Here is a 220,778-nt window from a genome sequence, read left to right on the forward strand (position 1 = left end):
TTAGCAAACCTGCTTCTCTTTTCTGAACCTCTTGAGAGTAAGTTGGAAATATCATTAGAATGTTGGAAAGTTAGAAACCCCTAAGTACTTGAGTGTTTATTTTCTAAAAGCAAGTAACTTCTCCTACATAACCATATTTCTTTATTGTGGTTTACAGGGAGATGTCCTTACATTCTTGGAGGAAAAGAAAGAAGGAAGAAAAAACAAAGCAGAAAAGGAGAAAAATATATCTCCAAGTCTTTGCAGTGATCTATGTTGGATCACTCCCATGCTTAGCCAGGTTGTTTGCAACCCCAGCTTAACCTCCACTTTCTGCTCGCCCTGAGCCTAAAGAAGAGCCAGAGGTGAACGTGTACAGTCATCTCAGTTCTTCTCTAAGCATGTGTCCTTCCCTTCGCATGTATATGGCTTTCTAGATTCTCCAATATATACAGGAAACTTTCAAAGCCCTTATTCCCTCCCCTCCCCAAATATCACCTCCGGGATTTTCCTCCCAGGATTTTGGTGTGTCTGTTGTTTGCCCCAACTATTAGTTTTTGCCCAGGCAGGTGCTAGTTTGTTCATTTGCCTTTCAGTGTTTTTAGGGAAAGTCCTCTGTGTAGCTTCTCTGCCCTGATAGAGTTCCAGGTTAAGTGAAACAAAAGAAAGCCCTTTGCATCAGTCCTTTGGGGAAACCCCAGTCAAGTCAAAAAGACAAACTCTATTCCTTTGGAACAAGGTCCACTCTGCTTCTTCCAGAAGCAGGCACCCACACCAGGAACATTGCCTGCCATCTTGAAGATTGCCACTGTACCAGTGAGCAGGGAGGACGGTGGGGCTAGGGTAAAATAAAACATCACAAAGATCTCCTGCTTTGTTTCAGTGGCCTTCCTCCTGGGTTAGCATTTATTTGCTAAACTTTTAGCATTTAGTTGCTTTAAACTTTTGAATATCTCCCATTTAGTTGCTTTAAACTTTTGACTATCTTCCAAAGTTCTGGTGAGATTGAGACAGTTTTTGCCAAGTCTTTTCAGAGTTTCTGGAGACAGAACCCATACTTTGCCATTTTTTCACTGGTGCGCCTTCTATCCTCCATGTCTTTTTACTATACCTTATCTTTTTGTGCCATCCTCTAGGTGAATTCCTCAGAACAATATTCCAATTCACTAAGTCTCCTTTGACTGTGTCTATTTAAAATTGTGTATCTTGTTTATTGAGGGTTCCCCCCACCTCCATAACTGTACTTTTCCATTTAAGGAAATCCTTTTAAGGATTTCTAATTGATTCATTTGTTTATATTTTTTAAACTTTCCATTTTGAAATAATTTTATATTTACAGAAGAATTATGAGATCATATAGAGATTTCCTGTGTGTTCTTCACCCCGCTCCCCCTAATGGTAACATCTCACATAACCATGATACATTTATCATGTCAGAATGTAAGAAACTAACATTGATACAATGTTATTAACTTTATTCAGATTTCCTCAGTTTTTTCACTAATGTCCTTTATATGTTCAGAATCCACTCCAAGATATCACATTACATCCAGTAGTCAAGTCCCCTTAGTCTCCTCCAGTCTGTGACAGTTTCTCAGTCTTTCCTTGTCTCTCACAACCTCAGCGATTTTTTTTTTTTTTAACCTCAGCGCTTTTGAAGATTACTGGACAGACATGTAGTAGAATGTCCTTTAATTTAGTTTTTTCTGATGTTTTCTCATTATTAAACTAGGGTTATAGATTTTGGGGAAGAATACCATAGGCGTGAAGTGCTCATCTCATCACATCACATCAGGGAGTTTATAATATCAGTCTGTCAACATTATTGAATTTAACCCTGATCACTTGGCTAAGGTGGTATCTGCCAAGTCCTTCTACTGTAAAGTTACTATTTTTGCCCTTCCATACTATGTGCCTCAGAAGTGAGCCACTAAGCCCAGCCTACACGCAAGAAGAAGGAAATTAAGCTCTACCTCCTGGAGGGAGACGTGTCAAATAATTTGTGGACATTATTAAAACCACCACAGTACTTACTAATTAAATTGATTGATTTTATATATACCTGTTCATGTTTTATTTTTGCCTGTTTTAATTTCACAATATTTTGTTCTTCTTTATGCTTTATTCAATTTATTATTCTTTCTTTATTCCTTTGAGGATCCAAAGCATACTTACGGATCTTAAAGCATAGTTAAAGTCTTTTCAAGATTGTTCTTGGGACTTCCCTCATGGCTTAGTGGTTAAGAATCTGCCTGCCAATGCAGGGGACACGGGTTCGAGCCCTGGTCCAGGAAGATCCCACATGCCACGGAGCAACTAAGCTTGTGCACCACAACTAATGAGCCTGCTCTCTAGAGCCCACGAGCCACAACTACTGAGCCCGCGTGCCACAACTACTGAAGCCCGCGTGCCTAGATCCCATGCTCTGCAACAAGAGAAGCCACCGCAATGAGAAGCTCATGCACCACAACAAAGATTAGGCCCCTCTCGCTGCAACTAGAGAAAGCTGTGCGCAGCAACAAAGACCCAATGCAGCCAAAAAATAATAAATAAATTTTTTTAAAAAAGATTGTTCTTTTTACTTTTTCCAAAGAAAAAGACAGATGAATTTACTTGTTCCAAATTACAGGTCCTCCACGTTGGATCAAAAGCTTATTAGGACATTTTCTTTTAAAGATAAAGTAACTCAAGATAATGGTGGTACAATTTCAACTAGTTACTGTCATGATTTAGGGCTCCTTGGAGGCCTCTAAGCTGGTAGAGAGGTGTTGTGATACAGCCAGAAAGCAACAGCTTCTTTGTTGTATGTGTGTGTTATGTTTGTGTGTGTGTGCCTTGTGTATTGTGTGTATGTATGTGATGTGTGTTCTGTGTGTTGAGTGATGTGCTGTATGTCTTGTGTGTATTGTGTGTGGTGTGTATGTGTTTCTTGTGTGTGTTGTGAGTATGTGGTGTCTGTCTTTTGTGCTGTGTTTGTGTGTTGCTGTCTTGTGTGTTGGGTGTGTATGGTGAGTGTCTTGTGTCTTCTGTGTGTGTCTTTTTTAACTACAATTGACTTAGAATAATACATTAATTTCAGGTGTACAGCATGGTGATTCAATATTTTTATACATTATGAAATGATCACCATGAGAAATCATTACTATCTGTCACCATACAAAGTTATTACAATATTACTGACTATATTCTGTATGCTGTACATTACATCCCCATGACTTACTTATTTTATAACTGAAAGATTGTACCTCTTAATCTCCCTCACCTATTTCACTCATTCCCCAACCCTCCTCCCCTCTGTCAACCACCTGTTTGTTCTCTGTATCTATGAGTCTGTTCCTGTATTGTTATGTTTGTCCATTGTTTTGTTTTTTAGATTCCACATGTAAGTGAAATCATACAATATTTTTCTTTGTCTGACTTATTTCACTTAGCGTAATACCCTCTACGTCCATCCATGTTGTCACAAATGGCAAAATTTTATTCTTTTTTATGGCTGAGTACTATTCCAGTGTGTGTGTGTGTGTGTGTGTGTGTGTGTGTGTGTGTGTGTGTGTGTGTGTGTGTGTGTACATACATCACATCTCTTTATCCATTCATCCATTGATGGATACCTAGGTTGCTTCCACATCTTGGCTATTGTAAATAATGCTGCAAGGAACGTAAGATGCTAATATCTTTTAGAGTTAGTGTTTTTATTTTCTTTGGGAAAATACCCAAGTGGAATTCCTGGAATATATGGTGTTTCTATTTTTAAGTTTTTGAGGTACCTCCATACTATTTTCCACAGTGGCTGTACCAATTTACATTCCCACTAACAGCACATGAGGGTTCTCTTTTCTCCACATCCTCACCGACACTTACTATTTATTATCTTTTTGACAATATCCATCTGACACATGTGAGGCAGTATCTCATTGTGGTTTTGATTTTCATTTCCCTGATGATTAGTGATGTTGACCATATTTTTATGTATCTGTTGACCATCCATATGTCTTCTTTGGAAAAAAAAATGCCTATTTGGGTCCTCTGCCTATTTTTTAATCAGATTGTTTTTGTGATGTTGAGTGGTATGAATTCTTTGTATATTTTGGATATTAAACTCTTATCAGATATATTATTTACAAATATATTTTCCCATTTAGTTGGCTGCCTTTTTGCTTTGTTGATAGTTTCTTTCACTGGACAAAAGCTTTTTAGCTTGATGTAGTCCCATTTGTTTATTTCTTATTTTATTTCCCTTGCCTGAGGAGACATATCCAAAAAAACATTACTAAGACTGTTGTCAAAGAGCATACTGCCTATGTTTTCCTCTAGAAGTTTTATGGTGTCAGGTCTTACATTTAAGTCTTTAATCCACTTTGAATTTATTTTTGTTCATAGTGTGAGAGAGTAGTCCAGTTTGATTCTTTTCCACATAACTGTACAGTTTTCCCAACACTATTTACTGAAGAGGCTCTCTTTTTCCCATTGTACATTCCTGCCTCCTTTGTCATAGATTAATTGCCCATATAAGTATGGGTTCATTTCTGGGCTCTCTTTTCTGTTCCATTGATCTATCTGTCTTTGTGTCAGTACCATACTGTTTTGATTACTGTGGGTTTGTTTTATAGTCTGAAGTCAGGAAGCATGATTCCTCTAGCTCTGTTCTTTCTCAAGATTGTTTTGGCTCTCTGGAATCTTTTGTGTTTCCAAACAAATTTTAGAATTATTTGTTCTAGTTCTGTGAAATATGCCATCAGTATTTCAATAAGGATTGCACTGAATCTGTAGATTGCCTTTGGTAATATGGTCATTATAACAATATTAATTCTTCCAATCCATGAGCATCGTGTATTTTTCCATTTGCTTGTGTCTTCTTTAATTTCCTTCATTAATGTCCTGTCGTTTTCTGAGTACAGGTCTTTTACTTCCTTAGTTAGATTTATTCCTAGGTGTTTTATTCTTTTTGATGTGATAGTAAATGGAATCGTTTTCTTAATTTCTCTTTCTGATAATTTGTTGTTAGTGTATAGAAATGCAACTGATTTCTGTATATTAATTTTGTATGCTGCAACTTTACTGAATTCATTTATTCGTTCTGATAGTTTTTTGGTGGTGTCTTTAGGATTTTCTATATAGAGTATCACATCATCTGCAAGCAGTGACAGTTATACTTCTTCATTTCCATTTGGATTTATTTTATTTCTTTGTCTTGTCCAATTTGGATTCTTTCTGTTTCTTTCTCTTCTCTGATTGCTGTGGCTAGGACTTCCAATATTATGTTAAATGAAAGAGGCAAAAGTGGGCACTCTTGTCTTGTTTGTGACCTTAGAGGAAATGCTTTCAGCTTTTCACCATTGAGTATGCTACTAGCTGTAGGTTTGTCATATATGACCTTTATTATGTTGTGGTATATTCCCTCTATACCCCCTCTGTTGAGAGTTATTATCATAAATGGATGTTGAATTTTGTCAAAATCTTTTTCTGCCTCTATTGAGATAATCGTATGATTTTGATTCTTCAGTTAGTTAATGTGATATATCATATTGACTGATTTGCAGATATTGACTGATTTGCAGATATCACATCCCTGGGATAAATCTCACTTGATTATGGTGCATGATCCTTTCAGTGTATTGTTGAATTCAATTTGCCGATTTTTAATGAGGATTTTTGCATCTATGTTCATGAGTGACATTAGCCTGAAATTATCTTTTTGTGTAGTGTCTTTAGTTTTGATACCAGGTGATGCTGGCCTCATAGAATGAGTTCAGAAGTGTTATTCCATCTTCAGTTTTTTAGAATAATTTGAGAAGAATAGGTGTTAACTCTTCTTTAAATGTTTGGTAGAATTCACTTGTGAAGCCATCTGGTCCTGTTCTTTTGTTTGTTGGGAGGGTTTTTTTTTTTTTCTGATTCAGTTTCATTACTGGTAATTGGTCTGTTCATATTTTGTATTTCTTCCTGATTCAATCTTTTTTTAAAAAATAAATTTATTTATTTTATTTATTTACTTTTGGCTGCCTTGGGTCTTTGTTGCTGCACGCAGCCCTTCTTTAGTTGAGGCGAGCGGGGGCTACTCTTTGTTGTGGTGTGTGGGCTTCTCATTGTGGTGGCTTCTCTTGTTGCAGAGCATGGGCTCTAGGCACACGGGCTTCAGTAGTTACGGCATGAGGGCTCAGTAGTTGTGGCTCGCAGGCTCTAGAGCACAGGCTCAGTAGTTGTGGTGCGCGGGCTTAGTTGCTCCGCGGCATGTGGGATCTTCCCAGACCAGGGCTCGAACCCATGTTCCCTGCATTGGCAGGCAGATTCTTAATCACTGCACCACCAGGGAAGGCCCTGATTCAATCTTGGAAGATTGTTTCTAGGAATTTATCCATTTCTTCTAGGTTGTCCATTTTATTGGCTTATAATTGTAGTAATCTCTTATGATCCTTTGTATTTATATGGTGTCAGTTGCAACTTCTCTTTCATTTCAATTTTACTGATTTGGGTCCAGTCTGGCTAGAGGTTTATCAATTTTGTTTATCTCTTCAAAGAACCAGTTCCTAGCTTTTTAATCTTTTCTATTATTTTTTTGTCTCTATTTCATTTATTTCTGCTCTGATATTTATGGTTTCTTTCCTTCTACTTTGGGTTTTATTTGTTCTTCTCTTTCTAGTTCCTTTAGGTGTAAGGTTATATTGTTTATTTGAGATTTTTCTTGTTTCCTGAGGTAGGCTTGTATCACTATAAACTTCCCTCTTAGAATTGCTTTTGCTGCCTCCCATAGATTTTAGGTCATCAATTTTCATTTGTTTCCAGGTATTTTTAAATTTCTTCTTTGATTTCTTCAGTGACCTATTGGTTGTTTAGTAGTATATTGTTTAGCCTCCATGTTATTGTGTTTTTTGCAGTTTCTTTATTACAGTTGATTTCTATTTTCACACTATTGGGTCAGAAAAGATCCTTGATATGATTTCTATCTTTTTAAATTTATTGAGACTTGTTTTGTGGCTTGGCATGTGATCAATTCTGGAAAATGTTCCATGTTCACTTGAAAAGAATGTGTTGTGCTTTCTGATGCTTTTGGATGGAATGGTCTATATATAGGTCTATATAATATATTAAGTCCATCTGGTTTAATGTGTCATTTAAGGCCAAAAAAATCTTCTTGATTTTCTGTCTGGATAATCTGTCCATTGATATAAGTGGGGTGTTAAAGTCCCCTACTCTTGGGACTTCCCTGGTGGCTCAGTGGATAAGACTCCGTGCTCCCAATGCAGGGGACCCAGGTTTGATCCCTGGTCAGGGAACTAGCTCCCACACGCATGCCACAACTAAGGAGTCTGTGTGTCGCAACTAAGGAGTCTGTGAGCTGCAACTAAGGAGCCCTGGAGCCTCAACTAAGGAGGCTGCCTGCCACAACTAAGACCCAGTGCAACCAAATAAATACTTTTTAAAAAAATTTATTTATTTTATTTATTTATTTTTGGCTGCATTGGGTCTTTGTTGCTGCATGCATGCTTTCTCTAGTTGCGGAGAGCAGGGGCTACTCTTTGTTGTGGTGTGTGGGCTTCTCGTTGCAGTGGCTTCTCTTGTTGCAGAGCATGGGCTCTAGGCGTGTGGGCTTCAGTAGTCGTGGCACGCAGGCTCAATAGTTGTGGCTCACGGGCTCTAGAGTGCAGGCTCAGTAGTTGTGGCGCACAGGCTTAGTTGCTCCGCGGCATGCGGCATCTTCTCAGACCAGGGCTCGAACCAACGTCCTCTGCATTGGCAGGTGGATTCTCAACCACTGCACCACCAGCAAAGCCCAATAAATACTTTTTTAAAAAAGTCCCCTACTATTATTGTGTTACTGTCAATTTCTCCCTTTACTTTTGTTAATATTTGCTTTATGTATTTAGGTGGCCCTATGTTAAGTTCAAAAGTTATGGCCATAGTATGTGATAAGTGCTTAGTTAAGATGGAAAAGGCATTAAATATATACAATCAGATATTTTGAGAGAGACCACATTCACATAATTTTTATTATAGTATGTTGTTTTAATTGTTCTATTTTATTATTATTCTTGTTTATCTCTTCCTGTGCCTAATTTATAAATTAAACTTTAGCATAAGTATGGATGTACAGGAAAAAAACATAGTATATATAGGGTTCAGTACTATCCACAGTTCGGCCATCCTCTGGGGGTCTTGGAACATATACCCTGTGGATAAGGGGAGACTGCTCTATATCCATAAATGTTTTATTATCCATTTCTTTTTTTAAAAAACCCAGAATACTATTATCAATAACACTTGAAAATAAAAATGAATTGTTAATATTATGAAAAATTTGTACTATGTTAAAACTTTGAGTAGGGCACTTTTAATCCATGTTACCCTACATGAACAGATTTCCAGCTACCTTTTCTGCTTCCAGACCCTTAAGTTTGGTGTTTTAAAACTCTATGATCAGCACTTCCCTGGCAATCCAGTGGATAAACCTCTGTGCTCCCACTGCAGGGGGCACAGATTTGATCCCTGGTCAAGGAACTAACATCCCGCATGCTGCTGTGTGTTACAGCAAAACAAACAAACAAAAACAAACAAATAAACATCAATGATCAATTAGGCAGATATATAGAAATGAGAATAGACACAAGGATCCTTGTTTCAGTTCCAATTCCCTGTTCATTCCGTTCTGCAAGATACACTTGAACTGCCTACTTCATCGGAAACTAGTTTTTTTCACCTATAAATGGGTCTTTCCAATCACAAAGCTAGCTTTTGTATGATCATTTTTTTATTGGCCACCAGCAAACAGAATGAGTGCTGCCTGCTCTAATGAGGTTGGAGGTGATGATATTAAATAGAAGGTAAGGTAGCTTCAGAAATTTCTTTATCATAATTGCAGCAATTTTCCAACAAGTGCAGCAATTTTCCTGCCGGAAAGACCTTGCCGGTCTTTCTCTATCAATGTACTTTTACCTAAAAAAATCTGGCCCATGTTGGCTATAGATTTTTGATTTACCTCCTCAACAGAAAGCTCTTCTGAGAACAGTTTATTCAAAGTAGTTGACAATGATAATATGCAGTAGCAGTAATGATAACAATGCTTTGAAATAGATAATACTCATGCTGCTAAAGGGTGCAAACTCTGACATGAACTTTCTGAAGGGCAATGGGACATAATCTATCAAGAGCCTTAAAAATGCTTATACAAGTACATTGACTTAGTACCCTTACTTCTGGGAATTTATCCCATGAAATCAGAGATATGCACAAAGATTTCTCCAGGAGCCTGCATGTTCTCTAAATCAGCATCTAATATTTAGTGCTGTTTCTTCAATATCCAATATTCATAGGTCCAGGAATCAAGGGGTGGAAATAGGAGTGGCACCCTCACTGTTATACCTAGTAATCTACTAGCAAAATGTTTGCTTTCTGTCCTCATGACCTAATGCTCTGCTTGTCTAGAAATCTTAGTTCCAAAGGGAAGAATGCATCTGCTGGGAGATACAACGATTCCATTGAACCAAAGTTAAGACTGCCACCTGGCTAATTTGAGCTCCTCATGCCTCCAATCAACAGGCAAAGAAGGAGTTACTATACTGGCTGGGATGATTGATCCTGATTACCAAGGGAAAGTTGGTCTGCTGCTATACAGTGGAGTTATGGAAGAGTACATCTGGAATACAGGTGATCTCTTAGGGAGTCTCTTAGTATTACCAGGCCCTGTAATTAAAGCCTATGGAAAACTACAACAACCCAATTCAGGCAGGACTACTTATGACCCAGACTCTTCAGGAATCAAGGTTTAACTCCTCCTACCACAAAATACCACAACCAGCTGAGGTGCTTGCTGAGGGCAAAGGGAGCATGGAATGGGTATTGGAAGAAGCTATTAGCTATGACCACATGACCAGTTGCAGAAACAAGGAGAAGACTGTAAGCTTATGCATAATTCTTCCCTTTTTTGTTCTGAATATGTTTGTGATGTGTATCAAATATCTTTGTTTCTTCCCTCTCTTATCCTCCTATCATATAACATAAGATGCATTAATAAAGTTACCTTTACACCAAAGTATTTCAGTTACAGGATATCAAAGAGAAGAGTGAACATCACCCAGAGATTTTGTGTCCTCTTCTGGGGAAAGAGTTGGTGTATTTTTGGTTGTATGCAGGATAGTTGTATTATGCTAGGCAAAAGTATGATTTTGTTATTGTCCTTATCTGGAGATTAAGTATAGCTTAAGGCGTTAAGTATAGGTGTCAAGTTGACAAGGGGTGGACTGGGATGATTAGTTTTATGTGTCAACTTGGCTAGGCTGTAGTGCAGTTATTTAATCAAACATTAGTCTAGGTGTTGCTGTGGAGGTATTTTGTAGATATGGCCAATATTCTACTTAGTTAACAATACTGTGTTGTACAGTTGAAAGTTACTAAGATAGTAAATCTTAAAAGTTCTCATCACACATAAAGAAAGGTAACTATGTGAGGTGATGGATGTGTTAGTTAACCTTAACTTAATTGTGGTAATCTATAAAGAAAACTGCAGTCTTCCTCCTGGGTTTTTTTTTTTTTCCTAACAAGCAATTAACTCAATTCTGACACTATAGTGTCAGATCCCACAGGTTAAGGGCTCAGTCCCTCAAACTGCCCCCTACTTCAGATGCGAATCACAAGTAGTAGGTCACCAGGTTACCCACAACTTCTGTTCGACTTGGATACAAATTGGGGGTTCCCATGGCCTCCACTGCCTTGGATTTGATTATTTGCTGGAACAGCTCTCAGAACTCAGGGTAATGCTTACACTTACAATTATTATATAACAAAGGATATGATAAAGAATACAGATAAACAGCCAGATGAAGAGATACATCAAGGTGGTATGGGAGAGGCCTGAGCACAAGAGCTTCTGTCCCTGTAGAGTTGGGAGTGTGTCACCCTCCCAGTGTATGGATGTGTTCACCAACCTGAAGTCCCCTGAACACTATACTATTGGGATTTTTATGGCAGCCTCATCATGGTAAGCATGATCAATTATTAGCTTCATTCCCTCCTCTGGAGAATTGGAGGTGGGAATGAGAATTCCATGCTTCTAATCATGGCTTGGTCTTTCTGGTGACTAGCCTCCCCCCAGGAGCCAACCAAGAGTCACCTCATTAAAACAAAAGACATTGCTATCACCCAGAAAATTCCAAGGGATTTAGGAAACCTGTCAGGAAACAGGATCAAAGACTATTAGAACAAAAGATGTTCCTAGTGCTCTTATCACTTAGGAAATTACAGGGTTTTAGGAGCTCTGTGCCAGGAACTAGAGGCAGAGATCAATATATATTTTTCCTATTTTTCACATAATCATTTTGCAGTATTTATGTATATCAAGTCATCATGTTGTACACCTTAAACTTACCATAAGGTTATATGTCAAATATGTTTCAATAAAACCGGAAAAAAATTTTTTCAATTCTACAATCAGTTGATTTTAAGTAATGAAGCTTACCCTTGATAATGTGGGTGGGCCTCATTCAGTCATTTGAAAGCCCTTAAGAGGAAAACAGATTTCCCTGAGGAAGAATTTCTGCCTCCAGACTGCCATATCAACTCTTGCCTGAGCGTTTCCAGCTTGCCCTGAAGATTTCGGACTTGCCAGCCTCCACAATCACGTAAGCCAGTTCTCTGAAATAAATCTCTCTCTAATATCTCTCTCTCCCTCTTTCTCTCCTTCTGAGATATATATGTATATATACATATATAATATTAATATCCTTATATTATATATAAATATATACATATATCCTCTGGTTCTTTTCCTCTAGAGAACTCTGCCAGATACACAGCCTAAAATCCAACAATAGGGAATTCCTTGGCCGTCCAGTGGTTAGGACTCCACGCTTTCACTGCATGGGGCATGGATTTGATCCCTGGTCGGGGAACTAAGATCCTGCAAGCCATGTGGCCAAAAATAATAATAATAATAAATAAAACAAAATCCAACAATAATTAAAGAGTTAAAGTATGATATATTCTTTCATTCAATTATTTTTCAGCATTAAAAACGATGTTTTCAGAAAATATATAAATAACATGGGGAAGTTCTCATAATATTATGTTAAATTTGAAGAATAGGAGATGGGGCTTCCCTGGCGGTCCAGTGGTTAAGACTCCTCACTTCCAGTGCAGGGGGCACAGGTTTGATCCCTGGTTGGGGAACCAAGATCCCACATGCACTGTGTTGCAGACAAAAAATTAAAAAAAAAAAAAAAGAAGAATAAAGAAAGAAAGAATAGGGGAAATTTATGTCTGCAATTTTATTTCAAAAAATAAACACACCCATAGATGGAGGGAAATAAAAAATATTTATTTCTTGGTAATGTTTTTTTTTAAGATTTTTTTTTTAATCATTTTTATTTTTGGCTACGTTGGGTCTTTGTTGCTGTGTGCAGGCTTTCTCTACTTGTGGCGAGTGGGGGGGCTACTCTTCGTTGGGGTGCGTGGGCTTCTCACTGCTGTGGCTTCTCTCATCGCGGAGCACGGGCTCTAGGCTCTCAGGCTCTAGAGTGCAGGCTCAGTAGTTGTGGCGCACGGACTTAGTTGCTCCGCAGCATGTGGGATCTTCCCGGATCAGGGTTCGAACCCGTGTCCTCTGCATTGGCAGGCGGACTCTTAACCACTGCACCACCAGGGAAGCCCTTGGTAATTATTTTTTAATTATTTTCTGGAAATTTGCTATTTTTGTTATCAGAACAAAAATGTTATTTTGTAATTGCCTAATGATAAGAGAATCCTTGCTCCACTTTGTATGTCATTTTACTTTTTTTTTAAAATAAATTTACTTATTTTATTTATTTATTTTTGGCTGTGTTGGGTGTTCACTGCTGCACGTGGGCTTTCTCCAGTTGCAGCGAGCGGGGTCTATTTCTTGTTGCAGTGCGTGGGTTTATTGCAGTGGCTTCTCATTGCAGAGCACGGGCTCTAGGCGCGCGGGCTTCAGTAGTTGTGGCTCACAGGCTCTAGAGCACAGGCTCAGTAGTTGTGGCGCAGGGGCTTATTTGCTCTGCGGCATGTGGGATCTTCCCCGCCCGGGGCTCGAACCCATGTCCCCTGCATTGGCAGGTGGATTCTCAACCACTGCGCCACCAGGGAAGCCCTACTTTTCTATCAGTAACTGATGCCTACGTGTTTGTTTTTATGCCAAGATTTCCTTGAATTTGAGACAACAGATATAGCTGGTAAAAGATACTTCAATAAAATTGTACATAATATTCTTTTAAAATTCTTACATTTATATTTAACTCCCAATTAGGCATTTGGGAAAAGTATGAAGGAGGTAGAATGACACTGTGAAATGTATTTTTTAATGAGACATTTTTTGCTTATCTTTTTCCAAATAAATTACTGAGTTTTTAAGTGGAAAAGTTTCATCTCTTCTTTTTCTTTCTTATCTTATTGAGATTACAAATAAAAGTGAGATTGTTTAAGGGTAAAGAGGAAGAGAAAACAAGGAACCTGGATAATTTAAATGCTATTTCAATTCCTAAATGGTTAGAAATTGTCTGTATTTACAAATTCTATCAGTGTGTGTCAAATTATACATAAAATGCAGAAACAGAATTTCTGGTCTCAAAGTAGTTGATATTCTGGCTAAAATATTTCAGGTTCTGAATAAAGAGAAAACATAAGAATACTAGGAAAATACTAAAATAAATACCAATTACAAGTTCAACTGGGCCCAGATATTTAACATGGCAGAGTCGAAAAAATGGCAGAGATCCTGAGTTCCATTTCTCACTCATGGGCTATCTGCCTACGTGACTTGACTTTTTTGGCTTCAGTTTTCTATAAAAGTATGAGTTTAATGAGATGAGCTATCTTTATAATATCTTCCACCTTTAATAATCTATGCCCCAGGATCTGAAAAAATTTCCACAGGGGTGAAACAATTACCATTCACATGCCTTGGAGACTTCTAACATTTTTACATCACAAAAGAGCAGTTATTAAGCACTTACCATCTGTGCCAGTTCATGTTCCTATGTCTTCCAGGTCTCTTTTTTTACTATGTTTTATTATGGTTTGTATGAATTAAAATTCCAAGTACTTTTCCTAACAGAAATGCTTTTCTCCTGAGCCATTTGCCAGCAAGGATAGTTAATTAGCTCGAACACATTAAGGGAAGTGTGTCGTAGCAACATCTGCTTTGTTTGTTCCAAGGAATCTATGCAAATAAACAAGAGGAATTACTGTTACTAAGTGTATATAACACAATTCAATTTGTCCAAAGTATTTTATAGTATTTCTTGTTATTTATTCTTCCCGGCAAGACCAAGACAAAGAGAAGGTAAGAGGTTAGCAGGTCCTGGGTCCCCCACCCATTGATGGGCTTCCTACAGCATATTGCATTGTGATGGAATGGTTACAAGGACTGATTTGGAGGGGTTGAAGTGAAGGAGATGGGAATTGTTTAGTTTTTTATTTAAGTATATAAAATAGTATAGTTTGAAATAATCTTTTAAAAGAATTATATACGGATATATAGACACAGATACAGTTACATACAAAAGAAGAATTGGAAGATCACACATCAAGATGTAAACAGTTGTTATCTGGAGGCTGGAATTATGGGCAATTTATTTTTTGTCTTTTTTTTTTCCTTTCTTGCTTTCCAAGTTTATACTTTGAGCACATATTATTTTTTAATTAGGAAAAAAAGCTACCTTAAATAAATAAATAGATTTACCCAAGATTCTGGAAGCAAGTTATTGTAGCATTACTCTCATCACAGTCTCTTCCCTATGCCTACTATTAACACCACCATGAACATACCTAGAGCACTTTGTAAAACATACATTTGACTTACTCTTCATTCAATCATGCAACATCTAGGGAATACATCAAATATGCTAGGTGCTTTCCCACGCACTAGGGATGTGGAGGTGAGTAAGGGTGTCCTTTGCTTGAATAGCTCTCAAGCTAGTGGGAGAGACAGACATAGTGGGAGAGAAAACAGACCATTACAATACAGTGTGACAAATTAACCATGAAAATTTTCTGTGAGGGCACAGAAGAAGAGTATCTTAGCCAGGTTGAAAGATGAGTGATGGTAGGAGGGGACCAGTCACAGAAAAGGTGATTCTCAAGTCCAAGAAGTTATTTACTAAGAATGAATGATTCTTATTAGATGTGGGAATGAATGGACAAACCAGAGACACTTTTCTTAATCTTGGGAGGAAGTTTCAAATTGCATTCATTCATTAATTTATCCATTTATTCAACAAATATTTGTTGAGTGCTAGCATGTGCTAGGCACTAGAGATATAATGGTAGCAAAAATAACCATAGTCCCTGTTCTTGAGAAGCTTATATTCTAGTGGAGGAGACAGACATTAATCAAATAATCATACAAATAAATGTAAAATTTTAATTGTGTTAAGTGCTACAAAGGAGAAGTGTATGGTGCTATGAAACTGATAATGGGGAGGGGAAGGATTACTAGTCAAGGAGGCCAGGGAACACTTTCCCGAGGAAGTAATGTTTAAACTGAGATCCAAAGAATGACTAAGTATTACAACAGCAAAAAGGCAAAAAGAGTGAACCAAATAGAGGTAAAGCTGTGCACAGGCCCTGTGGCAGGAGGGAGCATTTTGGTTAGGAAGGATTGAAAGAGGGCCAGTATGGCCAGACCTGAGGAAGGGGGAAGACTATGGTATGAGATGTGGCTGGAGTCAAGTTAGGAACCAGGTCATACAGGGTCTTATAGGCCAGATTAAGGATTTTATCTTTATCCAAAGAACAAGAGAAAGACAATGAAGAAAGTTAACCTGGAGGTGAGAATGGGGATGACTTGTTCAAATTTGCATTAAAAAAGATACGTATCTGCAGAATGCAGAACAGAATAACAAAAGAGGTCAGAGTGGATGCTGGTAGTTCTTCTAGGAGACCTTCACAAATGGTGGGACCAATAGGTGACAGACTTGGACTAGGGTAATGGAGAGATGTGAATTGACTCAAGATACTAATAAGGTAAAATAATTAGGACTTGGTGATGGAATAGATGTGTGAGTGTGTGAAAGAAGAGGGTACAAGAATTGGGAGAGGACTTCCCTGGTGGCACAGTGGTTAGGAATCCACCTGCCAATGCAGAGGACACGGGTTTGAGCCCTGGTCTGGGAAGATCCCACATGCCATGGAGCAACTAAGTCCGTGCGCCACAACTACTGAGCCTGCGCTCTAGAGCCCGCGAGCCACAACTACTGAAGCCTTCGTGCCTAGAGCCCGTGCTCCTCAACAAGAGAAGCCACCGCAATGAGAAGCCTGCGCACCACAATGAAGAGTAGCCCCCGCTCGCCCCAACTAGAGAAAGCCCGTGCACAGCAACGAAGACCCAAAAGAGCCAAAAATAAATAAATTAAATAAATAAATTTTAAAATAACAATAACAAAAATTTTTTTAAAAAAAGAATTGGGAGAGATAAAGGTGATTCCCAGGTTTTCATATGTCTGGAGAGTATTTTTGTTTTGTTTGTAGAGCTGAGGGCAAAGTGATGAATTCAATGTCCTCTCAGGTTCATTTCAGCCTACAGTATGGTTTTAAAATTTTTCCCCCTCCTAGCCTGATTGTCTCTTATAAAGTACAGAGGAGGAACCCAGGTGAAAGAATTTAGAATGTTTAATTTTTTTTTAATTAATTAATTTATTTTTAAAATTTATTTTATTTTTGGCTGCGTTGGGTCTTCATTACTGCGAGCGGGCTTTCTCTAGTTGCGGTGAGCGGGCTTCTCATTGCGGGGGCGTCTCTTGTTGCAGAGCACCGGCTCTAGGTGTGCGGACTTCAGTAGTTGTGGCTCGCAGGCTCTAGAGCGCAGGCTCAGTAGTTGGGGCGCACGGGCTTAGTTGCTCCACGGCATGTGGGATCTTCCCAGACCAGGGATCCAACCCGTGGCCCTTGCATTGGCAGGCGGATTCTTAACCACTGCGCCACCAGGGAAGCCCCTAGAATGTTTATTTATTTATTTATTTATTTTTTGGCCGTTCCGTGTGGCATGCAGGATCTTAGTTTCCCGACTAGGGATCGAACCTGTGACCCCTACAGTGGAAGCACGGAGCCCTAACCACTGAACCACCAGGGAATTCCCATAGAATGTTTATTTCTTTATATTGAGGTATAATTACATAAACTGCACAAATCTTAAATGTACAGCTTGATGAAATTTTACATATGTATACACTAGTATAATCACCACCAAGGTCAAGATATAGAAATTTCCAGCACACCAGAAGCCTCCTTGGGTTCTCTTCCCAGCTAGTAACCACCAAGAATAATGACTATTCTGACTTCTATTACTGTGATATTGTGATATAAGAAATATATACATTTGATCATGACACAAGAGCTCCTAAAACTCTTTTCCCAAGTGATAATGGTTAGAGGAGCAGCTCTTATTATTCGTAATAAGTCCCTTTCAACCATACTTGAGTTTATGTTAATGGGGTGACTCAAGATGGGCCCCTAGGTAACTTTAGGATGGGAGCTATTTGCCAGGGGAAACAACCTTGTGATTAGAACATTGGAACTTTCAGCCCCACCCTCTTAACCACCAGGAAGGGGAGAGGGACAGGGGATTGGGTTAATCAATGGCTAATGATTTAATCAATCATGCCTATATAATGGAACCTCCATATAAACCCTAAACTATAGGGTTTGGAGAGCTTCCAAGTTGGTGGACATATCCACGTGCCACAACAGTAGCACACCCCAAACTCCATGGGGACAGAAGTTCCCACGCTCAGGACCCTTCCAGACCTCACCGTATGTACCTCTTCATCTGGCTGTTTATTTGTATCCTTTTTAAAATCCTTTATAATAAACCAGTAATAGTATTTATTTCCGAGTTCAGTGACAAATTACGGCAAATTATCGCACCTGAAGAGGTCATGGGAACCCCAGTTTATCTTTTTTACCATTGATTGACATTTGAACTATTTCCAGTTTAGGGCTATTATGAATAAAGTTGCTATGAATATTTTTGTAAATGCCTTTTGGTGGACATAAACACTCATTTCTGTTGGGTTTACAACAAGAAGTAGAACTGCTCCGTCACAAGGTACACGTGTTTAGCTTTGGTAGGTACTGCCATAGATTTCTTCCAAATTGTTCGTACCAATTTACACACCCACTAGCAATGTATGAGTTCCAGTCATTTTACCTCCTCACCAGTAGTTCATATTATCAGTCTTTTAAAAACAATTGTAAACTTTTAAACTTTCAAATAAATCTTCATTCTATTTCCACAGAAATGGTGAGCTCTGCTGGAAGGTGCATTCGGAGATAGTTCCTGGGATGTCAAGAGGAAGTGCACCAACCTCGAGGATGAACCTGCAGCCTGTGACACTGGCAGAGGAGACCAAGATCCAAGCACAGCCCAACAAAAACCTAGAGATTCTCAAAGGAATTCCAGACTCTTGTCCAGTGAGCTCCTGGGTCATCCAGGGCATTGTGAGGCAAGACAGAATTGGAACAACAGGCTCAAAAAAGGAAGCTGACCCACTACTGACCCACTCACTGCATGTATGTCTCTGAAGGGATAGGCCTGACCAAGTAAGACGGGGCTGCCTTTCCCAAGGTGGCATTAGGGGTTAGTGGCAGTGCTGACTTGGGATGGCGGAGGACACTATCTCAACCTGGTCTTTGGTTCGGTTTGGAAAACAAATCCAAATCTCCTCGTAGGCAGAACTTCAGATGGGCCAACAGAGTTCCCTGGAGGTATGAGGCCTGAAGCCTGAAGGGATCAGTGGGTAACTGGGCACTACAGCCTGAGGGCCGTCAGCCCCAAGGAGAAGCTTCCTGCTTCCTCAAAGGATTTCTTTGCCCGAGGAAAGGTGGGAGCTGGCACACAAATCCGTACAGAATCTTCTGAAAATGGAGGCGAGGGTGATCCTGAAGAAGCCCCCTTTTCTGGTGACCAATGACAGCCCTAATTGGACTGACAAGTTAAAGGCTCCTCTCTTTGTGGTTCAGAATTTCACCCAATCTGCCCCGATGGAGACGTAACCTGGGCCCCAAGGAAGAGGCAGGCAGTAGCAGTCCCCTGTTCTAGTCCTCACCTTAGGACTGCATGGAAGACGTAAGAAACATAAATTATGGAGGGAGGCCTATTTCATAGAGCACAAAAGACAGTGTGGCCGGCAGGTCACAGGACTCTAAAGGGAGGCGAGGTCCCACGCAGCAGCTAAGGAAGAGGTGACTGAGGGGCTGCTGCGATTAGGGCAGCACAGAGGGTCAGGTGGGGGGAGGAGGCCAGCGGAGGGAGAAGACTGAGTGGAAAATGAAGCCTGAGAGCTCCCCAGGAGTGGGGAGAGGGTGGCCTGAGGCCCTGGGGCTGGTGTTGGGGGAACCTGGGCTGACTGTGCCGGGCAGGGCAGGTTCTCTAAAGTGTGAAAGTCTGGACATGCTGGCGTGGATTTCGAGTCGGACACCACCTTGCGGGTTGGGAAAAGGAAGTTAATGCCTCCTCTCACAGTGTCCAGCCCTTGGCGCCAGGGCTCGGTTTCATAGGTTTGGGGAAACGTGCAGTGATCAAAGGGAGATAACCAGCGGTGACTGCGGGGTAAAGGCGTGTTGGGAGGGATTCCTTCCCCGAGCGAAGGTAATCGACCTCACTTCCGGGTGCCTGCGGATGGGCGGGTGGGGCTCCGAGGTCGGGGGCCAGAACTCAGATTCCTTTGCCCCCAGGTCGCCCACCTCCAGCGGCAGTCAAACGGCCGTTGAAAAAGGGCTGGCGGCCGCTGAGCAACTGCCGCGAACTCTACAGCGAGCCCTAAACCCTGCCCTTCTCTCCGCGCTGCATCTCCGTGGCGACGCGCTACGAAGTGCGACTGCGCGAGGATGACGGAGCGCGGGCTAGAGGGAGAGGGTGTTTTGGTTCCAGCCGCTCGCCGTCCTTACCAGACTTGGTCGTCGGAAAGCTTCGGGTTCCTGTCTCCCCTTCCCCTTCCCCTTCCCTTTCCCGCCCCGGTCCTCCCTCCCTCCCTCCTTCCCTTCTGCTTGCCTCCCTTTTTTTCTACTGCCTCCCGGGGTCCGGGCCATTTTCCGGACCGGGCGCACTACGGTGCGCGGCTCCGGGGCCCAGTATATGACCTGCCGTCTTGCTCCCGCTCGCTTCCCCCGCCCCATGTGGCTGCGGGGCCGCGGCGGCGCTGCCCACTATGGCCCGGAAAGCAGTTAGCAGGAAGCGGAAAGCACCCGCCTCGCCGGGAGCTGGGAGCGACGCTCAGGGCCCACAGGTGAGGGCTGAGAGGCCGGGCCCCGGGTGATAAGGCCGAGGCACCCAGAGGATAGGGTTAGCAAATCAGGGAACCGGAACGAGGTCCAAGGTCTTGGGGGGACGGGGGACGGGTGAAGAGCGGAGCCCTGGTCAGTAGGATCCGGGCTGGGCCGCAGGAGTTCACTGGAAAGCAGATAGGGCGCAGGGGTGAGGAGCTAAAGGGGCACGTGAAAACGAGACATATTCCGGGGAGGCCTGCAGCCGGGAACGGGGCTTGAGGAGAAAACAAACTGGGTTTCTGAGGAAGGGAAACCGAAGTCGAGGAGAATCGGGAACAAAACCTCCCGAAAGATACCGGGAGAGACAGTGAAGTCCGCCTTCCTGTGGCCCGGGGAAGGGGAAATGATTGTGTCTGTCATATAGGAATGAGCCTCCCTTTGGATAGCCAAGCTCTGAGCTGGGCCTTTTGGCACTTGGACCCCTAGATGAAACAGCAGTTTCCAGGTATCACTCCTGTCCTGCTCTCTGGGGTCTCTTCAGACTCAGGTTTCCCGTGCCTCCCACCCCGTTGGTGTTTGATTTTTGGAATTCTGTAACTGCTTGGAGCGTGGACCTGGTCACAGGAAGGCGGCCACTGATAGGGCATCCCTGAAAGACCTGGGACCCCAGTTGGGCTCCTTGGGTTGCACCGTCGATGCTCCACGGGGAGTACAGGCTGAGAGGGAGAAGGGGGCCCATTAGAGATGCAGCCCAGGTCTGTATGTTAATCTCTCGGCCCTTCACTCCCTTCTCTATCAAGGATAGCTTTAAGGTACCTGAATCCTTCACTTATAAAAGGCCTTAGTAAACCTTTCATACTCTTTTCTGCTTTCATTCCTTTCTCTTTCAGCCCTTGTTTTCCATAGGTATCACTATGAGCAGCATCTTTTCAATGTTGGAAGAGTTAAACTGGACTTCTAGATTGACTTTCCTGTTCCATTGTATTTGTGTTTCTGTTGTATGTAAATCCTGCAGGATGAGTTCTTAGTGATTTCTCTAATACAGTAGGATCCCTTATTCTGACAAAGGTAGCCAAAGCAGTGATTTCTAATTTTGCTTTCCACAGTTTGGCTGGGATCACTCACTTCACAAAAGGAAAAGACTCCCCCCAGTGAAGAGATCCTTAGTGCACTACCTGAAGAACCGAGAAGTCAGGCTACAGAATGAAACCAACTACTCTCGAGTGTTGCATGCTTATGCAGCACAGCAACTTCCCAGCCTCCTGAAGGAGAGAGAGTTTCACCTGGGGACCCTTAATAAAGTGTTTGCATCTCAGTGGCTGAATCATAGGCAAGTGGTGTGTGGCACAAAATGCAACACGGTAAGTTTCTGGGTGGATGTGAACTTTCTCCTAGTTCTGGATATATGGCTCCACATGCCCTAGAATCTCTCACTGCTGGTCTTCCCCATCAGTTCTTTGGGGGAGGAGATTGCCTTATTCTCCTTTCCATTCCCTCCTATCTGTTCATGACTTCTTCTCTTTTCTATTCCTTTTCCCACTTCCACATTTCTTTTCTGGTAAATCTTCAGAGGAGTCTATTTCTTTAGGCCTCTTGCCATATGGATATGCCACTGCTTCTTGATTTCCTCCCCCCGCCCCTGTTTTTATGTTGTCTTTTAAGTCAGAGGGCTCAGAGGAAAGAATGATGGTCTGGGCATCATTCAGGATACAGGATAGTGAAAACCTAGGTGTTGTCTGCTAGGCTAAGGGCATATGTAGAAGTATTTAAACTCGTACTTGGCTAAAGATAGGAATAAGACAAACACTCTCTTTTCAGAGGATAGAATCTAAAGATGTATTTCCTATAAGAAAGGGCAGGGACGTATGTTCGGTGGTATATTTCAGGATGTATTGGGTTGGCCAAAACGTTCATTCGGGTTTTTCCATAAGATTTTATGAAAGACCCAAACAAACATTTTGGCCAACCCAATAAACGTTTGGTCTTTGCAAAGTAGCCTTCTGAAAAGGATTCAGTAGCAAGAAAAATTGAATATGACATGAGTAACAGAGTATTTTTACGTAGAATGACTTAGAAGATAGTTATAAGTGAATGAAGGGGAAATTTTATCAGTAAATTTAACCAGAACAATTAAAGGCATGGATAAAATGTCAATCCATGATTGGATATTGTGGATATGATTGGAACAGAAGAGCACAAATAACATGATGTCAGAGGAATGGCAAGTGAGAAAAGACAGGGCCTGCAGGTGGAAAGTGATCTTTTTTTTTTTTTTTTAATAAATTTATTTATTTATTTTTGGCTGCTTTGGGTCTTTGTTGCTGTGCGCGGGCTTTCTCTAGTTGTGGCTCATGGGGGCTACTCTTTCATTGTGGTGCACAGGCTTCTCATTGCGGTGGCTTCTCTTGTTGCGGAGCACGGGCTGTAGGCACACGGGCTTCAGTAGTTGTGGCACACGGGCTCAGTAGTTGTGGCTCATGGGATTAGTTGCTCTGCGGCATGTGGGATCTTCCCGGACCAGGGCTTGAACCCGTGTCCCCTGCATTGGCAGGTGGATTCTTAACCACTGCACCACCAGGGAAGCCCTGGGAAGTGATTCTGATTAACATGTGAGAAAAGATCAGATGTAGGTCCAGCTGCTCTCTGTTTTCACCTCACCCTGGGTGAATAGACAAGAAATGTCATAATGGCTGGGCGAATTTACCCTGGACAGAAACACATCTTGGATTAATTGAAAGAGAAGATGGCTCTAGATCAAGAAAGTCTTAAGTACTAGGAGAAGTATTTGTTTATAAAGGACATAGGCAAAGATTTAAACATGGGTTTTAAGGAACGATATAATACCATGGTGGTTGAGGCCAAGCTTTCATTTCCTCTTTTGTTGACGGTTGCTTGTTATAAAGAAGCCTTTCAAAACTAAATAGTGGTGGCAAGCTCCTACAAAACTTCCTTTTCCTAGTCTCTCAGGTCACTACTCTTGGTTTAAGAGAACTGTCATCGTTGTCACTTGGTGTAGAAAGAGTCTTCCATTTAGAGGAATTCATTTCACACCCCATACCCATACAAACCATCATAGTGTTTTGCCCAGCAAATGTTGCTGAATTTTGAACTGAATTAATCGTCGTAGTCTCCTGCTTCTTGAATTTATTGACCCTCTTTTGAAGGTGAGAATAATGTTGAGTAATAACCTACTCTTGATACGTGCCTCTTTCTGTCTTCCTGTTTCCTCATGACTTAAAGTGTTTAAGTGGAGTCTTGCTTTCTTTTCTTTTTATAATTAGTGTTTTCTTTAGCAATATCTTACTTGTTCAGAAATAGTAGTGGTGATAATGAATCCAAAGCCTTTTCCAATGCTCTTGGCACTCCCTGGGACTTCCCTCAGTTTAAAAGGAAAATTACTTAAATAGTTAGCACTATCTTTGGATAATATCTGAAGAGTTTGGGGAGGGAGGAGTTCATGTTGGATTCTCAATAGTGAATTAAGTTTTGATGTATTGAAATTTTACCATCAGTGAAATGATTTAAATGTATTCAGTAGGAAAGGTATACCACAACTATTTATATTCTAAAATAATCTTTTAATATGTATCTGCAGGTTAGAAGCGCTTTTTGTCTTGGCTGCTGTTGGTATTTATGAGCGTTTAACTAAGTGTACACAGATGCTGAAAAGTTAGGCCATTTCCAAGTTAACTGACTTGGGGCTATAGTATAGAAACATTTGCTGAGGCAGTGGGTCATCCTCTGTGAAAAAAGCAGTAGAGGTTTTGTAAATTATTCTGTAGCTTGATTGGTGGGGTGGGAATTTCCCTGTGCTATGGGCTAACACTCAAACTAGGGGCAGTCCATTCAACCTCTCTGAATTCCCTGGGCCTTATAAGCACAGGAGTAAGATTGCTAGCCTATTTTTTTTGCTTTTTTTTTTTGCCACACCACACAGCTTGCAGGATCTTAGTTCCCCGACCAGGGATCGAACCCATGCCCCCTGCATTGGAAGCTCGGAGTCCTAACCACTGAACTGCCAGGGAATTCCCCAGCCTATGTTTTAATCATTAACAACATTACAACACTCATATTTTTACTAAATTATTTAAAGAAGGAGAGGCAATATAACCTTAATTGAAGTATGGGTTTGGGAACCAGGATGGGTAGGTATATTTTCCCGGTTTAGTGTTACAAACTCAGGTTATATACAGAGCCATACAGAAAAGCTAAATAAGAGAAGCTTGCCAGAAGAACGTTTGAAACAAAAAAACATTTGAAGAGAAAATGTTTAGTTTTGTGCTTTCAATCAGTTGAAGTTTGAGAGGGGGTAAAGATAGAAGTTACTGGTTTAGGATTCACATATGTATAAGGGATTATTAAAATTGTTCTATTACCATGGAGAGAGGGTAGAGAAGTCACTCTCGGGTTCCATAAACCTTCCCTAAAATTGCAAAAATATCATTAGATGTATATTTTCTGAGCATGATATGGGAGGGTGGTGTAGGGGAGCAGTCCATAGATTTCATTACATTTTTGGAGGGAGTATTGTGAGCCAAAAATGGGTAAGAACCATTGATATTGACAGAGAGGTTAAGAACAGAACCTTGGAGAACACCTACATTTATGGTGCAGGAAGATCTGCTACAGGGGGAGCAGGGAGGTCAGAGGAAAACCAGGAGAGTACCAAAAACAATTCAAAAAAGTGGATATTTTGAGAGGGGTTGGTTTGGGAAGGATGGTGATAGGCAGAGTGATAATGTGTGCAGAGTCGAGGTTTTTAATTTTAGACATGAACTCTTATTTTCCATTTTTTGACTTTCAGGGACTCACTCACCTATAATAGATAAAATTGCTCCTTGTAGCTAGGGTGAACCTCCACCACAGGGAACCATGAAGCCACTCAGTAAGAGGGTGTTAGAAAGGATTTACAAGGGTGATTTGGGGAAAGGCTTAAGTAAATAGGATTTTCACAGGAAAATCTCCTGTGGAATTATTTTCAGCAAGACCCCAAAGCCTAAGTGATAGTACCAGGCTAACTCCTGTTGCCAGAGCTGCTTTTATCTTTCTCACCAACTCCCAAAGTAATGGTCAGAGGTATACTGCTGACTTCACAGGTAGGCTTGGTAGATCACAATGAAGCAGACAAGATGAGGCTTGGGCTGCAATTTGCTGCCAGATGAGAGGAAGAAGCACTTGGAGAAGCCTAGTTTTGGGGGTGGGGTGGAATAGTAGTTACCAGGGTTGAGAAAATAGCTATAATATTATAAACTTGAGTTTACATATTCAAATTCCTGAAATCATAAAAGCAGAATATGAAACTCAATTTGAGACACACAGAAACAAACAGGAAAAATGTGGGAGTTTTTTTCTGACCGGATTTTTTTTTTTTTTTTAAAGACAGTATATATATATTTTTTTAATTTATTTATTTATGGCTGCGTTGGGTCTTCGTTGCTGTGCTCCGGCTTTCTCTAGTTGCAGCGAGCAGGGGCTACTCTTCATTGTGGTGTGGGGGCTTCTCATTGTGGTGGCTTCTCTTGTTGTGGAGCACAGGCTCTAGGCACTCGGGCTTCAGTAGTTGTGGCTCGAGGGCTCTAGAGTGCAGGCTCAGTAGTTGCGGTGCATTGGCTTAGTTGCTCCACGGCATGTGGGATCTTCCTGGACCAGGTCTGAAACCCATGTCCCCTGTATTGGCAGGCAGGTTCTTAACCACTGTGCCACCAGGGAAGCCCTCTGCCCATTTTTTGACAGGGTTGTTTGTTTTTTTAATATTGAGCTGCATAAGCTGTTTATATATTTTAGAGATTAATCCTTTGTCAACAGCATTCTTATCTGTATGATCCTTCTATATTTTGTAGTTAGGATATTAGCCTGCTAGTTAGGTTTTAGTTTTTTAAATGGCATATGGTTATTCTTTGTCTAGTAAGAAATGTTCACAGTTATCCCAGAATTAGTCTTTTATCTTATTTTGAGAATATTTGACTCTTTTGAGAGGAAGATTTTAGATGTGGAAGTGATAGAATTGCTATCTTGGCAAGTTCATTCTGCTGGGCACATGTGCAGAAGTGTTTGTAGATTGAAAATCATTGTGTAAATGCTTCAAAAAGTCTAAAGTACTATGTCAAGTTAATTGATGTTATAAGGCTTTAGGAAGAGGAGCAGTAGGAATAAGTTTATGCCTCTTATATGTGATGGTGCTAGAGTTGGCTGCCCTTTTCTGACTTGTCTTCATCTTGAGAAGGCCTTGCTTGGATTAACGCAGGTATGGGCTCCAGGAGTCCTGTTTCATGTAGTGTGTTGCAGACTTTAGTCACCCTCTGTATGTGAGGGAATTAATGGTCAAGAATGTTAGGGCGTGACCCATGTACTTATGATCAGTTAATCTATAGCAAGAGAGACAGGAATATACAATGGACAGAGGACAGTCTCTTCAATGAAAATTGGTGCTGGGAACACTGGACAGCTACTTGTAAAAGAATGACATTAGAACATTTTCTCATACCATGTACAAAAATAAACTCAAAATGGATTAAAGTCCTAAGTTTAAGATTGGAAACCATCAAACACCTAGAAGAAAATATAGGCAGAAAACTCTGACATAAATCATAGCAGTATTTTTTTGGTATATCTCCTAAGGGAAAAGAAAAAAAGCATAATAAGCAAATGGGACCCAATTAAAAGCTTTTGCACAGCAAAGGAAAGCATCCACAAAATGAGAAGACAACATACTGAATGAGAGAAAATATTCGCAAGTGATATAAACAATAAGGGGTTAATACCCCAAATATGTAAACAGTTTATACAACTCAATATCAGAAGAACAAACAACCTGATTAAAAATTGGGCAGGGGGCTTCTCTGGTGGCGCGGTGGTTAAGAATCCGCCTGCCAGGGGCTTCCCTGGTGGCGCAGTGGTTGAGAATCTGCCTGCCAACGCAGGGGACACGGGTTCGAGCCGTGGTCTGGGAAGATCCCACATGCCGCGGAGCAACTGGGCCCGTGAGCCACAATTACTGAGCCTGCACGTCTGGAGCCTGTGCTCCCCAACAAGAGAGGCCGCGATAGTGAGAGGCCCGCGCACCGCGATGAAGAGTGGCCCTCCGCTTGCCACTACTAGAGAAAGCCCTAGCACAGAAACGAAGACCCAGCACAGCCATAAATAAATAAATAAATAAAAATAAAATGACTAATACTCTTAAAAAAAAAGAATCCGCCTGCCAATGCAGGGGACACGGGTTCGAGCCCTGGTCCGGGAAGATCCCACATGCAGCGGAGCAGCTAAGCCCATGCACCACAGCTACTGAGCCTGCACTCTAGAGCCCGCGAGCCACAACTACTGAGCCCGTGTGCCACAACTACTGAAGCCCGCGCACCTGGAGCTCGTGCTCCACAACAAGAGAAGCCACCGCAATGAGAAGCCCACGCACTGCAATGAGAAGCCCACGCACTGCAATGAAGAGTAGGCCCCGGTCGCCGCAAATAGAGAAAGCCCGCGCACAGCAACAAAGATCCAACGCAGCCAAAAACAAAATAAATAAAATAAATAAATAAATTTATTAAAAAAAAAATTGGGCAGAAGGCCTGAATAGACACTTTTTCAAAGAAGACATACACATGACCAACAGGCACATGAAAAAATGCTCAGTATCCCTAGTCATCAGAGAAATGCAAATCAAAACCACAGTGAGGTATCACTTCACACCTCTTAGAATGGCTATTATCAAAAAGACCACAAACAACAAATGTTGGTGAGGATGTGGAGAAAAGAGACCCCTTGTATGCTGTTGGTGGGAATGTAAATTGGTGCAGCCACTATGGAAAACAGCATGGAGGTTCCTCAAAAAACTAAAAATAGAACTACTATATGATCCAGCAATTCCACTCCTGGGTATATATCCAAAGAAAAAGAAAGCAAAAACTCTAATTCAAAAAGATAACGTGCAAAAAAAAAAAAAAAAAGATAACGTGCACCCTAATGTTCATAGCAGCATTATTTACAATTGCCAAGATATACATACATATATATACATACACTTGCAGACAACAGTGGAATACTCCTCAACCGTAAAAAATGAAATTTTGCCATTTGTGACAACATGGGTGGACCTGGAGGGTATTATGCTTAGTGTAATAAGTTAGAGAAAGACAAATACTGTATGTTATCACTTATATGTGGAATTTAAAAAATAAAAGGAATGTATATACAAAACGGAAACTGACTCACAGATACAAAGAATAAACTAGTGGTTTCCAGTGGGGAGAGGGAAGGGGGGAGGGGCAAGATACAGGTAGGGGAGTAAGAGATACCAACTACTATGTATAAAATAAGTAAGCTACAAGGATATATTGTACAACATAGGGAATATAGCCAATATTTTATAACAACTTTTTTTTTTTTTATAACAACTTTAAATGGAGTATAAGCCATAAAAATTTTGAATCATTATGTTGTACACCTGAAATGAATATAATATTGTAAATTAGCTATATACTTCGATAAAAATTTAAAAATTAAAAAAAAAAGGTTAGGGCCTGAACAGCAGTCCTGTGGAAGGATTCAAGAATTTTAGGGCAGCTTTTCTCAACAAGAATGTTGATGGTGTTTTGGTGGTTTCTTCCTTCTCTGGGACTTTACCTCATATTGCTGGAGATATCACATTCTTGGCTTCTGCTCCATAGATGCCAGCAGTCCCCCTCTACCCTGCACCCTCAGTTATTGTGACAATCAGGCACATGCACGTGTACACGCAGGCACACATGCATGCATTTTCAAACATTGTGCCCTCAGTTGACAACCACCTCAGAGCTTGAGGCGGGCAGTTTTTCTCTTAAGTGATCTGAGCCCTTTATTTCAGGTATAGTCTGTTGGAAGCTTGGGACGTTGGAGAATGAGCATAGGAGTAACATAGTGACTCTTGCGCTCCAGGCTTTTTTTTTTCTAGCAGGATCTTTGATAGACATTACAGTCAGAGAAAAAGGTCTTCTCAAGCTGACACATGGACGTTTTTTCTTTTGGAATGGGAGCAGTGCCCGGTTCTGGTTCAAGATGAATGAGAGTTTTTCCTGGTGGTATCTAGGAGTATTGCTTTTTAGCTTGACCTTAAGCAGGATTCTTCATATATTTCCTGGTCTAGGAGATAAAAGGAAGAAACTGACCCAAAATTGGCAACTGGGTTCAATCCAGGATTATGGTTGGACTGCAACATTCGGTTTCTTTTTTTTTTTTTTTTAATTTATTTATTTATTTCTGGCTGCGTTGGGTCTTCATTGCTACGCGCGGGCTTTCTATAGTTGTGGCAAGTGGGGGCTACTCTTCATTGCGGTGCATGGGCTTCTCATTGCAGTGGCTTCTCTTGTTGCAGAGCACGGGCTCTAGGCACGTGGGCTCAGTAGCTGTGGCTCGCGGGCTCTAGAGTGCAGGCTCAGTAGTTGTGGCGCACGGGCTTAGTTGGTCCACAGCATGTGGGATCTTCCCGGACCAGGGCTCGAATCCATGTCCCCTGCATTGGCAGGTGGATTCTTAACCACTGCGCCACCAGGGAAGTCCCAACATTCAGCTTCTTAAACTGCTGATTCCACTTGAATGCCCTTATATGCCTTTGGATCCTTGGAGGCCATCAGTCCCTCTCACATGTTAGGTGGGGATGTTTTCATCAGGACAGTTTTCGAATGTGAGAAGAAATGGAGTAATATTTCTGCATTTCATTGGCTAGAATGTAGTGGGACAACTTTGTGGTTTGTGTCTGCTTTTACTAAATTTATAACCATTTATTGAGTTTCTCCCATGTATGGCAAGACACTGCTTCATGTGGGGTTGCAGTGATATAGAAGCAAATCTCAGACAGAGCTGGAAGGGACTGTGACCGCTGGCCTCCACTTTTTCTTTTAGAGTTGAAGAAACAGACCCAAAGGGAGAAAAGTTATTTGCCTGAGATTCTATAATGAGTTAAGTTTGGGTCCTAATTTTCCTTATTCCTTGTCAGAATTCTTTATGTTATGCCAAGTACTCCTCAAACTTTCACTGCAATAACCCTAATGGCAGAGGACTGCCTGACCTCTGCTTAGCTTGGCTGGGATACAATACATAGCTGCGTGCAAAGTTAATAACAACATAGATGCCTCATTAGAAGCGCCAACCAGGAGTGCTCCCGGGAGGAAGTCATTCCTAGCTAGGGTATTCAGAGAGGATTTCCTAGAGGAGGAAGAGGCTTCAACGATGGGAAGGAAGCAAGGATGTCCATTCCATAGCAGAGTCAGGAATATACAAGGAACGTTGAGCGACTCTGGATAGACCCATTTGGCTGATGCTGAGCAGAAACAAGGGAGAGTGACTCAAGTCGCTGGGGATTTGGTTGACTAGACTAACTGAATCTCCTGTGGATAACTTTTTTTTTCTTTTCCTTCTGACTCATGTCTAGCCTTTAATAATGAATAATCCTGTTGATCACCTTTCTCATCTGGAGAATTGAGTCACATGCTTCGCAGCATGGCCCTTGGTGAATTTATGGCCTGTTCCTGCAGCCCTGTAGACTTGGAGGATGGGGAAACCTGGGTAGCTGAGAGCAGAGGTTTGCTGGGAGGTGCCTGGCAGGCTAACTACCTGCTGAAAGTTAGTAATGAGTTAGTTAGTCTGGTTACTTGATTTGGTTCCTGTTTTCCTTGGGCTCTTCCTTTAGTCTTCTTTTGCCAGTCCACCTTCTTCTAAATTGATGTATATTTGATTTCTGATTGCTTAGGCCTTTGTTTCCTAAGCATGACTCAGGAACTGTCTGCATCACAATCACTTGAGGTATGTGTTTAAAATACAAGTTTCCTGGTCCCCACTCCAGTACTGGTTTAGGATTTTTCCTTCCGTGAAACCTAGGAATTAGAATTTTAAACAAGCTCTCAGGCAATTTTTAGATGAACCACTGGCTTAGACTTTATGCTGTATAACAATAATTTTTTTGTCACCTTATTAAATCTAGACCATTCATTTGAATCCTCCTTGTATTTTCTAAACCACACTCAGGGCATAGGTGGGACATCATTTTTAATGGATCTGGAAGAATTTCCTTGTAGGCATCTTGGTTAATATCTGTTCAGCAACCAGTAGTATGTAATCAAATCTTATTTCTGCACTTTGAGGAAGCCCTTGACAAATAATTATTTTCCTTATATGCCAGTTCTGGTCTCAACAGACAAAGCAAGAAATTTGCCCATTCTTTTTTTTTTTTGTGGCTGCGTTGGGTTTTCATTGCTGCGCGTGGGCTTTCTCAAGTAGCAGCGAGCGGGGGCTACTCTTCATTGCGGTGCGCGGGCTTCTCATTGTGGTGGCTTCCCTTGTTGTGGAGCACGGGCTCTAGGCGCACAGGCTTCAGTAGTTGTGGCACACGGGTTTCAGTAGTTGTGGCATGCGGGCTTCAGTAGTGTGGCTTGTGGGCTCTAGAACGCAGACTCAGTAGTTGTGGCGCACGGGCTTAGTTGCTCCACAGCATGTGGGGTCTTCCCGGCCCAGGGCTCGAACCCCTGTCCCCTGCATTGGCAGGCAGATTCTTAACCACTGCGCCACCAGGGAAGCCCCTGCCCATTCTTTTTTTAGGTCAGATCTTAGCTTAAGTCATTACTTTCCAATTTTTTGGTCTCTTTACTAGAAGAGTTATAGTAAACTTAAGTCAGAAATACCAACAAGTTTAAGTCATTTTGTATTGTGTATTTGGATTCAGAGATTCATGGGTTGAATCTGGGCTCCATTTCTTACTAGCTTTGTACCCTTGGACAAGCCAAGTAATTTCTCCTTAGCCTTTCTTTCACCTTTAAAATAAATGGAGTGGGGACTTCCCTGGTGGTCCAGTGGTTAAGACTCCACACTCCCAATGCAGGGGGCCCGGGTTTGATCCCTCGTCAGGGAGCTAGATCCCACATGCATGCCGCAACTAAGAGTCCGCATGCCACAACGAAGATCCTACATGTGGCAACGAAGATCCCACGTGCCTCAACTAAGACCCAGTGCAGCCAAATAAGTAAATAAATACATATTAAAAAAATAATAATAATAATGGAGTGAGTAGTATCTGCCTAGCTCAGTCATGAAGAAGATTAAATAAGATGTTGGTTAGCTCGGTGCCTAGAACATGTACTTAGTAAATTGTTGATGTAATTAATGGCGGTGGAGGAGGAAGTGGTAACAGTAGTTTGATGGTTCTAGCCTTTAGGTGTATTTCTGGCCAAATTCAGATACATAAGATAAGAAGTGACCATTTTTCTACCCTGTAAATTGGTTATTTTCTATATGTAAGTCACATCCCAAGGAGCTTAAACATTTAAAAATAATTCATTTAGATATAATTTATATAAGAAAAAGTACAATTAGGAAATTATAGTTAATTTCATCATAAAAGGGATATAGATAAAAGCAAAATATTTTTCTGTATACAAATTAAAGTGTTAACCAGTTCTGATAAGGATGTGGTGGAACAGGTCATATATTTATTGCCACTAAAACCCTTTTTTGAAAGTAATTTGGCATTATGTTTCAAAGACCTGGGGTGTATTGTTTGTTGAATGAAGAGCCTAATAAGTATTATACCCTTTGACCTAATATTTTCATACTTTGGAAATTATCCAAAGGAAGAGAGAAGTCTTTTTTAACAAAATAATTATTGGAAGCTATTTTATCAAAATGTTAACAATAGAATACTTAAGTAATTTATGGTAAATCAAATCTGCATGATAATATGGAGGTATTGACATAATTGTGAAGACTGTAATAACATGCAGAGCTTTTGATATGTTAAATGTAATGAGATACAGAATTCTCTCTTTGCTGATTATAGCTATGCACCATTATACATGCATGTGATTAAGGACTGAACAGGAACTTGACAAATGAAAAACAGACTTGAAAAGAGGGATAGGATTTTTTTTTTTTTTTTGGCTGTGTCGTGTCTTAGTTGTGGCACACAAGATCTTTCGTTGTGGTGTGCGGGCTCTTTGTTGCAGCACGTGGGCTTCTCTCTAGTTGTGGTGCAGGGGCTCCAGGGCACGTGGGCTCTGTAGTTGTGGCACACGGGCTCAGTAGTTGCAGCATACGAGCTTAGTTGCCCCGCGGCATGTGGGATCTTAGTTCCCTGACCAGGGATGGAACCAGAGTCCCCTGCATTGGAAGGTGGATTCTTAATCACTGGACCACCAGGGAAGTCCCGAGGGATAGGATTCTGAGCAATCTTCCTTGCATTTTTTATTTCCAGTATTGTAGATAAAGTATTGTCAATAAACTCTATAATTTAAAAAAAAAATGTTACTTCAGCTAGATGGTTTTTCTTAGCCTAAAGCAATGGTGAAAGTGGCCTTGCCAGGTTGCCATTCAGTGCTTGTCTTGTTTGCTGACAAAGATTGAGCAGTCACGTAGTATACCTCCTCTCTAGGGAAAGGGTGTAAAGAAAGAGCTTGGAAATACAGTGGTAGGATATACGGCAAAAGGAATTTCCCCTCTCAAGTCACAGAAGTTTTTTGGAGTTCCAGATAACACCTGGAGAGAGTTCTTCCTTTTCAGTGGGCAGATACATAATCATATTATCATTAAGTCTTTGTGCTGTAAGGCTCAGGAAGTAAGAATGAGAGAATAGGGATTATGTTATTGTTTTAACACTGTTATTATTAAAAGTTTATAATCTCTTAATATACTAGATAATTAATTAGTGTGTAATGACAATCTGCTCTCCAGTAGTTTGCAGTTTAGAGATAAGGCTTCCTGTTAATTCTGAGTAGGAGGTCTTATGCCTTGAAATGCTCTGGGGAGCAAAAAGCTGAGAATATCTTGTTTTCTTCTGAATAATCTATACATTAACTATTAGTATCCTTCAGTACTATAGGAATTAATTTTCATCTTCCATAGGAAGAAATGAGGATCTGTGTAAAATCAGGCTAGTTGACCAATTCTTTTGTTTATCCTTCTATTCTCTGATTGGATCGTATATCACTTGGAAGTAGGACATGGGCTTTGTATTTAGATAAAGGCAACACCCAGTTGAGTTCTGATTTTACAACCTAAGAGAAATTTTTTACCAAATGTTTGTCAAGGTGATTGAGGTAGTTAAACCTCTGTGGTGTACTGTCAGAGGCTCTTCACTTGGTGACTTTGGCAGATACCAGGCAAAATCTTAGGTGTCTTGCCAAAGCTGACTCTCAGGACTTATTCCATTTTCAACAGAGCCCTCCAAAATCGGGTTAAGAATCAGTTTACTGGACTTGTTAACTATAACACTTGTAAAGAATTATGTTACTGGGAATTCCCTGGTGATCCAGTGGTTAGGACTCTATGCTTTCATTGCTGAGGACCTGGGCTCAGTCGCTGGTTGGGGAACTAAGATCCTGCAAGCTGCGCGCCCCCCCCCCCAAAAAAAAGAATTATTATGTTACTTAAATTCAGGATAATTGTAAATCCTAATATGGTCCTCCTCCCACAAAATCATGATTCTAGTGGGAAAATATCAGAACTCAGGACCTAACACGAAGTACCATTGCTGATTTCAGCAAGCCAGCCCTATAGCCATCTTTTGGAGGAGCAGCTTAGATTCACAATTGAAAGAGTAAGAGATCTTAGCACAGGCACCTGGATTTAGATACAAGAATGTTCACTGCAGTGTGTTTTGCATCACTGAAAATTTGGATACAGCATAAATGTTCGATAACAGGGAATGTGTTCGATAAATTCTAGCATACCCATGCAGCGAATCACCTTAAAGCCATTAAAAATTATTTAAAGGTATATAGATTAATTTGAAAAGGTATTAAAAGATATAAAATAATATGTATGAGGTCACATTTTTATAAATGGAGAAAAATATGTATGCATGTGACTGGGTATATAGTGAAGGACCTGAAAAAAATACACCAAGTGGTAGTAGGTAGTGGTGGTGTTCATTTTCTAATTTCCCCTTTTCTATGTTTTACAAGTTTATGATGTGTTACTTTTGTAATTTGGACCCCAAAAATGTTATTTTACTTTAAACAACCACATGGGTCTTTCCTTTAATAGACTTGCAATAGAAACAGTGACTCAACTTTCTAGATATGACAACTCTTCTAGCTCCTGAACAGTCTAAAATATTTATAGCTATAGAGTCTTGATATTGTTCAAGCAGCTTATTGATCTCGGCCATACCCCTGTCTCCTGCACAGCAGGATGCAGGTGAGTAGGCAGCAAGCTTTTAGAGATGGGCTGGACAGAATGCCTGATTCTCCTGGACATCATTGGAGTCCTGAGTAAGTGCAGCTCATTTCAGGGCCTGTGGTCCTTTTCTTTTATCTTTTAATTATGCACATCATATGTGTTCCCTGAGGAAAAAAAAATCAACATTCCTGGATGCATTTTTATTTTTATTTATTATTATTTTTTAATATTTATTTGGTTGCACTGGGTTTTAGTTGTGGCAGGCAGGTTCCTTAGTTGCGGCACATGGGCTCCTTAGTTGCAGCAGGCAGGCTCCTTAGTTGTGGCTCACGGACGGGCTCCTTGTTGCAGCTCGCCGGCTCCGTGGCATGCGAACTCTTAGCTGAGGCATACATGTGGGATCTAGTACCCTGACCAGGGATCGAACCTAGGCCCCCTGCATTGGGAATCTTCACCACTGAGCCACCAGGGAAGTCCCTGGACTCATGTTTTTAAAAGGGAGGGTATTCATTTAATAACATAGCATGACCAACTTTCCATGTTAATAAATATCCTCTACTCCATCATTCTTAAAGGCTGTATAATAATCCATTGTGTGGATATTTCCAATCCCCTGTGGTGTTTCACTAGTTTAAAATTCACTGTAATTTGGGATTTCCCTGGCAGTTCAGTAGTTAAGACTCTGTGCTTCTGTTATAGGGGGCACCGGTTCAGTCCCTGGTCAGGGAACTAAGATCCCATGTGCTGCACAGCGGGGCCAAATAAATAAATAAATAAATAAATAAATAAATTTCACTGTAATTAAAATTGTTCACCTGTCATTATTTCCTTATCATAAATTTCTAAAATTGAAATTGCAGAGTTTACACATTTTTAATTTTTGATACATTTTGTCTGACCATTTTCTGTTGTGTTTCTGGATCTTGGCTCTCTCCTTTGCTCCTCCCCATCTCCGTTTGGGAGAGAAAATGTATTCCTCTGCTTGATTTCAATTATCCGCCCTTTCCCATACTTAAGCTGCCCTCTTGCCTTTTACCATCTGTCTTGGTATAGTCATCCTGTCTGTGCGACCTATGTGGATTTGCTTTCCTTTCTCCATTAACCTCCATCTAAAACACTCTTTGATACTTTGTGAATCTCCCCTCCCCCCGTTTTATTCAGCCACCTTGACTTTCTATACACACAATTGCATATGTCTATATGCAAATACATGCATTTAGAGGTGTACTCACTAATCTTACAATCTTCCTGATTGTAAGACCTTTGCTTTCTTTTTTCCCTCTGTCCTAACTTGTAAGGTGCAGGGAGCCATTAAGCCTCAAGCTTACCTTGCCGTGCTGCTGGTTTCTGGCAGGGATCCCAGTAGGGTAATGTGGAGCAGCCTCATTCTGGGAAATGTTACAGGAGCTGTATGAAGCCTTGACCCTTTGTCAGACAGCTTGGGGAGATCGTCTGTGGCACTCCATCCACATCCCTGTACCTTCCTTTGAAAAAGCAAAAAGGCTCTATCCTTCACATGGTGCTTAGTCATTCCTCTGCAAGGATGAGGGTGAGGTTGGGGGTAAACTCTCGTTTTCCCGGGCCTCTACAGAGCCAGCTGTTTGCATTTCCCTTGTATGAAATCTTTTTCATCTAGTGTAGAAGCCTTTCTTATAACCTACTGAATGAAACAAACATTAGAATAGAATGTTACTATTAGCTAGTACTTGTTAAGCACCTATTCTGTGCTGAGCCCTGTGCTAGATACTTTACATTTTATTAGACCTCCTAGCAACCCTATTAGATAAATAATATTATTCAAGTTTTATAGATAAGAAACAAGATTCAGAAAGGTGAAAGTGACTTGATCAAGATCTCATAGCTACTAAGTAACCAATGGAATTCAAACCTAGGTCTCTCCCAAGTCCAAAACTGGAGAGGTTGGGCTTAAGACTTTCTTGGACATGAATAGATGAAGCCTTTTCTCTTCACCTTTTCTGGGTGGCAGAAATGGAGCCCTGTTTTAAGGCATAGGGTTGTGTCTTATCAAATGCATCGTCCTTAGTGTACAGAGCAGATTCTCTCTACATCAGTGCTTCTCAAACTTCAGTGTACTTGGAGATCTTGAGAAACTCCAGATGCTGATTTAATAGGTCTAGGGTGAAGGCCTGAGATTCTTTGTTTCTAACAAGCTTCCAGATACTCCTCTGAATAGCAAGGCTCTAGATCAGTGATTGTTAAACCTGGGCAGTCATTAGATTCACCTGGAGATCCTTGAAAAAAAATTCACTTTTACTGGCCCCAAACTCAGAACTTTCTAATTGGAGGAGTTTTAGGGTAGGGCCTGGGAATTGTTTTTAAATATTTATTTATTATTTATTTGGCTGTGCCGGCTCTTAGTTGCGGCATGCGAGCTCTTAGTTGTGACATGCAGGATCCAGTTCCCTGACCAGGGATCGAACCCGGGCCCCCTGCAATGGGAGCACGGAGTCTTAACCACTGGACCATCAGGGAAGTCCCTGGGAGTTGTGTTTGTTTTGTAGTATTTTTAAAAAAAGAAAATTCCCCAGGTTATTGTATTATATATATTGTATAGTAATCAGTTGGAGAATCACTGATCTAGAAGCTAATATATTATGGTTGCATTGTACCACACAACACAAAAGTGTAAGTGGGCAGTACATTTTGCTTTATTAAACATTTGAGGGGCTGTGTTGGTTAGAGATCGTTTGTTTAAAAGGGTAAGAAATCCACTCACATTTATTGGAAGGGCTAGCTTGCAAACCTGAAGAGCAGGAAGTATCCCTGGATCTCAGAAAAACAACTAGGAGTTGGAAAGCCCCTAGGAACCAGGGATGTCCATGCTTCCTGTCTTCTGTTTCCTTTTCTCTGGGGACTGGCTTTGGTAGAAAATGGCCACCCAGACAGTTTGGTTTAGTGCCAGCAGCCAGTTCCATATTGCTGAGAGAATTTGAATGACCCAGTCCAGTCTAGCCTCTGGACTGGTTCTCCTTGAGCCAGGAGGCCACCCCAGGACAGTGCTGTGATCTGGAAATCTGGACTGTATCAAACTCAGCTACAGGCCCCCACTCTGAGTGCAGGGATGTTGGAGCCCCCTAACATCATTGGGCAGACCCCCTGAAAGGTGGTTACTGTAAGCGCTTACTATGTAGCTCTGCATGGTTGGGGCAGGAGAATAGAACCAAATAGGGTAAACCCCCTGCTCTTGGAATTGGAAGGACATTATTAGCTTAATGGAGAAGAGAGACAAGTAAAGAATTTTTTTTTTTTAATTTATTTATTTTGACTGTGTTGGGTCTTTGTTGTGGTGTGCGGGCTTCTCATTGCGGTGGCTTCTCTTGTTGCAAAGCATGGGCTCTAGGCACGCAGGCTTCGGTAGTTGCAGCACTTGGGCTCAGTAGTTGTGGCTTGCAGGCTCTAGAGCACAGGCTCAGTAGTTGTGGCACACAGGCTTAGTTGTTCCGCGGCGTGTGGGATCTTCTCTGACCAGGGCTCGAACCCATGTCCCCTGTGTTGGCAGGCGGATTCTTAACCATTGAGCCACCAGGGAAGCCCGAGACAAGTAAAGATTTTGAAACTGTGATAAGATCTAAGTATTGTGGGTAGAGGGCTGTCTTGGGAGCCTACAAGAGAGGAACTTAACCAGCCTGGACATTAAGGAATGTTCATGGAGGACACGTCTGAACTGAATCATGAAAGGTAAGGACATGATGGCCAGGTAAAGAAAAGAGTAGGAGAAAGCATTTCTGGCATTGTGAACAGCATGAGCATGAAACAAAATAATTATATTTCACTGAAGAGTTTTGTGTGAATAATAATTAATAAGCAGTTCTTTCTAGAGTATAAGGTCCATGGCAGGATTTGAAACTAGAGAGATAGGTAGGGGCCACATTGAGAAGAGTCTTGATGCCATGCTAAGGGGCTTGAATTTAGGTAAAGGGGAACCATTAGATATTTTTTAATTGACATGGGAGGATTTCCATTTTTATTAAGATGAATGATTATAGTATGGAGAATAGTTTTGATGGTGACCTTGCCTGAAAGCACAAAGACCAGTTGCAGTTGTCTAGAGGAGAGAGGATGGAGAGGAAGGAGCCAACTGTAAGAACATTTAGGAGATAGTTTGGCAGGACTAGCTGGGATGATGGGAATGAGGGAGGAGAAGGAGTCTAGGATGAATCCCAGGCTTGTGTGACCAGGCAGATTTTGGTGACATTAGATGAAATGAGCAATTTGGGGAGGAAGAGTATTTGTTTTAGACACATTGAGTTTAAAAATGCCTGTCAAAAAAAATAAAAATGCCTGTCAGACACATCAGTGACTGTGCCTGTTAGGCAGGGGGTCTGCCTTAAGTAGTTGTCAGGGCTTACAGATTCGGGAGTGGTTCCCCTCTTTCCACCTTCCCTTTTAAAATTTTTCCTCAGTCTCTACCTGGCGGTCTTGTTCTAGATATTCTTCCTTTCCTTTTTCTATTTTAAATTTAAGGCTTATATACTTTCTCCTTTCATAGATCTTCCTGTGCAAGCAGTAGGCTACTTTATACAAAGATACGACATGATTTGGCTTCACTCTGAGAATTGCTGATAAGATTTTAAATGAACTACCTAGACTATAAGGTATATGAGAGCAGAGATCATTCCTAGTAGTTATATTTCTAGCACCTAGAACAATTCTTGGCATTTAGTTGGTGCTGAATCAGTGAGTGAATAAATGAATCATTGAATCACATAAAGAGTTTAATAATAATAGACTCCAGGGACTTCCCTGGTGGCACAGTGGTTAAGACTATGCACTCCCAATGCAGGGGGCCCGGGTTCAATCCCTGGTAAGGGAACTAGATCCCACATGCATGCCGCAACTAAGAGTTCATGTGCCACAACTAAGGAGCCCGCCTGCCACAACTAAGGAGCATATGTGCCGCAACTAAGGAGCTTGCGAGCCATAACTAAGGAGACTGCCTGCCGCAACTAAGACCCAGCGCACCCTAAATAAATAAATAAATATTTTTTTTAAAAAAAGACTCCACTGGCAATGAATGCCCTTTGTCTAAGACTGATCTTTTCCATAAAGTATTTCTCTGAGTTGAATTTTGGAGAGTGAAAGGGGTTTAGTTTGGTACAGAAGTGGATAAGAGCATTTCAGGCAGAAGCAGCAGCATGAGCAAAGGCATGGTGGCACAAAACAGAATGTGTGTGTGATAGATAAGCAGTGAGATATGAATATCTCTTACCTTGTCATGTCTCAGGTCACTCTTGCAAATGTGGTAATGTTTATAGGTATGTCTAATAGTGGTTGTGATGTGTTTTGTTTATAAGTTTCTATGCATGGTTAGATAAGAATTAGTTATATAGGGACTTCCCTGGTGGTCCAGTGGTAAAGAATCCACCTTCTCCACCGCAGTGAGAAGCCCACGCACTGCAACGAAGAGCCCCCGCTCACCGCAACTAGAGAAAGCCCGCACTCAGCAAGGAAGACACAATGCAGTCAAAAATAAAATAAATAAAATAAATAAATTTAAAAAAAAAATCTTTAAAAAACAAAACAGAAAAAGAATCCGCCTTCTAACGCAGGGGACACAGGTTCAATCCCTGGTCGGGAAACTAAGATCCCGCATGCCACAGGGCAACTAAGCCTGCGTGCCACAACTAGCGAGATCACACGCCTCAACGAGAGATCCCACGTGCCACAAACTACAGAGCCCACGCGCTCTGGAGCCCGCTCACCACAACTAGAGAGAAACCCGAGCAGACCACGCTCCATAACGAAAAGATGTGGCATGCCTCAGCAAGGATCCTGTGTGCCGCAACTAACACCCAACGCAGCCAAAAAAAATGAGGAAAATAAAGAAATAAAATAAATAGTAAAAAAAAAAAAAAAAAGTTATATGAAATATGCTTGAATTGGTAGAAAACCTTTCATCAGGTTCATTAGATCCATAATCCTCTTTGAAGCCATCTTTGAATCCCAGGCAGAATTTACTTCTTCCTCTTCTGTGTTTATGTAGCATATTATATCTATCTCTGTTATGTTTTCTTATTTACGTGTTTCATTTGACTAGTGTCGCCCTTACCATGCGTTTAATAATGCCCAGGGTCTAACATAGTAGACATTAATTAAATGTTTGATGGGTAACTGAGTGAATGAATGGATGTTTGTACCCAGCGTTAGCCACACTGAAGAGAAACTGCGTTCAGCTTCTTTATCCCTTTTCTCTTGTAGCTGTTTGTAGTGGATGTCCAGACAAGCCAGATCACCAAGATCCCCATTCTGAAGGACCGGGAGCCTGGCAGTGTGACACAGCAGGGCTGTGGTATCCATGCTATCGAGCTGAATCCCTCTAGAACACTGTTAGCCACCGGAGGAGACAACCCCAACAGCCTTGCCATCTACCGGCTGCCTACACTAGATCCTGTGTGTGTGGGAGATGTAAGTCTCCCCAGTAATTGTAGTTAGAGGTAGCCTTGTTTTTTAACAGAGCCCAGTCCTCATCCCACAAGCCCCCCAGGAAGGGACAGTTTTCTGTAGACCTCTGCGGACTTGGGTTGGGGGTGCGTAATGGTGAGGTATGGGGATGGAGATTTGAGAGTTGGTATTCCACTCACCACAGGGAGTATCAGAGATGTTGACAGAGGGTATGTTTGATAAAGAGGCGAGCAGTACACCTCAGAGGCCATCAGCGGTGGGTTGGTGTTTGAGTCCACATCACAGTGTTTACACATCTCCTACTGCCCATAGTCAGAAGGGTTTATTAAGTTATTCATTCAGCAACTATTTTTTGACCCTTCTATGGTCGGTCACTGTTTCAGACACTGGGGACATAGCAGTGAATAAAACAGACAAAGCCCCTACCCTCTTGAAGCCTACAGTCAGGTGAAGGGAGGCATATAAACCAACAAAAATGTACCAGCAGTATGTCAGAGTGTGATGAGTGCCATGGAGAAGAGTAAAGGCAGGCTAAAGGGAGAGAGCATGGTGGAGAATGCTATTTCAGAGGATAGTTGGGAGGGCCTCTTTGATAAGAATGACATTTGAGCAGGGAGACTTAAAGGAAATGAGGGTGTAAGCCATACTGATGTCTGGAGGAAGAGAGTGCCAGACAGATGGAACAGCATAGAGGTCAGTTGTAGCTATAGTCCCAGGAAGCAAGGGGAGAGTGCCAGGAGGTGTGTTGGAGGGATGAGAGTTGGGTAATTGTGCATAGGAGCCACAAGTAGAACATCCAGAGAGAGAATGCTAGAGCTGTGTGTCCACCGGCCATGTTTATTGTCCGCAAGAATGCCAGTTTCATTCCAGCTTTGAGGTTCTCAAGACAGAAGTTAAAAATTGTGGAATCATGCCATTTGGGTTGAAATCACCAGAGATCAGAATTGTAATTTTTACAAAGATATTTTCAGTCAGACTCGTAAGCTTTTCAGGAGTGTACATGGTAATCCTTATTTTACTGATTTCTTTTTTTCCTTTTTTTTTCTCTCTCTGTACCTGTCACTCCCTCCTCTTGAAGGATGGACACAAGGACTGGATCTTTTCCATTGCATGGATCAGTGACACTATGGCGGTATCTGGTAAAATTGCCCTTTTGTAGGGAGTTCCGGTGTGGCAGGGAGGGAGGGAAGCTAAAAGTTGAAGGAGAGTAGTGTGATTGGAAATAGCCCAGTAAACAGACCATCAGGCAGGGGCCAGGAAACCTTGTTTCTAATACTCTTTCTCCTGACTTACCATGTGACCTTGGATAAGTCATTCCCCTTGTATATTCCTGATCTGGAAAGTGGAAGTACTAGCACACTTATTATTCATACTCTGCCTTGTTCCAAAGAGCCTGTGTATTGGCATGTTAGCCTCAACATTTTTGTGGGGCTTCACTGAGACAATAGTTGTGAAAGTGCTTTTGGAAAAGTTGGTGTGCTCTGCAAAGTATTAGGAGCAACTATCATTTTCTGTACAACTACATAGTGTTGATAAAGCTATATAGGATTGGGGGAATTTCTCTCCCAGTGGTAGAACAGTCAGAAAAAATACATGGAAATGAGTGTAGAGAAGATAACATAGAGATACTCAGATGCTTTCTGAATACCCACAGCAGCCTAGAAAGTAAGCTCAGAGTGCCAACCAGTTTTGCTGGGTACCTATATGTAAATATATAATCCCCCATTCCAGATTCCCAAATTTTTAAAAAAAATCGTAAGAGTTGCTAAATTAAGTATTTCATGTGTGTTATCTCATAGAATCCTCAGAACAGTCCTAGAAGGTTTGCATTATTAGCCTCATTTCACAAATGAGAAAATGTAGATTCTGAGAAGTTATAATTTGCCAAAGGCTACACAGATGGTGAGAGGTGGACTCAGGATCTGAATCCAGCTCTGAGTTCAAAGCCCATGCTTAGAACTGCTACGAACAAAGCTAAGGGAACATAAATGTTTCTTCTTTGGATTCTTTGCAAGGCAATAGAAAGCAGCCAGGAGGGAAAATAAATCTAATGGACAAGCATAGTCACAGTTCAAAATTATTCAGTAGTGGTTCAGAAGCTTTTGGATTCCCTGTCGTTTGTGTCCCCAAGAAATGAGAGCTCCTTGAAGGCAAAGGCTGAATCATGTCACCTCTTTAGGGACCATCTGTATGACAGTAACTTGCACTAAGTGTGGTTGTTAGGAGCCAGGACGTGGCTTTTTCTGGGAGCTTCCCTTCTCTTTTTTCATATAGGCTGTGAGTATTCTATGTTTTCAGGCTGATAGCTTCCAAGTCTACATTTTGTGAACAGTATAGCAGGTTTTAAGAATATTGTCTCTAAAACAGGAACAGACTCACAGATATAGAATACAAAGCTGTGGTTACCAAAGGGGAGAGGGAGGGGGGAAGGACAAATTAGGAGTATGGGATTAACCAATATAAACTACTGTATGTAAAATAGATTAGCAGCATGGATATACTGTATAGCAGGGGTCACCAACCCCCAGACTGCGGACTGCTACCGGTCCGTGGCCTGTTAGGAACTGGGCCACACAGCAGGAGGTGAGCTGTGGGTGAGCGAGCAGAGCTTCATCTGCCATTCCCCATCGCTCCCCAATGCTCGCATTACTTCCTGAACCATCTCCACTCCCCACCCCCCCACGCCCTGGTCCATGGCAAAATTGTCTTCCGTGAAACCGGTCCCTAGTCCCAGCAGTTGGGGACTGCTGCACAGGGAATTATACCCAGTATCTTGTAATAACCTATAATGGAATATAATCTGCAAAAATAGTGAGTTACTTTGCTGTACACCTGAAACTAATATAATATTGTAAATCAGCTATATTTCAATTTAAAAAGGAAAAAGAATATTGGCTCTGAGTGAAAGACCTATATTCTGAAAACTGTAAAACATTTATGAAGGAAATTGAAGATGATACAAAGGAATGGAAAGATATCCCATGTTCTTGGATTGGAGGAATTAATATTGTTAAAATGTCTGTATTTCCCTAAGCAATCTACAGATTTAATGCCATCCTTATCAAAATACACTTGACGTTTTTCATAGAACTAGAACAAACAATCCTAAAATTTATGTGGAATCACAAAAGACCCCAAATTGCCAGAGCAGTCTTGAGGAAAAAAAGAACAAAGCTAGAGATAGCATGCTCCCTGACTTCAGACTAAACTACAAAGCTTTGCTCATCAAAACAGCATGGTAAGACTTCCCTGGTGGCATAGTGGTTAAGAATCCATCTGCCAATGCAAGGGACATGGGTTCGAGCCCTGGTCTGGGAAGATCCCACATGCTGCGGAGCAACTAGGCCCATGCGCCACAACTGCTGAGCCTGCACTCTAGAGCCCGCGTGCCAAGAGCCCGTGCTTGGCAACAAGAGAAGCCACCGCAATGAGGTGCCCACGTACTGCAGCGAAGAGCAGCCTCTGGGACAGATCCATGGGACAGAACAGAGAGCCCAGAAGTAAACCCAAACACTTCTGGTCAATAAATCTATGACAAAGAATATACTATGGAGAAAAACCAGTCTCCAATGAAGAGCGGTGCTGGAAAAACTGGACAGCTACATGTAAAAGAGTGAAATTAGAACATTTTCTCACACCAATATGCAAAACTAACAAAATGGTTTAAAGACCTAAATGGAAGACTGGAAACCATAAAACTCCTAGAAGAAAACATAGGCAGAACACTCTTTGACATAAATTGTAGCAATATTTTTCATTATCTCTCTCCTAAGGCAAAAGAAACAAGAGCAAAATTAAGTAAATGGGACCTAATTAAACTTAAAAGCTTTTGCATAGCAAAGGAAACCATCGACAGAACAGAAAGACAACCTATGGAATGGGAGAAAATGTTTGCAAATGATATGACCAATAAGTGTTATCCAAAATATATAAACAGCTCCTACAACTCAATATAAAAAAATAACCCAATTAAAAATTGGGCAGAAAACCTGGATAGACATTTTTCCAAAGAAGATATACAGTGGCCAACAGGCACATGAGGAAATGCTCAAAATTGCTAATCATCAGAGAAATGCAAATCAAAACCGCAGTGAGATAATAATCACTTCACACCTGTCAGAATGGCTGTCATCAAAAAGTCTTCAAATGTTGGTGAGGATGTGGAGAAAAGGGAACCCTAGTACACTGCTGGTAGGAATGTAAATTGGTGTGGCCATTATGAAAAACAGTATAAACGTTCCTCAAAAAACTAAAAATAGGGACTTCCCTGGTGGTCCGGTAGTTAAGAATTTGCCTTCATTAAGAATCTGCCTTCCGATGCAGGGGGCATGGGTTCAATCCCTGGTCAGGGAACTAAGATCCCGCAAGCTGCATGGTGCGGCCAAAAAAAAAAAAAAAGTTTCTTTTGAATTTTCAGTTATGCTTTGTTCACATCCAAATCAGGAATTTCATACTCTGAGAGGTCACATCAGCAAGAAAGTCCAAATAGTTTTAAGTCAATGTAGATGTCTTGTTAAATTGGATATAAACAAGGTTTTATTATTTATAAAAAAGAATGTTTGATGTACCATTAACATTAGTTTTTGCTGCATTAAAAAAAAAAAAGTATTGGCTCTGATAATAAAGATCTGAATTTGAATCCTGGTCTTACCACTTATTAGCACAGAGGGCAAGTTATTTAAGGCTTTTGAGACTTGGATTTCCTCATCTGTAACATGGATAATGATTATATATACTTCACAGGGTCATTGGGAATATCAGATGAGATAGTGCTTAGTGGCTGCCATATTGAAAATGCTCAATACTTGTTAACCAGTGTTAATGTTCAGACTTGATGATGAGCATCAACCCCTGAACATTCCCCTCACATTCAGTGTATTCAAACTCATCATCTCCCTTCCAGGACCTCACCTCCCCCTGCCATTGACATATATTGGTAAATTCTCCTACCTTCCACCTAGGTGCACAGCCAGAGAACTAAGACTTCAGTCTCCTTAGATTACCAAGCCATGTTGATTCTGTTTTCTAAAACATCTCTTATATCCATCAATTTCTTTTCTATCTTGTCTACTTGAGTGCTCATCATCTATCTTTTGAATTACCCCAATGTCCTTCCATATTTTCTCTCTGCCTCTAGTCTTGTCTCCTCCAATCCGATCTTCATGTTGCTGCCAGATTAGTTCTTAAAACAATTTTTTCTTTACTGTAAAAGTAATACATGTTTATTGTAAGAATTTTTTTAAATTCAAATAAACAAAAAAGGAAAGAATTACCTACACAATTTGTGCCCAGAGATAGTCACTGTTAACAATTTGAAATCGATCTTGCTAGTCTTTTTTCAGTACATATTTCAGTTGTTAAAATGGGATTACCAGTAGGTTAAAATGGGATCATACAGAGGGATGGATATATGTATAGATACATGATATGCCAACTATAAGAAAATGTTGATGGTAGACTATAGGTGTAAGTATACAATTCATTGTAAAATTCTTTCAACATTTCAATATGTTTGAAATTTTTCATAATAAAACTTGTATAGTTTTATTTTTTATATTTGCATTATAAACCGTATGTAGTTCTCTAGATGTGCCCTTCTCTCTCTGGCCTTTTCTAGATTTCACACATGATGAGCCCTCTGCTTTGAACCTTTGTCCACAAACCTTATGATACAAACAAGTTGGATGATATTTCTCCCATGTTAGACAATTTTTACTGTGAAGTATTCAGGAGATTTGCAATGTGAGAAGGGCACCTTCTGGTCTCAAAGGAGTGTTGGCAGATAATGCTACTGGAAAGGAATTTGAAAACATTTTTGTTATTGGTTCTTTTATTTTATTTTTTTATTTATTTTTGGCTGAGTTGGGTCTTTGTTGCTGGGCCTGGGCTTTCTCTAGTTGTGGCGAAGTGGGGGCTTCTCATTGTGGTGGCTTCTCTTGTTGTGGAGCACAGGCTCTAGGCTTGCGGGCTTCAGTAGTTGAGGCTCACGGGCTCTAGAGCACAGGCTCAGTAGATCTGGCGCACGGGCTTAGTTACTCCGCGGCATGTGGGATCTTCCCAGACCAGGGCTGAAACCCGTGTCCTCTGCATTGGCAGGGGGATTCTTAACCGCTGCACCGCCAGGGAAGCCCTTTTTATTGGTTCTTGATATACTGTTTTATGACTATACCACAGACTTGTTTTTAAGTACTTCATTATGTTCCCTAAGGAAAACTATTTATGTTTTTAAGCATTCATCTTAATGTAGAACAGTCATTCTTAAGGCATTTTTTTAAAAATTTATTTTATTTATTTTTGGCTGTGTTGGGTCTTCGTTGCGGTGTGCGGGCTTCTCACTGCGGTGGCTTCTCTTGTTGAGGAGCACGGGCTGTAGGCTCACGGGCTTCAGTAGTTGCAGTACGCGGGCTCCATAGTTGTGGCTCGCAGGCTCTAAAGCGCAGGCTCAGTAGTTGTGGCGCACGGGCTTAGTTGCTCCGCGGCGTGTGGGATCTTCCTGGACCAGGGCTCGAACCCGTGTCCCCTGCTTTGACAGGCAGATTCTTAACCACTGTGCCACCAGGGAAGCCCAGAACAGTCATTCTTAATTCAGGGATTATGGTTCCTTCAAGAGGCCCATGAAGCTCCCTGAAATTGAGTGTGCAAGGTAGGTTTTTTTGTGTATTTTTCTAGAGAAAGGGGTCTTTAACATTCCTAAGTCTGTTAGAGGGATCCATGACTCAGAAAATATTAAGCGCCACTGATCTAGAGTGGAAGTTCCCAAACCCTATTGCCTAGTAGAAATCACCTGTGCACGCATGCCCAAGTGACCTAAGCATTTGGCTTGGAAAATTACTGAGCTTTATCAAATGTATTATGCTCTCTTTTCAAAAGTCCCACCAACTACGTTATACTTAAAGGTTATATTTTAACTCCTACACCTCAGTTGAATCATCCTCTTAGTGTGGCTATTAAAATACATACCGCTTTCTGTTTTGGTGTGGGCCACCTGGCCAAGCTTCAGCACATGTGAGCATGGTGCACAAAGAGCTAGACTAAGAAATCCCATTTGGCTTCTGTGGGACTGTCTCATGGAGAGTTGGATATGTCTGACATCTGTGGTTTCCTTGCCCTACAGGCTCACGCGATGGTTCTATGGGACTCTGGGAGGTGACAGATGATGTGTTGACCAAAAGTGACGCAAGGCACAATGTGTCACGGGTCCCTGTGTATGCTCACATCACTCACAAGGCCTTAAAGGACATCCCCAAGGAGGACACAAACCCTGACAACTGCAAGGTCCGAGCTCTGGCCTTCAACAACAAGAACAAGGTATGAGCTTGCCAGAGGTTCCCTGACGCCTGTTCCTCTTGCTTCAGCTTCTTGGCTTATGTCTTGGGAGGTGCACTCTCCTTCTCCTTCCCCAAGTCAGAGCTTACTACATAACTCAGTTCTGAGCCCACAGAGCATCTCTTGAAGGCTGAGGGATGCTTAGTTATAATCTCTCTCTTGAGAAAGATTATAACTGAAATTATGAAAGCCACCCCTTGCACTGAGTATTCTCTGGATGGTTCATATCTATTAGCCTCTCAGAGTTTCCCCAGGGCCACTCTGGTTTGACTGTCTCTCATTTGCACACGATCTTGTCGGTGCTCTATTTTGGGTGTGATTTTCCTACATGCAGTCACTTTCTTCTCTCTTGTATTCAGTTTCTTTTCATTCTTTACTGCCTCTTCTCAACACTGCCATCAAGTCTTAACTTAATCATTTGAGTCAGATCTGAAACTGCTGGGCTATTAAGTAGAGTGTTAGTATGGAGACCCAGAGCCAGAAGAGAAGAACGGCTCTTTTCCCAAAATTTGAATCAGGCCACAATTTGAGGGGTAGTTCCCTTAGCCGCCTCCTATCTCTCATCCATATTTATGGGTTAGGGGTAGACTTATCTCTCCCAGCTTAGACCCTCTACTTATAGAAACTCTCACACTGAGACTTACAAAACTGTCTTTCATGTGCATGCTCTGCTCTAACTATCAAACAGGATGTCATGTGTATGATTGTATAGTATGGGCTTTTTTAACCATGGTTGTCTATGTTCAAACCAGGACTTGCTTCTTGGGTTCTCTCAAGAAGCAGCCTTGCTTTAATATGCTGTATAGCTGCATTTTGTAGGGTAAGATGACGGGCTGATAATCCCTGGCACCATCATAGGATAGGAGTGAGTAATGGGAGGACCCCAACCTGCAGGGTCTTCCTCTGCTTACTGTTATATATTAGTTGCTGTGAGTATAACCTGTTTTTCATTGCTCTTGCAGGAATTGGGAGCAGTATCTCTGGATGGCTACTTTCATCTCTGGAAGGCTGAAAATACACTGTCTAAGGTGTGGTGAACATGACTTAGTAGTTTCACCTTATAGTTAAAATACTTTAATCCTCCCTGAACTTTTTCATTCTTGTCTAAAGCACGAATTCTCCAAGGGTCTGGGCATGTGATTGCACAGTGCGTGAAATTCTAAGTCTGGCCTGCCCCCTCTTAAAAGTCTTTTAAAGAAGTCAGAGGGAACCCAGCAGAAACTATGTTATCAGTTGATTGGAGTAACACGTACAGGATAATCTGCGCGTTTCCATTACCCAACAATAAGAGATCTATCTATTTCCTGTGAAATAATTAATTTAGAACAACTTACAGCAATTTTATGACACGGATACTGGCAAACTGAGTAAATTTTTATGCTCTTCAGAGAAGGTGAAAATGACTGATGAAACTAATGTCCAGAACTGGGGGGAAAAAAAAAAGTCAGAGGGGGTGATTCTTTCACATTGCAAAGACTTGCTGAGAGACTCCTTTAACTAGCAATCTTCCAATCCACAATGCATTTAAGTATTGCTTATGGATTACTGACTATTTGCAATATTGTGAGGGCAGGAAAAACCTAAATGTTAGGAACCATTGGCAACCGAAGATCAATTAAACTAAGATTAATCATCTCTAAAATAATCACGTAACATATGGATTTAATTTACAATATTTGCAAGCACCTTTTGCCTAAAGTTAAACCTACCCGTGGGGGCTTCCCTGGTGGCGCAGTGGTTGAGAATCCGCCTGCCAATGCAGGGGACACGGGTTCGAGCCCTGGGCTGGGAAGATCCCACATGCCACGGAGCGACTGGGCCCGTGAGCCACAACTACTGAGCCTGCGCGTCTGGAGCCTGTGCTCCGCAACAAGAGAGGCCGCGATAGTGAGAGGCCTGCGCACCGCGATGAAGAGTGGCCCCCGCTTGCCGCAACTAGAGAGAGCCCTCGCACAGAAACGAAGAACCAACACAGTCATAAATAAATAAATAAATAAATAAATTAAAAAAAAAAAAAAAAAAACCTACCCGTGGATCGTTTGTCCTCTTCTTGTCCCAGAGGCCTTTGCTGCTTATAACTTCTATGATAGACTCTTTTTCAAGAGGAAGCAGAGCTCCAGGAATTATTGATTTCCTTCATGTCACAGCAGCCTTTGAGCACCTTGCTTGGTGCCTTACGTGCAGTAGCCACTGAGGATTGGCTAAATGACAAGGATCCAGGGTTAAGGCTGATTGGGGTTACCTGGGGTTGAGCAGCCCCACGAGTGTGCTTTCTGTAGTGTACAACTCCCATACAGTTGGGGAGTTAGGCTGAGAGTAGCCAGAAATCAGCCCCTTTACCTGAAGATCAGTGAGAAGGGTAGTGGCTCTTCCCGGCAGAGAACAGAGTGGGACCTTGGCTTTAGTGCCCTGGGGTTATCCCTGGAAACAGCCTGTGGCTTTTGGCCTTTCTCTCTGCTTCTGATTATTTAATTCAAGTTTGACCTTTTTCCCTAACTGGCCCCTCTTCAGTACCTAGATCTTGTTTATTATCATTCTTTCTTTCTCTTACATACGTAGGGGTGGAACAGGATGTTATTTCCTTAATTGGGACATGTCTTTTTGTCTGTGACTTTGTTTGTCTGGTATATGAGGAAAGCCCACAGAGGTGGGCATCTAAGAACAATGCCCTGCCCTGTGCTTTCCGGTAATGCCATAGGTGCATCTCTTCTCTCTCTGTTTTCAGCTCCTCTCCACCAAACTGCCATATTGCCGTGAGAATGTGTGCCTGGCCTATGGTAGTGAGTGGTCCGTGTATGCAGTGGGCTCCCAAGCTCATGTCTCCTTCTTGGATCCACGGCAGCCATCATACAACGTCAAGTCTGTCTGCTCCAGGGAGCGAGGCAGTGGTAAGAGGCCCCCGTGTGCCCCTCAGGCTTACAGCTGCGTTGTGAATGGGTTTTGACCTTCAGTTTCAATATTGGTTTCCAAACAAATATAGTGATCTTTATGGAACCTGGTGGAGGTGTTTGGTGACACAGAGGGGAGATTGAATACCTGCATACGGCAGCAAAGCTTCAAACACCGCACACAAATGTGTGGCCACAGAAGCCTTTGATGGAAACCAATAGTCAGCGTATTGGTGGTTTCCTTTTTCTTCCACAGTGCCCTACTCCTTGTGGTAGTTTTTTGCTGGGACCCTACCTGAACTATAAAATTGTTTTATGCTAAGGGATGATGTGGTGGGGTGAGGAGGATTTTACAGAGGGGCATGTGGAAACTTTTGGGGGTGATAAATATGTTATTTTGATTGTGGTGGTGGTGTCATGGATATATACATATGTTAAAACTTCAAATTGTATACCTTGAGTATGTGCAGTGTATTCTATGTCAATTATACCTCAATAAAGCTGAAGAAAATATTCAGTTTAGTTCTTACCCACTGGGTGAATTAGGCTTCAGGCCCCCCCGCCTCCCAATCTTTAATAGCATATTCTCTCTGAGGGCACCCTCATTCTTCACTGAGGAATAAAAAGAGAGACTTAAATTTGTACTGTACTTTAAGATTTCAGAATACCTTTGTCTGACATCTCATTTCATCTTACCAAGAACCCTGTGGGAAGCAGTTTACACCCCATTTTATAGATGAGGAGACTGAGACCCAGACTGGTTAAATAACTTGCCAAACACCACACAGGTTGGTGGGGGAACAGCCAGGGACCAGAATCCAGATTGTCCAACTAACAAAGTGTGTTTTCTTCTTCATCTGACATTGTCCCCCTTCTCATGCAAAAATGTGGCCACTTTATCCTGAGAGTCCTAAAAGGCACAGTATCTTCTCTCTTTCAAGTAGTATTTATTTTCGTGTAGATGCTGCAGTTTTGGCCATTGTTTTAGATCTGTTTTCAGTTATTCTTGAAATACATTTCAGAACAGAGAGAATAATGTGTGTAAGGAAAGTAGTAAGGGAAAGAATAAATAGTCTTGGCCGGAATGATGTCTGCAATGAAGTTTTAAGAGATTTTGGTTACTGTTACAGGAGTAGCTTTCAAACCTAATAAGGAAATATTGATTTCACAAATATTAGCGAGCACCTCTTTGGTACTTAGAGACATCTTCACATCCCATGCACTTATCTGATCCACAGATGCAGTAGATGTATTTTCCCTGTGACCCAAAGTGATTAGGTGACTTGTCTTAAATTCACAGGTGAGAGACAGTGCTCCTTTGAGTGCTTCAGTTCTAGGCTGTTTGCCACTCTCATAACACACTTAATACCAGATAAAGACCTTTTGCAGTGCCACGGTAGTGGTTTTAGGTCAAATACAAGAAAGTCCTTGTTAATGTAATGATTTGTAAATATGCAGATTACCCTCAGTTTCAGTACAGGTTGGAAACATATAATGGAGAAGAAGTTAGAGTTATGAAAGGTGACTTCAGAGTGAGTCGAGGGGAGGCAAGCAAGTTCAGGGCATACTTATGGTCTTGGGCCCAAAGCACCTTGGGCATCATCAGGCATTTGGTATTTCTGAGGCTTATGGGAAGGTTCCTGTTAGTGTGTGCATGGGCAGTGTGGCGTCAGGGTTCTCTGGCTTGTGCGTGAGCTAAGTCTGCCTTGGGAAAGGCGCTGTGGTATTTAGGGGTGCCATGTGAACTCAGTGTCAGAGAAGTTCAGGCTAGCAGACCTGATTGCCCTTTACTTTTCTCTCTCTCAGGTATCCGGTCAGTGAGCTTCTATGAGCACATCATCACTGTGGGCACAGGGCAGGGCTCCCTGCTGTTCTATGACATCCGAGCTCAGAGGTTCCTGGAAGAGAGGCGCTCAGCTTGTTATGGGTCCAAGCCCAGACTAGCAGGGGAGAATCTGAAACTAACGACTGGCAGAGGCTGGCTGGTGAGTAAGCCCGTGCCTCACATGGTTACTGGACAGTGACAGAAAAGTTGTATTCACTCTACCCACCCGCTCCCACCCCCACTGACACACCTCCTACCACATAGTTTTTCACTAGTAAGAGACACTCCTTGGAGCAGAGAAAGGCACTTTCCCTTGGTTTTGTTTCTGTGTCTGCATGTCTGTGGGAAAACAGGCCCAGTAAGACACACCGGTTGGCCCAGGGTAACCCCCAGGTGAAAATAGAGCTGGAAGGAGAGGAACCTCCCACTGAGGCTGCCAGTGAATTATTAAAGCATTTGGTTCCAGCAGTCCTGAGAAGACCTTAGGTTTGCGTAGCAATTCTTCAGCCTGCTTGGCTCCTCCCTAATGTTCATTTGGAAAAATGGGGCTCCAACTCCCATGAGCACCAGTCTCCTGTATAGATACAGGACCCTCTCCTCTTAAGGAGCCTAGAAAGCATTCTTGTCCCTTCTTTCCCTTTTCTGCCCCACGGCGAGTGCTCACAGAGTCTCTTATTTCCCACAGAATCATGACGAAACCTGGAGGAGTTACTTTTCAGACACTGATTCCTTCCCCAACGCTGTCTACACGCACTGCTACGACTCGTCCGGAACGAAGCTCTTCGTGGCAGGAGGACCCCTCCCTTCAGGGCTCCATGGAAACTACGCTGGGCTCTGGAGTTAACGGCAACTAAGTCTCTCCCAGAATGCACAGAAATTCACTAACTTCCATCCTCAGTTTCCATTTCTTCTTTTGATTTTTTTCCAGTTGTGTGAGTCCCTCATATTTTAGTGGGAACACCAGAGTTTGCCTATGGTTTAGGCACTTGGCAGGAAGAACCTCTGTACAGAAATCTAAAGGGTTTTCTTTTTTTTTTTTTCCTTTTTTCCCTTTTGGTAAGCAGAATTTTACTTTACTGTCTTTTTTCTTTCTGGCTTCTCAACCAGACATTGTTGTTAATTCCTGTTTATATTTTTTCTTTAAGCGACACACAGTCTCCCCTCTCTGGCTTCTTTAGGTTGACATAGTCATTCTCACCCTTACTTCACTCTTGAGAGGTAGGGCTCCTTTATAATTATATGGTTGCTGTCAGACTTTCTGTGAAAGTTTGGGGGCTCTGTGTGTGTGTGTGTGTGTGTGTGTGTGTGTGTGTGTGAGAACTTGTGTGCCTGCAAGTACCGTTTGTCACTGAAATTATCTGGAGTGAGGATTACTGTAATTAAAATATTTATAAAAGAAACAACTATATTCACAGAGTCCAGCTTTGGGACTAGTTTTTATCTTGTTTTGTAAAGTCTAACAACACTGATTATAGGAAGTAAAAATAGAAAGGAAAACAAATCACCGGTAGGAAACCCTTTGAGTTAGATTGAAAGCTTCCCGGGGACTCATGCCAGGACTCCAAAGTAATCCATCTCCCACCTGCCTTCCCATCTGTGTGTCCCCCAGGTGAGAACATTTCTGTGTATGTGTCACTTCCACTTCAGTTTCCCATCTGGTTAAATCAATGGCCACTCCCCCAAAACATCAGGGTCTCCATCCAAGGTGCAGCTCTGGAGGCTACAGAAGCCTTGGTAGGACTTGGTAAAAAGAATCTCCATCCAAACCTCCCTCTCCCTCCTCTCAAATAAGACCTGATCTGGTTTCTCAGGGGCCTGGAGCTGGGGGCCTCAAGTCTGCTAAAATTCACATACTCGGTCCCCTTGGCTTTGGGGAGAAACTTCTTTGCCTTTCTTCTAATCTCCCCAGTGGGTTTTGCTTTTGTCTTCTAAATTGGGTTCAGTTCTGGAGGGTGGGGATGAACAGGGGATTTATCTGTGTGTAGTGAGTGCTTCATGTGTGTAATGTTTGTTTTTCTTAATACAGTGGAGCCACTCTGTTGGCTCAGCCCTGGGATGGTGATGGGGTGGCCTACAGCCAACAGTGGTGTGCATGTAAAAGCATCTATGTGGTTAGTAATTTGTTCCTCACTTGAACTGTCTGTTTAGTCTGAGGTTTTTAAACTTGCAGGCAACTGACCGTGATGTCCAGTTACTCCTTGCTTTTTATGCATCATGTTGCAGATAATAGCTGTTCCCACCCACAAACTCCTCCACCATTCTAAACACATACTCTGCTTCTGTCAGCAGCCCATTCTGGGGAAAGGAAGTCATATTCCTGCACTCTAATTTCTAAGTTGCTTTCCCAGTTATCCCCCTCTGCTCTGGGAGTAAGTGGGGAGATTGAAAAAAAAAGAGTGTCTTCTCCTTGGTGATGGGGGCTGGTGGGGAGGGGAGACAGCAGGTCCACCCTATCTTGCTGTGGTACAAGGCATACACCACAGGTTCTAGAATTCTTACCTTCTAACCTAGAGAAATAGGTGCTATAAAACAGGGAATTAAGCAAAATGCTGGATGCTACAGATCTTTTAATTGTCTTAATTTTTTTCTATTATTAAACTACAAGCTGTAGATTTCTTAGTTCTCACAGAACTCATTTTAAACCTACTTGTATAAAAAATCTTTTAAGTAGGATGTTTTGTACTGTTGCCAGACCCTCTTCTGTGATGGGTAATGCGTTTGATTGTTTGAGATTTTGTTTTTAAAAATGTGGCACTTGACTTTTTGCCAAGTAAAAAAAATAAATAAATATTATTCCAATGCAAAGTTTGAGTTTGTATAGCCAAGAGACAGCAGGAAAAAGGCCCCAAATGACTGGTTGGAAGTGGGGTGCAGCTTGGGGTGCTTGGATTGCTTGGAGCAGAAGAACACAGGAGTTCCCTCAAGGGTAAAGGCAGGTCAAGGGCAAACACACAAACACTAAGACCTACTTGCTCCTTGCCCCCAGCCCTGGCCCAAGATCAGTTGCTCTGGAGTCCAGCTGGGAGTGGGTATGCCCGGGGGAAGTAGTGTGGTACTTGGAGAGAAAACCAGACTGACGATGAGGGGGCGTGCTGGTCTTTTTGCTCTGAGTGACTGTGGACGTGAGCAACGTGACCAGCTCCTCTTACGTAAAACAGGGTTGGTGACAGGCCCCGTCTGCTTCAGTGGAGGGGCCCTGAGAATGACTGTGAAAGTGCCCTGGGAACAGTATCAGTTTTTTGAAGTTGGAACCATAGATTCTAGCTTTAAGAGGAGGATGCAGTGTCCATAGTGAGTGATGCTCTTCCCGGAAGCTGTTTGGGGCTGTAGCTGAGAGAAAGGCAGACTGCTGAACCCCACCACTCTCCTCAGTCATCTCTGGGAGACCCATCAGGGCTGGGCCACAGAGCCAGGCAAGCTGAATACAGCTGCCCTTAGAGACTGATTCAGAACGTGACTCATACAGGCACCTACCTATATGATCAAAGGCTGCTCAAAGGCTGCAAAACAGGAAGGGGGAGGTGAATGAGTTGAAGCAAGTGAGAGGGCTTCCTAGAGGAGAAGAGTTACATTTGGAAAAAGACTGGAATTGGCCTTTCCCAAAATGAGATTTTCAGACTCCCCAATCCATGGAACAGTAATTGGTGTTTGCAAAATGCTCCATGGTCAAATTATTTTTGGGAAATGCGGATTAAAACAGACATGCTTCTCACAACCTGAGGTTTGGGGTTACCATGGGACTCATGTGCATGAAACATGCTCAGAGAAAGGTGACACGGGATGTGGGGAGGGCCTGGCCTGGACCTCTGGCCTCTGTGGAATCTTGGCCCTGCTGTCACTTTCCAACCAGACTTTGCAGCAAAGTGTGTATCACAGAAGGGCTTTGTGGACTTTATGTGGTCCCTCCCTTTCCTGCCAGCAGTCCTTACTCCCAGGCCATGAAAGAACTTCCTTGTTCTCAGGCGCATGCCTCATTCCAAATGGGCTGCTGGCTCCTCCCATCATCCTTTGGGTCCTTTTGCAGAAGTCTTTGAAACCTCATTTATGCCCCAGGTTCCCTCATGCCTGCCACTTCCGAAGTTGATTAGTATTAATCTGGTCCATTAAATTAATTAACTGGGGCTTCCCTGGTCGTGCAGTGGTTAGGAATCCACCTGCCAATGCAGGGGACACAGGTTCAAGCCCTGGTCTGGGAAGATCCCACATGCCGTGGAGCAACTAAGCCCGTGTGCCACAACTACTGAGCCTGTGCTCTAGAGCTCGAGAGCCACAGCTACTGAAGCCCGCGCACCTAGAGCCCGTGCTCCACAGCAAGAGAAGCTACCGCAACAAGAAGCCCGTGCACCACAAGGAAGAGTAGCCCCCGCTCGCCGCAACTAGAGAAAGCCCACATGCAGCAACGAAGACCCAATGCAGTCAAAAATAATTTATTTTTTTTAATTAATTAACTATTAATTTTCTATTAAATTTATTAGTGTTCCTAATAAAGCTAAAGATTGCCAGTCCAGGGCTCTCTGATCCTATACATTTCCTAGAGCAGGTACCCAGGAAAAGTAAGTCAGGGTGTCAAGACCTGTGGCTTAGGATTGGGGGGGGGGTCAATCTTGTAAGATCCTATGACCCAAGTGTTTTTTTCCTTCCTTTTCAGTTGGCTGGTGTCTGGGAGACAACAATGTGGAGGGGAAAGGGGAGAAGAGGAACACTCAATGTTTCTTGCTTTTAGCCACATCTCATTTCATGCTATTGTGCTGAAATGGCTGGAAGCTTTGGGAAGGTAGAAACGTGGGCTTCTGATTCTGGAATTACTGATGAAGACAAAAGAAAGTTCGGGTTTGTTAGCTTGGTTCTCCTGCCCTCATTTCAGCTCCTCCAAAGAATAATCTAGAGAAACACATGTGAGAAATTTGTTTCTAAACTACCACTAGAGAGAGAGAGAGAGGTGTGAACTGAACTCAAGATGGGACTGTAAACTCACGATTCAGCTCTCCAAGACAGGTATGAGCTGTCCTCTTAAATTCCCCCTGGGTTGAGCCTCACATCTGAACACTCCTCTTGATTAGTGTGTAATTGCCAAAATCAGAATTTTTAAAAGATAATAATACTCATTAACTGAGCTCAGAGTCACACGTTTACTGCGTTTCTTGTTAAGCAGTATTCAGAGCTGTAATTAACATCCCTAGTGCTAAGAACAGGAAGAAAACAAATGATCAACTCCCATCTTAAAGAAAATAAACTTCCCTTACTCGTAGCTACTTTTTTCTTAGCTGGTGACAGCCTGGACAGAGGACTGGAAAAAATAATGCAGCTTCTTTTGACTCCAGGGTCAAGGCCATTTGTTGATGCATGGAACACTGTGCTGGGTACGTTGGCCTGAGGAGTGGCTGTTTGGGCCGTGTAATGTGTTGCTTGCCCAAGAAACATCCTTAACTACCACCACCGCAGCTCTCTGCTCCCAGGCCCTTCTGCTAGAAGCACAGAATTATTGCGCCAATCACCATGCTTAAGTTCCCACCATTAGACCTTTCTTTTTTCTTGAGGAAGAGGGATGTTATATTACCTAATTAAACATACTAAAAAAAAAAAAGAGACTTTCCTGGCAGTCCAGTGGTTAAGACTCTGTGCTCCCAGTGCAGGGGGCCCAGGGGTTCGATCCCTGGATCCCTGGTTGGGGAACCCGCATGCGGCACGGCACGGCCCCCCCCAAAAAAATAGATACTATTGCTCTTCCCTGGAGGAGGTAAATTCATGCCACCCCCAAATGCTAATTGCTCAAGGTAAGTGTGGACTGAAAGGGGAGGATATGGGTTCAGTTATAGACCTACTGCTGCTGCTCATGGGCATGACTTTAAACAAGTCTTTTCCCCTCTCTGGACATCATTTTTTTTTTTTTATCTTATATGATGAGGACAGGAGTTCAAATTAGAGGTTAGATTTCCTGGATCCACAACAACTATTCTAATGTTTCAGGGAAGGCTAAGAAGAATAGGCAGTGATCCTCAAGCAGTTTGTCCTCAAAGCAGGTAAATATAGCAGGTTTGTTAAATGAATCTTATTTTCCTAACGGTTTCCAGTAAAACATTGGGAATTGTAGGTTGAATAGTGTCCCCCCAAAATTCAAGTCTACCAGAAGAACCTCAATGTGACTTTAATTGGAAATAAGGTCTTTGCAGATGTAATTAGGGGAAGGGCTCATACTGGGTTAAGCTAGGCCCTAACTCTAATGAGAGTGTCCTTATGAGACAGAAAAGGAAGTACGGGGACACACACAGAAGATGACCTGAAGACAGAAGGAGATTGGAGTGATGCATTTATAAGACAAAGAATGCCAGGAGCCACCAGAAGCTGGAAGAGTCAAGGAAAGAGTCTCCCTTAGAGCCTTGCGAAGGACTGTGGCCCTGTTGACACCTTGATTTTGGATTTCTGGCCTCCAAAACTGTGAGAGAATGAATTTCTGTTGTTTTAAAACCACGAAGTTGGTGGTAATTCGTTTCAGCAGCCCTAGCAAATTAATACTAGGGGTATTCTAAGGAATTTTCAGATACCAATTTTTATGAAATCACATTTGAGATTTAAGAAAAACTTTTTTCTTTTATGATGATACAAAGAGGAAATGTACTTATATAGTAGTGCTAAGACTTGTAAATGCAAAAATTAAAGCTCAGAACCATACTTTAATTGCTTCTGCCTGAAAAACCTGTTCCTTCCAGGACCGAGGCAGTAATCCCCAAAACTGCCTACCTCTGGTTGCTTTTTCCTAACTATGTCAAGCTGCCTCAACATTTTTAACTTTTACCCTAGGTCATCTTTTCACAGTGTAGACAGTAGAGTCTCAGGATGCTTTCCCATCCTGAATTTATTAGCCAATAACATGGACAGCTCTCTGCAGTCCCCCTTGATAACAGGAGAAAATAGAAGATCTAGCTAAGGCCTAACATACCTAAACTAGCTTTACAATAGGATCTGCCCTGTGCCTGCCTGTGCAGACCTGGACCTGCTAGTCGGAATGAGAAGGATGCCCAAGTCAGCAGAAAAAGTCAGCACTGACTTTACTGTTCCTGGGCTACTGGTTTATTTTATTTACTGTGGTCTTTATTAGGAAGGCTTAGCCTATCAAAATGGTATTTATTGCACTGAAAAGTTGTTTTTTTTTTTAAAGAAATTCACGTTCTTTTATTTATTTATTTATTTATTTATGACTATGTTGAGTCTTCGTTTCTGTACGAGGGCTTTCTCTAGTTGCGGCAAGTGGGGACCACTCTTCATCGCGGTGCGCGGGCCTCTCACCATCGCGGCCTCTCTTGTTGCGGAGCACAGGCTCCAGACGCGCAGGCTCAGTAATTGTGGCTCACGGGCCCAGTTGCTCCGTGGCATGTGGGATCTTCCCAGACCAGGGCTCGAACCCGTGTCCCCTGCATTGGCAGGCAGATTCTCAACCACTGCGCCACCAGGGAAGCCCTGAAAAGTTATTGATTATATCCATTGACCCAGACTTCTGGGAATTTTAGGAAATATTCTAGGCAAGCATGCAAAGACAGATGTATAAGAATGGTTGTCGTAGCATTAATTAGCAAAAACAAAAAACTGGAAGTATCCTAAGTCTATTAATAAGGAAATGGTTAAATAAAAATTTTAAATATTCTCTGGTCAATCTTATTAGAGAGAGAGACCACTACATACTATGTTCCTCCTGATGGGTTACAATAGGAAGTTAACAGCATTTACCTAAGAAGTATTCTTGCCAGAAAATCAAACTTGATCTGAGTAAGCTTTTAGATCTATCAGTTCTCAGAAAATACAGTGGATGGAAGAACATATTAATGGTAGAGCAGGGATGCAAACAACCAAATGCTGAACGTAAGGAAAATGAGCTACTTTTTTCAATAAACAACTAGCACGAAAAAAGAGAACTATTGTATATTAAGGGAGACTTGAGACAGGCATAGAAAACAAATGTAATGTGTAGAGGGTGTTTACATCCTAATTCAAAACAATGTAACTGAAAAATATAATCAGGGAGGGAATTCCTGGCGGTCCAGTGGTTAGGACTCGGTGCTTTCACTACCGGCCCGGGTTCAATCCCTGGTCGACCCCACAAGCCACACGATGCGGCCAAGAAAAAAGAAATACTATTAAAAAAAAAAAGGTAATCAGGGAAAACTTAACACTGACTGGATATTAGATAATAGCAAAGAATTACTGTTACTTTTTCTAGGTATAACAATGATATCTTGATTATGTTTGGTTTTTGTTTTTATTTTTTTACTGATTATGTTTTTTTTAATCTTACCTCTTAGAGATATTTTATTTACAGATGAAATTACATGATGTCAAGGTTATGTTTTAAAATAATCCAGAGGGAGACTTCCCTGGCAGTCCAATGCTTAAGAATCTGCACTTCCACTGCAGAGAGCACGGGTTCAATCCCTGGCTGGGGAACTAAGATCCCACATGCTGCGCAGTGTGGCCAAAAAAATAATAATAAATAAATAAATAAATAATCCAGAAGGTTAGATTATTTTTATTTTTTTGGCTGCATTGGGTCTTCATTGCTGCGCGCGGGCTTTCTCTAGTTGCAGCGAGTGGGGCTACTCTTTGTTGCGGTGCGCGGGCTTCTCATTGCATTCTTTTGTTGTGGAGCACAGGCTCTAGGCCCACAAGCTCAGTATTGTGGCTCGCAGGCTCTAGAGTGCAGGCTCAGTAGTTGTGGCGCATGGGCTTAGTGGCTCCGCGTCATGTGGGATCTTCACAGACCAGGGATCGAACCCACGTCCCCTGCATTGGCAGGCGGATTCTTAACCACTGTGCCACCAGGGAAGTCCCTAGATTATTTTAGAGAGGTATGTTGATAATTGTTGAAGCTGCAAGATGGGTATATGGGGGCTTATGATGCTAGTATTTCTAATTATGTAATGTTAGAATTTTTTTATAATAAAAAGTTTTAAAAGTGGTATATAACAGGTAAATCCCTATGTAGTGACATAGGATGATTATAACATAGAATATATTATTAATTAACAAAGTTATAAGCCAGTTTCTAATGCAGGATCTCTTGTAAAATTCATACATATCTACATTTAGGTACTGGAAAAATCTAAAATGTTATCACTAGAATGTCAGTAGTGGGTCTCTTGGCAGCAGAGTTTCAATGATTTTTTTAAATTAATTAATTTATTTATTTTTGGCTGCGTTGGGTCTTCGTTGCTGCGTGTGGGCTTTCTCTAGGTGTGACGAGCGGGGGCTACTCTTTGTTGTGGTGCGCGGGCTTCTCATTGCGGTGGCTTCTCTTGTTGAGGAGCACGGGCTCTAGGCACGTGGCCTTCAGTAGTTGGGGCATGCGGGCCCAGTAGTTGTGGTGCACGGGCTTAGTCGCTCCGCGGGATGTGGGATCTTCCCAGACCAGGGCTTGAACCCATGTCCCCTGCGTTGGCAGGAGGATTCCTAACCACTGCGCCGCCAGGGAAGTCCCTCAGTGATATTTTTGTTATTCCTTTGCTTATCTGTATTTTCTAGTAGTGTCACTTAAAATACACCCCTCCCAGGTTTTCTTCAATATGTGCTGGTTGTGAATAAGAAGTTAGTAATAAAGGAGGAGAGAGAATATTGATTGCTCCTTTGCTCAAAAAGCCTAGAATGAAAATTCCTCACTTCCCTTCCCTGGGGCACAAACATTCTGCTTAGGCCAGCCAGCTCATTCAATCCTCTCAATTCACACAGCACTTCCCTTCTCAAAATTGCTCACCACCAACTCCTCCTGTCAAAATCTTTCAAGGTGTAGTTCAGGACCTAACTCTTTTAGAAAGTCTTCTATGATCACACCCTTCCTCAGGGAGCCCTGTTTTTCGGGGTCTTTCCAAGCACAGGCAGGAACATGATCGTCCCTAGAGCCCCAGAATCTTCTGGGGAGACTGAGTAAATTCCTTTGGGCCAATGAATTCATCATGAGCCCAGTAGGGGGAGCCAGAACTTACTTCCCAACCTCTGGAGGCACCACCGCTGTATAAACAAGCTCCATATGGAGTGTGATCAAAGATATGCACAAAACATTTTTTTAAGAAGGGAGGGAGGAGAGGTAGGCAGGGCTGTAATGTAATGTAAGTCTTAAAGGAGGTCTTTTTGTTTTGTTCTCTATAATGAACTTTTCAGTCCTTGAACCAAGCTCCCCTATGCATTTATGTACAGATTTGACTTACAAAAATATATGCACACAGTTTCTCAAAAGTATGTGTGTGTGTACTGTTTAAAGCCAGATAGGCCTTGCTGTTCAAGGAACAACAGGTTGTTGCCCGGGCATCTCCAAATTCAATAAACTGAGCATTGGTTGGAGGAATTAGGTAGGAGGCAGCTTGGAGAAAGAGCACTGGATCTGAGGCTGATGTTCCTAGTTGTATCCTGTCTCTAATCATTAACCAGCTGTTTGACTGTAGGCTGTTTGAGTCTCTCTGGGCTGATTGTGAACTTCTGCGATAAGGGATGTGAAGGTGCTTTGAAATAGGGCACAACTGTGAAGCGTTCGTAGGGCTCCCAACAAGCTGAGCCGTCTGCTGAGATTTCACAGTCCCTGGAAGATGGCTAACCTCCCTCACTTAAACTCAGTCCAAATAATTGTGACTATGGGACAGCCGGGAGCATGGGAACTAGCTGGAGTTAACTTGGACAAAAGGATCCAAGCCTTCAAGCATCCAGCCAGGCCTTTACCCAAGTTAGAACTAGGGGCCCCTTTACACTTCCTGGTTGCATCCTCCCCTTTTAACCACAGAGAGGTGAGAGGCTTAGCCAGCCTGCCCCTGCCGGAGGGAGCCACGTGTGGCTTTTCCCTAGGACACAGGGGACCTGAACAACCCTAGAGAGAGAAGCTGAAAGCTGGGCTCCTTGAGTCATTGTTGGGATGCAGCTTCTCTAAGAACTCAGCTAGAAGCTGAGCTGGTAGAATTGGAGCAAGGCCTCAAGGAAAGAGATGTTTTTAGAAGTGGCCACTGCTGACCAGGGTTAGGGCACGATGAGCATTAGCTCTGCCCTGCAGGCAAGGCCCCAGCATCTACAGGTCCAGTTTGGGTTCATCTATGTTTGGAGTCAGGTGCTGATTTGTGTTTTCTCTGAGATCTTAGCCCTCTTTCTGCACTATTTGTAGCTGACTGTGGCTACAGTTGGGGACAGTAGTTTTCTGCAGGGGCTACTCCTCAACAGAACATGTTCAGGCGTGCAGGAACTGGCTTAACTTGCTTCTGAGAGTCTTAACTCCACCCCAGACTCCTTTGGCTTCAGGGAAGGGAGGTATAAGGGTGGGAGAGGAGGAGACCGGATACAGCCAAAAGGAACTGTGAAATCAGATGCCTGGAGAAGTAACTTTATTCTGAGGAAGGAGAAGTTTCCCTAGGTCTCCCTGAGCTTCCACCAAACTGTCTCCTCACACGTCCCAGGGCAGAGATGCCAGCCCCTCTCTCCTATAGCTGGCACCACTTTTGATTCTCCAGGAAGTCGCCCTGGTGGAGAAGTCTTCCCTGCCCATCAGCATCATGCAGGTCTCCAGGAGGAGTCATCTATGGTCAGGCCTCACCCTTTGCAGACTAGACTCAGATTCCTTGAGGGCAGGGCCTGGGCTGTTGAAAGGCTCTCCACCAAGTCTGTGTGGGTTCAGCACTGGGCTGAGGAGCAGAGCAGCCCCTGGAAACTTCCATCCACCCAGCTAGTCTTCTGCTTCCATCACTATATGACAGATCAGTGTCCTAACTTGGAGCTTTCTTGACTCCTGTTGTATCTTATGTTCCTGGCAGCTTGCTGTGTTGCACACTTTAAGGCCAAATTATGGGGCATGAACAGCATTGTTTGAAATTTCAGTGAATAAAATGGTGATAGGTTGCTTCCTTGTAGCCTCCAGATCTGCTTTCCACCCTCCCTGTTCAGTGCCTCAGTTTGGTCTTTTATCAACAGACTTCCTTGTCCTCTGGCTTCTAGTTAGGTTCAGCCAATGGAGGCTAAAAGGGGGAAAAAGAGGGATGTGAGATTGTTTATTCCCCATCATACACCCCGCCTTCCTAAAAGCAGGGTCTCTGCAGACACTCTCTGATCCCTCCCTTTGTCCCCCTAGGTCCCATAGTGATCAAGTTTCCCACTGTCATTGGCCCTGGGATACTGCATCATTTCTTGTTGCTTTTCCTTTATTAAACTCTCAGTTATCCATCTGTTTCTTGCTGGGACCTTCATAGATAGGACAAGTGCCACTGAGATATATGAATTACCACCTAACCTAGCTCTGTCACATGTCTGTGGGACCTTGACAAGTTACTCAACCTCTCTGAGCCTTGGTTTCCTCATATGTAAAATAGTGCAGGGAGAGGAGGTATGCTCTGAGGTCACTTTTCAGTTTAGAATCTTTGGTTCTAAGGTGATAAGTGTAGGTCCTACAGAATTTAGCCAGGAGAATATGGGTCTGAATGGAAAAATATGTAAAATTATTCCATTGGGCATTTGGGAGTAGGGGTTACAGGAGTTACCTCAGAGTTAAGAGTTGGTAGAGAAAAAGGCAAGAAATACCTCCATCTGTGCTGCATGTGTATTTATTTTAAACATGATCCTTTCCAAGAAATTCTCCAGACTTGTGGTAGGAATCAGCTCTTATTTTGTCTTCAGCTCTGTTTGTATTTGTCTTCTTTTGTTAGAAAATGTAGGAAAAATCTCCTTCTCTTGGTGTTTCTTTCCCTACTTCTATTAATCTATTTCTGTTAACCTCGTCTCTCTCTGCATTTGTTTTCTTCTTTTTATTCCTGTTTCTCTCCATTAAAACAAAGAAAAGAGGGACTTCCCTGGTGGCGCAGTGGTTAGGAATCCGCCTGCCAATGCAGGGGACAGGGGTTCAAGCCCTGGTCCAGGAAGATCCCACATGCCGCGGAGCAACTAAGCCTGTGCGCCACAACTAGTGAGCCTGTGCTCTAGAGCCTGCGAGCCACAACTACTGAGCCCATGTGCCACAACTGCTGAAGCCCTCGTGCCTAGAGCCAGTGCTCCACAACAAGAGAAGCCACCGTAATGAGAAGCCCGTGCACCGCAACGAAGAGTGGCCCCCACTCGCTGCAAGTAGAGAAAGCCCGCGCGCAGCAACGAAGACCCAACACAGCCAAAAATAAATAACTAAATAAATAAAATTTTAAAAAAAAACAACAAAGAAAAGAAAAGAAAAAAAGGTATTCCCTTCAGCACCTACTTAACAGGGGAGAATCAGAAAGTTCCTAAACAAAGGCTCCTGGCAGTTATCCAAATGAAGCAGTTGGAACTGACCAGCACCTGGAGCTGACAGTTAAAGAGAGTCGCAAATGCTGGAAATTGTTGGCTCAGGAGGAGTTTTCCCAGGCTGAGACCAAGGCTGACAATTTTAACTTTCCACTTCAGACTGAATCCACTTTGGAATCTACCTGGCTGTCTCTCACACCACTCAGGTGTCTTGTACCTGTGATTTCAGGAATAGAGCTTAAAACCCAGAGAGGGAGGCTGAGATTTCTCTTTAACTGGAGTCATAGAAGGCCCTAAGATTTCTAGAGCTGGAAGGACTTCAAAGATTATTTATAACAAAACCTCTATGTTTTACAAATACAGGAACTAAGATCCAGAGAGAGGAAGGATCTTGCCCAAGGACACACAGTAGATTAACAGCAGAGCTATTAACAGTTAAAAGGTACAAGATGCCACATATTAACTCATTTAATCCTCATAACAACCCTATGGAGACAGCATTAGTATGACCTTCTCATTTTACAGATGAGGAAACAGGCCCAGAGAGGTAAAGAACTTGCCTGCACTGAAGTCTGTGCTCTCCACTACTTCACTCTGCCACCTCCAAGGATGATGTTGTAGCTTGATGTAGCCTGTGGCTTGAAATATTCATGTCACAGAAATCAGCAAATACTACAAATCAGCTTGTTTTGTTGATTGTCACAGCTTAAGAAAGTGATGAAGGACTTTCCTGGTGACGCAGTGGTTAAAAATCCAGCTGTCAATGCAGGGGACATGGGTTCGATCCCTGGTCTGGGAAGCTCCCACATGCCGTGGAGCAACTAAGCCCGTGAGCCACAACTACTGAGCCCGCGTGCTGCAACTACTGAAGCCCACATGTCTAGAGCCCATGCTCCGCAACAAGAGAAGCCATGACAATGAGAAGCCAGCGCACCACAATGAAGAGTAGCCCCCACTCGCCGCAACTAGAGAAAGCCCACACGGAGCAATGAAGACCCAAGGCAGACAAAATAAAACCAAATAAATAAAAATAAATAAATGAAATAAAATTATTTTTTTAAAAAAGAGAAAGTGATGAAGATGCAGAAGCACGGGGAGATGCAGGGACCCCCATGAGAGAGATGGGAGGATCAATTTCAACGAGTTTCCAATATGGATCCTATTCTCTCTCATGTGTAACCTTTAAAATAAACTCCTTTTTTCTTAAGTCTTCCCCATTATCAAAGTGTGTGTGTATGTGTGTGTGTATGTTTAGGTATAATTTATATAAAATAAAATGCAGAGATATTAAAAATTCAGTTCACTGAGTTTTTACAGTGTTTACCCCCAGGCAACCACCACTCTAAATGAGAGAACATTTCTATCATTCCAGAAAGTTCGTTCAAGCCTCTAACCAGTAAAATTTCCACCATGGCTTCCAACCTGCCCTCCCCCAGCCATTTTCTGATTTCTTTCATGTATATGGTATTTCAATCTTCCAGTTGCTCAGGCCAAAAACCTTAGAGTCATCCTTGACTCGTCTCTTTCTCTCACACCCCACATCCACAGTGTTTCCTGTCAGGTAGATTTTCAAAATATATCTAAAATCTAACTGCTTCTCATCAACTCCACTGCTGACTCCTTGGTCCAAGCCACATCATCTCTCGCCTTCTGACCAGTCTCCAGCTTCCTTACCTTCCCAAGCTCCTCCACTCCCCCTACAGTCTGTTCACACAGCTGCCTGAGCAATCTTTTAAAAATGTAAATTCAGATCATGACACCGTAAAACGCTCCAATGCTTACCATCTCTCAGAGTAGAATCAACCTCAAAGTCTCTACCATTATAAGGTCCTCTCCACTTTTTGGATCTCAATCTACTGCTCCCTGCTGGCTTACCAGGTTCCAGCCAAATAGCCTCTTTGCTATTCCCAGAACACACAAGCACATTCCCCCCTCACAGACTTTGTCCTTTCTGGTTCTTTTTTTTTTTTAATCAGCTCTAGTGTGTGTGTGTGTGTGTGTGTGTGTGTGTTTAATATTTATTTATTTATTTGGTTGCATTGGGTCTTAGTTGCAGCTCACCAGCTCCTTAGTTGTGGCATGCCAACTCTTAGTTGCTGCATGCTTGTGGGATCTAGCTCCCAGACCAGGGATCAAACCCGGGCCTCCTGCATTGGGAGCACAGAGTCTTAACCACTGCGCCACCAGGGAAGTCCCTGTCCTTGCTGGTTTTGAAACAGGAGGGAAGGGGCAGGGCACAACCTTTAAAAGAATGACAGAGAGCCTCATCCACCAGAGGGCAGACAGCAGAAGCAAGAAGAACTTCTGCAGCCTGTGGAAGGAAAACCACACTCAAAGAAAAATAGACAAAATGAAAAGGCAGAGGACTTTGTACCAGATGAAGGAACAAGATAAAACCCCACAAAAACAACTAAATGAAGCGGAGATAGGAAACCTTCCAGAAAAAGAGTTCAGAATAATGATAGTGAAGATGATCCAGGACCTCGGAAAAAGAATGGAGGCAAAGATTGAGAAGATGCAAGAAATTTTTAACAAAGACCTAGAAGAATTAAAGAACAAACACCTAGAAGAATTAAAGAACAAACAAACAGAGATGAACAATACAATCACTGAAACGAAAAATACACTAGAAGGAATCAATAGCAGAATAACTGAGGCAGAAGAACGGATAAGTGACCTGGAAGACAGAATGGTGGAATTCACTGCCGTGGAACAGAATAAAGAAAAAAGAATGGCTTTTCCGATCACTCCCCCCTCCCCCCGAGTGCCACTTCTGCTGCACTGCACTTGCTCTGAGCTCTGGGCTCCTACTAAGCTAGTGCCACCATTGTCTCCCTCCAGTCGCCATCATGATCATCTACCGGGACCTCATCAGCCATGAAGAGATGCTCTCTGACATGTACAAGATCTGGGAGGTTGTGGACAGGCTGTGTCTGGAGGTGGAGGGGAAGATGGTCAGTAGGACAGAGGGTAACATTAATGACTCGCTCATTGGTGGAAATGCCTCCTCTGAAGGCCCTGAGGGCGAAGGTACCAAAAGCACAGTAATCACTGGTGTGTATATTGTCATGAACCATCACTTGCAAGAAACCAGCTTCACAAAAGAAGCCTACAAGAAGTACATCAAGGATTACATGAAGTCAATCAAAGGGAAGCTTGAAGAACAGAGACCAGAAAGAGTAAAACCTTTTATGACAGGGACTGCAGAACAAATCAAGCACATCCTTGGTAATTTCAAAAACTATCAGTTCTTTACTGGTGAAAACATGAATCCAGATGGCATGGTTGCTCTGCTGGACTACTGTGAGGATGGTGTGATATCAAATATGATTTTCTTTAAGGATGGTCTAGAAATGGAAAAATGTTAACAAATTTGACTGTTTGGATCTATCACCTGCTCATCATAACTGGCTGGCTGCTGCTTTTCATCCACAAAAAAACAGGACTTAGACAAATGGGACTGATGTCAACTTGAGCTCTTCGTTTTGATGTTGATTTGTTTGGAGCGGAGGCACTGTTTTTGAGGAAAAAAAATATGTCATGTAGGTTGTCTAAAAATAAAATGCATTAAACTCAAAAAAGAAAAGGAAAAAGGAATGAAAAGAAATGAAGACAGCCTAAGAGACTTTTGGGAGAATATTAAATGCAAAAACATTCTCATAATAAGGGTCCCAGAAGGAGAAGAGAGAAAGGACCCGAGAAAATATTTGAAGAGATTATAGTCGAAAACTTCCCTAACATGGGAAAGGAAATAGCCACCCAAGTCCAGGAAGCACAGAGAGTCCCAGGCAGGATAAACCCAAGAAGAAACACACCAAGACACATAGTAATCAAACTGACAAAAATTAAAGACAAAGAAAAATTATTGAAAGCAACAAGGGAAAAACGACAAATAACATACAAGGGAACTCCCATAAGGTTAACAGCTGATTTATCAGCAGAAACTCTACAAGCCAGAAGGGACTGGCACAATATATTTAAAGTGATGAAAGGGAAGAACCTACAACCAAGATTACTCTACCTGGCAAGGATCTCATTCAGATTTGACAGAGAAATCAAAAGCTTTACAGACAACGCAGGGGGGTGGGGGTGGTGGTGTGATGAATTGGGCAATTGGGATTGACATGTATACACTGATGTGTATAAAATTGATGACTAATAAGAACCTGCTGTATAAAAAATTAAATAAAATTAAATTTAAAAATTAAAAAAAGAAAACAGATGAAAAGCCAAAACTGATTATTTTATTCCCAGTGACATTTTATATGTTAACTAATTATTTTATAAATTTTTCAGTTGATTATATTGGATTTGATAGGAATAAAAAAACAAAAAAAAAGCTTTACAGACAAGCAAAAGCTAAGAGAATGCAGCACCACCAAACCAGCTCTACAACAAATGCTAAAGGGACTTCTCTAAGTGGGAAACACAAGAGAAGAAAAGGACCTACAAAAACAAACCCATAACAACTAAGAAAATGGTAATAGGAACATACATATTGATAATTACCTTAAACGTGAATGGATTAAATGCTCCAACCAAAAGACACAGGCTTGCTGAATGGATACAAAAACAAGACCCATCTATATGCTGTCTACAAGAGACCCACTTCAGACCTAGGGACACATACAGACTGAAAGTGAGGGGATAGAAAAAGATATTCCATGCAAATGGAAATCAGAAGAAAGAGTAGCAATACTCATATCAGATAAAATAGACTTTAAAATGAACAATGTTACAAGAGACAAGGAAGGACACTACATAATGATCAAGGGATCAATCCAAGAAGAAGATATAACAATTATAAATACATATGCACCCAACATAGGAGCACCTCAATACATAAGGGAAATGCTACCAGCTATAAAAGAGGAAATCAACAGTAACACAATAGTAGTGGGGGACTTTAACACCTCACTTGCGCCAATGCACAGATCATCGAGACAGAAAATTAATAAGGAAACACAAGCTTTAAATGACACATAGACCAGATAGATTTAATTGATATTTATAGGACATTCCATCCGAAAACAGCAGATTACACTTTCTTCTCAAGTGACCACGGCACATTCTCCAGGATAGATCACATCTTGGGTCGCAAATCAAGCCTCTGTAAATTTAAGAAAATTGAAATCATATCAAGCATCTTTTCTGACCATGATGCTATGAGATTAGAAATAAATTATAGAGAAAAAAACGTAAAAAGCACAAACCCATGGAGGCTAAACAATACGTTACTAAATAACCAAGAGATCACTGAAGAAATCAAAGCGGAAATCAAAAAATAACTAGAGACAAATGACAATGAAAACATGACGATCTAAAACCTATGGGATGCAGCAAAAGCAGTTCTAAGAGGGAAGTTTATAACAATACAAGCTTACCTCAAGAAACAAGAAAAATCTCAGATAAACAATCTAACCTTACACCTAAAGGAACTAGAGAAAGAAGGACACACAAAACCCAAAGTTAGTAGAAGGAAAGAAATCATAAAGATCAGAGCAGAAATAAATGAAATAGAAACAAAGAAAACAATAGCAAAGATCAATAAAACTAAAAGCTGGTTCTTCGAGAAGATAAACAAAATTGATAAACATTTAGCCAGACTCATCAAGAAAAAGAGGGAGAGGACTCAAATCAATAAAATTAGAAATGAAAAAGAAGTTACAACAGACACTGCAGAAAAACAAAGCATCCTAAGAGACTACTACAAGCAACGCTATGCCAATAAAATGGACAACCTGGAAGAAATGGACAAATTCTTAGAAAGGTATACGCTTCCAAGACTGAAACAGGAAGAAATAGAAAATATGAACAGACCAATCATAAGTATTGAAATTGAAACTGTGATCAAAAATCTTCCAACAAAGAAAAGTCCAGGACCAGATGGCTTCACAGGTGAATTCTATCAAACTTTTAGAGAAGAGCTAACACCCATCCTTCTCAAACTCTTCCAAAAAATTGCAGAGGAAGGAACACTCCCAAACTCATATTATGAGGCCACCATCACCCTGATACCAAAACCAGACAAAGATACTACAAAAAAAGAAAATTACAGACCAATATCACTGATGAATATAGATGCAAAAATCCTCAACAAAATACTAGCAAACAGAATCCAACAACACATTAAAAGGATCATACACCATGATCAAGTGGGATTTATCCCAGGGATGCAAGGATTCTTCAATACATGCAAATCAATCAATGTGATACACCATATTAACAAACTGAAGAAGAAAAACCATATGATCATCTCAATAGATGCAGAAAAAGCTTTTGACAAAATTCAGCACCTATTTATGATAAAAACTCTCCAGAAAGTGGGCATAGAGGGAAACTACCTCAACATAATTAAGGCCATATATGAAAAACCCACAGCAAATATCATTCTCAATGGTGAAAAACTGAAAGCATTTTCTCTAAGATCAGGAACAAGACAAGAATGTCCACTCTCGCCACTATTATTCAACATAGTTTTGGAAGTCCTAGCCACGGCAATCAGAGAAGAAAAAGAAATAAAAGGAATACAACTTGGAAAAGAAGAAGTAAAATTATCACTGTTTGCAGATGACGTGATACTATACATAGATAATCTTAAAGATGCCACCAGAAAACTACTAGAGCTAATCAATGAATTTGGTAAAGTTGCAGGATACAAAATTAATGTATAGAAATCTCTTGCATTCCTATACACTAACAACGAAAGATCAGAAAGAGAAATTAAGGAAACAATCCCATTCACCACTGCAACAAGAAGAATAAAATACCTAGGAATAAACCTACCTAAGGAGGTAAAAGACTGTACTCAGAAAACTATAAGACACTGATGAAAGAAATCAAAGATGACACAAACAGATGGAGAAATATACCATGTTCTTGGATTGGAAGAATCAATACTGTGAAAATGACTATACTACCCAAAGCAATCTACAGATTCAATGCAATCCCTATCAAATTACCAGTGGCCTTTTTTACAGAACTAGAACAAAAAATCTTAAAATTTGTATGGAGACACAGAAGACCCCGAATAGCCAAAGCAGTCTTGAGGGGAAAAAACGGAGCTGGAGGAATCAGACTCCCTGACTTCAGACTATACTACAAAGCTACAGTAATCAAGACAATATGGTACTGGCCCAAAACCAGAAATATAGATCAATGGAACAGGATAGAAAGCCCAGAGATAAACCCACACACCTATGGTCAACTAATCTATGACAAAGGAGGCAAGAGTATACAATGGAGAAAAGACAGTCTCTTCAATAAGTGGTGCTGGGAAAACCGGACAGCTACATGTAAAAGAATGAAATTAGAACACTCACGTCATACACAAAAATAAACTCAAAATGGATTAGAGACCTAAATGTAAGACCAGACCCTATAAAACTCTTAGAGGAAAACATAGGAAGAATACTCTTTGACATAAATCACAGCAAGATCTTTTTTGATCCACCTCCTAGAATAATGGAAATAAAAACAAATATATACAAATGGGACCTAATGAAACTTAAAAGCTTTTGCAAAGCAAAGGAAACTACAAACAAGACTAAAACACAGCTCTCAGAATGGGAGAAAATATTTGCAAATGAATCAACAGACAAAGGATTAATCTCCAAAATATATAAACAGCTCATGCAGCTCAATATTAAAAAACAAGCAACCCAATCCAAAAATGGGCAGAAGACCTAAATAGACATTTCTCCAAAGAAGACATACAGATGGCCAAGAAGCACATGAAAAGCTGCTCAACATCACTAATTATTAGAGAAATGCAAATCAAAACTACAATGAGGTATCACCTCACACCAGTTAGAATGGGCATCATCAGAAAATCTACAAACAACAAATGCTGGAGAGGGTGTGGAGAAAAGGGAACCCTCTTGCACTGTTGGTGGGAATGTAAATTGATACAGCCACTATGGAGAACAGTATGGAGGTTCCTTAAAAAACTAAAAATAGAATTACCATATGACCCAGCAATCCCACTACTGGGCATATACCCAGAGAAAACCATAATTCAAAAAGACACATGCACCCCAGTGTTCATTGCAGCACTATTTACAATAGCCAGCTCATGGAAGCAACCTAAATGCCCATCGACGGACGAATGGATAAAGAAGTTGTGGTACATATATACCATGGAATATTACTCAGTCATAAAAAGGAACGAAATTGGGTCATTTGTAGAGACGTGGATGGATCTAGAGACTGTCATAGAGAGTGAAGGAAGTCAGAAAGAGAAAAACAAATATCATATATTAACGCATATATGTGGAACCTAGAAAAATGATACAGATGAACCAGTTTGCAGGGCAGAAATAGAGACACAGATGTAGAGAACAAACGTATGGACACCAAGGGGGGAAAGTGGTGGTGGTGGTGGGGTGGTGGTGGGATGAATTGGGAGATTGGGATTGACATATATACACTAATATGTATAAAATCGATAACTAATAAGAACCTGCTGTATAAAAAATAAATAAAATAAAATTCAAAAAAAAGAATGACATAGTCCGAGGACATGACATAAACTGGTTAGAACCAACTAGGTCCAAGTTGGCTGATGACTGACTTCCACCAGACCTTGAGCACACTAAATGACACCCACAGGCGCCATGACAGTTCCAAGGCCTACCATAAAGGTGAAAAAGTGGGCAGTGGCCCAATTTCTGGGAATCCCCACCTCTTTCCCAAAATAGCTGGAATACTCCTCCCACTCATTAGCCTATGAAATTACCCACCTCTTTAAAAACTGACAACCCCATACCCTGGTGCTGCTCTTTCATTCTGAGATGATCCACATTCTCTCTGTGGAGTGTGTTTCTCTCTAAATAAATCCACTTCTTACCTATCACTTTGCCTCTCACCGAATTCTTTCTGTAATGAGACCTTAAGAAACTGAGATGAGGTGTGTGATCTCCGTTAAAAGACCATGAGTTCAAGTCCCAATCTGGGTTTTTGCTGGTTTCAAGTCCCAACCCATGGGTTCAAGTCCCAATCTGAGTTACACAGTTTCAGTTTCTCTACTTGAGACACTCTTCACGTGGCTCACTCCCTCAGTTCATTTAGGTCTCTGTTCAGCTGTTATCTTATTTTAGAGACCTTCCCTGACTGCCCATCCAAAATAGCACATTCCCTGACACTCTGACCCCAGTCTCTGTTTATTATTTCTTCCTAGTCCTTAAGACCTCACATTTTGTTTTTTAATTAATTAATTAATTTATTTATTTTAGGCTGTGTTGGGTCTTCATTCCTGCGTGCGGGCTTTCTCTAGTCTCTAGTTGCGGCGAATGGGGGCTACTCTTTGTTGTGGTGCACCGGCTTCTCATTATGGTGGCTTTTCTTTGTTGCAGAGCATGGACTCTAGGCGCGTGGACTTCAGTGGTTGTGATACATGGGCTCAGTAGTTGCGGCTCGCGGGCTCTAGAGCACAGGCTCAGTAGTGTGGCACACAGGCTTAGTTGCTCCATGGCATGTGGGATCTTCCAGGACCAGGGCTCGAACCCATGTCCCCTGCACTGGCAGGCGGATTCTTAACCACTGCGCCACCAGGGAAGTCCCAAGACCTCACATTATATTATGTGTATTTACTGTCTTTTTCTCCCAATGGGTATGCTGGTAAAATGTTTAACATTTAGCTCTCTGAAAACTGTTGAAACCGAGCGGGGCCCGGTGGGGCTCCCAGGCATGGAGGCCTTTTTGACCCCCACTTCTTGTAGCCAAGACACCAGCCTCCATGACCTTCCCTGAGTTCCAAAGGGCAGATTCAAATGGTTTCTCATCAAGGGAGGAGTAGCCAAAAAAACACCCAAGCAAGATTAAAGGGATCAGAGAAGCTCATCAAGATTAGGAGACCAAAATGAGATTAAGGAGGGCAGGCCCTGCGCGCACTCTAATCTTGTCAGAGACCCCACCTTTGAACCATTGTTATAAACCCTCATCAAATCCTCCCGGGTTGGGACACATAGTTTTTCCGAGGCAGGAGCCCACTGTACCCCCTTTTGCCTGGCAAAGTAATAAAGCTATCCTTCTCTACTTCACCCAAAACTCTGTTTCTGAGATTTGATTTGGCACCGGTGTACAGAAAGGCCAAGCTTTTGGTAACGGTATGAATGTGTTACGGAACACAGTTCATGTGCCTGACGGACAGCGAGGGCAAACATACCGAAACATCGGAGTTTGGAGCAGAGAAAGGTTTATTGCAGGGCCACGCTCAAACTCCCCAATGGATTTTGGTTTTGTTTCTAATTTTTTTTAACACCTTTATTAGAGTATAATTGCTTTACAATAGTGTGTTAGTTTCTGCTTTATAACAAAGTGAATCAGCTATACTCCCTAATGGTTTTTGGGGAAAGGTTTTTATAGGCAAAATTTGGGGTGAGTGCTGCAGGGTGTGTGACTTTCTTCCGATCGGTTGGTGGTGAGGTAACAGGGCGGTGCTCCAGGAGTCTTGTGCTCAGCCTGAAATTACCATCCTCCACCTGGGTGGGGACCTTAGTTCTCAGAGAATAACTCAAAGATATTGTTTTGTATATTCCCCCCCTTTATTTTTGGCCGCACTGCGAGGCATGTGGGATCCTAGTTTCCCAACCAGGGATCGAACCCATGCCCCTTGCAGTGGAAGTCCCTGTTTTGTATATTCCTTGAGGAGGAAACAGGACCCTACCCCAAGGCTGCACTAATGTTTCTTGACTGTTCCTCGCTTGTCTCTGCAACCCCTTCCTTCCCTGATAAGCAACTTTCTGAATCTGCCCTTTTAAATTCAGGGAAGGTCAAGGAAGCTAAATGAAGCCTTTTCCTACAAACAAGAAATAGGGAACACGGAAAGGCTTTTGTATCCTAGAGGGCCCCACAGAGCCCTTCTCAGTTTCAAACGTATATATATACATACCTAATTTTTTTTTAATTTATTTTATTTTTGGCTGTGTTGGGTCTTAGTTGTTGCACGTGGGCTTTTCTCTGGTTGCGGCGAGGGGGGGAAGCGGGGTGCCACTCTTTGTTGCAGTGCGCGGGCTTCTCATTGCGGTGGCTTCTCTTGTTGCGGAGCACGGGCTCTAGGCGTGCAGGCTTCAGTAGTTGTGGCTCACGGGCTCTAGAGTGCAGGCTCAGTAGTTGTGGCGCACGGGTTTAGCTGCTCCGTGGCATGTGGAATCTTCCCGAACCAGGGCTTGAACCCATGTCCCCTGCCTTGGCAGGCAGATTCTTAACCACTGTGCCACCAGGGAAGCCCTACATACCTAATTTTATTTATAAATTTAGTGATACAAAGGATGTGTAAAACACAATTTACATATAACAAAATATAAATGCTCTTATTGGAAATTCCATATTCTCACAGAATGCTTTTGTTGCTATTTGACAAACTCTTGTATCCACAGCCAATCTATCTTTGCAGCTAACAAGGGTAGTTCCAACATAAACATTGGCTGATATTTTTGTTTATAGAGTGTTGTCCAACACCACCAAGTAATTCTCCAGTTCTCAGGTGGGCACAGACAGGGTACCCTCCATTGTAACTCAGTTCTGACACTATGTGTCAGATCTCACAGGTTAGGGGCTCAGTCCTACAGGACTGCCCTCAATTCAGATGCCAACTGCAAGCACACATTGCACCTGGACTTCTGACCAACCGGCTGTAAATTAGAGGTTCCCATGACCCCCTCCTTGGGTTCTTCATTTGTTAAAACAGGTCACAAATCTCAGGGAAATATTTACTTACGCTTACCAGTTTATTGTAAAGGATATTATAAAGGATACAGACGAGCAGCCAGATAAAGAGGTACACAGGTCAAGGTCCAGAAGGATCTTGAGAGCGGGAGTGGAATTGGGGTGTACCACCATCCAGTCCAGAAGCTCATCAAATCTTCCCTGAGGTCAGTGGGCGGGACTGAAAGTTCCAACTCTCTAATCACTGGGTCTTCCTGATGACCAGCTCCATCCTGAGGCTGTGTAGGGAACTCCTCCAGGTCATCCATTAGTATAACTCAGGTGGGAGAGAAAGGGTTTATTATGAATAACAAAAGACAGACAATCCTACCACTGAGATAATTACAAAGATTTTAGGAGCTTTGTGCCAGGAACCAGGGGCCAAATACAGTTTGTCTTCCAGCCCTCTGTATCTGTGGGTTCACACCCGCAGATTCAACCAAGGGAGGTTGGAAAATATTAAAAAGAAAGTTCCACAAAGTTCCAAAAAGCAAAACTTGAATTTCTTGTGCACTAGAAACTCTTTACATAGCATTTACATTGTATTAGGTATTATAAGTAATCTAGATAATTTAAAGTATACGGGAGGGGGAATTCCCTGGCAGTCCAGTGGTTAGGACTCCGAGCTTTCATTGTCTAGGGTGTGGGTTCAACCCCTGGTCGGGGAACTAAGATCTTGCAAGCCCCTGGCACTGCCAAAAAAAAAAAAAAAGTATACGGGAGGACGTGTATAGCTAGGTTAAATGCAAATACTATGCCATTTTATATAATGTACTTGAACATCTGTGGATACATCCTCTGGGGGGTGGGGTGGGATCCTGGAACCAATCCCTCTGGATGCTAATGAAATAAAATTCATAATTAATAGCGAGACAGAAATATTTAAACATAAAATTCTTCTTTGCCCCTTTGGGCCTCCTCCCTCCCCTTTACTGTGTATTGTGCATCTGCATTAACCAGACCTCCTTAGGCGATAACATTCCTTTTTAATCTCATCAAGAGTCACAACTCATTAGGAGATAACCTTCCTTCTTAATCTTACAAGGGGCCAACGTGACCCAGGAGCCACTGCTTTGTACCTGTAGATCTGGATTGTGTAAACTGTCAATAATATGTCATTTGATGTAAACCCTTTGTCTCAAGAACTTCTATAATTGTGCTTTGACCTCCAAGGGGCAGAACAGTCCTCAAAGCTTTCTGAAAGACTGTCTCCCGGGTTATAATCCTCAGGTTGGCTCTAGTAAAATTTTCCACTTTTTTTAGATTGACTATTGATTAATTTTTTCATCAACAATACCAAGGGACAACTGTATATTTCCTTAAAAATTTTGTTTTTAAATTTTATTGAAGTATAGTTGATGTACAATATTATGTGAGTTACAGTTGTACAATATAGTGATTCATAATTTTTAAAGATTATACTCCATTCATAGTTATTATAAAATATTGGCTATATTCCCTGTGTTGTACAATCCATCCTTGTAGCTTTTTTTTTGGCCATGCCACTTTTGGCTTGCAGGATCTTAGTTTCCTGTAAAAGGAGTGAACCCGGGCAGTGAAAACCCCAGGTCTTAACTATTGGACTGCCAGGGAATTCCCCTGTAGCTTATTTTATTTATTTATTCATAATTTCTATTTATTTATTTATTGAGCTGCTTTGGGTCTTCATTGCTACGTGTGGGCTGTCTCTAGTTGCGGCGAGTAGGGGCTACTCTTTGTTGCAGTGCGTGGGCTTCTCATTGTGGTGGCTTCTCTTGTTGCAGAGCATGGGCCCTAGAGTGTACGGGGCTTCAGTACTTGTGGCATGAGGGCTCAGTAGTTGTGGCTTGTGGACTCTAGAGTGCAGGCTCAGTAGTCATGGTGCACGAGCTTAGTTGCTCCGCGGCATGTGGGATCTTCCCGGACCAGGGCTTGAACCTGTGTCCCCTGCACTGGCAGGCGGATTCTTAACCACTGTGCCACCAGGGTAGTCCCTGTAGCTTATTTTATACATAATAGTTTGTACTTCTTAATCCCTTACCCTTATACTGCCCCTCCCCCCCTCCCTCTCCCCACTGGTAACCACTAGTTTGTTCTCTGTATCTGTGAGTATGCTTCTTTTTTGTTATATTCACTAGTTTGTTGTATTTTTTAGATTAACATATAAGTGATATCATACAGTGTTTTTCTCTGTCTAACTTATTTCACTTAGTATAATACCCTCCAAGTCCATGCATGTTGTTGCAAATGGCAAAATTTCATTCTTTTTTATGGCTGAGTAGTATTCCATTGTATATATGCACCACATCTTCTTTATCCTTTCATCTGTTAGTGGACACTTAGGTTGCTTCCATATCTTGGCAACTGTAAATAGTGTTACTATGAACATTGGGGTGCATGTATATTTTTGCATTAGTGTTTTTGTTTTTTTCTAACATATACCCAGGAGCAGAATTGCTGGGTTACATGCATATACTTTTTTTTTTGGCCACGACACCTGGCGTGTGAGATCTTAGTTCCCTGACCAGGAATCGAACCCATGCCCCCTGCAGTGGAAGTGCAGAGTCCTAACCACTGGACCACTCTGGAATTCCCAACATGTGTATACTTCTTATGACACAGTAAATGAGAGGAAAGTGTAGGAACTTCTCTCGTTCATCAGAGAAGTGAGCAACTTACTTGCTGAATTGAACAATAGCTTTTTATTTATTTATTTGACAAATTTATTTATTTGTCTTAGTTGCCGGCACATGGGATCTTCGTTGTGGTGCAAGGGCTTCTCTCTACTTGTGGCGTGTGGGCTCCAAAGTGTGCGGGCTCAGTAGTTGCAGAGTGCGGGCTCTCTAGTTGTGGCATGCAGGTTTAGTTGCCCTGCAGCATGTGGGATCTTAGTTCCCCGGCCAGGGATCGAACCCGTGTCCTCTGCATTGGAAGGCGGATTTTTAACCACTGGACCACTGGGGAAGTCCCTGAATAATAGTTTTTGAATGGTGGAAAAATATTTATTTAATTTTTGTGGTGTCCACAATGTAACAGCTACAGACACACTTTTGATATGCATTATTCATATTTTCTCCATCACTTTCTTAAGTCTAGACAATGACCCAAACTAGCCCTGATTTGTAGCATTTGCTGATTTCTGTGGGTAAATACTCCCACCATAGCCTATCTCAAGCTGCCAACAATGATGTCATTGAACATGAGTTAGGAAGAAATGCACAGTAGCACACCATTATATAGTTTTTCCACCACACAGATACAATAGCATAGATAATAGTAAAATTATTAGAAGGCAATGAATTGGAATATTTATTATCTTTATTTTTATATAACTTATTTAATTTTAAGTTTATGTAATTTAATTTTTGAGGACTTGCAAAATTTCTGAAAATTTAGCAATTGGCTCTCATGAGCCCACAGGAGCCAGCTCCAGCACACCCTGGTTTCCTTACTAGACTGTAAGCTCCATGAAAATAATACCTGGCACATAATATGTACTCAATAAATTCTTCTGGCATAGATGAATGAAAGTAATTTTAGTGTTATTTAGTTCCTTGCCACCTAAAGAACCTGACTAAATTAATTTGGGAGGGAAGTAAGAGGTGGGCACTATTTGAGCTGTTGTCAGACTCTCGTGCCTTTTCTGAAGAAATCTGGGAGCAGGTTAGATAAAGGGGTAAATTGGTCAGGGAGGCCTGAAATCTCCAGACTGAGGATGAGGAGAGTGGGAATGTCCATAACATTATCAGTTCAGTCATCCTCCACAATGCCACCATAATTTATTATTTTTTTAAAGCACATTTCTGCTGAAATCCCTGCCGTATCTTCTAGCCTTCAAGATAAAATTCTAAATTTTATCTAGGTCCTTCATGTTTCCAGCTTAATCACTATTACTGCATTCTATACCCCTATATCCAGCCTCATGGGGCCATTTACCTTCCCCTGAACTTGCTCTGCACTGTCTTGTCTTCAGACCTTTGCCCATGCTGGAGTCCCTTCCCTACCAGGAATGCCCCCCTACTCCTTTCTAACCCAGAGGCATCTCCATTTTTTCACATCCTGCTTGCATAGTTTCTCCTCTCTGAGGTCTTAGCTGGTACCCCATCCCCATCTCCTCTGGCATAATTAATTCTCTAGTATTTTCCTACATTGGAAGGATTTACATGGAGGAGATGTTGGTCAAGGATACAAACTTTCAGTTATAAGAAAATAAGTTCCGGGGCTTCCCTGGTGACGCAGTGGTTGAGAGTCTGCCTGCCAATGCAGGGGACACGGGTTTGAGCCCTGGTCTGGGAGGATCCCACATGCCGCAGAGCAACTAGGCCCGTGAGCCACAACTACTGAGCCTGCGCGTCTGGAGCCTGTGCTCCGCAACAAGAGAGGCCGCGACAGTGAGAGGCCCGCGCACCGCGATGAAGAGTGGCCCCCGCTCGCCGCAACTAGAGAAAGCCCTCGCACAGAAACGAAGACCCAACACAGCCAAAAATAAAAATAAAAAAATTAAAAAAAAAAAAAAAGAAAATAAGTTCCGAAGATCTAATGTACAGTATGGTGATTACAGTTAACAATACTGTCTTGTATACTTAAAGCTGCTATGAGAGTAGAGCTTTCATGTTCTCACCATAACAACACCACAAAAGAGGGAATTCCCTGGCAGGCCAGTGGTTAGGACTCTGCGCTTCCACTGCAGGGCACAGGTTCAATCCCTGGTTGGGGAACAAAGATCCCTCCCGCAGGCCACACAGTGCCACCAAAACAAACAAACAAAGAAAAACCCCACAAAATGGTAATAATGTAAGGTGAAGGACTTGTTAACTAACCTTATTGTGGTAAACATTCAGCAACATATATGTGTATCAAATCATCACATTGTATATCTTAAATTTATACAATGTTACATGTCAATTATATCTCAACAAAGCTGGAGAAAAAAAGAATTGACATATCTGTTTCCCTAAAAGATTATGAAAGCCTTGAGGACAGAATCTGATTCATTGTCTCCCATTGTCCAATTTAGCCTCAGGCATTTATTTAGTAGGCAACAGTAATTGTTTATCAAAGAGGCAGCCTAGGGAGAGGAAAGCATAACAGCTAATCTCTCTGGGCCTCAGATCCTCCTTTTTACAATAAGGATAATGTTTCCTTGCCTGCCAGGAAGCTGAAGGAGATGAGCTCACAAGTCATTTCCCAGATCCATGACCTACTTCACAATTTCCCCTAGAGCAGAGCCTGGTATCAGAAACGTTGAGAAGCACTGTGGTTTTGTCCTTCACCCCAAAGACATTTGATCCTACTTTAAGAAGCCAACAGGTGTAGCCATTCTGTCCCTGCAAAAGGCCATACTGAACTATCTTTGGCCCGGAACAAGGCCCAAGCTGCTGGGAGATTAGTGTTTGGCTGGCGGAATGTCAGGGAAGGTCTGGGCTGAACAGGTTATTAAGCCCCCTCCTTCCCCTGCCTGTGTGCTATGGGAGGTGCACTTTCTTCCACAGCCAGGCTGGGAATTTTCCTCATCCTCGTCAGAGCAGATTTCTCCTGGCCACTACCATGTGCATGTTCTTGGAAGCTCAATAGGAAAGTTTTGCCTAAGTTTACTCAGGAACTGAAAATTGACAGGCAAGTGAGTGCTGAGTGAAAATATTCTTTCTTTAGCGAGCACAGCTGCCCACCCTCAAGTTGGCAGAACTGGCGCCATACCAGCAGAGGATCTGAGGGGGTGGCCTCCTCATCTAAAATATCCACCCCTCCACCTGTCATTCCACCATTAGATCTTAATTCCTCAACGTCTCTAAGGAGGCTTTTCTGCTTCTAGAAACCCAATTGACATTCCAATTCCTCTGGAAAGTGAATTTTAGCTGGGATTAGTAATAGGAAGAAATAAATTCCTTAGCTTAGCATCAAGATACTATACAATCAGATGCTACTGACCTCTATAATTTTATCATCCACTACACTGATCCCCAGAGAACTCCCCCTTTAGCCAAACTGGTCTTTGAGCCTACCTTGCATTTATTTCCCCCTCTGCCTGCTGTTCACACAATTTCCCCTGCCTGGAATATTTGGCAACCCACCTTCCCCTAGTCTGTCTCTCTTCCTTTTCTTTTTCTTCCTTCTTTTTTTTTAATGGCTGCGTCAGGTCTTAGTTGAGGCATGCGGGATCTTTCGTTGCGGCTCACAGGCTTCTCTCTAGTTGTGGCGTGCTGGTTTTCTCTCTCTAGTTGTGGCGAGCGGGCTCCAGAGTGCATGGGCTCTGTAGTTTGCAGCACGTAGGCTCTCTCATTGAAGTGCGCAAGCTCAGTAGTTGTGGCGCATGGGCTCCATTGCCCCACAGCATGTGGGATCTTAGTTCCCCCTCCAGGGATTGAACCCGTGTCCCCTGCATTGGAAAGCGGATTCTTTACCACTGGACCACCAGGGAAGTCTCTCTCTTCCTTTTCTCAGTAGACATTTATTTATCACCTACTACAGTGAAGCACTGTATCAGGTTTTTTGTTTTTAATTGTTCACAGAGCCCAGAGCAAAGCTAGGCACATAGTGGGCATACAATAAACCCAAGGTCAAACTTGCCTTGTATTCTTTCCATCTCTAGAATCTGCTGAGTTATAATTTGGACACGCAGGCGGGTATGTATTGATTTCTGCATCTCCCTTGTAAGCAAAACGTAGAAGTGAAGGGCTCCCCTTGTGGCACAATGGTTAAGAATCCGCCTGCCAATGCAGGGGACACAGGTTCGAGCCCTGGTCCGGGAAGATCCCACATGCCACGGAGCAACTAAGCCTGTGCGCCACAACTACTGAGCCTGTGCTCTAGAGCCTGCAAGCCACAACTACTGAAGCCCGTGTGCAACAACTACTGAAGCCTGCGCTCCTAGACCCTGTGCTCTGCAACAAGAGAAGCCACCGCAATGAGAAGTCCTCGCACCGCAACGAAGAGTAGCCCCCGCTTGCTGCAACTAGAGAAAGCCCTCACACAGCAATGAAGACCCAACACAGCCAATAAATAAATAAATAAATAAATAAAATCTATTTAAAAAAATGTGAAAAACAGAATTTTAAAAGATAACCATTGAAAGTATCACTCTTCATTTTAAAAATATTGAGTATGCTTGCTATGAGCTAGAAATTCAGACATGAAAAGACATGCTCCCTTGTCTCTAGAAGCTTACAGTCTCATGGGGAGAGGCAGACAAAAATACTAATGATTTTGGAGAAAATAAAGCACTATGTTTGGAGTTAGGGAGACCTGGGTTTTAATCCTGACTCTGCAACTTGTTAGCAGTATGTTTTGAATTAACTCTTTCTGAGGGGTGATGATGATGATGATGATGGTACTTCAGAGTTGCGGTGGAAAAGTAAAGTAATTTCTATAAAACATCTTGCACTGGGCCTGGCACTTCACATGGGCTCAATAAATATTAGTTTTCCTTCTTTTCTCTTTAAACCACAAGTATTTACTGAGTCACTCCTCTGAGTCTCATGAGGGCTAGACCATGAGGGAATTTAGAACAAGTACCAGATGCGATTTTCTGCTAATTTATAGTCTGTTAGAGTAGCAAGACCCACACATATGAAGAGTTAATAATACTGTGAGACTGGATTAAGGAGGGCTGGGATTCCCTGGAGAGGTGGGCCTGGAGAGGAGGTGAGATCTACGTTGTGGAAGTGTAGGTATTGGGCGGTAGTGAAGGTAGGGAGTCGTGAAGGTCTTGGGATGCAGGAGTGGAGGGGCTCCAATGGGTAGGAGAGAGAAATAAAGTGGAGCAGGTAGTACGAACTGGACTGTGGAACACTTTGAGAAAAAGTCAGAGTTATTTTATGCTTATTTTCAAAGTACTGTGTTGATTTTTGAACAGAGGAGTGGTGTGTTTTAAAAATATAATTTCTCTATACATTTAAAATGTACTTAATCTATAAAGGATGGATATACAATTATCTTTGAAGGAAACATTTATGCATTAAGTGAGGTCTCTGACCTTGAGGACCAATGAAGCTTGGGTACAAGGTGTGTGTGGGGTGTCCTGTTCTTTTTTTTTTTTTATTTTTTATTCTAGCAGGGTGTCCTGTTCTTCATCAGACAGTAACGGTCCTAGGTCTTTCTACTTCCCCAACTATGCAATTACCAGAATGAAAACAAATCTCTTCCAAGGGGAAGGAAGGCAATTCTTTGCCAGTCCATATTCTTCCTGCTTAGTAGTGCTCTAACATCCCATGTGTACTAGTTTGTTAGGACTGCTCTAGGACAGTACCATAGACTAGGTGATTTAAACAACAGGACTCTATTTTCTCACAGTTCAGGAGAAGTCCAAGATCAAGATGTTGGCAGCATTGTTTTTTGTTTTTGTTTTTTTTCCTGAGACTTCTCTCCTTGGTTTACAGATGGCTATCTTCTCCCTTTATCTTCACATGGTCTTTCCTCTCTCACTAATGTTCTTATAAGGACCTAAGTCATATTGGATTACTGCTCACCCCAGTGACCTCATTTAACCTTAATTACCTCTTTAAAGACCCTGTCTCCAAATACAGTCACATTCTGTAATACTACTAGTGGTTAGGACTTCAGCATATGAATTTGAAGGAGACATAATTCAGCCTATAATACCACCCTAGAAATTCAGTCTTCTCTTGTTATTATATTCATATTTATATATCTTGGATTCCTCTCTTAAAGCATACAGCTTTCAATATCCCAGCTCTAAATGCTTTGTTTAAACTTTTTTTTTTTTTTTTTTTTGGCTGCGCTGTGCGGCATGAGGGATCTTAGTTCTTAGTTTTCTTAGTTCCCCAACCAGGGATCGAACCCGCACCCCTTGCAGTGGAAGCGTGGAGTCTTAACCACTGGACCGCCAGGGAAGTCCCTGTTTAAACATTTTTTAAATCATAAAAGACTTGTGTATTAAAGGCAATTTGAAAATACAGAAGTGAAAATGAGAAAGTGTTACCTACAATCCCATTATCTAAACATGGTCCATATTAATATTCTTTTGATGTATTTTTATAGCTTTTCCTATGCACAGTGTTCTTACATAGTTACATTCACTCAGCAGATTTGGTTTTGGCTTTTTATACCTAGCAGTATATAGCAAGCATTTCCCCATATCCTGGCATGTTCTTTGTAAATGTTATTTATAAAGGCTGCATAGTGTGGGATCTAGTAAGAATGCCATAATTTACTTAACCATTCCTCTACAGTCAGACGTGGAAGATGCTTCCAATTTTTTGCTGTTATAAATAAAGCTGTGAGAAATGTTTTTTTCGGCATAACAATTTTCCATATTTAAAATTATTTCCTTAGGGCAGAGTACCAGAATTGCTTTGGATGAAGGAGTTTTAATATATTATAACTTTTTGCTTTCCAAAAGGGTTTATGCCAACATATATTTCTATTAGGCAAATAAGAGAGTGCCTCTTTTATGAAACACTGATTAGCATTAAGTAACACCATTATTTTCACTCTTTATTAATTTGGTAGGCCAAATGCATATTATTGTTATAACTTTCAACTTAAAAAATTGTGAGACAAACATCTTCCCATATGTTTGTTGATGGGCTCTATTCCCTCTTTTAGGAATTGTTGGTATGCTTTGTCCTCTTATCTACAGAAATTTCAGGGTTCTCAATTTGTATGAACTTTTTTTTAAAAAAAATATTTACCTATTACTTAATTTATTTGGTTGCACTGGGTCTTAGTTGTGGCAGGCAGGTGCCTTAGTCACGGCTCCAGGGCTCCTTAGTTGCGGCAGGCGGGCTCCTTAGTTGTGGCATGCGAACTCTTAGTTGTGGCATGCATGTGGGATCTAGTTCCCTGACCAGGGATTGAACCCAGGCCCCCTGCATTGGGAGTGCGGAGTCTTATCCACTGCGCCACCAGGGAAGTCCCTGTATGAGGTTTTTTAATGGTAAAAATATTAGACATTCAAAAATTTGTTTCCTCCATCTATTGTTTATCTTTTTTTTTAATGTTACATAAAGAAGTTTTCTATTTAAGAGTTGTTTTATCTGTTTATTGCTTCCTTTCTGCCTCTCCATGCCTTGAATATTTATTTGTTTCCTTAAAGCGTTTCTATTTTACTTATTTATTTAAATTAAATTTTTAAAAATTATTTATTTTATTTTGGCTACACCGGGTCTTCGTTGTGGTGCACGGGCTTCTCTAGTTGCAGTGTGCAGGCTCTCTAGTTGTGGCGTGTGGGCTTAGTTGCCCCACGGCATGTGGGATTTTAGTTTCCCAACCAGGGATCGAACCCACGTCCCCTGCATTGGAAGGCAGATTCTCAACCACTGGACTACCAGGGAAGTTCCAAGGTTTGCTATTTTAAAAAAATGACAATTCTTGTTCACTAAATCAGGCTGTTTTTTTGACTAAACCAAGCTGAGTGGCGGCCTGGTTTAGTGGAAAGAGCAGGCTTTGAAGTCATAGTTTAGAATACTGGGTCTGCTATTTAAGGTGTCCTCTCCTCTCTGTTCTGTAAAATCTGAATATCTACCTTGAATATTTGTAATTGGGATAAAAATAAGATGGACATATATAGCACTGTGCCTGACAGACAATAAATATTTACCCCCTTATCTTTAAACCATTTTGGTACAGAGAGTGCAGTGTGGCTCTAAATCTTTCCCCCAGATTGGTAATAAATTGTCTCACTACTTACTTTTTTTAAAAAAATATTTATTTATTTATTTGGCTGCGCTGGGTCTCAGTTGCCCCAGGCAGGATCTTCGTTGCAGCACGCGGGATTATTTGTTGTTTTTTTTTAGTTGCGGCATGCAGACTTCTTAGTTGTGGCATGCATGCAGAATCTAGTTCCCCGACCAGGGATCGAACCCAGGCCCCCTGAATTGGAGCTCGGAGTCTTATCCACTGGACCACAAAGGAAGTCCCATCCCACTACTTACCTTTTTTTCTTTTTATTTATTTATTTAGTTTTGGCTGTGTTGGGTCTTCATTGCTGCGCGTGGGCTTTCTCTAGTTGCGGCGAACGGGGGCTACTCTTCGTTGTGGTGCACAGGCTTCTCACTGCGGTGGCTTCTCTTGTTGCGGAGCACAGGCTCTAGGCGCGCGGGCTTCAGTAGTTGTGGCACGCAGGCTCAGTAGTTGTGGCACATGGGCTTAGTTGCTCTGCGACATGTGGGAGCTTCCCGGACCAGGGATCGAACCCGTGTCACCTGCATTGGCAGGTGGATTCTTAACCACTGTGCCACCAGGGAAGCCCCCTCACTACTTACTTGTAACTACTGTCTGCTAAGACATAATCTGTCTCTTAGAAGTGGACAACAAGCAAGCTCCTTTCACAGTGGTGGTTGTTTGTAGAAGTCTAGCTTAGACTCCTTAATTAACTTTTTTCTGTCCCTCTGGGTCTTTTTAGTAAGTTTTTTCCTGCTACCTTAATGCTAGGAAGAGTATATATTGAAACTGGGATATCTCAGTTTGCCCCCAGTATTTTAGGCGTAACAACTTTGAGAGTTATGATGAACTATTTTGTTATGCTAAATTAGTCTCTGTCTCTCCTACTTTAGTCTGGACTCTGGTCCGTACAGATGATACATGACATTCTATATTGAGGCCCATGTATTTTCAGCCACTAAAGGCAAGTCTGTTTGAACAAAAGAAAAAATTAACCTGGCAGAAAATTAACAATATTACTGGATCTTAGTATTAGCTAATATTTGTTAAGCACTTACAGCGTGCCAGACAATGTTCTAAGTATTTGCTTGTATTAATTCAGTTTTTTCAACCTGCAGATCTAGATGTATTCGTGGGTCAAGAATTCAGTTTAGGACTTCCCTGGTGGCACAGTGGTTAAGAATCCACCTGCCAATGCAGGGGACACAGGTTCGATCCCTGGTCTGGGAAGATTCCACATGCTGTGGAGCAACTAAGCCTATGTGCCACAACTACTGAGCCTGCGCTCTACAGCCTGTGAGCCACAACTACTGAGCCTGCGTGCCACAACTACTGAAGCCCACACACCTAGAGCTCGTGCTCCACAACAAGAGAAGCCACCGCAATGAGAAGTCCGCACACCGCAACAAAGAGTAGCCCCCTCTCACCACAACTAGAGAAAGCCTGCGTGCAACAACAAAGACCCAATGCAGCCAAAAATAAATAAATAAATATATTAAAAAAAAAAAAAAAGAATTCAGTTTAGTCGGTTGTGACCAGCCTTTTTAAAAAAATTATCTTGAAATAATTTAAGCCTTAAAGAAGAGCTGCAAAGATAGAAAAGAGAGTTTCTGTATACCTTTCATCTAGCTTCTTTGAATGTTAACATTTTCTGTAATCCTGGTAAGAAATGAACAAAACCTTTAAGCTACAGACTTTATTCAGATGTCCCCACTTTTTCCATTAATTTCCCTTTTCTATCCCAGAATCCAGACCAGGATCCCACATTGCATTTAGTTGTCATTAGTCTCTTCTGATCTGCATCAGTTTATCAGTTTTTGCATGTTCTTTATAACTTTGACCCACTTGTATAGTACTGGTCAGGTATTTTGTATAATGTTCTTCAGTTTGGGTTTGTCTGCTATTTTCTTACAATAACACTCAGGTGATAGATTTTGGGGAAGAATACCACAGAGATGTGCCCTTCACATTGCCTCATATCAGGGTGTACATGATATCAACATGATTTTAAAATTTTTTATTTTTTAATTAAAGTTTCATTTTTAATTTAATTTTAATTTTTCTATTTTTATTTCTATTTTTTCAGCATGACTTCTTACTGTGCTGGTAACCTTGGCCACTTGGTTAAGGTGGTGTCTGTCAAGTCTCTACATTGTAAAATTATTATTTTTCCCATTCCTTTTTTTTTTTTAAACGTATTTATTTATTTATTTATTTTTGGCTGCCTTGGGTCTTCGTTGTTGCGCGCAGTCTTTCTCTAGCTGCGGCGAGAGGGGTCTACTCTTCCTTGCGGTGAACGTGCTTCTTCTCATTGTGTGGCTTCTTTTGTTCTGGAACACGGGCTCTAGGCATGCGTGTTTCAGTAGTTGTGGCACGTGTGCTCGGTAGTTGTGGCTCGTGGGCTCTAGAGTGCAGGCTCAGTAGTTGTGGTGCACGGGTTTAGTTGTTCCGCGGCACGTGGGATCTTCCCAAACCAGGGATCGAACCTGTGTTCCCTGCACTGGCAGGTGGATTCTTAACCACTGTCCCACCAGGGAAGTCCCTGGTCTCTCTTTTCTTAAAGTTAATCTTTAATTAAAACACCAGTACTACTCCGTGTAGAAAATTAAAACATTATAGATTTCACTAGCACCCTCAATCACAAACCCTCTTTCCGACTTCTCAGATACAGCTGTTATCAGGTTTATATACATCCTTTTGGAAGTGTTTTCTTATGCTCTTTTCATTAAGTCTTTGCTTCTCAAGGGTGATTTTCATCTTAGACTCTCCCACACCTTTCTGTACGGCAGGAATACAAAAAGGAGAAAGACTGAATTGACCAGACAAAATCCTAGCTCACTGTCAAAAGAGAGAGAAGATACATCTACACATGAATGGTCATGATAATAAGTTGTTTGTTAAAGGCACAGCCTGAGCGTTCTTTGATCAATGCAGATGAATAACAAAGGCTTCCCCTGAACTGAGCAGGACATTAAGGTTCCAAGTGTTTTTCATCAAGTAATTTAATCTGCAACTAGTCTATTATTGAAACTAGCAAGTTAGTAATTAGCATAGTGCCCTACACAAAGATCACTATATGCTAACTCCCTTCTCACCTTTACTTAGACCTGTTGTGCCCAAAGGATGCATACAGGGTGTGAAAATAATTACTAATACTTACTGAGGGTTTATTCTGTGCCAAAGTGGTAGTTCACATCATCTCATTTAATTTCACAAGCAGGTGAAGTGGTGTTATCACAAAGAAAAGCTCGAATTGAGGTAAGGTCTGGTGGACTCCGAAGTCTGTGTGTCTAACCAGTCTCGGATACGGCCTTTGAGGATCAAATAGGCCAGTAAATGAGAAAATACTTTAAACTTTAAAATACTATGCTACAATTATAAACCATTATCTTCTTCTTTATGCCTAATTCCTGGAGTTAAAACAGGTGAGGTCATTTTGCAAGGCGGGTTATTCATTGTTTGGAGATAGAAAACCTGCTTTGGGTCTCTTCAGCCAGGAAACCGAATGCTTTCCCTACGCTTAAAACCGGGACAATCCCTGCCTCAAAGGGTTGATTCTATGATTTAATAAAATTGGTTGTATAAACGACCGACAACGAGTGGGCTTTCAATAAATGTTAGTGTTTTCAGGCAGAAGGGGCTTGGGGATGCAGAATTTGAGCCCACATTCAACAGGACCGAAGCTGCGAGGCTCCTCCCGCCCCGTGGAGATGCTGCTTGAAGCCAGGTGGGTGCCGCGGCAACCTTTGCAAGCCGTTGGCATTTTCCCGCGCAGGAGGGCGGGGCGGAGCGTGAGCCCGGCAACGTGGTAGCGGAACCCCACGCCCCCGCCGGGACTACATCTCCCAGTAGGAACCACGCTCAGCCACCTGGCGGTGTCCTAGGTTATTAGTCTCAGATGCTAACCCCGTCCTCTTTCCGTCTCGGCCTTCCCTCGGTCCGAAGTCACAGGCGCACCATCTACGAACCCGGGAGGGGAAGGATGTGGTGGTGGGTGCCTTTGCTGTGCAGCAGGTTGGGAGTCGTGGCCCCCTCGCACAACGTTTGGGAGGCTAGGGTCGTCTTGAGTGGTTGGACCATGTCACGTGACGAGGGGAAAGCGGCCGCAGGGGAGTGACCTGGGGGTGCCTTGAGAGGTCATCACAGAGCGACAACGCTGCTCTTGTGGGCATCCTGGATGCGGTGGGTAGTAAGTCCCTGATAACTCCGAGTACGAGAAATTCCGTTAAATCTCCCTTATTGGCTCCATCCGCATACCTCCCCGCACCTCGGAGCTGTTGGCCTCGCCCAGTGGGCGTCGGGGGCTGCTAAAGGAAGCGACGCGCTCTGTGGGCGGGCTGATGAGCCGCCGCAGCGAGCTAAGTGCAGCGGCTCCTCCTTCGCGCGTGACGTGGCGGTCACGTGACGGGCCGGACCGCCTCTGCCGCCGCCGCTTTGTAAGAGGCACATTGGCAGGTAACGAGCAGCGGCGGCGGCGGCGGCGGGTCCCGAGTCCAGCGAGAGCAGCAGCGGTAATTGGCACCCTCTCTCTCTCCTTTCCCGTTCCAGGTCGCTGAGCGCTGCAGCTTGCGCTTCGTAGTCCTGGGTTCAGCTCTTCTTTCCTCCAGACCCCTTCATACTGCCCCAGCGCCCACCGTGAGATCTAGCCGAGCTTCCCTCGCCGGCTTCGTGCGTCCTCAGTTTGCCCGGGCCTGGGTGCTGTCCTTCCTCTCCCCCGCGGGTTGTCCTGTGCTCCTTCCTGCCTACCCGGATCCTTGGCGGCCCGGCTCCACCCAGCCCCAGGGGGCGCCTACCCCTCCCCCCCCGTCGGGTTTGTGCCCTGGAGGGTGTGGTTTTTCTCTCCCACCGTTGTCCCTCCCTGCCTGTCCCCTCGCGCTCCCGCGCCACGCTGTCGCTGACCACCTTTCCGCTTTCACGCCTGTCGCTAGTCCTGGGACTGGACATCTCAGAGCCCAACTTCTGCACTCTCTAGCCTTTCCCGGCTAGCCGGAGGCATAGTTCAGTTCTATTTCTCCTCATTCTGGAAGGCTTTGGTGTCAGACACTTGGGACTCAGTTTTCCTCCTCAGTCCTAGTTTCTGTAGTCTGGCTGTGTCACAGTTCTTTAGTGTAGGTTTGAGAGGGGCTTTGTAATTAAATCGCTCTCTTTTATAACATTATTCCAAATGTTATTCTTTAATTGGTGCATTGCATCTCAGTTTTCTTTGCCGTTGAATCGCTTTCCCACTCTGCTTTCCCACCTTTTCCCCTGGATTTTCAATCTAATTAGTTGTCCAGGCATTTCAGGTGCCATCACTAGTCTCACCACTCTGGTCTTCGTTTATCCTTGTTCTCTCTAGGAGTTGATTCCATCATTATTCCTGTTATTTCCTGTTTGACATAGTCCTGTAGTTTACTTCCACCTCTGTTGGATATTGTTTCTACTTGTATCCGCCGAGGTGTCTCTACCAGTATTTAGGCTTACTTTCTTCTGCTTTTCTGTGCCCTAACAATTGAGAGCTGAGGTCTCCATAAGATATCCAAAGATCATCTTTTATTTGAAGGGCATATAATTCACTTTTTGGGTGAACCCAGTTACTTTATATTTTCTCTTCGATTATGATAGTAATTTTTTAAACCAAGGGGTATGTCAGTAGTTAGTGTGTTCCTCACTTTTCACCATGAATTGTACATTCGTAATTTTTAGTGTCAGTTTGTCTAACAAAAGTGGAAGGAAGGTGAACATAATACCTAAGCGCTCCTATATCCTAGGGATTGGGTGACTCGGGTGGTGTCTGTCTCAGGAAAGGGAATAAATTCCACTCTGGAGATGGTAGGGTCGTCCAGTGCACCAGCGTCTCTTACCTACCTGCAGAGAGCCCCTTGGTTAGGGCTACCCTCCCATTGCTGTGAGGCCTTCACTTATCATTAGGCAGAAGTGATTAGTTTTCCCCACACTACGTTTCTGCTCGCTTGCAATGTGTTCCTCCTGATTTTTCCTCCTTAAGGCTAGTTCCCATGTGTGGTGAGATATTTCCCCCGCCCCTGTCCTCTTGCTTCCCACAGCTCTGATTTTCTCCGCCTGCTTCCTTGTAGTTTCTGACCTTAGATAATTAAAACGATTGAGAGAAGGGAGGTTTTTGTTGTGATTGAAATACGAGTGGAAATGGTGCCATGGGAATGAGGCCATGGGAAAGGGTTGTGGTAGTTGCCCCTCCTGCCTATTTCCTGCTGCTCTGGTTTCCTCTGGCCTCTCTCTTTAAATGTGGGCTGGACCAGCAGTAGTCACATGGAGCTGCCTTTAGAACCAGGCTGGAACAACAGTAACACGTCTGCTTCCCTTTCCTCGTAACTGGTGCAGCCTGTGCAGTGCTCACCAGGAGTGTCTCTTGGTATTAGCCTGAGTGACTTTTATTGTTTGGTGAGAAATGGTAGGAGAACATGGAGGAGAATGGGTTTATTTCAGTATCTGTGTTTTGATGGGAACTGGTTGCTCTCTCTACTCCCTTGAGTATAAACTACACATAGGGAGTATAAACCAGTCTTGAAGGTTTGAACTGGTCTGAAGTGAAGCCTTTACTTTTGAAGTGTTGATTCCTCAGTTCTTTTTTTTTTTTTTTTAATGACAACTTAACTGTTAAGATTTTGTTGTTGTTGTTATAAGACACTTTTTTGGGGGGGGGGTAAGTGTATTTTAAAGGATTAATGCCTGCTCAAAAGAAATGGTCTGCATGAATTCACAGACTGTGAAGTTCCTTTGCTTTTAAACAAATCTATCTTGTGAGGCAACCGGTAAGTCAGCAATTATCAGTTAGCTCTTAGTTGTTAATTTGAGTATATGGAGTGTCCTTTAAAAGCTAAATAGTGTGGCACTGGTGGTGTTGACTGGTGAGATGGTGGATCTCTGATAGAGCTCAGAAGCAGCTGTTTTCTCTTTACCCCAAAAGGAGAGTGGAGATATAACTTGAAGTAAGGCAAAGACAGGAAATATCACTTTGGAAGCCTGTGGTAGGTTTTGAAATATTTTTGACCCAACTATCAAATAAGTATTTAGGGATGGAGTCCTTTTTTTCTTTTTTAAGTCCAAAGACCAAATTAGTTGGGTTTGTTTTGACAATTATAATGCAAACTATGTATGCTGAAATTTCCTATTCTTTTTTTTTTTTTAATTTTTAAAATTTTTTGACCATGTCACGCAGCATGTGGGATATTAGTTCCCACACCAGGGATCAAACCTGCGCCCCCTGCAGTGGAAGCGCAGAGTCTTAACCACTGGACCGCTGGGCAAGTCCCCCTCCTACCTTTTTTTTTGTTCGTTTGTTTTCTTGACAGTGTTTGTTTCAAAGATGTGCCTCCTGTGCTTTTTAAAGAAAGTTATTTTAGTTTTTTTAAAAAAAATATTTATTTATTTTTGGCTGCGTTGGGTCTTCGTTACTGCAGTGGGCTTTCTCTAGTTGCTGTGAGCGGGGGCTACTCTTCATTGCGGTGAGCAGCCTTCTCATTGTGGTGGCTTTTCTTGTTGCGGAGCACCAGCTCTAGGCGAGCAGGCTTCAGTAGCTGTGGCACATGGACTCAGTAGTTGTGGCTCGCGGGCTCTAGAGTGCAGGCTCAGTAGTTGTGGCACACGGGCTTAGTTGCTCCGTGGCATGTGGGATCTTCCCGGACCAGGGCTCGAACCCGTGTCCCCTGCATTGGCAGGCGGATTCTTAACCACTGCACCACCAGGGAAGTCCCATTATTTTAGTTGTGAAATTTCTTGGCCTAGGTATTGAAGAACAGGTTCGTGAATTTCTGGCTGACATAGCATGTGTACTACAGTGAGTTTCAATTTTCAGAAAACTCATTTTCATACTGGAGTTATGAACTCAATTAAATTGGAACCCATTTAACTATTTGGAATTAATTTATGAAACAGGGCTTGGACTAAGGAGTAGTTGTTTCATTTTAGACTAGGCAATGCTCTACTTTTAAAGATTGTTAGGAATGTGTTGCTTGTTTTTCTTCATTTGGAACTCTAAAAATAAAAGAACGTATATTTGATTGATTAGGTCAGAAATTTCATTATGCTAATACTTTCAAGGATTTGTAGACGAGAGAATTTCATTTGGATTTAGACCTGTTGCTGTAACTTTGTTTCTTGTGTTATAATTAACTTTTTAAGTAAGATGTCACATAGGAACTTACTCATTTAAAGTTATGCTGTACATACACAACCCAGTAATACTTTATTTGGCCATGTCACAGCCTGTGGGATCTTAGTTCCCCGACCGGGGATCGAACACGTGCCTTCTGCAGTGGAAGTGTGGAATCCTAACCACTGGACTGCCAGGGAATTCTCCCCAAAATACTTTAGTGCTTTAATATTTACTCAGAAATTTTTACCTGTCTTAATCTTCTCATCAAAGCAGTCCTAGATATACCTATGAAGACTTTTGGAAGCTCAGAGTTGCTTCTCTTTATTAATGTCTTTCTCTCTCTTTGCTTTCTTTAATTCTTTCCACTCCCATCCTCCTTCTTTCTGTTTTCCTCTTATTCCTCTCTTTCCCTTGTTTTCTCTTTCTCTCTCTGTCTCTTTTTTTTGCCTTCTTCTGTTCCTTCACCCCCATACAAAAACACTCAAGTCTCAACTGAGGAGGTTGTATTCCTTCTGACTCTCTTTGCCACCATAACATGCTGCTTCCCAAGCAAGCAGATGAAAACCTGCAATACCTTTGCAATCTCATGGGCTTGGGGAAGGTGTATAGTGCTACCTGTATTGTGCATGTCTACACAGCTGGAATGCGTGCTCTTTGAAAGGTGGGATTTTTCATTTGATAATAATATAATGTTTGTCATTGTCAGATCATAAGCAAGAGAATAAGTGGGCTTAAAAAATACAAGTTTAACTGAAATAGGGTCTGGGAAAAAAGTGACTGGCTTTAGGATTGATTGACAAGCCTCACTTTAAGTTGTTTTCTATACCAAACCAGTTCCTCTCCCTCTCTTTTTTCAAGTTAATTTACAAATTTCCATTTTAAAGTTGGTTTTTGAGTCAGGTTGGCTGGCACTCTTTTACATAAGAAAATACATTTTAGAAAATTTGAAAAAAAGGAGACTTAAAATGGTTTTAACATTTTAGAATAAATCCTTTCTTTTTTTCCCTACGTGAAGTATATACTTTTTAAAAAGTGAGATTGTACTTTGCATACTTACTGATTTTTTATTGAAAAATACAGAGTACACACCAAAGGAGGTATATGAGGTAGAAAAACACGTGTAGAGTTTTCAAAAACGAGTTAAATGACCAACCAAGAAATAGAACATTAATGCTACCTAAAATCCCCATATCCTAGGCGTTACTTTTTCTCTTTCCCAGGGGTTATCATTACCCTATATTTTGGCCTTATTATTTTTTAGAATAATGTTTACTTGGTATGTATCCATAAACAATATATAGTTTAGTATTGCCCATTTTCAGTCTTGATCTAAATGGGATTGTATGATTCTTCTGATACTTTTATATGTTTTAGATTCATCCACATTGATTCTTACAACTCTCCATCATTTTCAGTAGTGTGGTATTCCATTGTAAGGATATGCCACATCTTATTCTATTGCGATGGATGTTCGTCTCATTTCCAGTTTTTTTGCAATTACAAATTATACTCATTCCCCTTGTGAACATTTGCACCCCACCTCAGAACAAGTACAGTAAACTAATTTGCTGAGACTATGTATAACTGAGAGTGGAATTTTTGGGTTGTGTGTGAGGTGTGTGTAACTTTACTAGGTAATCCCAAACTATTTTCCATAGTATTGTACAGTCGTTCTTAATTAGGCGCCACATTTGAACCACAGAACACAGAAAGTTGAGTGACTATTTTCTCAGTTCTCTTGAGGATGTTCCATAGCTAGTATCATTCTAGACACCTACAGAAGAATTTAATTCGTACATACAATGGATACTATAGACATTGGAACTTAATTCGCAAGACCGAATGGGTAAGAGCTCCATATCCTTGCTAACATTTGGTATTGATTTAATTTTTAGTTTTAGCCAATTCTAGTGGCATGTTTTAGGTAGATCTTTTATGAACAACACACGGCTGGATTTTGCTTTTTAATACAAGCTGCCAACTTCTCTTTTAACTGGAGCATGGAGACCATTCATGTTTATGGTAATTATGGATGTTTTGGATATATTTCTGCCATACCTTTTTTTAAAAAAGTTATTTATTTATTTTTGGCTGCATTGGGTCTTCGTTGCTGCGCGCGGGCTTTCTCTAGTTGCGGTGAGCGGGGGCTACTCTTCGTTGCAGTGTGTGGGCTTCTCATTGGCAGTGGTTTCTCTTGTTGCAGAGTACAGGCTCTAGGTGCGTGGGCTTCAGTAATTGTGGCACGCGGGCTCCGTAGTTGTGACTTGCGGTCTCTAGAGCACAGGCTCAGCAGTTGTGGCACATGGGCTTAGTTGCGACCAGGCATGTGGGATCTTTGTGGACCAGGGATTGAACCTGTGTCCCCTGCACTGGCAGGTGAATTCTTAACCACTGCGCCACCAGGGAAGTCCTGCCATACGGTCTTATACTTGCCTGGTGTTTATTGTTTTTCTGTCCTTTTGCAGTTTTAATTCTTTTTTCTGTTTGCTTTCCTCCAATTAAAAAAATTTTTTTCAAATCTATAAAAGCTGAAAGAGTATAATGTGTACCTTTTAAGTAGAGTTACTACTTAATATTTTGCCACATTTTTTTCTGTATATACTCCACACATTATCTTCTGTGGCTGAATGATTTGAAAGTGAAATGCAAACATCTTGACATTTATGCCTAAATATTTCCTTAGCAAGTGTCTCTTTACAACAAAAAGCTTCTCTTACAAACAGCCACAATAACATTATTACACCTAGGAAAGTGAATAATTATTTAAAAATGTATAATGTCAATAAAAATCTGATATAAATCCACATTCAGATTTTCCCAATTGTTCAGAAAATGTCTTTTATAACTCCCTATTCAATCAGGGTTTCTGATTTACCCTATTTAGGTATTGTCACTGAAGTACACTAATGAATGATAATCCATTTCTTTCTTCTTTTTTGTTTTTTAGAGCTTAGGCTAGTATTTTTTTTTTTTAATTTATTTATTCATTTTTGGCTGTGTTGGGTCTTCGTTTCTGTGCGAGGGCTTTCTCTAGTTGTGGCAAGCGGGGGCCACTCTTCATCGTGGTGCGCGGGCCTCTCACTAGCGTGGCCTCTCTTGTTGCGGAGCACAGGCTCCAGACGCGCAGGCTCAGTAGTTGTGGCTCACGGGCCCAGTTGCTCCGCGGCATGTGGGATCTTCCCAGACCAGGGCTCGAACCCGTGTTCCCTGCATTAGCAGGCAGATTCTCAACCACTGCGCCACCAGGGAAGCCCCTAGGCTAGTATTTTTAATACTTATTTATTTATTTATTTATTTATTTTTTAATTTTATTTATTTATTTATTTATTTATGGCTGTGTTGGGTCTTCGTTTCTGTGTGAGAGCTTTCTCTAGTTGCGGCAAGTGGGGGCCACTCTTCATCGCGGTGCGCGGGCCTCTCACTATCGTGGCCTCTCCCGTTGCGGAGCACAGGCTCCAGACGCGCAGGCTCAGCAATTGTGGCTCACGGGCTTAGTCGCTCCGCGGCATGTGGGATCTTCCCAGACCAGGGCTCGAACCCGTGTCCCCTGCATTGGCAGGCAGATTCTCAACCACTGCGCCACCAGGGAAGCCCCTAGGCTAGTATTTTTAATACTTATTTATTTTGGCTGCACCGGGTCTTAGCTGCGGGATCTTCGCTGCAGCATGCGGGATCTTTTCTAGTTGCGGCATGCATGTGGGATCTAGTTCCCTGACCAGGGATTGAACCCAGGCCCCCTGCATTGGGAGCATGGAGTCTTACCCACTGGACTACCAGGGAAGTCCCGATAATCCATTTCTTAAGTGATTATTTTCTCAATTATTTATCAGATGTAACTGCCAGTCAGATGATCTGATAAGCAAGAGGTAACTACTGCTGTTACTTAGTTAAGATAATTCTTGCAAATGTTAAGTAAATTGCAGTTTATTGTAGGATAAGTGTAATTTTCTTGGGCCATTTGAAGACTGAAAGTGTTCTGTTACTCCTTTGCCCACTCCAAGTTTTGAAACACTGATGAAAGTTCCTTTTTGTTGTGGGAATGAAGCTAAACTATTTACATTTATAAAAACTTTTTTAGGTAGTATATTCTCATGACATTTTATTTCTCTGAAATGCTCAGAATGTAGGTTAATCCAAATTAGGCCTGAATGACAGTTTTTTATTGTTGTTAATGATATATGCTACTGTACAGGTGTTTACTTGAACAAAGATTTATTGTTGCTACTTGTTAGCAGCTGTTAGGTGCTAGGGGTACACATGAATAATGCACTGTCCCTTTTCTCTAGGTGCTTAATTCTAGTGGGAAGACAGTGCAGTTAGGAATGAGGATGCTGTTGGGAGTGACAGAGGAAAGCACTGCCAGTTGATTCCAGGTACGGGGCAAGGCTTCCTTGAGGTATTGGGAGTCTGAGCCTTACTTTTCCTGCGTTATTCCTGTAGGATCAATTATGGGCAAATTCCTGAAGTTATAATTGTTTCTTTTGTTAAAACACTTGGAATGTTAAAACATTTTGAATGTTCAAAATTAAGTTTTATTGAAATTTGCTGTTATTTGGATTACCATATTATTGTATCTTTTGTTTGGCCTTGACTTGGTAGTTTATTTGTAGCAACTAGTAAAAGAGAAACAAAGTTATTCTTTTTTTTTTTTTTTTAAAGATTTATTGATTGATTGATTGATTGATTGCTATGTTGGGTCTTCGTTTCTGTGCTAGGGCTTTCTCCAGTTGCGGCAAGCGGGGGCCACTCTTCATCACGGTGCGCTGGCCTGTCACTATCGTGGCCTCTCTTGTTGCGGAACAAAGGCTCCAGACGCTCAGGCTCAGTAGTTGTGGCTCACGGGCCTAGTTGTTCCGCGGCATGTGGGATCTTCCCAGACCAGGGCTCGAACCCGTGTCCCCTGCATTAGCAGGCAGACTCTCAACCACTGCGCCACCAGGGAAGCCCCAAAGTTATTCTTAATGTAATTTAGTCGCATTAAACATTTTCTTTGGGTCAGTTTTTTATTGTAACTTAATGAACGTCTCAGTTTTTCCCGTCCAATCAAGATCTCATTTTATTTTGATGAGAAATTTCCTGGTATAATATCAGTTACTTGGTGAAATACTTTGAATTGCTGAAGATCAGATGACCTCTTAAAAAAATTCTAAGCTTATTTAGTACCTTTTTTTTTAAAAATAAATTTATCTATTTATTTTTGGCTGCGTTGGGTCTTTGTTGCTGCACGCGGGCTTTCTCTAGTTGTGGCGAGCGGGGGCTGCTCTTCGTTGTGGTGCGCAGGCTTCTCATTGAGGTGGCTTCTCTTGTAGAGCATGGGCTCTAGGTGTGCGGGCTTCAGTAGTTGCGGCTCGCGGGCTCTAGAGCGCATGCTCAGTAGTTGTGGCGCACGGGCTTAGTTGCTCTGCGGCATGTGGGATCTTCCTGGACCAGGGCTTGAACCCATGTCCCCTACACTGGCAGGCAGATTCCTAACCACTGCGCCACCAGGGAAGTCCCTATTTAGTACCTTTTTTTAAAAAAATTAATTAATTAATTAATTTTTGGCTGTGTTGGGTCTTTGTCTCTGTGCGAGGGCTTTCTCTGGTTGTGGCAAGCGGGGACCACTCTTCATCGCGGTGCGTGGGCCTCTCACCATCGTGGCCTCTCTTGCTGCGGAGCACAGGCTCCAGACGCGCAGGCTCAGTAATTGTGGCTCACGGGCCCAGTTGCTCCGTGGCATGTGGGATAGTCCCAGACCAGGGCTCGAACCCGTGTTCCCTGCATTGGCAGGCAGATTCTCAACCACTGCGCCACCAAGGAAGCCCCAATTTAGTACCTTTTTAATTCCTTGTAATTGGGTGTGCTAAGGTAATGGTGGAAAAAATACCCCTGTATATTACAGAACAATCCAGGTGGTGGTAACAGGAATAAAATCCTTGTTAGCTAAAGTAGACCATTTACTATTTTATTATCACAGAAGAACTTTCATTTTTTTAAAGGTAGTTTGAGCTGTTTAATTGTTCTAATGCTTATCTCACTTTATCAAAAGATCCTAGCTGTAATGGGATGTAGCTAGCTTACCATGAACCAATTTATATACTCTGATGGTCTAGCCATCTGTGGGACAAAGAAATGACCAGTGTCACACAGGATTTTGTTGGAGTGAGAGTTGGCCTGTGGTGATAGTTGTACAGCTTCGTAAATTCTAAAAATCATTGAATTGTACACTTAGGAAGGGTGAACTTTATGATATTCATTATACCACAGTAAAGTTATTTGAATTGTTTGAATAAATTGACAGTATTTTGAAATAGAATCAACAGAAAAGAAAGTGGTCAGTGTACATTAATCCGATAGTTGCTACCATTTATGGTAGCGATTAGGACCTAGGCTAAGCATCTGAGGTACGTTATCTTCTTTGGTGCTCCTCACAGACTTGAGAAAGAGTAAAGTGGTCAAGGTTGCTTAATCTAGTAATTTTTGCGACTTCCAAGCCTGTGCTCCTAATCACAATACTGTACTACTTTACCTATGTGAAATACTGCTATTGCGGATACAGCCAAGTGCTAGCTGGTAAGTCAGTGTCCACATTTGTGGTACATAAGGCTCGGGTTTTGTACTGGATGGGGAATGAGGGATGGATATGCAGGTGGGGCCGTTGAAGTCCTGTGCCTGGTTCCACTAGACTTATTTCATTTTTATCTGTTTTATATGTTAGGGTTTAGTTACTGGTTTGGTTGGACTTGATTTCTGTGGTTTAAAAAATAAAAACAACACACCTGCCTTCGCTTTAGTTTTTCATTCTGATTTTACTCGCTGTTCTAATCAGTGTGGTGAGCTGGTCTCTAAGCCCTCTGCCAATTTAGGTGCATCCTATGAGGAAGGTCAGGCACACAACACTGAGAAGTGGCAATTGATAGCACACCAGCACACCCTAAGAAGAGTGACAGGAAGCCTATAAAATTACACTTAAGAACTCAAGCTGCTATTAAGTAGGGCTGTTTAGTATATTGTTAAGTGACCCTAAAACACCATGGAGTTACTATGGATGTCAAGTAAAGAGTAATTGCTGTTTCATTGAAGGACAGAAAATGAGAAAATAGGTGTATGTTCAGTATGCTGTTGAGAAAACCTGTCTGTGGAGGGTGGAGGCAAAAAACAAAACAGAACAAAAAAACAGGTGCAATCTGGGAGAATGACAAGTGTAGGGATCAGAAAGGAATAAAGACCTTGTATTTATTTGTGATGGTTGGTGGTCTGTGAACAGAAGTTGATGGAGTTTAGCAGTATTCTAAAAGATTAAACATTCCACTTTGACATCAGTTTCATAATTAAGATAGTTCAGACAGGTAAATACGGGTGTGACATTTCAGTGAAGTAGAGAAGAGGCAATTATTGATATTCTAGTTGATATAGATACCTTAGAAATTCTTAGAACCTTTGAGGCTTTAAGTACAGTGACCCTTAATTCAGGTACCTGTAGAAAGTTGATGGCAGAGAGAATGTAAAGGAAGGCATAGATTTAAGGCCTTAAATCCTTTATTACTTAAATGGGTATAGGAGGAAATGGTGCACTAAAAGAATGGCTTAAAGGTTTTGAGCTCTGGAACACTTGAAACATGCCCTTGGTTACTTGGAACATTTTGGAAATCTTCAAATGAGGCAGTTTTGGATGAATTCCATTATAGGTGTAGCTATCTAATAGGCAGTTACATGGAGGCTGAATCTCTGGAGAGACATAGTCTTTAGCTTTTGCGTTGAAGTTGGAGGTAATTATTGACGCCAGTAGGGCATAAAATTTTTGTGGGAAGAGAGAACGTGCTTAAGAATTGAACAATTTTGTTTTTTCAGGGGTGGGAGAAAGATGGGATGCTGCTTAGGATTTGAGAACAAAAGAACTAAGATGTTGTAGTGTCTTAAAAGCCAAGCGAAAAAGTTATACACTGTGTTGTATGCCAGAGACAGCCGAAAGAATGAGAACAAGAAAGATTCGACAATTATGTGGAGGTCAGTGGTGACCTGGGGAAATAGTATCTTTCCTTCTGTTGCAGTGGTAGGGTGGTGGAAAGCAGACTGAAAGTTAAGGAGTTGTTTAGTGAGGAAATGGAGGCAGTGAGTGTATTCTTTTTGAGAAATATAGCTTATGTAGTCATTGCTTAAAATTACATGCAGTTTCCAAGAGTACATGGAAGGTAATTTTTCTAAGCTGTTGTTTTTGAAATTAATCTGGATGTATAGAATAGTTGAACAGGTTTTGATGCACATCCTTGTGAGAAGGAAAAGGGTATGGAATATTTTCTCAATGTAGTCGTAGGAGATTTCCTTATTAAGGAATTTTGTATTTGGTTTGAATGAAAACTGAGCCTGGTGCATAAGTGACAGGTGTGGTAACATTTAAATGGATTGCATGACTATGTTTTGATGGATACATTCTTCAGGTAACTGACATTTTTTAAAAAGTTGCTTTTGGCATGAGTGAAACAATAATAAGGATGCCATTAGAATAAAACAAATACGCTTTAAAAAAAAAAAAAAAGCCAAGCAATTCAAGACTTTATATCTTGGATATATGAGGAAAGCTGAAGAACTGTAATGAAAAGCTGTGGGTGTGAAGTACTTAAAAAATCAGTGTTTATATTTTTGGCTGATTTTATAGTTGTTTTCAAATAGCTCAATAATGGATATACTGAACGTTTTAAATCAATTGTGAAATATTTGTAACAATTGAGTGCCAAATGTTTAAATGATTTGTGCAGAGACGTGAAAAATGAGAGTACTTGAAATATTTTGTCTTCAGTAAGAATTGAAGATTTGTAATGTAATATTGTAAATCAACTAAGCTTCAATTAAAAAAATAAAAAGAATTGAAGATTTGTAAAGTTTTGTCTGTTGTGAAAGTATAGTTGGGATTTAGTCACTTTTGGCAGTAAAAGTGATTACTATATGAGAGGGGTTAGCAGAGATGCTGCTTTGCCCAAAAACCAAAACCATAAATTAATGTGAGATAATGGATTAAAACTTTTAACTAATTAGGAGTTGAACTAGGTAACATTTTGAGTGTTGTTGAATAGGGCTATTTCCTGAAGTTCTTTTCACATCTTGGGGAGTTTGGAGATTTTCCAGTGTTGAGTATTGTTATGGCTTTTCTGTGCTTGAAAATAAGAAGCAAGAGTTAAACTGATATTACAGTTTAAAATAATGTTTTGGCTTAGAGTATCAAGGATAAAAAATCTTTGATTCTTTAATTTTTTTTAAATTTTATTTTTGGCTGTGTCAGGTCTTTGTTGCGGCCCGTGGGGTCTGTAGTTGTGGTGTGCGGGTTCCAGAATGCGTGGGCTCTGTAGTTGTGGTGTGCGGGTTCCAGAGTGCGTGGGCTCTGCAGTTGAGGCACACCTGGGCTCAGTAGTTGTGGTGCGGGCTTAGTTGCCCCGCAGCATGTGGGATCTTAGTTCCCTGACCAGGGCTCGAACCCATGTCCCCTGCATTGGAAGGCGGATTCTTAACCACTGGACCACCAGGGAAATCCTGAAAATCTATGATTCTTGATCTTTGTAACTGGTTCTGGTCAATATGACTTGACTAAAAGAAAGACTTGGCTCATTGAACTTGTATCCCCAAGATTGGTGAGGTAGATTAGCCTATAGCTCGACACCTTCCCCTTTCTTTTTTTTTTAAATAAATTTATTTTATTTATTTATTTTTGGCTGTGTTGGGTCTTTGCTGCTGCGCACGGGCTTTCTCTAGTTGCGGCTAGCGGGGGCTACTCTTGGTTGCAGTGCGTGGGCTTCTCATTGCTGTGGCTTCTCATTGCGGAGCACAGTCTCTAGGCGTGCGAGCTTCAGTAGTTGCAGTACGCGGGCTCGGTAGTTGTGGCTCACGGGCTCTAGAGCACAGGCTCAGTAGTTGTGGCGCACGGGCTTAGTTGCTCCGTGGCATGTGGGATCTTCCCGGACCAGGGCTTGGACCCGTGTCCCCTGCATTGGCAGGTGGATTCTCAACCACTGCACCACCAGGGAAGCCCCACCTTCCTCTTTCTGACTGGGTCTCAGGAAGAGAAAATAAATAACCCAAAGGGAGAAGGCGACTTCCTTGCTTATCCCCTTCCCTGTGAAGCCCTTGGGACGGAGCAACTAGCGAGAAGTTAATCTTGCTCTGATGGATGTGGAGCTAGAGGGTGGTGGCAGAATGGGAGTGAGGGTGTGAAGGCAAAAAATTTACAAAAATATGTCTCAGTCTTCATCACAGACTAAGACTATTGGCATTACGTCTATCCTGTTCTAATGACTCTTGAGACTTCACTTGATTCTCGTGAGAGGATAGGTGGGGATAAGTGCAGCTGAACATGGTTGTGGAAGAGCCAAGTCAAACTAAAGTTAGAGATAGGAGAATTTGAGATGGGAGCATTCAGTTGGCAATTTATTACTCTTAGTTGTGGCATGCATGCAGGATCGAACCCTGGCCCCCTGCATTGGGAGCATGGAGTTTTACCCACTGGACCACCAGGGAAGTCCCTCTTTTTTCTTTTCTGGTTTTTTTTTTTTTTTTTTTTTTTTGTGCCTGATATAATGCATGCTAACATCAGTGAATCAGTGGTTGTCTCTTAATCATTCAAGCTACCATAGAACAACCTGGGGAAAATCAAGAAACATTTAAGGGTTTACTCTGTGTAAGGCTTGGGTGGAAAGTCATCTCACCCCCACCCCCCGAAAGACAGCAAATCAGTGATTAAAAACAATGCAGATGATTTTAAAACAAATGACAAGGAAACAGCCTGAAAGATTGTATTGTCGTTGGGTTCGAAATTATTTTTGGAACGTGGCCATACTGTGCTACCCAGAAGCCATGCAGATATGTCAATGCTGCCACTTTTGAGAAAGAAGCCAAGGACAAGAAGGATGATGATATGATGAATTTATTTAGGAAAGTAAGTTCCTAGGCATGTCCTGGAGTTAGAACAGTTCATACTAATTCCTCCCATTACCCATCATGTGGCTAAAATAACTGATGTAGAATCAGAAACAGTTAAATCATGTTTATTGTACTGTATTTGCCAAGGAAGAGACGTATTGCATTTTAGAAGGCAGTTATATCAAAAAAGCTTGGAGCCAAAAACATTTTGGCCCCTAAAGAATTTTCTTTCATATTCCCATAATATACCCAACTTCTCAGCTGAATAGTGTAATTGAAGTGCTAATTATAATGCTACCTTGCTTTTCCATAATAGTTTATATGTTAATGTTCTGTGATAAAAGTACGATATAGTCATTTCTTGTGGATTACAATGATGCAAAACAAATGATAACACTGGAAGGCTGGCTATTCACTAAACTATTAACAGTAGTTATTTTGGGGTGGTGGAACTGTAGGTGGTGGTTTTATTTTCCCCATTTTTCAGTGTTTTTTGGAACTTTGTATGACTGTTACACAGTCATACAGTAAAATAATAAAATGAAATTATGCTTTTTGCAGCTTTCTCACCTTTCCATTTGAACCAGTTGGATCAAAGCTTTCATCTAAGGTTCTTTGAGGGCAGCAATTCTCAAATTTTATTGTTCATCAAGCCTTGTTTAAACATTTCTGATTCACTAGGTCTGGGATGACCTTGGAATTTGCATTTGTGACAGGTTCTCCGGTGATGCTGATGCGGCTGGTCCAGACACCACACTTTGAGAGCCGCTGTTCCCGAGTAGTGGCCTGACATCCTGGCTGCACGTTAGAAATATGGAGAGCTTGTGGGTTTTTTTTTTTTTAATTAATTTTTATTGGAGTATGGTTGCTTGACAATGTTGTGTTAGCTTCCACTGCACAACAAAATGAATCAGCCATACACATACAGATATCCCCTCCCTTTTGGACTTCCCTCCCATTTAGGTTACCACAGGACATTAAGTAGAGTTCCCTGTGCTATACAGTATGTTCCCATTAGTTGTCTATTTTATACATAGTATCAGTAATGTATATGTGTCAATCCCAGTCTCCCAGTTCCTCCCTCCCCACCCCTTTCCCCCTTGGTATCCATACATTTGCTCTCCATACATTTGTTCTCTTTGTCTGTGTCTCTATTTCTGCTTTGCAAACAGGTTCATCTGTACCATTTTTCTAGGTTCCACATACATGCGTTATTATATGATATTTGCTTTTCTCTTTCTGACTTACTTCACTCTGTATGACACTCTCTAGGTCCATCCATGTCTCTACAAATGACCCAGTTTCGTTCCTTTTTATGGCTGAGTAATATTCCATTGTATATATGTACCACATTTTCTTTATCCGTTCCTCTGTTGATGGACATTTAGGTTGCTTCCATGTTCTGGCTGTTGTAAATAGTGCTGCTCTGAACATTTGGGGTGCGTGTGTTTTTTTCCTCTGGGTATATGCCCAGTAGTGGGATTGTTGGGTCATATGTTAGTTCTGTTTTTAGTTTTTTAAGGAACCTCCATACTGTTTTCCATAGTGGCTGTATCAATTTACATTCCCACCAACAGTGTATGAGGGTTCCCTTTTCTCCACACCCTCTCCAGCATTTGTTTGTAGATTTTTTGATGATGGCCATTCTGACCGTTGTGAGGTGATACCTCATTGTAGTTTTGAGTTACATTTCTCTAATAATTAGTGATGTTGAGCATCTTTTCATGTGTTTGTTGGCCATCTGTGTGTCTTCTTTGGAGAAATGTCTATTTAGATCTTCTGCCCATTTTTTGATTGGATTGTTTGTTTTTTTGGTACTGAGCTGTATAAGCTGCTTGTATATTTTGGAGATTAATCCTTTGTCCATTGATTCATTTGCAAATATTTTCTCCCATTCTGAGGGTTGTCTTTTCATCTTGTTTATGGTTTCCTTTGCTGTGCAAAAGCTTTTAAGTGGAGAGCTTCTCTTTTAAAAATAGATATGTAATTTATATACCATAACATTCATCCTTTTAAAGTATGCAATTCGGTGGTTTTTAGTATATTCACAAGGTTGTGCAAACATCACTATTTCTAGAACATTTTCATCATCCCAAAAAGAAGCTTCCCATTAGCATCTGCCCATTCTCTCCTGATCCCATCTACTAATCTACTTTCTGGCTCTATGGATTTGCTTCTTCTGGAAATTACATATAAATGGAATAATACAGTATACATATGTGGTCTTTTGTGACTGGCTTCTTTCACTTAGCATAACATTTTCAAGGTTCATCCATGTTGTAGTTTTTATCAGAAATTTTATTCCTTTTAGTACTTGAATAATACTTCATTGTGTGGTTATATCACAGTTTGTTTATCCATTCATCATTGGGTTGTTTCTGTTTTCTTGCTGTTATGAGTAATACTGCGTATGAACATTCCATGTGCACATTTCTGGGTGAATATATGTTTTCAGTTCTCTTGGGTATGTACCCAGGATTGGAATTGCTTGGTCATATGGTAAGTCTTTGTTTAACTTTTTAGAAACTGCTTGGAGAACTTTTAAAAAAGAATACTGATGTTTGGGTCTTACCTATTCTGAGCAGCCTGATTTTAATAGGACCTGGTTTCATTTTTTAGAAGTTGCTCAAGTGATTGTACTACGCAACGAGGGGTGGTGATGGATGGTGATCCACTATTCCAGAGTCTTAAACTTTTGTTTATTTGATGATGGGAAATTCCCGATGTTTCTGGAGATATCACTGTTAAGTATCGGACATGGATAGAAAGGCACTTTTAGCTAATAAGTAAGCTAACAAACCTGGGTTGACATTCTGGTGTTTTCATGGAGTAGCAGTTTTTCTGGGCTCCTCCTTCACTTGTTTCACCATTCTGTTGTTTCCTTAGGCCCACTGTGCAACCACAGGATCAGAACATGGCAGGAGATAATAGCATAGTTATCTAGTAATTCCTTTTTTTTTTTAATTGAAGTATAGTAGCTTTACAATATTGTGTTAATTTCAGCACAGTGATTCAGTATTTTTGCAGGTTATATTTTATTAGAGGTTATTAAAGATAATGGGTATATAGTAATTCCTTGTTGCCAGAGCCTGTGAGGAACTTAGAAGGTTTCAGAAATGGAGGCTGAAAGCAGAAAGCTGACTCTGTGGATGTGTCACTGTATATGTGGGTGGGTACTAATTCTGGGGGAGCAAGACCAGAGAATAACACACAGGAAGGTGAACAGAATCTGATATACGCAGAGCAAGAAAAAGTGTGTGTGAGTGTCTGTGTTTAGCAAGAATTATTACTGGATTTATGAGAAAGCCATTAATATTATATTCTGGTAAGTGGGTGATTTATAGAAATTCTATTTTAATCTAGTTCCAGTGTAAGTTTTTTGTATGTATGTATGTATGTATGTATGTATGTATTTATTTATTTATGGCTGTGTTGGGTCTTCGTTTCTGTGCAAGGGCTTTCTCTAGTTGCGGCAAGCGGGGGCCACTCTTCATCGCGGTGCGTGGGCCTCTCACTATCGTGGCCTCTCTTGTTGCGGAGCACAGGCTCCAGACTTGCAGGCTCAGTAGTTGTGGCTCACGGGCCTAGTTGCTCCACGGCATGTGGGATCTTCCCAGACCAGGGCTCGAACCCGTGTCCCCTGCATCGGCAGGCAGATTCTCAACCACTGCGCCACCAGGGAAGCCCCTGTTATTTTTTTAATTAAAAAAAACTAGACCCTTTACTAGTCTTTGTCTATGGTGTAGTAACCCTCTAATGAATGTAACATCTTGGTATTATTTGGAGAGTGCTTGTTTGATTGCAATCTAAATAAAAAGTACAGTATTACAACTTGTAGGTCTTCTGAAATGCTGTATAGTATAGGTGCCCCCTCCAACCCCCATCCATTTTTTAGAAAAATATTATTTTTTTTAAGATTTTTTTTTTTTTGGCCATGCTGCGAGGCATGTGGGATCCTAGTTCCCCGACCAGGGATCGAACCTGCTCCCCCTGCGTTGGAAGCGTGGAATCATAACCACTGGAAGTCTGAAACCCCCTTCCCCACCTTTTTTGAGAGAAAGGGCTGTTAGAAGAAGGGATTAAGACTGGTCATGAACAACGAGGGGCTTCTAAGGGTTAGGAGGGCAAAGAATCATAAGATAGCTGCTGAACTAGGGTCTTGGTTAAAGATAGGCTTTAGAGCCAAGAAATTAGCAGTGTAGGAGTGGGACACATGTAAGGAAGCAGCCATAGGCAGTTAAATACTTTTTCTCCCCTGACCTTAGGTAACCTAAAAGAGAAATATGACTATACCAAATAATTTTTGATGGCCTATAATGTTCAAGGGTTCATCAGCACTCATCTTTTCTGTGGGCAGATTATATGTACAGAATAGCAGATAACATTGTCAGCCAAGCCTGGGTGTAGGGGAGTTAACCTTGTCCACCAACTGCTAGAGGCCTGACCCTGCCCTCAGCAGCTGTGGAGAATAAAAGTATCAGCTTGGTCAGCTCCTGGCACGCAGGGCACAAGAAGTTTAGCTGCGTGGAATTGGGTCTCATACTAGAGTTCCTTGGCACTCCTTGGCACCGTAGCTGCCTTACTCTCTCCTGAGTTGGGGATGTAGACTTCCGCTTGTTGGCTGCTTTGGGCTTCCCAAATTTGTTGAGGTTCTTAATACAAATCAGTGTTGTTCTCTGCAGGAATGAAAAAATGAATTTCCTCTGCAGAAAAAGGTTGAGAATAATGGGTATTTTCTTAATAGAAAAAGCAAGAACATGGCTTCCCTGGTGGTGCAGTGGTTAGGAATCTGCCTGCCAATGCAGGGGACATGGGTTCGAGCCCTGGTCCGGGAAGATCCCACATGCCGCGGAGCAACTAAGCCCGTGGGCCACAACTACTGAGCCTGCGCTCTAGAGCCCGCGAGCCACAGCTACTGAGCCCATGTGCCACAACTACTGAAGCCCACGGGCCTAGAGCCTGTGCTCCGCAACAAGAGAAGCCACTGCAATGAGAAGCCTGCGAACAGCAACGAAGAGTAGCCCCTGCTCGCCGCAACTAGAGAAAGCCCGCGCACAGCAACGAAGACCCAACACAGCCAAGAAATAAGTAAAATAAATCTATTAAAAAAAACCAAAACCCAAAAAACATTACAATAGACAGCCAAGGGAGCACCTGTGGGTATCTGAAAGGCTGGGAAGCTAGGTGAGATTCTGACCCAGAACCAGATCTTTCGCATCAGGTATGAGTTATGAAGGTGACGCCAACAGTAGTTATGCCGTCTTAAAGAAGAGGAAGCTGAGTTGGAGTCTGTTGTATATCTATAATTGATATATATGCTTGCAGCATAGCATAGTGGGTGAGAACACAGACTGTGGAGCCAGATGGCCTGGGTTTGAATCTTGACCTTACCACTTAACTAGCTGTGAATCTTTGTATGTCTTAGTTTCCTGTCTGTAAAATGGGAGTAGTATTAGGATGTATTTCAGAATGTTGTCGGCAAGGTAATGACTTAATTCTGTATGCATAAAGCACTTCAGTGGTGTCTGGCACTTGGTAAACAGTATGCATTTGTTGCTATATTATTGTCATTACTTAATGGTTTCAGGCTATTGAGAATGAGTGAATGAGTCTTTGATACAGATGAAGGACCCCCTACCCATCCTTGCCAGTCTAACTGAGATAGTCCTGGCTCCATTGGCCTAAGGACCGAGTGAACAGCATCTCTGTCAGCATTCTTTTTTTTGTCAGCATTCTTTTTTTTTAGGGCTGCGCCATGCAGCATGTGAGATCTTAGTTCCCTGACCAGGGATCGAACCCGTGCCCCCTGCAGTGGAAGCACAGAGTCTAAACCACTGGCCCGCCAGGGAAGTCCCCTCTGTGAGCATTCTTGATGGAGACTAGCTTCTGTTCTTAGTAGTTGAGCTCTTAGCTGATTAAGTAATTCATGTTGTGTGGGTTAATTATATTCTGTTTGAAAAAAAAAAAAGGACATTCATTTTGCTGTTTCTGGAATATAATTTTTTCTTGATGCAGTGGATGAAATACTCTATGAACCTCCTGGTTTCAGAGGTACCTTCCAATGCTGACACTTTGTGATACTTACTATCTTAAATAAAGCCATTTGTGCTTTCACCAAAGTTTTCACAGTTCTCAGCATGTTATCAGCAAGTGTTCTGTAATTTCTCAGGATGACCAAATGTATCCTTGTTTTTCTGTTAGGGTTTACATGGTTTGTAGATAAATTTTTACCCAACAGTTTTTTTTTTTTTTAGCCGTGCTGCGTGGCATGTGGGATCCTAGTTCCCCAGCCAGAGATCGAACCCACACTCGCAGATTGGAAGCACAGAGTCTTAACCACTGGACTGCCAGGGAAGTCCCCCAACAATATTTTTTTTATGCCTTTTTAATGTCTAACTTTAGGTAGGGTCCTCTTACGAGTTTGTGGTATTTGCTTATGTAAATTTTAATAGAAGTGCAGGTGGCTGTTAACCATGTCCAGTTCATTCTGAAATTCTGGAACACTTGAAAATGCAGCTGTTTCACTGAGGTATCTTATCTACAAAAAGTCCTTGAAAAAAATAACAGTTAATAAAACATTTTCTAAAAGTGTCCCTTTACAGAGACAGTCTTTGTACTTTAATCAAATTGGTTTATTCTGCTGGTTTACTTTCCGTCTATTACAAGTAATTTTAGACCATTCTTGCACTTTAGATAATCTAGGAAGCTTTATGTGGTATTTTGCTGATTTTGTTTTTAAGGAGGTTAAAAATGTAGTAGCATTTCTTACCCCTGTTAAAATCTATCACATCTTTTAAATTTACTTTGAATGAGGTAAGGTTAAAATCGGTGTTAAAATTTGGTTGTATAGATTGAATAACCTGGTGCTTCCTGCCACTCAAGAACTTGAGATATGTATGTTTGAGTTTCTACTGGATTATTTTTAGAATCTCTTGCTCTTGTCTGTTTCTATTCTAAGAATTCTCTTGGAACCTGTTCCAGGATAGTAGTTCTTGGGGGTGGAGAGTGATAGAGAGGATGGAACACAAGAGTAAACTGAATTCCTGTGGCCTGGCAACTGGGTTGCTTATTGGAGAAGCACTCTCATTTACTACACAGAGCTTTTTTCCCAGAAAAGGGAACAGAGAATTTCCCCATATGGCAGTATGCTAAAGGTGTTGATTTTTTAAAAAATTAATTTATTTATTATATTTTTGGCTGCGTTGGGCCTTCGTTGCTGCCCACGGGGGCTTTTCTGTAGTTGCGGTGAGCGGGGGCTTCTCTTTGTTCCAGTGCGCAGGCTTCTCATTGCCGTGGCTTCTCTTGTTGTGGAGCACGGGCTCTAGGTGCTTGGGTTTCAGTAGTTGTGGCACACGGGCTCAGTAGTTGTGGCTCGTGGGCTCTAGAGCACAGGCTCAGTAGTTGTGGCGTACGGGCTTAGTTGCTCCGTGGCCTGTGGGATCTTCCTGGACCAGGGTCGAACCCGTGTCCCCTGCATTGGCAGGCGGATTCTTAACCACTGCGCCACCAGGGAGGTCCCAAGGTGTTGATTTTTATAGTCTAATTTCCATGACTTATTCATTTTCACAATTCACTGGTGGTAATTTTTAAGGATGTCGATAATGATTTTGGTAACTTATGCTTTTTACCTTGTTTTATGAATTCATTGTCTCCAGAAGCTTTATGTAAAACATAAGAAAATTTGTTGAATCATACATCCTGTTAACTTTGTGTTTTCTGAGCTCTGTTTTTTCCCAGAGGATTTTAGTAACACTTTTTTTTCCCCCACTGCTTACTTTGTAAACTTGCACGTTTATCTTTAGAGCACCGGCTCTAGGCGTGCGGGCTTCAGTAGTTGCAGCACTCAGGCTCAGTAGTTGTGGCTTGCGGGCTCTAGAGCTCAGGGTCAGTAGTTGTGGCGCACGAGCTTAGCTGCTCTGTGGCATGTGGGATCTTCCTGGACCAGGGCTCGAACCCGTGTCACCTGCCTTGGCAGGCAGATTCTTAACCACTGTGCCACCAAGGAATTCTCTAGAGATATAAAGTCTTAATGTTTATATTGATGCAGTGAATTAGTAAATTTTTTATAGTTTGAAATATAAGGAGTTTATGGTTTTTCTGATTGACAAGTGAGAATTCAGATACATTACATCAAAGTGTTTGGTTGTAATAGCAAGACAATTAAGACTAAAAGTCTTTTTTGTAAGTCAAAAAACTCAATCCAAGCATCCATTCAGTTTAGCTTATTTCTGTACATGCAGATTTTCATCACCAGATGGCACTGCTGTAAGAAGAAATTCTCATTTTGTTATATTTAATGTACCTAGTTTATTTTCATAAATGGGGGCACTGAGGATTAAACCGTTAAAGATGAGTGAGAAAAGGATCACGTAATTCAATTAAAAAAAGAACTGTTTTGAGATCTGTGGGTAAACTAAAAATGATTTTTTAAAAAAAATGTTTTACCCTGGGAATACCACTCAGCCAGGCAGATTTTGGTTGGATGCTTAACTTAAGATATTTAGCATAGAATTATAGAGTATTAGTGCTCAAAGAGATTTTAGAAAGAATCAAGTAATCCCTTTATTTCAGAAATAGTAGTATGTTTCACATTTGTATGATGCTTGACAGTTTCATATGTTTGTATTCATATCTGAGTACACTAAACTCAAAGAAAGCTCTTAAAATAATCGTGACAAAACAATTAACCTTGTTTATATAGTACAACCAAAACAATAAACCCAAACCAATAAAATCTCAAAATCGTTTAACTCAAAAAAGTATGCAAAGTGTATATTCATACTGACAGTGAATAGAGTAAAAAGTTTTAAACCGGCACATTGGGCATATTGAGATATTCTGGTTAATTGGTTATTTGCTATTTATAGTGTATTTATAAGGCAGTGCAGTAATATGCCTGTGGCCTCTAGCATTCCAGTTGACAGAGGACCTATTAAGAAAATTAGTAAATAATATTAGAACAGTTGATTCAGTGAAAAGCTTGTGAAACCTTTTCTAGCTAAAATAGGTTTCAGGGACATAATTTTCCTTCTAATGCCTGAAATGGTATCCTGAATTATGGTTCGTCTCCTCTCTAAATTTAAGATACACAGGTCCAAAAGATAACTAGAAATACTTGCATAATGTCATTTCATTAACCAGAGATGTATAAGATTTATAAATAGGGGAACATTGTTTCACATCATGGGAGTGCTTGCTTTGAGGTGTCCGTAACTGATTGTTTTAGAGAACAGAATTCAATTCATGTATTGTTCTTTTTTGGAATCATTGGCTCTGTTATGATTTGGTCTTTCTTACGTCATTCTTAATTTTTATAAGTTACCAGCTTGTATCACATGTCATTTCAACACATTTTTCAAATGTCTCTTATATTGACACCTATTTAGTAGTGAAGGGAACAAAACAAAATAAAATGAATTTCTGGTCTTAACTCGTTTATGATTTAAGGTTAGGAAGACAAGTTAGATATAGAAGAAATAGAGAATTGATAAGCTAAAATATGAATTGCATATATGCACTATAGAATTCAAAGGAAAGTTAATATATAAAAAGTATTAGGAAATATAATCCTAGAAATCTGTAGGCTGTTTTGGGATATTTTAAATGGACTTTGATGGAAACTTAAGGGCTATTTTGGTTATCTACTATGAAGTTCTGACAAACTCTTGCTGGTTTTCCTATTGGATAATTTTCTGTTGCTTCGTGTTTCATAGTATTTCTCTTTGTTTTTTTTTCTTTTTTTTCTTTTTTTGGCTGCACTGAGCGGCTTATGGGATCTTAGTTCCCTGATGACTGGGTATTGAACCCGGGCGCTCAGCAGTGAAAGCACAGAGTCTTAACCACGGGACTGCCAGGGAATTCCCCATCGTATTTCTTTCTTTCTTTTTGTTTTAATTGAAGTATAGTTGATTTACAATGTTAGTTTCTGGTGTACAGCAAAGTGATTCAGTTTTACGTATATATTTTTCATATTCTTTTCCATTATGGTTTATTACGGGATATTGAATATAGTTCCCTGTGCTATACAATAGGACCTTGTTTATCCATCATAGTATTTTTTTTTTTAAAGATTTCTTTGATGTGGACCATTTTTAAAGTCTTTATTAAATTTGTTACAATATTCCTTCTGTTTTATATTTTGGTTTTTTGGCCCTGAGGCACGTGGGAGCTTAGCTTCCGGACCAGGGATTGAACCCGCACCCCCTGCATTGGAAGGCGAAGTCTTAACCACTGGACCGCCAGGGAAGTCCCCAGTATTTCTTAATATTGATAAAATCCAAATACTAATTCTTGTCACATGTATGTTGATAAAAAATTTCCCAGTTTATGGCTTGTATTTTCACAGGGCCAGCTGCTTTTTTATGAACAGAAGTTTTTCATTTTAAAGTTATTAATCTTTGGGACTTCCCTGGAAGTCCAGTAGTTAGGACTCTGCTCTTCCACTGCAGGGGGCCCGGGTTCAATCCCTGGTTGGGGAACTAAGATCCTGCATGCTGCTTGTATGGCCAAAAAAAAGTTATTAATCTTTGCAATTTTAGCAACTTTTGACTCTCTTAAGAAAATAATTACTATTATGAGATAAAAATTCCTTTATACAGGGTGAAGAAATTAGCCTTTTCTTCTGAAATCAATAATTTTGATTTTTGTATATTCTTAAAATACCTGTTCAACAACTTTTTTTATGTATGGCCTAGTAAAAAACATTTTTTAAAGTATAGTCAACCAGTTCTTTCAACCTCTTTGAAAGTTGGTCTTTCCTGACCACATGCATTGCCATCTTTTTGGAAATCATATTTCTGGGCTTTCTCTTCTGATCCATTGCACGGGTTGTCTCTCCCTGTACCAGTCTTGTACTGTTGTAATTACTGTGGCATTATAATCCTTGATACCTGGACGATCAGTCTTGGGCCTTGTTGTTTTTGTTTTAAGGAGCGTCTTAGCTGTTGACTATTTGCTCCCCTGTGTAATTTTAGAATCACCTTGTCAGGTTTGAGACAAACCCTTGTTAGACTTTAGTTGGGAATTTGTCGAATCTAGTTGAGGAAGAATGATAACTTTTATTGAGTGAACAGGTGTTGGAGCACATTTTTCAAGGGCCAGATAGGAAATATTTTCTGCTTTGCCTGTGTTATAACTATTCAGTACTGCCACTGTAGTGCATAAAGCAGCCATAGACAATTTCTTTAGAATTTTTTTTGTTAGCTGGTATATAGGTATAATTAATTTTTGTACATTTATTTTTATTTTGTATCTAGAAGTTTTGCTAAACTTAACCAATTATAATAATATAGCTGAAGATTCTTTACACTTTTTTTGTTGAAGTATAGTTGATTTACAATGTTGTATTAGTTTCAGGTGTTTACACTTTTGTTTGTACAATTATTAGGGAAGTGGGATCTTTTAAAATATTATTTTCTAATCTTTTGAGTGTCTTTTAATTGCCACAGTGAGCTGGCTAGGACCTCCAAATCAGTGTTTAAGTGGAAGTGATCATGGCAGTGATGCCTGTATTTTGTTGTTTATTTTTGTTATCTTAAAGGAATGCTTTTAATTCAGTGTGGTTTTTGCTGCAGGTTTATATAGATAACCTTTTATCAAGTCAAAGAAGTATTCTTGTTTTCTAAGAATTTTTATTTTGAGTGAATGTTGAATTTTACTAATGTCTTTATTGAAATGCTTATATGATCATAAATTTTTAAATTTTATTCTGTGAAGTTGGTGATTTTATTAAATAATTTTTCATTTCTTCAGAATTTTATTTTTATTTAAAATTTAAAAAAAATTTTATATTGGAGTATAGTCGATTAACAATGTTGTGTTAGTTTCAGGTGTACAGCAAAGTGATTCAGTTATACATATACATGTATCTATTCTTTTTCAAATTCTTTTCCCATTTAGGTTGTTACGGAATATGGAGCAGAGTTCCCTATGCTATACAGTAGGTCCTTTTTGGTTATATATTTTAAAGATAATAGTGTGTATACATCAGTCCCAGACTCCCAATTTATCCCTCCACCCCACCTTTCCCCTTTGGTAACCATAAGTTTTGTTTCTAAGTCTGTGAGGATTTTTCATTTCTTAAACCAACTTTATTCCTGGGACATCCTGGACATGGTTATGGTGTATTTTCTTTTTTATACAATGCTGGATTCAATTTAGAATTTTTATGGCTATATCTGTCAGTGAGATTGGCTTATAATTATTGTTTCTCCTACTGTTCTTATCAGGTTCTAGTATCAAAGCTAATTTCATCCTCATATTTTCATTTTAATTTTCATGTCTTGCCTCTTTAATATAATTAGAATGACTTGTTCTTTAATTATTTGATAGTAATTGTGGGCAAAATTGTTAGGTGAATTGATTTTTAAAATTTTGATAAAATATGTGTAACATAAAATTTACCTTTTTAACCATTTTAAGGTGTACAGTTCAGTGACAGTAAGTACATTCATATTGTTGTACAGCCAAAGGGTGCATTAATTTTTTTTTTTTTTCTGGCACAATTAACCCCTACAAGTTTGGCATTTCTTTTTTTTTTTAAATTTTATTTATTTACTTATTTTTGGTTGTGTTGGGTGTTCGTTTCTGTGCGAGGGCTTTCTCTAGTTGTGGCAAGCGGGGGCCACTCTTCATCGCGGTGCGCGGGCCTCTCACTATCGCGGCCTCTCTTGTTGCGGAGCACAGGCTCCAGACGCGCAGGCTCAGTAATTGTGGCCCATGGGCCCAGCCGCTCCGCGGCATGTGGGATCTTCCCAGACCAGGGCTCGAACCCGTGTCTCCTGCACTGGCAGGCAGACTCTCAACCACTGTGCCACCAGGGAAGCCCTGCATTAATTTTTTAATGCCTTGGGTCCACAGTTTTCTGAAGAGAACTTATTAAGGAGCTAGATAGAATGTGTGAAATAGTGGAAAGAGTCCAAACTTTGGCATCAAGACAGACCTGTACATCCCAACTCCCTTATTACTTAGCCTAGGTCTATGGGATAGGTTATATACTCACCTATAAAACAGATATCGTAATACCCACCTTGCACAGATAATGTGATAATTTGGAGTTAAAGTGATTCCCGGAGTGTCGATAATACGATGGCAGTTGCTACTATTATAATAAATTTGCAGTTCTAAATATTAAAAAGTGTACTTTGCTCTGCTAGGAATGCGTCTATTCTACAAATTAGGATGTTTGCAATGCTGCTTGACCTTAGTTCTTTTTGGAATCCTTTTTTTTTTTTGGGCCACACTGCGTGGCCTCCGGGATCTTAGTTCCCTGACCAGGGATCGAACCTGGGCCCCCAGCAGTGGAAGTGCAGTGTCCTAACCACTGGACCGCCAGGGAATTCCTCATAAATATTTCTTGACCACAGCTTTAGTCCAGTACAAGCTTTTTTTTTTGGCTGCATTGGGTCTTTGTTGCTGCGCACGGGCTTTCTCTAGTTGCAGCGAGTGGGGGCTGCTCTTGGTTGCAGTGCGCGGGCTTGTCATTGCGGTGGCTTCTCTTGTTGTGGAGCATGTCCTCTAGGCTCACGGCTTCAGTAGTTGTGGCACGCAGGCTCAGAAGTCGTGGCTCGCGGGCTCTAGAGCGCAGGCTCAGTAGTTGTGGCACATGGGCTTAGTTGTTCCGCGGCATGTGGGATCTTCCTGGACCAGGGCTCGAACCCATGTCTCCTGCATTGGCAGGCGGATTCTTAACCACTGCGCCACCAGGGAATCCCCCCAGTACAAGCTTTGAACTTATATTTCTTGTCTTTTTCTGCTCAGCTTCTCAGATTTATCCAGGATTGATTTCAGGAGCCACTTTTTTTTAAAAAAAAACTATGATTAGTACATGTTCTTTACAGCAGAAGTCTTGTTGATTTCCAGGATTGTGGTCCTCTAGTCTCTTCATTCATAATTGTGGATTTACCTCATATCTACAGTCTTTTTTGCTTTCCTTAATATTATAGTGTAGAATTGAGTCTGCATGGAACTTCTCTTCTTCTTAAGAGGATTTCCCGCTGTATCTACAATGTTCCAGTCAAGTCTTCTTTGTTTGTTTGTTTGTTTTTTGGCCTCTCTGTGTGGATTATGGGATTTTAGTTCTCCGACCAGGGATTGAACCCTGGCCCATGGCAGTGAAAGCACGGAGTCCTATCCATTGGACTGCCAGGGAATTACCCAGTCAAGCCTTTCTGATAGCCCATCACCTGCCAAGTAGGTTATTCCATGCTGGGGGTAGATATTTTGTCATTTTTCTGCAGCTGACTCAGCCCCTTCTACCCATCATTCCTCTCAGAGTGGTGAGTGGCAGTGTGGTATGGCCTTTTATTTACTTATTTATTTTTTGGCCTTTTATTTTTCTTTCTTTCTTTCTTTCGTTATTTAAAAGATTTATTGATTGATTGATTGATTGCTATGTTGGGTCTTCGTTTCTGTGCGAGAGCTTTCTCTAGCTGCGGCAAGTGGGGGCCACTCTTCATCGCGGTGCGCGGGCCTCTCACCATCGCGGCCTCTCTTATTGCAGAGCACAGGCTCCAGACGCGCAGGCTCAGCAGTTGTGGTTCACGGGCCCAGTTGCTCCACGGGATGTGGGATCCTCCCAGACCAGGGCTCGAACCCGTGTCCCCCGCATTAGCAGGCAGATTCTCAACCACTGCGCCACCAGGGAAGCCCCCTGGCCTTTTACTTTTTAAATTAATTTTTATTGGAGTATGGTTGCTTTACAATGTTGTGTTACAAAAAGTGGAACGCTTCACGAATTTGCTTGTCATCCTTGTGCAGGGGCCATGCTAATCTTCTCTTTATCGTTCCAGTTTTAGTATATGTGCTGCTGAAAGGAGCACTGACCTTTTACTTTTTAACTAATGTTCCTCATTCCTCTGAATCGTACACTTGAAAAGCAGGGTCCTTTCAAAACTGTCTCGCTAACCCCTTATAGATGACTCCATTATTTCTGGTTTCAATCCAGGGTGTTATCGTTTGTATTTTGTATTTTTTTGTTGGCAATTACCTCGTGGTAGACCCAGAACCTCTAACCTTTGTCAGGAGCTGTGGATGCAAAGATACTCTGGGGATGGCGGTGGAGTGCAAGGCTGAGGGAAATAAGAATTTGTGGCCCTGATGGTTATAATCTGGGTAGAGATGAGCATAGATACAGATGTGTGTGCTTGCTTGCTTATTATTACTATAAATAAATAAGTCAATAAATAGGCCACTTTAAGGGGCAATGGAGACTTCTTATAAAATATGACCAAAAGAATATTAAGGAAATTGTTTCCGAGTGGATATTGTTTTACTGCTACCCTTTTGTAAAAATGATTTGTTACTAAAATGGATTCTTAAAACTTTTAACATGTTCCCTAAGCATGAAATATTATGGCCATTCTACATTAAAGTTTTCATTTTGCCATGTATATTGCCACGCTCCACTTTCAGCTTTTTATTTAACTTGATATAACATTTTATATTTGGTCACTGGAATTGGTTTTGTTTTTCTGTTTTCCAATTCCTCTCCTGCCCTTCTTTTTTGAAGCCTCTGTCTCTGGAGGCAGGGTTCCTGCAAGTTCAAATGCCTTGTAGTAGCTCTTGGAGCAGTAACAGAGCCAAACCAAAAACTTACTAGGTTTGATTCTGCTTTGAAAAGTGCTGGTTTTTTACATAATGCTTTCCCCATTTTAGGCCTTGGCAGCAGAGAGAGAAATCTGGCTTTTTAAAAAGAGGGCCTTGAGAAGGCTGATAATGGGTTTCTAGGCTTCCCTAGTTGGATATGATACAGTCTAAAGGGGGTAGGTTGGATCAGTTAGGGCATTGTAGTATACCTTTGTCTTGGACATCTCATCCATTGAATCATCTTTTAAGTAGCAGACAGTATTAAATCCCAAATTTAATTTTCAATCTAGTAGGCTCAACATTAAAAATTTTTTGATATGAAATACATTGTTATTATTGTTTTGTACTCCCCCAGGGAGTATTTTTATTTTTTTAAATTGAAGTATATAGTTGATTTAAAATATTGTGTTAGTTTCAGGTGTACAGCAAAGTGATTGAGTTATACATATATTTTTTTCTGATTATTTTCCATTATAGGTTATTACAAGATATTGAATATAGCTGCCTGTGCTATACAGTAAATCCTTGTTGCTTAACTATTTTGTGTATAGTGGTGTGTATCTGTTAATTCCATATTCCTAATTTATTAATATCTTCCCCCTACTTACCCTTTGGTAACCATAAGTTTGTTTTCTGTGTCTGTGTGTCTGTTTCTGTTTTGTAAGTAAGTTCATTTGTATTATTTTTTAGATTCTGCATATAGGTGATATCATATATTTGTCTGGCTTACTTCACTCAGTATGATAATCTCTAAGATGCATCCATGTTGTTACAAATGGCAATATTTCATTTTTTTTCATAGCTGAGTAATATTCCATTGAAGTACACAATTTTTTATGTGCCACATTTAGGCCAGTTGATTCAAGCAGATATTTGTAGGGCATAGATGGTTAGTCTATTTCCAATTCATGCTCTTAAGTGTGGTTCAGAGGGGAGGATGTATACCTTTTCCTGCTAATTATATTCACCTAAAACAGCAGACTCTTTTAACATTACAATTAGTTGATTGGGTTTGTACCATCTCAGCAGATCTTGATAACATCAGTTTCTTCAGAAAGGACATAGGTAGTATGTTGATTAAATACTAAGTGTAAGTTTATTGAGGGTCAGAGTTTGCCCCTAATTGTTCCTTTGGGAACAAAGCAGGTGCCTTTTGTTTTTAAGGGTCAACAGAGCCCATTAAAAAAGTGTGAATTATATGATGTTGTTTAATGGCCAAATTAGCAGTTATAGTTTTAAATTTTGCTTGATCCAGGGATACCCTTAAGCTGTAAGTACAGTTTAGAGCTCTACTAAATTCTTAGAGCAGGGTTTTTGGCCTGGGCGTGCATCCATGGACACTGAGGAGGTGGAGTGGGTTGTTCATGGATGGGTTTTGGGGGAAGGTGGGGGAAGAGATGAGATAGAATCCTCCTGAAATTTCAGGCAGAAATTTCTGTGGATATGCCTTTTTCTGAGGGGAGGGTCCATAGTTTTCTTCAAATTGTCTAAGTACTTAATGGCCCAAAAGATTGAGTCACCATATTATATTAGAATGAAACACATGTTTAATGACAAACATTAAAGTGTTATTTTTACCTTTAATGAGGTTGCAAATCTGGCATCCAGGGTTGTAATAAACTGGAGAGAGAACATTCTTTAGGATGGGATGTTTGCAAATATGTATTGAGGCTTAAAGCTTATGAGAAAGGCCCCAGTGGTAGAGGTAGATATGAGCAGCTCTTCACCTGGCGACATCATCCGTGACTTGAGTAAGTGGACTCTTTCTGGTTTGAAATTCAAGTTCTTTTTATTTTGTGGAATATTTCAGCAAAGGATCTGTTCATCTTAACCCGCTTCTACCTTGATTATTCATTTAAGTTGTGATCCTGAATTTTTGACAGTCTAGTTGATTTCATGGTAATATGTGGATTAGTGCCACTAGAAGTTCAAGATTTCTGCTTTCAGTTGGGATCCTCCGTATCACTTTTCTGTTCTTTTTACTTCTTTTAGCTTCCTCTCATATTCAGCTTAGTAGCAGTTAAAACCTTTGCCATTTTCTTACATTCCTCCACCCCCACTCGTCTAGTATGCATTCTCTGCAGGTGTTTTGTCTCTTTTACTAAAGAAGTAAAGACAAATACAACCGACTCCATTGTCTGTGTCTCCTAATCTCCTAAAAATTTAGCTGCTGCCATACCTGCCCTTCATTCTGTTGGCCTGAGGAGAGGGCACTCTCTTCCTGTCCAAGTGAATCATTTTTCTTTATTGCTGTCTCAATTTAATGCCTCTCAATTATCTCCTCTTCAGCTTATAAATAGGCCTCTTTTGTTCAGTAACTATATATTAACTAATTAAGCGCACACCCTGTGTTAGGCCCTGGAAGAGCAAAAGCCACAGGACAGATATAATCACTGTCCTCATGGGGCTTACAGTGTATTAGAATTGCTCAGTGTACCTCATCCTGACAAAATTCTGCTTTCATGCTCTGTATCTCTTTCTAGCTACCACCTCTTGCAAGTATGGTTAGTTTACTGCCCCTCTCCCTCACTCACCTTGGCTTTTTCCACACCACTGTTTCAAAGCTCTATTGGCAGTGATCACCAGTGACCTCCTAGTTGTGGAGTTCCAATGGACCTTCAGTTCAAGCAGTGATTTAAAATTCTTGAAAATATAAAAGGGTTTACTTTGATGTTATTTTAAATGTTCATGTTGTTCAACATTGCTATTTTTCTGAGTATATATGACTGTCAGGAAAAGTTAGGGAGATGATAAGGCGTGCTAAAGATCGGCTACAAATTATGGTGTCTCTAGCCATAGGTCTTGTGTTTTGGAGACTGCAGTGTCTACAGCTGGATGTTGTGTGGCTTGTTTTCATAATTAAGAGTTTTGTCTCCTCCGTCCTGGCCTCTTGCTACTGTTTTGCTAGTTTAGGATTATGAAGGCAACAGTTATTTTGTAATTTAGTACCTGGTTTGGTTTGTAGGCTCTATACCCTAGGAAATAAGCGATTGGGACTTAACTATATTGCATCTCATTGGTCTGTGTAGAACCTTTTCAAGTTTTATTTCCGATCCTTAAAATCGGGATTATGCCAAATTCTATAGACTGTTGAGGATTACAGGGAGAAATTTATGTAAAACATTTAGCTTGGTGCTCAGCACATAGTAAATTTAAATAAAAAGTTGCTGTAATCATATAAACATTACAGTTGAGCTGTGTTGCCTTTTATGGGGAACAATAATTGTTTTGGTTTTTTTTCCCACGGTTGCTTAGGCTTCTATGTACCCACCACTGATTAAACTCTATACTTTTTCTTCTTTTTTTTTAAAATAAATTTATTTATTTAATTTTTGTTTGCATTGTGTCTTCATTGCTGAGCGTGGGCTTTTTCTAGTTGCGGCAAGTGGGGGCTCCTCTTCGTTGCAGAGCTTGGGCCCTAGGCACATGGGCTTCAGTAGTTGTGGTTCACAGGCTCTAGAGCACAGGCTCAGTAGTTGTCGCGCACGGGCTTAGTTGCTCCGCAGCATGTGGGATCTTCCCGGACTAGGGCTCGAACCCGTGTCCCCTGCATTGGCAGGCAGATTCTTAACCACTGCGCCACCAGGGAAGTCCCTATACTTTTTCATAAGTGCAAATTAACTTCTTTAGATGGTCAAGAACATTTTCTTGGAGGCGTCTATTTGGTATCCCTCTATTTTCCTGCTCTGATTAGATTTGGTTGCTCTATAGGCCTCCTGTCAGCTGTCAGCAGTCAAGATGTCATCTTGATATTTTTTGACTGTCATTTGGTGGAGCCTCCTGTCTCCTGTGTTAGACCCCCTTGTCATCCCCCAGTTCTTGGCAATCTCTGATCTGCTTTCTTTCTCTAGTTTTGTCTTTTCCAGAATGTCATAAAAATGTATCATACAGTATGCAGCCTTTTAAGTCTGGCTTCTTTCATTTAGCATAATGCATTTGAGATTCATTCGTGTTGTTCAATAGTTGATTCCTTTTCATTCATGAGTAATATTCAACTGTATGGTTATGCTATATTTACTCACTCTTCAAAGGACAGTTGGTGTATTTCCAGTTTTGGGAGACTGTGAATGAAGGCACTATGACTATTCAGATTATTTTCGAGAAAAGTGGCCTATGGCTATCCCAAGCTACAAGGGAGGCTGAGAAAGTATTTAGCTTTTCACCCTCTTTCCAAGAGGACTGCAAGGGAAAAATATGTTGTAAATGGATTTTGGTAGGTAATTTGTGGTGTCAGTTGCAAACAGCCTCTTCTTGGTTTGCTGTTTTAGAGGTTTTGTTTATTCCAGGAACTTCCTGAGTTTATGAGGTATTGTATGTGTGAACTCAACTTGTTTGTGTTCACGTTGATTGGAATTTTTGCTGAGTATAGAATTCTAGGTTGGAAATTAAACTCTTAAGGCATTGCTGCACTGTTTTTTAAATTGGGGTAAAATATACATAACAAAAATTATCACTTTAACCATTTTTATTTTTATTTTTGGCTGCATTGGGTCTTTGTTGCTGCACGCGGGCTTCCTCTAGTTGCAGCGAGCGGGGGCTACTCTTCATTGTGGTGGGTGGGCTTCTCATTGCGGTGGCTTCTCTTGTTGCGGAGCACGGGCTCTAGGGCGCGTGGTCTCAGTAGTTGTAGCTCGTGGGCTCTAGAGCGCAGGCTCAGTAGTTGTGGCACACGGGCTTAGTTGCTCCGCGGCATGTGGGATCTTCCCGGACCAGGGCTTGAACCCTTGTCCCCTGCATTGGCAGGCGGATTCTTAACCACTGCGCCACCAGGGAAGTCCCTAACCATTTTTAAAGTGTACTTTTTTGTGGCCTTAAGTACATTCACATGGTTTTGTGACCATCCATCTTCAGAAGTTTTTATGTTTCTTCCTCAATGGAAACTCCATACGCAGTAAACAGTAACTCCCCATTTCCGCATGCTCCCAGCCTCTGGTAACCACTACTCAACTTTGCCTGTGAAATTGACTATTCCAAGTAACTCATATAAGTAGAGTCATAGGGTATTTGTCCTTTTGTGCCTGGCTTATTTTACTTAGTATAATGTCCTCAAGGTTCATCCATGTTTGTTGCATGCGTCAGAAATTCCTCCCTTTTTAAGGCTAAATAACATTCCATTGTATGTGTATACACCATATATGCTTATCCTTTCATCTGTAGTTAGAAACTTGGGTTGCTTCTACTTTTTAGCTACTGTGATTAATACTGCTGTGAACATGGGTGTACAACTATCTCTTTGAGACCCTGCTATTACTTTTTTTTGGTGTATACCCAGAAGTGGAATTACTGAATCAACGGTAATTCCACTTTTGATTTTTTTTTTCTTGAGGACCTACCATACTGGTTTTCCATAGTGGCTGCACCATTTTACATTCCTACCAGTGGTATTCAAGGATTCCAGTTTCTCTGCATCTTCTCCAAAACGTATTTTCTATTTTAAATTTTTTATCATAATAGCTATCCTACTGAGTGTGAAGTGTATTTTGTTGTTATAATCGTGTTTTGATGGCATATTATATTTAGTTATATGCTTGGCACTTAGTAGCTCTTCAGTAAGTGTTGAGTAAATAAAGGAAAATTACAGTCATTTTTGTCTGTTTGGAAGGTTTATTGTTTATAAGTGGTTTTTGCCTGAAGGTATAGCTTGCTCCTAGACATCACATTCTTTAAAAAAAAAATTTATTTATTTATTTATTTATTTTTGGCTGCATTGGGTCTTAGTTGAGGCACATGGGATCTTTCTTAGCGGCGCGCAGGCTTAGTTGCCCCGCAGCCTGTGGGATCTTAGTTCCCTGACCAGAGATCGAACCCGCGTCCCCTGCATTGGAAGGTGGATTCTTAACCACTGGACCACCAGGGAAGTCCCCTAGACATCACATTTTCAATTACATTATTGCCGGTAAAATCCAGGCTGGACATAACGTCACCTTTGGGTTCAAATACTAACTGCAAATGGGAAGAGTCAGATAAAACTACATGTAGTACGGGGTTCCCCAACCCCCAGGCCACGGACTGGTACTGGTCCGTGGCCTGTTAGGAACTGGGCTGCACAGCAGGAGGTGAGCAGCGAGTGAGTGAGCGAAGCTTCATCTGTATTTACAGCTGCTCCCCATCACCTTCATTACCACCTGAGCTCCTCCTCCTATCAGATCAGTGGCGGCATTAGGTTCTCATAGGAGCGCAAACCCTACTGTGCACCGCGCACGCGAGGGATCTAGGTTGCGCGCTCCTTATGAGAATCTAATGCCTGATGATCTGAGGTGGAGCTGAGGTAGTGATGCTAGCACTGGGGAGCGGCTGCAGATACAGATCATCATTAGCAGAGAGGTTTGACTGCACAGAGACCATAATAAATCAATTGCTTGCAGACTCATGTCAAAACACTATCAGTGAGTGGCAAGTGAAAACAAGCTCAGGGCTCCCACTGATTCTGCACTACGGTGAGTTGTGTAGTTATTTCATTATATATTACAGTGTAATAATAGTAAAAATAAAGTGCACAGTAAATGTAATGAGCTTGAATCATCCCGAAACCATCCCATCAACCCCACCCACCATCCACCGTCCGTGGCAAAACTGTCTTCCAGGAAAACGGTCCCTGGTGCCAAAAAGGTTGGGGACCGCTGATGTAGTAGTAACTACATACACTTGTCCCTTGGTATCTGCACAGGATTGGTACTAGGACCTCCCTCGGATACCAAAATTTGTGGATGCTCATGTCCCTTATAGAAATGGCATAATAGGGACATCCCTGGTGGTCCAGTGGTTAAGACTCTGTGCTTCCATTGCATGGGGCACAGGTTCTATCCCTGGTTGGGGAACTAAGATTCCGCATGCCACATGGCGTGGCCTAAAAAAAAAAAAAAAGAAAAGAAAAAAGAAATGGCATGATATTTCTTGAATATAACCTATACACATCCTCCTGTATGCTTTAAATCATCTCTAGGACTTCCCTGGTGGAAGTAGTTAAGAATCCTTCTGCCAATACAGGGGACACAGGTTCGGTCCCTCATCCGGGAAGATCCCACATGCTGCGGAGCAGCTAAGCCTGTGCGCCGCAACTACTGAGCCTGCACTCTAGAGCCCACGAGCCACAACTACTGAGCCTGCGTGCCACAAGTACTGAAGCCTGCGCACCTAGAGCCCGTGCTCCACAACAAGAGAAGCCACCGCAATGAGAAGCCCGTGCACCACAACTAGGGAAAGCAACGAAGACCCAATGCAGCCAAAAATAAATAAATTAATTAATTTAAAAAAAGGGAAATCATCTCTAGATTACTTATAATACCTAATATAAGGTAAATGCTATGTAAATAGTTGCGATAGTGTGGCAGACTCAAAGTTTTGGTTTTTGAAACTTTCTGAAAAAATTTTTTTCTAATATTTTGCGTGGTTGGTTGAATCTGTGGATGCAGAGGGCTGATTATATAGTGGTAAAATAATTGCTGGTTAAAATTGGTGATATTTGATATTTTTGTTTAAAATTGCTATAATCATAAACCATAGACATTTAGACTGCTTTAGTAAAATTGGCTTAAGAGCTACCAGGAAAATCTAAAATCCTAATGGTTTGTTTCTTTAGAATTTGCATTCTAGAGAACCTTTATGTTTTATCTCACATTTCTTCCTTATCCCTGAATTTTATCCTTGTCGTTTTCTATAATCTGGAAGTTTTGTTTACTGTGTCTCCTTTCTTTCAGATTTTCTATTTTGTGCATACATTATTTTGTATATACTGTATATGATGACTTCGGTGAGCAGTGACCGGTCCAGAGGTGCTCGGGAAAAGCCACAGATTTCAGTGACACAGGCAACACAACTACAGAAACAAGTGGTACAGGTAAGTTTTTGTGGAACTCTTGTTTGCTTTGTTGAAAATTACAGAAATTAAGGGGGCACATTGCTTTAATGTTTTCTTTTTTAGGAAACCCGGGATTTTGAAACTTGTTTTTAAAAAATAGGTAGTATATAATAGGAAAGAGTAGATACTGATTCAGGTAACGTGGGACGTTGTTTCTTAACTATTTAATCCTGAACTTTTTCCTCCTACCTGTTAGCACCTAGGCCATCTCCTTTTCTTTATTATTATTATTAAAAAAAAATTATTTATTTGGCTGCGCCTGGTCTTAGTTGTGGCTAGCTGGCTCTTAGTTGCGGCATGCGGGATCTAGTTCCCGACCAGAGGTCGAACCCAGGCCCCCCTGCATTGGGAGCATGGAGTCTTAACCACTGGACCACCAGGGAAGTCCCTTCTTTTCTTTATTATTAATCTAGGTGTGTCCCTGGAATGTAATGTGAAAATCCCAAGTATATGGAGAAGTAATACTCTAAAGTGGAGAAATATCTGAATTATACAAGTTTAAAAAAATTTTTATTTATTTATTTTTGGCTGCGTTTGGTCTTCGTTGCTGCGCATGGGCTTTCTCTAGTTGTGGCGAGCGGGGGCTGCTCTTTGTTGCGGTGCTTGGGCTTCTCATTGCAGTGACTTCTCCTGTTGCAGAGCAAGGGCTCTACGCACGCGGGCTTTAGTAGTTGCAGCTTGCGGGCTAGTAATTGTGGCTAGCAGGCTCTAGAGCGTAGGCTTAGTAGTTGTGGCACACGGGCTTAGTTGCTCCGCAGCATGTGGGATCTTCCCTGACCAGGGCTCGAACCTGTGTCCCTTGCATTGGCAGGCTCATTCTTAACCACTGCGCCACCTGGGAAGTCCCTGAATTATACAATTTTAAAAAGCTGCCTTTTCTGGGACTTCCTTGGTGGTCCAGTGGTTAAGACTCTGCACTTCCACTGCAGGGGGTGCGGGTTCGATACCTGTTCTGGGAACTAAGATCCCACATGTTGCATGGTTTGGCCAAAAAAACAAACAAACAAACAAAAAAAACCTTCCTTTTCTTTCATGCATCGTTACCTAGGAAGAGTGCTTTAATCTTAGAAAGGCTTTTTTTTTTTTTAATTAATTAATTAATTAATTAATTTTTGGCTGTGTTGGGTCTTTGTTGCTGCGCGCAGGCTTTCTCTAGTTGTGGCGAGCGGGGGCTACTCTTCTTTGGTGCACGGGCTTCTCATTGTGGGGGCTTCTCTTGTTGCAGAGCACAGGCTCTAGGCACACGGGCTTCAGTAGTTGTGGTGCACGGGCTTAGTTGCTCCACAGCATGTGGGATCTTCCCGGACCAGGGCTCGAACCCGTGTCCCCTGCATTGGCAGGCGGGTTCTTAACCACTGTGCCACCAGGGAAGTCCCTTAGAAAGGCTTTTAATGAACAAGATCCATTTGTATAAAATAGTCAGTGTTAAATAGTCCCTCCTTTTCAATTTGTTTGTGTTATTATTTTAAATGAAGTGAGATAATCCAAGTAAAATGCTAGATAAGCACAGTACATGGTACAAAATTGAGCATTTTATACATGTTGTTGACTAGATTGGCAAACATTTTTTCAGAGACAGTATGGAAGTAAGTAAATAAACCTTATGCAGTCCATCATAATTTCAGATTGATGATTTGACTGTACTTTGATAGCTAATTACAGATACTTTTTTTTTAACAAGTTCCCTGTTGATGTTAAGGGACATAGGAGATGGACTCAACTCAGTGGTTGCATCATATCTTCCAGTATAAGGTTAGCCTTGTATTTTGCTGCTATCAACAAACAAACATCTTTTATTTAGTGTTTGCTCCTAAATACACTTACCCGGATAGGTATTTATTCACAACTGACCAAGAAAGACTGGCTATTGTGGGAAAAATTTGGACTTTTTGTATGTAGTAGGCCTTCCCTGTATAGATGAATGCTTAAGAAAAATGTTTGTTTCATGAATAGCCTAAATACAGGTTATGAGTAATCATAGGTACAATCCTGCTACAATCAAATATAAATTAAAACATTTTATTTTGTTATTTATCAAATCAGTAAAGATTAAATATTAAAAGTGAATTGTTGAGAATGTAAACTGTCTCTATCTTCCACCCAAATAAAATCCTTAGAATGATTTCCAGAGAATCAAAGTCTCCGGAATGGAGGAAGGAGGACTCCCTTCCTGCCAAGTGTTGTCCCTAATAGTTTTTCCATTGGCCCTTTGGGGATGGCTCATTTTATATAATTAGAAGAAAAAAGCTGCCCACTGAGCTTTGAGAAGGATTCCTAGACCCTTAGATTTCTGATTTTCCTTGTAAAAAAAAAAAAAGTTTTGTGAGAATTTCTCAAAGGAGTATTAGTAAAATTGTCCATGTTCATTTATCCATTAACCCCATTCCGGGAAGTACTTCCTAAGGAAGCAACCTGAAATTGGGGGTGGGGTGTGTGTGCTTCATTCCACAAGACGCTTATTGCCCAATTCTAAATGTGTAATGGTGGAGGTGTACTGAGGATACCCTATGGAGGTAGCAGGATGTAAGAGAAAAACCGATGAGCTCTTTTGAATCTGAGTAAACCTGGGTTTGGGACCTAAGTTTACCACTTTACCAATTAGATGTATTACTTAAGTCTCTTTGAACCTCAGTTTAAAAAAAAAAAATACTTGGAGAGTTAGAGAAAAGTTTCAAGAGTAGTATACATAATTCCTGAATATCCTTCTTCCAGATCCCCCCAGATTTTACATTTTTACCATGTTTACTAATTTATCCTTTTCTCTCTCCTTCTACAAAGGAGAAACTACACACAGCTTTTCCCCTGAACCTTTGGAGAATAAGTTGCAGATATGGTGCATCTTTACCCCTAAATACTTTAGTGTGTATATTTTAAAAAACGAGGATCTTATTTTACGTAATCACAGTACAGTTATCAAAAATCAGGAAATCAACTCATCTAGTGTAAGCTGTACATTGTATTCATGTTTTCCCGATTGTCCCAATAGTGTCCTTTTTAGCTAATTAAGTCCTTGATCATACATTGTATTCAGGTATCAATTCTTTTTAGTCTCTTTTTTAAAAATAAATTTATTTATATATTTATTTTATTTATTTGGCTGTGTTGGGTCTTCATTGCTGTGCGCGAGCTTACTCTAGTTGCAGGGAGCAGGGGCTACACTTCGTGGGCTTTCTTTAGTTGCAGCAAGCGGGGGCTATGCTTTGTTACGGTGTGCGGGCTTCTCATTGCGGTGGCTTCTCTTGTTGTGGAGCATGGGCTCTAGGCGCACGGGCTTCAGTAGTTGTGGCACATGGGCTCAGTAGTTGTGGCTCACGGGCTCTAGATCGCAGGCTCAGTAGTTGTGGCTCATGGGCTTAGTTGCTCCGCTGCATGTGGGATCTTCTTGGACCAGGGCTCGAAGCTGTGTCCCCTGCATTGGCAGGTGGATTCTTAGGCACTGCGCCACCAGGTAAGTCTCTTTTTTAGTCTCTTTTAATGTGGTCTCTGTTTCATGACATAGATGTATTTGAAGAATATAGGCCATTTATTTTGTAGAATGTCTCCCAATTTCAGTTTGTGTGCTATTTCCTCATGATGAGAGGTGGGTTATGCATTTTTGGTAGAAACACCACAGAAATGATGATCTTTTTTTAAAATAATTTAATTTTGGCTGCGTTGGTCTTCGTTGCTGTGCGCGAACTTTTCTCTAGTTGCAGCGAGCGAGGGCTACTCTTCGTTGTGGTGTGTGGGCTTCTCACTGTGGTGGCTTCTTTTGTTGTGGAGCATGGGCTGTAGGGCGTGCGGGCTCAGTAGTTTTGGTGCACGGGCTTAGTTGCTCCACGGCATGTGGGATCTTCCCAGACCAAGGCTCGAACCCATGTCCCCTGCATTGGCAGGCAGATTCTTAACCACTGCGCCACCAGGGAAGTCCTTATGATCTGTTCTTAATGCATCATATTATGACGTATAGGCCATAGGTTTGCCTTATAAACTCGTAACCAGTTTTGTCATTTGATTATCTAGTATCATGTGGGGAGATAAAAAACTCCGGTTTTTAAAAATGTAATATGAAGTATGATAATATTGAACTTAAAAATAAAAGTTATTTTATGAGCAAAAATGGGCTTATTTGGGAATAGCAGAGAATTGCAATTCAGAACAAGCAAGCCACGGCAAAAACCATAGGCAAGGGACTTCCCTGGTGGTCCAGTGGTAGAAAATCTGCCTTCCTATGCAGGGGATGCAGGTTCGATCCCTGGTCGGGGAACTAAGATCCCACATGCTGCGGGGCAACTAAGCCCGCGCGCCACAACTACTGAGCCCGTGTGCCGCAAACTACAGAGCCCACGTACTCTGGAGCCCGCGCCACAACCAGAGAAGAGAAAACCCGCATGCCATAACTAGAGAGAAGCCCGCGCACCCCAATGAAGAGCCCATGCGCCGCAGTGAAAGATCCCGCATGCCTCAACAAAGATCCTGCGTGCCAGAAGTGAGACCCGACACAGCCAAAAAAATAAAGAAAAGAAAAACAAAACAAAAACAACCATAGGCGGGTCCCAGAAACAGAGGAACCTTATTTTATAGAGGAAGAGGAAGTTGGGAGGGGTTGTTTGGAGCAAGTCCATTAGAGAAAAGTGAGGTTCAGGGTAATAAGGGTTTCTCATTAGCTGAGTTGCTAGAGTAGTTGATTTCTTGTAGGGATGCAGTGTACATCTTTTCCCATTGGGGCCTGCAATGATAGTTTTTCCTGTAATTGACCTCTAGTGGTACTACTGCATGAGAGCTTCCCCTTCTGGCCTCCTGATTCCATTTTAGCGAGGTTTCCTGTTATTATTCTCACAAATATTTACTTTGCAGGATGGTTAGAAGGAGTTAGAAATTGCATAACTTGTGTTCAGGAAATGGTAGCTTTTATTGTATATTGCACATAAGTTATGAAGTGATTATAATATTTGAAATTTTGATGGAAAAGGCCTGGTTATTGAAAGGACCCAATATTATAGCACAGCTGTTAAAACATTTAAGAAAAAAGACTAGTAGGCTATATTAATAATGCTTATCTTTGGATGGTGGGCATAAGGATGATTAAAAACAAAAAATCCTACTTCATTATATTTTCCAAATTTACTGGGTGACAGCTCCAGCACAAAACATTTGGCTCCACTAGAAAAGCTATGAACACATTCTTCATTGTGAAAGTAGCTTTAGCTCCTTATGAGCCAAGTGAATGAAAGAGAGATCCAGAGAAAGAGAGTTAGTAATGCTGTTTTTTTTGGCAAGAGTTTTTTTCCACTTGACAGTTGTATGGTGGATGTCACTAATGTTTTTTGTAGGGGAGGGTGTATAACCTTGTTAACTTACCCCTTGATTCTGTTTTTTCCTCTGATTTCACAAGCTGTACAGATCTCTTGACACATTCTAGAGCTCAGCCTGACAACTTGCCTATCATACTCTAATTTGTTTGGTGCTTTGGTTATCGAATATTTAAAGTAATTTTCTCTGGACTAGGTCAGTCAGCAAAGGAAAAAAAAAATTTTAAGTTCTGATTTAAAACGTTTTATATCACTATGCTATGCTAGTATTGCAATACTGTACTTGTTAAACCACTGTCAGGTGCATCAACCGTGCTTTCAGAAGTTATGTCTAGATGGTCTGTAATCTCTTAGGAATAAAACAGATATCACTGAAGAGAAATGCAAAGAATCGTAGTATTTAAGCTGAAAAAGCTAAGTCTGAATAAATTAGTAATTGGTATTTACCTTACACATGGTAATGAATAGTGACTTCACAGAAATGTGTGGGCGCAACAGAAGCAGCTAGCACAGGGAGATCAGCTCGGTGCTTTGTGACCGCCTAGAGGGGTCGGGTAGGGAGGGTGGGAGGGAGACGCAAGAGGGAGGGGATATGGGGATATATGTATATGTATAGCCAATTCACTTTGTTATATAGAAGAAACTAACACACCATTGTAAAGCAATTATACTCCAATAAAGATGTTAAAAAAATAAAATAAAATGAAAATAAATATGTAGAAGCCCTAGACTGTTGTCTACAGCAAAATGCTGTTGGTAATAACTATTCTGCTTATAATCTTTACTGGAAGTCTGTCAACTTGAGTGTTTTTCTTATTAATATTTTATAAGATATTTTAATAGAATTGGGAGCTTTCTTTGTTTCTGTAACTTGTATACATTTAGGAAGCACAGGCAATTCTCTGGCAGTTTTTAAGTTTAAATATTGCTGCCTTTAGAGCTCTTATTGTAGTTATCTTCCCCTTTGCCCTATTACTTTTAATTGATCCTACATCCCTTTTCAGAAAGATATTACAGCCAGAGTCCCTGGCTTTGGTGTATCTTATACTCTGTGAAATTTCTATATGCCATATTTTCTGTGTGAAATGTCTTGAACCAGGCACATTCTGCTAATAAACATCATACAGTGAGTGATTGAGTTTCTACAACTGGTTTGCAGTTCAATTTCTTGGATTTTTTCCCATTTATTATATATATATATATATATATGTGTGTGTGTGTGTGTGTGTATATTTTTAATTGAAGTATAGTTGATTTACACATTGTTAGTTTCAGGTGTACAGCAGAGTGATTCAGTTTTATATATATATATATATTTTTTTTTTCAGATTATTGTCCATTATAGGTTATTATATCAAATACAGTTCCCTGTGCTATGCAGTAAATCCTTGTTGCTTAACTATTTTCTGTAGAGTAGTTTGTATCTGTTAATCCCGTACTCCTCTAACTTATCCCTCCTCTGCTTTCTTTCCCCTTTGGTAACTATAAGTTTGTTTTCTATGTCTGTGAGTCCGTTTCTGTTTTGTATATCGATTCATTGCTATTATTTTTTATTTTACTGGTTGATTGACTGATTTATTGATTGATTGCTGCACCGCGTGGCATGCGGAACTTCCCCGATCAGGAATTGAACCCACACCTCCTGCAGTGGAAGTGTGGAGTCTTAACAACTGGACCACCAGGGAAGTCGGTATTATTTTTTAGATTCCATATATAAGTGATATCATATAATACTTGTCTTTCTCTATCATCGTTTATATTTTTTATTTTAGCTCCTGTTTAACATCTGTGTTTTCCCCTTCTTTTCCTTTGCTTCTCCCTCCCTTCCTTCCTCCCTCCCTCCCTCCCTTCCTCCCTCTCTCTCTTCCTTCCTTCCTTCTTCGTTGGGTCTTCCTTGCTGCATGCGGTCTTTCTCTAGTTGCAGCGAGCGGGGGCTACTCTTCGTTGCGGTGCGCGGGCTTCTCATTGCGGTGGCTTCTCTTGTTGTGGAGCATGGGCTCTAGGCGCGTGGGCTTCAGTAGTTGTGGCACACGGGCTCAGTAGTTGTGGCTCGCGGGCTCTAGAGCGCAGGCTCCGTAGTTGTGGTGCATGGGCTTAGCTGCTCCGCAGCATGTGGGATCTTCCTGGACCCGGGATTGAACCTGTGTCCTCTGCATTGGCAGGCGGATTGTTAAGCACTGCGCCACCAGGGAAGTCCCTTGCCCTTTCTTTTTGACCTTCTTCCAGACCTCTTTTTCTGATCTGCTGAAATTTTCCCCCCTAACATTTTATTATGAAAATGTTCAAATATAACGAGAAGCTGAAAGAGTTGTACAGCAAACACCCATACACTCACAATTACCTTTTTTGCTTTATTTGTTTTATCACATCTGACTAGCTATCCATCATGCTATCTTATTTTTTTTTGATGCATTTCAAAGTAAAGACATCAATATACTTTACCCTTGAACACTTTAGCTTATATATCATTAACTAGAGTTTAATATTTATCTAGGTTTCTCTTTTTTTTTTACGTGAAATTTACATACAGAAATTTTAAGTGTATCAGATCATTTTTTGTAGGATGCGTATACTTGCGTAACCCAATCTCCTATCAATATACAGAACATCACCCTCATCCCAGAAAGTTCTGCTCATTTTATTTTTCAAAAACATAATTTTTATTTTATATTCATTTATTTATTAATTATTTGTTTATAAATTTTGGCTGTGCTGGGTCTGAGTTTTAGCATGCATGATCTTTAGTTATGGCATGCCGGCTCTTTAGTTGCGGCATGCGAACTCTTAGTTGCAGCATGTGGGATCTAGTTTCCCGACCAGGGATCGAACTCAGGCCCCCTACATGGGGAGCGCAGTCTTACCCACTGGACCACTGGGGAAGTCCCTTATTTTATTTTCTTGGTACAGACACCTGCTTTAGAGTTCTGGTGATTTTCTTAATGTACCGTTGACTGCTTTCCACCTTGCCCCGAACTCTCATTTCCATCTTTCTCTGTGCCTCTTTTCATTTGATTCTTGAAGGTTTCCTATGACTAATGCAGACTGGGTTCACCCAGTTCTTGTACATGTTGTAGTCACTTTTCTCAGTCTTCAAATGTAAAGTGACAGAAGAAACATCTCCTTTTACATTCCTTCCTTCTTGTGGCCACACTAGCCTAGGCTGTCATGACTGCATTCTTAGACTGTTCAGGTAGCTTCTTCCCTTGTTGGGAGGCAGCATGATTGATATACTGGATACTACACACCTCTGGTAGTTAGAAGGTTTGTGCCAGTAACACCCAGCATAAAGCGTGAGTGAATTACTTAGGGGCACAGTATGGAGTTGAACTGTATTACTACCTCTTAAGATCTTTCTAGCGATAAAACAGAAGCTCTACTTTATGATTTAATAATTTTTATAATAGGAACTTTTTGATTTTATAGAAAGATAATGCTTCATGGATGAATAGTTTCATGATGGTTATTTACCGAATTGCTGTTGGCCCTATCCTGTATAATACTTTTAATATGTTTTTCTCAAGTTTCAGCATTCTTCGGAGAGACAGAGTGTGTGTCTGTGTGTACTAATATTTTAGATCTGTAAGAATTTAGTTCATGCATATATTCTACTTTCCTTGATTAATTGCCTAAGGACTTTCCCTGTCTAATTGCATTGATTAGACTCTTCAGTACAAATGGCTGGAACAGACATCCTTATTTTGTTCTTGATCTTAGGAGGAAAGCTTTCAGTTGTCTTTCACCATTAAGTAGAATGTTAAATTGTAGGTTTTTTAAGTTGACTTTATTAGGTTGAGGAAATTCCCTTCTATTTCTAATTTGTTGGGGTTTTTTTTGTTTGTTTATCCTAAAAGGGTATTGGATCTTATCAAATTATTTTTCTGTGTCTACTGAAATAATCATGTGGGTTTTGTCTGTTATTCTGTTAATATGGTGTATTACATTAAGATGTTAAACAACCTTGCGTTCTTAGGATAAACTTAACTTGGTCATGGTACATATTGGTAAGTTGCTGGTATGGTAAGGTTTGCTAGGATTTTGTGGGGGGATATTTTTCTGTAGTTGTCTTTTCTTGTGATGTCTTTGCTTTTGGTATCAGGGTAATACTGACCACATAGAATGAGTTGGAAAATGTTCCCTTCTCTATTTTTTTGGAAAAGTTTGTGAAAAATTGGTGATTGATGTTCTTTCATTGTTTGATAGAATTTACCAGTGAAGCCATCTGGTCCTGGGTTTTTCTTTCTGAGAATTTATTGATTGATTGATTGATTGATTGATTGATTGCTGTGCTGGGTCTTCGTTTCTGCGCGAGGGCTTTCTCCAGTTGCAGCAAGTGGGGGCCATTCTTCATTGTGGTGCGCGGGCCTCTCACTATCGCGGCCTCTCTTTTTGCGGCGCACAGGCTCCGGACGCGCAGGCTCAGCAATTGTGGCTCACGGGCCTAGTTGCTCCGCGGCATGTGGGATCCTCCCAGACCAGGGCTCGAACCCGTGTCTCCTGCATTGGCAGGCAGACTCTCAACCACTGCGCCACCAGGGAAGCCCTCTGGGAACTTCTTTGATTACGAATTCAATCACTTGTTACAGATTTTCAGTTCTTCTTGAGTCAATTTCAGTAGTTTGTGTCTTTTTAGGAATTTGCCTTTTTAGACAAAATTGTTGGTTTTTGTCTAGGTTATCCAGCTTGATGGCATACACTTGTTCATGGTTATTTTCTTATAATCCTTTTTATTCCTCTAAAGTTTGTAGTGATGTCCCCTATTTCATTCCTAATTTTAATAACTTGAGGCTTCTCTCTCTTTTCTTGGTTGTTCTAGCTAAAAGGTTTGTCAATTTTGTTGATTTTTCTCTTCTTTATTTCGTTTATTTCTACTGTAGTTTCTATTATTTCTTTCTTTAAAAAACTGTTTTGGAATCAGTGTTTTGGAAGATTTGCCAAAAAGTTGGAAAATGATACAGAGGTCTCTACAACATTTACCCATCTTCCCTTAATGCTAACATTTTATATCAAATGTTGGCAAACTTTTCCCAAAAAGGGTCAGATAGCAAGTATTTTATGCTCTGCAGGCCACACACAGTCTCTGTTGCATGTTCCTTCTTTGTTTTTGTTGTATTACAACATTTTTTTTTTTTTAATTATGTTTGGCTGTGTTCGGTCTTAGTTGCGGCACACGGGGCATGAGGGATCTTTTGTTGCAGCACGCGGGTTCTTCAATGTGGCGTGTGGGCTTCTCTCTAGTTATGGCTTGCGGGTTTTCTCTAGTTGAGGTGCGTAGGCTCCAGAGTGCATGGGCTCTGTAGTTTGTGGCACGCAGGCTCTCTAGTTGAGGCACCTGAGCTCAGTAGTTGTGGTGCGTGGGCTTAGTTGCCCTATGGCATGTGTGATCTTAGTTCCCCGACCAGGGATCGAACCCATGTCCCTGCATTGGAAGGCAGATTCTTTACCACTGGACCACCAGGGAAGTCCCTACAACATTTAAAAAATGTTAAAACCTTTCTTAGCTGGCACACCATACAAAAATCAGATCTTAGGCTATAGTTTGTTAACTTCTGTCTTATATAATTATTTGTCAAGAGTAAGATAATAACATTGGCACAATATTATTAAATTAATACGGTCTTTATTTGGGTTTCCCTAGTTTTTCCACTAAGATCTCTTTTCTTTCTTGTTTTAAATATTTATTTATTTATTTGGCTGAGTCAGGTCTTAGTTGTGGCACGCGGGATCTTCCTTGTGGCACGTGGGATCTTTTTGTTGCAGCGTACGGGCTTAGTTGCCCTACGGCATGTGGGATCTTAGTTCCCTGACCAGAGATCGAACCTGCGTCCTCTGCATTGGAAGGCAGATTCTTAACCACTGGACCACCAGGGAAGTCCCAAGTTCTCTTTTCTGTTCCAGGATTTGTTTTCATGTCTCCTTAGTCTCTTCTGATCTACAACAGTTTTTCAGTCTTTCCTTGTTTTTCATGACCATTGCACATTTGAAGAGTATATTTATGGGTTTTTAAAGTAATTACTTGTTTACCTATCATCTCCCAAAGGTGAATAATTAGTATTAAAAATATTATTATGAACCTATGAATTTAAACATTTGAAGGGTTTCAGTTATTTCTAGTTATTACCCTTTTTGAAGTTGAAATTATCCTTTTTTTGGCCAGGTCTCTTCAAATTGGCTCCTGAGGGCTTTTTGACTTTCTAGTAATCTTTGATGGTTTCTTCATAAACTGGTATGATGAGTTATTCCAGACTTATCTTGTATAATTCCTGCTGTGTACCTAGATCAGACATTGCTCTAAGGAATCCTGGCATCTTTTAGTAGGAAATGGCACTTAGAGACCTCAATCTGGTAACTAATGTTTATTGTTACTGGGTTTGTCATTGTTTATAGGTCTCTCCAGTGGACAGAGTTAAAAGTAAAATTCCTCATGAGTTAGTAATGCTGATAGTTCAAATTCAGGACTACAGGATTTTCACTTCTTTTATATTACATTTTGATCACTTCTACACTGAGAATACTAGTTTCTTCAGAGCCAGGGGATGGTATAATTATATATATACATATTTTTTTAATTTAACTTTTTTTGCTGCGTTGGGTCTTTGTTGCTGCGTGTGGGCTTTCTCTGGTTGGGGCGAGTGGGGGCTACTCTTTGTTGCGGTGCGTGGGCTTCTCATCGTGGTGGCTTCTCTTGTTGCGGAGCACGGGCTCTAGGCATGCCGGCTTCAGTAGCTGTGGCACGCGGGCTCAGTAGTTGTGGCTTGCGGGCTCTAGAGTGCAGGCTTAGTAGTTGTGGCACACGGGCTTAGTTGCTCCGCGGCATGTGGAATCTTCCCGGACCAGGGCTTGAACCCATGTCCCCTGCATTGGCAGGCGGATTCTTAACCACTGTGCCACCAGGGAAGTCCCAGTAAGTGTATTTTTAAAAGATTACTCTAATGATCTAAGAAGTAAAAATCAAACCAAATAGAGATCATTTTTATTTTTAATTGGTTAAATTTGCATTTTTATAGACTGGATTTTGAGGAAGCAGGCTCTTTTACACTGTTAATTGAGTATAAAGTTTTGCAGCCTTTGTGAAGAGCATTTTTGAGCAGATGGTATGAAACTCCTTTTAACATTTTTCTATATACTTCTTTGACCTAGTAGTTTCACATCTTTGTATTTATTTTAAGAAAGCTATCCTGGATGTATTAGGTGTAATAATGGCTCCCTGTAGTGTTTGATTAGTAATAAAGAATTCATAGAGTAAGTAAAATGCAAGACCTATCCAGTAGATTTTTATGCAGCCAATAAACATTATGATATAGATATTTACAATTGATTATGTGTTCCTACAAAGTAGTGTGATTAGTATTTTGTTTTTGATATAAGAGAAAAATATGTAAGTACCAAATGAATAGTTTTTGGTATTAGATAGATACCTTATGGGTCACTGTTATTTTCTTTTGGGCTTTGTGAAAATTTTGTAATTTAAGGAAATTTAATGGTAGGAAACGATGAACATTCATATTGCTTGGGTTGCAGCAAGGCTCAATGAATATGCGTGAGGTACAATTTCTAGATTTGAAATTCAGAGTAGAAGTGATTGCTATCAGGAAGAACGGGCAAAAATTAATCATGTAGGGTTTTAGTACCAAGGGCCGCGTTGGTTTACTTTCTTTTTTTTTTAAGTTTATTATTTTTTTATTTTTAAATTATTTTTAAATTTTTTACTTTTATTTTTATTGATGTATAGTTGATATACAATGTTGTGTTAATTACAGCAGAGTGATTCAGTTTTTTTATTTATATATATATATTTTTTTTTTTCTTTTTTTTATCCCGGTGACTTACTTTCGTTCATAAAAGGTTGCCACTACCCAAAGCTCAAATGTATAATGTGGAAGTGCCGTTTTCCAGAACTCACCTTCCCCTTTGGTTTTCCTTTTTACCTCATTCATTTATTTCATACCTTGGTCCTTTTGGCTGCCTCATTGGGACTTCTCACTTGAGGGTGTGTGTAAAGAAGGCCCTTATATATACTGGTTAGAATTGAGGTAAAATTTGCCGTGTGTGTAGACACTGTACAAACATCTTTCTGGGTGTAATGTAACACTGCAACTGAGGTCACAGCAGGCATAGGTTGGGATGAAAGGATTGGCCATTAGATTGGAGGGAACAGACCAAAGCTACCTGGGGCTTGTATAATCAACCACCAGCATGGACTGGAAAGCTCTTGTGAGAAGCGTTTTTACATTGTAAAAAACACTAACAACCTCTCCCCCTCCACCCCCATCGAGATTATTATGAATCTATATTAAAAGCAAAGATGAAAAGTTGTTTATTGGGACTTCCCTGGTGGCGCAGTGGTTAAGAATCCGCCTGCCAATGCAGGGGACACGGGTTTGAGCCCTGGTCCGGGAAGATCCCACATGATGCGGAGCAACTAAGCCCGTGCGCCACAACTACTGAGCCTGCGCTCTAGAGCCTGTAAGCCACAACTACTGAGCCTGCGTGCCACAACTACTGAAGCCCAAGTGCCTAGAGCCCGTGCTCCGCCACAAAAGAAGCCACCGCAATGAGAAGCATGCGCACTGCAAAGAAGAATAGCCCCTGCTCTGCGCAACTAGAGAATGCCTGCACACAGCAATGAAGACCCAATGCAGCCGTACATACATACATACATACATACATACATACATACATAAATAAATAAATATATTTTTTAAAAGTTGTTTATTATTAGCACTTAGTGGGTCTCCCCTCCCCCCCAAGCTCATTCAGTAATTTAAATGATTTAACTTTAAAAATATTTATGTTGGGAGTTAGTAAAGATTTTAGCTAGCAGTGGTTGGTATGTTGCTATTAACTGACTGTACAAGAGTTACCTTTTTCAAATTTCTTTTTTCTTTTTCTTTTTATTTATTTTTTGGCTGTGCCACACGGCTTGTGGGATCTTAGTTCCCTGACCAGGGACTGAACCCACACCCTCGGCAGTGAAAACACGGAGTCCTAACCACTGGACCGCCAGGGAATTCCCAAAAGTTTCCTTATTTAAAAAATATCTTTCTGGGCTTCCGCGGTGGTGCAGTGGTTAAGAATCTGCATGCCAATGCAGGGGACACAGGTTCGAGCCCTGGTCCGGGAAGATCCCACATGCCACGGAGCAACTAAGCCCGTGTGCCACAACTACTGAGCCTGTGCTCTAGAGCCCGCGAGCCACAACTACTGAAGCCCGCACGCCTAGAGCCCGTGCTCCGCAACAAGAGAAGCCACCGCGATGAGAAGCCCGCACACCGCAACGAAGAGTAGTCCCCGCTCACCGCAACTAGAGAAAAGCCCGCGCACAGCAACAAAGACCCAACGCAGCCATAAATAAATAAATTAATTAATTAATAAAAAAAATACCTTTCTAATTTTTAATTGCCAGAAATACTACAAAAGGAAACCTCAGAAATTCGGTAATTTGATTTTTTTTTAAGAAGGATTTTGAGTGAAAAAAGCAACTGGAAAAGTTTTCTACATAGTTGACTAATTTAAGCGTTTGAAAGTTGCTTCCTTTAAATTCTGTTAAATTAAAACTATTTTAAAATTGTGGTTAAAAATAAAAATGTAACTTTAAAGATAATTTTTATTTAAATAAATACAGCCTTTTCCCTTCCGAACTGACCTTTTTTGAGTTGATAGCAGAGCTTTTTTGCTTTTTGACAGCAAGGTTGTGTCTAAGCCTGTATCCTGGCGGTTGTTTCCATTGCTTCCTGTTCTTCCACTTTCTGTTATGCTGTAACTTCATCTGCCCAGGGGAAAGAAAATTCAAGAAAGAAAATTCAAATGAGTCACAAGGCTAATGAAGATGAACAGGACTTTAGGTCCTTTGGTCAAAGGAATGGGAAGTTTACGCTATTTAATTTGATGCTTATTTACCTTATGGGAATACATTGTGTACATTTAAGAGGTCTAAATTCAGAGTCCTTTTTTTTAGTTAATCAGTATTTCTGTTACCACAGTGACTGAGAGTTTTTATCTGTTTATACCAGATTTTGGCATCTAACTTGTATTTTTGCTGCTCCAATCTTGAACAGTTGTATGTGCTTTTCCAGGCAACAGCTGAACAGATGCGTCTCGCTCAAGTGATCTTTGATAAAAATGATTCAGAGTTTGAAGCTAAAGTTAAACAGGTATGTTTCTGGCAAAGGATACTGTCATTTTTGTAATCTATTCTTACTGTGCTTAAAAAGATAATTTCACTAGAGATTCTTATTTTAAACTATGCTTATTGCTTAGTTGTAAATAATTGGATTTTGAACTTGTGATTCAAAATCAAAATACCTGTATTGGTGGCTAGAGCAAAGGAGTTTTGGCAGTAGAACCTTTCTGAGTTACTAGTGTTACATGTGAACAATGAGCATTTGTGAAAGTACAATGGCATTGTATATACCTGTGCATAGAAAGTATATTTAGTATATGGCAGGTTCTCAGAAAATTTTGTTCAATGTTACAGAAGAGCTGATCTGCCTTTTCACATATCGTGGTGATCCCAAACATAGATTGGAAAAGTTATAAAATTAAATTTTAGGGTGATGTCTTCAGTTAGAACTTCACTGATATAACATTATTTTAATTTCACATTCTTCTTTCCTGATAAGACTTCTTTTCCCTTCAAGATTCTAGAAACCAAGCAATAACCTTTACCTTGGTAGAGGTCTACCAATAATTCCTTGGAGTGAAAGTCCCTTGGTGAACTCTTTAGCCCTTTAGTATGTAAACTCTTTGTTCTTACTTATAGTTGCTGTCATTAGACTTAATGGTGATATTTTTGGAAAGCCGCAAAAATTATTTATTAAAAATTATAGAACTTATTAGCTGGAATGAGATTTATGAATTGTTTGAGACATCTACATATTATATTGCCTTTTATCTGGGTAGCATAGCGGATACACAAAAAAGAGCACTGGTACAGGAGTTCAGAGCTTTAAGTTTTAACAATGGTTCTCTCTCTTACTAATCCAATCACTGGGGGAGTTTTGATGGTTACTATAAATATTTTTTTTTTAAATAAATTTATTATTTATTTATTTATTTGGCTGCATTGGGTCTTGGTTGCTGTGTGCGGGCTTTCTCTAGTTGCGGTGAGTGGGGGCTACCCTTTGTTGCGGTGCCTGGGCTTCTCATTGCAGTGGCTTCTCTTGTTGTGGAACACAGGCTCTAGGTGCACGGGCTTCAGTAGTTGTGGCGTGCAGGCTCAGTAGTTGTTGCTCGTGGGCTTAGTTGCTCCACGGCATGTGGGATCTTCCCGGACCAGGGCTCGAACCTGTGTCCCCTGCATTGGCAGGTGGATTTTTAACCACTGCGCCACCAGGGAAGTCCCTACTGTGCATCTTAACAACTGCATGTGACGGGTATTGGGCTACTACAGATCATTGATAAAAATCTGACCTTATTAGTAGACATCCAAAGACTGAAGCATGGGAAAGCTGTAGAATGTATAGAACCTTGCTGGGTAACACAGGGAGGAAATCAGATGGAATGATGTGGTGTAAAGAGCTGTATTTATGAGACCGGGAGACCTGGCTTCCCGATAGGCTAATTGTTTTGTGACCACAGAGAAATCGCTTCAGATGTTGGGGGTCAAACTGTTTTGAACTGCAGCTGATACATACTAAAATAGTTAAAGGTACTTAAAACACAGCAGATATTTATTTTTTAAAATTTATTTATTTTATTTATTATTTATTTTTGGCTGTGTTGGGTGTTCGCTGCTGCGCATGGGCTTTTCTCTAGTTGCGGCGAGCGGGGGCTACTCTTCGTTGTGGTGCGCGGGCTTCTCACTGCAGTGGCTTCTCGTTGCGGAGCACGGGCTCTAGGCGCATGGGCTTCAGTAGTTGTGGCACACGGGCTCAGTAGTTGTGGCTCGCGGGCTCTAGAGTGCAGGCTCAGTAGTTGTGGCGCACGGGCTTAGTTGCTCCGCGGCATGTGGGATCTTCCCGGACCAGGGCTCGAACCCGTGTCCCCTGCGTTGGCAGGCGGATTCGCAACCACTGTGCCACCAGGGAAGCCCCACAGCAGATATTTAAATCATACATTTGTTCACTGATAATTGAGAAACCTATATTGTGCCTAATCTGTGATTGTTCCTTGTGTTGAAAATATTAAATAGCTTAATTATCCCTTGTTAAAGGGAATGCACCAAGGAGATTTCTTTGATTTCAAACATAGCACCCTGTTGAGGCTACTTGAGAAAATAGTATGTCCAGGAGTGAGTTTTGTGATAGCTGCCAAATTCTAATTTATTTATTTATTTATTTATTTATTTATTTATACAGCAGTTTTTTACTAGTTACCTATTTTATACATATTAGTGTATATATGTCAATCCCAATCTCCCAGTTCATCCCACCACTATTAGCCCCACTTTCCCCCTTTGGTTTCCATACGTTTGTTCTCTACATCTGTGTCGCTATTTCTGCCTTGCAAACCAGTTCATCTGTACCATTTTTCTAGATTCCACATATATGCGTTAATATACGATATTTGTTTTTCTCTTTCTGACTTACTTCACTCTGTATGACAGTCTCTAGGTCCATCCACGTCTCTGCAAATGACCCAATTTCGTTCCCATATATTCCATTGTATATATGTACCACATCTTCTTTATCCATTTGTCTGTTGATGAGCATTTAGGTTGCTTCCATGAGCTGGCTCTTGTAAATAGTGCTGCAGTGACCATTGGGGTGCATGTGTCTTTTTGAATTATGGTTTTCTCTGGGTATATGCCCAGTAGTGGGATTGCTGGGTCATATGGTAATTCTATTTTTAGTTCTTTAAGAAACCTCCATACTGTTCTCCATAGTGGCTGTATCAATTTACATTCCCACCAACAATGCAAGAGGGTTCCCTTTTCTCCACACCCTCTCCAGCATTTGTTGTTTGTAGATTTTCTGATGATGCGCATTCTAACTGGTGTGAGGTGATACCTCATTGTAGTTTTGACTTGCATTTCTCTAATAATTAGTGATCTTGAGCAGCTTTTCACGTGCCTCTTGGCCATCTGTATGTCTTCTTTGTGGAAATGTCTATTTAGGTCTTCTGCCCATTTTTGGATTGGGTTCTGCCTGTTTTTGGATTGGGTTGTTTGATTTTTTAATATTGAGCTGCATGAGCTGTTTATATATTTTGGAGATTAATCCTTTGTCCGTTGATACATTTGCAAATATTTTCTCCCATTCTGAGGGTTGTCTTTTCGTCTTGTTTATGGTTTCCTTTGTTGTGCAAAAGCTTTTAAGTTTCATTAGGTCCCATTTTTTATTTTTGTTTTCATTTCCATTACTGTAGGAGGTGGGTCAGAAAAGATCTTGCTGTGATTTATGTCAAAGAGTGTTCTGCCTATGTTTTCCTCTAAGAGTTTTACAGTGTCCGGTCTTACAATTAGGTCTTTAATCCATTTTGAGTTTATTTTTGTGTATGGTGTTAGGGAGTGTTCTAATTTCATTCCTTTACATGTAGCTGTCCAGTTTTCCCAGCACCACTTATTGAGGAGGCTGCCTTTTCTCCATTGTATATTCTTGCCTCCTTTGTCAAAGATAAGGTGACCATATGTGCGTGGGTTTATCTCTGGGCTTTCTATCCTGTTCCATTGATCTCTATTTCTGTTTTTGTGCCAGTACCATACTGTCTTGATTACTGTAGCTTTGTAGTATAGTCAGAAGTCAGGGCGTCTGATTCCTCTATCTCTGTTTTTCTTTCTCAAGATTGCTTCGGCTGTTCAGGGTCTTTTGTGTTTCCATACAAATTTTAAGGTTTTTTGTACTAGTTCTGTAAAAAATGCCATTGGTAATTTGATAGGGATTTCATTGAATCTGTAGATTGCTTTGCCAAATTCTAATTGTGAGACTTTAGGGTGTTCTAAATTATTTTGTATGTGCAGTGTTCTAATCCAAGCAGTGATAGCCCATGTATGGAACATTGACAGAGACAACTGGACTGTTGGACAGTGCAAACAGTTGGACTGGATGTTCGGCTAATTGTGGCCACATACTCATGCTTGGTCTTTGGGAAACATATAGTTCCACTTAATATTTGAGTAGCTCAGAAATTTGGGAGTCCCAGGCCATTGAACTAGTTTGAGCAGTCACATAGCTCATCCTGAATATTCTGAGAATGTTGGTATGTATGTATGTGCTGCGGATTAAGAATTGATACTTGGTCAGCTTGGAGGAGGGTTGATTTGTAGTTTGACTTTACCAGTATTGGTGGAAAGACATGGAGTAGCCCCCCAAAACAGGTAAACCTGATCTTGGATTGTAATCTCAGAGTCTTGAAAAAGCCATCTTCATGTGGAAGGATTGCATAATCTCTGTCTTTATATAGTAGAATCTTAGAATTAATATCAAGTGCCATTCTTGTGTTTCCCTAATCAGTCTTATAATTCCAACAGCTTATGGAAGTGACAGGAAAAAATCAGGATGAATGCATAGTGGCTCTGCACGACTGTAATGGAGATGTCAACAAAGCTATCAATATATTGCTAGAAGGGAATTCAGATACGGTAAGTATTATTAATTGATTTGCAATGCTAAGATTTCTCTCCAGTTCCATATTGCATTTTCAACTTCACCTTATTTGGGGGTGGTGGTGGAGGGGGATTATGGGTGCTGTTCCATATTTTTTTTTTTTTTTTTAAAGAGAGAGCTGCTCTTTTTATTTATTTTTATTTATTTATTTATTTATTTATTTATTTATTTATTTATTTATTTATTTATTTATGGCTGTGTTGGGTCTTCGTTTCTGTGCCAGGGCTTTCTCTAGTTGCGGCAAGTGGGGGCCACTCTTCATCGTGGTGCACGGGCTTCTCATTATTGCGGCCTCTCTTGTTGCGGAGCACAGGTTCCAGATGCGCAGGCTGAGTAATTGTGGCTCACGGGCCTAGTTGCTCTGCGGCATGTGGGATCTTCCCAGACCAGGGCTTGAACCCGTGTCCTCTGCATTGGCAGGCAGATTCTCAACACTGTGCCACCAGGGAAGCCCTCCATATATGTTTTAAGACCAGAAAGAACACTAACCTGAAATGACTGTTTTTGTTATGTATGTTTTCTTCATGAACTTGTAGAATCTGAAGACTTGAAAGAGAACTTGGTCAACTACTCCAGCCTTACACAGTTGCCAAAATTCTCTGGGCCTGTGGACATTTTCACCACCTGAAAAACTTCTCTTGGCTCCACAGCTCATGTTTCTTCATCTCAGTTGTCACCTCTTACTACTCCTTATATCTCTAAACTAACATAAGAAAAAAATATTTTTTAAGCTTAGTAAAATTTGAGGAATGCGCATGCACGCTAAAGCTCCTCCCTTTTATTTTAGGAAGGATGCAGCTAAAGCCACACCAGAGGCAGGTGTCAGCCCTAATCTTTTGATTTCTACATGGAAATTACACAGTATTTCATTTGTATTTTTTCATTGAGGAAACCAATTCAGAGCAGATTAAAACAAATAATGATTCACCTAATTGGGGTATAAAGGTGAACACATCAAACAGTGCCTTCCTTATCATTGTTTAGGTTTAATCAAGTTCTCATTTTTAGGGGTAGGCTTTATTAGGCACAGGCTGTATTAAAATGAACTACTGTGACAAGCTCAAAACTGAAATGAGTATATTTTTATTTAATAGGAAACAAGCAGAATAAAATTTGTAATTATAAAAATTAGTGATAATTGGGAAAATATTTCGTTATTTGAGCATAGCAGTATTTGTGGGTAAAATTCTATGCAAGATAACACTGGTCCAACATGATAAACTACCAAATATGTGAGTTTGTTGGGAAAATATATCATGTTAAGTGAGGAAATAAAATTTTGAAGAGTTTTTGTTTGCTGACACTTAGGCATGTATTTGCTGGGTTTTATAAACTCTGGGGGGTGTTCAGCTCATTGCTAATGGATGCAGTGTAGAATGGTTCTCCCTTATTTTTAAAATGAACTGAAGGGCTTAACTGCCTTCTTTATTTAAAAAAAAAAATCACTGTGAATAAAGGAAATATTTCCAAATCATTAATTGGAGGGCGTGTTTTCTTTTATATGGTAGAGATAGTCTTGAATGCTGTTTCCTGTTGCCTTTCCTTTAGCTCTCACAGATTCATCATTCCTTTTCTGTGGTGGCTGGGTGAATCTTTTAAGTTTTAAATGAACAGCCAGTTCTATCTCAATAAAGACTTTCAACTTCCTCTCCTCATTTGGGACTGAACCCAAAGGAGGTGGTTCTAGACTGAAAGTTACATAAAGATCTCTTTGGTTACCTCTTTTTTTTTTTTTTTTAAATAAATTTTATTTATTTATTTATTTATGTTTGGCTGCATTGGGTCTTTGTTGCTGTGCGTGGACTTTTCTCTAGTAGCAGCGAGCAGGGTCTACTCTTTGTTTCGGTGCACGGGCTTCTCATTGCGGTGGCTTCTTGTTGCGGAGCATGGGCTCTAGCTGCACGGGCTTCAGTAGTTGTGGCACACAGGCTCAGTAGTTGTGGCTTACTGACTCTAGAGTGCAGTCTCAGTAGTTGTGGCACACGGGCTTAGTTGCTCCACGGCATGTGGGATCTTCCAGGACAAGGGCTCGAACCCGTGTCTCCTGCATTGGCAGGCAGATTCTTAACCACTGCACCACCAGGGAAGCCCTTTGGTTACCTCTTGAACCTAGAAATCACACAGTTGGGGCTAGATGTGGCATGTTGTTTTCTTAAAAGTTCAGAAACTAGCAAATTAGGGCCTGAATACAGACACAAAAGGCATTTGCCTGTTTGGAGGTGAGAAGGCTATAGGGAAAATGGAGAGGCAGAGGGGAAGTCCTTTGAAACCCTCGTTTGTTTAGGATTATTCCGTGGTCCATCTTTTCTTTCATCCTGTTTGCCTTGTTTCTTACCTTGTTGTTGTCTGCCGTAGCCATGGCTACTACTGAGGTAGGTGGGGATGGCATAGAGTGGGAGCTTGGGGAAATAACATTTAGTTTATGCTTATCAGCATAGGAAAAGGCTCTGTGGTGGGACAACATATAGTACGTTGCCAATTCAACTAGTTGCTGTAATCTTTTGTGCTGTCTATAGCAACAGGAACCTAATAGATTTGCTGTCTTTATCATCAGAGAGTACAGTACGTTTATGGAGAAGAATTAAAATGGTAGGCATGCAAGCTGTAAGGCATGAGTAATTAGGACTGAAAGATAAATGCACACACTCTTGATGATTGTCCACACTTTGAGTGATAACTCTGAATAAATGCTCTTATTTTCGATAGACTTCATGGGAGACTGTAGGAGGGAAGAAGAAGAATTTTGGAAAAGAAAGTTCAGAAAACAAAGAGAATAGAGAGAAGAGAAGTGAGAGAGAAGTGAGCCGTGGACGCGGAAACAACAACCGGAAAGTAAGAGGTGGCAATCGTGGGAGAGAGTGTAAGTACAGACCTTTCTCCTCACCTTTGTTTTATGAAAATTTTCATGCATGTTAAAAAGCTGACAGAATGATCCAATGAATTCCTATAAATCCACTTCCTCAATGCAATATTTGTTAGTATAGTTAACAGTTAGTAATGAGCTACAACTGAGTAGTTTATTAGAACCCTAACTGATACAATTTCATATTTAGCACTGACCTGGGCTGTAGGTATTTGTGTTGTGTCTTAAGACCGCCTTCTGTTATGAATCAAGTGCATTGTCTAATTTTAAAGAAGGTTTTTTTGTTGGCTGATAGCTAAAGCTGTTTATTCTTCCCCACTTATGGATATTCATGATATATGCAAGGTTTAGATTAAGAGGAAAGTTGTTGAATAGGAAAGGTTTTTCTCAGTTCTCTCCATTTGACTCAGGTTTTGGCATCATTCACCCAAAACAACACTACCTCCTATGCAGATGTACCAAAGTGGCTAAATTATGATAAATATTTAACACGTTCCTTTATAGACTTTTGCTAGTTTATTTATACCACAGATGTTTATTGAGTATCTACAGTGTAGTGGATAGTCTTCAAGGCATACAGCAATGAAGAAAACAGAAATCTTTGCCCTTCCAAAACATCTTTTAAGGGAGGTAGAGTGAGATGTAACAATAAAAAAGAGAAGTAACATTTCATATTAATATTATAATATTTTAATGGCATTATGTAGAAGATTATGCTCTGGAGAAAAACAAAGGCAGAGAGATGGGAATTATAGGTATGGGTTTGACAAATTTAAAGAGAGTGACCAAGGAAGGCCTCACTGACAACTCACATACTTAAGCCATGAAAGAGATGAGGGGAGCAAGCTGTGCCAATATTGTTCATAAAATTTCTGTATTATACAGAGTCATTAATGCCAATATAGGAATAAGGAGAAGAAAAGACTGTGTTGGCATCTTCTGGACAGTAACCTGGAAAAACCTCTCTCTAACAGTGATTTCCCCAAGAATTCAGTGTTTCCTTGGTATTGCAGTTTGCTCGTCTATGCCTTTCCAGGCTTTGAACTTAACCAATGAGCAAATTTTATTGTGTATGGTTACATAACAAAGGTATTTTTTTTGGAAGTAAACTTACTTTACAGGAGGGCATGTCAAAACAGAAAATAAAAGTGGTATGTCATTTTAATTTCTTTTTGAATTTTCACCAATGAATTAAGCAAGTTGTGCTGTCATTCAGTTTTTTGAGCCACACTGGTTTGGTTTTTCTTGCTTTCTAAACCCTTTGGTTAAATTTTAACCTTTTTAAAAAAAAGCCTTTTTTTGTTGAGGGGTGGAGGGAGTCTTTTTGTCCTTGTCTTTAATAGCTGGTGGTTTGCTTATGTATAAGGGGTGCTCTTTTCTTCCTTAGTTAGAAGTGAAGAGAATGGAATTGATTGCAATCAAGGGGACAAGCCTTCAGACCGTGGCAAGAGAGCTCGTGGTAGAGGTAAGACAGAATAAGGCGGAAGGAGATGCTTGTGATCGGGAGGAGGCAGCTTGTTCATATACTCAGTACATTAAGCCATGGCAGTGTACTCTGAAAGAATGGTTGATCTGAAATCTTTTGATTCATTTAGTGATGCCTATGAATAAAGTGTTTGGATTATGTAATTTTGAGGAAACCTATTGGTTGTTTTCAGATGAGCTGAGAAAGGCCCTTTCTATGAATAATTTAAAACTTGAAGCTCTGACCAAAAAGTTATTAATTCTCCTCTGTTGGACTTTAACAGATGTGTTTTACCCATATGATACTGTTTTTTTTTTTAATGTTTATTTATGTATTTATTTATTTGGCTGCATTGGGTGTTAGTTGCAGCACATGGGATCTTCGTTCAGGCATGCAGGATCTTTCGTTGTGGAGTGCGGGCTTCTCTCTAGTTGTACTTTTTTTTTTTTTTTTTTAAAGGAAATCCTTGGTAACCAACAACTACTTTTTTTTTTTTTAAGATTTAATTTTGGGACTTCCCTGGTGGTGCAGTGGTTAAGAATCCGCCTGCCAATGCAGGGGACATGGGTTCAAGCCCTGGTCTGGGAAGGTCCCACATGCCACAGAGCAACTAAGCCCATGCGCCCCAACTACTGAGCCTGCGCTCTAGAGCCTGTGAGCTACAACTGCTGAGCCCACGTGCCACAGCTACTGAAGCCCGCACGCCTAGAGCCCGTGCTTCGCAACAAGAGAAGCCACCGCAATGAGAAGCCCATGCACCGCAACGAAGAGTAGCCCCTCCTCGCCACAACTAGAGAAAGCCTGTGTGCAGTGATGAAGACCCAACGCAGCCAAAAATAAATAAAATTAAACCTTTTAAAAATAAATTTATTTTATTCTATTTTATTTATTTGGCTGCTCTGGGTCTTCATCGCTGAATGCGGGCTTTCCCTAGTTGCGGCGAGCGGGGTCTACTCGTCGTTGTGGTGCGCGGGCTTCTCATTGCGGTGGCTTCTCTTGTTGTGGAGCACAGGCTCTAGGAATGCGAGCTTCAGTAGCTGTGGCACGTGGGCTCAGTAGTTGTGGTTCTTTCTGACTTACACCACTCTGTATGACAGACTCTAGGTCCATCCACCTCACTACAAATAATGCAATTTGGTTTCTTTTTATGGCTGAGTAGTATCCCATTGTATATATGTGCCACATCTTCTTTATCCATTCATCTGTTGATGGACACTTAGGTTGCTTCCATGTCCTGGCTATTGTAAATAGTGCTACAGTGAACATTGTGGTACATGACTCTTTTTGAATTATGGTTTTCTCAGGGTGTATGCCCAGTAGTGGGATTGCTGGGTCATATGGTAGTTCTATTTTTAGTTTTTTAAGGAACCTCCATAGTGTTCTCCATAGTGGCTGTATCAACTTACATTCCCACCCACAGTGCAAGAGGGTTCCCTTTTCTCCACACCCTCTCCAGCATTTATTGTTCGTAGATTTTTTGATGATGGCCGTTCTGACTGGTGGGAAGTGATACCTCATTGTGGTTTTGATTTGCATTTCTCTAATAATTAGTGATGTTGAGCATCCTTTCATGTGTTTGTTGGCAATCTGTATATCTTCTTTGGAGAAATGTCTATTTAGGTCTTCCACCCATTTTTGGTTGTTTGTTTTTTGGATATTGAGCTGCATGAGCTGCTTGTATATTTTGGAGATTAATCCTTTGTCAGCTGCTTCGTTTGCAAATATTTTCTCCCATTCTGAGGGTTGTCTTTTCTTCTTGTTTATGGTTTCCTTTGCTATGCAAAAGCTCTTAAGTTTCATTAGGTCCCATTTGTTTATTTCTGTTTTTATTTCCATTTCTCTAGGAGTTGGGTCAAAAAGGATCTTGCTGTGATTTATGTCATAGAGTGTTCTGCCTATGTTTTCCTCTAAGAGTTTGATAGTGTCCGGTCTTACATTTAGGTCTTTAATCCATTTTGAGTTTATTTTTGTGTATGGTGTAAGGGAGCGTTCTAATTTCATTCTTTTACATGTAGCTGTCCAGTTTTCCCAGCACCACTTATTGAAGAGGATGTCTTTTCCCCATTGTATATTCTTGCCTCCTTTGTCAAAGATAAGGTGACCATATGTGCGTGGGTTTATTTCTGGGCTTTCTATCCTGTTCCATTGATCTGTATTTCTGTTTTTGTGCCAGTACCATACTGTCTTGATTACTCTAGCTTTGTAGTACAGTCTGAAGTCAGGGACCCTGAATTCTCCATCTCCGTTTTTCTTTCTCAAGATTGCTTTGGCTATTCGGGGTCTTTTGTGTTTCCATACACATTGTGAAATTTTTTGTCCTAGTTCTGTGAAAAATGCCATTGGTAGCTTGATAGCGATTGTACTGAATCTGTAGATTGCTTTGGGTAGTATAGTCATTTTCACAATGTTGATTCTTCCAATCCAAGAACATGGTATATCTCTCTGTTTGTATCATCTTTAATTTCTTTCATCAGTGTCTTATAGTTTTCTGAGTACAGGTCTTTTACCTCCTTAGGAAGGTTTATTCCTAGGTATTTTATTCTTTTTGTTGCAGTGGTAAATGGGATTGTCTCCTTAATTTCTCTTTCAGATTTTTTGGCATTAGTGTATAGGAACACGAGAGATTTCTGTGTATTAATTTTGTATCCTGCAACTTTACCAAATTCATTGATTATCTCTGGTAGTTTTCTGGTGGCATCTTTAGGATTATCTATGTATAGTATGTCATCTGCAAACAGTGACAGTTTTACTTTTTCTTTTCCAGTTTGTATTCTTTTATTTCTTTTTCTTCTCTGATTGCCATGACTAGGACTTCCAAAGCTATGTTGAATAATAGTGGAGAGTGGACATCCTTGTCTTGTTCCTGATCTTAGAGGAAATGCTTTCAGTTTTTTACGATTGAGAATGATGTTTGCTGTGGGTTTGTCGTATATGGCCTTTATTATGTTGAGGTAGGTACTCTCTATGACCACTTGCTTGAGAGTTTTTATCATAAATATGGGTGTTGAATTTTGTCAAAAGCTTTTTCTGCATCCATTAACATGATCATATGGTTTTTCTTCTTCAGTTTGTTAATATGGTGTATCACATTGATTGATTTGCATATATTGAAGAATCCTTGCATCCCTGGGATAAAATCCCACTTGATCATGGTGTATGATCTTTTTTTTTTTTAATTAATTAATTTATTTATTTATTTATTTATTTATGGCTGTGTTGGGTCTTTGTTTCTGTGTGAGGGCTTTCTCTAGTTGCGGCAAGTGGGGGCCACTCTTCATCGCGGTGCGCGGGCCTCTCACTATCGTGGCCTCTCCCGTTGCGGAGCACAGGCTCCAGACGCACAGGCTCAGCAATTGTGGCTCACGGGCTTAGTCGCTCCGCGGCATGTGGGATCTTCCCAGACCAGGGCTCGAACCCGTGTCCCCTGCATTGGCAGGCAGATTCTCAACCACTGCGCCACCAGGGAAGCCCTATGATCTTTTTAATGTGTTGTTGGATTCTGTTTGCTAGTATTTTGTTGAGGATTTTTGCATCTATAGTCATCAGTGATATTGGTCTGTAATTTTCTTTTTTTGTAGTATCTTTGTCTGGTTTTGGTATCAGGATGATGGTGGCCTCATAGAATGAGTTTGGGAATGTTCCTCCCCCTGCAATTTTTTGGAAGAGTTTGAGAAGGATGGGTGTTAGCTCTTCTCTAAAAGTTTGATGGAATTCACCTGTGAAGCCATCCAGTCCTGGACTTTTGTTTGTTGGAAGATTTTTATTCACAGTTTCAATTTCATTGCTTGTGATTGGTCTGTTCATATTTTCTCTTTCTTCCTGGTTCAGTCTTGGAAGGTTATACCTTTCTAAGAATTTGTCCATTTCTTCTAGGTTGTCCATTTTATTGGCATAGAGTTGCTTGTAGTAGTCTCTTATGATGCTTTGTATTTCTGCAGTGTCTGTTTTAACTTCTCCTTTTTCATTTCTTAATTTTATTGATTTGAGTCCTCTCCCTCGTTTTCTTGATGAGTCTGGCTAAAGGTTTATCAGTTTTGTTTATCTTCTCAAAGAACCAACTTTTAGTTTTATTGATCTTTGCTATTGTTTTCTTTGTTTCTATTTCATTTATTTCTGCTCTGATCTTTATGGTTTCTTTCCTTCTGCTAACTTTGGGTTTTGTTTGTTCCTCTTTCTCTAGTTCCTTTAGGTGTAAGGTTAGATTGTTTGTTTGAGATTTTTCTTGTTTCTTAAGGTAGGATTGTACTGCTATAAATTTCCCTCTTAGAACTGCTTTTGCTGCATCCCATAGGTTTTGGATTGTCGTGTTTTCATTGTCATTTGTCTCTAGGTATTTTTTAATTTCCTCTTTGATTTCTTCAGTGATCTCTTGGTTATTTAGTAACATATTGTTTAGCCTCCATGTGTTTGTGTTTTTTACATTTTTTTCTCTGTAATTTATTTCTGATCTCATAGTGTTGTGGTCAGAAAAGATGCTTGATATGATTTCAATTTTCTTAAATTTACTGAGGCTTGATTTGTGACCCAAGATGTAATCTATCCTGGAGAATGTGCTGTGGTCACTTGAGAAGAAAGTGTAATCTGCTGTTTTCAGATGGAATGTCCTATAAATATCAATTAAATCTATCTGGTCTATTGTGTCATTTAAAGCTTGTGTTTCCTTATTAATTTTCTGTCTGGATGATCTGCCCGTTGGTGTAAGTGGGGTGTTAAAGTCCCCCAATATTATTGTGTTACTGTCGATTTCATCTTTTTTAGCTGTTGGCATTTGCCTTATGTATTGAGGTGCTCCTATGTTGGGTTCATATATATTTATAATTGTTATATCTTCTTCTTGGATTGATCCCTTGATCATTATGTAGTGTCCTTCCTTGTCTCTTTTAACATTCTTTATTTTAAAGTCTATTTTATCTGATATAAGTATTGCTACTCTAGCTTTCTTTTTCCATTTGCATGGAATATCTTTTTCTATCACCTCCCTTTCAGTCTGTGTGTGTCCCTAGGCCTGAAGTGGGTCTCTTGTAGAGAGCATATATATGGGTCTTCTTTTTGTGTGCATTCAGCGAGCCTGTGTCTTTTGGTTGGAGCATTTAATCCATTAACATTTACGGTAATTATCGATTTGTATGTTCCTATTACCATTTTCTTAATTTTGGGTTTGTTTTTTTAGGTCTTTTTCTTCTCTTGTGTTTTCCACTTAGAGAAATTCTTTTAGCATTTGTTGTAGAGCTGGTTTGGTGGTGCTGAATTCTCTTAGCTTTTGCTTGTCTGTAAAGCTTTTGATTTCTCCATTGAATCTGAATGAGATGCTTGACGGGTAGAGTAATCTTGGTTGTAGGTTCTTCACTTTCATCACTTTAAATATATTGTGACACTCCCTTCTGGCTTGTAGAGTTTTTGCTGAGAAATCAGCTGTTAACCTTAATGGGAGTTCCCTTGTATGTTATTTGTTGTTTTTCCCTTGTTGCTTTTAATAATTTTTCTTTGTCTTTAAGTTTTATCAATTTAATTACTATGTATCTCGGCGTGTTTCTCCTTGGGTTTATCGTGCCTGGGACTCTCTGCGCTTCCTAGACTTGGGTGGCTATTTCCCTTACCATGTTAAGGAAGTTTTCGACTGTAATCTCTTCAGATATTTTCTTGGGTCCTTTCTCTCTCTCTTCTTCTGGGACCCCTATAATGCAAATGTTGGTGCGTTTAATGTTGTCCCAGAGGTCTTTTAGGCTGTGTTCATTTTTTTCATTCTTTTTTCTTTGTTCTGTTCCACAGCAGTGAATTCCACCATTCTATCTCTGAGGTCATGTATCTGTTCTTCTGCCTCAGTTATTCTGCTGTTGATTCCTTCTAGTGTATTTTTCATTTCAGTTATTTTATTGTTCATCTCTGTTTGTTTGTTCTTTAATCCTTCTAGGTCTTTGTTAAACATTTCTTGCATCTTCTCGATCTTTGCCGCCATTCTTTTTCCAAGGTCCTGGATCATATTCACTATCATTGTTCTGAATTCTTTTTCTGGAAGGTTGCCTATCTCCACTTCATTTAGTTGTGTTTCTGGGGTTTTATCTTGTTCCTTTCTCTGGTACAAAGTCCTCTGCCTTTTCATTTTGTCTATCTTTCTGTGAATGTGGTTTTCGTTCCACAGGTTGCAGTATTGTAGTTCTTCTTGCCTCTGGTGGATGAGGCTATCTAAGAGGCTTGTGCAAGTTTCCGGATGGGAGGGACTGGTGTTGGGTAGACCTGGGTGTTGCTCTGGTTGGCAGGGCTCAGTAAAATTTTAATCCATTTGTCTGCTGATGTGTGGGGATGAATTCCCTCCCTGTTGGTTGTTTGGCCTGAGGTGACCCAGCACTGGAGACTCTGGGAGGGCTCATGCCAAGGAGTACTTCCCAGAACTTCTGTGACAGTGTCCTTGTCCTCAGAGTGAACCACAACCACCCCCTGCCACTGCAGGAGACCCTCTAACACTAGCAGGTAGGTCTGCTTCAGTCTCCTATGGGGTCACTGCTCCTTCCCCCGGGTCCTGATGTGCACACTACTTTGTGTGTGCCCTCCAAGAGTGGAGTCTCTTTTTACTCCAGTCCTGTCGAAGTCCTGCAATCAAATCCCGCCAGCCTTCAAAGTCTGATTCTCTAGGAATTCCTCCTCCCATCGCCCGACCCCCAGGTTGGGAAGCCTGATGTGGGGCTCAGAACCTTCACTCCAGTGGGTGGACTTCTGTGGTATAAGTGTTCTCCAGTTTGTGAGTCACCCACCCAGTGGTTATGGGATTTGATTTTATTGTGATTGCGCCCCTCCTACCGTCTCATTGCAGCTTCTCCTTTGTCTTTGGATATGGGGTATCTTTTTTGGTGAGTTGCAGTGTTTTCCTGTCGATGATTGTTCAGCAGTTAGTTGTGATTCTAGTGCTCTCGCAAGAGGGAGTGAGCACACGTCCTTCCACTCTACCATCTTGAATCGGTCTTGGTCCTTGTTTTTTTAAAATCCACTTTATATATAGTAGTGTATAGATGTTAATCCTACCCCCCCCACCTCCTTATGTTTACTTTTTTTTTTTTTTTAAAGAATTTTTTGATGTGGACCAGTTTTAAAGTCTTTATTGAATTTGTTACAGTATTGTTTCTGTTTTATGTTTTGGTTTTTTGGCCGTGAGGCATGTGGGATCTTAGCTCCCCAACCAGGGATCGAACCCTCACCCCCTGCATTGGAAGGCGAAGTCTTAACCACCGGACCTCCAGTGGAAGTCCCCTTATGTTTACTTTTTTTTTTTTTTTTTAAGTTAATTTATTTTTGGCTGCGTTGGGTCTTTGTTGCTGCGTGCGGCATTTCTCTAGTTGTGGCCAGTGGGGGCTACTCTTTGTTGCGGTGCACGGCTTCTCATTGCGGTGGCTTCTCTTGTTGCAGAGCATGGGCTCTAGGCATGCGGGCTTCAGTAGTTGTGGCATGCAGGCTTAGTAGTTGTGTCTCGCGGGCTCTAGAGTGCAGGCTTAGTAGTTGGGCGCATGGGCTTAGTTGCTCTGCGGCATGTGGGATCTTCCTGGACCAGGGCGTGAACCCATGTCCCCTGCATTGGCAGGCGGATTCTTAACCACTGCGCCACCAGGGAAGCCTCCTTATGTTTACTTCTAAGGAAGGTTGTAAAGTAGTGGGTAAGGGACTCAGATTGACTTTTTTTTTTTTTTTTTTTGGCTGTGCTGTGTGGTTTGTGGGATCTTAGTTCCTGGACTAGGGATTGAACCCCAAGCCCTCACAGTGAAAGTGCCAAGTCCTAACCAGTGGACTGCTGGGGAATTCCCAGATTGACTGTTTATAAACCCAGTTAGATGTTAAAAAAATCAGTCCACCCTCTTCCACATATATATAAACTCTAGTGAGGTGTAATTTTTATATTATTAGCTGATATTTAAACATGTTTAAACAAGCTGTTGATGAGTAGTGGTCTGTGTCTAGGGATTTCTTAGAATCATTATCCCAAGTTCAACACAGGGCAAGAAGAGAGAAAACATTCAGTACCCAGTATGCACAAAAACAATTATTTTGCTTGGTGAATATTAGTAAAGTACAGTTTGATAATAAGTGAATAGTGGTGCAAGACAAATAATTTGTCCCTTTCATAATTAAAGGATAAGTGTCCTTTGTTTTATGTGTTTAATATGTCCCTTTCCAGAAGTTTGGTTGTAAGTTATTTAATGCCTTAATCTACTCTCTCATGGTGTGTTGAATTAACCTTAAAACAGTTGATTGTACTATCCCTTTCCAGTTATTTGTGATCTGCTGGGTAGTATGCAGATTTTAAAATGCATCCTTAAAAAACAAGTACATGGTTTAAAGTGTGTACTTCAAAAATGATTCTTTAAGGTCTCCATTGCCTTTATTCTTTAATTTTGACCATACTTGTGGGCAGCTGTTGCTGACTTCACATTGGCTCTCCCTCAGAACAGTAATCTGTGTTCATGATTAAATTAGCTAAAATGTTAAGCTGCTAAAATTTTAATAAATCACCCCTTTCCTCCTTAATTTTTGCCTTATCTGCACAGTGTTAGCATAAAGAGTATTATGAAACAGCATGGATTTAATATGCTAATGCACACTTTTTTGGTAATTTATGTTGAGAATTTGGTAATCTCTGTATTAAATAAAAAATCATGTATATAAAATGGGAGTATATTTTACTCCCATTTCATGGAAAGTATAAACTGTAGCAAATGAAATAAAATTAAGTTCCATTTATACACCTAGTTTTTCTGTACCTTTCCCTGAATGTTTTCTCTGCGGAGGAGCAAGAATCAGCGTGACACTTGTAACAGATCATTTTTCTATGATTCATTTAAAGTTTGTGGAAAGGTAGCTTGTGAGTTGTGTGTTTTTGTGAGAAAACAGCCTCTTCAGAAGAGGAGAGTAGCAGCTGTGGTAGGCTGTCGTTAGTGTTCTGGGCTTTGCTTTTTGGAAAGTAAGCCTGGTAGTTGGTGTGAAAACCTTTGGAACTTTATAAATGTTGACCATTCATAGGTACTTGGCCATCAAATAATACTGTGTTTTGTGTACAAAATGTGGAATTTAACTGATACTTATAAAGTACCTTATCCTGACTTAATCCTGAGTTTAGATTGAAGACCATGTTAATAATCTGTGAGATTGGGAGTATTCTTTTCTTTTTTTTTTTTATATTGGAGCATAGTCTATTAACAATGTTGTATTAGTTTCAGGTGTATAGCAAAGTGATTCAGTTATACATATATATGTATCTATTCTTTTTCAAATTGTTTTCCCGTTTAGGTTATTACTGAATATTGAGCAAAGTTCCCTGTGCTATGTAGTAGGTCCTTGTTGGTTATCTATTTTAAATACAGTAGTGTGTACATGTCAATCTCAAACTCAGATTGGGAGTATTCTTGATAAAGTTCTTCATCATGTGCCATGTTAGTTAGTAAAAAATAATATAATTCTGTGTTCCAGGATGGAACTACTTGCTCTTGTGTAAGAAGTTACAATATAATCAAGCCACTCCACTAACTTTTTTTTTTTTAATTTTTATTTTTGGCTGCATTGGGTCTTCATTGCTGCACGCGGGCTTTCTCTAGTTGCAGCGAACAGGGGCTACTCTCCTTTGCGGTGTGTGGGCTTCTCATTGCAGTGGCTTCTCTTGTTGCGGAGCACGGGCTCTAGGCGCAAAGGCTTCAATAGTTGTGGCACGTGGGCTCAGTAGTTGTGGCTCACAGGCTCTAGAGCACAGGCTCAGTAGTTGTGGCACATGGGCTTAGTTGCTCCATGGCACGTGGGATCTTCCTGGACCAGGGCTCAAACCTGTGTCCTTTGCATTGGCAGGCGGATTCTTAACCACTGCGCCACCAGGGAAGCCCTGTTCTTCTACTTTTAAAACTAACTAATTTATGAATATGGCCTGTATAATATAATTGAAAGGTTAATTGTTGAGCACCTACTAGGTGCTGACATTCTAGTTTTAATTCTTGAATTTTCTATAATGCCTTCTCGGGTCCTGGTACAAAAAGTATTTTACAAAATGCAGTGCTCTAAAATTAGTTGCTGAACAACTAGGTTATTTCCTGTAATTGAATAGTAATATTATTATGCCTCTAAATATGAGTCCGTGAAAAAAAATCCATGTTATGACATTGGGGTTACATATCAGTCTTTAACGCAACAACTGATACTTAGATACCTATTATATTGTTGAACATACTGCTGTGTATAAGACATGGTTCCTCACATCCTCAGTGGGGAAGGAGGAGAGACAATCAAGTAAAAGCACTGTTCGACCTACTTAAGAAAATGATTGGTGATGTGATCAACTGTCAATAGGGTTTCCTTTAGATGGACCTAGGGAGGTCTCTGAGGAGATGGGATTTAAAGTGAGGAGGAAGAAAGCCATGTGAAAATCTGGGTAGGAACATTCTGTGTAGAAGGATCAGCTTAGCTAGTGCAAACATGAAGAACAACTTAGATTTTTCACAGAATAAAATGTATTCACTGGAATATAAAATATACATATAAGTTCTCAGGGTACGGTTTTAACATTTTACTTTGAAATAAAAAAGCACAGCAGAATTTTGCATAGTGTTTACCCAGAGTCTCCAAACTTTAATATTTTGCTACATTTGCTACATATTCTCTCTGTATGTACATGTTACTGTTTTTTTCTGAAACCCTTGTGTGTTCATTTCAAACATAATGCCATTTTACCCCTTAATATTTTAGTGTGTAACTCCTAAGAAAAAATATATTGTCTTAAAGAGCTACCTTAAAATGATAAAATCAGGAAATTACCATTGATACAATGTATAGGCCTTATTCAAAAATTTCCAGTTATCCTGCTAATGTTCTTTATAACAAAAAGCAAATATTCTGGTCCAGGATCCAGTCTGGGATCACACACAGTATTTAGTTCCCATGTCTGTGTAGTGTCCTTCAGTGTAGAACAGTTCGTCAATCTGGAATAGTCTTTCTTTGTCTTTCATGCCCTTGACACTTCGGAAGTATCTCTTTTGTAGAATGTCCTTCATTAACAAACTGAGAAGTTTCCTCATGATTAGATTCATGTTACCAGTTCTTGGCTGGAATGCCACAGAATGATATAGCTGTACCTCATATTAGAGGGTACATGATACAGATTTATCCCATTGCTAGTGATGTTAGCTTTGATTACTTAAGGAAAGTGGTTTCTGCCAAGTTTCTCCTTTGTAAGGTTACTCCCTCCTTCTTTGTAATTAATACATATTTTTGGGGGGGAGTGCTCTGAGACTGTGTGAATAACCGTTTTCCCATCAGACTTTTATTCACTGGTATTAGAATCCATTAATTCTTTCCTGAAATAATTATTGTGGCACATTTATAATCAGACTTCTTTGCTAAGGAAAAGCTAATATATGAGATATGAGGATAAGACTCTAAGCTCTCTTCCTCACTGAGTCCCTGGGGCATTTGCTGTTGTCATTTGACTCATTTATGCTACTTTGCAGTTGGGGAAGACGAATTCCTATCTCTGTGGATAAACCCTGACCCAGGGACAAAGAGGCACAACTTGCCTGAGTCCTTAGTCTCTGAGCCACACAAACCCCAGAGGTGCCCTGTTCTCTTTGTGGGCTGAACAGGTCTCTGGGCAGGTGGGCAGCTTGTGGTCAACACAGCAACCATCTTTATCATTGAACCAGCCCTGAAAATCTGGAAACTTTTGTCTGTACAAAAAACTTTAGAACTACTCAGAATCTTAAAGATCATGACCCAGAGTGTGCAGTGATAAATTCAAGAGCACACAGTTTCTGGTGCATTTGGCTGTTATCAAAGCCCTGCTTAGAGTCTCCTGGGAGTGAAGGAAAGGGATTGCTTTCTATCTTATTATTTTTCTTTAGGTTGCACATGTTCGGCCCCAGGGGGGATATCTGCTATTTAGATTTGCCTTCTCCACTAGAGGTGGTTAGCTGTTCTCTGTGTTTTGGCTTTTTTCAAGGGAAATGGGCAACTTTTCTACTCTGGCTCTCAGTGTAAGACATAAATATTAAACAATTAAAAACTTGAGCAATTATTCAACATAGATGTAGTGCAGAGTCACTAGAGAGACCTCTATGAGTAAAGGTTTAGCATTTATCATAACATTGGTTTATTCTTTATGATAATTTACTTTAATGGTGTTTTTCTCAATTATAAGAACCCAGGTCTTTCTTCTGAGCTGTTAGTGAAAACAGCTATTTGTACCAGATAACAATATAGGAAAATGTATATACACAGAAAACAATGTTACTGGTAGAGTTACTAGCCAGGTGAATAGGAAGGAACAATTTTGTTAGCTTGCTAAAATGTACATGAAGATGGATGGATTTGATTTTTTTAAATGTACCTAAGATAGTTGGCTTGTTTGTGTTTCATACTTGGGTGCGGCTACTGCTCTCTGGAGACATGGAGATATTTAGTTGATACTGACTTTTTCCAGGGGACTTGCAGGATTTCTTGAATTTTTGGCCTTAGGATATGTTTTTCTTTTATAAATTCCTTTCTTCTCTTTCATGTACATCTTGCTTTCTGGCTCAAGTATTAGATAATTGTTTAATGATTTCTTAGCAGAATCCTTTTTAAAAAAATTGCCACTATTTTCTTAATATTTAACCAGTGTTAAATATTAAATATTGGTACCTTTTGTCACACAGTTTGCCACTGAATGTGTGCACATGAATGCACTTAATCAAGAGCAGTTGTGTTGTTTCTTTTGCTTTCTTCACTGGTAACAGTGTTTATTATAGCCCTCTAAAATTTCTTGAGATGTAATTTACATACTGTACAATTCACCCATTTACATTGCATAATTCAGTGGTTTTTAGTATATTTTTAGAATTATGCAGCCATCACCATAATCAATTTCATAACATTTTCATCACCTCGAAAAGAATATGCCATACCGTTTAAGTATCAATTCCCAATTCCTTCATCACCCCCCCCCCCCCCCATCCCAGGAGTAAACAACTGGTAATCTACTTCCTGTGTTTATAGATTTTCCTGTTCTGGACATATGATGTAAATGGAATCTAGTAATATGTGCTCTTTTGTGACTGGCTTCTTTGACCTAGCTTAATGTTTTAAAGATTCATTGATGTTCTCCCACATACCAGCACAATGTTGTAGCATGTATAAGTACTTCATTTCTTTTTATAGCCAAATAATATTCCATTGTATGGACATACTAAAGTTAGTTTGCTTTTTTTTTTTTTTTTTTACAGTTAAGTGTTTTATGTCCTGAGAATTGGTTTTCTTATATGATGACTCTCCTCCCCCCACCCTACCACCTCTCTTAACTGTAAGGAATTTGGGGTTGTAGTCTTGCCAAAACCTGTTCATTGAAAGCTTTCTTCTTAGAGTTAGGTTTTGTTTTTTTTTTAAACCCAAGTTCCCAACCTTCTTTTAGACGTACCCGAAGTCTTACCTTTGCCTTTCGACGGTGTTAAAATAGATAGTAGCCACTAATATGCATTATTAGAATTCTTCCACTTTTTAGGACATTTCCCTCTATTCCCCTGTCTCCGGGGAGAGAGGGTAGATTTTTGTCAAGACCGTATCTTTTAATAGTTTAACTTGAACTACTGGATAAGTTAACTGTACATGATTAAATATACATTTAGTTACATTGGCATGGCTAACATATCCCTTGGCAACCACCTTTTTCTGAATTTGAGTACTCTTACATACCTCATCTAAGTGGAATCATGAAATATTTGTCCTTTTGTGACTGGCTTGTTTCACTTAGCAAAATGTCCTCAAGGTTCATCCACATTGTAGCATTTGTCAGAATTTCCTTCTGTTTTTTTTTTTCTTTTTTTATAATTTCTTTATTTTATTTATTTTATTTTTGGCTGCATTGGGTCTTTGTTGCTGCGTGCAGGCTTTTCTCTGGTTTTGGCAAGCGGGGTCTATCGTTGTGGTGCGTGGGCTTCTCATTGTGGTGGCTTCTCTTGTTGCGAAGCACGGGCTCTAGGCGCACGGGCTTCAGTAGTTGTGGCATGCGGGCTCAGTAGCTGTGGCTCGCAGGCTCAGTAGTTGTGGCACATGGGCTTAGTTGCTCTGCAGCACGTGGGATCTTCCCGGACCAGGGCTCGAACCCGTGTCCCCTGCATTGGCAGGCAGATTCTTAACCACTGTGCCACCAGGGAAACCCCTTCCTTTCTTTTTAAGGCTGAATAATATTACATTGTATGTATATGCCACATTCATTCATCAGTGGACACTTAGGTTGATTCTGCCCTTTGGCTATTGTGAGTAAAGCTGCTATGAACGTGAACATGGGTGTACAAGTATCTCTTCAAGACCCTACTTTCAAATTCTCTTGGATACATATACCCACAAGTGGAATTGCAGGATCATATAATTCTTTTTTTTTTCCTTAAAAAAATTTTTTTTAAATTTTATATTGGACTACAGTTGACTTATAATGTTGTGTTAGTTTCAGGTGTACAGCAAAGTGCTTCAGTTATACCTATACATGTATCTATTCTTTTCAAATTCTTTCCCATTTAGGTTATTACAGAATATTGAGCAGAGTTCCCTGTGCTGTAAGGATCATATAGTTCTAGTTTTAATTTTTGGGGAAATTGCCATACTGTTTTCCTCAGTGGCTACACTATTGTACATTCCTATGAAACAGTGTACAAAGGCTTTAGTTTCTCTGCATCTTTGCCAACACTTATTTTCTCTTCTCTCTCTCTCTCTCTCTTTCTCTGTCTCACTCGTAGCCATTGTAATGGGTGCCACATTGCCCTCATGATTAGTGATGTTGAGAATATTTTCATCTGCTTATTGACCATCTTTATATCATATTTGGAGAAATGTCTATTCAAGTCCCTTGCCCATTTTTTAATCTGGTTGTTTGTTTTGTTAGAGAGTTGTAGAATTTCATTATGTATTCTCAGTGTTACTCCCTTATCAAATGTAGAATGTGTAAATATTCTTTGGGTTGCCTTTTTACTCTGTTCATGTCTTTTGATACACCAGTTTAAAGTCTAATTTTTTCCTTTTCTTGCCTGAGTCTTTGGTGTCATATCCAAGAAATCATTACCAAATTCAGTGTCATGAAGCTTTTGCTCTATATTTTCTTCTAAGGGTTGTATAGTTTTAGCTCTTGTATTTAGGTCTTTAATCCACAATTTAGGATTCAATTAAGAAAAACTGGAGAGTCACTGAATAAAACTATTTCTTCTTGCTTCCTCGCTCTCTTGTTTGCTGCCCTTTTGGTCATTGGTCAGAATCTAGTATTAAAAATGGTATGTAATAACACCTTCAGGGGCTTCCCTAGTGGTGCAGTGGTTAAGAATCCGCCTGCCAATGCAGGGGACATGGGTTCGATCCCTGGTCCGGGAAGATCCCACATGTCACGGGGCAGCTAAGCCCGTGTGCCACAACTACTGAGCCTGTGCTCTAGAGCCCGTGAGCCACAACTACTGAGCCCACGTGCTGCAGCTACTGAAGCCCACACCTAGAGCCCATGCTCCGCAACAAGAGAAGCCACTGCAATGAGAAGCCCATGCACCGCAATGAAGAGTAGCCCCTGCTCGCCACGACTAGAGAAAGCCCGCGGCCAGCAATGCAGACCCAGTGCAGCCAAAAATAAATTAAAAAAAAAATTTATATATATATAAAACCTGCCCGTGTTAAGCTGCTAAATATGACAAATGTTGTACAAGCAGAATTAAATTCTTTTCTATCCTTTGAGATCAGTAACTGTAGATATTTGTGTCGTTAGGGACCAGCAGATTGGGTGCACTGGTTGGGAATGTTGGTGCTGTTAGGAACAATGACAGTAATGTTTGGGTAGGTATGTAAGGGATGAAGTTGGTAGAATTATAGTTGTGTAGGACTTAAGTATTATTTTTACACTATATTTTTTTAAAAGGATTTGGACGTGGCAGAGGGAGAGGGGCAGGAAGATTCTCAACCCAAGGCATGGGGTAAGTCTTAGCCATCCTATTTTTGAAGTTACTACCTTCTCTAGTTTTAAAGAGGCAATACTGAAAAAGCAAAATAACACAAATAAAATTGTATTGCAGTAGGCCTTAGAGCAGTTCTCTAGCCTTGGCTTTATCGACATTTTGGATTGGATAATAGTTTGTTGAGGTGGTGGGGTTCCCTTTACATTGTAGGATGTTTAGCAACATCCCTGGCCTCTCCCTACTAGATGCCAGTAGCACCCCTCCTCAAGTTGTGACAATCAAAAATGTCTCCAGACATCGCCACATGTTCCCTGGGAGGGAGGTGCACAGCCACCCCAGTTGAAAGCCATTGCTTAAGAGTTATGTTGGTAAATCCAGCAATTGTCTTTGAATGGTAAGTAAATGCAGTGTTTTTGTTTTGTTTTGTTTTTTATGAAAAGCAATCATTTTTATCTTGAATTGTAATAGTGAAGGATGAGTATATTGTTATTAAATAGATGGTATGATCGGTTATTTATTCATTATTTCTGGTTCTTTCACTTTTTGCTGTTATCCAAAACATTAGCTCCCCCCGATCTTTATAAAAAGTTTTTAAGCTTCTTATAGAGGCCATAAGTAGATGACAGTCAAGAAAGGAAAAGTCCTTTGTTTCTCCATATCTCCAGGGCAGCACTGTTGGGGGTCACTGCCTTCAGGTGGCAACTCCTGCCATCTCTGTTTTCTGCCTGAGCTCCCTGTGGACAAAGGAAGGATGAAAACACAGGGAGCAAACTGGCCGGAACATATGAACGTATGTGCCCAACCCAGTAGCTTTAAACGATTTTGTGGATTTTGCTGTCTACTTTAAAATATACTCTTGTGGTTCTTTTTGTCAGTGACACCCCAATAATGCTGAAAAAATTTTTTTTAAATTCTGTTGTGAAAATTTTAGCAGTGCTGTTTAATTTGGCTCTAGTTAGACATCTGAATCATGGATATTGAGGATTTTAATTTAAAAAGAGGCACTGAACAAAACGTTTTCTTTTTATTTACATCCATCTAAACAAAAAGAATCATATACTTCTATTGTAAAAGGTTCAAATCCAAAATTGGATTCTGACTTTGGAAGAAAAGCCCTCTTGCCTACTTAAGTCTAGGCTTAGTTGGGAGGGGGTGGGTGGGTTTTTCATTGGAGCCATTACCCTGCCTAGAACTATTATAGGTCTCCACGCTTGCTTTAGGTTGCAGAGGACAACAATTTAGGGAAGTAGGAGCATCATACAAGAGTGTATGGAAGGTTCTAGGCAACCTCTGCTTTTCAGAAGATCTGCATTCCGATGACGAGAAGAATTGGCTATAATTAAATAGGAGAAGGAGGGTGAAGTTTCTTATAGTGGTTCTTAGAAGGGACGGGGCTTGTTTCGGGGAAGATGATGTACAGTTAATTTTGTGATTTGCCTTTATTCTTTATTTCAAACCCAAGGACATTTAACCCTGCGGACTATTCAGATCCTCCATCTATAGATGGGTATGGGACAAAACCAGTCGTTTGGGAAGCTGCTCAGAATGGTGCAGATGAGGGAACTGGTAAGTGTCTGTTCTCACCAGAGAGGTATTTTAATTGTTTGAGCTCTTAACGTACAAAGATGACATCAAAGTGTGCTGGTGGAGAAGAATGAAAAACAGGCAGCTTTCCTACCTCTGAGACTACTCTTAGCTGATTCTTACCTCCAAAGTTTCTCACTTATAAATCTCATTGACGATAAAGTATGTGGTTTACCCCTTTTGCACTCTGAAGAAGAGGCTGTAATAAATCTGTGTAAGGCAGTACAAACCCACACTCAAATCTCAGTGTCAGAGATATATAGCATTTCTTAGTGGAAGACTTGAAACAAAGTATTTACCATTCATAAGGGTGAACACAAATTTGGCCAGATAAAGAGGTAGATGATGATATATGGGTTTAGGGCAACAGTTGCTTTTGCAGATTTTTCTGTGTCCTGCAGTTTTAAGATTATTTCTTTACTGAAATTCACAGGTTAAATACTTGTTAATTGTTAATACTTATTTATTTAATAAAGTTCTTTTAAAGATTTTTTCCTGATAATATATATGAACTGTTGTGATTATATTTATAAAAACATAATTTGACACTTCGTGAATTATAACCCAAAATGCAAAAGTATAGCTCAGTAATTAGCTAAAAAAGACAGTGCCACCATCACAGAAGCACAGCGAGCTAGAAATCAAATATACTATCGAGAGGACCAACGAAAGTTATAAAAATGGTAATTTGAAAAGACTAGTATCAATAAAATTGATAAGTTTATTGTGAGACTTATCAAGGGAAACAGAAGAAACATAAAATTTGTTGTAGGAATGAGAAAAGGAATATTGATATTAATTATCTTTATAATCTATTATAATTAATATTATAGCTATTAAAAATCATCAGAAGATACTTTGTCAATAAATTTTTTGCTAACATTTGCAATTACAGATTAATCTCATTCTTCAAAACAACTGTAAAAATTTTAAGTCACAATATTGGAAATCAATTCAGTAAACTAGAAGAAGGCTAATATATCATGGCCATGTTAAGTTTATACATGATATTCAAGTTTAACATTTAAAAAGTCAGACGACTCCTAGATATATACCCAAGAGAATGGAAGATACACGTTCACATAAAAGGCAAATGTCCTTCAGTGGCTGAATGTATAAGAAAAATTATCCAGATTAGTCAGATACATGGAAACAGAAGTAGACTGGTGGCTGTTGGGGGCTGGGAATGTTTGGGAGAAATGGGGCGTGGCTAGGAATGGGTGCCAGATTTTTTTGGAGCGATGAAAATATTCTGGAATATGTAGTTGTGATTGTTGTACACCTTGTGAATATACTGAAAACCAATCAGTTCTGTGCCTTAAAAGTGTGGATTTTATGTTATGTGAGTTATATCTCAATAACAAAAATATTATTCACCCCTTTAACAGAATAAAGGAGAAACTCCATATCATTTTAATACGGAAAAGCATGTGACAAAACCCGACATTCATTCCCGATTTCTACAAAAGTCACAGCAGACCTCACAATTAATAGTGATGTGTAGAATATTTTTCTTTTGTAACAAGACCAAGAGGCTTACTCTCACTACTCTTACTTTTTTTTTTTTAAATAAAGGCAAAAGATTTAGTTGAACTGAAGAGAAACAGGAGGATTACTCTCCTTATTTCTATTCACCCCTGTACCAGAGGTCATAACCACTGAAATAAAGATCGAAAAAGAAAAGAAGGGTTGGAAAGGGAGGAAAAAACCTGTTATTTCTGGCAATGATATAAAAGAATCTATAGATAAATTAATGAAATTAATTAGGAAGCTTTAAACAGTGTAGATAGTTGACAGGTAATATTTCTATAAACCATCAACAAAGAGAAGATGGAAAAAAATTAGTGGCCTCAAAAAATATCAGATGCTTATGAAGAAGTCTAATGATGTGCAAGATAAGACTTCTAAATGAAAATATAAATTATAAAATCTTACAGTAAAATGTAAAATTGAGTGTTTGAAGAAGCATTAATAAACAGAAGGATATACCATTTATAGTAGTACAGAAACATGATGCACTTAGGTATAAATCTGACAAAATATGTGCAAGATTTGTATGTTGAAAATTATGCAACACGATGATAAATATCAAAGATGACCCAAAAAGGGAGCAAGATACTCAGTGTTTATGAGTTGGAAGATTCAATATTATTGATATGTTGTTTCTCCCCAGATTGGTATACAGGTTCAGTACAAGTTCATTCAAAATCCTAGCAGATTTTTTGTGTGTCAGTTGTAACTTGATTCTAAAATTTTTATGGAAAAGTATAGGTATGAACATAGCCCAAACAGTTTTGAAAACTAACAGTGTTCAAAGATTCACACTCCTTGATTTCAAGAAGTTACCCTAAAGGTACAGTAGTCAAGACTGTGGAATTGGCAAAAGCACAGAGATAGATCAATTATATAATAGCAAATCTAGAAATAAACCCACAGATACAATTGGTTTTGGACAAAGGTTCCAAGGCAATTCAATGGCATACATTATACTGTATATAAAAAATAACCAAAAGTGGATAATAGCTCTACATGTGAAACCTGAAAGCACAACTTCTAAGGAAAATACAGGGCAAATCTTAGCCACCTTGGATTAAGCAAAAATTTCTTACATAGGGCATAATAAGCATGAGTCTAAAAGAAAAACATGGTTCTTCAGAAGAGAATAAAAAGAGAATGAAGGAGCAAGGCATAGTTTAGGAGGAAATATTTATTTAAACCTCTATTTGAAAAGGGACTTGTATACAGAATGTGTAAAGAATTATCACAACTCGTTGAGAAGAAAACAAACAGCCTAATAAAATGAACAATTAAAAATGAACAAAAAATGAAAACTTGTGGAAATGGATGGTGATAATGGTTATATCACATTGTGAATTACTCAATGCCAGTGAACTGTACACTTAAAAAGGTTAGCATGGTAAATTTTATTTACCACATAAACATTATTTTACCACAATACAAACTTGACATAGAACGGTATACACATTCTGTATCTATGTCAGTTTTTTTGCTATTATATTTTACTGGAATTATGTGAGATGTAAGCATAGGGGGAGACTGGGTGAAGGGTAACTTCTTGTGAATGTATAATTATTTCAAAATAAAAAGTTAATGAAAAATGAGCAAATGATTTGAACAGATGCTTCACAAAGGAAGATATATGGATGGCAATAAGCACACAAAAATGTCCTAATCATCATTGGTCATTGGGGAAATACAAATTAAAACCACAGTAGGCTACCACCTTTCATCCATTAAAATAGCTTTAAAAGAAAACTGACAGTTCCAAGTGTTAGTGAAGGTGACGGAGTAACTCGAACCCCTACGTTCCTGGTGTGAAAGCATACATATACTATACAGTCTTACAATGCCAACCCTAGGTTTTTACTGAAGAGGAATGAAAACACCCACACAAAGACCTGCATGTGATGTTTATAGTGGCTTTATTTATAACCGCCACTGATTTTTAAATCAGATGTTTGAAACAGGATATTGAATTAGTCCATTAACTGCTATTTTTCTTTTTTCATATTCCTCCATCTCTTCTTCCTTCTCCTTTTGTCTTTTATCTCTTCCCTCTCATTCCTCTTATTTTCATATAGAGTAGCAGAATGTGTTCGATGCAAAATACAGTTAAAAGATGTCATCTGATGGAGTGCTGGCTATTTCTCTAGAGGCCTCACAGAATGGTATTGTCTTGTTGATAACACAGAGTTCTGAGTCTAGCCCACAGCCTCATAGGCTCAGAAACTTGACTTTTGACAGGATAATAATCAAATCCATTCCCTAGAGTCAGACTCAAACATTACCCAAAATAGAAAGACTGAAGGATAGTCAAAATGCTAATTTATAAATTTACTAAAAACATACCTTTTAAACAGATTGGAATGTTTTCTTTGACAAGTGGGAAGGGAACTTGGTGAACATGGGAATGAGAACAAGCATAATTGATGCAAATTGAATGCTCAAGATCTGTCTGGCTGTTAAGATTCATAGTTGGACCACAGCAGTCTGTCATAGCATGGATTGCAGTAAGTTTCTTTTTCCTTGGACACACAGCATATACTTAGTTTGATGCTTTCCTTCCTTCGTTTAATTTGCTGACCAATTTCTCTTCTGATGAATACCTTAATTGTTGTGATATGTTAAAACCTTCCATTTTACATTGATCCACAGAACTGGCATCAAATGCTCAAAATGTAGCTCAGAATCTGCCAAACAAAAATTCTTTTGGACTCAAAGGTATGATTTTTTTTTTTTTAATTTCTTAGTTAAGAATCTGATAAAATGCTTAAAATATCTTCCATTTTTATCAAGGCTAGCTAATAAAATTTCATCAGATTAATGTTTGTAAACTATATTTTTACAGCTGCTTGATAAAATAATTATCAACTTTTGATAATGGAAGTGTTTTTCACATTGGCCTTCAAGGTGACACAGATTTTTGCATCACTGCTGTCCTTTTTTCTACAACGCTGCCTTATATGTCCTTTTGATAGAGGGCTAACACCAAGTTAAACTGAACATAAAGCATACATCTCAAATTTATTGTTTTAAGCTAAAAATAAATTAATGTCTTTGAATTTTTCTCATATGTTTGATGTGAAGGTCTGTAGGTCTACAATGGGGGGCAAGGTCTTCCTGTAAAATTTTAATATTCCAAAATAAGATTAGGACCTGACTCTGTATTCTTCTGTATCTAATGTCATGTAGTTTTTAGAGTCTGTGTGTCTAGGGTGGGTCACTGCGACAGCTTGACCCTGGCTGCTGACACGGGACTTCCCCTCTGTTGCTTGACATAACACCTTACCATGTTGGACTTCTGCTTACAATTTCATACGTTGTCTTCTGCCTGCTTTTAAATGTACTCAAGGGGCTTCCCTGGTGGCGCAGTGGTTAAGAATCCACCTGTCAGTGCAGGGGACACGGGTTCGAGCCCTGGTCCGGGAAGATCCCACATGTCGCAGGGCAACTAAGCCCGTGCGTCACAACTACTGAGGCCACGCTCCCTAGAGCCCCTAGAGCTGCAGCAAGAGAAGCCACCGCAATGAGAAGCCTGCGCACCGCAACGAAGAGTAGCTCTCGCTTGCTGCAACTAGAGAAAGCCCGCGCACAGTAACGAAGACACAGTGCAGCCAAAAATAAATAAAATAAGTAAATTTAAATGTACTCAGCTTCTTATCCTCTTCTACATGTCTAAGTTCGCGTTTTAATTATTTTCATAATATTCCACTCTTAAGTGGTAGGCCAGTCTCTTTACATGTCATGTATAAGAATGTGTGTTTTAAATTAGTATCACTGAATTGTACACTTAAAAAATGATTACCGTAGTAAATTTTATAAGTATTTTGCCACAACTTACACATTTTTTGGGAAAAAAAGGATGTTCTAAACTTTAGGTTAATTTTAATATTTTGTTATTTTTTGTAATGCCTCATCATTGTTTCTCTCCCCTGGAATATCCCTTCTTTTTTTTAAAAAAAAATATATATATATTTATTCATTCATTTATTTATTTGGCTGCACCAGGTCTTAGTTGCAGCATTCAGGCTCTTAGCTGAGGCATGTGGGATCTAGTTCTCTGACCAGGGCCTCCTGCATTGGGAGCGCAGAGTCTAACCACTGAACCACCAGGGAAGTCCCAAATATCCCTTCTTAAATATCTGTTCAGATATTTTCCAGCCTTCAAGGTTTTTGCTGTGATTCATCTTCCCCATAAAGTTTCTCTTAGCATTCTAGCTTTCCGTAACTTTTTCATCCTGTAAATTTCCAGTGTATTAATCAGATTCATGTAATTTATATATCATTCAGTGATATACTACCCTGATCACTCCCTAAATTTTTACTTGTCTTTTCAGTGAGATATGACTTTGATACCTAGCATCATGCTTTCTTTACATGTAGGCTTTTAACCCAGTATTAGTTGGTTGATGATTGATGATGAAAGGTTCCTAAGGAAAATTCATCATAAATTGTTTGCTGTTGTAATCTTAGTTGCTTTGAAGGTGAAAGTTTTATGAATGATTTTTGAGGCTTTTTCTATTTCTTGACTAGAGTGTTCCTAAATCTGGTTAGCATGAGCCTCAGCTTTTTATAGAATTTGCAGTCTTTAGAGTACTGTCTCCTATGATGAATTTGACAGCATGAACACAGGGTAAGTTGGATGGAGGCGGCACCAAGACCACTGTGTACCGGCCATCTTTGAAATTAGTCCACTTGTAAACTTTTAACACTATGCATGTACTTAAACAAAAGTCTGGAAGGAAATATATTAAAAGGTTGGAGAATATGTATTAGTACTTAAGAAAGGCACTAGTTAGTGCTTAAGAAAGGAAGATGATAGTGAAGTATAGGTGGATGGCTTGCCTTGGATTCATTTAGCTTTGCGTACAGTGTGCTAAGAGGCCTGTGCAGAGGTCTAGAGATGCAGGTTCCAGTACTGATTTCTGACTGGGACTAATTGCACCTTGTGTTTCTTCCCTTAAACTATTATGTCTTTCTGCTTTCGTTTATGAAAATGTTTTAATTCAAAGAGATGTTTTGGGGGCACATAAATTGATAGTTGTTTTGTGACATTTCTGGAGAAATTATGGAAACCATTTAAAGATATGATAAATTAGCCAAAACAGAGGATTAGATTGTCAGTTCAAATATTGAAACCTGGGACTTCCCTGCTGGAACAGTGGTTAAGAATCCGCCTGCCAATGCAGGGGACACAGGTTCGAGCCCTAGTCTGGGAAGATCCCACATGCCGCGGAGCAACTAAGCCTGTGCGCCACAACTACTGAGCCTGTGCTCTAGAGTCCGCGAGCCACAACTGCTGAGCCTGCATGCCACAACTACTGAAGCCCGTGCGCCTAGAGTCCGTGCTCCGCAACAAGAGAAGCCACTGCAATGAGAAGCCCATGCACTGCAATGAAGAGTAGCCCCCGCTTGCCGCAACTAGAGAAAGCCCACGCACAGCAATGAAGACCCAATGCAGCCAAAAATAAATAAATAAATTTATTCTAAAAAATATTGAAACCTTTATCTATCAAGCTTTACTGTTATTTCAAGGATACATGCAATTGAGAGGGACAGAAGAGCAGGGAGTTCTTCCCTGCAATGCATATTCCCTGTGATCCACAGTATAGGTGAAGTCTCTAAGTGGTGTGTGTAGGTTTCTCACACACCAGAGAATGTTTTCAGGTTTGAAACATCTCCGTTTTATAACCACAGAGTAGCATATCTTGGGTGGTATTTTACAAGGAGCCATGCTCCATAAATCCATAGATTCTACTTTTGTTTGCCATGATCAATCTTTTTTTTTTTTTTAAACTTAGCAATTATTATTCTTTTTTTAATATATTTTTTATACATTATTTTATTTATTTATTTTTATTTTTGGCTGCATTGGGTCTTCGTTGCTGCACGCAGGCTTTCCCTAGCTGCAGCAAGCGGAGGCCACTGTTTGTTGTGGTGCGCGGGCTTCTCATTGCGGTGCCTTCTCTTGTTGCGGAGCACGGGCTCTCGGCGCACGGGCTTCAGTAGTTGTGGCCCATGGGCTCCAGAGCGCAGGTTCAGCAGTTGTGGCGCATGGGCTGTAGAGCATAGGCTCAGTAGTTGTGGTGCATGGGCTTAGTTGCTCCGCGGCATGTGGAGTCTTCCCGGACCGGGGCTCGAACCCATGTCCCCTGCATTAGCAGGCGGATTCCCAACCACTGCGCCACCAGGGAAGTCCTGCCATGATCAATCTTAAATTAGGGACATCCTATTGAAAGCATTCCATAGAAAAGGACTCTTTTCTTAGGTGACACCATCAGTTTAGTTATTAGGTTATTGACATGATTCCAAGGAAGTTAGATCTGTTCATCTGCCCTTTTCCTTCAGGGGTATGCCCTTCCTTTTCCCACACACAAACCTCATTGTAAGGCAGGTGCTCAACTTATTTCTTCCCATTGAAGGAACTGAAAACATTCACAATCCTACTTCCTGATGGTGGTTATAGTTAGTATCTTGGTGTGCTTCTTTTTAAAAGCATTTTATCTGGGTATGTGTTTGCACGTATGCTTTAAAATAATGGGAATATACTTATACAGGATCGCTGAGCACTAATGTCAGCATATCTAAGCTCATATGCTTTTCTTTAAAGCGTTTAATTGTTTTATGTATAAATGATTGTTCTGTAAGAACTGTTTGAGCACATTTTCTGTACCTGCTCATCAGGAGTTAATAGCCACAGACCTTATATGAATAGGACTAATATTTAGCTTTGCTGGAGACCTATTAGGAAACCATACAGTGGAACTAATATAAAAAGCATACTTCTCAGGTCTTTCCTGATGGCACGGTGGTTAAGAATCCGCCTGCCAATGCAGGGGACACGTGTTCGATCCCTGGTCCAGGAAGATCCCACATGCCGCGGAGCAACTTAACCCTGTGCGCCACAACTACTGAGCCTGCGCTCTAGAGCCCATGAGCCACAACTACTGAGCCCAGGCGCTCTAGGGCCCACGTGCTGCAACTACGGAGCCCGCATGCTCCACAGCAAGAGAAGCCACTGCAATGAGAAGAGTAGCCCCTGCTCACCACAACAAAGCCTGCGCACAGCAACGAAGACCCAGTACAGCCAAAAAAAAAAAGAAAAGCCTACTTCTCTAAATTTGATAATCCACCTGAAATGAGGGCCCAAAGCAGAGCTGCCTTACACTGAATTGTGTTCTCTTTTAAATAATATATATCATAAGGAACTCCTTGTTAAACATATTTATTTGTGCTGTGCCATACTTTCTTTCTTAAGGCAGACTTGCTTGGATATCATCCAAAAGCAATCTGAGACATTGCTTTTGAGTTTTTGTGGATAGTACTCAGCCAAGTTGCATTTGAAAACATGACTGATTTTCTTGAGATAGATTAAGAGCCTCATATTTCTTGGATTGTAAACTATATTGCTAAATGATATATGTGATATATCTTGTGCCATACACAATAGAGAATCACTTGGAATCAGACATTATTTGACTTTGTGGTGTAAACTGTGATTGTCAACAGGGGCCTGGAAGAATTCTGTGGACGAGTGGACAACGGAAGACTGGACTGAAGATGTAAGTGTTTAGCACCAGATCTGACCATCTTTCTTTTGGATTCTGGTAGGGGCACATGTACTTTGAGGAAAGCTTGAGACACCTACGGCTGTTCTTGGCTCCCTTTCAGACTTCTGTGATTACCATGTTGTTTTTTTTAGCAGATGCTTCTCAGAAGGAAGTTGGTGTTTTCAGGTTTTTGAGAAACTTGATTTTAAAGCAACCGTTTAAAGATGACCAGGTGTTGGGACTTCCCTGGCGGTTCAGTGGTTAAGACTCTGTGCTTCCAATGCAGGGGGCACAGGTTCGATCCCTGGTCAGGGAACTAAGATCCCACATGCCACGTGGTGCGGCCAAGAAAAAAAAAAAAAAACAGGTGTTAAATAGGAGTGACATCATTTTTTCTCTATCTTTGTTTTATTTGGCCTGATAACTAGCTGATGCTATTATCCTGGCCTGTGAATGATACTTCCTCTTTATAACCTTTTTATTAAAGGAGACAGTCTATGTTTTGGGTTTATAGTTGAAATTAACCTGAATAAATCATTCTGGTTCTAGGCCCAACCAATTCCCTTTTCAACTAGACTGGCTCTTTTTGTATTCATTTATTCCACAGACATTTTTGAATATACTGTACTAGCTTCTGGGTAGTGTTGATCTCTAGGTTCTGTGTGCAGCAAAAGATATCTTAACCATTCTTCTGTTTCACTCTTAAGGCCCAGAACAAAAGTATGTAAATGTTAGAGAGTTACAGCTGACATTGGAAGGGAGAGAATAAAGGGTTTACAAGTATTGACCTTCAAAATTGCATAAAGTGACCCAGACTTTGAGAGTTTATTTTTCTTTTCGAGATTATTCCCCCTCTCCCCATTTTGTACTCACAAACATTTTTTAAAAAGAAACAAAACTGCACTTGTGCTTTCTTTCTTTTTAGCACTATTTTATCTGACTTGTTAGGGAATGAGCGGGGCAGGTAGGGTATGAAAAAGAAAGATATGCTCATTTGATTGGAATTTTGGAAATTTAGGGTTTTTAATTTTCTTCTCTCACATACTAACCATAAGTCCTTGGGGTATGATGTCAGTGGGCTCTCTGTTACCTGTAATCTGAGGAGACTGAACTAGATGGGTGGCTATTAGAATCAGTGGAGGGATGGTACCAGTGATGATAAGAAGTGAGAATGAGCAGCCTGTGGACACCATACCTTATTTCAAACAGAGCTGTCCTACTTTTAAATGTTTTGTGTTACTAGAATTTTTGCTAAGGGTTTGTTGGGAGAAGAAAAAAGGTTTCCAGAGCTAAAAGCTTTATATCTCCTTGCCTGTTGTCTGGGTCAGTAGGCAGGTTAGAAAGTCAACAGGCTGTCAGAGGGCAGATGACCCACATTCAAATTCTAGCTGGGTTGACCTGTTGACCTCGGATGAGGCATCTTTCCTTTCTGAGCCTCCTATTTTTCATCCCTAAAACAAATATCATAATAACTGTCATGCCTAACTGATGGGATTTTTCTGTGCTTCAGATGAGGTCTTATGATGTAAGTCTGCTAACAAGCAGTTCAAATGTACACACATATAGGCGGTAATATTCTGCTGTATGGACCATATTGAATCACAATATAATTACTGAAAAGAATTACAATAGGGAATTTGGGCATCTTCTTTTCTCAGGAAATATCAAAATTACTTCAAAGTTTTCTGACATATACAAAGTAATGGTGATTGAAAGGTGAGTAATCTAAAATGCAAATCCTAAATTCCTTCTAGAGCTTAGGAGAAGAAAACTGCGATTTTCTGTACTCTACCGGGTTAGATAGGATTTCAGTGATAAATGTAGTTCTCATTTTCCTTGAACTTACTATTTTCAAGGCTTTAGATCTACTCTATTGTTACTTTTAATAGAATTACTCCTTAATTGCTTCTCTCTTTGTCTTAATTTGTAAGATTCTTTAAGGCAAAAATGGATTCCTTAGAGTTCTTAAGATACTACCTTGGATTAGGGTGCAACATAGCATAAGCCTTTCTTGTTGAAACAGTATAATCAATTCAGCACTTTTTGTTTTTACGGAGAATGAACATCTATTGTCTGCTCTGCCCCTGCCTTAACATCAGTGTCTTAGGAAGTCTGATTTTATGCCGGGTTTCAGAGTTCTGAGACATTTAGTGTTGTTAAGAATTACAGTAGTCTTCAAATAGCATTTTCATTAATTTTTCACATTATGTTATTAGATCAACAATATCAGCCTTTAAAAGCCCATGCCCCACTTTGAAAACATAAAAAGAGCCTGCCTTTCAACAATGTCAGTTGAGGTTTCAAGAAATTTTATCCTGTGTGCCTTAAAAGTACCTTAAAACAATATGCGTGAATCTCAAAACAGTTATGTTGAGTCAAAAAAGTCAGACAAAAAGGACTGCATGTTTAAAAATTCCACTTAAAATTCTGGAAAATACAGCCTAATCTGTAGTGACAGAAAACACATCGGTGGTTGCCTGGGGACAAAAGTGAGTGCTCGAGGAATTGATTACACAGGGACAGGAGCAAACTTTTAGGGTAATAGATACGTTCATTGTCTTGATTTGGTGATGGTCTAACGGAATATACATATGACACAACTCATTCAGTTATTCGGTTTGAATATTCGCAGTTTATTGTATGTGTTACACCTGAATAAAATTATTTTGATAAAAACAGTAAGGAAATCTATGACTAGTAAACCTATTACTAATAAAATACTTAAAACCATCTGTGTTTGGGGAAAGAGAACGTCAATTATTTTGCCTTTTCAAACTTTCCTACTCCTTTTTGGTGTTTATAGTAACATTAGTGGTGGTTTTTATTGGTGTTCTCATTTTATATAATGTGAAGTAGGATAGTGAAATGGGGACTTGAACTATGGCACAAGGGTCTGGCTTTACTACTTCACTTTCTTGTTTCTCTGATGTGGAATTATCAATCTAAATTTATCTTCACCATAAGAAAATTATGTGCCATGATCACTTGTATATTTCTTTTCCTTTGACCACTTTTTGGGTGAACTAGAATAAGAGTCCCAGTGACTAAAAATTGTCAGGAATTTGATACATTTTGATTAAAATAAAGATTAAAATAAGATTAAAATATTTTTAATCCTTTCATTACAGCTTTCTGAAACAAAGGTCTTCACTTCCTCATCTGTTCCAGCAGAGCATCATGTCACACCTGGGCAAAGGTAAACGCTTTCCCCCACCTTCTGTTTTTTATTCAAAGCATAATTGAAACTTCTTGCCTCAGGAGAGTTGTTTTCTTCCTCAGATCTCTTTCTATTTTTTACCCTTTTCTTGACTCTCTTTCTGTTTTTTCTCTTTTTTGTGTAAGACTTTTATTTTATCCCTAACTTACTTGGTGAGCTGACAGAGCCTCCATCATTTCCTAATTTGTTATGATCACTGATGAATTAAAATAGCAATTATGTTTGTGTTAGAATTTGTGACAGAGATAATGTTAAATCTATTTAGTGGTTCTTTTTTTACTTTTGTAAGCATACTGTTTTTGACAGATAAACTTAACAAAACTATCCTTTGGTTTCTTCATATAATACCATTTATTTAGATCTTCTCAGGGTAGTACAAACTTCTCATTTTATATGGGTTCTACTAGTTTTAATCTACTAATTTCGTAGATTACAGAAAGGGAAGGAGCTTTTGGGGTAATAGAAACATTGTTAGAATGTGTGCAAAATTGAATTATTGAAAAGCATTTATTTGCATCCTAGTGTTTACAATAACTCTAAAAATCTTTTACTATGGTTTCAAAATGCAGTGATCTAGAAGGATGAGAGCCTTGATATATATGACATCTGAGCATTGAAGACAGTTTTGAACCCAACATGCTCAATCTCTTGCTAAATGTGATGGTTATAAGACTTCATTATAGGGAAATAAAAATGATCAAAGGTTATGTCTTGCAATATATTTTGTGAATTGCTCAGAATTTCTCCTTAAACGGATATAACTTCTGCATTGTATTTAATACTCAATGAATTTGATAGGATCATTTTCATTTAAAAAATAAGAAGTGGACCTTTTCAATGGTTATTTTTCAGAAGACAGTGCTGGACTGTTTTTCATGCATATATCTTATCAATCTTTTGGAATCGAACTTGGTTCTAGTTTTTTTAGTAATGGAACTTTTAAGATGGGTCATATGCAATATAACCACCATGGATTTGTATCCCTAGAATTAGGCTGTCATAAGTTAGAACATTACCTTGGGGTCCAAAATACTAGATCCCATAACTTCAATCTGGTTATGGGAACATGAGAGTTGGTAGTGTATAAGGAGGAAAACTTAGGCCTAGGAACTTTGCTATATATCACAAGTGAGTTTTGAATTATTTGACCTTCCAGAATCTGCCTCACTGGCATGGTGAGAGTTTCCGTTAGGAGAACTGCCTGGGAACTGGCCTTTAAAAAGATTTAATGGAGCAAATTATCATGTTAGGTCATCCTGTGGAGAAATTAGTGGCTCATTTCCATGTCAAGTAGTATATTATTTGGAAGATATTTCTTCCTCATGCTTTCAGGTTGTAAGACCATGATTCTCAAATTTGAATCTCTTGTCTTTCTGGGGACATTATAAGAATTCTAGTTAACAGAGTATTTGTTAATATATTGTGCATTTTTTCCTAAATATTTAAGAGAGAAATTATATGAGATTTATATAAATGTAAATGTACTATTGGATAGAATGCAGAACTTATAGGAATATTTATGATAAATGTCAGACTGCTTCAGTGGTCTAGTACGGCTTTGGTCCTCATTCCTCAAAAATATGGATTCACTCTCCTTTAGGAAAGTTTAAGAGAGACTGGTTTCAAGTGATAAAGGTAGCCAAATATTCTAAAGGAAACAAGCCAAACTTGAGAGAACTGTTTAAGTGTACTCAGTTGCTCCAGGTTTTCAAATCGGTTGTCATCGTGCCATTTCTGTGGAAACATCTTTTTTTTTTTTTTTTTTCACACACACACACACTGTATTTTATTTTTACAAGAGATAAATAGACTGACACCAAGCATTGTACATGTACTGGACTGAATGTCAATATTATGACATAGTATGAGTGTGTTTCATGTTTGGTAATTGCAGTCATTGTTGCTTTTGTTGTGGTGATCCGTGATCTGTGGAAACATCTTAATGCACCTTTTCGTTTCTCTTCTCTGCAAAGCCCTGTTTCAGTCTCTGTGGCTTGGTATGCCTTTTTGGGGAGGAGGGGTGTGCAGCGGATGATTGATTCCCTGCTTTTGGCTCCCTTAAACTCCAGTTTCCAAAGGTTTTTGTCACTGGGATTATTTTTAGCATGAACTTATTCCTTTATATTGATTTACTTCTCAAATTCATTTTTTTGATGAGATTTGCTTATGACTCAATTCTTCATTTGCTTTTTTGTCTGCTTAGTGTTGATCTGGTAGCCTTGCTCCAGAAACCTGTTCCTCACAGTCAAGCCTCAGAAGTCAACTCCTTTGAAACTTCCCAACAGCAGGGCTTTGGCCAAGCCCTTGTCTTCACAAATTCTCAGCACAGCAATCAGATGGCACAGGGCACTGGCATCTCCACTGCCGTCAATCCCTACCCGCCTCAGAGTCTGGTAACTCACTTTTATTTCAGTGTGGGATTTTAAGGAATGTACGCATGAACAAATGTATTCTAGAATGACACATGCCTTATGACTATTTTTTACATATAAAAATTTCTGTACTAGATCTCAGTCCAGAGAACAATGATGTGATCATTTCCAAGCACATATCTGATGATGCCATGTGGAATTCAACTACTGAGTTTTCTGGATGAAGATAAAAATACTTCTTTATGATTAGTTGAATTATGAATTAGTTTAGTCATAATCATTTAGTTAGGCATCCTTCTTACTAATGATTTTTTTTCTTGGATTTTGTTTCAAAGTCTGTCTCTATACTTAAGATGTTAAATTTTCATTTGTTTTCCAGTTTACTTAAATGCTAATGTTTGTGAGTATTGGCTTGCTAATACGCAAGACCAGTTCTTTCTGGGTCTGCCTAGGTTCTTACATTTTTTGCATTTTATTTGTTATTCCAAAAAATTATGTGGTAGAGGCCCTTAAAAATTTGAATGAGGGGCTTCCCTGGTGGCGCAGTGGTTGAGAATCTGCCTGCTAATGCAGGGGACACGGATTCGAGCCCTGGTCTGGGAGGATCCCGCGTGCCGCGGAGCAACTAGGCCCGTGAGCCACAACTACTGAGCCTGCGCGTCTGGAGCCTGTGCTCCGCAACAAGAGAGGCCGCGATAGTGAGAGGCCCGCGCACCGCGATGAAGAGTGGCCCCCGCTTGCCGCAACTAGAGAAAGCCCTAGCACAGAAATGAAGACCCAACATAGCAATCAATTAATCAATTAATCAATCAATCGATAAATCTTTAAAAAAAATTTGAATGAGTTTTCAATGAAACAATGACATCTGTTGCTGCATATATGACTCTGGCTCCCATAAGAATTAAACTCCCATCAGAAAGAAGTTTAGGAACCTTTAGTGAAGCATATGAAGATAGGTGATGGGAATAAAAGAGCATAGAACGTGAAAGAATGTAGCTACAGAATGGTGAACTCAAGTTCCTATCCAAGTGTTGGCAGTTCTGAGTTGGCAGAGGGGAGGTTGGAAGGACTATAAACACAGATCCACAACTTTCCCTAGTGACAATTACTTTGGTTCATTCTTTGCTGTGTTTTACCTGAAATCTACAGTTGAGAAATGGAATTTCTTATGAATACGATATATGATAATCACCCTCTCCCACTTGACTCAAAATCCTTTGCTGTTCCCTAAAAAAGTGGAGAATTGAATAGGTAAACTTTTCATTGCTGTCTTCTACTCTACATAGTCATGTGATGTCAAGTATAACTGGCTTGGGAACTTGACATTTTTAGTGCCATTGTTGATAGTGTTTGAGAGGGTATCAGTGCTTGAAGTCGGTCGGACAGACCCAAGGCAGGGTGCTGTCTCTGTTTTGAGAGGGCCCAGTAATACCCCTAAGTTTGATTGAGCCATCCAATTCCTTTCCTCCATCTGCCACTGGTATACTGATGTGATGTCCTTGCTGACTTGCTGGAATCATAGGCCACTGAGAGCGTAGATAAGACGTTAGTTGAGTTTCCGTTTTTGTTTCTGTTTCTTACAGCATCCCTCAGGTATGTTGCTTTTTGTTGTGGACAACGTCTTGAGAAACTGGAGTAAGAATTGTTTGTTAAGCATATTAGAGCAGTGGTTCTCAACCCTACTATACTTTTTTTTTTAATATTTATTTTTATTTATTTATTTATTTGGCTGCATTGGGTCTTAGCTGCGGCACGCGGGATCTTCATTGCGGCATGAGGCATCTTTCGTTGAGGCACACGGGCTTCTCTCTAGTTGTGGCATGTGGGCTCTAGAGCGCACGGGCTTAGTTGCCCCATGGCATGTGGGATCTTAGTTCCCCAACCAGGAACTAAGCGTCCCCTGCATTGGAAGGCGGATTCTTATACCACTGGACTACCAGGGAAGTTCCAACCCTACTATACTTTTATAATCATTGGAAAACTTTAGTTAATAACATTAATAATGATAATAATAATAAAATTATACCAGATTCTACACAAGACCAGTCAGAATCTTTGGGCTTGGGAGTTGGGCACTTGTGTGCGCTTATGTATATGTGAGTGCATGTGCACAAGTGTACCAATAGACACATTTGTAAACTGTCCCCCATTGATTGAAGTGCGTAGGTGGAGTTAAAGTCCTGTGCTAAGTGTTACCTAAAGCAAGGTGCTAGTCATTGATGTAGTGATGTCATCGTGTTGTGAAACACACAGAGTGCGTTAAGATTAAATGCTGAAACAGGATAGAGATTAGGTAAGAAAAGAGAGAAAGAATAGAAGCATCATCCAAGAAGCCTTTATTGAACAAGTAGGCTTGAGCTGGGTTTTGGTGGATTTATAGCAACATAAGAGTAGTGTAGCGGGCAGCATGAGCACAGAATCAGGAGTAGTGATAAGTAATGTTAGCACAACTGTTCTAATAGAAGCAGATTCTGTGTTTGACGTGCAGTAATTGCCGACAACCTAAAGTTTTGGAGAATTTGGATATCTTTAGAACAACTGGGATAGATAGTCCATGCCTTTGAAAATTGATAGCAGAAATAATTCAGCTTTCTAGATCTGACCTCTTGATGGAATGCAAATCATTTCTATTTTTAACCTTTAAGATGGTTATGGAAAGGTTTTTTAAAAAAATTTTTTAATGTTTGCTTGTTTATTTATTTATTTATTTATTGACCACACTACACGGCATGTGGGATCTTAGTTCCCCAACCAGGGATCGAACGTGTGCCCCCTTGCAGTGGAAGTGTGGAATCTTAACCACTGGAACGCCAGGGAAGTCCCTGGAAAGATTTTTTTTGTTTTTTTTTAAATTTTTATTGATTGATTGATTGATTGATTGATTGCTGTGTTGGGTCTTTGTTTCTGTGCAAGGGCTTTCCCCAGTTGCGGCAAGCGGGGGCCACTCCTCATTGTGGTGCGCGGGCCTCTCACTATCGCGGCCTCTCTTGTTGCGGAGCACAGGCTCCAGACGCGCAGGCTCAGTAGTTGTGGCGCACGGGCTTAGTCGCTCCGTGGCATGTGGGATCTTCCCAGACCAGGGCTCGAACCCATGTCCCCTGCACTGGCAGGCAGACTCTCAACCACTGTGCTACCAGGGAAGCCCCGAAAGTTATTTTTGACAAAGGACTTACCTTTCCAGAAACTGAATGATCGTGATAAGTAAAAATGCAGTTGATCTGCCACTGTATGTTGTCTAGTCATAGGCTTTCATTATCATTGGGAGCATATTTGGTGTAGTTAGTCATCTAAACACCTTGAAATAAACACAGCAGTGTCCAGGGAATCTGCTCAATACAGAGATACCATCTGTTTAATTCATATCTGATTTTGGACGAACTTTTTAGGTAAGTACTGCGACCTGCATCTAATCTTGCAGGATGACCTGATGGCTGATCTCTCTGTGGCTAAACCTATTAAAAACATAAAAAAGTTAAAGACTGTATTTTGTTTTTCAGGCTTGTCTCTGTCATTTTATTCATGGTATTTCTCTTTACTTTAAAAAAAGTAGTATTGTGTTTGTGAACTTGTGACATCACTTTTTAAATAAAAATCAATTTCTTAAAATCTAGGGAAAATATCCCCCTTCCCTCTAACCTCTTTTTTTAAAAAAATTATTTATTTATTTATTTATTTATTTTTGGCTGCGTTGGGTCTTCGTTGCTGCGCACAGGCTTTCTCTAGTAGCGGCGAGTGGGGGTTACTCTTCGTTGCGGTGCGTGGCCTTTTCTTGTTGCGGTGCACGGGCTCTAGGTGCACGGGCTTCAGTAGTTGTGGCACGTGGGCTCAGTAGTTGTGGCTCACAGGCTTAGTTGCTCCACAGCATGTGGGATATTCCCGGACCAGGGATTGAACCTGTGTCCCCTGCATTGGCAGGCGGATTCTTAACCACTGCGCCACCAGGGAAGCCCCCCTCTAACCTCTGATATCAGAATCAGGAAGGACTGTTGGATTATGTAGTCAGATCTTGTTGCATAGTAATGTTTTCATGTAGTATTTACTCAGATGATTCTTAGTAATTCAGAATATTTTAGGTTATAATTTTTAAAATCCTTGTGAAAATACATGGCGTGTTTTAGAGCCTGTTGTAGAAATTCTGTATTGCTGAGGACTTTTGCTTTTCTTTCCCTTTAAAGTCATCCGTCCTTGGTTCAGGATTTGGAGAGCTTGCACCTTCCAAAGTGGCAAACATCACCAGCTCCCAGATTTTGGACCAGTTGGAAGCTCCGAGTTTGGGCCAGTTTACCACCACCCCAAGTTCACAGCAGAATAATACAAGTCCTCCCACAACCGCTTCTTCTTGGGACCTCAAGCCCTCAGCATCCCAGTCCTCAGTCCTTAGTCATTTTGGTAAGTGTGCATTTTGGTAAGTGTGGTGGTTTGCCCCTAGTGAGGACATGCCGAACCTTAGCAGAGCAGGTTGACTTTTGGACACTAATGTGGATTTGACCAGACGTATTTCTTTTTTAGTAGACCTTCTGCAGAGTTGCTGAGTTAAATCAGTCAGCTTGGCATTGTATAAATACCTGCATTTATTTGTTAATATTAGTAGTAGTAGTAAGTACATACCTTGAAGAGATGTGCAAAAGCATGGGAATAGTCATGCAAATATAAGGAAACAACACTTTGAATAAATGCCTAGACAGATTTTTTGAGCTTTATTAGAATAAGAAGGTGGAATGTGGACAACACTTTAAATCACATCCTCTGGTTGCTTTCTGATTCTAACACATGCGTGTATCCACCATGATTTGGTCCAGCCTTAATGTCTGTGGTTTATAATTTAAAGGCATCATGTGTAAGTTGGATGTTTTCTAAGCTGTACTCCCATAGACTTTGTGACATTAAACCACCATTTCCGACCAAAACACATACGCCACAATAGCAGGCGGTTACTTTAACCATGGGTCAGCTGTCTGGTTTATGTTTAGGGTGTATTGAGAGACATGGAAGCACATTTCTCTGCTGAATGAAATGGTTTACTGTTATGGAAGTACCTGAGACTACTCTAGGTTTGAAGTCATGTCTACCAAGAAATTCACTAAAGATTCAGTGCCCAAGGTTTTTACTGGGGGACTGGTTACATGGGCACCCTCTACCTAGTACAAACCAAAATTGTAGAATCCCAGAAGGAAAGCAAGTATTCAACATAAACCAAATTGTACAAATAATTGAGGCGTAGAGAATCCCTTTTATCAGTAAGAGTGTAGGCATCCTTTGTCTAGAACATACCAAAATTCCCTGTTCCCAGACAGAAGCTGAGAGCCCATCTGCAAGCTGGCATTTCTGATGGCAGCTATAGGCCTCTTATGTATGTTAACTTTTTTCTGCACACTTAACGGATAAGTGGTGTGAGTTTTTAGATTTGAGCGTGCTATTCCGGTATTCTTTAAAGTCATGTCTTCTTTGTACATGCCTCTAATATCAAGCCAAAAATAGATTCATCTATGATGGAAATATACTAAGTCATGGGATGGCAAACCTTCAACTGGATTTGCCACCTGTTTGTGTAAGTACACTTTTATAGGAACACAGCCACAGCCATTCATTTATGTTTTTCCTATAACTACTTTGAATCTACAAAGGCAGAGTTGAGAATTTGATAACAGATGGCCTTCAGAACCTAAAATATTTACTGTCTGGTCCTTTACAGAAAAGGATCGCCAACCTCTATCCTATATGACAGAGGTAGCATTTCAACTCAGTGGTGGAAAGATGGTTTAATTCTGTTTGGTAACTGGCTGGAAAATGAAGTTGGATCCCTAACTCCCACTCTTCAGCAAAGTGCCAAATGAGTGAAATACCCAAACATACATAATGAATCTAGAACAATAATAGAGAAAAACATGGGAAGATTTTGATATACTCTGTGTGAGGTAGACCTTTCTAGGTATGATAGGAAACACCATAACCAAATGAAAAGGGAGGACAGCCTATGGAAAAAAAATTTGTATCATAGGCAAAGGGCTAACTTCCTTAATATAAAAACTAACCAAAAATCAAGGAGACCAACAACGAAGTAAAAAAATGGTCAAGAGAGGGTATGGACAGAGTTCATAGGCAAAGAAAACTTAAGTGTATGCAATGATTTTTAGCCAAACTTATATCATTTTTTTAAAAAATTTATTTATTTTTGGCTGTGTTGGGTCTTCATTGCTGTGCGCGGGTTTTCTCTAGTTGCGGTGAGTGGGGTCTGCTCTTTGTTGTGGTGCATGGGCTTCTCATTGCGGTGGCTTCTCTTGTTGTGGAGCACGGGTTCTAGGCACGCGGGCTCAGTAGTTGTGGCGCACGGGCTTAGTTGTTCCGCGGCATGTGGGTTCTTCCTGGACCAGGGCTCGAACCCATGTCCCCTGCACTGGCAGGTGGATTCTTAACCACTGAGCTACCAGGGAAGTCCCGAAACTTATATCATTTTAATTTGTGTCTTTTCTGCCATTTTTCCACCAATCGAACTAGGAAGGATAAAAGTGTGGTTTTACAGTATGTTAAAAAGTTTGTGTTCTGTCTATGGATAGGAATTTTGAAGTGTTTGTCAAAATTTAAAATATAGTCACTCTTTGAACCAGCAATTGTATTTTAGCAATTGATCCTACAGATATACTTGCTCTTGACCAAAATGTCTTACGTAAAAAATATATTCATTGCAGCATTGTTTTTCCTAGCAAGAGATTGGAAAACCTAAAAGTTTATTAATATAGTACTGGTTTTAAAAATCAGTATCTATGTACGATGGATTACTTTGTAATCATAAAAATGAAGTAGCTCTTTATACATTAATGTGGAACAGTCTCTGAAAACTAAATGGTTTGCGAGGAAGCAAGATATATATGTGTGTGTGTGTGTGTGTGTGTGTGTGTGTGTGTCTCTATGTATATATACTGAAACAGTATATCTGAAGATATTCAAGAAACTGGGTACTGTGTCTGCTTCTGTGGATCAAATTTGGGGATGGGGTGGAAGGGTGATTTGTATACATATCACATTCATATGTATTTTTGTACCTTTTAGATTTTGTAATATCACACGTTACTTACTGAAAAAAAATCAATAAAATAGTTTTCAGAAGTTAATACAAGATACCTATTCCCCACCCCATATGCTTTAGCATAAACTGAATCTCCTCTCTGCATAAGACATTAGCTACAAACCCATTCAGGTGTTCTTTTCAATCTATCATATACCAGGTTGTTAAACATTATAGACACACGCACACACCACATTCGGGATTCAGCTAGAAGATGGTTGGGAGAAACTAGTGATGACAGCAACCCTTCAGCATCAGTGATGGTGGAAGAGGGAGCTGTGAGCTCATGTGCCTAAATGATTGATTGTTGCCCCCCACCCCCCCGCCTTCTTAGACTTCAAATCTCAGCCTGAGCCATCCCCTGTTCTTAGCCAGCTGAGCCAACGACAGCAGCAGCAGACTCAGGCAGTCACTGTTCCTCCTCCTGGGTTGGAGTCCTTTCCTTCCCAGGTGAAACTCCGAGAGTCAGCACCCAGAGACAGCAGTACCTCCACTGTGAACAAACTTCTGCAGCTTCCCAGCGTGACTGTCGAAAACATCGCCGTGTCTGCTCACCAGCCACAGCCTAAACACATCAAACTCCCTAAGCGGCGAATACCTCCAGCTTCTAAGGTGGGTCTTCCGTCGTGAAGTCACGGTCCCAAAGATGGACGTATTTTGACACTTAGTTCCTGTGGTAGTTTCAAGTACATAGTTTACTGCTTTATGAGGACTCGGTCATTTCTGAGCAACTGGGCTAATACAGAGGGAATGGGTTTGTGCTAAGAGACAGGGACTGTCCATTCAAATTACAGGTCTGGCTCAGGAAATCTGATGGTCTTGTGTATTTAACTCAGAGGACCTGCTGTTCTTACGTATTTAGCTGTGTTCTGTAGACAGAGGATGAGTGGTTCGTTGACCAGGTAATGCTTTCATTAGAGGCCCCTCTTCTTCACTCATACTTCACCACAATCCTACCCCCTCTCTTTGCTCAAAGGAGCAGTTGGTGGCACTGACCATTCTCCTGTTAACTTTTTTTTTTTTTTAATCAGTCACCAATTTTATACACATCACTGTATACATGTCAATCCCAATCGCCCAATTCAGCACACCACCATCCCCACCCCACCGCAGTTTCCCCCCTGGTGTCCATACGTTTGTTCTCTACATCTGTGTCTCAACTTCTGCCCTGCAACCCGGTTCATCTGTACCATTTTTCTAGATTCCACATATATGCGTTAATATACGATATTTGTTTTTCTCTTGCTGACTTACTTCACTCTGTATGACAGTCTCTAGATCCATCCACGTCTCAACAAATGACTCAATTTCATTCCTTTTTATGGCTGAGTAATATTCCATTGTATATATGTACCACAACTTCTTTATCCATTCGTCTGTCGATGGGCATTTAGGTTGCTTCCATGACCTGGCTATTGTAAATAGTGCTGCAATGAACATTGGGGTGCATGTGTCTTTTTGAATTATGGTTTTCTCTGGGTATATGCCCAGTAGTGGGATTGCTGGGTCATATGGTAATTCTATTTTTAGTTCTTTAAGAAACCTCCATACTGTTCTCCATAGTGGCTGTATCAATTTACATTCCCACCAACAATGCAAGAGGGTTCCCTTTTCTCCACACCCTCTCCAGCATTTGTTGTTTGTAGATTTTCTGATGATGCCCATTCTAACTGGTGTGAGGTGATACCTCATTGTAGTTTTGATTTGCATTTCTCTAATAATTAGTGATGTGAGCATCTTTTCATGTGCTTCGTGGCCATCTGTATGTCTTCTTAGGAGAAATGTCTATTTAGGTCTTCTGCCCATTTTTGGATTGGGTTGTTTGTTTCTTTAATATTGAGCTGCATGAGCTGTTTATATATTTTGGAGATTAATTCTTTGTCCGTTGATTCGTTTGCAAATATTTTCTCCCATTCTGAGGGTTGTCTTTTCGTCTTGTTTATGGTTTCCTTTGCTGTGCAAAAGCTTTGAAGTTTCATTAGGTCCCATTTGTTTATTTTTGCTTTTATTTCCATTACTCTAGGAGGTGGATCAAAAAAGATCTTGCTGTGATTTATGTCAAAGAGTGTTCTTCCTATGTTTTCCTCTAAGAGTTTTATAGTGTCCGGTCTTACATTTAGGTCTCTAATCCATTTTGAGTTTTTTTTTGTGTATGGTGTTAGGGAGTGTTCTAACTTCATTCTTTTACATAGAGCTGTTAACTTTTAAATTTTTCTTTGTTCCTTTCTCTCTCTTTAAAAAAAAAAATCATCTTCCTTTTTCCTTCCTTGCAGCCTTTCACTCCTTGTTCCTCAGGCCTGCCCACAGTGCCCTGGGAACCCAGTGCTTGTTAGCTTTGTAGGCCTTTGGGACTTGGAATCTCTGACCTCTGTTGCTGACATCATGGTTTTGCTTTTTCAGATCCCAGCTTCTGCAGTGGAAATGCCTGGTTCAGCAGATGTCACAGGATTAAATGTCCAGTTTGGCGCCTTGGAATTTGGATCAGAACCATCTCTCTCTGAATTTGGATCAGCTGCAAGCAGTGAAAATAGTAGCCAGATTCCCATTAGCTTGTATCCGAAATCTTTAAGGTATGCAACTTGCCACTTCTCTCTCCGGTTCTGACTGAATTAAGCCCTTTGCAAAGTAAAGCAAAATAGAGCCTAAGAAATCACCTGGTGGAGAAAAGACACCCTGTAGTGATGGGTTTGTGCCGTCATCACCAGTATCTAATTACAGAACATTTCTTCCATCACCCTAAAAAGAAATCCTGTGCCTGTTAGCAGTCACTCCCAATTTCCCCCCTCCCCCATCCCCTGGAAACCAGTAATCTGTCTCTGAATTTGCCTGTTCTGGACACTGCACATAACTAGAAAAATGCAATAAGTGGCCTTTTGTATCTGACTTCTTTCACTTAACAAGGGTCATCCATGTTATACTGTGTATGCATTTTGTTTCCAAATAATATTTCATTTTGCAGATACGTCACATTTTGTTTATTCATTCATTAGTTTATGGACATTTGGTTGCATCCACTCTTTGGCTATTATAAATCGTGCTGCTGTGAAAATTCAGTTAAAAATTTTGTGTGCTTTCATTTCTTTTGGATATATACCTAGGAATTGCTGGATCATATGGTAACTCTCATATTTAACCACTTGAGGAACTGTCAAACTTATCCCACAGAGGCTGCAGCATTTACATTCCTACCAGTAGTCTATGAGGGATGCAGTTTCTATACATCTTTGTCAACACTTATTTTCTTTCAGTGGAATATTTTATAAATAGAGAATCCCAGATTTTAGATTCTATTTCATTAAATATTTTACTTTCTAGAACCAAAATATGATAATTGCTTGAGTTCCCTTTTCTAAGGATGGATTCACAATATCTGGATTCCTTAAAGATTCTTAAGGATTCTTAAAGATGTCACCCTGCCTGTCAATTAAATTAGGTGGGTCTAATTTGGGAGGGGGGAGGGGTGGTTCTTTTGAATCTTCAGTTGCATCATTTAAATAATGCAGTAGTAACTGTGATTAAAAATCTTCCAACAAACAAAAGCACAGGACCAGATGGCTTCACAGGTGAATTCTATCAAACATTTAGAGAAGAGCTAACACCTAACCTTCTCAAACTTTTCCAAAATATAGCAGAGGGAGGGACACTCCCAAACTCATTCTATAAGGCCACCATCACCCTGATACCAAAACCAGACAAAGATGTCACAAAAAAAGAAAACTACAGACCAATATCACTGATGAACATAGCTGCAAAAATCCTCAACAAAATACCAGCAAACAGAATCCAATAGCACATTAAAAGGATCATACACCATGATCAGGTGGGGTTTATCCTAGGAATGCAAGGATTCTTCAGTATATGCAAATCAATCACTGTGATACACCATATTAACAAACTGAAGGATAAAAACCATATGATCGGGCTTCCCTGGTGGCGCAGTGGTTGGGGGTCTGCCTGCCAATGCAGGGGACACAGGTTCGGGCCCCAGTCTGGGAGGGTCCCCTTTGCCGCGGAGCGGCTGGGCCCGTGAGCCACAGTTACTGAGCCTGCGCGTCTGGAGCCTGTGCTCCGCAACAAGAGAGGCCGCGATAGTGAGAGGCCCGCGCACCGCGATGAGGAGTGGCCCCCGCTTGCCGCAGCTGGAGAAGGCCCTCGCACAGAAACGAAGACCCAACGCACCCATAAATAATAAATAAATTAATTAAAAAAAAAACCATATGATCATCTCAATAGATGCAGAAAAAGCTTTTGACAAAATTCAACTCCCATTTATGATAAAAACTGTCCAGAAAGTGGGCATAGAGGTAACCTACCTCAACGTAATAAAGGCCATATATGACAAACCTACAGCCAACATCGTTCTCAATGGTGAAAAACTGAAACCATATCCTCTAAGATCAGGAACAAGACAAGGTTGCCCACTCTCACTGCTGTTATTCAACATAGTTTTGGAAGTTTTAGTCACAGCAGTCAGAGAAGAAAAATAAAAGGATTCCAAATCAGAAAAGAAGAAGTAAAACTGTCACTGTTTGCAGATGACATGATACTACACCTGAGAATCCTAAAGATGGCACCAGAAAACTACTAGAGCTAATCAATGAATTTGGTAAAGTAACAGGATACAAAATTAATGCACAGAAGTCTCTTGCATTCCTATACACTAACGATGAAAAATCTGGAAGAGAAATTAAGGAAACAACCCCATTTACCATTGCAACAAAAAGAATAAAATACCTAGGAATAAACCTTCCTGAGGAGACAAAAGACCTGTATGCAGAAAACTGTAAGATAATGATGAAAGAAATTAAAGACGATATAAACAGATGGAGAGATATACCATGTTCTTGGATTAGAAGAATCAACATTGTGAAAATGACTATACTACCCAAAGCAATCTACAGATTCAGTGCAATCCCTATCAAGCTACCAGTGGCATTTTTCTTAGAACTAGAATAAAAAATTTTACAATGTTTATGGAAATGCAAAAGACCCTGAATAGCCAAAGCAATCTTTTTTTTTTTTTTTTAAATAAATTTATTTATTTATTTTTGGCTGCATTGGGTCTTCGTTCCTGAGTGCGGGCTTTCTCTAGTTGCGATGAACGGGGGCTACTCTTCATTGCAATGCACAGGCTTCTCATTGCAGCGGCCTCTCCTGTCACAGAGCACGGGCTCTAGGCGTGCAGGCTTCAGTAGTTGTGGCATGTGGGCTCAGTAGTTGTGGCTCACAGGCTTTAGAGCGCAGGCTCAGTAGTTCTGGTGCACGGGCTTAGTTGCTCTGTGGCATGTGGGATCTTCCCGGACCAGGGCTTGAACCCATGTCCCCTTCATTGACAGGCGGATTCCCAACCACTGCGCCACCAGGGAAGCCCCCCAAAGCAATCTTGAGAAGGAAAAACGGAGCTGGAGGAATCAGGCTCCCTGACTTTAGACTATACTACAAATCTACAGTAATGAAGACAGTATGGTACTGGCACAAAAATAGAAATATAGATCAGTGGAACAGGGTAGAAAGCCCAGAGATAAACCCACGCACATATGGTCACCTTATCTTTGACAGAGGAGGCAAGAATATACAATGGAGAAAAGACAGCCCCTTCAATAAGTGGTGCTGGGAAAACTGGACAGCTACCTGTAAAAGGATGAAATTAGAACACTCCCTAACACCATACACAAAAATAAACTCAAAATGGATTAAAGACCTAAATGTAAGGCCAGACACTATAAAACTCTTAGAGGAAAACATAGGCAGAACACTCGGACATAAATCACAGCAAGATCCTTTTTGACCCACCTCCTAGAGAAATGGAAATATAAACAAAAATAAACACATGGGACCTAATGAAACTTAAAAGCTTTTGCACAACAAAGGAAACCATAAACAAGACGAAAAGACAACCCTCAGAATGGGAAAAAATATTCGCAAACGAAGCAACTGACAAAGGATTAATCTCCAAAATATACAAGCAGCTCATGCAGCTCAATGTCAAAAAAACAACCCAATCCAAAAATGGGTGGAAGACCTAAATAGACATTCCTCTAAAGAAGATATACAGATTGCCAACAAACACATGAACGGATGCTCAACATCACTAATCATTAGAGAAGTGCAAATCAAAACCACAATGAGGTATCACTTCACACTGATCAGAATGGCCATCATCAAAAAATCTACAAACGTTCTTCAGAACCGAGGGGCAGGACAGGAATAAAGACACAGATGTAGAGAATGGACTTGAGGACCCGGAGAGGGGCACAGGTAAGAAGCTGGGACGAAGTGAGAGAGTGGCATTGACATATATACACTACCAAGTATAAGTTTGTAGTTACAGGTATGTTTATTTAACTTAGAATATGACAATAAAGAGATGAAATCACTCTACTTCATGAAAACCTGTAAAGTGGCACAAATTTATGTCTCATGTCTTTTATTCTTTGTAGTGACTCTTTGAATACCTCCCTAGCAGTGACCGGTGCAGGGCAGAACTCCACCCACACAACTTCAGTCATTACCTCCTCCAGTCTGACAAGCTCATCGCTGAGCTCCACTAGTCCCGTAACAACGTCTTCCTCCTACGACCAGAGTTCTGTGCACGACAGGAGCGCATACCAAAGCTCTGTGAGTCCATCGGAGTCAGCTCCAGGAACCATCACGGTTAGTGGTGTTTCCGGTTTCTCCTCATAGGAAATCCTATTTGGAGCTCAGTGTGTAGTTGGCAAATCAAGCTTTTTGGCTACGATTTCCTTTTAGAAATGGCTAACCTTTTAAGTAGAATCCGTATAGTTTGTTGGATTTGCCATTAGTGGCCATCTCGTTTGAAACCTGTGTTTCAAGCACCCTTGCACAAGGACTGTGTGAATGGACCCAGACACTTGGTATAAGGATAGTGTAAGGATATATATACCCTGAGTTGTTCAGAGTGGCTTGGATGGGGTAAGCAGGGACTATAGTCTGTAATATTTCACTTCCTGTAAGGCAAAGACATTGAAGCATTACAGCGAGAGCTACTTTAAAGAGTGGATGAGAACATGAAAATAATAAGAACAATTGAATTAGCATAGCAGAAATTTGAGTACGTTGTCTTTTCTTAGGTTTCCTTCTAAGATTCTGAGGAAATATTTATACGTATCAACTTAAGAGTTTTTTCCTCCCTTCCTTTTCCATCTTTCATGTTAGATGTTTTCCTCAAATGTCTGGTGATTCCAGGCCGCCCACTTGACACTAAAAGGTTAACTGCCTGTGGCGGTAGGTTGTTGGATGTGGGCTTTCATGAGGGACATTGTGGGTGGCCATTTCTCTAGGGGTGGGGAGTTCCTTCGTCAGCCCCTGTGGGCCTTTTCTGTTGAGTTTGTTTGGATTCTCCAGGGACTGTTCTTCTAGTCTCTTCCCTGTAGGGCCTATACCTGTCTGTTAGTGTCTTAAGAGCCTAGTGCAGATAGAAGGCTGCCGTTGGAATAATTTGTTTTGTCTGCATTGTCTTAATCTGTGTTTTTTTTTAATAGTACTCCTTGCCGTGTGTTACCCTCTTGATGAAGTTTAGAGCCTGTGGGAGAAGGTGGAAGGGGGCATTCACCCTGCTGTACAGAGTTTAAAACATTTCTCCTATTTTTAGCCCTACCGCCACACCCACTTCCAAAGTTATGTGATATATATAAGTACTGAGTTGCTTGGTGTGGTTCTTTGATGTAAGTTGAGTGGTTTTCTGGTTTTCCCTACTAGTTGCTTACGATTTGGCTTTACTGGGTCAGCTAAGTCAGAGTTACTCTCTGGCATCTGCTTTCTACCGTGCAGAATTTTGTTGCTCTCATTTTCCACCTGTATTTGCCTTTCTTGGTTTACATATTTTTAAAAAGCTGTGTATTCTTCATACATCTTCTTTAAGAAGTTTATTTTTGTGATTTCCGACATGGCAACCACTAGCTACATGTAATAGTTTATTTAAATTAAATACACAATTAAAAGTTGTTTCTTAGACGCACCACATTTTAATGCTCACTGTCTAGATATGGTTAGTCACTACAATATAAGACCAAGCACACACAGACAGTATTTCCATTATTGCAGAATATTCTGTTCCCGGGCTTCCCTGGTGGCACAGTGGTTGAGAATCTGCCTGCCAATGCCGGGGACACGGGTTCGAGCCCTGGTCCGGGAAGATCCCACATGCCGCGGAGCAGCTAAGCCCATGCGCCACAACTACTGAGCCTGCACTCTAGAGCCCACGAGCCACAACTACTGAGCCTGTGTGCCACAGCTTCTGAAGCCCACGTGCACCTAGAGCCCGTGCTCCACAACAGTAGAAGCCACCGCTATGAGAATATACAAGATAACTGAATATAGTTCCTTGTGCTATACAGTAGGACCTTGTTCCATTGTTTGTATTTAAAAATGATTTTCTAGGGACTTCCCTGGTGGTCCAGTGGCTAAGACTCCACGCTGCCAATGTAGGGGGCCCAGGTTCAATCCCTGGTCAGGGAACTAGATCCCACATGCTTGCAACTAAGATACCGCATGCCGACAACTAAGACCCGGCACAGCCAAATAAATTAAAAAAATGATTTTCTAGGTGGGATGAAGTGTTCCTAAGGTATGATGGCAGCTGTTTCGTTCCCCTTTTCTGTTTTTTTTGTCTGGTGTAGTTTTGAGAAGACTTTGTATGTCAGGGTTTGTGCTGTCTCAGCTGCACATGCTTGATGTCATGTGTATGTATTTACTGAATAGTGAAGCCCTGTTGAGAGGGAGGCAAAAGAGTAGAACTTTGATTGCTCTCCACCTATCTTTGTATATTGGTGTTTCCCTTTCTCTGACTTTAGTCTTTTAACTCTTGTTTTGTTTTTCCCTAGCAGTTCTGTTTCATTGTCTACATTTCTTGTAAATAATCTCATTGTTTTAAGCTAAAATGTGTTGTAAATAAGATTTTATGAGCAGAAATTGTACTGGATTTTGGTTAAGGCAGAGTCGAAAGCTATAAGCTTTGTCTTTTTCTTTAGTAGTTTTGACATTTGTGAGAAGGTCATTTCCTCAGCTTCCTTCTCCCATCCAGGACCAGTGTCTGAGCCCTGTAGGTTCCACTGTCAATCACTCTTTGCCGGGTCTCCCCACCCAGTCTGTGGAAGTAAAGTTTTCCTTGTGAGGATGCCTCCTTCTGGGAGAAGGTTTCGGTGAAGTGCTTTATGCTTAACTCAAACCAGTTGTTTTCAGATTCTGTTCTTTTTGGGACCGACTACCACACAGTCCTAACTCACTCTTTCCCCACCCAGTTCAGAAAAAAACGTGTTTCAAAGTAACGTCTTTCTCTGAGAACCATTTTGTTAATAATATAAAATATGTTAATTCCTTGTATGAAAGTTATCTCTGTTATAATTTGGAAACATTTTCTTTCTTGTATGGGGGGTACTCAGGAGACAGAATGTGCTTGAGGCAGAAAGGCTTGTGGTGATTTCAATATAATGAGAATTCCTAAGTCCTTCCTGCGGCTTAATAATTTTTAGGACTGTTTCATTGCTTCCTGTGCTTTTGGTCTTATGTTTTATCCTTGTTACTTCCTTAAATACCCAGTTTGTTTTTAAAAAAAAGTCAGCTTGTTGAGATTTATTAAGAATTTGTTGTATTTCCTCTCCTTTTATTAAGAAACAAAACAAAATAGGCCATAGTTCTTTGCTTAATTCATAATGCTTCATATGTTTGTGGCTAAATCCCAATAGAAAGTCATCTAGGTTGTCATTTGATTTTGCGGGTTTACTTACTTTCTTTTCTCTTTCTTATAGAATGGACATGGTGGTAGTCGAAGTCAGCAGACAGTAGACAGTAAGTATATGAGCTAACTATTCTTGTCGTGGCTGGTGGAAACCACAGACTGAAAAAGCGTAGCTAATGTGATGGGAAAACGATTGGCCAAGGGCTAATTCTGCAAAAATAGTCCTTTTACATTTTTTCTGAGAGCTATGTCTGATCCATCTTTGGCATCATTTCTTTGGGTTTAGAGTTTAGCTAGAGATTCCCCGTGACCAGGTGGTAGCTGATGGTATTATTAGAAATGCTATATCCACAGCAAGAAGGAGGTATTGTATTATTCTGCCCTTGTCAGACTGCACCCCCAAGTGTAGAGTGTAGGCTGGATTTAAAAGATGCTTTGCTCAGAGGCCCAGGTTCCAGGATGCTCAGAGGGCTCTCACTTCAATAATGTGAAGACATTTAGAGCAGAAATTGGCGTGCTAGTTCAGGAAAGACATTGTGAGGAAGAGAGATAAAATGTTGCTCACTATAATCACTTGGGAGAAAAGGAGGGGGCCCTCCACATCCAGCACAGCTCAGTGATCACTGGAGATAGTGTAGGTGAATCCCCGTTAGTTGTTTCCTTTGTTCTTAGCTAATTTATCTATGGTTATGATCATAATCTAAAATGAAACTGATTTTCATTCATCATTCAGTAAAGCAAATGGGTATCCACTATCGGTATGGAAGTCAAAAAGACCCTCTTTATTTAGGAATTTTTGGAGAGTGGCCGTGGGATTTTGCCAGACCAGGAGTGGGCCTCAGTTGGAATTGAAATGACACATGTGATTTACCCAGAGTTGGGTTTGGTGTTTCTGGGCCGCCAGAGCAACAGATAACGTGGTTAGCTCTGAGAACATTGGATGTCACAGGAAATGTGAATTCCACAAGCCGTGGTGGAAAGTTTCTTTTGTCCAGGCATGGGGTCGAGAGCACATAGAGGTGTACTGGAGATTTTAAGTGAGATAATGAGATGTGAAATGTCCGTAAAACATAGTGCACGTTTTAGATAGGTTTTTATCTCCTGTGCTCTCTTCTCCAACCGTCTCTCTCTCTCTCCCTCTCTCTCTCTTTCTTTCTCTCTCTGTCACACACACACACACACACACACACACACACACATACACACTCAAATTCATACAAACACATGTTCTTTGAGAGGCTTTCTGTGAACCTGTCATTAATGTGATCCGACACTCAGGGAGGTGAGTTTGGGGCCAGGGACATCTATGGTGTGTTTATCTAGTTTCTGTAAGAACAGGTGTCATTTGGGAAGGACTGTCAGTAAAAAGCAAGCCTCAGGGGTGTGAAGACCACTCTTAAGAACTGACTGTGCTGTGTTGCCCTGTTGCTGCCTGTTCTGGTTTTCGAGCTGGCCTCCAGTTAGAGACTAGTGTGTGTCCCCTGGACTCCCAGGGCCTCCTGAGGAAAGGTGCTGCCTCCTCCTAACTGGAAAAGACAATGATGCTTTATTTCCAAGCACATATCTGAGTTGTATGTGTGGATGGCACTAAAACTGAGTCTTTTCTGCAGCTAGGATTGATCGCATTCATGCTCTTCTGAAAGCCTAACACGTGCGTTTGTGTGCTCTGAGGTCTGTTCTGTTCAAGCACATGCGAAGGAAGTGCTCACTGCGCTTTTGAAAGTAGGTGTGGACAGCAGGGGTGTCTTCTGCAGATTTTAGGCCTGTGTAGCTCTCCACAGTATATGTACCCTGGGCTCTCAACCCCTTCCTGCCCTAAACTGCCTATGACCTTTCACAAAGTCAGCCTGATTTGATAGAAGCAGACCTAACCCCTGGGTGGTTCGCCTACCAGATTTTCACTGTCCCTTGCTGTGCTCGTGCTGTAACTGTATTTGTCAATCTTAGAGCCTCTTTCCCTTCTGGGTGTGGCTCAGGGTCGGGTCCCTTTAGTTGGGAGGGGCATGCTCACCCCAGAGGGGCCGTGTACGCTGGTAAAGATGTCATTTCCCTCCTCACCTGGGGTCTGTGTTCTGACAGTCCTCTCCGTAGTCGCAGCAGACAGAGAAGGGCCTGCCTGCGGCATGCTTGCGCATTTTCCCCAGGGGTGTAACTTTGTATGTGTCTCAACTGAGCCTGACGTGTCACAAAACATTGAGCATATTTCTGATACGGTTGGTTCTGGCGCTAAACAGATCTGTTTCTTACAGCTCCTTCATCTGTTCCAGCTCCAAAGACCACAGACCCTCCCTCCGCTCTCCCATCCGTGGGCTCCCTGCCCAGCACCACCTCCTGCACTCCGCTTCTGCCCTCTGCGCCCCAGCACACTGCCGCTCTGCCCTCCTTGTCCCAGCCTGGTGACCTGTCCAGCAGCCCCCTCTCTCAGCTTAGCAGGTATGTGGAAAATACGGGCCGAGAGGCCGAGGCACACAGCGAAGTCCTGGAGCCCTTCTAGATGGCTGTTCCCATGAGCAGCACCCACTGTTGCTCCCTGCACGACGTCCTGGCCTTTTGCAGTAAGGCCGCAGCGTAGGTGGCTGGGTAGTGTCTCACAAGCGCCGAGCGTGAAAGCCTTGCTGGCCTGTAATGCCCCTGCTGTCACAGAGCCCCGGGTCCCCTGGGAATGGGGTGGGTCCAAGGGTTGCTGCTACTCTCCTTCAGCCCTCAGGAGGGTGCCCCAAACCTTGTCCCTCCTCTGCATTCTGGGCCCCTTGCTGTGAAGTGGGGTGAGAGTGCTGGGGGGTTTCTCAGCAGGTCACTGCCTCGCACTTGTCATGGTGTCAGAGATCAAGTTATCAGAACAGGGTGCAGGAGAATGGGATTTGTCTGGTCCTTACCCTATCTTCTGAGTAGACTTCTCCTCTTGCCTCCTGTAGCGAGGAACAAAAGCGTTTGGTTTGAATTCTGCATTTGATGGGAATTCAAGCTCTGTCTCTGGCATGTGGGGTTGAACATAGGAACTTTCTTCCCTCACACACAGATTTAATGGGGTCTCTGGGGCCGGCAGTGTTCTTAGTGCAATCCTGTTCTTAGCATTTACAGTCTACGGAGCAGATGGTTAGAGTTGCCTGAGCTGGCTCTGTAGCTTTCCTAGGGCAGGATGTCCCGGATCCTCATGCTGAGTGACCCTTTAGGTCATTTCTAACCACAGAGCACCTGGACTGGGCTCCAGGGCCACACGGAAGGAAGGATGTGAAGGGATGGGCAAGCTCGCGTGCAGCCCTCCTGGACGCGTGTGTCCCTCGGGTGGAGTGCCGGGGGGTGGACACGCGGGGCTCTGCCTTGTCTTCCAGCTCCCTCTCCGGCCACCAGAGCAGCCTCTCCTCCGCGCACACGGTGCTCTCCACCAGCACGTCACACACGGTAAGTGTTTGCCCTGCTGCCTCACCCAGCACCCTGCTTAGCCAGCTTGGAGCTTAGTCATGTGCAGGTGGGGCTTTAGTTTGTGGATTTTAAATATCTGAAATACTCTAATAGCTTGGCTGTAATGTCTCCATGTAGGTACATGGTTTGAACAGATGATTTCCTAGGCACCATGGAGGACATCTTGCTTCCTAAGTCCATGTCCCCGTGGAAGAATTGGTCCTCCATACCTGGTAGATGATTGGCAGGGCTGTCAGGTGGTGAATTTGTTCCCAAGAACTCACTGAGCTCCCTGTTCATGATAGGAGACCTTTCTACCTGGCAGGGTTGGTTTCATTTGCTGGGGCTTCTTATGTTGAGGTCTTTGCAGGTTTTTTAGAGGAAAGTAGACCCGTTGCTAACTTCCGCGTGGGCTCCACTAAAAGTCAACTTTAATCAAGAGCAGTGTCCCTGGGGAGCGCTCTGTTACTCTGTGAAGCCCACTGTAGGGAGAGTGCTCGACAGGAAAGGGAGCTTATGTGTCTTGGAGACTGACAGCCCAGTCAGTGTAACTGTATTCCAGGTTGCTGGTGGTCGTGGAGACGTCACTCTTGCCGTCTCGGGCCATCTTCCCCAGCTCAGAGGCAGAGGCTTTGGGGAGGTTGCTGTTGAAGAAGGAAGTGTGGGTGTGGAGAGGCAAGAGTGGAAGCACAAGTGGGCGAGTGTCCTGATGGGCTGAAGAGTGACCTAGATGGTGGTTGCTGAGGTGCGGCTTCTGAGCTACGGAGCTGGGAGCATGGTCTCAGGGGTAGGGCTCGGTCTAGACCGAGCGGGGTGAGGGCTGACGGCCGGGCCGTGGCAAGGAGGCAGGGCAGCGGGCGGGTGTTGTGCTAGAAGCCGGAGAGGCTGGCACGTGGAAGGAAAGGTGCCTGGAGAGAACACAGTGTCCCTCTCCTGGGAGACAGCAGGCTTCCACGAGGTGGAAGTAGATGGTTCCTCAAGTGGGGAAGGAAGTTTTGGGTGCAGATGAACGGGAGAGTCAGGAAATTGGGAGAAATTTGTTTCCTCTGAAGAAGAAGTCAAATCTTTCGCTGTAGAATGAAGCGATGGAAAAGGTTCAAGTCCTAGCCTTTATCAGGATCTGGCTAACATCGTGGCTTTCATACTCTAGCTTCCCAAGCGAAATCAGTTTACACATAATTCTTTGTCTTAAAACACATAGATCACTGTCTTCATAGCAGAGATTGGTGTGAATATCTCTGCCCTTGGAGTAAGTTGCCCACCAGCCAGTGCCTCCTGTTTGGCCAGTGGGAGCCCTGAGCTGTCCCCTTTGTGAGCCCTGCAGAGCTGGCCTCCTGTTCCGGGCACTGTGTGTTGGAGCCCAGAGCTCTTGCTCTCATGGGCTAGCTGCACTCTGTGTCTTAGCAGGAAACCCCAAATCTTACAGTCCCGATGGCCACAGCCAGAATCGCCTCGTACAATTGCTAACGTCGTCACAGATTCAGTAACGAAAGACATAAAAAGATATATACTGAAAAGTTTTTGTCTCTTTTCTACTTGGTTGTACCCCTTTTCCTACTATTTTCTTGATCCTCTAGTTTGTTTTTTATAAACCCATAAAATGCATACCTAGTAGTTTTCCTTTTACCCTTTTTCTTTTCCTGTAATATAAATGGGAGTATTCTCTACATAGTGTCCTTTATCTTTTTCCCTCACTTAACAGTGTATCTTCAGGAGGTTTCTGTGTTGAATCAGAGTTCTTTGTTCTTTTTTTCACAGCTCTGCTGCATTACATTATTTAATCAGGCCTCCTCTGATGGAACTTTAGGGCCATTTTCAGTCTTGATACCTTGGAAATACTGTGGGTTCAGTTATAGACCACCACCGTGGGAATATTGTGGGAAAGTGAGTCATATATCTTTTGATTTCTTAGTGCATATAAGTTTTGTTTACACTATACTGTAGTCTGTTAAGGTGTGCAATAACATGTCTACAAAAACAACATACATATCTTAATTAAAAAATATATTATTCGCTAAAAATGCTAGCCATCACCTGAGCCTTGAGCAAGTTGTAATCTTTTTGCATTTGTAACATCAGAGGTCACTGATCATTATAGTAAATATAATAATGAAAAGATTTGAAATATTGTGAGAATTACCAAAATGTGATGCAGAGAGAGGAAGTGAGCCAGTGCTGTTGGAAAAATGGTGCCGATAGACTTGCTTGACCCAGGGTTGCCTCAGACCCTCACTTTGTAAGAAATGCAGTATCTGAGAAGCACAAGAACACAAGATGTGCCTGTACAAACAATGATGTATATAACCTTCTGCACATGTTTCACGTGTGCATCTGTGTCTGGAGGGTAAACCCTGGAGGTGGAATTGCTAGGCATTTGTCATTTTATATAAATTGCTCTGCATAGTGATTTTAACCCACTTAGATCTCACTGGCAAAGAATGAAATGTCCTCTTTCCCCATGACCTCCTGAAATGATGTTACCAAATATTTGTATTTTTCCAATGTGTTAATAGAAAAATGACCTGTCAGTATAGTGTTTAATCGAAAGAGCTTGAACATCTATTTTATATTATTGGAAAGCCATTAATTTCCTTTTGGGTGAGCTGTTTACATTTTTCATTTTCCTGTCAGGTCTGTGGTCTTTATTTCTGTAGTTGGGAGACTTAGTAGGTAGCCCTTTGTGATGGGAAGTGCAAATATTTTTCCTAGGTTTGTCATTTTATGAATTGATTTTTGAATAGTCGGATATATCGTAGTCTATCAGAGCCAGGTCTTTCCTACCTTGTCTGTAAAGGAAATCTAGTGTTTTCTCCTGCCCTGCGTGTTCTGTGGAAGGTTTGGTGCAGCTGTGCTTTTCTGGGCCCATCTGAGGAACTGAGTGGCAGCCCCGTCGGATGGTCTGAGCGAGCCAGCAACTTGTCTCCCTCAGATTTGAGAGGTGAGAGGGCAGATGCAGGAACGCCGTCAGGGTCCACTGAAGGCAGGAGAGGCTTGCTGGATGACTCTGGAGTTCCCGTGGATTCCCCGTACTCCCCAATCTGGGAATGTTCTTTTTTTTTTTTAGTCCTGCAGTTGAAAGGTTGTGCGGCCAGTGCCAGCATCACAGTGCGGTGGTCAGAACCGTTCCTGGTCCTGTGGCGGGCGCCCTTGGCTCCACACAGGGGACCGTGGAGTGGGTGCTGGGCAGGCCCAGCCCTACCCTGGGCTCTCCTGTCCCTGGTTCTGTCTGTCCATCTAGGCGGAAGGAGCGGGAATCCTGAGGAGCCCCAGGAGACCCTAATTTTCGCGGTCTTCACTTGCTGAGCCGATTCTGGATACTAGAGCTCGGGTGGGCAGGGCTGCCCGCGGGGCTGGGACCCGCACGGCGCCGTCTGTGCCGTGGAAAGCAGAGCACGTGGTGGCCCCCTTTCTCCTGGTCCGTCCTCTTCTTCAGCTTCCCCTCCAGGAGTTTCCCGGCTTCTTTGTTGTGCGCAAGTTCTGATTTGGAGGCTGGCCTCAGCCTTACAGAGCCTTTCCCTCCCTCTCTGACCCTTGCTTTGCCCAGCCAGGTGTATCTCTTCCACCCACCCCGCAGCTCTTGAAGCCCGTCCTGATGCCCTGCTCGCCAGCAGCTGGGCAGGACCCTCGGCACTCGGGCTCTTCACAGCCTTCTGCTAGGCGTTGCCCTTCTTTCCTCGGTGGCTCTTGTCGGGCAGGCATAGGGCCGGGCCGGGCCCTGCTGGGTAGTCCCTGGTGACCTACAAAGTGCCCCCAGATCCTGGAGCAAAGGCCTCTCTTGGCCACCTGTGACTTAAGGTCAGAGGAGCCAGGAAGGCTCTGACTTGGGCTGGGCTGCTTGTGGCCCCAGGCTCGACTCTCCTGAGGCTCCTTGCTTTTCTGTGAGGTGGGTTTTCACCTCATGTTGAGATGCTCTGTGCTCATCTGTGTCTGTGCTTTGTTTCACTTACCAAAGCCTGAGCAACGTTAATGATTTTTTAGGAGGGTCTCTTGGTCGTAAGTCTCCATTTTAATGGTCTTGAGAGCTCAGCCGATGAGTTGTGTCCCGATGGCCTAATCTGGCTGCAGTGTGAGAGGCCACGGTGAGCACACTGGTCCGTCTGAGACTGCGGGCACACAGGCCAGGCCGCTTCTTGTGCACTCCTGTGCTTTGCCCCCAGATCCATGTGTCCTGGCTTTTGTCTTGCCAGCATGCCGGCGTGGAGAGCTCCCCTTCCCTCCAGTCCTCAGCCGCCTTCTCCACGGCAGCAACCTGTGCCTCGAGTGCCGCGTCCTCAGGGCTCAGCCTGCCGAGCAGCATGAACACGGTCAGCAGCCTCTGCCTGGGCGGTACCGCTGTGAGTGCCCCCAGCAGCAGTGCCAGGGCCACGCCCTTGGTGACCTCAGGTGTGTGACCCCCGGGGCCTTTCCGGCTCCCCCGCCCCTCGAAGGTGCCGTTCCGCTTCCCGGGAGGAGGCCGAGGGGGGCAGGCCTGGGGGGGTTCCACGACCGTCGGAAGCTCAGTCTCCCTCCGGCTCTGCCGCCACTTGCTTGTCCTCTTTGTCCCACTCACCTCTTGAGGCCGGATCTTCCAGAGCTAACGTGGGGGGCCAGGTTCTGGGTGGTGCTGAAATCAGCGTCTGGGGGGCACGCTCCCCTGGGCAGATTCCTGGCAGCCCTCGTGCTCGTAGCTCCCCATTCTCTTCTGTCCTCGCTCGTCGCTGGAGCTGAGATGACGGAGCAGCTCTCGTGGGCTCCTTCTGCTCTCGGTGCGGCCGCCCGGCAGCCGGACCTGGGTGGTCTGTGTGGGCCCAGCACACTGTGGTTCGGTAGCAACGGCTCGCCCGCCTTTGGCCCAGCTGTGCCTCTCCTGGCGCTGCCCGGCCTGCTTTGTTCTGAGGGGCAGGCGGTCCCTGCTGCTCGGGCCCTCTCGGGCGGTGCGGCCCTCAGGAGAGGGTGGCGGTGTTTCGTGCCGCAGGGCGCGGACCCCTCTGGTAACACAGCCTGGATGTGGTGGCACGTGCTCTGTCTCCCCCGCCCCCTAGCATGGCTTCCGTTTCTCTCGGCTGCTGCCCTCCCCTCTTGCCCGTGGCGTCGTCTGGGACGGCGCCGTGACAGCGGGCTCGACACCCGCCGTGCCCACAGTACCTGAGGAACCTCGCCCTCGTGGTGGCCCCTTCACTCCATTTGAGTTTGCCTTCACAGGCAAAGCGCCCCCCAGCCTGCCCCAGGGGGCGCCTCCCCTGCTGCACAGCCAGTACCTCGTGGGCCCCGGAGGACTGCTTCCTGCCTACCCGGTGAGCGCACGGGGGGCTCTGGGCCGGCCCCCGGCAGGACCTGGGGGCCTCGGGTTGCTGCTGCTCCTTCCCTGAGCCCACCTCTGCCGCTCGGGCCCCGGGCGTTTCTCCGGCTAGACTCCGTCAAGGCAGGGCATCTAACAGCCTTTTTGGTCCTCACACAGATTTATGGCTATGACGAGCTCCAGATGCTGCAGTCACGGCTGCCGATGGTGAGTGGGTTTGGGGTGGTGGCCGGGGGGATTCAGGCTCTGAGTCTCGCGTGCATCTCACCCGCGCGGCCCTGACTGCCACCCTGTCTGGCCTTCAGGACGCTCGGCCTGAGGACTTCCCTCAGCACCACAGCTGAGAAAGCTGCTTCCATTTGGTGGTTGTGCCTGGTGCACCTACAGCCTGGGCACTCGAGTGTCCTGTGCTTGTGCCTGGGGATCTGGAAGATCATTGGGACCTGGGGCCCCCGTAGGCAGTGTCCCTACCAAACGTGGGTCCTTCTCTTCCCTTGAGTTCCACCCCTCCCCCCACCAAAACAAACAAACAAACAGGACGTGGCGTTGCTTACCTGCCCCTAGACTTTTTATAAAGTCCTCTCCGAAGTACCATCTAGTGTTTTTGGCTTCTGAAGTGGCCATTGGTGATGCTCGTGATGGCAGCTTTGTTCTTCTGAGTGAGCGGCTGGAGCCGGCAGTCTTCAGGGGCCCTTCTGGGTTTAGCCTGCCATCCCGTGTATAAGAACGCTGGCCCCAGGATCTCTCTGGTTGCTGCAGCCTCACTCTGAGGGCAGCATTGCCTCTTTATTCTGGCCCTTGCTACCAGGCTGAAGCCCTGGGCCTTCTCTGGGACGGCCACGTGAGCAGGACTGCCGTGCAGGAGAGGTGCAGGACGAGGCGTGCTCCCCGCCCGCACAGCCTGCAGGCTCCTCTACCGCCACGCCCGTCTTGGTCTGGCGTTTCCCAGACTCCTGATCACTTGCAGCAGACCAGGGCATCTGTCATATTGTCTGGGAGTAAATAGCTATTTGGACCCCGATGTCAACTCTCCTGGGTATGGTCTTTCCTTTTCCCCAAGTGAAGGTGAAGGCGTCCTTCCTCAGACTCCTCTCCACTGCTGTTAGCTCCTCTTGGGCTGGCCACAGAGAGCTCAGGGAGCTGCAGGCACCACCTCTACCTCCCAGGCCCAGTGGCTGAAGCTCGTGTCTCTCAGAAGACTCTTTCATCTGCTTGGAATGTTTCCGTAGGTTGGTAGCTGGGCAGCTCTCCCCCAGTGTGCAAACCAGCAGCCAATCACACTACTGCTCAAGGGGCCTGCGGGACTCTCCAGCTGCTGCCCATGTCCCTGGAGGGCCCAGAAAGGATATTGAGGACATGATGACAGATTTCTAGGGTGGAAAACAGAACTTAGGGTTTCTGGGGATGCCTTAAGCCCTAGGGCTTTGCAGGGAAACCAGAAGTGGCCCTAGTCCCCCTGACACTCAGGAAACCTTGCAGCCAGGAGCCCCAGGGCATCAGAGATGGAATGCAGGAGGTGGTCCTGAATGAGTCTGAAGGTGGTGCCTGGTCGGGCCCCTAGGAGTGACTCCATGGGATTCTAGCCCTGGGAATAAATCATCCTGGGCTGCTTCATATTCCTTCTGTCTTTTTGTGCCTTAGAAGCAATCACCTCTGAGCCTGCCTTTTGAGATGCATTTCTTTCATTTTCCCCTTTGGTCATTTCTTAGATTCTGGTACTTTTGTGCCTCATTTCCACCTTTGGATTTTCTTGTGTGAAAGAGCTCCCCCTCCTGGGCTTCCTCCAGGCCTGTCCCCGCTTGTGTTCTACTAACTGTGCTTTCCTAGCCCTGCCTTCTCTTGTGGTTCTGGTCTGAGGGTGCCGTGGATTTCCTGGAGGTGTCCGGAAGATGGGGCCAAAGGAGGCTGTAGGTGCCTTTCCTAGACACTGCTGCCCACGAGGAAAGCAGGAGGGCTTTCCCTCGGCTCAGTGGCCCGGGGTGCAGTATGTCCAGGGCTGCCAGAGCCCTGGGCGGTGAGTGAGGGTCAGGGCAGGCCTCCCCTTCTTCATAGAGCTCCACTGTGTTTTGCCTCAGCATCCACACTTCTCCTGACTCCTGTGCAGTCAGCGTTGCCAGGGCAGAGTGGGTGGTCTCTCCTAGTTCAGGACCTGACCTCTGTTAAACCCTTGAGGCTCCTCCTCCTTCTCAGGTTTCTCCTGGTCCAGTTAACTTTCCTAGCTGCCCTTTAGAATCCCTGTCACTGGAGAAGCCAGTAGAGTTGGTTTGGCCCCTGACATTCACCAGCATCCATCTGTGATGTGGAATGGATGTGTGTGACTGGGCCTCCCATGGCTCTGCCCGGGGAAGGCTGAGGGATTGGTCAGTGTGTCTACATGCTGTGTGCCTGCCACATTGCACAGCCCTGACCGGCACCATTTGTCTTGAATTCTCTGTGAGTGCTGCCCTCTGGTGGTGTGCCTGTGACGTCCCTGCGGTCTGGTCGGCCTGGGGAACGTGGCATTGCCTGGAGCAGCACCCCTACTGCCTGCAGGTTCTGCTGTCCGGGGAGTGGGGTGAGGCTCTTGTGCTGACTGAACATCTCTGGTCTCTCCTAGGATTACTATGGGATTCCTTTCGCTACACCCGCAGCCCTCGCCACTCGAGATGGGAGCCTCGCTAATAATCCCTATTCAGGTTAGTCTTGTTCAAGGGATTAGGCATGGGGGCGGAGTGGTCATTGGACTGGCCTGTGGCTCATCCCAGGAGTCTGGGAACAGATGCAGAAGGGCTGCAGAGACCTGCCAGCTTCCTGTTGTTGAGCTGGCAGCCAGGCCTGTTCCTGTTCCCAGGGACCAGTCTGGCTTTTTCCTGGCTGGATAGGGGGCAGTGACTGGATTCAGTGCCCCGTTTCTCCCAGGTGATGTCACAAAGTTTGGCCGAGGAGACTCTGCGTCCCCTGCACCTGCCACCACCCTGGCTCAGCCCCAGCAGAGCCAGTCCCAGGCCCACCACACAGCCCAGCAGCCCTTTCTGAACCCTGCCCTGCCACCTGGCTACAGCTACACTGGCCTCCCCTACTATACAGGCGTACCCAGTGCCTTCCAGTATGGGCCCACCGTGTTTGTGAGTATTCGGGGGGGGGGGTGTTACTCCAGCTCCAGGGAGGGAGGGACAGGTCCCCACTCAGAGTGTCACCTGGCCTTGAGGAATGAGTCAGGCTGGGGGCGAGGTTCCTTTCCCATCTGTTTTGAGATCTAGCGTGTTGCGCTACTGAAGACGCCTCCCTAGTGGTTGTGCCACCTGCTGCCTGAGGCTAAGCCGGGGTGACCTGCTCCCCCGCCTCTGTCCCCCTACTAATGCCTCTCCTGCTTGCCTGCCACCAGGTCCCTCCGGCCTCAGCCAAGCAGCACGGTGTGAGCCTCAGCAGCCCCAGCACCCCTTTCCAGCAGGCCAGTGGCTACGGCCAGCACAGCTACAGCGCAGGTGAGGGGTGCTCCCGCCACGGAGAGGCACGGGAAGGACAGGCTCGCCTAGCTCACACGCGCCCCTTGTCCCCTGCCGTGCTAGGTTACGATGACGTGAGCCAGGGGGCAGCAGCGGGAGACTACACCAAGGGTGGCTGTGGTGGATCATCGCAGGCACAGAGCAAGTCTGCAGGTTCTGGGCCTGGCAAAGGTAGGCCTTTCCAGGATTGCGGCCCAGAGCAGTCGTCTCCTCCCCTGACTCCTCCGCAGGCGAGGCTGCCCCAGAGGGCCCCTGCAGCGGGGCAGGCTGGCGCTGGGGCCAGCTGCCGTGGGAACAGCCGCTTTTCCTTCCAGGAGTGTCGGCGTCTTCGAGCGCCCCCGGCCTCCCTGACGTGACTGGGTCCGTCTACAGCAAGACTCAGGTGAGGGAGGGCCGGCGCTGGCGGGAGGGCTGGCGGAGTGCCGCCAAGCGAGCCTCACTGTTGTCTCTCTGCCCTGCAGACTTTCGACAGGCAGGGATTTCACGCGGGGACCCCGCCGCCGTTCAGCCTGCCCTCGGCCTTGGGCTCCCCTGGGCCCCTGGGCCCCGGTTACGCGCCCTCACCGCTCGTGCACGTCCTGCCCGCCCACCAGCAGCCTCACTCACAGCTGCTGCACCACCACCTCCCGCAGGACGCTCAGGTGAGCCCGGTGCAGCAGGCGGCCATCCTGCCCTGGGCTGGGGGCTCCGCTCCAGCCTTGACAGCCTTCTCTCCTCCTCCTCAGAGCGGCTCCGGTCAGCGCAGCCAGCCCAGCTCCCTGCAGCCCAAGTCGCAAGCCTCCAAACCTGCCTACGGCAACTCTCCATACTGGACAAACTGAACCCTGAAGAGGGGGTGGGCCGGGGCGGGGCCTACCCTGGGCAGGAGAGAGCACACGGAGCCCGGCGCCCTTCCCCAGAGCTTCTGAGACGTGCAACTGTGTCAGCCGAGCCTCTGTGGGGAGCCTGCCTCCCAGACTCCCTGTTGTATGTAATGTATTTATGTATGTATCTGTAAATGTGGTAGAAGGCTTGGGGGAGGGGGAGCAGCTGCTCCTCTCCCCACTCAAGCCCCTTCCCGCTGCAGCAGAAGCAGCCCCCTTCCCCCCCTTCTGCCTTCAGGCCTTCTACAGAACCCCCCGGCGGGCAGGGTCTGGAAGGGCTGGCTCGAGGCAGTTTGGGTACTGGGGTCAGGTACCAATGAAGAATCACGACTCATCTCGCTCCCTTGTAAACCATTATTTGAGTTTTCGTCCCTGTGTAATTATTTTATCCCTTGCTTTTTGAGAAACTGGTCCTTTTGTCATCTTTCATGTTCCCCTCCCTCCAAACCTTGATCTGGGAATGGCAGAGAGATAGCCCTGCCCCACACCCACATAGAGGTGGCACCTGTTTGTCTCCACAGAGAGCAGGGGCTTCGGCTTCTGGTCTGGTCTTGTCCCCAGAGACTTGCCTTCCTCTGGCTGACCATTTCTAAAATAATCTGAATTTGCGCTCAGAGATACTCAGCCAGTCAGCTCCCCTTTAAAAAAAATAATCAAAGATATGCTTTCATCTCAGTGACAGCATGTCTCCAAGCAAAGGCTCCTCTATTCCAGTCGTCCTGAACCAGGTGGGCGACTGTTTCAGAGGTTTTCTCTTTTGCCCAAACTCCACCTAATAAAGTTCTGAGAGCATACTTGGTCTCTGTGTGGTGTGACTCAGGGAGAGCTCAGGGCAGAGACCATCTTCATTATGGTTCCAGGGACCCTGGACTTCACAGGGCTGAAGTAGAGCTCACGTGGTCACAGGCTTCTGATAACAGGGTGTCAGGGCCTCAGTGGGTATTCCTTGCTTTGCTGGGCCCTTCTCTTGCCCCAAAACAATCAGCATTCAGGGAGGGAAAAGGTAAAGGACACAGCAGACAAGGTAGCTAACCCTCCTGACAGGCAGTGCTTATCAACGGTTACCTTTGTTTTTCTTGCAACTCTGTAACAGACTTAGGGGACAAGGCAGTCTCTAAAAGGGTCTTGTCAACAGGAATATTAGGGTAGGGTAATTTCTTTTCCAAAGGAACAAAGGTAAGAACTCTGAGAATACAGTTCCAGGCCTGTGAGAGAGTAAGTTTGCACAGCTAAACCTCTCTGTCCTTTGGTCTTCATCAACCAAATGCAATCTTGATTGAACGTCGAGGACTGTGGCGGGACAGATGACTAGTGAGCCAGGGTGGTGTGAAGTAGGTAAGTGGGTCCTGGGCTAAATATCTGCTCCAGAAAGTCCCAAGGAACCATTCACCTGGGGGCAGGATTCTGACTTCTCTTAAGCTCCTCCCTCTTGATTCCAGGCCACCAGTCCAGAAGGAACTGGAGCTGTAAAACTATGCACGTGTCCGCCAGGAGGCAGATCTCCATGCTTGTCTGAGGCGCAGCTGTATTCCAGCCTGGCAGCTAGCTCAGGGCCTTGCGGTGCTGCCCGAGGCATTATAGCGTCCCGTTTCAAGTCAGCGTGCCAGAACCGGCCCAGGGGTACAGTCTTTACCTTGTCTGTTTTTGACCTCCAAAATCAATGGTCATTCGTCAGATAGGTCAAGCACTGCTGGCTTAAAAAAAAGGTCAGTGTCCACAACTGAAACTTACTAAATTATGTGATCTATTGCTTCCTGATCCCTTCTTTTAGCAGCGGGAAGTTGACAAGTGACAATGAAAACAAAAAACTTGCCTAAGGAGGGCAGTGGAGCACTCCTCCATCACTTCACCGACCTACTTGTACTGGCAGATTGTGCCCTATTTCAGAATTAAGGTTAACAAATGGCTTTGTCTTTAAGAACCTTTCTTAAAAGCTAGTAAGGATTTGGGGATATTTATTCTGCAAGGAGGTGAGTTGAGCAGACTGTCAAAAGGCAGGTGAGCAAGATTTCGTTTTTGTTTTAGTTTTTCAGCTGAGTCCTGTGCATAATCTGCAAGGGAACAGAGGAAGTATTAAGACCACCTTTTAATTTTAATACACAAAAAAGAAGAGGGTCATCCCATGGGGAAGTAGCAATACAGGTATATTTTATTTCACATTTTATTAGTAGACAGATGGGCAGAAAAAGACAAAAATAAACCACTAAAGGGGAAATTGAACACAAAATGCATCAGATAATCTTTTCTCATAAGTTAAACTGAAGAAAAACATCTACAATTTCAGCTAAGAAAACTATTAAAGTCAGGTGTGTCCTGCTGGTTTCAGAATAGTTGAAAATTGCATCTGAATCTTTGTAAATGTAAACCTTTTTAAAAACCAGGATGGGAGGGTAGAGAGTTAATTTTCAGTGGAGAAGTACACATTTTCCCCTTCAAAAGCTTAACTATGTATTTTCCAAACATACGGAAACCAGCAAATAAAGAAGCAAATAATTACCAGGGAAGAGGAAAGAAGGGACTACAAAAAAGTCTGGCTAATAGAAAAGAACTCTGGAATGATATGAAATAAAAGTGGGGAAGACTGTGAGAAGCAACAACAGAATCATGATATACTTTCTCCACCCAGCCTCAAAATACACAGACCTGAAGAGCATCCAGAGGCCTCCACTAGAACCAAAAGGAACCTAAAAATGCAGGATGGATCCTGAATTCATGTTACACCAAATAATCAGCACAACTGTACTCACAAGGTTGTGGCCTAAGCCTGAGATCTCCACTCCTGAAAGAAGTTACGTGCTTCAGTTTTCTTTTGCCATAGTATGTGTTTGCAGGACAGAGCTCTGGAACCAGCACCTGGGTTTTACAAGTCAGTCTGAGCTATCAGAATGTCCCACCTCCTAGCACATCA

The 220,778-nt window shown here is 41.5% G+C and overlaps 2 protein-coding genes, 1 long non-coding RNA gene and 1 pseudogene across 22 annotated transcripts; 3 read left to right on the plus strand and 1 right to left on the minus strand.

Annotated features, from left to right (window-relative positions):
- The first annotated feature begins 19,607 nt into the window (after positions 1 to 19,607).
- On the plus strand, positions 19,608 to 56,583 carry DCAF12 (DDB1 and CUL4 associated factor 12). Its single transcript, XM_082402438.1, has 9 exons — positions 19,608 to 20,207; positions 21,294 to 21,548; positions 41,542 to 41,748; positions 42,824 to 42,884; positions 48,860 to 49,053; positions 50,034 to 50,099; positions 51,797 to 51,959; positions 53,766 to 53,944; positions 54,470 to 56,583. Exons 1-9 carry the CDS (start codon positions 20,130 to 20,132, stop codon positions 54,626 to 54,628), a joined length of 1,362 nt encoding a protein of 453 aa, XP_082258564.1. The 5' UTR covers positions 19,608 to 20,129; the 3' UTR covers positions 54,629 to 56,583.
- Positions 50,239 to 51,790, minus strand: LOC309633553. The gene is made up of 2 exons (XR_014247606.1): positions 51,096 to 51,790; positions 50,239 to 50,776 (listed from the first exon to the last, which is right to left on the minus strand). It is a non-coding gene; the product is annotated as an uncharacterized lncRNA (long non-coding RNA).
- A 12,646-nt stretch (positions 56,584 to 69,229) lies between the features above and the next one.
- On the plus strand, positions 69,230 to 70,521 carry LOC309633541 (translationally-controlled tumor protein pseudogene; annotated as a pseudogene). Its single transcript has one exon. The product of its transcript is annotated as a translationally-controlled tumor protein pseudogene (transcript).
- A 23,167-nt stretch (positions 70,522 to 93,688) lies between these two features.
- Positions 93,689 to 218,664, plus strand: UBAP2 (ubiquitin associated protein 2). Of its 19 annotated transcripts, XM_082402410.1 has the most exons (32): positions 93,727 to 93,824; positions 101,713 to 101,799; positions 114,568 to 114,715; positions 131,596 to 131,735; positions 147,103 to 147,198; positions 151,455 to 151,565; positions 154,297 to 154,450; positions 155,841 to 155,918; positions 171,802 to 171,856; positions 173,301 to 173,404; positions 177,599 to 177,664; positions 182,453 to 182,505; positions 185,622 to 185,689; positions 187,914 to 188,103; positions 192,258 to 192,471; positions 195,480 to 195,757; positions 197,546 to 197,715; positions 201,586 to 201,799; positions 204,913 to 204,952; positions 207,092 to 207,275; positions 208,175 to 208,244; positions 210,003 to 210,128; positions 212,402 to 212,627; positions 213,426 to 213,517; positions 213,682 to 213,729; positions 216,119 to 216,197; positions 216,421 to 216,626; positions 216,887 to 216,986; positions 217,071 to 217,178; positions 217,322 to 217,389; positions 217,469 to 217,648; positions 217,733 to 218,664. In XM_082402410.1, the coding sequence occupies exons 4-32, from the start codon at positions 131,637 to 131,639 to the stop codon at positions 217,826 to 217,828; spliced, it is 3,573 nt and encodes a 1,190-aa protein (XP_082258536.1). In that variant the 5' UTR covers positions 93,727 to 93,824; positions 101,713 to 101,799; positions 114,568 to 114,715; positions 131,596 to 131,636; the 3' UTR covers positions 217,829 to 218,664. The 19 variants fall into 19 exon arrangements, with proteins under 19 accessions (XP_082258534.1, XP_082258536.1, XP_082258535.1 ...); XM_082402409.1 differs by lacking the exon at positions 114,568 to 114,715; XM_082402408.1 differs by lacking the exons at positions 101,713 to 101,799; positions 114,568 to 114,715 and having other exon boundaries at positions 93,689 to 93,824.
- Positions 218,665 to 220,778: the final 2,114 nt, after the last annotated feature.

This window comes from Balaenoptera borealis, assembly GCF_965194805.1.
Source record: "Balaenoptera borealis genome assembly, chromosome: 8".
NCBI lineage: Eukaryota > Metazoa > Chordata > Mammalia > Artiodactyla > Balaenopteridae > Balaenoptera > Balaenoptera borealis.

Bases quoted from the DNA above. Each gene is read 5' to 3' on its own strand.
- DCAF12 (XM_082402438.1), top strand. From the start codon at position 20,130: ATGGCCCGGAAAGCAGTTAGCAGGAAGCGGAAAGCACCCGCCTCGCCG. The intron at 20,208-21,293 runs GTGAGGGCTGAG...TGCTTTCCACAG, and splicing joins GCGACGCTCAGGGCCCACAG to TTTGGCTGGGATCACTCACT. The intron at 51,960-53,765 runs GTAAGAGGCCCC...TCTCTCTCTCAG, and splicing joins CTCCAGGGAGCGAGGCAGTG to GTATCCGGTCAGTGAGCTTC.
- UBAP2 (XM_082402393.1), top strand. The intron at 192,472-195,479 runs GTAAGTGTGCAT...CCGCCTTCTTAG, and splicing joins CTCAGTCCTTAGTCATTTTG to ACTTCAAATCTCAGCCTGAG. The intron at 204,953-207,091 runs GTAAGTATATGA...TGTTTCTTACAG, and splicing joins AAGTCAGCAGACAGTAGACA to CTCCTTCATCTGTTCCAGCT.